The sequence below is a fragment of the Micropterus salmoides genome, unplaced genomic scaffold, assembly GCF_014851395.1.
Source record: "Micropterus salmoides isolate LMB-PRFRI ecotype aquatic unplaced genomic scaffold, ASM1485139v1 Ms_hic_scaffold_14, whole genome shotgun sequence".
In the NCBI taxonomy this organism is placed as follows: Eukaryota; Metazoa; Chordata; class Actinopteri; order Centrarchiformes; family Centrarchidae; genus Micropterus; species Micropterus salmoides.
The window spans coordinates 25,140,948-25,424,943 of NW_024040485.1; the positions used below are offsets into that span (position 1 = coordinate 25,140,948).

Sequence of the window (283,996 nt, forward strand, 5' to 3'; positions counted from 1 at the left end):
TTTTTATATTGCACTGCGTCCTTTAATACGTGGTGACTAAGTCCCTTGGGGCAGAGAAAAGTGAATTGCGTATTTTGTTGTTTCACAGTATCAATTGTTTTTTTTTCTGACTTCTTGCTATTTTAGTGGCAGTTCAGTTCTGGTTATGTGAGCACTTACATTTGTTTAGGTGACGCACCATTATGTTGCGTTTCTCTTGCACAGTGGCTGATTTGCAGTACTTTCTGCTGATACTGCTCCTGTAATCGGTTTAATCTTATTTGTTGAAATTTTGAATTGTGGGATGCTAAGGTTGTAATTTGTAAAAATCGCTGACAATTAAGGCATTACTGTATGTAATACAGCTTTTGATTCAACATTTTTTCAGCTTTGGATGTCTCTGCTTTACAATTCTGATAGAAGAGTACAAAACCACTGTGCTTTTTATTGGTTTGAAGTGTCAGTTAGAGCTGCAGGCTTTTTGACAGAGTAGCCAGCCCCAGTGGAAGACCCATCTCAAGAGGAACAACTCTGCCAGGCTTGAAGCCCCCCCTTCTTTTTCTCCCTCTCTTTCACCTCTCCATCCATCCATCCTTTTTTCTGTTCCACATTTTGACTTAATTCCCCCTGTGGTGCCCTCGGCATGTCGCCCACTTACCTCCTGATCCTGCTCTGATCAATGCCAACCCAACCACCCCTCCCCTCGACAATACCAACGGGGAAATGGAGGCATTAATTACCCACCCCAGAGCTTGTTACCCGGGCTCAGCCCTTTCAGCTTGCTGGCTCTTCACTGACTCTGCAATTGTAATTCAGCTGGGGAACCAAGACGTGAGGGTAATAACAGAGGGTACCCGTCCAAACGGACGATCACCCCCTGATAGATGATCCGCTGGGCCGGACGTGACGGAACTGACGTGAGGGGGCCGGGAGTGACTCTGAAGTGATTGACAGCTTTGGCACCGGGATTATGTGTGAGACAAATAATTTATGACTTTCTTTTCCGGAGCCGAGACGAATGCCAGAAATGAGTAATGACCTCTTGGAAGTTCAGCTTCTCTGATTGCAAACAATAGCCCAGGTTGTCACTGCTGTGGAAATGACAGAGTTGATGGCGTTACTAAAATGAGAAGCTGATGGTCTAAATCATGGAAATGGCAGTTTAATTAAATATCAGGACCCTGCTGTGAACAACAGTTTAAAATTAGAGATGTCCTCAATGATCAGTATTGTTCCTAGTCGCGGTACAAAGACAATTCAGGTAAATAGTTCTTTTTTTCTGCCTCTCTTTTTGGACGGCCCACTATCTTGTCATCCTTTCTTCTCCCTGCCCTTTTGTGTCATGTTTTCTCTTGACAGTTTGAGTGCCAAAGTCTCGAGTGCCCAGCAGTTGGCCTCCTTTGTGTTATTCATCCTCTGATGTTTTCATGTAAGCACAGTGGTGGAAAAATACATTTATTTGCAGAGTCTTTTCTCAAGTATTTCCCACCATTCCCCATTTTTTTGCCATAGCCCTTAGTCCATCCCTCTATCAGCAAATTTTCCCTTATCCTCCCTTGCTATATTCTATATCTGCTTCTCTTCCATTTTCTCTTTCACTCTACCCCACCGTTTTCCACCATCCACCCTAATGCGCCCCCTCTACTTTCCCCATTATCCCTCCCTATCCTCCATCTCACCCACTCCTTATTTCCCTTTCTCACTCTTCCAGCTCCTTGCCTTTCTTTGCTCTGGACTGATCGGCTCTCATTACACTGATGGCCCTGATGATTCCGTTGAATGGTGCACTCTCTCCCCGGTGCCTCTCCAAGGCCTTTCTCTGCAGCCTGCTCATGCAGCAGCACTCAGCAATGAAAGCAGCCTTGGTTCTTTCTCTGTGAGCTCAATGATACCGTGACACCTGCTACTCAGCCCTGTGACCTGTATGATAATATCAAGATGGGAGGAGATTTGTGTACTGATGTGTGCTGTATTTAACTTGGACTCTCGATGTGTAAATGTTGTAGATGTAAGAAGATAGAGCAAACACTGAGATGCAGTGAGGAAATGTCAGGTACTTGTTGTGGGAGGGTGCATGTGTGCAGTCAGGCATGTATGGTATCTGTGTGGGAGTATTTAATAAGGTGGGTGTGGATTTTTGATTAACCTGTTCATGTTTCTCACGCTGAACTAGTCTATTTCAGATGTCAGGTATAACACTTCCCTTTTGATCTTGGCTATAGCCAGTGAGTGCCAGCACTGCATGCTACCTAAACCAAAACCAGCTTCTATTATTCATCCCTAAAGGTACTTGTTTCACACATTCAGAATTACCTCTACTGCAGCTGCCTCCACTCCAAGCGACTCCTACTACTACCACTGTATTTCTTGCTGAAATGCAAATGGTACAAGGCTCAATCTAGTGCTGTGTGCCACCCGTGATGCTTCCCCATGTGGATGTATATTCAAGGGAAATGTCATGTTATTACAGAACTTAATGTTTTGAGGTAACACTTTACCTCACCTTTGTAACAGTATTCGTATCACAGCAATTTTACCTGCTAAAATCCACTTCTCCTTTTTGAGCTTCTCTTAAGTCACTTTAAAAGAGTACTCCACTGATTCAGCATTGCACTCAAATACCATTGTCAGACAGACTCATAATGGAGAGTCAATCCCTTTAAATTCACAAATGTCATCAAATGCATTATTCTCTTTTGACTGCACATTATACTTGTATATGTAACAACCTTTAACTATTATGTTTATGTTTGTAACTACTATTTGCTATTTATAATATTTTTATTCATTCTCTTAATTGTTTTTTAATTATTGTTGCACTTATTATTTTCATTATGCCTCTGTGCCGTCAATAGCTATGGCCTCATCTATGGCCATTATCTTTTTGGGTTGTCCGTACATCCGTCCGATTCTCGTGAACGTGATATCACAAGAATGCCTTGAGGGAATTTCTTCAAATAAGGCACAAATGCCCACTTTGACTCAAGGATGAACTGATTAGAATTTGTTGGTCAAAGGTCACTGTGACCTCACAAAATACATTTTTGGTCCTTACTCACAAGTTGATGATCATATTTCAGTTGGTCGGACAATAGCCGCAAACCGCAAATTGTTAGAAACAAGCTAAAACGAAAGCTGTGTGTGTACTGTTCAGCGTAGTTTGCCATGTATCTTAAAATTTGGGTTATTCTTGCAAACCGAGACAAACTAGCTCCTTGATCAATCACCGTCCACTTATGTCACTCCTCTGTCGTTCCTCTTGTGCTGGAAAAACATGTTTTTGGCCATAGAACAGGAATTAATCCGTAATTTAAAATTTAAAAATTTCTCACAGATGTTAATGGGATACAACAATGAATTTTACAGAAATGGTCAAAGGTCAATTTCACTGTGACATAATATCCTGGAAAAACACTTTTTTTGGCCATTATTCAGCACCAGAACTCAAGAAAGAGAAGGGGAGATTGTGGCCATATTTCACAGTTGGTCGGACACTGAGTAGGTGACTTTTGACTAAAAAGGTCAAAGGTCATTGTGACCTCAAAACAGGTTTTTAGCCTTAAGTTATGAATGAATTGGATTCCAGATTTCTCACACATGTTGATTGGTACGACACAATGAGTAGACAGTAACTAGCACAGGCTTTCCTTTATGTCGTCCATTCTGCCTCATTCTGAATTTCGAGCGTCATTGGAATCATGTGACTGTTTCACACGGTTGCTCCGCTTTAATCTTGAGAAGCTGCAGAGCTGCAGTCTCTATTCATTCAACTTACACTGTAAATTTCCAGCTAAACTGAGGCGGTCTCTCTCTCTCTCTTGCCTGTCATTCACCGGTCTTGTACAGAGTTTTACGTGCATTACTGCTGCCGACAACTGCATGCACGTCACGGTTCCTTGCGGGTCTATTTCAAGTAGCAGGCTATTTAAAAACGATAAAATATTGTTTGTGTGGTTCATCAGCGGTGATATATTATCCTAAAGTCCCGCGAGGTGCGGACAACTCGGCACAACACCAGTGAAGCTGGGGCTCAGTCTCTTCAAGTGTTCCTCCACTGCCACTGCACAAATACAACTACGCTTACACATACACACTGAGGACCCAGGGTTAGGGTTACAATTTTGGATTTATTCATGCACTTCAAAAACATTTATTGAAAGTTTTATTCTTTTTACATATTTATTTACAGCATTAAATCAGACGTTGAGCTTCCCCATATCACCAAAATGGCATGATACTTGTTTCACTGTGAAGCTTCGAATGTGAGACTGACAGTCGAATGAGGTTCCGCACATCAAAGCATCGAATCTTCGACTATTCGGGGTCAGCCCTAATTATCAGTATAGTGATATCTTCCATTTAGCCAGATGATACACTTTATACATTTTATTCAATTCCTTGGAAGAATTCACAACATAAGAGTCTGGACAGATATGGACTCCAACATGACTGGTTGGAGGAGGTATACATGGTCATTCTAGTTGTTACTGTTTAAGTTATAATTTTATAGTATTATTCTCTATCACTTTTTTATATTTCTCTCTATTTATTCCATTTTCTCTCTACCTGACTCCGTCCATCTATTGCTCCATCCAGCTATCTAGTTCTCTGTCCGTCCGTATGTCTGTCTACATGTCTGTCTGTCCACTGGTCTGTCTATTGGAACAGTTCACTAACTGAAGGATGGAAAGGGGAGGGCAGAGCGGATCAAGGGGAGGGGTAAGATGGGAGTAATGACTTCAACGATATTTGTAATATGTGCAAAAAACTAATTTTAAAATGGATTAAAATTGATGCAGCAGAACAAGATCATCATCTTTTTTAATCCATACATTCTTCTTTCCCTGCCACTTACGTATTATCCACAATGTAACTCAGTTGCCGACAGTTCATTCAGAGATTCGGGTGTATTATGCTATTAGCGGCTACTGTAGCCACAAGCAGTTAGCCTCAAACAGAAATGAGGAGTGGGCTACAGAGGTCTAGTAGGTTCACTTCTTTCAAAGTCCACACCCCTAGATTTGTTTAATTTTCAAACTTGTAGTCTTCTGGTCTGAATTTCAAACCACAAGAATGCATCATCTGCATCATTTTGGCCAAATTGCAGCCTGAAATATTTGCTATGTTCCAGTTTCCACTGGAACTACTTTATACTCAATAAACAGTCCTAGTGAAACCACAATACTTAAAAGAATTAGAGAGTTTGCTATTTTCCAAAGTCAGAATCACTCAAGTACACTTGATGTCCGACTGAGTAAAGTCCCTGAATGCACTCTAAAAAGCAGTAAGCAATAATTGGAAGTTAACGCCACTGCATTACCTCTACACCACACTTCCAGCAGACCTTTGCACTGTATAATATCAAGGATACAGCAGAGCTGCCACAGCAAGAACAAAAGTCATACGTTTCAAAGTATCTTGTCATATAACGTTAAAGCTCTCTCTTCATAACTAGGAGGTTTTTTCATAAAAACAATATTCTTATTCCAAGACTTTATCCAAAGTTATAAAGAAAATGGGGAACACACTGCTGCCTGAAAGCTGAACAGAAGCTGAGAGAACAAGCTGTCCCTTAACAAATCACACAAAATCTTGAATCTCTTTGTAAGCTAAAGTGGCTCTTTTGGATAGAAACATCTCCCTGCAACAAAGCTGCAGATAAAACAGACAGAGCTGCATGTTACAAAATGAACAACAGGTAAGTCTGATATAGTCTGAGTCAGTGAGTAAGCACCAAGACCATACTGATAATATAAATGCAATCAAGCATACCTAAAATTCATTTTATTAGCTGCACCTTTGTTTTCCACAATATGACAGCTCAGTGAAAAGGACTCCTACAGAAGCAAATGTAAGCAAGAATAAGTTATTCTTTACTTGTATTATTTAGCCCTCCAGATTCTGAGGAAATACTGTATGTGTCACAAGTGACATCCACATAGCTGTTGACTTTGAAATGAGGGTGAGACAAAGCCCTTTACAGACTGATACCATACAGTGACATGTACTGTAACAGCAGTGGCTAACCGTATGTCAAGGAGAGCCAAAAGTCTGCAGGTTCCAACAGATCTCCTCATCAGGCGACTGTGCTGATGAGCTCTTCTCCCCTCTACCTGACAGAGTGCTAATTAATGTGTTCTAATGCAAACTGTTGCAAACCAAAAATTTCTGTATCTATACACATACACACAAGAATACAGGGACACAACCAAATCTTCAATATTACGACTGAAGATTTAACCGCATCATCATTCACCCCTGCACACAACCTCTTTCTCACCATAAAAATAAACATTTTTTTTTGTTGAGGATTGTATTAGGGTGATCAGTTTAAGTACAAGTTAATGTACAAATGTTAATGTAAAACATTTGAACCTTTAACAGATTTGGATGTTGTAGAGGGCTACTTGTGTATCCCGAGGCGCTTTCATCATACGGGCCAAGTCATTCCTCTCTATATAACATATGAAGCAACCCCAAATGTTGTGAAAGAATGACTGATCATAGAGTATTTGTTTGAGTCACAGAAGGCCGGCCATTGCTTTCGACACCAATAGCTCATTAAATTTTGATTAGCTGGAGTAATCTTTGATGAACTTGAGAACCTGATTGATAGTTCTCTTTTTCTAATACCTTTATTTTTGCTCCCAGTATTTTTACTCTGGTATTTGTGTGTTTAGTTTTGGCACTAGTTAAGTTTATTATTTGGCCCCTGATAAAGGCCTTAAAAGCTTCCCAGCTGATACATGTTGAGGTTTCTATTGTATTTGCTCGTTAATAAGCTAATTTAATTAATTTAATCTTCCAGGAAGGTAACAAAGCTGGGGTTAGCCAACAGTTTTTGCTTGAAACCCTACCTATGGGTATCTCTCTCTAATTTAAAACCTTCATACACCATACTGAATTTGGAGCAGCTGAGATTAAAATGGTGCCATAAGAGCAATCTTTACTCCTATACTTTAAACTTGTTGATATCAGAAAGAAATAGATCATTAGGATTAGCTTCCCTCCAGATATCTATGGTCAACTCCCTCACTGAACCCAAAGAACATTTATTGTCACTTGTTATCACACAACTACCAGTAAGAGTAAATATATTGCAAAAAACAGGTTTGATTTATGTCCCAAACATTGGCATCATCAATGTCTGGGGCATAAATATTCGTCAAAAGTAATTGCTCCTGAAAGCAACATTATGTAAGATGTGTTTTTGCGATTTGGCGCCCCTACCGTTATGAAGTGTAATTCAATCCAAGAATTCAAGAATGCATGGATTAATGTGATCAAAAACTAGCAAGGCGCTAACACTTTGCTAAGACTGCCAAACATAAGCAAGCGCAACAACACAAGACATAGCAAGCCAGCTAATAAGTTATTACTTACTAGTCCAACAGCAAGAAGGCCAGCTCAGCATCTGTCTTGCATCGGCTCAACGGGTAAAAGCCAGTCCGATATTTACTCATGTCCCTGTCTCTTGCTTGGTCACTCTCTCTTTTTCTCTTCCTCTGACAACGTGTGTGCAATTTGGTCCAGTAAAGCATTACACTGTTTTAGAGAGTAGAGTAAGACGTAGTAAATAGCTAAGAGAACAAGCTGTCCCTGTAATTTGCCTCCACATCCTGCATATTTGGCTATGGTAGACCCTACAGCAGTCCCAAATATGAGTTTTATAAAGGGTTTAGCTGTCAGAGTAGTGGAGCAGGTTGACATGCATCCACTCAGTAAGCAGCTATAACCAGATGTCCCCCCAATAAATTGTTTTTACAGTTAGTAGGGGAAACCAACTGACATCAATCAAACTGCAACTTCACTGAAATGTATTGGCAATTAAATGTAACAAACATAAAGCAAAGTTTTAATTGTTTAAATTGTTTGAATTGTTTTCCAATAATGAGCAGCTCCTCCATTTCTTTTGTGCATTTCATTGTGAGTGCACATGCTCAAAAATCAAGCAAATTAAATATGTATACTGATTTTCATTTCATTGTAAATACAGTTCAAACTCAAAACTATCTTACAAATGTATTATAGAATTAGGACACAGTTTCTGACACCAATTCGAATTCATTAACGTTTGGCCACTTGGCAGTAGTAGAAACAAGCTTTAAACACTGATATTATGACCTTTTGAACTAATATGGCAAAGATGTTGGGTATTTATACAACCAGCATATACGGAGCAACATTTGCATTTATTTGGAGTTGTGTTTCTGTCTGCCTGATGAATGTAAGTCCAATATTTACTCCACAATGTTCACCAGCAGCTTACTACCTTGGTTTATCTGCCATTTGGTGCTGGGCCGGTAGTGTAGCTGCCTGTTGCTGGAAATTATGCTGGTGAGAGTGACCAAAACAGTTACAGGCCATAAAAACAAAACAAATGTTAAATAAAAAACTAAAAATTCTTCATAATTCTTTGTAGGATTGACACCACAAACAACCCCTTTCACATTTGAGCTATTATGTAAAAATATTGATTAGAGTTTAGGTAAAATCCACCCTAAACCATAAAATGTAGGCTACACATCTTTCTCCCTGTGGTCAGTGCAGGACAAGCACTGGTGTAACTAATAACATAATTTATGGCTTAATTTCATTTAACTGTGCCAGCATACCATGACAGAGAGCCAACATGCGCAATAGCAGAACCCTGGAACACCAGAATAGTATGCAGCTGTCATTAATGTTATTATGACTGTGTGTGACAATTCAAATGTCCACTCCAAGAGGGGTCTGAAGGTCTTTGTCAGGGACCAGGGCAGATATTTTGACATGTCATTGCAGGGGAAGCACGGGTATAACTAATAACATAATAATAGCTGCATTCCATTCATGTGTGCCAGTTCCAGGGTTTCCAGTGGCTTACTGGGACACTTCAATGGAACAGGGCCATCAATTATGTGATTAGTTCCACTGTGCCTCTCCTGCTATGACAAGTCAAAATGTATGCTGTGGAACAAAAATGCCTGTTTGCAATGTCCTTTGATTTCTGTTGTGTTCTTCTTGTTTCTGTTGATAAGTGAACCTAGATAACCTAGATACAACAAATGTCCAGCCAATTGTAACATCAAAGGTCCCTCAGAATCAGAAAACAGGCTTCTGTCTAGACTCCCCATTTTACACCAACATGTAACTATTATACAGGTGGAAACACATAATAGAAAACGCAGAGACACCAATTACTCCACCAACAGTGGCCTCAATAGACTGCAGTGCAGCAAAAAGGCATGCTTTCAGTACGGGGCATGTCTCTGATGTTTACTGAAAGCAGAAACTTTCACTCTGGCAATAAGAACATTGCTTATTATTAGTATTACATTTTATCTTAGAGTATCTTATCCTGGATGTTTCCTTTAGAGATTAGTGTGGTCTTTACCATATGTTAAAATTCTGTGTCTGTTTCCTCTATGTCCCATCTGTTTCTTCCAAGCCAACTCTGCTATTTTCTTCCCTTTTTTCTTTTGTTTAAACATATCAGAGTAAGCCTAGTCTTTGCTTCGCCTTTGCCTGTAATCCCTATAGTGCTTGTTACTACAATACCCTTCATCTAACTATTCAGTAGTGGGGTTTCTTATTGCTTGTTGTGGATATTTACTACCGAGTCTTGCTGCTGCTGCGCATTGTTGTTCTTCAACACAACCTTGTAAAACTGCTCAGGTGTATTTATACAGTGTCTCCACCACAGTAAGCTGTGGTGCCGCTGTCCCAGAACATAAAACATTAAAGTGTTTTTCTCACCTCTGAGTGTGGCAACACTTCTTTTTGTATACTTTCCCCTTTCATAAATATATATTTTTAAGACCGTACCCATTATCCATGACCAAAACAGATATAAAACATTTTATACTCGCATTCTTCATCTTAACCTTTTGCTTGTTATTGTACCCTGTCTTGTTCCTGTAAATAAATGTAAGCTCTCTGTTGAACTAAGACAAAAAAAATGTGGAGAACACAAATACCCTTGAAGAAGTGCCTGGCTCACTCCACTTCTCATTGTCTGTCCCTCCTCTCAGTCTACAAATGATTTCACAATGATTTGCAGCCTTAAATTAAATTTGTTTGTTTGCTTGTTTCACTTCTCACCTGAGTCTTGATAATCTCTCCTCTCTGCCTGTGATCTGGCGGCGCAGCTCTGGTGTAGGCTTTCATCTTGCTTAATTGGTTCTGATAGTCTCTGTGGGGAGTTTCTGGAGAGGGATGCTGTGGTGCACGCCAGGTGCAGACAACGAGGGGTTAAATTGCACTGTGTGAGATTAATGAAGGGTTAAAGCAGCAGATGATAGAAGAGGGCAGGAGGTTTGACCGGTGTGTAAAGCTGCATAACCTAACTACTCCTCCTCTTCCCTCTGCTGTCTGCTGCCAAAGACCCCAGGCACTAGCCAAGGCAACGGAGAGGAGTTGGTGGCAACTGAGGGGTACACTGTAGAGCATCGTGATGCTTTTTAACATGTGGGATGCATTTTGCTCACTTGGGTTCACCTGTGGTGCTTTCTCTAATTTGTGTGTATCTGGTGAGTGTGTGCATGAGCAGGGTAGCATCTGTGCATGCTGCGTGCGCACATGTGGTCCTCATCAGGGCCGCCATTCCATATTTTCCATGCGGTTTCATCTTGTCCGTCAGGGGACCCGGGTTTGTGATGGTCTTCAACTTGAATGCAGTTGGCCTGGTGCCCGTAGCAACCCTTGTGACCTCCTTGTTTCTCCCCCTCCCTCCATCCTTCCGTCTTGCCACACCTGAGGTCTCCAGGCGCAGACTGCTTCTACCAGGTGTGTCCCTAATACCAACTGAGGCACACACAAATGCATACTGAGCCTGAGTGTGTGTACCATCCACACGAATGCACAGATCTACTGGGAGTGGATGATTCTTATCCTATGCATGTATTTCACATTGTTTTCTGTACTTTATTGAATATTTGAACAAACAGAACATCTGAGAAGGGCCCTGTCACTGCACGCTCTATTCCCTCTCCTCTTCCTCAGAAGACTGTGATCACATTTGTGGCATAACTCTTCCATCTCTAAACCAAATACCACTGTCTCCACATTTGAAACACACAGACATTGTGCTGGTGAAGGTTATGTGTATGCATTCTTTTGGAAAATGTCAAAATTCTGTTTGTTTTTCATTTTTACGCTGTTTCTGTGCTTGTGCTTAAATATTCATATCAAGGTAGGGCAGTAGGGGCTTGCATAGCAAAATGTCAGTCTGCCTGTGTTACACCCATGAAAAATGAGGAGAAATAATCACAAGAGTTGATAGGGTGAGAGAAAACTTTGGTCTAATAATTTTTCTAATAAATAATGTTTTACACTTACAAATAAGTACAACCACAGAGCTTATGTCTTTTTGTAGAGGGTAAATACGCTATCCAAGTCACAAAAACATATAATAATTTATTTAGCTGAGACTAACTTTTATTCAACTATTATTGTCAGCATTAAGTTGCTTAAGCCCAGTAAACTCTCGCAAAAACATTTCAAAGACTAAAGTGCATTAAATATATTACAGAGAAGTAGTACAATCCTACTATGGTAATAGTACCGATAACAATGCAAAAGACACTGCTCAAAATTATGAAACTTATTAAATTAAGGGAACACTTTATCATCACTATAACATTAAGTCAGTTAAACTTCAGGGATATCCATCTGTCCAGTTATCAAGCATTACATATTGTGAATCAATGTCACCTGTTTTGGTGCAAATGATAGTGACAACAGGTTCACTGGAGAGGCAACAGCAAGACAACCTCCAAAAAAGTAATAGTTTTGCAGGTGGTGGCCACAGACAATTGCTCTCTCCTTATCCTTTGATGAATTGTTCTCTAGTTTTGTGTTTTCCTAGTGTCCTTGTCACTACATTTACATTTACATTTACTCATTTGGCAGACGCTTTTATCCAAAGCGACTTAGATTTGAGGAACAACATACAAGCATCAACAAAGCATCAATACAGCACGAGATCTACAACTTACGATACATACTAATAAGGGCAGCAATAAATACTAGTAAGAACTAATAGCACATATGGCATTAATGGGGTAAATGTCTAGGGAAAGAAGTAGGAGTTCACAAAAAATTTTTATCAATACAAGTGAATTGTAAGGGGACATTGGTAGCATGATGTGGTACCTGCAGCCCATTCTGGTTGCACAGGTAGTCCACCTCCTCTGGGAGGGCTTAGTCTCAAGAGTATGGAGGAGATGCCAGGAGACGGGCCGTTACACAAGGAGAGCTTGACTGGACCGTAGAAGGGCATCAGCCCAGCAGCAGGACTGGTATCTGCTCCTTTGCGCGAGGAGGAACAGGAAGAGGACTTCCAGAGCCCTACAAAATGGCCGCCACTGGGCTACTGGTGTGCATGTTTCTGACCAAACAGTCAGAAACAGACTCCATGAGGGTGGCATATTTTGAATCCAGCCCTCAATCGACTGGTGATTTTGGTTTCAATTGACCATTGTTACGTTATTTTGTTCTCAAAGAACAATATACAGTAGAGATTTTGAACAATTTCGTTCAAGATCTGATGTGTGATTTAAATGTTCTCTTAATTGTTTTGTTGTGTACATGTAAATTCACAGTTGACAGAAAATGGTGGCGGCACAGCTACTGGTTGCTCTCTGAGCGGGGAATCAGCTCACACACACTTTACTACTCATGACAAAACTTAATTCTAATTAACTCGATATGTTACATAAACACTCTGACATCCTTAACATGTTACTATGTTATTACAGCCAAGTTCAATTTGGCTAATATTGACAACATACCTGAAATATGGGGAGAAATAATCACAAGAGTGATCAGGTAACTTAGTAACTAGTCTAACGCGGAAAATATTTCTCCTAGGTACGTGGGTGGAGACAGAAGCGATCCATCTCAGTTTACAACCGCGTTGTAGATCACAGATTAACACAGCTTAAATGAAACAATAGCGAAAAAAGTCAAAAACTTTTTAGCATTTTACTCAGTTCTTCTTTACGGATTTAAACTGTTTTACACAATTTTAAACACATAACACACTCTGGATTTATCTTTCAACTTGTCACACCTGGCTGCTGTCACATTGCTCATCTGTGTGAGCGTCCAGCATGCCTGTCAGACTGGCTGCTTTGCCATTTTCTCCCTCTCCGTTATTCTCTTAGTTGACTCTTACCACCTGTGTCTGAAGCAATCGCTCCCCTCCTCAGGCTTATGCTGTTTATCTCCCTCTGCGCCTGAATTTGTCTTATGGCTCGTGTGCGTGTGTGCTTACATGTGTTTGTGCCTGTCCATTCACATGTGGGCTTAGGATATGTGTATCTGCATGTTTGCGCGTCAATCTCTGTGTTTGTATGAGGCACTGTTTGCCCACCTGTCAGTCAAATGTCTCTCGGCAGGTTATTAGCTATCAGTAAAGGCAAGGTCATGGTGACTCAGAAGCAGGTAGAGCCATGGCTGAGCCTTCAAGGCTTTTCTCTGGTGGAGGAAGCCTTAAATGAAATGTGCTGTTTAATACAATAGTAATGGATGTAATTTATTTTTAGTTTTGTTATTCTAATTGGTAATAATAAAAATGTATTCGCAAAGTTAATGTAGCTTCTTCTCTAAAAAGATGTCAGATGGGGCAAGTAACATGAGCAGTCAAATGATCAGCCCAGTTTCAAACAAACTTCCAGGTTAGCCAAACTTTTCTGAAAGAGAACACAATACCAAACAATAAAATTATTACCCAAGTTGTCTATTGTAAACATCCATCACAGTTTTACAGGTTTATGGTTAAACCTTGATCATCCTGTGCAATGACGAATTATTATCAACGTTTTGGGTGCCCTCATTGTAGGTTTTTTACCTACAAATAATGTGGCTTTACTTGGCTGTTAACAACCTGCTTGCTGAACTTCCTTTTAAGAATGAACTTGGTGCATACAATGTCAGAAAACTGATGGATGATGAAATTATGGTGAAAGCCACAAAAACAAAACCTAAGCTAAGAATTTTCCTTAGCAGAGAATCTTTGCACAGAATTAAGTGACACAGTTGATACTGAACTGTCATGTTTGTACAGCAAATATGAAGCTACAACCACGAGACAGTTAGCTTGGCTTAGCATTTAAAGGAAACTGGAGGCAGACAGGCAAACAGGGGGAGGCAGCTACCCTGACCCAGTCCAAAAGTAACAAAATCAACATACCAGTACCTTTAAAGCTAATTAATAAACATGCTGTATGACAGTTGTTCAATCTGTACTCAAACTATGTAAAAACAATATGTTGTGATTTTATAGATTATTTTATTTCCGGAAGCAGTGACTTCAACTTCCACAATGTGCTATTTTTATGCTTCAGTTTTTGTACGGATTAAACAACAGAGTATAATGTATTAATTAGTGAGCTTAAGAAGTGCCTTTCCTTTGGAAAGAGCTAGGCTAGATTTCCCCCCCTGTTTTCAGTTTTGATGCTAAGCTAAACTAAACAGCTGGGTGGAGCTTCATATTCAACAGACAGACATGAGACTGATATCAATCTTCTCATCTGATTCTCGGCAAGATATATACAGAAACTATTGTTTTAAGCAGTGGCCAAACAAAGATGTGCGTAGCTGCATAGAGATAAAGCAATGCTGACACAAATATCACAGTGCAATTTACACTCAAGCAAAACACATTTTAGTTTATAATCAGACAAACAACCCTAAATGCAGAAATACAACAACAGATGGTGGGTGTGCTGCATACACACACAGACAAATTTGGCTACCTAAGCAGATGTGTACACAAACACAAATGCACACACACACACAAGGAAACATGAGTTTCAAGAAGAGAGTGTCGTCAGAAATGGCTTAAAAATGTGGGCATACTCACACAGAAACTGGCAGCCAAACAGATGCGCGAAAACACACACAATCAATGCAAGAGGGGAGCGAGTCACCCCTGAGAGCGCACAGCGTCGTAGGGAACTGAGGGTCCTGTGTTTAAAGAACTTGGATCTCTACCACATGAAGCACAGTGCAGTGGGGGAGAGAGAGAGAGATGGAGGTGGAGGGAAAGAGGGGGAGCAGATGGGTCAGCCATCTGGTGGATGGAGGAAAAGCGAGGGAGATGAAAAGAAGAGGGAGGGTGCGCTGGAGAGAGAGAGAGAGAGAGAGAGAGAGAGAGTTGGAGAGATGTGTGAGGAGGGTTTCATGGGAAATATCCGTGCGTGTGTGAATTGAGTAGGAGTGAGTGTGTTGTGTTTGTGTGGGACTGTTTATGTGTGCAGCAGGGTTGGTCAGCTGAGACTCAGGTGCCAGCGGACAGCGCAGTTGAATTGCTCTGGCACGCTGTTGAATACACTTATGTCATACACACACATAGTCACATGGATGGTAAGTCGGACCCTACAGACACACATAAGACTTGCTTTCAAATGTGAATGCACACAACATATATCATACTTTTATTTCTGGTTGAAAAATAAATTACATTACTTTGCCAATTACTTCCAACCATTGGTCATACTAACAACTGTTGGCGGTGTAGTCAGAGTCTATTATAGCTCTGTGCCAAAGAGCTGCATTGTTGTCCAAAAACTGAAAAAACACATCAATAAGGCCACACCGTGACATGTTTCTTCTCTACCGTGAACGCACACTGTAGTTTATTTTTGAGTCAGTCCCACATACACTGCCCTGCTGCCAGAAATACTCACATGAGCACCAAATGTGTGTTAATACATGGCTGCAAATAGTCTGCAACAAATGCACTATTTACCAGACACTGTGGTTGCAAACAAAACCACACATTATAGGAAGCCACCCACATTGTAGCACCATATACTGTGAATAAGACTGTGTTATTTCTTCTTTCAAAAGTTACATAGGCTTGCTTTAACTTAGCTGTGGTTAGACAAGGTTTATCTTAACTGAAAACAAGCTGGACAATGAAAAGTATGTTAGACCTAAGGTTTTAAATGGCTACAGTATATCACATACTAATCGGTTGTTGTTTTTGCTATGGCATTATATTATGTTTAGCTATTTTATTTGTTGTGAAGCTAAATCCAGTGTTCCCAAACCTTCAACCTATGTGTGCATGACCATGTCCATCATTTTTCTTAATCATCACACAACCTATGTCTGGAAGTGACCAGAAAAACACATATTTCTTCTCTAAAGTAATGCTATCCTAAACGTAAATATGGAACAACAAAACAAAAATATCTTTCTATCTTATAGCATTACTAACATTACTATAAAAGTTATCAATGTTCTTTGAAGTCTGAAGGATAAGAAAAGCAACAATGTACATCAGTTTTTATTTTCTGTCTCAGGGTCATATTTATCATATATTACTTATTTTGTTTTTTAGATATCCAAACAGTCTGCTTTTGTTAGCACTGTCAATGCGGTGAGGAGGATCCTCTTGAGGAAATCACTCTGACTGCTATGGCCAGGCTGGAGATTTCCAACAAAAGCCGCTCTGCACAGACTTCGTGCTATCAGTGAGGAATCCACTGATCCCCAGGTAAAGTGGCAAAACGACATAATAACTTTTACACTTCTCTGTGTTAATGACTTTTAAGAATCCATATATGTAATCATATCATCTACACAGGTAACCACAAAGTAAAACTTAAAAACTGGGAAAAAAATTGGAAGACTAAAAAGAAAGTAGTGTGGACAACCAAGGGCAAGGTAAAAAAAGGTGCACTGTGTTTTTGTGTTTAAACCAACAGCCAAGGCCCACCGTCGCAGGATGAGAAAAATATGGAAGGACAGAGAGGCCAACACCTAGACCCGGAGTAGTAACACTAGGCTCTCTAACACTCACACTTCCACAGCAGATGTATTTTTTTTTTATGGAAATTACATCTGAAATTTACATTTTGACATGTGTAATATGAAATGGAACTGACCAACAGAAGTGAGAATAATTGCTGCCCCATCTGGCCATCGAGTCCGCCCCATCCACAGAGCCATAGAGACCTGCAGATTGAAGACATCAGAGCAGCCCAGACCTTCTGCCCAGGATCATACACATATTGGATATATTGGCTCAAGCCACCACTGCTCTGCCTCACTTTGGCCGAAATGGATTTTGTTCCTAATGAATGAATAATAAATATTATAACATAGCTTGTACTATTGCACTCAATTCTTATAAATGTGAGAAGGCTCCCACATAATGAGCAATGATGTGATACTGTCAACATTGATTGTTGCATGCAGGTGATTCCTGAATATTGGCGACGACCTCCTTAGCTACTCGTGTACACATTCCCGTTTATGTACAGACTGAGATACACTTTCACAACTCTCCCCACATTTGCAAATAATATTGCTACAATAACACCCCCATACACACACACATACACTAAGATCCAACCACGGGCACGATATAGTATGTTACAGTTAATGACAGCATCATTGCAAGAAGGAAAAGTAAAAGAAGATGAAACTGGGAGATAAAAAAGATGTGGTAAAGAAAAGATAAGTGACAGGATTGAAAAAAAAAGATAGTTTGATGAGATAGAAAAAGAGATAGACAGGACAAGAAGAAAGAGAGAGAGAGAGTGGAGGCAGAGAAGGTGAGGCTGAAAAGATCAAAGAAATCACACTTCCAAAAGCCTAGATGTCAGAAAATGGAGACCAATTTATTGTAGATGGCAGAAAGCCTGGCTCCACCTGTAAATTACACTCTGCCAGCCGGAGCAGTACCGAAACAATACCGGTCCGTGATGAAAGAGAAAGCGAACATGATGGGAAATGACTTTACATGGAGGAACGACAAAGATCCCACTTTCACATTCCACCTTCAGCGGGACAACTTCTGCATTCCACTCACGGAGTCCACTTTCATCACTGTATGAAATACACTAACGCAATAATTATTGTTAATATGATTGCAGGTAGGGACAATTTATCATTGTTAGCTGCTCAGCCTCTGCCAACTCAATCCTTTCCGTGTGCCGGGTGGGGGGAAAATCAACCGGCATATAATTTGCTCAAACTTTGTTTTGTCTCTGCTTGGATGGTTGGTGATTATCATCATTACTGTGATTATCACTCACTTGGCTCTTGTTGTGTTTGTTGTTCATGAGCACGTCTTTTCTTGCATGCCTGTCCCAAGTGATGCAGTGCAGATGCAGTTTGCCTTTCTCCTTTATAACTCTTATGATATTTATGCAGGTGTGTGTGCGCTTTGTTGTCTTGGAATTCCAGTGTGGTCGTGTGCCTCCAGGGACACGCTGATGCAGAATCTTTGCTTGGGGAACGTCGACTAGAAAGGGAGAATGCACAGCCGTTCTATCAGCAGGCAGCTTGACATTGAGCCTGTACTCTTAAAGATAATAGATGACACCACACACGCACACATATTCAAATCACAAGTTTTCAGATGCTGGAGACATTTCACACATTAACAATGCATAGTGAAACAATTCTACAAAATTCAGTTTGAAATTCTGAGGAGCTAATACTTTATTTATCGTGGATGAAAGACTATTTCTAAAGGTATTCACTTTCCTTGTTTGTCTTAAAGTTTATAATATATTTATTTCCTAGAGCCTCATGAAGTACTCTCATATGGAAAAAAACATATGTTTTGATCAAATACAAAACACCATTCTGTCTTTCTCATTCCAGCCTCATATATTATAGCAATGTAAACATTAATGTTAACAAAATTAATTAATTAATTAAATTCTCTTGCCTTGTCCGCTGCTTTGACACAATCCACCATGGCATCTTCTTAGATAGAATGAGGTGCTGGGTGGGCATCTCTGGCACGGTATTGGACTGATTTGCCTCATATTTGTCTGAGTACTATGTGTCAATTAACCCTTTTCCTACCTGTTTATTATGGTGTGCCCCAAGGATCAATCCATCCATCCATACATCGTCAACCGCTTATCCTGCGTACTGGAGCCAATCCCAGCTTACATTGGGCGAAAGGGAGGGGACACCATGGAAAGGATGCCAGTCCATCGCAGGGCCACACATAGACACACAACCACTCATAAGGACAATTTTGGAGACACCAATTAACCTAGGCTGCAAGTCTTTGGATGGTGGGAGGAAGCCGGAGCACCCGGAGAGAACCCACGCGGACACGGGGAGAACATGCAAACTCCACACAGAAAGGCCAGGGCAACCGGGGCTTGAACCCACGACCTTCTTGCTGTGAGGCGACAGTGCTAACCAATCCTCGGACCTATTTTGTTTTCAATTTACATGCTCCCCCTGGGTGACGTTACCCACTGACTTGGTATTTCCTTCCATTGCTATGTGGACAATAGTCAGTTGTACCTACTAGTTGAAGCCTACTGACCTCAGTGTGCTGCGTTCCCTCCAGGCCTGCCTGGCTGACATAAAAGACTGGATGTCAATTAACTTTCTAAAACTCAATTCCAACAAAACAGAAATCCTCGTAATTGGACTCCAGCACATTACTAATCACATTATAACTTCTATTGGTCACTTGTCTACCCACATTACGCCTGTTGCCAGAAATCTTGGTGTTTTCTTTGATAGTAATCTTTGCTTCGAACAACACATTACTAAGCTTGTCCAGTCATGCTTCATTAAACCTAAATGCCAGATAAAAACTCAAATACTGCACAACTCAGCTGCTAGGTTGTTAAGCCAAACTAGGAAGTATGACCACATCACTCCGATTATTATTATTATTATTATCAAGTTAAACAAGTTTTAAAGTCATCAGTTGAACACTCCATCAGCCACTAAAATTACTATGCAGTATAAAGTAACTGCTTTTGTGCGGCAAACAAATAGGCTTTTCTGTAAAATGTGATAAATTACAGTAAAATGGAGCATAAAAGTAACCAGAGGCTATCCAGTCTTTTTGGTATACAATAATAAGACAACAACCCTGGCTGATTTTTGTGTTGAATTCTTCTGTGGCATAGTCACACTGAACTCACCATTTCACTGATACTGTGGCATAGAAGATTGGATTATTCATGGTCAGCAATTGCCCTCTACGGCGGCAGAAGGTAGCGTATGTGAATGTTACTCAGTGTCAAAACACGTCTGAAATTGTTTATGACATAGGCCTTGTGAGACAAAACTACAATGATGTACCACTTTTGTCCAGCCTCCACATGATAACTGTTAAGGTGTCAGTATGCTTCAGGCGAAGTGCTTGTCGGATCATCGAACAGTATCTAAAATACCCTCAACTTTCAGACTAGGGAATTAGAAAGGTTGCCTCTGGCAATTTCTGTAGCTTTCTGAAACCTATAAGCACACTCACTATATGCAACACTTGGCCAAGTGTGCTGTGGTGAGAAGTTACGCAGGTGTTTGTACTTTTCTCTCAAGCTTTTTGTTATTGTTTACACAACTGTACCTGTCACTGAGTGTACAAATGACTGGAACACTTTGAATGTCCTTTAGAAAAAACTACGAGAGCGTGCATACTCTTACCCCCATTTAAGATTAGTGTCTCGCCCTTCTGTCTTTTGGACCCGCCTTTTAAGTGTGGCCATTTAGAACAGCTGCCCTCAGATGTAGTCACTGGACTCTTTGTAAGAACTGCTTTGTTTCATGCAGACACCGGCCTTTAAAGGTACAATATTTGTAGTAATTAAGCCCTAGCGGGGAAAATTAGGGTTATGAAGATTTTTTAACAACAGCAACAGAATATTGCAGTAGTAGTGACAGCTTGTTTATTTCTGCTCACAGTCCTGATTATTTTATGTGTTAAGTGTTGCATGTTGCACCTTTAAATAATGTGAAACAAGGTTAAAGCTCCCTTCACTCTTTCAGCTCCACTAGGTCACAAACGCTGCAGTTCCATCTCCACAGGCGAAGGCTCATTTGACAGGGAACCTCTCCTGTTGTTTGGGCAGTGGTCCTGGAGCCCAGGACGTGAAGCCTTCCTCACCGTGGGAGCTGGTTGAGAATTGGCCAGGAGAGAGGCAACAGAAGCCACCGTCACTGGCACGACTCCTGCATAGCCACTGGCCTGGAGCTGCTGGAAGATGAAGGACAGGTGGCCTTTGAAAGAGTCCAGCAACTGAGAAGTGAAGCCCATGCCAGGGTTCAGCAGATATTTGTCCGTAGAGAGTGAGACTAGAAGAGTGTGTACAATGCCAGTGCAATGAATCCTAAGATGATAACGCACAAGGTCAGTTTCTAGAATACACTTTGTGTGATAACATCTCTCTCAAATGTAACCACATGTAATGAGGATGTTAGGAGTATCAGGCTTTTTTCCAACAACCTTGTCAAACCTGCTGCTTTACAAAACAGCAAAGTAAGTATCTGATTATAAGCAAGAACAGATGAATTGGCTCCTTGAGAAGCCGTGAAGGAAAGAAAAGTAAGCGTACTTAAGTATATGTGTGTGCTTCCTGGACAAGCTGGAGATTTGAAGTTTATTATGATTAGTTGTTTATCTGTTTATGACAGTTATATAGCATATAGTGTACTTTATCCCAACAGTTTCACACTACTTAACACGTCATAAAAAAAATCATTAACTCAGTTTGTTTCAGTTGAAAATTTAACAACCTTGAAACAAAGCCTATCTGAACTGATGTGATCAGGAACTGATTCAATGTAAAATGAATCCAAGGCAATACTTAGACTTGAAAACATGAATTGTGCCAGAAAGGGTCTGATCAGGATCAGTCCTGGAGAAAATGTGCACTTTTTCTCATTCAATTTCAGTCCAGGCTGCACACAATAAATTGTTGCCAGATTCGAGTCATGAGATTAAGGTAAAAGAAGAATTTGGATGGATTAGATTTATTCCATGCATGATCGATGAAAGAGGGTATTTAACCTGCCATAAAATAAACTTACAAGGGGAGTTAAGGGATCTCTGTAGCCCTTAAGGTGTTGGAAAATGTTAGGTTTGCTGGATAGCTTAAATTAGTCTGATGTAGCCACCGGCCAGGGTGTTTTACCTTGTTTTTGTGCTCTGTTGGAGCTGCTGCTGACTTGGCAACATCTTCTGCTTGTATGCTCTGTTTGACTTTTGTTTGGTTATTATGCATTGAAGATCCAGCTGGTAGGCAGCTAGCATCTGGGTGCATGGGCGTATTTGCTCTCCAGCATGGACACTACAATTTAATATGCTCACTTACTGACTGCTAATATTCATCAAGTAATTATCTATGTAATTTGTTGACCAAGTAAGTAATTGTTGTCCTGCTTTAACATCAATATATTGTTAATACTGTGACCAGATGTGATAAGTTCAAGCACTGCTGACTTTCTACTGTGTGATTCAGATTTGTGTGTGTTTGTGTGTTGTGTGCTTTTCTTTGATGAAGAGTGTGAGGTAAAAAAGACCTGATATTGCATCTGTGCTTCTTGCAGCTCAGACAAAAAAAGTGGTCATTTAAGTTTTGTCTGAACAGATGTTCGCTATCACACTAAAATGATCCTGAGCAAGCATTCCTAGACTACTTATAAATATGCTCTGTACTTTAAGTTTATGGCGCCTTCAACTTTGGGTCGTGAAGTAGCTTAAATCCCATCATGGTCTTGTTTAATTGACGCAGCACATTTCCCCAGCTCATCTTGTAAGGATACGATTTAAAATAAAATAAATGTTTATTTAAAGTGTTGTGTAGGAGTGTAGGAAGGACTGGTTTGAAAAATACATTACAATTACTATACAAAAGAAGAGACATCCTAATGTCCAACCGCTCAAAATTAAATTGACTGAAAGAAATTAATATGCAAATCAAACACATTTTATGTAACTTTTTTATGTAACTTTCCTAAATTTGTCATAATGAATGTTGGATTTGAATATTCCCAAAATTACCCTGAATACTGCACTTTTTAGAGTTCATTAGATATCTCTGACTCAAAATTAAAAATGAAGCCAAAACTTCACTAATGACTGTAAGCCAGAGGGAAAAGCAGTATTTTATTTCTGATACATGATGACACAAAGTGTAAGATGATAGGGTTTGGGTTTGGTAGCTTATTAAATGAAAATCGCTCCAAAATAACTAGGAATATAAAAAAGAAATAGATTTCGTAAGTAACAAAAGTTGATGAGCTGCAGTAATGAATATTTCAATACTAACAAACAAAAACATAATTACAATTAATGGGAAAAGGGTTCACTCCGAGAATCAATCACCCAGTTCTAAGATTTACAGAAGATTTTAGCATTTTCTAGCTCATTGTTGTTGTGTAAGTAGGCGATTATTCGCTAACATGTTAGCCGCAACAACTGTAGAAGGTGATGATATGTCACTATTGTGTCTTCAGCTTGTAATAGAAAACTCAATTAATGTAGATTTAAGAATCTAACAAATCATTTTTATACATTTACAAAGGTAGGAGGCAAAGGTAAGCGGTCAGCTCTAACTAATGCAAATTTCTATTTTTATTTTTATGCATAAAACAGGCTGCTTGCAAATATTTTCAGGTATGTTCGGTTGCATGCAGAAAGATACAATTGCCAATTGGAATACTACTATATACAAATGTGAGCTGCTGGACAGCAAAAACCTGCTATAGAAGACAGGCTTCCCTATGAATATTTACCAATAGGCCTGTTGAAGGACGATGTCCAGATTTAGCGTAGCAGAGCTGCTTCTTCACCAACACCTCCTTCTCCTCTTCCTCTTCTCAATCCATATCTTTCTCTCTTTCATTGATCATCAACAGCTGTTCAAAGGTTGATATAATTTGGTAAAAGAATCATCCCCAGTTTGATGGGGGACAGGGAAAGAAAAAGGCAGGAAGAAAAGCTAAATAACAATTCGTCCATATATGGTCATTTGCATTCAGACAATTGCTCATGCACCCTCTCTGGCACAATGCCCTTGTCATATTCATACCTGGACTCTCGCCACCAACAGACACGCAAATATACAATCAGACAAAGCTGTCTTTCCATGGTATTATTCTGAGGGCAACAGCACTTTAAATGCTAAATGCCACACAAAAAGAGAAAGGAAATAAGGAGAAAGGAAAGGAAAGGAGACATGAGAAAGGAGAGGCGAAAAAGAGAAGATGACAGTGCCTGAGGGAACAAACATCACCTCCCGTCTGGCTTCCTGACAGCAAGGAGCAGACAGGTGGAGAGGGGAGGAGGACGAGCGGAGCAGTGTGTCTGTGTGCACGCCGGTGCACGCAGAGGTGGGACATCTTTCCAGCTGAGAGAAGGGCATCTGTCCGTCTCTGCTTGACTCGGACTATAGCGAGCGGCAGCTGTCTGTGTCTGTCTGAGTGCCATACTATTAAACGCTATACCTGGCCAGTGTCTAAACGCAGATCTGGAACACCATCATGCATCTGTCCAGCCGCCTGTTATCCTCATGCTATCTGTCAATCTGCCTGTCTGTTGTCGTGCCTGTCTATTTATAAAGCAAAGCTGCATGTTCCTATTGCAGTGAGCACACTTTCTGTCTATTTACCCACCTGCTTGCCTATGATGCATTCATAGCTTTGCTGCCTTCCTGTCACTCTACATACCATCACTGGCGTTCTGTATATGCCGTGCATATGCCAGAACAGACAGTCTCTATGTTCCCTGTGGCTATTATATATTGATAGATGAATGGAAGATATACTGGTATCAAAGCTCCTTAGTTGCTGCAGGGATCGCCCCCTCCTTTACACTTCTTAGCACATGACAGTGGCCTTCAAAACACACACACACACACACACACACACATGCTGACAGCCTGTACACATACACACAACAAATACACACTCGCTGGCATGCACAAAAGTAAAGTGTCTGGAAGCAGTCAAGGGACTGAAAGGGCAGTGAATGAATCAAATGCACATGTATGTGTGTGAATATGAATGTATGTGTGAAGGTTTGCTGGATTTTCATGGTTGCTTTAGCTACAGATGGGGTTAAAGAGTAGCTTTGCATTAAACTGGGGGCAGATTGAGACTGAAAACAGTAATTGAAATGTTATCCTCGCTCGGATCTGATGCTGCTCTGAGTTAAAAGAACTCACTAAATAATTATCTCTGATACTGTCATTCAAATAAATAGCAGTTTGTTACTCTAACATGATTAATGTGCCACAAAAATGATTCATCCCACTTGCGGTTCATGAAAGCTTTTACATTTCCTGGTAGGTCTTTCCTGTGGTAGATCATTTTAGCACACAGATAGTGATGAGTGTATTTTTGATAAACATGAAAGTAGCCTATTATTACGGACGACCAGAGATAGTCTCCATGGCTATAGAGAAAAACCTCACATACAGACACTCAAACTTCTGCAACTGAAAATGTCAAGGAAATAGACATTTTTTAACAAACTCATTGGCAGAAAATCTTTTTTGTCAAAATGAAAGACATCCTCACAGTGACAATGCTAACATGCTGATGTTTAACAGGTATAATGTTTACAATTTCACCATTTGAGTTTAGCCTGTCAAGATGCTAATAGAAAAAGTATTGGACAAATTAAAAACCTGACCTGATGATGGCTGTAGATTAAAAGTAATAGATCACCAAAGGATACACTGTCTGGAATACATGAATGCCCGAACAAGACTTTGTGACAATCCATCTATTAGATGTCAAGCTGTTTCTCTGAATTGAAAAATGAAAACTTAGACTTGCTCGTGGCTTTAGAAGAAAAGTCAGGGGATCACCAAAGTTATTAGATTCAACTTATCCTCTGGTGACCTTGAGTATCTGTAGGACATTTCATGAAAATCTATCCAAGGGTTGTCAATATATTTAACTGAATCACAAATGTCAACCTCATGGTGGTGCTAGAAGAGAAGCCATTAGGATTCATCCTCTGGGGATCATGAATGAATGTCTTTACAAAATGTCATGGCAATCCAACCAATAGAGATGAGATATTTCACTCTGGACTAAAGTAGTGGACCAATGGACTGACATCCCTAGGGCAGCACTGCTAGTGTGGCTATTAAAAGTGAAGTTTGTGGTTTATCCAAAGAATTACATTTTTAAATGTCATTTTTCATGGCTGTTCGCACCACAACCTAAATTCCATTAACGTCCATTGTATTGGGGGTGGTGGCAGAAATCACAGTATCTCAAAATCTAGGGAAAAAACTCCCCCAAACTACAGTATCTGCATGGCTACATAGTTCGACCACAAGGGGTGGGTTAGATTTGTTTTGTAATTTTAACTATAATAACACATGGTTAGACAATTACAGCAAAGAAAGAATTAGCCTAACTCACAAGTTGAATTTGAACCTGTGATGTTGTGAGAACACAATAAAACCTCTAGCTTGTAGTGGCACAAGTTGTCTCTTTACACAGTGCTAAAAGCCTAAAAGCGTATTTTCTGGGACTGTGTACGTTACATTCAGCCTGGGTTTGCTGCCTGGCCAACTGACTTTGCCTGCCAAACACATGTATGGCAAAACTGACTCTCCAGGCTGCAACAAAGTGCAGCACATCCAGGCAGACGTGCTCTCTGGCCTGGGGAAGAAAAGAAGAAGAAGCATTCAAAGCCCACACAAACACACACAGATGTACAGTATACCTTCAATCTAATAATGTACACACCCACTCTAATAAAGAGAGCAAAACAAGCAAGTGCACGCTGCCTGACACTCTTTCTTTCTCTCTTCCTCCCTCTTTCTTTTCTTCACACACACACACACACACACACACACACACACACACACACACACACACACACACACACAGAGTCTCTCCCTGGTGGATAAATCAGTCCTTTCATGCTCTGTCGTCTGGCTGGCCCTGTTCTACTGTGTTTCTATAATAGAGAAGGAGCAGTCCCCTCTCTTATACTATTTCAATGGTCACACATACATCTTCCTCTTCCCTCCCTCTCTCTGTTCTTCAAAGGGCTTCTGGTGGAGTCAGTCTACGTACACTGTAGACTGAAGATAGGGGACTTACAGCGTGTGTAATGACTCAGTACGATACATCAGCCTAATGAAATGTGTGTGCGCGCACGTGTGTGGGTATGAGTGCAAAGATGGCTTGGTATAATTTGTTCTTTAGTGATAAGGATGGAGGTAATAGCTTTTTGAAATAGGACCACGACGATGATGAAGATGGTCTGATTAACATGAGTATAATAATGTTATCATTGGCCTGTAATCAGGCGATGGCTTAGTGTTGATAATGATGGTGTTAATGATGATGGTCGTGCCCCTATTTAAAAAGATCTGTAAAGATTCAAATGGGACGTTGCTACTCAACAATTCCGTAAAATAACAACAAAAAATGTATGTTTACTTTACATTACTAGGTTTCTTGACACATCACCACCACCAACTGTCAATCAGTGTAAAACCAGCAAGAATCTTCCTCCGCCGTTTGTGCTTGTCCCACTAAAAAATAGCTCCATAGCCGTATTAGTGCACTACTAAAATCCTATAGAGTACCTTTAAATAATGTGGTAATTGAATAATGATAACAGGCTATAAAATATTAAAAGTTCCAGAAACTATAGGAATAGATCACTATGTGATAAGTGCCAATGACAACAGGAACATTTTTAAAGAGAGCTGTTGGTGCCACTTTCTAACAAAGCACCCTTTAGTTTTTGGGTTTGTTCTTTTAAAGTAATTGCTTTATTAATGCATTATATCTCAATTAGAAGCCTCTAGAAGACAACAAAATAAACATTTGTTTTAATGAGAGGTCAGTATATGATAACTGCAATACATAGTATACTTACACAGGAACATTCATTATATTAAATATCTTTTTACAAAGAACTTATGGGATAACTTTTTAATAAGATACCTTTTTAAAGGGCTTATACATTGCAAGTAACAACTTAATAAACATATATTTAAAATAATATATATTATATAATATATATATTGAAAATAATTTAATACTTCTATTTGTATTAGTTATTAGCCATTGAGAAGATAAGAAACATGTGTATTTATTAATATTTGATAAATACTCCCTGATTTCTCCATTCTAACAAGCCTGCATGGCAATCCAAAACTCACTCATGTATTTATTATCTTATTAATGTATTATAACTGATTTATAAAGCATTAGTATATCCTATTACCTACTAACCATTAATGAAGGCATTAGTTACAACATACATACCATTTATAAAGGGTGCTAAGTGGTAGCTAACATTTTTATGTGATAAAGACACAATGTAAGTTCCTATTGGTAGAGTATAGGAAACGAGACAGATACAGTACACAGGATATCATACCACATGCATATTATGCAAATTAGAAAGCTGTATTGATTTTTGGATGCCGTGATGATGATGATGATGATGATGGTGGTGGTTGAGGAGGTGGTGGTGATTATGACTGATGATGGACATAGTCTACCAATAATAATCACTTCCCGAGAGAGAGCGGTGATTAAGAGATCAAGACAGGAAAAAGAGAAATTAGAGGTAGTGAAAACGTGCTGAGAGATTTTCAAGAGTCACGTTATTATTGGAGAGAGAGAGACAGACAGACAGAGAGAGAGAGAGAGAGAGAGAGAGAGAGAGAGAGAGGCGAGATAACAGCGTTTGTCCTTCTTGGACTCAGTTTTGCGACCGGCTGACGGGCAGAACGGGCGACGGACGAAGAAACTTGAGACAATCACACCGTGATCCGACATTCAGAGGTAAATTCAGAATCCATTTGACTGAAACCAGATAATCCTGTCATTGTGAGCGTGCATGAATTTTTTTTTACGGCGGTCAGGCTGAATGAAGATCAGACCTAGTTATCCCCAGCTTGTTATTTGGAAATTGCGTTTCTCTCAGCATGTCTGCTCTTTGGCACCGCTGCTTGACATTCACTAGAGATCACATTTTAAATTGAAATCACGGTAGGTGGCACTTAAAATACTTAAACATCAATTTGCGGTTTTTCTTTGATTGTTTCAGTGAAATAGGTGCATGTGGTCTCACGGCGGACCGACCCCGTGCGTATTTGCGAGACCCCGTAGGGTTTGACAGGGTTTCTGTCGTTAAAAAAAGTAGGCTATATCCCTTAAAGCTTCCTGTAAAATGACCCATGAATTGTAGTACGATAAATATTACCGCGGGGCCAGTTCCATAACGCACGACATTGATCATATAGTCCTAATTGGGAGCGTTGGTCAAAGAGATTGAGGACCTGTCCGCTGGCGCATTCTCATATGTGCTTTTATGTGAGGGAATTTCAGCGCCACAATAACTGTTATACATTGATTGATTTTTTTTTGTCGGCCCATTTATCGATTCTTACAGACTTGTAGTCCCTGTTTTCTTCCGAGCAAAAGGTGAGGACACGGGTCTGTCACTTTTTGTGCAAATTGGACGGGCGCAATATTTTTACGCGTGCGAGCCGATACCTAACAGACAGCGTGCGTGTGCGCACTCCTATGTGTCTGCACGCAGCCCTTACCGAAGGACGGCTGGGGCAGCGACTGACAGACTGTCATATACCGAACACAGACACTCCGGGGCAAATATTTTACCTGCTCGCCGTCCATATGCGCAATTTCTCCGCGGTTCAGCGCATCTCTAATGGGGTTGATCAGCTCCGAGTCGCTTCAAAAACCCGGCTTAATTGTGCCCATTTATTACTGGATTCTTGAAGTCAGTATTTGGCTTTGCATCCGGGGGTGTCCATGATGCGCTTGTGCAAAATGCAAATGCAAAATGTAATAATGTAATAATGTTTGTGTTTTTTATTGCCCCTGTGGGAAATAAATTTGCTTAGATTTACGACCTGCCTTCTCAGGTTATATCGATTATTGTAGCCTGCAGTGTACTATATTTTTGTAAGAGCAAGAAAAGTGGGCATGCCACATCTATATATCATTTCTTGATGTTGTAGCTAGAGCACAGCCAGCTTTTGATACAGTCATCTTTGCAGCTGGGTCAATTCTCAAGTGGAAAATCTGTGCTCTTATGGCCCCTTGTTGCATATACATAAAAACTGATACAAGGCTCCCACACACACACACACACACACACACACACACACACACACACACGCGATAGGCCATAAGTGACTGTAATGGTGGCTCTGATCAATGTGAGACATGTTTATGTATGTGGAAAGCTCATGTATTATACATCACTGTGGCACCAGAGTGTGGGTACAATCAGTTCAACTTGTGAATGCTGTGACTCCATATTTGTTTATGTGTGTCTGTTATGTGGGTATGAGTAGGTGAAAATAGGACAGGACGAAGGAGACAAGTGATTGAACACACACACACTCTCTCCTCTTCTAATGTGGTTGAGAGAGAGAGAGAGAGAGAGTGCGGCAATCTGTGCGTCAGCATTCAGTTAGCAATTGTTTACACCAGATAGCACTTGCGTTTACCCAGATGGCAGTCGAAGAGCGAAAGAGAGATGTGAAGGAGGGCAGAGGAAAAGGAGGGAGAGGGGAGGTTAGGAGACATCAAGGGAGGAGAGTAGGGGTAGTTAGGTGGAGAAAGGGGGAGTGGATGAAAGGTGGAAAGAGGTAGGGGTGGGGCAGAACACGAGGAAAGACTGGAAGAAGGAAAATGAGAGAGGAGAGTAGGAGGAAGAAAGAGAGGAAGTGGAAGGGGGGAGGTGGTGGTGGAAACAGACAGGCCACACTGAGTCAGTGACTTATGCTGGCGATAAAACTGCCTGAAGAATAGAAGCTGGAAAGAGAGGTGCTGAAGTTGTGACAAGCGAGAGACACATCAAATCCCATTACTGTGTATTATGGCCTGTGTAGTACTATGTATAGAGGAAGGGGTTCAGGATGAATGGTGGGATACTGAGAGAGAAGGGTGGATGGAACAACACCAAGGACATATAAAAAAAGTTATAGCACTGGGGAGTGGGCTTTGAATTCAGGTCTTGAATGAAGATTTTATTCAACCATTTTCCACAACCAATCTTACATAACCTTATTGCCTCTCCTGCCTTGTAAAGATTTACCAGGAAGACAGATTACTTACTAATCATGTTCCAGAGACTTCACTGGCTGTCTTCTCCATCAATTACGTGCCCCTGAAGATGTTAGAGATGTTTCTAAACATGCTGATCATCCTTCTATGGTGATATCCCCCCTCACCCCACCCCAGGGAATATAGTAAACGATTAGTGAGCCTATATTTCCTTTTGATTCCCTCCTAATGAGAATGAGAGAAACCCCAAGATGTGCACCCATGGGGTCTTTTCTCTTCCGACAGAGTGTGTGGCAGTCAGCGGACGGGTACCATTCATTAGCTGACAATTCAGTGAAATGAATCAGACAACATGGCCTCCCAGGGATCTTCGTGAAGAACAAGGAAATAAATGCTTAGTGCTCAAGACATGAACATTCCCTAGGGCCCTTCTGTGCAGAGATAGTGTAATGGCAGAATTCCCTTTCCAATTGTTTCAAATGGGAAAGGAAACAAGGAGCTTCTAGGATCTAACGTCGCCTCAGATCCTGCTTGTACTCCAATCTTCTTGCTCTCCAGACATGGAGAAAATGGAATGAGCTGTTTAAAACCTTCGGCAAAGTGATTTTCCTCTAGTGTCACTCTTTTAAAGACGAAGTGAAAGGCCTGTGACTCTGCAGTGACTTTGCGCGGAACTGAATCTCAACTATATCATCTCCAATTACTTACTCAAGGCAAGTGACTGACGAGCAAATGTTCATCCATCCTTTAATGGTGATTGTGAATCAAAGGAGGTGAAGACACATGATTGCTGATGCTCACTTTTTAAGACAGGGAATTCGCCAAGGGTTTTACAACATGCATCTCACAGGAAAAGTGAGGAATTTAGCCTGAACATCCTTCATGCTTTCCCCCATTGTCTCCGAGATTGCAGCGTCGTGTCCCCAGTGTCCCCAGACTGAGGTTAGAGCAGGACACGCTGACCCCAGCCTGAGCAGTGCTACGCTGAGACATGGAGCCCTTCTCTCCCTGGTGGCGATAGCAGGGAGGGAGGGGAGGAGGGCGGTCATTTAGAGAAAATGGCTATGTCTAGCGGTGCAGTGTTTTTCCTCTGTGGAGGCCTGTGGGATGGTGCCGCAGAGTCTGTCACGGTCTGATTGTTCTCAGACCAACATCGCTGTTTACTCGCGTGCACATGGTAAGACAGACAGGTGGGGATGCAAATACACACGCACGAATTGTCTGCGACTTAGAAAAGTCATACATAATCATTGTCCTCAAACAGTCTAGAAATTGTGCATGCACACACAAATACAGGCGTTATTCTGATTTTCCTCAATTTTCTCCCTTCGACAAGAATTGAAAGTATGGAGGTGCACTCGCTTTCTGTTGTCAGCGGGGGGTCTGCATTACTGCTGGAGTGGACTGAATTTCAGAGCGGGATGTTAGATTGAGAACTCCCAGCTCAGCGGTGGATGGCTGTTTGGATGGGTATGGGATGAAGGAGGGCTCCAGTGGAAAAAGTACAGCAGCTTGCTCCACTGGAGACATTATTATACAGGAAGACGGGAGACCGCTCCAGGCTGAATGTGTGTGTCGTGTGTGTTTTCTGTGTATTTACATTTATACCCTACTGTGTAGAAATGAGAGAGGGAAAGGGCAAGAGATTCAGACATTGACAGAACGAGAAAGTGTATGACTGTTGGTTGTGTGTGTGTGTGTGTGTGTGTGAGTTTGTTAGAGACTTGCTGCCACTGGCTGAAGTATTGCAGTAGTGAGCTAGATTACTCTTTTCTCTCATTGTTTTCTGATGAAAAGTTGAAAGTGAGCCATGAACCAGGTGCTGGATGATGATACTGAACATTTCCTTACATTTCTGTCAAATTCTGTTGGAAAGATTTCAATGTTTGCATACGTCAGGTGCACAAATATGTGTATGTAAGTCTAGGAGGAAAAAGAACCCAATGTAAATGTTAGATTCCCAAGGTCCCTGAAGTTATATTAAATCAGTGCCAACAAATGAACATAAAAACAGTAGGACTAAAAAATAAACAATGATGTGTTTATTTTTTTCTGTAACAAATAGTGTTAGAGATTACAATTTGAAATTCAGTAATTTCATTAGTTACTAATCCCAGTAATGTTCCATTACTTTCACATTTTGGGTGGGTCGACCTTTTCAGTTTGATGAAGGGATGATATCAGAACTGTTTTCTGGCCATATCTTACACATTGTACCTTTAAAACCTACTAATGTCAAGACAGTGTTTGTGTTTCTAAACAGCTTGTAATTTAACCATAAGCCTCTTTTAGAAAACGCTCAAATGCATAATTTACTTCTCTTCTCTACATCAGAACTGCAGGTAAATTCCTACACATATAACTCAAGCTTTTTTAAAAACTTGAATTTTGGTTAATATTTGTGGATGGAGATCTGCCCAGGAAACAAGCTTGCTCATAACATTCCTTTAAATCATGAGTCAGGGTGGTGGGAGGACTAAGGTGTGCAAGTGAAGAACAGATCAAAGAACAGGCGTATCAGTCACACAGCCCAGCTTGCATTACTTACATGGACAAGGATAATGAAGGTGGAATCTATAAGGGGGCTCAAATCTCACTTAGCTGCACTGAAATGGAGGAGACTACAATTAGCGCTTTAGCACATGGAATCTGAAATCACAATATTCAATATTAGATGTGATTTTCTCTATTAAGACCTCACACTGAAGTGATGTGTATTGGTGCAAATTTTTAAAACATGAGATAGAAGAATAGTAGTTTTCAATTTTACAGCTTTCATTGGCTTTTCATTTACTTGTCCCTATTTCACAATTCATGAGCACACGTGAAATTGAAAGCACCAACTGTGGCTACTTAAATAATTTCACCATGGTTTAACACAATTTAGGAAGACTTTAATAAGCTTTGTGACAAAAGGTGCCAATGACTGTAACTAGTGTGTTGGAATTAAATTAATCATACTCAGGAAATGAACTATTAGACCATTTCTTTTGAATAGAAACATTTGCTTGAACAGAACGTAGCTCATTTTTTTTGTGTTATTTATCACTTCTGTATTTTGGCCCGAATTTATAAAGGCTGCCAGTAAGTCTGAGAAAATACTGCGTGTGCCTGAGGTAGGAGTCACTGTGTAGGTGTGAGTGTGTAGGCTGGTGGTAATGTGCATCTGCACGGCTACATGTATCACATCAGCTGCAGACGTGTGTGTGTGTGTGGGGCCATGACAGAGAAGGAAACCTACAGAATAAGCTGCCACCCCTGACATGGGAGTCCTGTAGGAATTGAGTAAATCCTATTGTAAATTTGCCTACTCCATGAAGATAATTGGCTTATTCCTGTGTTAAATAGCCGGTCCTACAGGACACTGGCTGGGCTTAGCATGCTCCGTGTAGACAGTGTGTCTGTTCCTCTGCTTCTTAGGGACTAAGAGGCACATTACATACTGAATTATTGTATGACAATGATGAACTGATAGCTGCAGTGCCTAGCCCTGGATCTTCTGTGCAGGGTCTGCCATGCACAAAAGTCTGCATGGGCACAAGTTCGATTCCCAAAAGGGGTCCCTCTTGTATGGCTCTTGCTTCTTAATGTATGAAAAACAGTTGCATAGACAAGCGTAGGAACAATCTGCACATCCAAGACTTCAGAGCTACATTTCCCATGCCTTGTAAAGCTTTCAATTTCTGGTTTTCATGCTCAAGTCGACACAACAGTTTCAGGCTTCTATTGAGCTTGGATGTGGAGAAAGTGTTGCTTAGCTTTACCTAAATCATTATCCACACATCAAAAACCATCTGGGTTTCACTCCGTTACTTTGAAGATTCCTTCCTCATCAGTCCTGTGCCTAAAGGAAACACTGCAGATAACTGTGTGTGTGCACGCGCACATGCAAACGAGCTTACATGTGGCTGTTTTTCTGCCTGTTTTAACTCCGTATTTGCTCAGTAACCACACTAACAGTGGTTGCCTCTCTGATTCTTGGCCTCTGGGCAACTGCTTAGTGATGAACCCAGCCCCAGCTGATCTAGCAGCTCAGAAGGGGAAAAAAGCACCAAAATACTCAAACCAGAAAATGAGAGATTCAGAGATGGATGAATTGTCAGCGGATGTGCAGCTGTTCGTGTCTGTTCGTGTGTGTGTGCGCGCGTGTGTGTGTGAGGGAAGCTAGAGAGCTAGCATGCATAATTCTGGGACATGACCGAAAACTGTCTAGTTAGAGTGCATCAGGAAATGGATGAAAGGGAGAATTCCCTGCACGTGGTGAGAGATGGAGCTCAGAATCCTGTGTGTGTTCTGATGGCTGCAAAGTTGAACAAAGACAACTGAGAGACGGTGACTACAGTTCCTTTTTAAACCAGTGCTCTGTCTCTGTGAAAACACGCCGGACATGCTGTGAAGTGAAATGGTTGAAAGCATCTTTTTAAAGGTTGACTGATGATATTGAACACATAAAATGGCAGCACCTTGGGGAGGGTTTTTTGAAACTAAAAATACAGAAGCAAATGGAATGTTTGTTCATGCTTATCTCAGAGTCAAATTACATTGATTGATAAATATTTTTGATGATTTTTACTTACGGTGTGGTATCCTGTTATGTATTAGAGCAAGCAGCCTTTTCTGATGGTGTTGCAGCTCTCTTCAAGTGTATTCTGATGCATATAAACATTTGTCCAGGTGTGTGCGCGCATGTGTGCACTTTCCAGCCTCTCTAGAATCACAAGGGACGAGCTACAGAGCACGAGGTTCATCAGTAGTGTAATTAATGTAGTGCGGTTCAGTTGTCATGCATGATATTTCAGCGCTGCGATATACTTGAGAAGGCTTTTTGATGAATGGCCAATTAGAAGCAGACTCCGCAAGCCTGGTGGCTGACTGATCTCTTTTTAATGGCACTCCTGTTTCTTTGATAAAACGCAAAATGAATCATCGATACCCTGGCCCCGAGGAGCACCGAGCACAGAATTTAATTGTAATTGGGTGTGTAGCAGCACTTTGGGGTCGAGGCTGTGCCTGTGTGTATGTAAGAGTGTGTGAGAGCACTTTGGTGGTAATGGTGGTCAGTCCCAGTCATACTCTGATGCACATGGCTGCTTTTCCGAAGCATTATGTATAATTCACTGGTTATGTGTGTTCATCTTTATTCCTCTATCTACATTGATCTACTAAATGTACATTTCAGCCAAAGTGTACGAGTATGGCAGCCCAGCTGTGTGTGCTTACAACACCAATTGAGTCTCATTGTCACTGATTTTTTTGTGTTTGATTGCTATTAAAGCATGCTTCAATTAGGCCTGGCAAGTTTCCCTTCTGAAAATCCATGCTTAAACTGTGCTGCTGTGTTTGTGATGCTTTAATCAAAAAGTCTCATTTTATATGCATAATTAATGAAACAGAAATGAAAAGACGAGAGGGAAAAACAGCTTTAAACATTCAAAGACATACAAAGTCTCTTTTCTTCTTTGTTTGCCAGTTTCTCAGGAGATGGCAAAGATGTATTTGCCGTTTCTCAGAATGGGGTGTCATGGCAGGGAAGGGGGTTGTTTGAACAGAAGCTGTGAAAACACGCTGTGTAACAATTTGAGCAAGCAGCTAGTATCGTGAACCAAAATGCCCACCAGGAGCTTTTGGACCACCCAATAGGCAGCAAAAAACTTTTCTATGCCTTTTATTTTTGCCGGGTCCCAGCCACTGGAGATTTCTTTGCTTCCCTGAGCAAACATAACTGGTTCAGAATGAGGTGATTAGTGTTGTCAAAATGTCAACTCATCCCCCGCTGATGTTGGAGGGCTGGGACAATAATCTTATAATTCACTGCATGAAACTGTAGGAATGTGTCTCTTGTACCTGCCTGCCTGAAAATGGCACATACACGATGAGCCCTTTTGATTATTAGGTTTATGTGTGCTTTCCTCAGCCTCCTTCCCCAGCTCCACTGCACAGTGTTACACGTCTTCTAGCTGAAATTGCGGACCAGACCTTTCACACTTGGTCACAATGGAGGCTTGCTTGACAGGTACGCACTTGGGGAGATACAGAGGGAATCTTATTTTGTGGATTTAGACTTCATAAACATCATTATCATCTCTCCGACCTTGAGTTGCTGCGCTGTTCAGTGGCGACCCCAATTTTGTCAGGATCCTTGAATGGGGATGCGCACAGTCTCTCGGGCACATGGGCAATCGAGTCAACAAAAACAAATTTTCTTTAGTGAGTGGAGTGTGTGGCATGTTGGCATGTGTGTTATGTGTGTCTGAGTGAGGTTGTGCATCTACGCACTGTACGTATGCTGACTCAGTAATCTTTCTAGCCTGCTGCCTGGATCCGTCAGCATCTTTCCTCCAAGCAAAGTTTTCTGACTGTGCCTCTGCCAGATTTAAACCATGTAGAACATTAGTGTAACAGCCCACGCTCTTAGAATACAGATTTGTTCTTGAGTGCACGCCAAATGGCCTCTATATTTCATGAGCCTTCTCTCTACTAACATACCGTCTTGAGACTAATTATCATGGTCGCACTCAAACACAAAGCTCGTTTATTATTGCACTGACATCACATTTGTTTTGGCTTGGCCTACATGGCAGGAACTTCACAGTGCTACAATGCTAGAATCATGTTTTGAGTTTGACAGAGCATGCTTTGGATAGAGCATCTGTTCCTTGTTGAGTTGTACACAGTGTTAGGCAGAAAGGTTGCTTGCTCTTTACAGTCTTGTCACTTGTCTCTCTTCAAGTGGACTGTCACCCCCCCCCTTTTTTTTGTATGTGCAGGGCTGCTACACACTAAGTGAGCTGCTCACTGGGGAGTAGTGCTCAATTCTTGGGAAGCAGTTTTCCTCTCTTGGTCTTGGCCTAGAAATGCCTTGATACTTTTTTTATTATCACAATACTTTTCCCCCAGCATATTGTATCTGTACACTGATTCCAGCTATTTTTATACATACTGCAAGACTATTAGTAAAAGCCTGAGTAATTCTGGTCTGAAAAATGGAAATGGTACATAAAAGAATAGTTGAATATTTAAAGGAGCTTCTAGTAATGGATGTATAATAAAACATTTGTGATATATATTTTTTAGTATTTTTCTAATTATGGTGAGTGAAATGTAAAATAATTTTTTGTGTATTGCAAAATGTATCACAGACTATTGCATTGCCTAGGGATTGATGAGTGATCCAATTTTTGGGATACCGTTAGATAATTTATCAATCTACTAAAATTACGACCTCATTAAACATGCCAACTCATTTCTCTCAAGGGTCATAAGTTCGCCAGTGTCTATCCCAGGATGCACTGGGCAGAAGGCAGGAAACATCCCGGGCAGGTTGCCAGTCTTTTGCAGGAGGAGAGCATACAGAAAAGCACAGATAGATACTCAAACACATGAATTCACAAGTAACAGAGGCAGAGTTTGAACTATGATGCTTTCAACGGAGTCCAAAAATAGACAATGTTGATGTAATGTCTAGGTTTAAATGATTTTAACATGCTGGACATAAAACATGGCAACATGGCATTGTAGGGATAAGTGGCATAAATGAGAAAAAATGAAAAGGGCCTTGTATAAAATCACAGCACAACTACATTATAGCCCCTACTCGTCCACGGTAAACCCACACAGGTGTTTTCACTTAATTGGCTGATCAGACTGTGTTCCTTTCAGGTTTCTAAAACCTGAAAGGAACACAGAATGAATGCAGTCATCTCCCTAGCCTGGCTCCAGACGTCGGAATCGCCACCCACATCTCACTTTTGTTCAGCAATCCAAAATAGGTCTGGTGTCGTGCCCATTGATGTCTGTTTTTGTCGATTGGAGACACAGTCGACCAATCAGTTTGGTAAGAACAGAACCTCCTACATTCATAATACATAGCAATAGAAAAACTGCGAAAACTCTTAATTTGAAATAATCAATGTGGAAAAACTGCTGCTACGTACCAGAGCTGTCAACTGAAAATTATACATCCAATGCATTTTGCAGGAATACAAAAATGAGCTTCAATTTACACCCCCGCTTCTGCTTTTCCTGTTAGTATTGTGCCACTTGTTACATTTCACAAGACTTTTAGGAAGTATATGGAGTTCAGTGACCTCAGAAATCTCCCAGCACAGCTCTGCCTAATTCTAATTCAATCAGCCACAATAAGTGAAAACACCTGTGTGGGTGTGCAGGGATGTTGAGTCTAATGTTGCTGTGCTGTTATAATTACTCAGTGCCACCATCAGCTGAATTAATAGTTAATACACACTGACAGATCTATTTCTGTCAGGATATGGGTTGACTATGACTATAATGTATCGTTGCAAAGGTCATCCAATGCAAATTGCATTTAGGAATATTTCACTAGCAAGGACCACAATCAACAGATATGATTAAATGATTTATGGATAAACAGAAAGATGTATGATGCTTGCAGTTGCTGAATAGACATTCAAAAGCGTTGTGGGGAAGCTAGGATCGGGAAATCGTATGTAGAAGAAGAAGGACATGAGGAGACCGGTCAGAGAAAGGGGTGGGCGGGAGGGGTGCGGAATGCGAGAGAGGAGGACGTGTGTTGTGTGGGTATTTATGGAAATGCCAGGAGTGACGTCATTGATGTGGGGTCCCGCTCCTGAAACTCTGCTGGTAGCACCACTTAAGAGATTGTTATGTGTATTGTTGAAAAAATCACATTATACATGATATGGGTTGCAATTAATGATTAATCGATCAATTAATTAAAGATGGATTTATTTTTTATTGAAAAAGACCTGCATTGTAGTGCACTCACTACACTTAAATCCGTGGACGAAACATCATCTAAAACCCTGCAACAAGCATACATTCCAGTATAGCACAGCAGGAACAGATTGTCCCTATAGCTGCTTGACATCTCTTCTTATCCGTAAGTAAATAAATAATAAGCGTATCCAAACATAGCAATTACATGCTATTGTGTGCTTGATGATTGAGGGAGTGTGCCCACCTGTTGCCAATGGTTTATGCTTTTCATTGTGGCAGCATCCACTCTGCCTTTTGTGCAAGTGTTTGTCATCCATGACCACAGGCTGTGATGATGACTACATTGCTGACGTTCAGCTGACTCCCACAAATTGCCTCATAAATTTTATTGCCATTTATGTCCGAACACTTTCCAAATGTAATTTTTATTTTTTTTGTTCTCAGTAGGGCAAATGCCTCTGAACACCTAATCATAATTTTCTCTGCCAAAAATGACTGGCCTGTTACACTGGTAATATTGGATTCAGTATACAACATGTATCAGCACTGCTCTTCCACGTCTTGACTCTGTTGGGTGTGTTTTTGAGTGTGTCAGGCTGACACATGTTTTCAATAGTTGATTCATTCCTGTGTTGTCCCAACGCAATACACGCTAACATTTTCCACTGTTCTACTTTTGTCACCCTCTCTTTGCATGCATCCACGCAGATATGCTGTGACACACACAATATGGCAAATGTCAGCAAAGACAAAAGTGTGCACATGATCAGATACTGCTCCGATTTGGGGGTACATGCGCACGCTCAAGCCTGAAGTGCATCCTCCACAACTGACGTACTCACTTGCAGGGGAACAGCTGGAGATAAAGCAAATGTGTAGGGATTGTGTATGTGTTGTGGTGTGACACATCTGGGTAAAGCGACATGAGGGGGTCTTGACAGATATGGGCTGAGTGAGAGCCTGTTCCTGTTGTGCTCTGTCACACTGAGGCTTCTTCCACATGCCTGCCTTCCACCGTCTGCTTGACGCTCCCGCTAGCTGTTAGGTAACCTGATGCTACTGTGTGTGAGTAGGTGACCCACTCCTATAGGTTAAAAGCGCCAGCGTCGCTGCAGTGTTCCCTTGGGCATGTGCATGTGTGACATGACATTGGGTCCCATGAAAGATGGAGGGTGAGAGATTAAAAGGACACAAAACAAGGGCATGAGAAAAGAAGAAGCGGTGGGGAGCTGCTTTATGTCTTTGCTTGTGAAATGGACAGAAGGTTCAGTTGATGAATGAGAGCATCAGTGCGTGACCGTGGAGGTGACATCGAAGGCCTCAGCGACCATTTCCATTTTGCGTTAAATTTTGTTTCTTTTGCCACCATGTGCTTCAAGGTTCGCTCATAATTTATGCTTCGAGCATGTGTGTGTTGAAATTGAACATTTGTGGTCTGTGTGTAAGCTTGCAGGTGTACGTGTTGTTGTTGGTGTGTGTGTGTGTGTGTGTGTGTGGGCTCCCAGTGGGAATTGTATTTCAGTCGGTCAAGCCTGACAGATAACAGCCCTACCGTGCTCGTCACATCTATTATTGAGGGGACGGGAAATTGATCGGCTCTAACGGTGAATGTTACCCAGCCTTCCTCAGTTCCTCTTTTCCCTCTCTCTACCGCTGTGCTCCCTGTGTTATTTGTCCTCCACCCATCTCTTCTCACTGTCGGACTCCCCGCTGCCCTTTGTTTTAAGTCATCTGGTTACTTTTCATCCTTTTTTTCATCTCTCAACCTCCATGCCGGTCTCACTTCTTTCCACAGCTTTCTCCCCTCTTTGAATTGTCTTCCCGTTTTTTTTTGGTCTTGATCCTCACTTTTTTAAAGTAAAACATGCAGACAACCACGCTGTCTCAGTTTCTCAATTGCCAGCATAATTTGACTTCTATTTTTCTGGCAAGCTCTTCTTCTGTTGAAATTGTTGTTCCACAGTGTATCAACACCCCGGACTCCTCTTTGCCCTCAGCTTGCACAAGTGAGTTAGAGCCCTTTTCACCCTCCTTCCCAGCCGCCCTTTGCTCTCTCCTCATCTCCCCTTCTCTCTTCGTCAGCTGGAAATTGCGACATCAGCTCACCTTTGATCACTCTCCCTGGGAACTCTTCATCGCATAAAGTCAAGTGTTTTATCTTTGTTGTGTGACAATTCAACTCTGGAAAAGACCACGTGCTGCCAGCCAACATGGCTGTTTGCGCGTCAAATATGCGGAGCAGAGAAGAAGAAAGCCTAATTTGAGCTCAATTCATCATGGCAAGATTGCCCTGCATTTATTGATAATTGCTTTTTTCCGTTTAAAGGGATGGTGTTTAAACCGCCAGTCGTGTAAACATGAGAGATGCAGCTGTTGCCGCAATTAACTTCTCACTTTCCCTAATGAAAGGATTAATCCGCCAGCAAATCTCTCGGCTTCCTTTCAAATGCCAAGCCTCCATTCACCACACTGCCAGTGGAAGAAAGGCGGCCTGTGTCGAACAAAATGGGACTATCTATAACCAGAGCCAAAAGTCACATTCATCGGCTCAGCCTGGTGTCACATCATCAGGGTCCCTTTACTGCTGTGGAACAAGAGAGACCCTTAACCAACTGCTGTTTGATGATTTCCTGGGCACAGCCTCTGCAGGCGTTTTCACAGACAGGCCTCTCCACAGTGCCACCTCCGCCCCCCACCTTTTCTTCAGTCTCGATCCAAACGCTCGGGTCTCTGAGCTCAGCCCTCCGCAGCACTATCACCTCTTGTCAGAATCCTTCAGAATGGACGACAGGGAGTGCTTTACTTTCCACAGACTGTGGAAAGCCAGAAAGTGAATAGCTGTCTCCTGTTGGAATAAGATGTGTCTGGGCAGCCAGGGGTGAATGGCAGCCTGTTGAGAACGGAGGTAAGTTTAGGCTAAATCTTTGAAGCCATTGATCGAATGTATTGATCAGTTTTTTTTTTCTCTGCAACACAGAGACATGGGGACAGGTGTGGAGATAAACAGATAGATCAAATCCATGACAAATGCCAATCATCTGTCCTTTCCTGGTCTAGCCATCGATCAGGAAGAGGAAGCGCTCCTTGTCATTGTCAAAAATTACTCAAGCTTGGTTTTCAGATGTTAAGTATAGATTGCGAGCTGAGTCTGTTCACAGTGGCTGATTTTTACAAACAAACCAAGAGCTCTAACTGTCACTTTTTATGGACCGACAGGAGACCTATTATGCTTTTCCATATTTTATGACTTATCTACAATCTTGGATGTTCATGTTAAACATGGTCAAAGTTTCAAATAATGAGGTTAAAGTATTTAAAAGAAATCCCTGTGAGCAAAAACCTCAGATTTTCTAATGTTCTGAACGCTCTGTCTGAAACAGCTTTTTCTACCAACGGCTCTGTTCTACAACACACGGAGCTACACGGTGCCGGTATTCCATATATGGTCGTTTGCTCCGCACAGCTACGCTCAGTCTGTCTATACCTCTTAGGGACAACAACAGCCTGGTAATATGCTTCAGGTTTTGGCCAATCAGAAGACAGTGGGCTTTGAGAGGGGGGCCTTAAAGAGACAGGAGCATCTGTAGCTTGTTTCAGACAGAGGGTAAAATGAAGGCCTACATGAAGAGCCAGCGTAAGACAGAATTATTTTTTGAAAATTTGAATCATGCAAAGCTGCCATACATGAGTCACTGAACTACAATATAGGACTGGAAAAGCAGTATAATAGGTCTCCCGTAATGAAACATTGCATTGTTTCAAGCAGTACACTTAAATCGTGCTTGTATTAGATGATTGGTATCAGCTGTTTCATACATGCTTCACATCATTGGCTCATTCATCAGCTGTTTGGCAGCATCCAGTCATATTCATCCAGGTGTTCAGCATGGCAATAATAATCTGACACTACTCACTATGCTCTCTCTGATACTCCGATGCTGCGGCAGCTCCCTCCACCACCCCAACCTCCTTACAATATGTGCTTTTTAGGATTTAATGTTAATGTGTATTTATTAAGGGGAATTAGCTCTCAGCGGAAGAGATCTCTGTTCAAATCTGATTTAGCAATACGGTGGCCCTAAGGGGTCAAAACACAATGACATTTCAGAAAAACCAACAACATTTCTTTTGTGAAATGTTGCCACCAGATTACAGTCTTTCTCTATTGCTTACACCCATTTTGTTTAAAGCATGGCTCATTTTCTTAAAACTCCAAACACGGATACACATGCTCACACACAAAACACAAACCTCAAACAAATATCTTGCCAAAGCAATTGTTTGTTTGAAACATTGTTTTCTTAAAAGGAAATTTTGTCTTCAAATGACACACACACACACACACACACACACACACACACACATAGAGAGAGAGAGAGACACACACACACACGCCTTTAAATGAATAGACATTTCTAAGAACCACACTATTATGAGCAGACAACACTAATATGAAAATCTTATCAGTTGGCCATTTTCACTGTTACACTACATGCTGTAAGTAAAGTAGCCTGTTGAAAATGGTTATTTTTTCAATACAACAACAATTCTGAAATACTGTGTATATATCTGTGTAGATACTGTGGAGTGTTCTTCATACAGAACAAACATACAGGACAAAGAAAATTTCCAATCTCACGCATGCATTGTGTTTATTGTACTACTGGTCCACTTGCAATACTACAGTTATCAGTGAGTACTGTATTGATTTGCAGTACTACAATACTATAATGAGAGTAGATTTTCTGGAGGATAGATACTAATGTGAACCTGCACCAGTTTGGTTGCACTCTCTGCAAAGCCTCCCACATTCTTAGAACATGGTGGCCCGTTGTCCCTATCCTCTTCCTCTGATTCCACTTGTGTCTCTCTCTCCTATGTTGGCATTTGTTTCTCCAAAGCAGAAGAGTTCACATGTGGCCCTTTCATTGCTAAAGCTCTGATTGCCTATTGAACAAATGTGCAGCATGCTTCTCCATGTGAGAAGCATGAAAGCATGAAAGTTAAGTAAAGCATTTTGAATGGCAGTGTGTTCCACATGGACACAAGTGATTTTATCAGGCAGATTGTGCCAAATGTGGAGAATTATGTGTAGTGTTTTGATATAAGTGTGGTTTAAAACTGCAGTTGGAGTGTAAAGCAGGAAATGTGCTTGTATTTTAGTAGAATTTGTTCATGGAGGTGGGTACATGAATCACAGGTTGTGGTCTCAAGTACCAGTGTTGGTGTGTAAACAATTGAGAGAAACTGTATAAGTATTTGCTATGAAAGGTAATTGTGTCCCTGACTAAACTCCTTTTTATGTGTATATAAACATTCTCTGGCGTATCAAAGAGAATAAAGAAATAACTGATAACTAAGCACTATTAGTCGAGACTGCCACTTGACCATGAAATATAAGAAAATAAGAGCTTCTTGTAGCGTAAAATTAGTTTGAACTCATTTTTCAGGGGAATATCCCCACACTCACATGCTGATGTGCACACATGTTATCCATACAAATTATCTTGTATAAATATATGAAGTGCTTAGACCGTTTCACGATGATCAGCAGGTGGATTTTGTAATAGTAATAAATAGTTGTAGCCTAGTTTAGCCTCTAAATTCATGTTTAAATCACATACCTATTACCATGAAATCCTGTGGTTGGTCTGTTTTGTTTTTACAAAACACCAGAGTTTGCTTGGGAGCAGACTAAAAGCAACCTTTATAAGCAGGTGTTGAGCCAGACTAAAATTCATTCAAAACTTCTGATAAATCCATCTGCTGATTCCGATCTGTTAAAATACTGATTTCCCAAAGGGACGTGTAGTCTTAATTTACACAAAATGATTTTGTAGCCATGTTATTGGATTTGATGTTTTTTCCTGATTAGTCTCACACTCAATCAGTGTAAATCCAGTTGTGTGTTCAGATTATGTCATACTGAATTTAGAAGTTTCCTAATAAAAAGTAAGTGTAGCGAAAACACAATAATTATACTCATGTTATATTCTGGTACTGAATGCATCTGCATGTCCCGACTGTTTTTATGATGGTGGTCCTTCTGTAAACCATTAATGCTCTTAATCTATTTCCAACACGTCCTCATACCTCTAGGACAAAATAGGTTGATTGTAAAGTGTCCCAAAATGACATATCAGACCGTTTTTCAAAACGACATATATCTCGGTTGGTAAGTAAAATTATATATAGGACCGTTTCCGAAAAAACATGTACGAGCGTTGGCAAGTGCCAGTCCAGCGACAGGCGGACTGGGCCTTCAGTACATTACGTAAGTCAAATAACCTAATTCACCTGACGTTTAACACGTGGAAAACTTTGTAGTTTAGTTAGGTTTAGGCAACAAAACCACTTGGTTAGGTTTAGGAAAAGATCACAGTTTGGGTTAAGTCACGTGACATCAAGTCATCTTCAAAATGTTAATTAACTTAAAACATGTCATCTTTGACTTTCTGTCACATGGGACTCAAGTTCCTGAGTGAAAGTCCTCAGTTTACTTCACTCATCCAAACACCACACAACCTCCTTACAAAGATTTTGTCGCTCTTTATACTACATTACCAGACTTCTTTTGCCACTTGAGGTTGAGGCCTAACTAAAAATGTAAATATGGGTTGTAATAAGCTACAGCGTTTTTTCTAATGAGGATGGGCTGTCTATTTCTTGGTGAGCCCAGTAAGGTGCAGTATAACTTGCAGTCACCAGAATTTGATTTCTCCATGTGTGTCCATGTAACGCTGATGGTGCGCGATGACAGTCACCTAGACTGTCCAATGAGTGAGTTGTCCTTTGACTCATATAGCTCCACACTTATAACTCTTGGTCTGTTTGTAATAAGTTCATGTGTACACTAACTGGACCGGAACTAGAAGGCAACCATTTATTTACTGTAGCCTCCAGCAGAGTGTGACTGAGAGCCTTTACACAAGCCTAAATTAACCCAACCACATGGGCAAATGTCAGTTTTAAAAGGTGGCTAACCACTCTCCTGCTAACATAACCTGAATTACATAAATTATATGGCTTCACCCAACTCCACAACCTTGGTTATTAGTCTACTGATTGATTGTAAGAGCTTTGGCTAAAACAACCATTACTGGTCAGACCTTGAATGCTTGGTGTTAAGTGGCCACTCTCTTGTTTAAATACTTGTCTCTATGGCGGTGGACCCACAATCTAAATTCATTACTCTGTCTTATTTGTTTTGCTATTTTGGGATCTGTGGCCTGTTTTCCTCATTTCTGTTCAATTTGCATCATTAAAAACAGTCTGGGTTGTGTGTGTTGTTTGCCGACTTAAGTATTACAGGTTACAACTCTGAGACTGAAAAATGTACAAAGGCAGACAGAGAGAAGGACTTTCATCTGAGACAAACGCTGACTTTTTATTTATGCATTTCTATGGGTTTGCGTCCTGTGTACGTTTTGTTCCACTTGAGCTAAATTAAGTGATATCTGAAGGAGGATTAAGAATCAGCCGGCGTGCAGATTCATAAACAGCTATCGTCTTGATCCTCGGCTCGTGGACCCCTTTATCTTTGTCATTATTAGTGTCTCCATATCGCTGTCTATTTCCCTCTGGTATAATCTCAATTTAGAGCTCTTCCTCTGACCACAGTAGTAGCCAACTCATTTTAAAGCCCAAGATTACACCACTGCCCTTCTCCGTATCTCATCCTCTTCATCTCTCACTCTCTCTCTTCACTAATCCAAGTATCTTATCTCTCAGCTTTGACTGTCTCCCAACTGTCCACCTAATTCTTTCCCTCTCTCTGTCTGTCTGTCCACGCCCCCACCCCCCCGACTTTGCCTTTGTGCTCTCTACACCAGCCCGTCTCTCCCCCTTTTTGCACATTTGGGGCTTCAGATTGAATTTATTGGTATGACGGGGGATCATCAACAGAAGCTACAAAGCGTAATGGATGCGTGCACGCACCCACACATGCACGCTATCATCCGTATTCAGCATAAAGGCATGCAGGCAGTGGGTGAACACACACACACACACACACACACAGAGTCTCTTTCACAGCTGAATGAGCATTCACTCCCTGCGTGCTCCGTTCTCTCTGTCTGTAAAGGAGGAGAGAAGGAGAAAAAGTGCCCGGCTCGGACCTCAGCAGATAGAAACTAATGACTGTCTGATTAATTCATTAGCCTGACACTTTATGGCTTGGCTGCTGGAGTCATAGCTGTTTACTTTTGTATCATAGGCCGACCCCATGTACACAGGTTGCTCTTGACGCTCGGGCTTTCTCTCTCCTTTCTTTTTCACTTTGTCTCCGCATGCCTAAGAAATAATCGCAAAAATGATGACGTTTTGAGGAGGCCAAAGCAGGATAATATTGTCTCGGAGTGCTCTTTTTTTCTCATCTCCATCATATCCTTTGTCTCTGGTCTCAGCTGGCCAACTGTTGTGGAGGCAAAGACTTTTAAATGTCTGATTTGGCTGAGGACAAATTAAACCAACACCTAGTCCTCTGTGAATTCAGATTGATCCACTGGCTGATTTGTGATTAGCCGGCTACTTAAGTCTATCTTTAGTCAAACCTGGAAAACAAAGTACTTTGCAGAGCCCTCCAGTTGGCCAAGGAGTTTGAAGAGCGAGATGAAAGACAGGCTTTCCATCTCAAGGTTAGCTAACTTGGCGCATGAAAACGAGTAGAGCAAATGGATTTGAAGAGTCAAAAAAATGAATGAGTGGAGTGGAGAGAGCTGTTCTAAATGAGAACAGTCACCTGTGGGGAGTGATAAGAGCTGGCAGATGGATAGAGCGATAAATAGACAGATGGGTAGTTAGATAGATGGAGGGGGATTTGCTGAGATGAAGAGGTGGGGAGAGAAGATGGGCAAGACAGGCGAAACTTTCTCACTGTGCAAACGCTTTAAGGCTCACTGTCGTCTTTCGGGTTTGTTTTGCCAGCCAGCCTTCTCTCTTTCTCTCTCCATCGTTTGGCCCCTGTCTCAACAACTCAACCCCCGCCCCCACCCCCTTTTGTCTCCCGCTGTCTTCGTCTCAGCCACCACTGCACTCACGGGATATTTTTAATAGAATTAGGCTGCTCTTGTTATCAGTGGAGCGGGTAGCCACGGAGTGAGGCGAGATTGAAACAGCGATTTCCAATTTGAGATTGTGTCACACACATCTCCCTGTGCCCAGATAGCATCAACGAATCACCGCCACCATCTCGCTCACTCACTTTGTCCCTCTTTGCCTCTCTTTCTCCCCCTCTTTCAGACATCTCTCGCCGGATATTTTAGCCTCACTCGGGCCTTCCGCACATGCACGACTAACATCTAAATGCATACATGCTCCCTCTCTGTCGCTCTGGATTCACTGGCTTCTCTTGACAGTTTATCTCCTTGTCTCTTTCGCTCTCATCTGGGGTGCATACAGAACACATCTCTCTTTCTCCTCCCAAGCCCTGTCCTCGGACTCACTTAGTACCTCCAAATGCAGCGCCGCTTTTGCTCTTTTCTCTCCTTCTTTACACTTTGTGTTCGTGTCATTCCCACTCCTCCCACACTTGTTCATTTCTCATACCTCCAACTCACCGTTCGCTTTCTCTCCTCTTCTGCTATTTCGCGTCTCTCCTCCCACACTGCCTCCTCTTTCTCCGCCCCACTTCACCAATTTCCGCCTCCCCTTCTCTTTTCATCTCGTCCGGTGTCACTCTCTCCATCCCCCGTGAATATTTCTCCTCCCTTCATCTTTCATCCTCTGCTCCCTCCTCATCCTCTCTTCTCCTCTGCCTCAAGGCGTTGGATCCCTTTGACTTGCCTTGTCAGGTCTTTGGATTTCTGTCTTACCTCTAGAGATATACTTATAGTGTGTGTGTGTGTGTGTGTGTTCATGCAGTGCAGTCCTCATTGCTTGTGGCTGTGTGTGAGTTTGTGTACCAGCCTGTGTTAGAGAGGCGAGCTTGATGAGAGTGTGTGTGTGTGTGTGTGTGTGTGTGTGGGTGGGTGTTTGTCAGCTCCTTTACTGCTTCCCATGGTCAGGGGGTCTTTTCTCTTCACCATAATGCCACAACTCCACCTTCTGAAAAAGCTCGACAGAAGTGCTGCCCTAACATGCAGCCCTCCTTTAATATCGTCTTCCATTAGCCAAGCCAGCTGAGCAACCTTGATTCTCCTACTCCATCTCAAGTTTATTCCCCTCCGTGCCAACATCTATCCACAATAATTCCCAAATCTACGATGTGTGAAAGTTTCCTGTTACACACCCTCTCAACTTCTTTATGAAGATGAATGCCAAATTTGACCAGTGCTTCCTAAGATTTGACGCCTACACTAAGAAGAAGAGGAAGTGTGTCTGTCTCCTTTATTCCCACCTCCTCCTTTCTCACCTTCATCAATGGAATAAACTTTGACATCTTTGTGTACTTTTGTTGTTGTGATGAAGCTTGTAGTAACAGAATGGATCAATATGATATAGGCAGAAAGCCCACATGGGCTATTTGAATTATTCAAGTTTTCAACATATGGGTTCATAGTTCAAAGATGCACAGCAGAAGGCTCCAAACAATCTTCTATAATATAGGCATGTGTATGCGGTATAATGTATACATGTAAAAGTCCTCTAAAGCCTATTAACAGAGGACAATGAGAAGGGGAAACTGTATTTTAATGTCTGCTGTCAAATACCTATGTGCACCTGTATGCCTCCCGTGAGCTACAATGAGGCAAAGTTCTGGCACTAGTAGTATGTTTGACTAAAGATTTCATTTGTGGGGTGGCATGGTTCATTAGGTAGGGCGGCCGTCTAAGGTTCCTGGCTCAATCACCGACTCCTTCAGAGAGAGTGTCAAAGTAACCTTGAGCAAGAGAGTGAACTCCTCACTGCTCCTGATGAGTTGGCTGGCAGCTTGCATGGCAGCCTTTGCCATCAGCGTATAAACAGGTGTGTGAATGTTGACATGTGTTGGCTGGTAGACTTGAAAAGTGCTATATAAATGCAGTACATTTTATTTCTTCTGAGCTGGTTCAGGTGTTGGGGAAAAAAGCACTGCTTTGAGATGAAAACTAGTTTTTGAATAATTGCATTTGGATATCCACTGGCTAAAGTAACTTTTTACTCTAAATATTGCTTGAGGTGTTTAATCAAGTAGAGGGAGAGTCAAGAAAAGGCGAGGTGGGGTTCTGGGCTGATAAAAAAACAGATGCTAAAATCTCTCTCTGCTTCTTTTAAAACTAGTGTACTTTTATGTTTCTGTCCGTGTGTGTGCGTGAGTATGCCTGCATTACAAAGTGATCCTTCAAACAAAGCTTTAGTTATTTTAAATAGTTCAAATCCCAGTGTATTGTATTGTAATATAATGTAATTTTTGAACATTTGCACACATTCAGTTTTTACCTTAAACTGAAATAGTGGTAAATTGTTTTGTGTGTGATGTGTTTGACATCTTCATGTGACCTTGAGTTGATTTTGTTTTGTTAAACTAGTATCTCCAAGGTCAAGAATAAATATTTTAAATGTTCCAGTTTAAAGTAATTTTATTATATTTAAAAAAAAAAGGAACCATGTACAATATTAAAGAATTAAATTTTTGTTGAAAAGCAAAGTAGCTGGCAGTGGAAGCAGCAAGGGTGAGCAGGCTAAAGCAGTTTAAATAAGGTGCCTTAAATGGAGTTTGCCAATGGATGCTAAGAGAGGAATCAGCTGAACCGTCAGTTGATGTGGGCTGGCTTTGAGATCAGCTGCTGTCAGCTGATGTGCTGGCATTGTGAGCTGAGCTTGACTTTGTTGCTTGCCTGAACTAACGCTATACTCAATTTCTTTTTTCACCAAGTGACAAGGTTGGTTTAAGAGTTTGACGATGTACTGTTTTGCGAAACTACATTCCAATTCCACATGTGCAACATTTATCATGTCCATGATTGGCTTTGATTGTGTGTTTCTGCATTCTTTGACCTTTCTCTTTAGATCCCGCCTTCTTGTAAGCTAAGCAGCATGCTTGTCAACAGTGTCACATAATGCCTGAACAGCCTAAAAAGCCATTACCAAACCGTAAGACTTAATTTTGCTTAAGCTATAGCTGTAAAAGTATTTCAATTTTGTTTTTCTATCAGTGACAATATTCAGCTGAGGAGACACAGTGACCTTTTTGGACAGGTCTGGACCTCTAAGGCCTGACTGTAAGGCTGACGCTGCCGAGTGGTACATATCAAACTTGCTTGAAATTCAGTGGTTTTTCCAACTTGACTGCTCATTATTACAGTCTGAATGATATGATGTGAACTCAGTGTAAGAGCTAAAATCAGTCCTGTATGCAACAACTCCTAAAACCAGAAATAGTTATTTTTACTTTCATAGTGGTTAGCACTGTTGCCTCATAGCAAGATGGTCGCGGGTTCAAACCCCGGTTGTCCCGGCCTTTCTGTGTGGAGTTTGCATGTTCTCCCTGTGTCTGTGTGGGTTCTCTCCGGGTGCTCCGGCTTCCTCCCACCATCCAAACACATGCAGCCTAGGTTAATTGGTGTCTCTAAAATTGTCCTTAGGTATGAATGTGAGTGCGGGCGGTTGTTTGTCTGTGTGGCCCTGCGACGGACTGGTGACCTGTCCAGGGTGTACCCCGCCTTTCGCCCGATGTCAGCTGGGATTGGCTCCAGCCCCCCGTGACCCTGTATGCAGGATAAGCGGTTGATGATGGATGGATGGATGGATGGATATTTCTGTATTGCTAAAACAAATGGAATACATCGTTTTATTCTGTAGGTTTATGCGTGTCGGCTGTTTCCACCCTGTCTCCATACGCTAAGCTAGGCTAAAGAAGTCATGACTCAAGCTCTGTAACATTACTTAACGCACCGACATGAGATTTTTATTGATCAAATCTTCAAATCTTTCCTTTGGGATAAATAAAACTTTACCTTACATTTTTAGCTTAGAATAAGTGCATTTGGCAAAATTATTCTTTGCTACATTAATGTTACAATTTGATGAATGAGAGTTAGCTTAAAGGTGCCTTAGAAGGCTCATTTTCAGGTTCATACTTGTATTTAGGCTTGCTACTAGAAAATGTTAACAAGCTTTAATTAAAAAAAGCACATTATATTTCTCATACTGTCCGCTGCTTCAGCACCTCTTTTCCTGATTTACGGAGTTTATATGTTACTGGTTACTTTAGCAGATGCTACTAAGATAGCTAGTCAGTTAGCTGTGCAGCTTGCTGTCCTATTGCTAATTCTGCCCGGACTTGAAGCTTGGTTCTCTGGGGTTTTGTTGGTGTTTACACCTCTAACATTACTACAGAAGCTTTGGACCGCTGGTTCAGAGCCAGCTGATAACTGATCTACTGTAACAGATAGTGGTTAGCAACCTGTAGCGTTTGAAACAATTAAGGTGATCTGTCCGTCAGGAAACTTCATAAATCGAAGAGTTGAGGCAGAGCAGCCTGAGGACATCAAAGGGAAAACCAGAAAATGTTTACCTTTCCTTCATAAACATTAAAGCACTTTCTGTGAGACACACTGCACAACCTACAGCTCTAGCTCTATGAGCTCGTATGACCTCTTTGGAACGTAGGCTGGTGTATGTATCTCTGAAGGTGTAAACATCCCAGATGTTAAGTAACATCTTGCACTTGTTGGCATTCAACCATTTTCGTGGGCGAATTTTGGTGCACAAGATTTCCATATGAAAGAGGAAACAATGGAGATTGAGGCTCACAGTGTGTAAATTACATGTACTGAACTGTTTTTATTCAACTATGCCAAGTGAAATACAGATTTCCATTCTACGGCACCTTTTAAAGCTAAAGCATCTGCTGTCCCTCAGCACGTTACAATGAAAACATGCACACGATGACTTACAACATGAAACAAACAGGACTCTTGTTTCTGTCTTCTGAGCACCCAGTTGGTTTCCTAACTGTGGGTACTGAGACAACACAGTATACACACATACTGTAACCCCCCCCTCCCACACACACACACACATACACTAATGTACTATACTGAAGTGAGCTGTTTAGTCATGAATGATGAGCTTCTGATGCAAGTAATTTGATTACACCGGTTGTTTGTCCTCGAATGTCTTACCCTCTACCTCTCTGTCTCTCTCTCCTTTCTCCCCTCCCACCGCGGCAATCCATTTCCCTCTGAAAGTGACACTTTAAAAGGTTGATAGCTCTTTGCCAAGTCTCAGAGCCTCAGATCGATGGCTGGTGGAGAGCGGCGTCAAGGTACAGCGTGCGTCTCGCATCTCCAGACATGGGAGTTGAAGTCAACACACCAGGTGAAGATGCTTTTCGATTTGTTGCCACTACATGATCCTGAGGTCCCTGTAGATGGGAAATGGACAACCGGTGAAATTCTTTTGCTTTTTCCGCCTGAAACAGCCAGTGCCGTGTTGTTTTAATGGAAGAAAGACAAGTTGGAGTGGAGTTCACACGACTGTACAGATAAAGGGACACATCACATGAAAAGAGCTCAGGAAATGTAATGTTTAATTATAGGACAATATTTATGGGTCAAAAAAAAACACAAAATCTCAGATTTTTATGCCAAGAAAGTTCCCCCTCCATCATTTTTACCCTGCTGTTTCGTATTGCTATAAAATTCTTCCCTGAAACAGTATTTTGCAATCAGAGTACTCATTCCGGCTCCTATAATTACTCTACCTCTTCTGTTCAGCTCACTGCTCCTGAACAAAGTAGCAGTGAAAATGGAACCCATTTTTATTTTGACAATGGCTGCTGAGGTGTGCAACTGATTGCGAGGAGCTGAAGATGATGATGACATGCAGGGAAGTCTGGCTGTGCTCAGCCTGCAGCCTGCGTGTCTCTAACCAACCCCTTGGTTACCAGTGATCTAGCCACACCACCTGGCTCCAGTAAAGCTCCCACTGAGCCCCCCAGAGGAGGATCTCCAGCCCCGGCTGCTTCCCTCCCTAAAGCAGCCTGGTCTTGGCCTCCATATGCAGCCAGCCTGGCCTTGGGGGAGCCAAGAGCTGTGGAGCATGGATGGATAACTATCCAAGGTTAAAGCCCACCTTGAGGTGCAATGAGCGGCATGGGAGAGGGTAGCAAAGGCCCCCTGGAGTTATGGAAAAGTGAGTATAGCCAGAGCAGTCAGCCAAGCTTGTTTCCACACCAGCTCTAGACACCCCAGGATCTGTCACACAATCAAACCATGGAATCAGGGACAAGAAGTAGGGAGAGTTTTAAAAAAAACACACACGTTTCCGCATTAGAGACACAATGTTTCCAACTCTGCAGCTTTATTCTCACATTTACAAGTAGAGTATCACCAGCAGTGTATAAAGGAAGAGTTGAGATCAGGCTGTGTTAAAGTGTGAACAGTATTAATATTCATCAGTTAGTGAGCAGCAGTGTGGAGGAGAGGCAGTGAATGAAGGATCTCAGAGGGGAAACTGAGATTTTCTTTTTTACATCCTTACTGCTATCAAACAGGGTATTATTGTGTCAGAACACTTGCTCCTTTCCACTTTGAAATGTCATCCCTGTAACTATAGGTTAAATCTATACCACCTCTTGCCATGAGGACTTTTTCTCTGGGACTCTTAGAAACCAGAGTGGTGGCTTTGTTGAGCCCCTTTTTATGCTCAGTTTATCACAAGCCCACATAGTGAAAAATGCAGGCTTTTAGTGCACTTTCATAGAGCCGGATGATGCTCCGCCTCCCACCGGTGACCCCCCACAGGCGTTGGATTGCGACCCAGCATGCTGGGCCCCTGGGCCTCTCCTCTCCTCTGTTCTCCTTCCTCTGAGTGCGCTCTTGTCGTATCTCTCAATCTCCCTGAGTCTTTATCGCAAAAAACACAGCACACCACATTTTAATCATGCCCCCAAATAGAAGACACTTTTCCAATTAATGGAACTGCCGCCATGATGCACTGTGACTCTGTGAAGCCGCAATGCGCAATAAGCTACTGCTGCTGCTTGATGTATGAAGTTTTGAACTTGAACAAGATGGTTTTTGAAATAGAGAAATCCGTAGTAAATGAAAGGCTATTGGTGAGGCATCAAAGAGGGAAAGTGAATGAGTAATGCTCCGGTGAAGCTGCTGAGTGGCCAACAGTGGATGTTTTTGGTCGTACTGGGCAGCTCTCAGGCATGAATGTATGGAATTGTATGAATGTGAAGCAGGGGATTACGAAAAAAGAGCATGCACGCTCAGCAAAAAGCCGCCCCAGATAAATAATAAAGGGTCAGAAGCTGTTGTCATCACTCTAGATTGTGTCATTTTAAATCAGAATCTATTGATAGGTCATTCGGTCACACAGCACACAGCCTCTATTATCCGTCCCAGGCAGCCATTGACTTACTTCCAACAAGTGAATGACTTTAAAGAGGGTTTTGAGTCCCTATGCCTGGCACCATAAACAGTGAAAGGAAGTTCAGCAATAAATGGAAGCGTTGCAGAGTTTCACTTGCTTCTGTATTGGCGCTTTATTTCAAGGATATATTTCCTAGTGTGTATTTATAACTCTGGGCTCATTCCAGCTTAGACAGGGACCTATCACTTTTCCCAGAAACACAGCCCACAAACACACAGCAGTGGTGGGGGAGGCATAGTGTTGTGTGTGTGTGTGTGTGTGTGTGTGTGTGTGTGTGTGTGCATGATTATATTTGTGTGAGAAGACATAGTATACGCTCAGAGTCATTTGTCCTCAAGTGCAAATGTATGTGTGCACTGTTGTAAAGAGGGGCATTCAATTTAAGCCGCATGTGTATGCATGCACACACCCACAAGAGCATAACATTCAAATGGCAGACACCCTCTTGCTGTAGCTCTTTATGCAAGTTATGCACTTCACAGCTTGCTTTCTTGTGGCTTCATATATTAACTTGCCCTCCCACTCCATCAGTCAGCTTGACACCAATCAGCGTGAATCCGCTATGCGTAACATGTTTATGAAACTAAATAATTTTTCTATTGCCTCACTAGTCTCAGAAATACGTTAAGCATTTTCCACCTGGTTCTCCTGGAAGGCACCCTCCTTAGAACAGAATTAGGAAGGAAATGGCTTCTCTCCTGCACTGACAGGGAAGGTTGAATGGGCGTATTAACCAGAGGTAATTGAATGTAGAGGTAACAGTGCACAGTTTAGCGCAGGGATTAACCCCTGCACCTCTGCTCTCTCAACCAAGCTCTGGTAAAGAGGCTGGTGAAGTCCGGCTACAGTATGACTCCCCCTCGGTGAGAGGAAGTTGTTGTGCTGGTCTGGAAATATTTAGAGTTTGGGGCCTGCGAGACCACCATAGTTCAACTCAGTTCATTGCTATTTATCATGAGTGACAGGTGCGGAGTTAAAAAACTCAACACCTTTCTGCGTGAGCAATGGAGCTGTCTTATTACCCACGGTTAGGAAACCAACTGGGTGCTTACTAGAGTTATTTTCTGAAGAAGACAGAAACAAGTGCCAGCAATTCATCCCTATTTTTATTTCCAGCATATTTTACTCTTCAAGGGAGATTTCCATTATTTTGAAGGGATCAGACAGCATAGAAGAGATGTGAAAATAAAATAAAAAATGTGTAAGATGTTGGATTTAATCTTGACTGGTGCAGCATTCTTGACTTTAACCCATTGTACAACCATTTTTTATACATTGTTATACAGTACATTGAATCTGTCAGATATAACCTTATCAGGCTAAGGTCAGGATATTTTCAGTATTCCTCAAGGATTTCAACTATTTGAGTCTATTCTAATCTTTTTTTCTGTTGTCTCCAAAACTTTGTGAACCTTAATGGCGGTGGCGTGGCTCCCAGAAGGTCATACAGGGAGGCGTGTGCAAATTGTTGTCCCGATGGAGATGTCAGAAATTGCCATAAATTTAGCCGGTAATTGGTTTTAGAGCATAATAAAGAGAAGGCTCAAGATCACATGAGCTGAGTTTAGCAGTGAAGATGAAGAGTATACATAGCGAGCCAAGGTCAAGGGAAAGGTGTGAGAATTCAAATTTACCCTGTGAGGTGACAGTATTTGAGACAGCAAGAACCAAAATAGAAAAGAAAAGAAGGTATGAAGAGGAAAAACGCACGAGGCGGAGGGACTGTGAATGAGAATATAAGTGAGAAGTACTGTAATTGCTCGAAAGGGAATTTGTGTTACACATGAGTAGGTTATGCAATACATTAAGCAAAATCAACAAGATGAGAAAATGGGGGAGAGTAGAAGGAACCTTAAAGTTGGTGGAGGCGGGGCGCGACAAAGATAAAGAAAAAGACAAAGTAAGAGAGACAGAGAGTAAGATGACTACTATGTCTCCATTTCCACGGAACCACAAACCGAGCTAGTTTCCACCAATTACATTCATGTCAGTGTGCGTCCTGGATTCAAAATGCAACAACAGCCTGGAGGTGCCTTCACTCTCCTGGTACACACTCAACATCTCTCCCTGCCTGCCACTCCAGCATTCGTTGAATCTGAAACACACACACTCTCATTCACCCACGCGCGCAGACGCTGTGTATGCACATATCACACTCACGCATAATAATCTCATCACTCCCTCTAGCTTTGTCTCTCTTTGTCACCCATACACACACACTCACTCACACACCCACCCACCTACCAACCAGCCAAACACATTCCCACACACACACACTTACGCACAAATCTCCTCTGTCACTTCCCTCCACTGTCTTCCTATTCCATTTCTCTCCCTCTCTTGTCCTCGGGCTCTCCATCCATCCATCCAGCCCCTACTTGTCTCATTCTGTCTGCACACACACACACACACACACACCGCTGCCTGTATGTGTGTATGCGTCTTAGTGCATGTGTGCCCTCCTCCCCTCTCAGATGATAGTAATAAGGCCGGTTATTGCCGGAGATGGAGATGAGGGATGGCGTCTATTGATGATCGTGCCTGTGACAGCCTGGCAGCAAGCTAGATGTAGAGCTTTCATTATTAGTGGTAACAATAACAGCAACACACAGGCCTTAATTGAATGAAAAAGGCCGCTGGCAGCCTGCCTTAAGATCTGGCGATGGGTAGGGACAAAAAAGGATGGACAGGGGGTGAGTGTTATGGCGAGGTAGAAAGGAAGAAAGATGATGACGGAGAAGCTGGAAAAAGAGGAGAGGAAAATAGAACCTGGGGGGTGCCTACAGTGAGCGAGGGAGTGTAAATGCACAGAGAGAAGGCAAAAAAACAGGGAGGCATGTGGTAAAGTGGAAAGTGCAAAAGGCAGAGCTTGAGAAAGTGCTCTGGAAGAAGCGTGACAAGGCGCACGAGAGAACCGTGGACAATTAGGACATTATTATTGAGTGGAAAGATGAATAAATAATTGACAACATTCTGTCTTTGTGGGATGGAAGTGAAAAATGAGGGTTATAAAGCAGGACAGAGAAGCACAGAGAGGGAAATATAGGCACAGATAGAAAATATAGGCAGATTTCTCACACACACACACACACACACACACACACACACACACATTTTTCACTATGTAGATAGTTGTTATTTTATCTGTGCAGGTTTTGAGATTTCTCTTTCCAGCCCACAACAATGCAGTTGAAAGGAATTTCATTCATGGTGCTGACAGCGCTGAAAATTCTCAAATGTATTATTGTAAGTTTTATTCATATTTGGGATCTTGGTTCTTATACTGAACAAAATAATTTTTTTCAATATTATAAACGCAACACTTTTGTTTGTTCCCCAATTAATCATGAGCTGAAAGATCTAAGACTTTCTCTATGTACACAAAAGGCCTATTTCTCTCAAATATTGTTCACAAATCTGTCAAAATCTGTGTTAGTAAGCACTTCTCCTTTGCTGAGATAATCCATCCACCTCACAGTTGTGGCATATCAAGATGCTGATCAGACAGCATGGGTATTGCACAGGTGTGCCTCAGGCTGGCCACAATAAAAGGCCACTCAAAAATGTGTAGTTTCACTGTATTGGGGAGTTCAGTATCTGGTGTGACTATACCATTTTCCTCACGCAGTGCAACACATCTCCTTTGCATAGAGTTGATCAGGTTTTTGATTGTGGCCTGTGGAACATTGGCCCACTCCTCTCTTCAATGTCTGTGCGAAGTTGCAGTCAGGTTGAGACCCTGATGAGGACAACGAGCATGCAGATGAGCTTCCCTGAGACGGTTCATGCAGTTTATGCAGAAATTCTTTGGTTATCCATACCGATTGTTGATATTTGAGAAAAATAGGCCTTTTGTCTACATAGAGAAAGTTCCAGATCTTTGAGTTCAGCTCATGATGAATGGGGGCAAAAACAAAAGTGTTGCGTTTATAATTTTGTTCAGTGTAGATCAGGATGAGGATTCAACAAGCGTGGGTTAAGTATAAATATATGCCAGTTTAGTCTGAATGTGATCTGGGTAGGAAGGGGTGTCTAATTTAAAAATTAGAGAGAATAGAACAAACATTTTTCTTTGTGCAATTGCTATTTATGTAGTTCTAGTTAGTTAACTGTTTTTCAATAAAAATATACTGCAAAAAAAAGCTTTTAAATAATACAACAGCAACATCTTTTTCTGAAATCAGTGACCCAGTTGAGTCCCTGTCATACACAGAAAGTAACACAGCAAAATTCATCCATGTTTGCTTGCGAAATATGTGGAGATAGAGGTGACGTAGTAACTACATGCATGGCCAGTTGGCATGGCTACACACTAGCTAAATTGGGAACATGCTAGCGCTAATCAGTCATATTGAATCTCTGAGCTTCTTTCCTATTTCTTAATGTTGGCTTGGTCGCTAATGGTACCCTAAGCTCACACAGTTTATTCAAAACTGTGTATTTATACCATCAAGTTACATTGCATAGCTGGGTTTAAGAGGCAGACAATAAAAACAACGGTATCAACCCGGGCGTTTCGCTTCGACTCTCAGCGCACCAGGTTGAGAGGCTAGTACACCATTGTCACTCATAAAATCCCCACTGTACATCAGCATACCTCTTTGCCACTCGTTGATATGAGCGTCATGGCATCGAACAAAATGAGCCTGAATCACATTGTGAAGGTGGGACGTTATTGTTGTTGGCAAAGAGGGATGGGCAATTCTTTCTTTGCTGGTGGTTATTTCTAACCCACTGTGTTTGTAAAACTTGGGAAGCTGCACGCTTAAAATATTGAACTTGACTTGTGAGAGCACGGGTGAGAAGGGAGGCTGTACAGCGTGTGCACGAGAAGTGACTGACAGTGTGTTAGAGACTGCTTCTGGCTCTGACTGGCTGGTTTGACTTGGGCATGGTGGATTCTGGAGCAGTAGGAGCTAGAGAAGCCTGATTTCTGTCTCGTAATACTGTCAGGATGTGTCATAGTGACGATTTCAGTAAACATACCAAAAAGTTATTTTTTATAAAAGTTACAGACTGAACCTTTTAAATAAAAGTGGATGCTACAACACAGCTAATAAGCTTCCTTCATATTGAACTTTCCGGCTCTTCTTTCCTAAGGCCAGCACTGTCAAGACAGCTTGCTATGGGTCAATGCTGCAAATTCATGTGACAAAGTTGAACCCCATGGAAGAATTTGTGTAGATTTACTTTGCCCACGCCAACGAATCCACTCACTGTGACAAATCCGTTGACGTAAACTGAAAAATCTTGCTGTTTTAAATGCTGGTGTGACTGGACCTATAGTCTGGATAATCCACAGACCTCACTGGCAACTATTTCTTCTGTAGAAAGTAGTCTAAATAAAAACAGTCCACAGATGATTATCCAGTCAAATAATAATTTTTTTAACACTGTGAGCACCACACACAAACTCCATTCACCTACATTGTATTATAATGTGGGCAGAAATTTCACAATCTTGGAACAAAAAACATAAGAGATCTACATGACTAGATACTACTAGTCAGTGAGGGGAAAAAAAGGATTTTGTAATTTCGCTGAACTGATCCTACAGAAGAAAGCAGGTCAATCTATAAAGAAACACTTTAATGATGCAAGTGGTGTATGATGAAAGGATTTTACAAGCAAAAAAAATAAAAAAGACAACTTCAAATTACTATCAGGACATTATCATGTATGCACTGAGATAAGTCTGCATGTGTTTGTTTGTGCAGGTATGGATCTGCGTCTCAGTGTGTTAATGGCTCTTTTCACTGCGAATTTGTGAGTCAACATGAGATAGCAGTCAGTCGGCGCCTTGCCCTTTTTGATAGACTTGATTTAGCAGCACAATGGCTCAGCTTCCAAAGCTGCTAATCAAGTTGTCACGGCATGCGGCAAACATGCTAACTGTGTGATGAAACAGGTCCAGGGATCACGCTAACGACATCATCACTCATGTTAATAACACAACGTGCTTTTCCGATGCCCTTCCTCTCTCTGCTGGCATTAAAAAGACAGAAAAAACATAACTGAGGAAAAATCAATTTTTGCATCTGCACCTTGTTTCCGCTTCTTCATGGAAGAAGAGATTTATTAATCAGGGTCAAATCATGCTCTGCCTGACATAAAAGGGAGAAGGAGAGAAGGGAACAAGGAAATGGAAATTAGGTTGTAAGAAAGAGGAGAGTAAGGAGAATAAGGCTCTGATGAAGCGAACTTGGAAGGAGAGACCAGGCCAGAGGTAAGGGGTTGAATATTGATAAGATAGCGATAATGTCTGGAACTGAAGAACGGGAGAAAATAAGAGCCTAGCAAAAAGACGACAGGTGCATCGGCCTGCACCTGAGGTTGCTTAATGACAGACGGAAGCTCTCTGGTGGCGACAGCAGCAGCTGCCCTGAATTTTTTATAGCTGGCTTCACGGTGAGATGGCTGAGAGACACCGTGATATGTCTCACCCATGTTCCTCTGAGAGCAGCCTTTCATTAGCTGTCCCCCGACCCGAGGTGAATGTGGCAGGGAGACGAAGTCAGGAGGAAATAAAAGTTGAAATTGTTTTGAGAAAGGGGGCCAAAAGAAAGTTAATACTGAGGAAGTCGTGAGCGTATTTATGTTCCTCTGAAAAATAGAAGCATTTGGTCTTTGCTGTTGGGAGCTGTTATGATGGATCTTGGGTAATTGAGTTTTGATGGATGAGTGGTGTCTGGCAAAGTTGGGGTCTGAGTGGAGTGCGGGAGGACTGACTCAACTACTTTGATATCTGACCACCAGAAATTACAGTATCTCCTGCTTCTGGCGCTTGGTACCCACCACTTTTAATTCTCTAGCTAAATTGTTTAGGTATGTAATATTGAATATCTCATAACCTTTTATAAGTGCTATAAAACGACTGCAAGCCCTCAGAGACTAAACCACAGAGGAGCCGCTGAAATCTACTTTCCCTATGATCTCAAACATCCAGATATTCCCTTTTGGCCTCCCTCCTTTAAAGACTGCAATTAGGCGAGGTAAAATGATAATGTTTTCGTCTTTAGCGTCCCTTTGGTAAACATTGCCGTTAGGATCAATTAACCAGCGGCTAATGAGCAAAGAGAGGGTCTGCCTCAATATTGCACCATTGTTCATTGGCGATTTTTAATTAATGGGTTTTGAAGTAAAAATCGCAAAAGTTTTTAATTGTTTTCCTTTTTGAGTGGGGGGGTGGGGGCAAGATCAGAGTGTTAATTATAAAGTAGGGGCTTTAAAGTGAGGAGGATTTAGACTTTTAATTAAAGAGGAATTTGATGCGACCAACAGACTGAGTTCAACTACCGCACAATCCCCTGTTATTCTCCCTCGGCCCTCTTCTTTCTAGCTGCCTGCCTACCCTTCTGTTTTGCAGTCTTCCATCTTCTGCCACTCCTCTTGCTCACCCCCCCCCCCCGTATGGTGTTGATGTCTCCCTCCTTGCAGGGTGTTGCTATCAGGAGCCGGATTAGGGACTTTGAGAGGTCTGCTCTCAAATGGTGAAGATGAGGGCTGGGTGGGGAGGAGAAGGAGGGCAAAGAGCGGCGGCTCAGTCACTCCATCGGATTTCCAAGATTGAATTAGTGAGCTTTAGACAAATCAGAGCCCTTTTGGACATGTGCACAATGTTGCTTTCTCCATTTTCCCTCTTTTCATCTCTTTCTGTCTTCTTCCTCCCATAGCTTTGCCTCCTCCTCCTCCTCCTCCTTCTGTCTCTCCATCTCCCCTCCTCCTCCTCCTCTGCTCTCCCTTAATAGCGCATAAGATTGTTTTCATAGCAGTGATAAATTAGGCTGAAGTGATTAGCGTGGTGTGAAACGTGATTACATACTGTAGCTTTGCTGATTTGTCGAACAGATGCCCTCTACTAGCTAGACTTTGGTAGGTTACAGTGTTAAACTCAGTCTCCCCCACAGCTGGAGATCCCAGCAGACGTATACAGGTTAATTGCCTTGATTGTGGATATGGCTTCAACATACCACCGGGAATGCAACCTGCAGTCCATTTGTTATTGCTTTAGCTGTTAGCAATTGCGCACATGGTTCATGCCTACACACACACACACGCGCACGCGCGCACACACACACACACACACACACACACACACACAGAACTCTGTTTGCAATGCAGTCTTTACATAAATGAGGGAGGACTGAAAAATAGTACCAGCTGGGAAGCAGTAATGACGTGGGATGTTTTGGTGTTGAGTCATGATGCTGTCGGGTTTGACTTCAAAATTGATGACAAAATTAGAATACAAGAACACAATATTTGCCAATCATCAGGATTAATGGGCCTATGGCATAACTTCGATCAACAGCAGTAAGTTGTGAGACAAAGTGCTGTTATTTTCCGAGGAGCCACATCAGCGGGGGAGGAATAACATGAAAGAATAATAACTAGAGAAATGGCTGACCTCCTGTTGTCTCACTGCTTCCGCCCGTGTTGCTGTGATTACGCCAATCACTGTCATTAGCATTCCCTGCGATTAATGTGATTTCTCATGCTTTGTTGCATGCATGCTAATGACTAGCACCCAGCTCCCTTCTCGATTCAGCTGCACCAACTATCCACGGCTTAACCCAACTCCTCAAGCTGCACTGTATTAATAAAAGACTTGCAGTCGGCAAATCCACTCCTGATTAAGGCAACAACCTGACCCATCATTCATCTACACCGTAATCAGCCCTTATCCATTTTAGCTCAGTGTGATTCTCATCTCTCATCCATCTTTCTCTCTCCTTAACTCATCTCTTTTCCCTGTTTCTTGTTTTTCACCTCAAAAAGGGCAGAAAAGAGGAGGAATTGTTGGGATTACCAAACGCCAATCTCTCCCCTCTTTTTAACTTTGTTACTTCTCATCACGTGCATGCTCTCCTTATCTGTATATCTCACTCTTGCTCTTTTTTTTTTACCCTTTACCATGCCTTGCTCTCTGCATTAATGCCTTTTGTTGTCTTTATCTGACTCTTACCGTCTCCCAGAAGTGTTTCTTGGCTTTCCTCAAGGTTTCTCTTCAATTGTACATTAAGCGTGTTCTTTGTACTGGAACTAAGAGATACATTTTGGCTAGTAGCTAGTTCTGGCATCAAGCATTAAGGTAACTGGGGACAATTTATAACACCAACAGTATTTGGAATATTTATCTGAAGGAGAGGAATGTGTGTTATTATTGTCAGGAGATGGGAACATGCTACTAAGATTATTACTGTGTTTATTTGTGCAACAATAAGCACAAATAGCTTTAGCTGTAACTTTTATGTACATGTTGTATTTTTAGCAATGCTAGTATCATGACACCTTTTGGTTTTTAGTTATCTCAACAACAGATGGATGGATTACCACAGAAAGAATTAGAATAACTTTCCAAATAGCTCTCAGCCTCTACTTTGAGTTTAGCGCTAATAACCTTGCTTACAGTTACGGTTTTATACCTCTAAACATGAGGATGTTAACATTGCCATTGTGATCTTAGCATTTAGCTCAAAGCACTGTAAGCTAGCATATTCTCAGTCTTGTTTATAATGCAGCTGCTCACAGTTCAGCAATGAATGTTATTTCAATGGCACTCTCAATGTTAAGGTCGGGAATGAAACAATTTTTCTCCAACCTTGGTTTCTTTTATTTACTTTGACTGTTTTCTTGACGGGCAGTATTTCCAGCCTGATCTCAGCCTACTACTTTTTGTTCTTTTTGAACCTGAAGGCTCACTCGACACAGGATAGCATTCATCATGATTACGCCGCCCTGATAATGAGAAATAGTGGAATTAATATTCATTTGCCGCCCTATATCCACTGGGACTCTAAAATGTAAATGAGTGTACTCTCGTGTGGCACACAGGCTCATGCACACGAGTCCAGTAAAAGTGTGAAAGTGTGTGGCACTACTTTGAAACTTAGTTAGTCAATATGTAGCTTGGTGAATATGGTCTTTTGTTCTTATTCTCTGTTGAATGTAACACTGTAGTTATTAGTAAGATCTGAAAGTAAAAAAAATGATACAGCACTGTAGAGACAATCCAACATGAGGGGCATTTAGTGCAGAGGGATGTTGTTTTCCCTCCGTAGCGCATGTGGACAAGATGTTTTGCTAATTAAGTGGAGGAGTTTTTTTTAGTCACAAATGACTTTTATTGGCACAACTTTGTGGGGAAAAAGGCAACATATTTAGATTTTTAAAAGCACCTAATTATACTGGTGGTTGCTCATGCATTGCCGTTGTTGCTGTGCTTCTTCTGAGCTCAGTCTGTGCTTTTAAGTAAAATGTTCCACTAGGGGGTTGAATACAAAAATAACCTCAGGTGTGCATTGGACAAAATGAGTGTTTCCCCCTCACACAGCTCTGACACAGAACCACGTGCATGGTGGAAAATTAGAATGCAAAATTGTATATAATGTGTGTGTGTGTGTAATCATAACATGAAGAAAATGTTTGAAGAGATGAAGAGATTTTTGGGTTTGTGACGTGACATGCTGAAGGGGACAGTTTCCACTTCTGGCCTTTAACTTTGCACTTTATTACTTCCTCTCTGTGGTGCTGTAGCCTGCCAACAGTGTACACTGTTGCCTCTGTTGATGGTTGTGATAAGTGCTTTCTGCGCTCTGAAGGGTAGAGGGGGAGTCTGAGTGCAATCGAGTACAATCAGCAAAACTCATCAAAATGGAAAAGCTGAAAAGGTTAAAAATGAAAAGATGCTTTTGAAAAATGGGACACATTCAAACGTGTAATAAATGTGTGCTTTTCAATAGCAAACATTTTGGATTTTTATGCTGAATTGAATCTGACCTTAACTACAAGTGTTTTTGTGCTTTCGGACCCCTTCAAATCGCGTGTCGGATAGCAGATGTTAACATCTGCTGTCCCTGGCAGACTGTGCCCATGATGGACAGCAAGAAGGTAAGGGCACGGCTCACGGTTAACAGGCTGGGTTGAATGCAAAAGTCCCAAGAGCCTTTTAAAGAGAGAGTGAGAAAAAAAATTCTGAGAGCAAGAGGTGGAAAGAGAAGGCGAGGGGGAGAGAAACACAAGGGCAAAGCAGAAATGACCTCTGCAGTTATGTTGATGACATAAAGCAGAATGAGAGGAGAAACGAGGGAGAAGAGGGGAGACAAACTGAGCAAGAAGGAGGATTAAGAAAGCAGCTGGTGAGGATGATCCAGAGGAGCGTGAGGGGAGGGAGAGAGATGAGGAGAAAGAAGGAGGTAGAGGGAAGTAGAAGAAGGGGAGGTGCAAGAGATTGATGAGGGAGAGTGAGAAACTAATTCTCACTTCACTCTGGGCTGGAAGATTAAGGAAGATTAGAGATATAGAGTGAGGGAGGGAAAGAGATGGGGTGATAACTTCTACCACATGCCACAGATAGATCTTTGAATGCCTAATACCCAGAGAGAGAGACAGAGAAAGAGGGAGGGGGGGGATTATGAAATGGAGTGAGAGGTAAAAAAACCCCACAACAACATATAGAGTGGATGCGCAGAGAAGGAGGAAAGAGAGAAAGATTTGGAGTGACAAGAGGATGGATAAATAAGGACAAGAGAAAATCAGACTCAGAGGGGTCCTAATAGTAGTGATCCGTGAGCGTATAAATGTCCTTTATATTAGAGGCCATTTCTACCAGTGTGCAGTAATCCATGTCATGGGAGCGGGGATACAAAATCCAGGTCATCTATATACTTCTCCAGCACTCGCTTTCACTGAGACTTCCCATTGGGATTTATTCTCTTGTACTGTGCAGGTCTGTGTGTCGGTATCTTTTACATTCTGTTCTTTCACTTGCAAAAAGTGAAACCTATTTTCCATTCCCTGCCACTGACATCTGTTTATTCACTCTCTTGACTGTTGGTGCAAAATTTCAACAGACACAGCTATAGGCTGCCGTACATACATTTGTTTGGGAGAAAGGGGTGATGGAATCAATGAAAAAAGCGCCCATAGACATGTACGAGTGCATGAATACGTGCCCGCGCACACGCTCACACACACATTACGTTGTCTTTGACGAATGTATGTGTCCGCACATCTCAGCATACCCCTGCTGCCACAGAAGTTTCTGTATGAAACAAGGAGGGAAAGAAAGAGAGGGGAAAAGAGAGGGAGAGTGCTGCAGTGGCAGACTCAATCCGTCATGCAGGATTACAGTGTAAGCTTCTCCACGGCCATAGATGTGGTTTTTATGGGAGAAACAGAGGGCTTTTCTAAATGCAGTGGCCCCTGCCATACCCGCTTCATATTAGAGACAAAAGCAGAGGGCGGAGGAGGGTGGAGGGGAGTCTCCCCCTGCGGTCTTTGCTGTCTTATGGCTGCTATCTCCATCCCTGATGCAGGGAAAAAAGTGTTTCCAGGGGACAGGTTTGAGGGCGACCTCGGCTCCCACCCTCATACGCTGGAGGTGGGATCAATACTGCACCTACGTATGCAACGAGGAGGTGACCTTGGAAGGCGACTAGAGACCCGCCATTTCTTTTTGATGCTGGGATTTGTGCGAGGTGATTGTGTGTGTTTGAGAGGATACTTCCGCTTGTGTGTATCTTGAAGTATGTGTCTGAGTGTGAATCAGCCCCCCATGTCTTAAGCAGAATTTATAGTCCCACTGCTGGAGTGGCGCCAGAACATCCCAAACATTACACAGCATGAAAGCGCCCCGCAGAAAAAAATCGGCCTGAAAATATAACACTGCCAAACTTTGATCTCCTGCATCGCCCTGCAACACACCACTGAGACAGGCAAATGCAGCTTGGAAACCTCCCCACAGCATACACCCTCAGCCTTGTTGTTCTTCTCTCAACTAATATGGAACAGGGTAGTAATACCAGTAATGTAGTGATGTGCCACAAAAGTAAACAAAAAAGGGTGAACTGTTTGGCCATGTAGCAGAGGCTGTCGCTCTAGCTGATGACTGCCCCGCCGAATAGGAAACAACTGCTGCGCTGCTGATGCTTTACTGGATGTTGCACAACATCTTGCTGCACAAAGCACTCAGTTTTAATTTCCACATCCTTTATCCGATCCTCACCCAAGGTGGCCCCGTGCTGTAACCTGCCAGAGATAGCGACTTAAACATTCTGCAATCTGCTCAGTCTCCCTGAGCCGCTGGAAAATAAACAAAACAACAAACTGACCCAAATAGATAGAGACAAAGGCGAAATGAATTTGAGATTGTGGCAACATCATTAGAATTACAAAAATATACTGTCAGATATGGTGCAGAAGCAGGAGAAGACCTAGGGTGCGTGAAAGTCATACAAAGAGGGGAGGGGGATATATGCTAATAAGGCCGGGACTTCAACAAGGGGGATTAAAAGCTGTGACAGTACAGGCTTCCAGGCCCTGGTGTTAACACAACGTTCAACCAGCGCAACAGAGGAGTGAATGCAGAGGCTACGATAATGCAGCAGGACAAAACATCCTTGGGAAAGATGGTTCTGACAAAACACAGATAAAGAGTCTGTGTTGCAATCAAGCGGAGAACTATTTTTGAGTTGGTAGCGCGGCGGTTCTGACAAGACTGGGCCAGAGTCCTCCAGGGTCCCTAAAGTGGGAGCCAAGGGACATAAGCAAAATTTGTGATTTAATGAATGAATTATATGGATGAAACGGAAGCTGTTCCTGTTAGTTTTTAGCTGTGTCAGTCAGTCGTTCAGTCGGTTGGATGTCTGAAGGCTGGGTCTAACTAGTTATTACGATGTGCTAGTCAATATGAGGTGCTGTTCTGAGTGTCTCTCACATGGTGTTATACTTGGTTGTACACACAAAAAATAATAGGATTAAAAAATGTGTAATGAATGAACAAAGAGCTTAAGAAAGAAGGTTAACTTTCTCACCTCTGCACACCTGGCCAATCGCTAAAGAGGACAGCATTGTTAGATTATTGGTTTCTGAAGGTTACAAATATAAATAATAAATAATAATATAAATATATACAACCCACTTCAGATGTTGGAAAAAGTGCAGGATTTCAGGCACATTTTGATGATCTGACAAGAACTTTGTTTAAACCACACAGATACCTTAAGTACAGCCTCACAAAGCTGTTAGCGTGGCTGCAGACGTTTTTACAGAGCGTGGTTGGCAACTGTGTGTTAAGTACATTTGTAGCTGTAAAGATATTTTAAGTTTGCAGTCATTTATACCATGTACCAAATATACACAGACACAACCAAACAGTGTCTCTGATTCAAAATCAACCCTCAGGTGCTACCACAAACTAAACAAACACCCTTTAATCATCAGAATATTACACATCTGTTTATGCAAATGGTCCCACCAGGTTATGGCGGTAGAAAGCAAAACCCTGAACACCTGTGGAGAAACACATTTAAAGAAAGTTTTCTGTGCACAGCAGAAGCTCATTGATTCTGTCAGACAGCCATTAAAAATAAGTCTGCTCGATCTTGCCTCTTTTCTCTCGCCGCTTGCCTGGATGGGAGATGAACATGAAAAAGATCCTTAAATGTGAATTGAAGAGAGAATGGGTCCCATTAAGGTGGAATATTGAGTGTCATTATTCACTCTCCTTATGGGCCAATAGCCTTGATGCTATTCTACAACATGCCACCTCCTCCCTGGCAATGCTCACATATTCTCACTGACAACCTTGGGTATGTTGGGTTTATTCATCTCTGAAACGAACCTCTCCCACCTTCCTGTGTCCTCTCCACCGGCCTCTTGTCCAGCCTCAGTGCCTTACAAAAGGAATACCCTTGAAAGATAAACAGCAGAGGTGGTGGAAAAGAGTGTCATGAATTAAACCTCAGACAAAACATCTTAAGTAAAGTGCCTCTCTCTCTAATAAAGGACTTACTTTATTAACCTGATTTATGATGCTTTGTGGCTTACTGAGATGATAGGTGAGCCAACCCTGAGCTTTTGCCAAAAGGCTCTTTTAGTAGGTGATTTTCTTACAAATGTTCTCTGACAACTTGCAATGAAAAATTCTGTCTTCAAATTCTTTTGCACACATCTTTATACACATTTATACATACTATTCACTCACACACACACACACACACACACACACACACACACACACACACAGACACACAGACAGAGCTTTGGGGAGACAAAGTCCATCTGCAATTCCCGAGGACTGCTGAAATGTCAGCCAGTGTGTTGAAAGGATCAGATAGCTTTTTGATGTTGCACATGCAGTCAGGCGGAAGAGGAAGAGAGACAAGCTTGATAGGCATCAGGTGTAATTTTGGTAACTGCTGTGGCAGCTGATGACTCACCATTCAGAAAATGCAGGCTGAGCGCCTGCCTAGAAAGACATTGGCTCAAACCAGATGAGCTGCCTCACACGAAAACACATCCCCTGACCTTTGTGCATGAAGATCATTGAAGCTGATCAGCTCCTTAAACTTCTCAGCGGAGAAACAGCACAGGGGCCTGAAGGTGGAGAGATGTCAGCTGTTATATATATACATATATATAGATGTTAGCTGTATACTTAGGTAATATAATAATAATTTTTGATGGCCATATAATCATCCACCATATTATACGTTATCTTTTTTATTTTTATTTAATGATACAAGATTCCACCTCAGCACTAGAGTTCATAAGTCATAAAAATGACTGTGCTTGTAATTTAGAGTCAGACTACACCCTGTTATAGATATATTATAGATATATTATTTTCTGGAAATTTCTTTAGGATGGCAATACCACTCTTTTTTCATAGCTGAAGCCAAACACCTTCCCCTTGTTACTTTTAATGGTATTTGTAATTTGGACTTTAGTTTTAGTGCTGTTTAAGAGCTGCTTCAGCTTAGGAGCTGACACGAAGCTGTGCTGATGACAGCGAGAAGGAACACACAATTATAGTTATGATTTGCATGTCTGTTTGTACAAAGAGTCCATTGCACTCTGGGCTAGTTGATGTGTATAGCACAGGCAGATAAAATCATACAGCGTGTGGTGTTTATGGATTATGTTTTTTGCTTTAAGTTGTTGCCCGTCATTCTCATATATTAATATGTTGTATGAACTGGGGATACATCGATACAATTTGCTTGAGCTGTTTTAGCCCAGATACAGACCTTATTAAACAAATCAGGCCATAATTTGACCGATGCACATTAAATACGGCTTTAGTGCCACAGCAATCCCTGGCCTTCTGTGACCTAACATATAAACCATTCCAATGAGTTTCCACAATGAGGTACACAGATATTCAATTTTCTAACCTGTCTTCTAATACAACAGCAAATATGTTCAGCATTATTAAACTTATTTATGGTTGTGTTTAGGCACTAGGGGAATAGGTTATGGGAATGATGGTGGTCTTGGTTTAATACAGAAAACGTACGCATAATGATTATTAACTACCCTTTCCTAACCATAAGGGCTTTTGTTGCAAACCCCGGACTCTGGTGTCAAAGTCCTGCACTTTTTACAACTGCCATTCACCTTGATTACCTTCTTGTGACCCCAGTAGATAGATGTAGCACTTAATTTGCAAAAAGGAAACAAACGTTGAACGTGAACAAAATCCAGGCAGCTATTACATTTGTCAGCCCAACATAAAAAAATATTTCGTAATATACAGCTAAATTTCTAGGAGAGAGTGTTGGGAAAAGAGAACTGATATCTGATCCTATCTTCAGAGACCCTGAGTTGGCAACATTGCCGATTTATAAATAATAGTAATGGTAGTGGTAAAAATATAAATATCAATAAAAATTAACAACTGTAACAAAGCTTTCCTTGCCATTTCTGCAGAAGTCTTACATTCATACGTTTTATTTACTCTGTCTTCCCGTGATAACAAGTTAATTTAATTTGCTTTCTTTATTTAATTATCTTGAAATAACAAGATGTTGTTTCCCTGAGATAACTGGATATTTTTCTCAAGATGTCAAGAAACTTTGTTTTCCCGAGATAATGACAAAATTGATCAGAGATCTTTAGAAAAAAATAATGAATTAAATGTGATAGGCCGCTGATAAAGCTGTAGCCTTGCTAACCGTCTTCTTAGATGATGCACACTAATGTATACATTATCTGTAACAGCAAGGCAGAAGGCTATTTCAACCTGTGTCAGGCCTTGATTGACGAGATATGTAACGCAGTGATCAATATTCTCCTGCTCCTCTGACATACACTGAAAGATGTTTCCTGTGATCATTTAATATACTAGAGGATCATTTTGTTTTCTCGAGATCTCGAGAAAAGAATCTGGTTAACTTGAGAAAAGAACATTTGTTATTTCGAGATAATGATGTAAATAACTCAAGATCTCAAGAAAACAAATTAGATTTACTCGTTATTGTGTGAAATGCGTGAATGTTTGGCCTCTTAGGGCTTCAGTACTTTTCCACACAAACTGCAGCATAATTTTAAAGCATCAGTGGATCAAGGTAAACTTTTTTTGATATCTGTTTAGTACAGGGACATGAATGTATTGGCGTTCTCACTGGATTTCAGGGGATCTCCTAGTGACTGTAATAAGAGTTTATCTTAAATTGAGTGTGTTAAATTAATTTACTCATAAAATACTCCTTATTGACTAAAATATCTGTGGATTTTGGTATCGTGTGTTCTCAGTGTGTTCACCGTGAAACAGCTGTTGGTAAAGATTTAGAGTAAAGTGAACTAGTTTTGTGTATAATGTTTATTATTGCTTACAGCAAATTCTTGTTATGGTATGAATTTCTTCCTTTTTACCAGTAATGCATGTGCTGTGCTACTCATGCATAATTTAAATATTTTTAAAAGGCCTGAATAATGAGCAGAATTTAGTAGTAAATCCCAGGCCTTCAGTGGGTCAGCGCTGTCACTGTTGGTATATTCACTCTTAGCCAGCACTTTACCTTATGACCAGACAGATCAGACTGAGGTCTACTTGAACGTTTGCCAAGGCAGTAAAATATGGGCCACAAATGTTGTCCCTGTGTTGACCTACTGGCACGTCTCCTGGCATTGTGATTCTCTGGACTGTCTCCTGTCAAGATTTATTTGATCTTTATGGCGCCTCTCACATTTTATATACTGTAGCCTAAGAAAAAGCAGCAGCAGAGGATCTTGCATTTGCAGTACACAGTAGAGCTGGAACCAATTGCACCAGCTCTTTGTAAATTCAAACTTTACTATCCATATCACTGTTTTAAATCCACCACACAAACTTTGTTGTTATGCAATATTTACATTCAGCAAGGTGTAACTGTACATAGCTAAAGGAAACAACACACAAAACTTACATTAGGTTGCTAATATATGACCCATTTTGAGTGAAACAAGACGATGTGGAAGTTTGACACCTAATAGATTGCTGTTTCAAATTATGTAAACTGGGAAGAAATTCCATCACATTTATCACATTTATACATAACATTTCTAAATGACCAAATAACTACTAACTGTAAGTCTTAACTAGCTAAGACATTTTTAATCCGTTTTTAATAGTGTAACCTGATTTAGTAAATCACTAGTTTTGAAAATAGCTAGTGGTTACTAGTAAAAGACTAGAAAGGCGCTATACAAGTACGGAGCATTTACTAAGAACATGGATTAATTTACAAATAGCTGGTTCACCCAATTCTGTATCTTCTTGTAAAAATGGCATTTAACAAGCCTGAACTCTCACATCTCTCATGTCTTCTGTTTTCACTGCACATATTATACATTTGAAATGTGTTCTTGCTGGATGTTCTACAAGCCTCTGACTCTTGCCATTTAATGTCACCCCATTGATCTAGCTGAAAGCCAAGCAAATCCAAAGCCCCCTGCCGTTGCTCTGTTAAACTGAGTCTTTTTAGTCTTAATCTCACCAACAGGCAAACAGCCACCCATAAGCGGACTGAATTTCACAGCTGTTATACCGTGAAAAGCTGTAAACTCATTCCACTGTTTTTTACTGTAAAGCTGTCATTGTCACATTGTTTACCTGCTGTTGTTCCTCACCTCGTCCTCCACAAACCTCCAGCTTATGGGGAATTATATTATGTCCATAGGCGGACACTATGTACTCTCCCAAGGGAGGTTAGTAACTGCTGTCAGTAAGCCAGTAAGACTGCAATAGAGACAAGGCTGAGGACACAGGTAAAGAAGGGATTCATACATTAACAGACGAAAAGCTCCTGCTGTTTTTCACCTCCTCACACACTAAGAGTACTGCTTTTATCTGCCGAGGTTCAAGGCTAGGACATATAGCTGCTTTATGCAATTTGCACATGAAACTACCCAGTTGGTCTTCCAAGGAGGACCCGGCCCCTCATGTACTGCCTCCCCTTTTACACCCCCTGTCCTCTTCTCACACGCATGCCTACACGCTCACAACCATTTCACTCTTTTCTGGAGCTCACCTTTGTTACTCCATACATAATTCTTTTGGGGTGGCTGCTTTTCCCCTTCCCCCCTGGTGCGAGGGAGCGCTCCGTTTCTTCTCTTTGACTTCACTGCGTCCAAAGAAGCAGTCCCCAGAGCTTTTTTTATTTTTCTTACCAGCACAGATATAAGAAGAAGATTTCTGTGTGTGTTTAGGGATGTGTGGCGTGTTCAGGATTTTGTATGTGTGTCTTCATGAATTTCATGAACACACATGGTTTGAGAGGGTGGATGAATGTGGCTTTTTGAGTCCAGGCATTTTTTATGTGTTTTTTTATGGGTAAGTAAATAAATAAATAAATAGTTTTTCTGAAGAATGTTTTGTCACACGGTATGTGTGTGTTTGTTCATTGTTGTGGAGACGGTGCGCGTGGGCGTCCTTCTGCCGTGGCGGTACTTTTCTCTGCGTTTGCCTGTTTGACAAGAGGGTTACTGAGACAAAAAGAAGATAGACAGCAAGCAAGGAGGTGAATCGTAATTAAAATTCTCAGTCTCGTTAAGTTGGTGACAGCTCGCAATCGATGGCGAGGATCTGCCTCCAATACCAACAAGCCAAGAGATAATTTGAATTTTAGTTGGAATGGGACCAGTTAGGTGGAATTAATTAAGATATTTATGGCCTCAATTAATCAGGTCACTGAGAAACTTGCTGTAGGTGCAAAGAACTTACAAAGAAATACAGTACGGTTGGAATGACATGCCTTTAAACCCCTTTTAAATATACTTCAACTATACATTTACTAAAACTCTAATTAGGAAGCAAAAGAGCTTCCAACTGTATTACCCTCTTATCTTTGTTTACACTACTAGAAATTATGGTACTATATGGTATCATACTGTATGTAAAGGCTACAGGTGACATACACATCCTGATGCTTGCTTGTTCCACAAGGATGAGAACAACAGTTTTGTCGTATTACTTTATATAAAACTGTAATGAGGAAATACGAGCTCCCTTGTGCTTCAAACCGGAGCACCCAATTATCCTCAGTTACTGCTGCACAGGCCGATGTACCCAGGGTAATGGTATAACAATAGCTCTCCTCAAAGGGGCCCAGCACAATGTGAAAGGCTGTGACACAGATCAATACATTACAAAAATGCCATAACTCTGTTCTGAGTGAAATTTCCGCCTTGAAAATTGTTTAAAAGATAAAAGAATCGAAGAATAAAAGGACTATTTTTCCTACTTTAGTGATGCAAAGAAAACCTCACATTGACAAAATGTCACACAAAAATGTTAGAAATTTGTGTTCAGCTAGCGACAGTGCCATGTTGATATTCTGCACTGCATCCTGCCACCTGCCCCAGGCTTGTTAACAAGGTGCCCGTAGCAATGATTGCCTGGCCATCAAACTCCCAGCTGATAAGTTCCTCTGGGAGAGAGAAGAGCTCTGTCATTGAATTCACCCCAATCGCCTCCCCATGCTGTACATTTGAGATAACACGCAGCCAAAAACAGCCTCACATCCTCCATAATGGCCTCTGTGACGTTTATATATAACTTAGTCTGTCAAATCTGTCCAGCATTTTGCCACCAGTCTTATGTAACTACTGGATGGATCCTGTAAGCTGCATTTTATGATTTGATGACTAGATTTATACACACAATTATCGTGTTGTAGCCTGTCGTCAAGATGGTAGCCAGCGAGACACCTGTCACTTCCAATGTGGCAAGGCCGAGGAAGGAGATTGGCTGATTGATTAAAGCCTCAGAGTGCACAGAGGGTGAGGGACGCAGTGACAGGCCTGTGATTGACACAGATGAGAGAGAGGAAAAGAGGATAGGAGCGAGCAGCGGAGAGGACAGGATACTAAAACAATAGCAAGTTAAAGAGAGGGGATAGAGGGAGATTTAGGGAGATAGATAGGCAGAGGAAGAGACAGGTGGTGAGTGGGAGAGGTGGGAAAACAGAACGTGGAGGAGGGGGAGGAGTGGATAATCTTTTTTTCCTTTCCTGTTCATCAAAAGGGTTCGTTCAGAAAAAGAGAGATGGAGAGAGAGAGAAGAAGTTGAGGATGTTGAGGATGTGGAGGAGAGAGAGGAAAAGGGTGGAAAGTATTCCAGGAGGAACCTCCCAACTTCAGTCATGCCCCAGTGAATGTGCTGACAGGGTCTGTCTGCGCCACAGTGGAGCAAGTGTCATACACCCATACAAACCACACCATGCTGCACTGGACAAGATGAAACTGGCGCTACTTAACCCTTGATACACAGTTTCACAAAGAGTTTACTAGTTTTGTTCACAGGAAACTGTAATTTAAAGGGACACAGGACATATTTTACACATGAAGTTCAGCTTACTTACCATGAAGAATACTATTCAACCTGTAAAAACAATTGCATTGTGTTCTGTTGGTCTGAAGGGAGCTTTATAAACTTTCAATTGAGTTGATTTATGGGAAATTTGTATTTGAATCTTGACCAATACTACGGACTAAAAGTCAGGATATAATAGTCTCTGCTGCTTTGATTTTGATGAATCTGAAATCTATCTCTTGTGAGTCCTCCAACAGTGTGGAAGCACAATGGCAAATCACCGGAGTACCCCATGTAAATTTGAGTTTCCTGAATTACACATCCATATCAGTCTTTTTCTGCACACATTGCATTAATAATCATATTAATGCAATCTTAGTGCAAATAGTCACACTATTCACTATTCAGATGCTTATACTGCTAAAATACTACTACTATGTGCCAGTTCTTATCTTAAAAAAAACACAGTGACTGATATCTGACATTTTGATTTGGCGTAGGATTTCCAATTGAGGCTTGAGTGCATGAGAGACACACTGAGAGCTCTGTGAGTCAGATGCGTGAGAGCCGAGGAACCACTTACATTGCTCAAGGCGCTGTGTACAACAAAGTGCATCTGCATCTACAGCTTGCATCTGTATTGACATTCTAACTGACTGATCAAAGCACAATATTAATCCAGCTAATTAATCACACATCAAAGTGATATGAAGCTAGTTTCATATCGTAGCTGGTCCTTTTTGCACTGCAGTCAGAAATCCTTGACAGTCATTCCCATTAGTAAATGCTCAGAGCGTTTTCTAATAGTGTTATCCTATCTTTTTCCATGTAGAATAGTATGATGATAACTTTGTCCCTGTCTTTCTAATAGATGTGAGTAAAAACACGTGGGTCATTATGAAGGTATAAATGGATGTGTGTTCTGGGCCTAAAAAGCCCTCTGTGCTTGTGAAAATGTGATTGCTGTTCTGTTAAAAGGTCTGTCCTGCCTGCCTGTCTGAGTTCTCCTACCTGTCTATGCTGCTCCACTTTTAATTAACGCAGTGCAATGATTAAAGTTTTAACTTAATTATCTTTATCTTTTCTCTCAGGGTGTTCAACCCTCCGTAGGAAACTGAATGAGACGCTTCACAAGAGGAGTGGGCAAAACCCAGCAGAGAGAGGCTTGGTGAGATAGAGGAAGATATTAGGCGCGTGGAGAGAAAAAGGAAGAAGGGAGAAGTGAGTGACTGACACCTGCCCTCCAGCTCAGTGTGAAGGGCAAAGAATGGGAGAGTGAGAGGAGGGGCATGAAAGGAGGGAAAACAGAAGAGAGAATGAAGACAACCGGAAAACAAGGACTGCCTCACAGCAAACCTCGCTCAAATTAGGACATCTCGCCCCAAGACAAGATGATTACAAGAAATCTGCTCCTGTTGGTTTCCCTCTGTCTGTGGGAGGGGCTTGCAGGAGGTGCCAGTAAGACTGTACGGAGGAGAGGAGTAGGCGGATCGCATATAGTGAAGCTAGGGGACAGCAGAGCTGCGGAACAATGGGATGCAAGCGTGGATGCGAATGCAATGCCCATGGTGACTCTTAGAAACCTGATTAGTCATGAGCAGGCGGGTGACACTGGATCTTTTTCTTATTCCAAAATATTGCAGACTCATGCTGCTCCATCAGTAGCTAACAAAGAGAGGAAAGCTTTCAAGCCCAAGCGAGAGGTTGACTCTGTCAATAAAAAAGAAATAACTCCACACATATTAGCCAATAACAAGGAGTTAAACCAGGATGTGAAGAAAGTTAAGAACAACACCAAGAATGCCGAGACTTCTACTAAAACAGGAAGGTCGGAGAAAACTTTCACAGTCCATCATAAACCAGATCTTCACACAAATAAAACTAGGTTTAAATCAGGATCTAGGTCCAGGAGTAGACCTGATTTGAATGTCCATACTACTGGTGTGCCAGGAAAAGGATTCAGCATAGATTCAAACCGAAAGCTGAACCTCACTGGCAGTTATGGAGTTTTGAAGCTGCTGTCGAAAGAGAACCTAGTCCGGATCGTCAATTCCCAAATGCAGAGTGTTCCCAGCATGAGCTTTCCAAGCAAGGGCAGCCGGAGCAGGAAGAGAGATTTGATTGACGTTAATCACGGACAGTTAGAGGCTCAGAAAGGGCCCAGACAAGATATGGCTGTCACTCAGTTTCACACTGGATTTGATAATCAGACTGCATTTCCATATGTAAGCCAAGTCACCACTACAGATCTTAATCGAGACCAGGGCGCCAACACTCGTGTTAATCCACTAATTGATGTCAACCCAGCTTTAAGTAAAGGGCAGGGCAACCTGGGAATGCAGAGTTCAGAAAGTGGCGATAGCAAGAGCAAACACCTCATCCGTTTACTGTCAACACCTCTCAGTGAGGTCAGCCTCAGCCCCGAGAAGGAAGTAATAATAAGCCAAACAGAACCACCATTTACATCGACAAAACATTTCCCACTGGATGTTCCCTCTGAAACAAATGATTCTCCACCGTCTGTGCTGACAATGCAACCCCTGGGAGTAAGACTGGGGAACAGAGCAGCAGATTCCCATAGAGACCCATTAACAGAGTCAGTTCACACTGCTCAAACAGAAGTCAGCACAGCTCAGTACCCTGTAGATGAAGACAACAAACTTGTCAACAGCAGTCATGTCCTGAGGCTCCACCCAGCTCCCGCATGGAGCCATGATACAAAAGACGCTGGGATGCAAGCTGTCGATCCAGAAAATGGGAAGGGCCTTGTGTTTGAAGAAGCAGAGTCAGACGTGGAAGAGGAGGTGAATGACCGAATGGAAAAGAAGGGGTCGCGCTCTCGCAGCAGGAGGAGCTGGATCTGGAATCAGTTCTTTGTGATTGAAGAATATGCTGGACCAGAACCTGTGCTCATCGGACGGGTAAGGAAAAAGAAAAACTTCATTCATCATTTACAAGGACTATGAACTATTTTATGAATGTTTGATGAATATTTGAGATACCGTTACAAGTCTCTTACATGGCTTATTTAACCTCAGGTCCATCTCTCAGGTACCATCTTATTCAAGAAGGGGCTAGCATAATTTAATCCCACAGCCACGCTCCTAGTTTTTTTGTGCATTGTTATAAACCTACAACTGGAATTGATTTACATTGCTCCAGAGCAATGTGGTGCCTTCCAGATAGCCGTAAAACCTTCAATTAATCAATGGTGTACTGAGGCGCAACAAAAGCCCCAGATCCCGTCTGCCCAAGGGGCTAGCCATGATCACTACCAATCTGCACCAGCCAATGGGAATTGACATATCCAGGAGAATTAATAGCTTTACTTTTTCCTTCCACCATTGATCCTCACCCCAAGGCAGAAAGCAAGAGTAGTCCGAGTGTTCCCTCATTTCCCTGTAGGTCAGACCTGTCAGTTCTCCTCCCTCATGGTCAGAGGTCTGCAAGGTCCCACTAATGCTATTTCATTCGGGCTGATTTACACTTGGTTTAACAGGATTTATCACAGCGTTGTCCGTCAGTACAACACACACCGGTCTGTAGTCCTATTTCTCTGCTCTGTAATTTATTAGAATCATTGACAGGGCATGTCTCACCCCCAGCGCCTGACACACACTCCCACCTCCTTTGAAAGAGTGAACAGATGAGCATGGAGGAGGTCACATGGACTGGACAGAAGGTGTCTCGGAGCCCTGCACTGTAATGGCTGCGCTCTCAGTCCTCAGCATGCGCCAACTGTCTCAGTACCCAGCTGCAGTAGATGAGCTAATTTATAAGCCTGTGTGGCCAGTTTGCTGAGCAAATGAATAGTAATGATCCCTGTGTGACTGCTGCAGGCTGTTGGAAGCCACAGAGTTAGAAGTTGGTGTGTGTATGTGTGAGTGAGAAGTTGAGCTGGTGGTTAAGAGCTCCAGCTCAGTGGGAGGTGTCTCACACTCGATAGACAAATTGCTTTGTGCTTTTAGATGTTAATATCCAGGTGCACACAGATACCCATCTGTGTGCACCCTTCAACCTTTACATATAGCCTCCCTGTGTGTGTCTACGATTAGCCAACATTTAATTTGGCTGTTTTTGTCTTTGCATTATGACTGATGATGGTCTGAACCAAATGCTATGAAACGCCATTAGTGGCCATGGAGAAGATGCAAGAGCAGTCCAGCTTACAGATGGCACCACGTGTAAAGCCATTAGTGCCAATCTGCTGTGTCAAGCAGGTATTTATGCCAGCACATTGTATGGCACTCAAGGAGGGAACAACGCCAGGCCACACACACATGCCCATATGATAGCACTGACACTTGGAGTACACCCAGAATGTTATTGTGACTGTGTGTTTGCTTGTGTGTGTGTGCGGGGCTAGAAATGTGGATGATTAGTACCCTACTGTATTAGACAGTGACGGCACACATGAATAATGCTCTTATAGATCTTAATACGCTTATGAATTTTTAATCTCCTGCTCTGCTCCAGTGTAGGAAGGCACTATAGGTAGAGAGATCAATGTAGACACACTGCCTTGTTTTTCCCCTATCAGGGACCTGATTGTGCTTTAATGGAGAAAGATTTGATGGAGAGTGTGAAGAAATTGACTATACAGGCCAGAACAACTCCACCTGCCAGATCCAACACCTAATTCAGGCCCAATCAGCTGCAAACACAGTTGACTGTGACTCACAACGTGCGTGCATCTTAGTCAGCTACACCGTGTTCGCGCACACACTCAGACACACAAACCATGTACATCTAAAGGTGTGATTCTGTATTTAATTGTGGGCGCTCTCTCAAAATCTGCCCTATAACTCTGATTCATGCTGTTTTTTTTCATGTGATCTCAAACAGTTTGGTCTGGATAAATCTCTACTAAAGCTGGAAACAAGAGCCAAGTCTCTAATCTGCGATGTCAATGGGAGACAAAGGCTCTGCAGCTAAACTGATAATGGATTAGGGGCTAACTTTGTGGACACAGTGACAGCACCAGGTGTAATTTTGCATGGATATTCATATTCATCCCTTTCTCTGATTTCAAATTCAAACAGCTCACTTAGTATTAAATCTAAAAGAAGCAGTCGATGAGTTCCCAGCTGTCAATTCACTGTTGTTGGAGTGGCCCTTGAAATGTCTTAATACTGTCAAAGATCTGAGTTTTTGTTTACTGTGGTATCTTGTTGTTGGAGAGTTCAGGTTCACAAGAGTTGCCAAAAAGGGCAAGAAACATTCTGAGTAGTGAATTGTCTGACTCAATTTTCTGCTCTCTATCAACTCTCTCTCTCTCTCACACATACACATACACAAACACATACATGCACATATTCACTCCCGCGCGCACACAGACTCGCAGACGATACTGTGTTACTATATTTTCTCACGCTGGAGTGTCTCTGCCCCATGATAATTGTGAATTTAATTGATGCTGTCACATGGTCTGTAATGGGGTTTCAAGTGATTGCAGAGGCAGTGTGAAAGAAACACAGATTTTTCTTCAGGAGAAAAGGCGCCTCAGCAGAGCTGGGATTAAGAAAAAAACACCACTTTCTGATTAGCTTTTCTTCCATCCTCACACTCCTCTTGAAATGCAAACTCCCTAACACCTCGTGTGGGGAGAAAACGTGACACATAGTAGTTTCTTCCTCTCTGTGAGGAAATTCCAACGTCTCCATCTTGCCCTGTTTCACCTTTATAACAACTTAAGCGTGTGAGCTACCTTGCAAGTTGGCGAACATGCATATGTAATTCACCAGTGCAACAGGAAATGGACGTAGGCTATTATCATCATTAGCATATCATCAGCATGAACATACATAATTCATAGTTAGTGAAATATGCCTGTATTACACAATTAACAGCATTGTCTTTGCCACATATGACACTCAGACTACAGAACAGTATGAATACAAAACATGTAGACATCAATGTGAATCAGTAATTAAATACTTCCAGATTCTGACACACCACACCAATTCCCAGAGTAGCTTTCTTATTATGTTGAATCATTCATTAACATTCACTGCATTAAGTTGCTCTGCAAAATGAAGTTAAAAGATTCCTCCAGCCCGAGGACATCTAGAGATATATAAATAACACGGTTATTGACCGTTCTGTTATTGATAACTCCTGTTTCTCAGTTCGGCGCCTCTGGGCGCAATGTGCGTGCACATGATGTTTCAAAAGCGCTCGAAGTCGGCAGTGTGATGCAAGGACGAGAAGGAGGCTGTCACAGGAAGTTAAGTGCAGGTGTTTAACTGTGTACTTATGCGTACACATTATGTTTTTTTCTGCCGTTCACTCTAGCAAAACCCTTTCGTCATTAGCCACAAGCCAATGATAGAATGTTAACTAAGCTTCTATTTTACTTTATGCTTCTACTTTTCTACATTTCAGTGGGGAATATTATATCCTTTGTTTCCCATGTATTTCTCTGCTGTTGTTATAATTTTACAGATTTGACATAAAAGGCATGTGTTTGATCAACAAAAAGGATGTGACACATTGTTGTAGATTAAACTACCTTATGTAAAATGTAGTTAAATTAGCTCCACTCTTCAGCATTGAGCTGCTGCTTACATGTGGATGCATCTGTAATATTATAATACTATATATATGATAATACTCTGAAAGGGTAATTCTGCATATTGAGTACTTTTATTTTTGATACTTTAAAGTAGCATTATTATAATTATTATTAAATGAAGTTAATGGTTGTATAATTTCTTCTCTGGATTTGGACAGACATTCCTGAAGGTCCCTGATGTCATTTTCTCCCCAACTTATGAAAGTAAAATTTAAATTGCTGGAGTACCCCTTTGACATTATAAACCTTAAACATTTTCATAATATCAAATTAAATTGTGGATACTACTTTTGGCAGGCATTTCTTCTGCTTTAGTTAATAAATGTAATTACACTCATTAGTTTCCTCTATATATATTAGTTTGTATTGTCACTGCTGTTGAGTCCGCCATTCCCGCACTAGATTCAAGTGGCGGGAACAACTCATGCACATACTGGACGAACTTTGCTCATTGCATGCAATTTCTGCCCGTATTTGTCAGGTTATGCTGTAATCTGAGGGGAAGAGTAGGTCACAGGCATTTTTAAGAGCAAACATGGTTGTGTTAGGACAACGTATAAAGATCACAAGCTGCATAAGCTCCCCTCTTTCTGTTTCTCTCTCCTCTCCTCTTCTTTCTTTCTGAGTAGCTGCTCAAAACTAGTTCCTGCCTGCCGTTATCGATAAATGTTTCATTTCGAATGGAACTATGGGATTTGTAATAAGACTTTTCTAGCGTTACCACAAGTAACCACATGTGTCACCAAATTAACCAAAACTGAAATATCATACCACATGTTGCAGATAATAATACTGTTGTACTGTTACTTAATAAAAATCTTGAATGCAGAGTTACTTGTGACAGAGTTCTCATGTGCCACTGTGGCAGGTTCTTTTTGTTCTTCTTTTTTTTTTTTTTTTTAATCTGCTACTTCTAAAATCTATGTATAACACTCTGTCTGTGGTACCTGACAGTAGAAATATGGAATATATCATGTAACCTTAATCCATGACTACTCTTGACTTAAGACTTACTTTAAAAAAAATAATATTTATTAATATAAGAAAAATCAGGTCTGTCATGGTGGCAAATGACCTGAAATTTTTACCTGCCACAGCCAACATTTACCCTGTATTTGGCAGGGGACAGGTGCTAATTTCGTCCCCTGTTCACACTTACTTAAGTCAAAGATGTGAATACTTCTTCCACTGCTTAAGCACATGCTTAAATTCCTCCCTTGACCTGAATGGAGGATGACATAAACCCACAATTTGGAAAATGCACAAACACATGTAGATTCTAAATACGTATTTGTTACAAAAATTTGAAAAAAACAGATTTTTTTAATATACACTAAACACAGAAACAGCTTGTAAGTCCTGCTTCAAAGTCATAAATAACACTACTCAGATAAAAGGGTCCTTTATGAAACTGAGGGAAGCAGAGAAACAGGGAGTCACAGAAAAAGACTATAAAAATAAGAAGAGTGTGTGATGGTGCCAATAGGAGGGCCAACACCAACTGTAAACACACACACCTCCTGACAAGGAACTCATCAATAATGATAAAAAACCATCTCCTTGCAAACAGCTCTGTGTTTCGTGTGCTTCTACTCTTATTCTCCCTGTAGAAATCATTTAGCCTACGGGTCCGAGCACAGCAGGGGTGAGACAGCAATTATAGAGTGACTACAGTGTTAGAGGAAGGGAGGAGAGGGGGTGATAACAAGACAGAGGAGGGTGAGATTACCATACAGGACGAAGAAGGGATGATGCTTATGAACGGGGGTAAAACCATGGAGAGAAAAAAAAGGAAAGGGGATGTAAGGGGACTGTAAGGGCAGCGTTAATGGCATGCAGATATACAGAGCAGACGGAAAGAAAAGTGAGAGGGGTGGAAAGTGAGGAAAGGTTAATGGCTTACAATTGGCGGAGGGGAGGAATGTGTGAGACAGTTTAAGGAAAAAGAGAGGAGGGGAAGGAGTGAGAGATCACACACGTTTCTAAAGCTGACCTCGCAGCCCGTTGAGGCCTGAAGCGAGCCGAAGAAAGACAGACCAGAGAAAAAAAGAGAAGGTTATGAAAAGAGGCAGCCGGGAATCCAGGGCATCAGCGTGGGGACGGGCAGGGTTTACACAGAGGAAAATACATGAGAGTAGGGGAGAGAGAGAGAGCGAGAGAATGGAGAAAGCAGTTAAATACCATTTTATTGCAAGCCCCTGTGGAGGCCACATTCAAATGTGTCTCTGTGCTGAGTGGGAGCAGGATCACATAGAGAAAATAATAGATGGGATGACTGAGGGAACAAGGCTAGGAGGGGAGAAGAAGAGGAAGAAAAGAGGAGAAACTGTGGAGTCTATTAAAGATGGAATTCAAAAGGGAACACAGCCTGCCTTTCTCGCCTTTACTTCCAATCTCGCCTCTTTCTTTATAGCCCGTGTTTCATCTCAGGATAATGTCGAACAAATCAGCAAAGCAGAGCATCTGAATTTAAAACACGGTTCCTCCCGGATGTGAGAATGGCAGTATTTTATCTCTGAGAGTATATGGACCGCTTAGAATACATCTGCACCATTTTCAACTTCATATAAAAATGCATTTGGAGATAACCCTCGAAATGTGGGTTAGTATGTGGGTAACCTCAACAACCTCAGTTAATGTAATAACATAAAATAATGCACAAATTGGAGTTAGAGCTGGTTTATCTCCTGAGGTTAACCCTTCAAGGTTAGCCGTGTCAGTGTTGAGAAATACTGTGTGTGTTTAGGCTGTGTGCAGTAATGTGACGTAGGGAAGATGTAAAGTGAAGAGGCTGTGCCGGAGTTGAATTCATGATTATGCATAGCCCAGTGTGAGCTCTGTGACCGTGACCTTGAGCTAATATTTATGCGTCGGCCTGGCCCGTGCACTCCACTTCTCCCCATGGCCCTGAAGGAGCCCGTGAGTCAGGGAGCAGAGGGCAGGGGCGAGGGATGAGGGCAGAGGAGAGCAAGAGGAGGCTAAAGAAGTAGAGAAGTCACATGACAGAAAGAGAGAGAGAGAGAGGGGAATGAAGGCAAAAGCTGTACAGAGTTAATGCATTACATGGAAGATGGCAACCTGAGTGGAACAAATTATTGCAGCTGATAAGAGGATCTTGTCAGTTAATCATCACCGTTGACGTCTGATTTGAACATAGCCTTGCTTAAAAAAACAAACAAAAATAAACTACCAGCTACCAGTAGGAGAGACAATATTCATATGTTGATAGGAACTTGCTGTTGCTAAAGTTAAGTGAGCATTGACTAGTTGCCTGTTTTTTGTTTTTAACCAATCTTAGCATCAGAATTACCCAAATTATCAACACATTACCAATATCAAAGTATTAAATCAAAATATGAATGTTTTCTTTAATCAGTGTGGAGTACTCCCATGTTAACATTAATGCTGTGGTAAATTAGGTTGTTGGGGAAGCTTTGAGCTTTTCTTGGACTAGATTCCAACACTAAAGGCAGCGAAGTTAGTCATCTAAATATGGTAACAAATCTAGTTTTAGAGCACACATTTTTACTTTTTACCACATGGTCGTGCTCCTAAAGTCACATAACATGCCACATATTAGTTTTTTAAATCTTGTCGCTTTTGTTAAATCTAATCAATTGGAACTACTTGTCTTTGGCACATTCATGAAATTTGCACACACAGTGTAGAGAATAATTTATGATAATATAATAATACTAATTACAGGATAGTACAGATACAGACATGCAGCTAAACGAAGATAACCAGCTACTGAAATATAATCAAATTTCAGTTTGATTAAATTCCAATTCAACTGAACCAACCAATCATGTTTCCATCTAATTGTCAAGCGAATTTTAAGCAAGCGCCCAGATTTTCCTGCATATTAAACACTGTTGTGTTTACAAACGTGTTGCAGCCAATAGGGTAACACCTGTGACAGGCCCACCAAACTGGAGAAAACGTAACTCAAAACCCGTTGCGGAACATTGCACGTTTCAAGGAAACTTGTTGTTCAATCTGAAACCGGTGCAAAATGTTTTGAGATTGAACTCCTCCCAGGCTACGGCAAGCATAGTTATGCCAGAAGTTGATGTTACACATGGCTGTAATAAATAAGAAGTATGGGTTACATTCCAAGAACAAAACCATGCAGTCACAAGGACCTGAGGCCCATTGATCAGAGAAAAATGGAGAGGTCCTCAGGAATGTGTTTCAAGCGGGCAAGCTGCTACCAGCCTTATCTCCGGCAAGACGGCGACAGTGGAAACAGCTGATCAGTCGTTAGCTACGTGTTTGCTGCATCAGAACTTCCGCAAAAGCATTGCCATCTTCCATGTAATGCATTAACTCTTTTTCAACAAAGGCAAAAACCACCTCAAGTGAGCGTAAAAAACTTTTTTCCTACGTTTTTTTTTCAAATTTTTTTTCTTTCCTTTTCTAATGCGATACTTCAAAATGCACATAAAAACAACGTTGATGGAAACCCGGGTTGTGAGAAAAAGTTGAGATTCAAAGCTTGTTTCTGGCAAAGTTAAAAAGGTTAAATATAAAAATAGTGTTTGCGTTAATTGGATTTGTTAAGGAGAACAAATACTACAGTTATGTTTCTGGGCACCTGGCAAATGTAAATCCAACATTCACTCTCTTTTAGCTAGTTTTTGGTCTCCTGAGCAAAATATCAGGCTCTTTATCTGCTAAATGCTCAACTATGTTCACCAGCTAGTCTGCATGTCTGCTGTTTGGTGCTAGACAGATAGCACACAGTGAGGTTATGAGTGATCTTTAGTTGAATACAGCTGCCTGCCGAGCATGAAAACAAGGTTGATGAAAAAAATGAGAGTGAACCAAACAGTGCTGGCTTTAAAACAAAATAATTAGCAGAAAGCTGAAATACACAGTAAAACTAATTTAATGCATTATTAATATAAAAAGTGGATTACAGCGGCTCTAGTTTCTCTAGGATTGTAATAATAATTTCAATATTTAAATACTTTTCTTTGAACACTTATTCATTATGAAAACTGGGCATCTCTCCATGGAAGACAGGGAAGAGGCTCAGCCACAGAAGAGAGGATGTGCATGGTGAGGTCAGAAGAAGAGAGCAGGGTCAGACTGGGATGATCAGGAGGCCAGGTGAGAGCAGAGTATATGGGTGATAGGTTGAACCTGACGGGAGCGGGCCTCAGAGGTGAAGAAGTAGGAGGAGGAAGATCGTGGGGAATCTTCTCGCTGACAGATGCAGACACACAGTTTAATATTTTAATACATCCTGAGAGGCATGCCAGCACAAACACATAGATAATTCAACTACACTGACACAGTATTAATAAAGCACACAGTATATACAGTACACTCCATACATCTTATTATATAATATTAAATTATGCTTTCTAAACACTATATTACAAAATGTAATTACAGTAAAATACCAATTATATTCTTTATTTATTTGTAAGTAACTGTTTGTGTACCATGGTTTACATGTCGCACACAACCTGTTTGTGCCAAAAAAAAATCAATAGTATTCCCCTTTTCACAAAACTCCATACTAATAACAAAGTAATAAAAAAACATTATAAACAGTGCTGGAAAATTCCATTTCATTATTGCACACAGACACAGACTTTTGGTTCCCGATGGTAAAAGCCATTCCTCTTGGCCATGGCACGAGGTGGCATATATGTGGGCGATTTGCCCTTTAAATATACAGCAGTGAGTTAAGCCTCCAGTGGCCTTTTCCAAGCTCGTCTCCCTCAGCTAAAAATATGATGTGAAGTATACACCACCAGAGTGGAGCACTGAAGCAATAAAACAAACAATCACTCGACGAGCCACCACACATGCACACACACACACACACACACACACACACACACACTCCATCACATCAGCTGATTATGATAATCAAAAGTGGAATTTGCATACTCTGAGGCTAAAAGCACAGTTTTGTACTGAATTATGTATTGCGGAGGAAGGGAACAGTGGCGAGATGCATTGAACAGCTTATGGTGCTAAAGGAAAAGTCTAATAATGATGAATAATGAATGTTCTGTTAGGAAGTGCATGAGTGGGAGGAAGTGTGTGTGAGCGTGACAGAGAAAGATTTAGCAGTCTGTGTGTGTGAGGTGTGTGTTGGAGTGGAGGCCACACAGTGTTCCCTCCAGAGACAAACTGAATTAGATCAAACGAGAACAGGGCAACATGTCCACACCACAACTGAATTAAAGAGGCAATCGACGCCAACCAAACTTCAATACTGAATCAGTGGTGAATCAATGCTTAACAATTAACTGCTGCTCCTCATGACGTATTTAAACCATGTCTCGCTGTAAGACAAACAGACAGGGAGCGATACGAGACTGTTTTCAATATTGTCTGACATTTTACTGTGAGTGCAGAACAAAAAGGAATTTCCCCCCCACACTTGCTGTGGGAATGGGTTTGATTGAAAGTTCAGACGGAATTTAAAACTTGTCACAGTACAAAGGTCTGTCTTCTCAAGTCACAGGCTCTGGTTGGTTTCTGCTTCTGTTCCTGTGGGGGGGTTTATGTTTGAGTGCCTCTGCATAATTGGAAGATGTTTTTGTTGTGTCTGTCCACATTGATTAGAAAGGAGAGGCAAGCAGTTGTATGCATGCAAGTTTGCATGCATGTGGATGCATGTATGTGTTACACCTGTGATAAATGTTATTTTCATACTGTTTATGGTTGTGGATACGGTTATGCTTTATGTGGTTATAATGGTTTGTTTCAGCCTAATAGGGAATGTTGTCACCTCATAACAGTTCTTATTGTCCTTACTGGAACTGTGGTGAAATAATTACATTTGAAGGTTAATTATTACTTGAATCTTATTCTCATAGTTCGGGTATAATTAGGGGTCCAAGCCAAGAGGAGGCTGGGGGCCACGTGTGCGAAGCAGTGTGGATCCCGGTGCCAGCGGTGCTGGAAATCCTGTTGAAATTAGTCAGATTTTAATTTTTTTATTTTTTTAACTTGTTATTCCATCAGTAAAAGATAAACTGCAGCCTAAACCATAAATGTCATTTAATGAGGTGATATTATGCTTTTTGGATTTTTCCCTCTCCATTATTGAGTTACATACCTTTTTTGTGCATGTAATAGGTTTACAAAATGAAAAAGCCCAAAGTCCAGCCCAAAGGGAGTTTCCATCTCCCACAGAAAACTCTGCTCTGAACTGCTTGAAAACAGCTTGTTTGTGGTCCAGCTGCTTCCTTTTCATTCTTGTGATGTCACAGGGATGAAAGTTAAATGCGCCTCATATAATGCTCGCCAAGCGTCTAGTCCGACACGCCCAAGTTGTTGCTGTGATGTAGAGACAGAGCTCAGTTAAAACTTTATGGATGAAAGATACATTTATTACAAATTAATAACTCACCACTCTGAAACTCTTGCTCCAGTCTATGTTGCCAAGCTGGTCGGCAACATGTACAGCTGACACGAAGCCATATTTACTGGCTTCGTACAACATACAAGATGTATCACTCCATAGCTAAAACGAAGCCTTCAACACACAGGATGAAAAGAGGAGCTGCAGCAATGTGCAGTTTGACAAAAAAATATGGTGTAAAATACGGTGAAAATTAAACCATGTAAACCTGTTCTGGTACAAACACTAAATAAGATTTTGAACCTGAAAATGAGCATAATACCACCTGTTTAAGTGAAATTCACATGGTTGGTCTCAGACGCAAAGGAGAGCAACACCAGCAGATGACCATATAACCAAGGTAAATGTCTGTTTTGGCCTGTTACCCCACATAGTATGTCGCATATTCACAAACCTTATATCCACGCCTTTCCTGAATTGAGCTGCAGCTTGTCATATAGGCCACTTTTTAAAAACTTCTCCTAGATGTGAGTCCGATCTACACAAAAATTTGTGACAGCACAAAATCACAATATGTTTTACATGCTTTCCACTAATGTTAGTAGGATAAAGAATAGAGAATAGGATTAAAGCACACTCTGTGTCAGTTTTGTGGGTTCCAAAACAAAGCAGAGGTCCCTCTGTGACTCAAGCCTTTCCTATGTTTACTGTCTGTCGATCTGATTCTCACATGTTTTTTCTTTAAATTATTTAATTGTCAGCATATCCAATAATTAATGAGTAATTAATGGATATTTACTTAGGTTTAAGCTAAGCTTTCCTTTTCAAGGATTCCTATTTTCTCCCAAACTAGTACTGAATAACATGAATCTTTCCAAGAAATCTTTTTCAACTTTTAATTATTAATGAATTTATAAATGAAGTGCCTCTTATAACACACTTTTAATGTGTGATTTGGTGGGTATCTAAAACATATTTTGTTCCATTTACATATTCAGGTTAAAATGGAGGTTAAGTTGAGATATTAGTAGGACAGTTGTTTTTTCGAGAAAGATTATTAATAATGATGGGGAGGGTAATTTTTAAAAGGTTCAGCCTCTTTCCCAATACTAATCATTTTCATACAGCCGCCTACCTGTTAAATATGTATTGTACTGATCCAGTTAGTCTCACTCTCGAATTTGAGAGGCTCCACATGAGCCTACCATACCTGTGTCCACACACTTGTGTGTGTTTATACTGTATATGTGTGTTATATCTTGCTCTCCTGAGGCCCAGATGGGGATCCATTGCTCTCCAGATGGGAGAGAAAGCGAAGATATCTGATGATGGCAGAGCTGATCACAGCCAGCCCAGACAGTTGTTGACTTTAATTATTAGTCGCTGTGTAGATGTTGGCCTCAGCTTTGTGCTGTGCTCTGTTAACCTCAATCTCCCCCCCCCCCGCACACACACACTTCCTGGCCTGCTCTCAACAGTCTCTTCTCTCCAGGTCAGGCGCCGCCGGCAATCACAGGCACACATACAAAGGTAGAAACACTATCTCACTCTCACACACACACACACACACACACACACACACACACACACATTCTTAGTCATGCCTTGGCTCCTTGTCCACTCTGTGCAATGACTGTGCCAAGTGGAGGTTCACCCAGGGCAGAAGGAGACTCAGAGTCATTACACCTCTTTCTTTAAAGTCTCTGTGGCCAACACACACACACATGCACACTCACCTGGAAAGACCTTGTTAAAATGGTCATGTATAGTATAAGACACACACACACACACACACACACACACACACACACACACACACACACACACACACACACACACACACACACACACACACACACAAACACTTACACATACCCTCAAGCAAAACGAATGATATCTCGGTGGCAGGTAGGCTGGCCACAAGGCACAGTTCCATTTCAAACAGGCTCTCTGAACTCATATGGGCCTTGTCCCAAATTAATTTTGCTGCCATTTTCCCTGATCGGCCTTTTTCTTCAGACATCTCTCTGAATTGGTGGGCCTGCTCTAAATCGATTGGCTGACCCTCTCCCCTCTGCCCTGTTTGACACTCCCTGGCTGATATGAAAGAGCTGGCTCAGTCCCAGCCCCTGGCGATACCTCCACCCAGCCTTGTTGTGGAGTTTGACTGGCCAGCGGTTGTCCTGCAGGCCTCCGGTTCTTTTGAAGTTGCCACACACAAGATGAATAGCTTCCCCTCCTCCACGGGCTTGCAGAGGAGATTGGGGCATATTCTCACACCTGCCTGTTTGCCCTTGCAAACTTTCCCTGATGTGTTCTGAGAATTGAACCCTGCCGCCAATCGCGGGGCTCTGCGGTGCCCTGCACTGCTGCTGTACGCCTATTGGCATTTCATGTGTGCTGTCAACCGATTCACAGTTTGTAATTTTTCCTGCTACCTCGCCTCCCTTTCAGCCTCATACAAGCACAGCAGCCACACAAATTTGTGGGGGAAAACATCCACATTCATTAGGCTAATGCACAGCTGTGGAAAAAAACACATTTTCTTGGTGTTTTCTTGATTTATTGTGCGGCAGAAATGTGAAATTGTGTATATGGGGTATTAGTTATTTAAGTGATTTAGAGGTTGGCAGAGTACTTTTCCTCCTCGCTTCATGATTTATGGTTATTGCAAAAATGTGAAATTGAGTATATGAGTATAAGCATATTACCTTATGATAATATAAGTAATTGAAGAGATTTAAGAGTCTGGGGAGGCTGGGTGTTGCATACACAACTGGCGCCAGGGAAAATGGAAATGGCAGCTTATCAGGCTGAAATCACTCTCCAAGCAGAGGTGACACATTAGTAAATTTGGCTTTTGTGGCCAGTGGCTTCATATTGTTTGCCTCTTGATATATTTGATGGCATATCAGGGGGATATGAAATGCAGGAGTTATGAGATGTCATATTAGTTAAGCGGATGTGAAATATGGTGATAGCCAGTTACAATATTGTTTGGATATATTTGCTTTCTGACAGGTGGCTAAAAGATATTCCAAAGCTGTGCCACCTCTGTAGCCATACTATATCTATAGCCATTATTTCTGGTTAAGTGCGTATTCCTTATTATTCTTTCCCACTAATCTTGGAGGAACAGATAGGGGTGAGAGGTCAGCCTTAAATGGATTTCCTTAGGCTCTCTTGCTGCAGAATGACTCTGAGCAGTGCTTTCAATCAGGGCTGCCACCACTCACCATGGCAATGATGGCCGGGGCTTCATTAAGAAGCTCGTTAAGTTCCCTCATTAAGCTGCAGGGCCGTTAAGACTTTGATTGTTAATGGCTCTTCGTTAAGAGGAACCAGGCTCCCATGGTGGTCCTGACCAGCTGGGTGTTTTAGCCAATTGGCCCCAGTCGGCCGCCACAGAAGATGGAGGATGAGAGCAAGCCTAAGCCTAAAAAGCGTAGGTCAGTCAAAACACATTTCGATGAACTTGTTTGTAATGAAGTTTGTTTGAAATTTGTTGTAGTAACAAAACCTGTAAACCTGCACAGGTGCACTGGTGATGAGCCAAAGCAAATGGTTGGACCTCAGAAACAGTTTACAATGCTATATGTCAACATATTACAATAACAAAAACTGACCAAAGATCGTGTAGCAGGCCAATGCTCTAATATAAGAGAAGCTTTCATGCTGGTAGCCAATACACTCTGGATATTGGCCTATTGTCAGCCATTTATGTCTAGATTTTTCTATGGATAGTGATGGGTGACTGTCATGAGAATTCACGAGGCCAGGTCTTAATAGTGCCACACAATACATAACTACAGCAGCTAACAAGAGATTGTATAATATGTTGACATTTGCTGCCAGAAAAAATAAATTATTGCAGTGGATCTCTGATGCCAGCCTCAGCCTCAGGGCTGGCATAGAGTTATAGTCCAACTGATTCTGTTGGAGTATCTCATGGGTATCCTCCACTCCAGGTCGGATTAGTTTCTCAGGGTTTGGGGGCCCCACCTGAAGTCTCTGGAGCATGGCCTGGCAAAGTCTGTGTTGAGCGGGTGTGGGGTTTTTTTTGTGTGTTTCTTTTGTATTGTCTGTTCTTTTTCTCTGTGAATTTTACTTATTTATGTTTTTGCTTTAGTCATTGTTGATTTTCTCTGTGAATTTGAGTTATGTTTTTGGTCAGTTATATTTTGTTAAAGTATATTAATGTTTGTGTGTTTGTTTCTGTTAAAAATCAATAACAAAGAAGGTAGCAAAAAATAGTGCCATTCAGATAAAGTCTTGCCAAAATTCTGCTAGTTGTTGTGTGGGCTCAAAACAAAAGCAAAATGAGGTTTACTTCAAAACAAGCCAATGATCACAACATATTGAATAGGCAGATAAGTCAAATCAGGCAGCAACAAATATCTGGAGTGCAATGGCAAAAGTTATATTCACAATCTGGCAGATGATGGTATTATAAGTCAGGTGTAGGTAAATATAGGGAGTGGTTGATTATGAGGGGCAGGTGTACAGACAGGTGCGGATCACAGGACTGAAGAAGGTAGACAGAGTTGGAGACAGCTGCTGCACAGGATAATTATGGCAGGGTCTGGATTGTACATTTCACAGTAGGAAACGCACAGGTGTAAATAATACAATTAATGACTTGCTTTGGTTTCTGAAGGAGTCTCTAACGCAGTGTCAATCAGTGTCCTCACACATGCTGTCACTCTATCACCCTCAATATCTTCATCGTGTGGCTTCAGAAGTTTCGCAAACACAATGGCTGAGAAACAACTACCAGCAATGAAAGAACTGCCGATCCCTGAAACAGCATATCCTACAAAACACATGTGTGAACACATCCTGGTTCCACACTAAACTTTGGGCTCATTACGTTTGATGTCATGACGCCCGTATTGGCAAGTGGTACAGAGGCATGTTGACAAACAGTGGGGAATAACTTTTGAGGGGGGGACTAGCCTGTCATCCCGATGTTAGATGTTGTCGCAGCTGTCACTGAAGCCTGGGGCGCTCTGCCCCTGAGCTGCGAGGCACTGGAAGGGCCCCTTTGAGAAGACGAGTCACAGCTCTCGCTGTGGAGAGCCCTACGCGGGATGAGGTTTTGAAGGGAACCGACTCCTTGTGGGTTTGGTGGGTCTTAGTGGAGTGAAACAAGCTGCAGAGAGAGACACATTGAAGGTTTTTGCATTTTATGTTCAATTGTGACAGACAGACAGCTGCTTCAAATAGAATAGAGCCACTGTTACACCTTTTCTCAGCGTTGGGGAGTAACGGATTACATGTAACGGTGTTACGTAATCATGATACAAAAATAAAGTAACTGTATTCCGTTACAGACTCTGTGCGGACTGATTCCAGCTCCCAGTGAGTGAACACGGCAGCGAGAACCGGGACCGAGTGCATCCTCCGAGACAGAGGCCAGTTTGACCACTGGGAATACAGTACGAAGATAGTTTTCTTGCCGGTTTGGCTCTTGTCACCCCAGGGCTAAGTCAACTAATGAGGCTGTGTTCGGTCCTGTTCATCTTAGAAGATACTTTATTGCCACCTACACATACATGTTGCGAAATTTATTCTCTGCATTTAACCCATCCATCAAGGGAGCAGTGGGCAGCCGCTGTGCAGTGCCCGGGAACCAACTCCAGATGTATATCATTGTCTAGTCAATGGCAGTGACTAGAGAACCTAACATGTTTTTGATGGTGGGGGAAAGGAAACCCACGCAGACACGGGGAGAACATGCAAACACACAGAAAGGCCGTGACGACCGAGGTTTGAACCCACGACCTTCTTGCTGTGAGGCCACAGTGCAATCCACTGGATCGCCCATATTGTGTTCTCTGGGAGGCTGCTGAACGCAGTTTCGTTGCCCGCTCACCCTGTGACGCTCCTCGCAATCATTTCCCGCTGGGTCCCCCCTCCCCTGGCCTGAAAACCTCCAGTGCTTGAGTAAAGGTGTGAACCTAAACACACTCCAGTGCTCCAAGTTCACAGTACGGGCAGAGTAAGCTAATTTTACCAGTAGCTGCAGGCTAACTGACTTGCTTCAGCAACAACGTCAGAGAGAAACGTGAAATTATTTCCTTAAAAAATTATCCAGTTTCAGCAAAATCAGCGAATAAAGCTGTGCTTTTGTACTAGTGGTGTGTATCTTCACTGGTCTCACGATTTGATTTGATTTGATAACGATTATAAGGTCAACGATTCGATTCGATGTCTTGATGCATCACAATGCATCACCTCAAGGGTGGGAATTTCTAGGCACCTCATTACGATTATTAGTGCCACAATGTGATTGTAAAACACATAGGATAAAGATGTGTTTTTATAACTTTCTAATATTTGTAACAATCCAAAGAAGTAGGTGGTAATGAAATGCAGATTAGCTAACATTGCGTAGCATTATTACAGTGTTATTACTGACCGCTGCTGCTATTTTTTTCTGCTGGTGCTGCTGTTATTAGTATAGAGTCAGATGGGGGTTGGACTACGCACTTTACAATGTTCCAGCCAAACCACGTTCACTCCACCTTAATATATCTGTTTCTTTTGTTGTCACGTCTAGTGTAGTGTCATGTTTGTGCCTTGTCTTGTAAGTTATTATTATTGTAATCTTAATGAGCACCATGGGCCTTGACAAACAGCATTTTGTTCATTGTATACTTGATATGTGGATGAACAAACAAACTTGAACCAGCAGCCAAAAAACGTCCTGCTCAGCTTCCAGACTGCAGTCTGAAGAGGAGATGTTAGCTAGCGCTAACCCTATTTTGTACAGTAAGTGCCTGGTCCCAGAAATACTATTTTTCAGCAGTGTCATAAAAATTAAATGTAAATGCTCCGTATAGCGCCTTTCTAGTCTTTTCGACCACTCAAAGCGCTTTTACACTACATCTGCATTCACACACTGAGCCTAAGTGCTCAAACAGAAACTAACATTCACACACATTCATACACTGGCGGAACAGCCGCCACTAAGTTCGGGGTTCAGTATCTTGCCCAAGGACACTTGGACCAGTGTCCAGGGCGCCAGGGAGCCAGGGATTGAACCACTGACCTTCCGATTAACGGCCAACCTACTCTACCTCCTGAGCCACAGCTTTTCAATGGACACTAAATTTATACAAGCCCCCCAGTGCAGGACAATTCATCAACATTTTAAAATCATTTTCCAGGAAATAACACACTAAAATGTCAACAAGAATACTTACAAAAAAGGCTTTCTGTCATTGATGGGCCAGATCCTGCCATATGATGTATAGGCCCAGTGCAAATCATTTCATATAAAAACATTTAAGCATCGATTTTTGATTTCATGGGAATGGGATATTTTATAATTGTATATTTCTCTAAAAATACACTGAGCAGACAACACATCTTTGATACTCTCTTGTCTTTATTTGCGTATTTGGCATTGAAGTAATCCAAAAGTAACAGTAAAGTAATCAGGTTACATAACTTTTGTTTTGTGGTACTTGGATTGCATTACTGATTAAATTTTTTAACAAGTAGATAGTAATTGTACCGGATTACATTTTTAAAGTAATCCTCCCAAACCTACCTTTGCTTTTCCTACTAAGTCAAATGTCTGCTGGGAAAAATATTGACAAAGAGTTTTTGAACTGGACAAGTCAGTATTGACACAGGTTATGTGATAACACATTAAAATGATTCACTGCTCAAAATATGTCTTTTGAGAATCTTCACACTGAACAAAATATCCAAATGTCAATAGAAATTGTCCAAAGCGCCTCTGCATCATTTCCATGTCCATCTATCCTGTATGATCAGTATGTTTTACCAAAATGGTTAAATACACAGCTTCCATAGCAAAGGTCATGCTCTATGGTCTGGAAAAGTAGTACTTTCGTAAGTGCGCGCGCGAACACACACACACACACACACACACACACACACACACACACATAAATTAGTGTAGCCTATTTATCTGTTATTTGGTTAAAGGGGAAATATGTAGTTGTCAGCGGCCACTAGCAGTGTGGTTTTAAGATTGCAACCGGGCATGTGCTCCTATGGTTAAGCTTGAACTCATGAGCGAGCATAACCCAAAACACAGCCACTTTCATACAGAGATCCCGCAATAAATGCAGATGCACCAGCATGCAGGTGTAACACCAAAATCTGTGACATATGAGATTCTGTGACTACACCAAAACAACGATGTTTTCCTAACCATAACCAAGTATTTTGGTGCCTAAACCCAACCAAACTGCAACCGCTTCACATCGTCAACAAAGCCTCTGGCTTTCTGTGACCTAAATGGGTCACAGAATCTGATAGGTCACACATTTTGGTGTCACACCGGCTGCGGCTTTTCACACAGACATGTTCAGGCTCACGGGAAAAAAGGCAGTGTGACAGCGGCTATAAACAGACAGGGAGACAGCTTCACACAACATGCTGGAAACTCAGGTAAACTCCCACTGCAACGTTACAGCAATATTTTTATCATCTTGAGGTTGAACCATGTTAATCCATGCTGGTCACATGATAAAGTTACATTTACTGCATTTACTCAAGGTGCTACATCAGCTTCAGCTCGCCTCTCTGCTTTCCAGTAATGTTACTATTTGTGTATCTTTCACCAGAGCAATGTGAACACACCTAAATGTATGTAACGGTTTGTGAGCTGGACTGAATAATATAAATGAGATTGTTGCCGCACAACTGTAACGTTACAGTTGCACTGTAACGTTAGTGAATGAGTCTTCCTCTGTTTTGTTGTCCTGCGCTGTTGCAGTCTTGTATATTATGTGGATCACGTTACAGCGAATGAGAGGTGGAGAAGCTGTGTAACTGAGTATTGGTAAAACGACAATAAATCAAACTTGAACGTTACAAAGCAAACAGCGACAGTTCCGAGCTAATGTAACGTTAGCTGACTGCACTGCCTTGCATCACTATAGGCTAGTATAACTAAATGTGGAGCGGTATAACACCGCTCCACATTTGCTTTGTACCGTTACATCCTTTCTTGCAGGCTAAATCAACACTTTGACATAATACCGGTGGCACACAGGATAGTAATATGGGTCACGTTAGTTGGTAAAGTAATGTGAAATGCAATACAACTTTGCGCTGGCTAACGCTAGCAACTGCTCGGCCAGCTAATGTCCGTAACTCATGCAAAATGCCTATTCAAGTCATATTCAAAGTAAATTGAATGTAGTTGTTGAACCATTTGGAGTATATGCATGGTTTTGGGCTTCTCTGAAAGATAACACCCTGTGTCTAAGAGTGTCTAACCCAAAAGTCAGAATGATTGTAAGTGCTACTGGAATTGATTAATATCAATTTAAACACTAAAATGAATATATTTTTCATTTCCGCTTGAAAATGCTCGCTAACAAATGCATGCAGACAACTATAGCTGGGACTAGCTGGAAAACACTGTAGGGCCACAGCATAAAACCTTACATAATCCAAGTTTAAATTTCATACCAATACCATGAAAAATGACTATTTTACACAGGTTTTTATGTCTAAAGTGTATGTCTTAGCGTATTTTTCCAAAAACAGCACCGCCCCTTGGCGGAAGGTGGCTGCTACTGCATTTCTCCGTTGGAATGTTAAGAGGTTGCGACTGTGGCGTAGGAGGTAGAGCAGGTTGCCCGTTAATTGGAAGGTCGATGCCGATGTACTGTAAAAGCGCTTTGAGTGGTCGAAAAGACTAGAAAGGCGCCATACAAATACAGAGCATTTACATTTAACTCCAGCCTTTCTGATATTGACTATTTTCGCTTGACATCATCTGAATCTCGTTTGGTCTGATGGGCTTCAGCACATAAAACTTAATTGTTGTTTTTATCCTCACGTGGAGTTTATGTTGTAGTCTGAGTTGTGTGGGAGCCTCTTGTTTTGTGGCGTCAGTGGACTGCATTTCGTTTCAAATTTCGTTATCTATGCTGCTATCGCTGTAGTCGGAGAGAAACTCGGGAACATGCTGAGGGCTACATTACTTCACATTACTAGCAGAATCGTTGCTGTTCCAAGCAACAGAGAAAACAGGCGTGTGCTTCATTTTCTTAGTGGGGCTACAGGCCATTGACAAAAAGGCAGTAAAAATTTGATTTCATTGAAAAACTACATGTTTTTTGTGAACCTTATGATTCATTTTCCCTCATGACTTGAGCACCATGAATCTGAGCTGACCACAGTCTCTGTTATGACGTTGCAAACTGCAATGTGTTTATATTTACAGTAAAAGGTTTTAGGTGAACCCCGCGACCCTGTACGTAGGATAAGCGTTTGACGATGGATGGATGGATGGTTTTGGGTGAAGTATCACTTTAACACATGATCACTTTAGTTATGGTCACAACAGTTCCTGGGATGGATATAGTGAACAGCAGTCTATCTCTAGATTCTAGAAGTGCATACTGCTCCCACTGAACATCCTCTATATTGTCTAGAGTGCTTTAAGATTTTGAAATTTGAGTTGTTTAAATAAGGGGATCTTTTGAAGGTGAAGTGTTAACTTTTGAGTTCATGCCAAATTGTTCACACAGTTTTGCCTTCAACTTTCAGAGTGTCTGAACTTATGATTGCTTTCTTAGCTATAAACAACCTTGTCAACATCCGTACTTATCGTTTACCCCCCGGAACGCTGGCGCATCCATGCTATTTCCCCCCTTGAAAAATGGCGATCCTCAAAGTAAATGAATATTTCGATTCACAGTATCCATTCTCATTTCATTTTGCAAATATGCTTAGCTGTTGCCACGCAACAATGCTTTCCTGAGCTAAACCCCAGTCCCCTCCCCAGCCGGCTCTTCGTTCTTCTCTCCATCTAAAGTCACAGTGTCACACTTTTTTGCGACAGGGGGCTAATTTGGCACTCTTTTTTTGTCACAGTTGCTATTCAATCCACGTAGGTGTGGGTAATGAGATTGAATCTTGATGTGCTGGGCGCATCCTGCTGGTGTGTCTCTTTCATCGGGGACGGAGGACAGTGTGGAGCCTTCCCTGATATTACCTCTCCCTGCATGACAGGACGCTGGTCGCTCTGCTGCTCTGCCATCCCGCCAGGCGCTGATCCAATAAAGCTCAACATAGGGCTGTGATCGATACAGCTTGTCCCACTGCCATGCACTCCCCCACTCTCTCTCATACCTCACCTATTAGTTAGGGAATAATTGATTGGCCTACTGTTCATTATTTCTTTGATTTGGTGCTTTCATTAAATAGACAGGGCACTGCATGTGCATAGACTAGTAAGCTTTTGCCATCCACAGCTGCTGAGAAATGAAAAGAGGCTTTAAGAGTGAGCAGGAGAGTATGTGTTCTGGATATCATTGAGATTAAGGAGATCCTGGTACCTACCTGCTCATACTGCAGGAATAGAGAGATGAGAAACAGTACAATGGGAGGGAAGTGTGTGTGAGAGAGGGAGGTATTGTGCATATTTCTTTTGTCTGATTATATCCTGGAGGCATGCAGATGATAATCTGCTTGTTTTGTCTTCACTGCCTGTTTCGAAAAAACAAACTCTACTTTACTCTTGCCTTTTTTCCCCCCACCCTTTTTGTTCCTTTCTGTCCTTACCTCTCACATACTTCCACTTTCTGTTTCCCCCTTTTTCTTGTTTCTTCCTTGTTTCAAATTGGTCTCTTTCATCATTTCCCTACCTCTCTTTACCCCTCTTCCCATCATCTCTCACCTAGCTCCACACCGACATGGACCGAAATGATGGACGCACTAAGTATGTCCTGCGAGGCGAGGGGGCGGGCTCTGTCTTTGTGATAGACGAGAAGACAGGTAACATCCACGTCACCAAGCCACTGGACCGTGAGGAGAAGGACGAGTATCGTCTAGTCGCCACGGCCACCGACAGACAGACTGACCGTGCCCTGGAGCCCTCATCCCAGTTTATAATCCGGGTGCAGGACATCAATGACAACCCGCCTATCTTTGACGAAGGCCCCTACAGCGCCATCGTGCCTGAGATGGCAAATATAGGTACTGGAAGTAGGGTGGGCTGTGGGAGTGTGGGGCTAGATTTGATTGAGGGCCACATGAATAAATAAAGTAAAACATATAAATTACCCAATAAATAGTAAAATTATATAATAAAGTATAGTTTGTGAAACCTAAACACTTTTATAAATAAATATTATATTACTATTTATTTCTCTCTAGATTTTTTAGCTTTAATTTTAGTTTTAGAAGTTCTGTTTTTATTTCATTATGGCATTTTCTTAGCAGCCTTTTAGAAGGCTAACCAACTGTTAACAAAGTTTAGCCAGGTAGCTCTTGTAGCTAGAGCAACAAAATGCTAAAATGAATCTGAATCAACTAACTAGAGCCCGCCGCTCTAATTAAATAGGGCACAGTACAGTATAGTACAGTATAATACTACCTCCTTTTATTTAGCATAACAAGGCTACACATGGTACCTAATGAACAGCTGACTAGCTTGGTTAGATTGTGAACAGCAATGTATTACTCAGCCATAAAGTGAAGAGCCAGTGTTAGCAGAAGCAGCTAGCAGGTAAATTTAATGATACCCTCTGCAGCGTTGTGATTCTAAAGATTCTAAAGACACACAACTCTGTGAAGAGCAAAAACATGTCCAAGCCAAGTCTCAAGTCTTCGGAGTTTGACTCCAGTTCAAGTCTCTCTTTGGGATAATAAATGTTACTGTGCATCAGGTTAGAAATAGCCACTGTGCAACATGATTATTTCTAAGGAATGAACTTTGCATTGCATGTTGATTGATTAATCTTTATTTGAGCTATTTCTGTTAATACAATTATTTTACATAATTATTATATATTTTTTATCTACATGAAGGTATCAATAAGATCACTTTAAATATCACATTTGTTGTCTAGCCTACTATTGTTGTCTGTATCTGTTGTTATCTTAAGATGGACATGTAGCCAACCAAACTACTTCTTTTGATATGAAGGGTGCTGCATATGATTTGCCTTCTCCAATAGCGCCCAGTACAATATGATTAATCCTAAAGCATCTAAGAACATAATCTTTACATTGTAAAGGATTACTGTGGCAATAACGTGGGAGCAGCCCATTGTTGAATTAAGTAGGGTAAGCCTATATAATAGAGGAACATCTGTGCACCACGTGTTTACTAAACAAATAACAACTAGTAACGTACTGAGTGAAAGCAAATATCACTTTCACCGGCGACATTCTATTTAATAAATTCACCATCTGGCCTCACTATATAACAAATAACAACCAGTGTGAATTAGAAAAAAGAAATAGGCTAATTTCCATCAAAAGAAACCCATTCTTTGTGCAATAAGAGGATTCTGTTAATATATCAAAATCAATCCTCTAATCATTTGTCTTAAAAGTCATAGTGTGCAGCTGGATTTGAGTTCCATTAGTTCCAAAAGTAAATTACTGGCCCAAGAAATTAATAAAAGTGTATGAAAACACTTTTAAAAAGGTATGTGAAAAGTTACCATTCCTAAAAAACAAACAAAAAAAACACTACTTTTTACCTCATTGCATTACTTGTAACAAGTTACTACCCACCCCTGGGGCACCATATAAAGCATTAATTTCACACTTAATTTGGAAATGGTAGACAAAAAAATATAGTGCACTAAATAATAAATGGGTAGTTATTTTGGACACATCCAAATTGTTGTTGCCAAATGGATCTAGCTAGCTTGCCAGCAGGTTGTGGGCACATGTGAGTGGCTGAAAGGCGAGAGGGTACGCTGGTGACTCTGTCTTGCAAAGCAGTGTTATGAAATAATAACAGAATTTTAAAGAAATGGTTTGTGTAAATAATATTTGTAAGTCCAATAAAACTCTGTTAATTTGAAAACATTCTATAACAATGAAATGATTTGTATTAAGTTTTTAAATAATTTATTGGTTTATAATATATTGTTATTTAGCATTGTTTATTACATCACAGTATTTCATTTTTACGCTTTATATAGTTTTCTACAGGAATTAATTCTTGTACATGATCTAGTTTTATGATCTAGAAGGAAAGCTGCTCAAAGCTGTCCCGTAATATGATCATCTGAACTTTCTGCTGTGATCGGACTTACTCAGTAGTCTACAGAAACCCATTTTGTTGCATCTTTCCCACAGTCATAACATGAATAAATTGCTATTGCAGTGCCATCTGCCATCCAGACAGGAGTGAATTGTTACATTTTTCATGATAGAAAGATGATTAGGTTTAAGCTTTAGACCAGATGACAACATGGAGGTACCGTTATTATAGTTTGACCAAGCAACCTTTGTGCAAAGCTGAACATGAGGTAACATAAATACAATCCTGGATTTGGGGAGGTTTCCTGATTGTTCATTTGGGCGACGAACCAAATTTGACCTGGAATCTTTGTTACATGTCACACTTATTTCTTTTTCTCATCTTTCATGTCCTTTCTCCAGTGTGATTGAGTAATGAGAGCAAAAACAATATAAAAACAATCGTAATAGCTGGGATAAGAACTTACCTTGATTGAGCGGGCTATTGAAATCACATTCTGTATACAAACTAAGGCTGTATCATTTTATAGGTTCGCTGTTTAATCAGAGTAAAGCAACAGCCAGTCACTGCTGTCAAGCTCCTAAATGATGGATGTCCTACTTGACCACAGCTAGACAGTGTGTTTTATTATTTCTATCTCAGAGGGATGAATTGTTTAAAGGTATTTTATTCAACAGCTTTGAATTCGTAGTCTGTACAGCCTGCACAAAAACGTCTCTTACACTGAGAATGTGAAATACTGAAAAATACAAATTATTGTCAGCTAATTAAACCAATAAGGGACCTCTGTTAGATGAACTGTAATATAAACAGCTATTACAAAAAGAACTTCCAGTAGGACATGAAAGAATATTTGAAATGCAGTGAGTATGTTAATGTAACCATAGATGTCTTCAATATGAGGTTTTGACAGCTACAGCTATATAGCCATTACACAACACTGCCATAACATTACTGCCTGCTAGTATTCCATTCACAATGTATTACCTTTTTGTGCACAGCCTTTTAACCTTCATCAAAATTAATTCTTAAATGCTATTGTATGGTGGGAAGACCTGCTGCAGGTTCAATGCAATACAATACATTCAATACATGGGTAGTTTTCTGAATACGAGGTTGAGTGAGGGAGCGTTTATTTACAAGATGGAGTCTGCATACTGCATCTTATATCAAAACGACTTTGCATTCCAGCAGATAAAAGGAATTCCTGAATTTTTGATCGACTTTTCTCCAGAGTTGCTGGTTTTTATTCGTGTTGCGTATCACCACGGTGTGGTCACAGCAAATACAGCAAATCTCTGTGATGTCACTGCTCGACATTTGCATACATTTTTAACACAAAATGCTTTTATGTGTCAAAATAAACATACTCTTCTCTCCAGTCCAACATAAAATGAGATGTAAAAGTTCTGAATTATTCAACTCTTTCTTAAAAAATGTCCATAAAAACACCTATTTACGTGATCAGCTTCAAAGTCGAAACTTTAAAGTCCCTGAAAACATTTTCTCAATTAGCTTCTTACTGTTCTATACTGTTCTGTATGAGTGATGAGCACTATACCAACGCCGTTTTGGTCATTTAATATGAGACATTTCTGTTTATCTCTGTGCTCCTATTGTCATTTTGCAGTAGGCGGGGCTCGGTTGCACCAAGGTGAGGGCGCATACTTCTGCGCACCAATCATAGTTAAGCAGCATTTTAATGACAGTTGGCATGTTGGTTGATTGCTCTCAATAAAATCTGATCAAACTACATCCACACTGTCCTGATTAAGCAGATTAGCTGAGTTTGTGTCTGTTAAACTCTTAATGTCTATAAATATTATTTATTTATTTATTAGGCTTTTTTTATTCAGTGTTGCTTATTTAGTCACACATAAATAAAACATGATCACTCATGTAAAGACACATTAAATTATTAGACTGCTATTATAAGTGATCCTTTCTGTTCTCACATTGCTAAACTAAATGGTAAATTGTCATGCAATTAAGACACAATAAAATGACGCAAGCACGTAAAGATTGAAATATCGCATCAAGTACATTTTCATCAAAAGCACTATGGCTTATAGCCAAGGTTAAGTTATATGTAGAAAGAGAGACTTCATCTGTAAAATTAAATAGGCTGACATTTAGATTGATTTGCCTTTAGTTGAATTCAATTCAGTTTTATACTGTTGTCTTGACAGTTTTATAAAGCCAAACTGATATCATATTCAAAACAAGAAACATCAAATGCCTTGAGCGACTGCCAAATTATAGTACTTAATACACTGTAATAAAAACAGACATTAACCTGTTCTTGGTCTAATGAATGAACAACTTAGTGATGCATGTGCCTTATGATGTGTTAATAAGAGGCCTATTTAAGTGTTCAAGGCATTCTAAGAGCCACTCTGCAAACATTTATGTAAGAAATCTGGCAAACTGGCTGGCAGATGCAAGAGGGAGGAAAGTGAAATACAACCCTCCACTGAATAGTTTCAACTGAGCTTTGTGTCCATGTAGCACGAGTCAGAATACAAAGCTCTGGGGATTCCTGGGTGGCCTTTTCAGACTGAAACACCTATATATAGTTTCTAAAGGGCCTTCAGTGCAGTTACAAGCTAAAAGTGGCACAACGTGAAGGACATTTGTGTTGCTATAGTTTCTTTATATGTAGGCCATATGCTATATCTTTTTAAAACAACCTACAGTCTGATAAAAAAAAAAAGTTTTATATAAGAGGTGTGTGTGTGTTTGTGTGTGTGTGTGTGTGGTGTTAAACCGACTTTTCCAAAAAATGAAGTGTAAAATTTACTTTGAATGCATATAGTATGTATTAGTGTTGTAGTCTAGACCGCCCAAACCGAGACCAAGTCAAGACCAGAGTGTATGGAGACAGAGAAAAGACCAAAACTTTGAGGGGCTAAGACCAAGTTGAGACCAAGACCGAGGGAGGTCGAGACCGAGTCATGACCAAGACCAGTTCCCCACATTACATGACACACAATAAAATGTGGAACAAAATCATAGGTACTTCTCATTCCCATTAAAACACCCACATACAAACACTAAGAGATAACATCAACGTAACCATCTTTATTCAACACTCCTTTTTTTCATGTTTACCTTTGTGGGGAGGGTGAACAGCCGTTAACACATTTTTAATTAGGGTTATTGGTTGCATTTGAAGCATTACGTTTTATATCCAATCAAATTAAGGATGTTAACAAATAAATCAGACAATGCAAAAGCAATTTATTGATATTCCCAAAGTTATGGTCTTGACTGGTCTTGAAGTAAAATCCAGAGTCCTCAATATACAAATGCGATTGAGTCCGAGACGAGACCATCAAAAAGTGGTCTCAAGATTGGTCTTGAGACTAAGACCGATCTCGAGTACTACAACACGAGTATGCATTTTGTAGAAGTTTTATATGAGAATGCATATAAGAAACACTTTTTGTGGGGCGCAGGCAGGTTAGGCGGTGCTGTTCAATTTTATTACTCTTTTGGCATGAAATTGCATCTCTGTTCAGACCATACAGAGAAATTTCATGGCTGCAACTGGCCGATGTGCACACACAGCCCTCTCCAAAACCCCAAAAGTCAAATGCAAATGGGAACACAATTTAAGTGCAATGCAGGCAGAATCTGAAATGGGTTAGATTAATGTTTGATTTTTAATAATACTGTCACCACAGCTGCTTGTAGGATGTATGAGGTCTTTCCCTTTTGTTGATTAAATACCCGTAGCCATCATAGAGCAGCAGGAATGATACAGTACATACGTTCCATGTGCAGTCTCTAATTTGAGGGATGTGCCGCCTCATAATTATGCATAGGCCAAACAGTTTGGCTTATTATAATGATAAAATGTTTATTATTCATTATTAGAATAACCTTATTGTACATATTATACAGAACACAGATATAACTAAATAATATAAATTTTAACATTTGAGCATAAAAAATAAATAAATAAAATAGAAACAGCTTGATTTGTACTACATTAAAAGAAGACATAATCTGCCTATTAGGGATGCTGTCTGCTCATATTTAAGACGTGTTTACTGTGTTGCTGCTTTGGGGCTCTGCTCTTTTCTTAAAAGAGCTACCAGCCTGGACTTTCCTCTCGGCTCATTAGGAAAATGTCTGCCGCTTTTAAACAAGATGAGGAGCTGACGTGATTGGCCATAACCTGACTCCACCTGCTAATAATGTATTCTGCCTACTAATTATGTATTCATACCTCCTCAGCCTCTTTTCCACATTGCACTGTGAACCAACATTGCTTAGACTTAACTGGTCACACCCACCTGCGCTTTGTTTGTGAAGTAATACACTGTGAAATGCTTTAACTGTAGCAGGACTGATGGATTCTTTAAAATTAATAAGTTCAGCTGCTACAATGTTCATGGTGAAAAAGAAAAGTGGGTTTCCAGGACAAACACCTTCAAATCCATCAGAATTCGACCCTGGATACCTCAGTTGGTAGAACAACAAAATCTATAGAAAATTTCTTATAGAGAGTGCAGTTTTAAAATTTCTGTTGAAACACTGTCCTGTTTCCTTTTGGCACTGATCGATGGCAGTGTCTATGTATCAGATTATGTTTACCTCCTACAAAACACAAAACAGTTTATCAACTAAATTCATGAGAATAGAGTGCAGTCATCCTTTAAAAGCTGAGCTGTTGTGTCAAATTTGTGTGAAATGGCATACATACATATACATATAGAAATGACCCTTTGCCCAATTTGATAAAAAATTATAGAGGAGTATTAAATTATCTGCCACTTTGAAAAAAATCTTTTTCATTTCAGTTTTACTTGGAAATCTGTGACAGTGTGCATGTCACAGCCACAGTGACCCAATAATATTTCTGTGACCGTAGAAAGATCATGTACAATGTAACAGGAGTGCTTGGAATAGGAATGAAAAAAGAGGTAAAGGCAGCGATAGGGGGATTTTTGCACTTATATTGCAGTTAGATGTTGGAATGACAATATCTGTCTAAGATTGTAATTCAGAGCATGACTGCAGAGTGCCTGTAGGAAACAGTTTGTATGTACAAAAAGTACTCTAATCTCCATTTAAACTCCGCTCTGCCCCTTGAAAATGGGTTTTACTTTGAGGAGCACTCTTGCCTTTTAAAAGCAGGGAGAAAAGCTTTCAGGAAAACTTTGGAATTTGCCTGAAAAGAGGGTATTATTTTAAATAATTCACCCCTTAACTGGTTAGTTTAGAAAAGTTCAGCAAATTTGGCCTGATGTCCTCGCAATCTGCCTCTTAAAGGTTTTTTTTCCCAAACATCAAGGTCCCTCCCGCACAGAATTGTTTAATTCAGATTAGAATAATGACCCTGCCAGCTGCCTGCCTGGGCAGGGCCCAAGGAGAGTGGGTGAAGGAGACGAGCACTATTTAGTAATCCTATCAGCTGCCGTATGAGTGTCTGCTCCTCATAGCAGCTCAATCTTCAGATTGAGTTGTTCAGTCAATCATGGATTCAATATTTACTTGATGATTCAATATTTACCAAGGCGCTTTGCAGCACACGCGGCTGAAGAGATATTGCTGCTGCAAGGATCCTATCAAAGACTCGTTACATGAGACATTTAAGGGTGAGGGTTGGGGGAGAGAGAGGGGAGTTGGTATCTAATCTACGGCAATGAGACACTAATGCAAGGTGCGCTGGAACTGAGCCAGTTCCCTGCTCGAAATTGGTGTCTGCAAAGTGTTTTGTGTTGGTTACACTCGACTGGGTATAAACATCTTGCCAGATGTAGATCTGCATTCTGAGAGAATGACTCACATTTAAAGTTTAACCTTGAGTATGAATATTACAGTCTATATATTCACACACACACACACACACACACACACACACACACACACACACACACACACACAAACATACATACATACATACATAAATACATACATACACACACACATACATACATACATACATACATACACACACACACACACACACACACACATATATATATATGTAAAGATATATATATATATATATATATATATATATATATATGTATATATATATATATATATATATATATATATATATATATATATATATATGTATATATATATATATATATATATATATATATATATATATGTATATATATATATATGTAAAGATATAAAGATTCCTATTCCTTTCACCAGAGTCATGTCTTATGGTAAGAACTTGTGTTCCAGATGGATGTGTGGCAGTGTGAAAATTTTATCTTTGTGGAGTGTGACTGGCTGTATAGCACGGCTTGCAGGCTGCATTTCAATAGGTTTGCCTCCGCCTTGCACTTGTTGCATCAACCTCAACCTCTTTGATCCCTAAGTCTGATTAGTTTCTACTGCTGTCAAAAGAAACATTTCTGTCTACTTATTATGTCCCCCTGTACTTATCTATAATATCTATAGTAAATAAAAATGCCTAAAACGGAAAGGGATTCAATTGCAGACACATTGTATTCTGTGTCAGTCTGTGAGTGAAGCTGGTATGGCCAAGGAGTGCTTTGAAATAAGCAGAAAGCTGTAATAGTTTTTCTTTTTCAAGCTGGAAAGAACATTTGTAAAAGGGAGAAAAAAAATCAAAACTAAGCATGGATTACAAATAATTGGCTACCATCTGAAAACACAGGTAAAAACAAAAAAAGGTGCCTACTGTCCTCTCAGTTTCATTTTACTTGGTCTCTCTAACTGTGTCTCAGAAACTGTAACATCATAGTCACTGAGATATCTATTTTGATCAGAAGAGGGTGAAAATAAATGGCCCGGTGATCAGACAGGTTTCTAAGAAGCCACCAGGTTAGCCAAAAGTATTTGGAATACAAAATAATGTAATGACTGAAAATTATTATCCAAAATTGTGTGTTGTGAACATCAACCTCAGCTTACAGACTGACTTCCTGCTTTAAGCTTCACTTAACAGACTTACCTTGTTAGTGTCCACAGTTGTTTGTGAAATGGAGGTTTATTACCAACATTACTGGTGTCTGCAAAGTGTTTTGTGTTGGTTACACTCGACTGGGTATAAACATCTTGCCAGATGTGGATCTGCATTCTGAGAGAATGACTCACATTTAAAGTTTAACCTGCACATAGTGGTTTAGATGATTGATGTCTAAACTGCCTTGTTTATGACATCATGCTTGTCTGACTGCTTGTGTTTCTTGCCTATCTCAGACATTACTTTGGTAAATGCAGTATGTCATCATAACCTACAGAGACTAGATTTGTTACTTAAGTAAAAGTAATAGTAAAGCAATGTAAAAGAAATCCTATTATACTCCCATTGTAAGTAAAGGTACTGCATTCAAAACTTACTCAAGCAAAATGTACTTTCAAAAGTAAAATGGCTCATTGTCAAAAAGATTGTTAATACTGATGCAGAAGTGCGTAAGCAGAACTGTACTGTGGTAAGCCTAGTTCACACTACACAATTTTAAGCCCGATTTACCGCTGTGATCAGGGGTAAATCAGTGATCGATTGGCGGTCGCCAGTCGTTACGTGTGAACTACTCAACGACGCATCAAAATGGCTCCCTGACACATTTCTCACACATCGCCAAAGTCTGCCAGATTTCTAGCATTCCAAATATCTGGAGGAGTCGGCTCGACATCCACATCCAGCCAATGAGAGCAGGCAACTGGCAGAGCAGGCAGCTACTTTTTACTCCCCTCCAGCTCTCTCCGTAGCTCAGATGATCCCTGCTACCTGCGTGTGCTAATCCATTCTTTCACCCCGATTCTTTGTTTGTATAATTGCTGTCTTTATAATAACAAACAACAGCTGTTTCATGTGTAGGTTCACCTCATTTCCCGTTTCACATTTTATGTGTGTTTTCTTGACAAAACGTTGTTTGAAGACCAGCATCGGGTGGCACAGCCGCTGTCAGCTTGTGTAGTGACCCCCTGTCACCGATCAGTCACTTAGTGTGAACATCACAACAACTTCAAGACTCCCCGTCAGCAAGTCGTGTAGTGTGAACAGCATGGCCATCGGCCGAAGCTGAAAGTCGTGTAGTCTGCACAAGCCTGTAGTTGGTTATTGTGAAGCTGGTTTTAAAATTTCAGCTACTAGATATTGTATTCTACCTTAGAAAGGATGAAAGCCGAAGTTTACCGTATAGTTATATAAACTTAATCATAATAGACTAAAAGAATATAAATGATTGAGGAATGGAAACGTATTCAGACTTAATGGCCACTTCAAACGTAGGGAGTCACCACTTTTTTTGGTTTTTATACATCGAAAGAACTTCTGTAAAAAACAGACCTGGCATCTAATTGAGTTTATTTGTCAAAAAGTGTAGCCTCACCTGGCCAGTAAAAGGGACATGCTGTGTAATTGGTGCTCAGAATTTAAATTTTTTCACGTACGTGCATTAATGTCATGCACTTTGATGCATGATTCTCGTTTAGCTAACTCAAACTTTAGCATTAGCTCATTGGTGACGAAGAAAAGTGAACAAGTCATTGTGGCTTTTCAGCAGTTTAAACTCCTTCAGCTAACGAGCAAAAGCTTAACCGATTTGCTTTTTGTGTAATATTGGGAAATTTTTCCTCTTAGAAGCCTCTTCAAAAAAACTAAAAACAGCTATTTCAGTGAAAACGTCTGAGAAGTTTAATGAGGAAATCTCTCTTTGGTGGAACTGCTAACAACTCATAGACATGGTCACAAGGCAAACAGGCTGGGAACCACTGGTTTAATGTTTTACGATAATTTGTATTTTAAAAGCTTATCAAATGTTCTTTTATGTAAAATCGTAATCTACAATGTAAATAGTAACTAAAACTGAAATAAATGTATCGGAATGAAAAGTAAATTTCCCTTTAAAATGTTGTGGAGTAGAAGTATAATGTAGCAGAAAACATTCAACAAAAAAAATACCTCAAAATTGTACGTAAGTATAATACTTGAATGAGTGTTCTTAGTTACCTTTCTACAAAAAAAGCTACAAAAATAAGAACCGAGTTGTGATAGACTGGAATTATCCTTTCATTTGGTCACTTTTCCAGTGTAAACACGCAACACACTGAAAACCTGCTTAGAATTAGTATTTAATATGGAATTTCTATCTCTTTCTTTCTCTCTTGTTCTCATATACACAAAAACTCCTTCTTGAACTCTCTCTTGTGCAACCATCTGTCAATTACCCCTCTGATTCTTAACTACCTAGCTACCAACCCTCATGCCGCTTTCCCTACACAGCGCACACACACACACACACACACACACACACACACGCAGTCACACACACACTTCATCTATCTTTCCCATAGTGATACTGTCATGGCTTTGATCAGAAATAAAGTACCAGCTGCTCCCACAAATCCCCTTCTTCCTCCTATCTTGTTTGGCTTGATCCCACTGGGAATAGTCATTCTGCCTGCACTTATGTATAAATATAGACATATATGAATACTCTACGTATGAAATGTGTCTACTGTTTTTCATATATTTAAATCATTTCCCCCTACAATTTCTGAAATCTGATCTGGCAAATTGACGCTCCATGAGCAGAAGACAGGAGATTTAAGGGAGTGAGAGGAGAGCCGTTGAAGAGACAGACGGTCCGATTGAGAGAGGGAGCTAAAGGGAATTGGAGACGGAGATGAAGAGAAATGAAGTGAGACAGAGGGAGGGTGGGGAATGGTGGAGTAGAAGAGAAAGGTGAGCGGTAGGATAAAGGAGGGAGAGGGTGCGTGTTGGAGGGGGGCAAATAAAGAATTTGTCACACTGCCGTCGGAAGGAGATTGAAAAAGAAGTGGGAAAGGAGAGTGGAGTTTGACTTGATATAAAGCTTTCTTACGCTCTTAAAGTGCAGCTGTATCCTGTCCACTTAGCTCCAGTTCTGCCTTGTTTTGACTCAGTGCTTCTCTTTTTCTTTCTCCTTTTTGTTTATTTCCTTTCCTCGTCCCTTTTCCCTCCCCTTCTTTTCTCTTCTTTCTTTCTTTCTTTCTTCTCTTTCTTCTTTGCTACCCCTCTCTCATTTCTTTCATTGTTCTACCTCATTGCCCTCTCCTTCTCTTTATTTCCCTCCATTCCTCCCTCCTTCCCTGCAGGCACGTCTATAATCCAGGTGACAGCAACAGATGCTGATGACCCGACTTATGGGAACAGCGCCAAGCTAGTGTACACACTGGTGCAGGGCCAACAGTACTTCTCTGTCGATCCCCAGACAGGTGAGTGTGTTTATATATCTGAGTGTGTGTGTTCCCGTCATAACACACATGGGCGGAGAAATGTAAAAGATGCGCAGATGTCGGAAAGCTAATACACACACGCTGCACAAGAGCAAATACACTCAAGATGTTGAAGTGCAAACACACAGGGTGTATGAGCAAGCAAGTGAATGAACATGTGAGAGTGGACGGACATGATAACACACACGCGTACATGCAGGTATGCATGAGTGTGCAAACACAGGTGGAGCTAAACATCCGAGAATGTGTGAGCTGCATGCACAAACAGAGACTCGTCTCTCTATTTTTCCCCTCTCTGCCCTCTTTCACTCAGTTACTAACACATATTGATGCACACATGCACAAACACACGCACATTCAAACTAACTATTTTCCCCCACATGCATCCCTCATTCTCTTGTCACACTTAGTCATCCATCTTTCTCACTTCCCCTTTCCCTCTTGTGCCCCCGCAAACACCCTCCTCTCAAATGCACACTCACTCACACTCACACACATACACACCTCAACCTCTCCCAGTGTTCCCCTCCATGGTTCACCCCAGTATGAGTTGGCAGAAATGTATTCATGATGGCAGGGCCTGTGTGCGCCGAACAAAACACAGAAGCAGCCTAATTTTATTATTTCTGAATGAAGCAAAAACAAAAAGACATATGTTCAAAGAGAGATGTCAGCAAAGGTTTGTGAACTATTACACAGGATAGATTACAGGGCGCTCAAAGGACCTGTCTGCTGTGTGGGCTTTCAATATGCCTCCATGTCACGCATGTCACCTAAGGGCAAAACATTTTTTGCTGCGTGGAGTGTGAGGGTGGAGTGTGCCTTATTTATTTCTTTTATTTCATTATTGTTACTTTTTTAGCATCATACCTTGGAGGGAAATCATTGCTTGGTTGACTCAGAAATGAAGTTCTAACTGTTTTGATTGACAGTGTGCATAAATATTTAGCATTTACCTTACAATGCTGCTGCTGAAGTTGATTGTTGTTTGCCTGTGGGAATATGTGCCTGCTTGTAAGGGTTTACTAAGGAACACAGGTGGACAATACATGTGTTTTGCTCATTGCTCATGTTTAGTAATTGATTGCTTTGACAAATGAGGACCTCTGAAACTAGTGAAGAGAGCTGCAGCACTGATGCTGATTGGGGAATTTAAGCTTAATTCTACCAAGGGTGTATTAGTCGTGACACTGTGCTATCAGACAAGCTTTAGCATTCTGAATGTGTCCGTTCTCTTCTCCCCTCTTCCCTCTTCTCTCCGTTCTCTATCTCCCTCTTGCAATCACCCATTCCTCGTTGGCTCCATCACCAAAGGTCTTATTCAAAAATGTACACTCGGAGGCGAGCACATTTGCTCATATATTCAGTTTGTTTGCTTATGAATTCTGCTCATGACCCCAGACATATTCCTGCATGTTAGCATTCAAAACAGCCCGCGCTGAATGTGATTCACCTTGAGCTGCCAATTCATCCAGGCCGGTGTTTTGGCTGATGTTAGGTGAGAGCAGCCAGCACTTGATGTGCAATATCCAATCATATGTAGCAGAATGAGGTCATTTACACAGAGGAGATGTCGATGTTGAACGCGCGTAAGTGATGCGTCTTGGTGTGCTGTTAAAGAGAGTTAGATACAGAACGAGATTTTACGCTCTGTCAGCATGTCTGGCGGTCGGTATTGGGTGATTTATCATTTCCATATGAGCTTCCTTACATATCTGTTTGTATATGCTGTGTGTGTGTGTGTGTGTGTGTGTGTGTGTTTCTGTGTGCTTTTAACGGGACATTAAGTTATATATTGTCGCTGTCAAATAGAAACTGAGCGTCTCCAAAAAGTGGGGAAAGCTGTCAGGTTGTCAGGAAAAGCAGCCATGTCTTTGGCCTGATGACAATGTGGTTTGACAACATCTGTTTTGAAGGGCTTCAAAAGCCCAAGAGGTCTAAGAAGAACTTGGTCTGTCAGAGTGAAAAAATTTTAATTACTAAAACTAAAGCTATTGAGTTTTTACACACCAACAAACTTGATCTCTTTATTACCTATGATAATGACAGAGGAACTGCTAACAACACTGACAGGTTTGTGATACATATATATATTATTATATTATGTATATGTGTGCAACATGTTAAAAATCCTCTGCAATTAGCCAATATCTGCTCATTTCCTGGTCTAGCTCTATCACTAATAAGCCATGAGAACAACTTTGGGTTGCCCAAATCCATTCGGCTTAACTTTCTCTGTCTTTGTTTCTCATTGATTCATTGGGCACACCCGTCCAATGGACCATTTTAACAGTTACATGAAATAATACCATATTAACATTTATAACAGGCTAAATTGCTTATTGGAAAGCACAAAACCATGACCTTTTTATTAATGACTTATTAACATGTATAACTGAGGTCTTGATAGGGCCATGACTTTCTCAGTTCATAAAGAGCAATTGGATCTGCTGTAAATGTTAATAAATCATTAATGAAAGATCATGGTGTCCATTAAGATTCTCTGTCCACCACTTTATAAGGTATCTTCTTGAAGTCAACTGGGTTTGCTACTACTGAAAAACAGCTAATCCAGATGCCTCTGACTTAGACAGATAAAAAGGTCAAGAGGCTTTATAATCAGCCATCAGTTCTGCATGTTAGTATGCCATTATTAAAGGCTTTTTACATTACAATAATCCATCTAGAATTGTAAAAGGTGTTAACAGATAATGTGTGCATTGCATTGCTGATGAGACTGAGAGTCATAGCAAGGCATGCTTGACCAAAACTAACTATTACAAATGTTCCACAAAGCATAAATAAATGATTTATTAACCATTATTAAAGCATTAGTTACAGCTTGTAACTCTATTATAAAGTGTGCCTTATTAGAAAGTGGTACCTACAAATGCCTGGTGAAGAGATAATCTATCAAGATTATCAAGAACAGAAGATGTTGTGATACCACGCTTACCTTTAGAAGATACTGTGTCATTAAAAATGTGAATAGAGCTGAATGAGATCCCAATTTGCAGGGAGCTTTTGTTCCAAAACAGAACCCAGGCCATAAAGCGTATTTTGGAAGCCATGAGGTCCAGTGCCTGATAATCACCGAGCCATAAATATTGATCAAAAACCCTTTCAGTCCCACACAGATATATTATGGTCATTTGGTGCCATTTCGCTACCGTTAAAACCTTATTTTTCCCTGCTTTAATGGCTTCATTCCCACCCTGATCCTACTCTTTGTGTGTGCGTGTGTATGTGTGTGTGTGTGTGTGTTCCCTAGGTATTCTGCGCACGGCTGTACCTGACATGGACAGGGAGACTCAGGACCAGTACCTGGTGGTGCTCCAGGCCAAAGACATGGGGGGGCACCTGGGTGGATTATCTGGGACCACCACCGTCACTGTCAAACTCACTGACGTCAATGACAACCCTCCACGCTTCACCCAGAGTGAGTAACTCACCAGGTCATCCAGCCACCCACAGGAGATAAATGACTAGATAGGCAGAGCAACATTGGACACACTGTTTATGTATTGTACTACATCCCGCCTCACCCTCAACCACATATACACACACTCACCATGCTGGAGTCTGTTTGGAAATACTTCATTGCGGTATGTTTTATACAGCTTGGAGTACCAGATTAGTGGGGATTCACCTCATTAGGGCAATGCAGTATCAAGTGAGTGATCAAGTCACTGTATAGTAACAGAAATTACTTTAAATTACTTAACTTTCTAGTACTCATTATACATTCATTAAACACTATGAGAAAACAAACACTAGGCTGCATAACAGCATTAACACAGTGTTTATTTTGCTCCAAAAGGCAAAAGAGTTCTCAGACCTTTTTGACCTGCAGGTCCTGTCAGGATTTTCACAGCAGCGGTCAGGCAGACGAGACTCCTGCCGGGCTGCAAAGTGCCTCATCAAACATTCAGTCCTGGATTTCACTTGCCTTTGCAATGATACATCAGCCAGCATTTCCAACTCCAGCCGTACTTTCAGATTACAGAAAATAATCTGACAGCATCTCTATTTAGGCCAACCTAATTGGCTTGCTAAATAACAATTTGATAGTGTTTAACTTAATTTCACTGTTTGTGATCATGAAGTTATTTTGGTGCAAAGGATAGATGTCCTATGTAGCTGTTTGACTTATATAGTTGATAAATTAAATTAAATTAGGCCTTAGTTCTGTGGCTTAGTCTACTGTTGGATTTGTGTAAACAAAATTTGAATCAAATTAGTTAATTATATAATGGCTGCTGGTCACCATGAATATTTTGTAATTATGTTATGTATTAGGCGTCATTGTCCTAGTTAGGCATTATACTGTAAATCATTCTTTTAGTTATCCAGAAAGTGGCTGATGAGCTGGTTGGCGAAGTCCCTATACAGCACTGCTCTGGCTTCTTTGTGTTTGTAAGTCTCTGTTGGATGAAGTGCACGGATGTCTCAGAGGCCTACATTAATCAATTCCCGAATCTGCTATATCTCCAAAATTGGTAGGTGTGTTCTTTCTGATCTTCAATAGGACAAGCCAGGTTGACTTCCTGTGAATTGTTAGGAACCAAACGGCCTTGATGGCCAGTGTTCTTGTCATCTTTTACTTCACGTTGTCCTTTCTGCCATTTCTCATCTAAGCAAACTCTCTCCCTTACAAGATAATTGCTGACCTTATTCCAATTAAAGTGAAGGGAGTTGAAGCTGGAAAATATAGCATTGTGTATCATTGCACTTCATTTGGATTTGTAAAAGGGCTGATGGGAAAGATAACTTAATATTGCATGAAAGTACTACTGAAATTGAAATAACGAGATATATCACGTCTTTCAGGGAAAGTAATAATTGTTGGAAGGGCTGAGCATATATCTAATTGTGATTTTTCTGATCGCAACAATATGATTGGAATTAATTATTTTCTATAATTAAATGCAAGGCTTGTAGTTGTGGTCTACACAGTTTTAAACAAGATAAGTTTTTAACATAATCAAAAATTAATTTTGTTCCACATGAATAGGGCCAGATAAGAGCAGCTGCTTGTTGTTGACATCCTTCTGGGATTCAAACCAAAAAAGTTAACATCTAAGTAGACTTGACTAGTTTTCTAAGAAAAAACTTAAATTTAGCGCACATATTATTATATATATTCATTTATAATTATGATATTTAAGATTGGCATTTTATTTATTGAATAACAGCTACATATTTGGTCAGTTGTGTGTAGAGTACATCGTTTTATGATAGAATAGAATTAACTAAACTAAACATCTTACTGATGACCCCTAATAATACTGTTGACAGCTCTGCACTTTAGCGGCTTAAGCTAACATTTCTTTTTGAAACATAACATGAGTTTCGCACAACTCTGTCCGCCAGTTGTCTTTTGCATTACATGTCACCTAAATTAGTTTGACTGTGTGGTCCCCCTTCAAAGGGTTTTAAAGTACCATGGTCTCCATGAGTTGTGTGTCACGGTTGCTGATGCAGCTCCAACTGCTGACTGTGTTGATAGGCGAGCCAAATCAGCAGCAATAATCTTTATCTACAATAATTAACAGTTGATTTTAGAACACCAGCATGCACCTGTCCCTTTCACCTCACATATCTTTGCATCACATCTCTCCCTCTGGGCCCTGTTGCAGTTCTCCCCTTGGGGAGGTACACCTCACTGTTATCATAGTTAGTGAAAACTTTTGACCTTAATTTTTCTAAAGCAAGAACCTCCACTCTATAGGCAGCCCTTTGTCTTTTTCTTTCTTTCTTTTTTATTTAACCCATCTTTAACCAGGTGAGACCCTTTGAGATCTGTGCATAAAAAGGTTACAAATGAGAAAAATACCACACGAAACATATAAGATATACCTATAATCATCAAACAAGTAAGCTAACTTTTAAAGAAGTACTCACCTTGGCAAGTACCAGTCATAGCGTTCATCATTGTACTTATAATTGCTTTAAAGTCCAACATATAGACCTATTCTCTTAGTTTCAAGTCTCTTTGAAGGGTGTTTCAAGTGAGCGGAGCAGAGCACATAAAAGCTTTTTTTCCCAGTTCCGTCTGTACACCAGGAACTGACAAGAAGAACAGATCTTGTAATCTCAAACAATAGTTACAGTCAGATTTCTGCTCAGTTAGGGTGGAAATATAAGATGGTGGTTTACCCCGAATGGCTTTATAAATGAACTAGAACCAATGTTTATGTTAAACATCAGATGAGTGGCATTTCTTATACAATAAAACCAGCTTGTACCTGTAGTACAATCACCAACAAACAAATTATCTGACACACCGTATGAACTAGCCAACTAAGAGTTTCTTCTAGTTGTTTGGCCAATTCAGAATTAATGGTGACCAGCTGGATACATTTGTCTGCAACAGTTCTCTTTCTAGCTGTCCAAATCAACTGTAGGCGACTAAAACTTTCACCTCCTACAGCTCGTTAAGACACTTTTAATTATGCAAGTTATAGTTCAAATCTTGCAATGTGAAAAACACAACTGTGACTTGTCTAGTACTAACTGTAGTATAGAATTATTTTATTCACATCTACATATAATTCTAATACCAGTCCCTCATCATCTGACAGTTGCAGGAGTCGGTAAACCTAGCATAGCAGAGTGCAGGTGGATGCAAGAAAAGAGCTTTCAGGAGCTGGATTGGTATGCGATGAGGGTTTGTAGTCCAATAGAGCATTGGCTTTAATGCCAAAATTGAACTAATAATGTTCTGGGGTTTGGGGTTTGCTGGTCAAGTTGAACCCCATCAAAACTGATGTTTTTGAGCAGGCTGCTCTGAGGGTTGGAGGGCTTCTTGGAGAAAAACTTGGCTGATTCTGATCTGTCTGGGTGATGACGAGCTTGGTGGTGCCAACAGCTGTTCTGAAACCTTGCGATCTACCAAACCTTGTGGCTTTTGCCCATTGGCATCATCAACAGTGGACCATCCGGGCGTCAGCCGGGAATTTTTTTTTTTACAAGACCCAAATCTTTCAGATAATCATCACAAATGTAAACAATTTAACTCCTGACAAAACCCTAACCTTTTCTGCAGCCTGTGGGTGAATGTAGTGATACTGAGTGAGAGGGTGGGGCTGGGTAAAGTCTGCATGTATATAATCTCGGTCAGTCCATGGTAAAGTATAAACAAAAGTCCCGCTAGCTACCATATTGCCCATAGATTTGGGAACCACTAATGTAGCTAAGCAAACCTAACTACATGGTTCCTTTGATATCTGCTGAGGGTACATTCTGACATTTTTACTTGAGAATATGGCTAAGCTAATGTTAGTGGTACATGTCAACAAGCTAATTATCATAGGGTAAGTTGCCTGGATATATCTGATTGGGGACAATGTTTAAGGTAATGCATGATTTTTGTCATGTAGGCATAGATGACATGAATTAGTATTCAGGATACTTGGGGAGTTGGCTGCACAATTTTGAGAAAAGCGAGATGCTCAAAACACCTGATATTCCCTAAATGGTTGTACAAGTAAACAACTGTTTCAATTAAATCTACTCATCATGCTGTTGATTTATTTTATTTGTAAAACACAAACAGTTTTAAGTAGTTCTGAAAATTACTATTAGAAATTACATATCAAATTAAATGTAATGTTTGGAGTAGTCATGCAATGCAGTAAATTAAATTAAATTTACACTTTAGTGGTCCAGACAGAACAGCAGGGACCACACAAAAAAAATGTGGCACTTGCTCTGTACTACACACTCTGACCTTAGCCCCAGATCTTATCAACTCCTAGGAACGCCCTTGCTATTGCCTCTACTGGTCGTGCTGGTGACTCTGTACATACATGTACTTTATTGAATGTATTGATGCTAGCCTACACCCGGAGTTCCTGTATATCCGTGTGTGTCTGTGTGTGTGTGTGTGTGTGTGTGTGTGTGTTTCCCTGATCCTCTGCTTGCCTTTTTTTCTCTGTGTACCCTCACACACTCACGCTCCCTTGTGCCTGTGTGAACACAATCAAAGACAGCCACCCCGCCGCTCTACTCAATTACACACCCAGGCTTTTAAAAAGACACCCTCAAATCCGGCCCCCGCTTCTCCCAAGGTCAACACTGCTTATTCCTTCTGGCATTTACCACAGGGAGAGGATTACATTGCCGCGTAAGAACCAGGTATCGCCTGTACATTATAGCCTTAACAAGAAGAAAAAACAGGTCCTTCCTTGTGGGCTTGTCTTTTCACAGTGTCCTAGAATTTCTCCCTATTCAAAACATGATTCCAGGAACTAAGTGGGTTTGTTGTGTGTACCGTTTTGAACGCTGTCAGGGGATTTCTTATGCCCGGAGGAGGCAGTATAGCAGAGGGAAAGTAGGCTACCGTACAGATTGTAGTTGTTTTTTGGTTAAGTGATAAGTGGAAAATGTGGGATATTTTCAGACGCTTCATTGGCAAACATAATGCTCTAACCACACTTTCCTTTGAGTCTCATTATCAAATGGCATACACCATGCTCCAAATGTATTTGGACAGCAACATGCTTTTTGATGTTTTTACTCTGCTTCCTTGGTGCAAGAAAAGCGTTAATTTTATTTTCATCCATATCAAATGAAATTTTTAAAGGTAGCTGTGCTTTTTGAACATTTTAAGGTGACAAATATTTAGACACACAAAGTAATCATTTTTAGTGTCTTGCTGAAAATTATTCGGAAATTATTTGAAGTCTTTATTCCAGAAATACCAGTGGACTCTGCATTCACATTAATACTCACTGGATTACATGTTTCTTGGGGGGCTTGTTTTTTCATGAGAATATGTCGATGGTGAACAGATACATTTTTTGTTTCCCAAAGCTTACCTAAAACTGGTGGTTAACAAGGCAGACGGATGTAAAAATTGTGCTACAGGGGAGTTTGTATTACAGTCTCATTCCACATCAAGCCCTTGCGTTATTAAGCTCTTAATTATGGTTGTGCAGTGTGGAATACATGGTTGGCTAATTGTCTGAGAGTAAACAAGGGTGTTGGGTATCAAATCACATCTTAAATTATCAACTTCCTGTTACAAAGCTTCAGGATAAGCATATTAGATGACTTTCTGCTTCTTTGGTTGTCCATAGGGAAATTAAGATGCTGGGACTTACACGGCATCATATAGCTTTGTAGTAGGCCTGTAGTGTTGCTGGGCTGATGTGAAATTTCAGGCCCTTGTTTCTATGTAGTCATTTATTTAGACATGTTTTTCCATGTTTACTGTAGCTGAATAATTTATGGCTGTGTGTACTCTACAGCTGAATTCTCCTTGGGATAAATTGAAATAGAGGCTGGAGCATCGGCTGGAAGTGTACCTAAAAATAAGATGACCACATAATTTAACACAAAGAACAAATTTTTTATTCTAACCACTCTGGTAAGTAGGTTATTTAGGAGGGTAACGTGTCTGTTGAGTAGGCAAACTAAGATGCATGGAGCATATTGACATTATTTAAACAAAAAAATCCCCATTGTACCACAGATTATATCTTCCATTAAATATCATATCAACAAAAGCAGCAAACACATTACCAAATATTATTTTCTACCTTACCTTTTCTCACCTCTTATATAGAGTACCAAAATTAAAATCAAATATTGCCTTATAGTTTCAGCAATTTCTACAATGACACCTCAGGAAACGCTATGCAAGACAGCTCAAACAAAGACGAAACAACACAAAAATAAACATGACCCAGTTCTTCCTGTTGCATGAGAAGATTCCCAATATTGTAATATATCAAGAAACAATAGGCCATATTATAAACACAAGCACCAGATTAGGACAATCGGTTGATTTGTCTATAATAAACACATATTGATGAACTACAAAATATAAATAACAGAGTTAAGATCAGGTTACTATTGTTAGTTTTTATCCAGTGTCATGACTTCATCAGACTGCTCACTTTCTACAATCACCCTCTTCTTGCCTCCTGGTTCTGACAGAGTCCGGGTCCACAGCGTCAAGGCTTTTGTGGGATCAACATTTTTTATACAGTCTATGGTTCATTCTCCTTGATCTCTGGGGAGGACAGAAGGACCATTAGAAGATCTGAGAGTGTGTCAGACACTGACTGGACCGGGGATTAAGGACACTGCCTTAAGTGCAATTTATACTTCTGCGTCAAATCGACGGCGTAGGCTATGGGGCTACGCAGAGGCTACGCCGTCGGCTGACGTGCACCTCCTCAAAAATTTAACTACACGTCGAGTTGACGCGGAACGTAAGCTTTGTGATTTTTTGGGTAGCCTCGCAATGCCTTCGAGCCGACCGTAAGTACCCCGCGCTTTGAAGTAACATTTACTAGCGGCCAGAATGGCGGCTGTAACACAGTGAATGAATATATTTGACCGTTGCAACCTGAGCGAAATGACTCAGAATGTGATCGATTCGGTCGGTAACATTTGAAAAGGCTACACCAGCCGCATGTTTACAATTTTACCCCCATTTACATTAGCGGAAGGCTAAACCGGACGTTAGCCTGCTCGGCCGGCAAAAGTCAACACAGTGGACGGTGTGGCGCTACTGCCGACTAGCGTTTGGGGGTGTAATTGTAGAATGACGGACACACCTACGCACAAGTATAAATGCACGGCTACGTGCGTAGCCTACGGCGTAGGTACGCATGTAGACCCTACGCAGGAGTATAAATGGGCCTTTAGAATGGTTTAGGTCATTCTTGTCAGACAGAGATTTTAGAGTCAGTTTTGGTGGCGCTATTTCACCTGTGTCCCTCACATGTGGAGTTCCCCAGGGTTCGATTCTCGGGCCAATTCTTTTTTTACTCTATTTGCTTCCACTTGGATCGATCTTAAAGACATAACATCAGCTTCCATCTCTATGCAGATGATTCGCATATCTACCTGCCCATCAAAAGAAATGATGGCAGTTCTTGATTGTTTTAATGATATTGAAGCCTGGATGGCCTTAAATTTTTTAAACTTTAACGAGAGTAAAACTGAGGTCATGGTTTTTAGACTCAGTGGCATCTCTGATGTCTCACAAATAGTCCTGGGCACTTTGCAACCTTATGTTAAGTCTGTTGTAACAAACCTGGGAGTAAAAATGGATTGTGATTTAAAAATGGAGAAGCAGATCAATTCTGTTGTGAAAGCAAGTTTCTTTCAACTTAGGCTTCTTACTAAGCTTTAGCCCTTTTTATCCCTCACAGACTAGGAGAGGGTTATACATGCATTTATCACAACACGCCTTGACTATTGTAATGCTCTGTATGTAGGTGTTAGCCAGGCCCCTCTCTCTTGACTACAACTGGTTCAAAATGCTGCCACTCGTCTCCTTACTAGAACTCGTAAGCGAGATCACATCACCCCTGTTCTTGCCTCTCTTCACTGGCTCCCAGTTAATTTTAAGATTCTATTGTTTGTTTTTAAAGCCCTTCATGGACTAGCTCCAGTCTATATCACTGATCTGTTGAAGCCACATGCTCCTTCAAGATCATTAAGGTCTGCGAACCAGTCTCTTCTCGTTGTCCCTAAAACACGGCTCAAGAGCAGGGGGAATCGAGCTTTCTCAGTCGTAGCCCCGAGACTGTGGAATGAATTGCCTCTTCATGTCAGACTGGCACCAAGCCTTCCGGTTTTTAAATCACGACTTAAAACACATTTTCCTTGGCTTTTAATCTGGCATGAGAACTGTATGTTGTATTTGTCTGGTGTTGTATTTTGTCTATTTATTGTTTCATGTCAATGTACAGCACTTTGGTCAACCTGGTTGTTTTAAATGTGCTTTAGAAATAAAATTTGATTGATTGAAATAAAGTTTGATTGATTGAATGCGGAAATTCTTTCCGCGCTGATCTCTGTATGAAAGCGGCAACAATCTCACTCTCCCCTCCTGACACCTGTCACCTGTCCCCTAACGCCCACCCCCTTACAAATCTACGCTAATCAAACACAAGTAACATGAAAAACATAAACAACAACCAATGAACGCCCCTAAACCCTGTGTTACACAATATTAAATACCTTGGTATATGGGGGCCAATTTAAGTCCGACACACATTCAGCAAGAACGCCAAATAGAAATTATATGCTGAATATATTTCCCCGCCAATGTGGATGGTAGCCGCCAAACGGAAAATCCACCTGCATTTGGCAGGTGGCGGGTGTTAATTTCCATCACTGCTGTGCGATATGACTAAAATCTCATCTCCGGATACAGGTCATTTAATATCCCAGTAACAATACATATCCCGATATATAGAAATTTTTTTTGGAATAAAGTTACAGAAACATATTTTCTGAACTCACCAGGTAGTTCAACTCACGAATGCTTCTTGGCATTGACTTTGTATGTAATCAAGTTGCCCAAAACGCTGGATTCACTTTCAGTGTTAATATAGCTAAAAGTTTATCACTTGCTTATTAACTAATTGGATTTTTTGAATGGCCGCCAACGCTGGCTTTGGAGGAGCATTTCAGGTAGAATCCTAAATTTCATTGGAAGCCAATGTAGTGACAATTTGAAACGGGGATAATATGAGAGCGATATGAGGTCTCGGTGAGTAATCTTGCTGCTGAGTTTTGAACTTACTAAATTAAGAATAAAAGTTCATTCCTGACCTTCGTAAAACTTGTTTAAGAAAACAAGCCCAATCAAAGATCCAATTACTTTCCATGTCTAATTAATGGATTTAGCTTTCTCAATTGTCATGAAGTGTTGTTGGTTAATTAATAACAGTTACTAACCTCACAACATGGCAACAGAAGAAATCCATTTGCTAATGCGGATGCTAACGAAAACTGTGATACCGTTGAAAACTTCAGAAAGAGCACCTACCGTTAAACTTCAATTAAAAGCCGAGTCCCAAATAGCCACCTATCCTGTTTACTGGCCTGGTGTGGGTACACATTTTGACAAATAAATGCAGGTCTCGATTAGACGCCTGATGTGGTTCTTTGCATGTAAAATACCTCTTAAAGCCCGCCGTGTCGCCTGCTTTAGCTAGTTCTGAGCTGCTTAGATTGTACATACAAGTATGTTTAAAGTTTTGTCAGTATGGACATGCTGCACATTGTTAGATCAGTTTAGTTCATTTTACGGAAACAACTAGCCCCAAAGTCTGTCACAAATATAGGCAGAGTGAGTTCAATGATTTAAGCAAATAAAAGCCTGTGGTACTGATGGAAGTTTTACGGTAAATGAACTATATGCTGGGATTGTTTTCTCAAACTACTACTTTTGTACAATAAAATTTCCAAGGCCAAGAATGAAGTTTAATGCATAAAAACAAAGGTGTCATTGGTTACCTCTTCACGAAATCTTTGAATGTTACCACATGCTTAACTATAATATAGAAATGGTACTAGAAGCCCATTACATTTTTGCTGTTGAAATACATTCAGCAAAGCCCTTGGGTTGTTAACAAGCCTGAAGTACTTTTTCCACATTGCTGCAGTTTATTTTCATCACACCCATTCAGTAGATCAAGCAGTTTAGAAGTGTAAGATTCTGTTCTACTCCATAATATTAACTATTGAATTGGCAAATACCTAAAAATAGGATTAGATTAGAGGAGGAATCCTGTTACTTTCGCATTCAGTGTTCTAAAAGCATAAAGAGAATAATTAAAAACACACTGCCTTCCAAATATTTCACTTTATGTACAAGATGATCTTGGCTTTTGTCTAAATCCTTTAAATTAAAAACTTTTCAGAGGTGATTCACAACCACATTTGAAATACCAGAAAGTGAAATGTCAGTCCTCGTATGCTCCTTCTCGGTGAAATGTCAACATTTGATGTGTGTTCCGGCCCAATCCCTTATATCTGTACCCCAATTGTACATCCTTTATGGGGCTCAGATTAGTCTCTAGGCTGTCAAAGGGCAAAACCTTAATTCATTGCCTTATGACAGTTGGAGCAGCACTTTGTTATAGTTTAACTGCACACACAGAAACTCCCAGACGCATCCCAAACTCATAACTTGTGTTCCTGGAAAACTTTGGTTCGGCTGCTCTGCCTTCAAGGACCGTTTGAACAACTACAACTCTGCTTGGTGACAAGTCTGCAGACGGAGACGCAGGTGCTGGTTCCCATTTTTATGTGGTTTCCAAACAACCTTGGCTTGCCAACGGTGCCACATAAAAACGTTGAGGGAGCCATCACTCTCCCAGCGGTTTGATGGATGGAAAGATAGATGGGCTGACAGATGACTACATAGGTAGCGGCGATAAGATCAGTGTCATTTTATACGCCAGGGAGATGAAACAGAGAGAGGGGGGAAGAGAGAGAGGGAGTAGCGCAGAAAGGGCTTCATCATAAATATTACTAATTCATTTCTCCGGAGAGCGAGGCTGTAACAGAGAGAGTGTGAATGGGAGGATACGGAAAGAGAGAAAGAAGAGTTGTGTGCATGTTCCTGTGTGTGTATGTGTGTGCCTGTTTTGTGCTAGAGTGTACTTTTTCCCTGAAAGAGAAAAATTGAAAGATGGTGTCGCTGAGAAAGGTGCGATAAAGTTGTCAGAAGAGTGAGACAAAGGGGATGTAGCAAAGAAGGAGTGGGTGAGAAGAGACTCCGAGAGCATAGAGGAAACCACAGAGAGGCGCGGGAGACAAACGTACAAGAAAGGGAGCGGGGGAGTGTATGAAATGAAGGAAGTCAGGAGGGATAATCATGGTATTATGTCCTTTAGTAAGAATGAGTTGAAAAAAGGTGAAGAGGAGTACAGGCAACAAAGAGAGATGAGTGGGTAAGCTAAAATAGTACTCAACGATTGGCATAATGACTTAACCTTGTGTGTTTTCTTGATCCGTGGCACGGGCTTCTTCTGCATCCGTTGGAATCTACCTTTTTGCTGTCTGTCTCTGATACACACACACTTGGCTCACACGCATACACGCACACACACACATTCATGCACACTTGCATGATCAGTCAGAGATGAGGAGACAGGGATGACAGAGAGGTAACAGACTTTGTCATCTCCTGTCAGGCCCAGAGACACACATACATTCTCACCTCCAACACACACACACACACACACACACACACACATTCCTGACTCCCACTCTCTCAGTGTGTGCTCTTCACACACCCGGTACCCTCGTGTCCCTTATCACACTCTCTCCCATCTGTTCCTATTCCAACACCCTCAGCACACAATCATTTTTAGTCAGCGTGGCAGACAGTGTCTGCGCTGAGAAATCCCACTTGTCAAACATCCACTTTCACAAATCTCACCACAAACTACTGTAGCCATTGTTAATGAACATTTGTGTTCACTGCCAAGAAATCATTTTCATTCCTGAGGTTAATATTGGCCATCGAAGTTTCTTCAAATACTGTTCTTACTGTTCTTAAATTATGAATAGTGGGTTATACAATATTCATGTTTAAATAATGTTAATAGAACATGAGGGAAGTACTGTAAGTTGGCTTTTTTGTGTTTTCTACATTCTTTCCATATAACAATGGCACAACACAGAAAATCTTCGAGTGGAATACAATTGACTACATCGACTGAGCAACCACCGGTGCTGGCATCAGCCTACATCACTTGCTGTTATATCCTATTTTGCAGTCGCATCACATTCAGTAAAATCTAATGCATATCGAAAATAGCTTGTGTCCTCTTCAATAGGGCATCGATAATGAATTTAGTTAAATGCCATGACTAATGTGCATTTTCGGACTAGTAATGGGCTCATCAGAGTTAAGGGACGCCAATCCGGTCCAAAGCGGTCGCCCACGTCGTGTCGCCCTGGCCAATGATCGCCACCCACTCGCTGACGTCTCCCATTGTTTGGACAGGCACGATAAAGACGTGAAGCCGGCACTCTTTAGAATGCATGAAAGCGAGTCCTGGGGGCAAGTTCACCAAAGCGTGAAGGAGGGAGGAGGGAGACGACAGGATGAAGGGATAGAGATGGGGGAGAAATGGAAAGAAAGGAGGGGAGTAAAGCTAATGGCTTTATGGTGACAGTGATAATCAGGCTAGCTGAAAATCACATCATCTCACACAGAGCTGAAGGGATGCTGGGAAATGGAATGAAGCAGGTTTTTGGTGTTGTGTTTAGAGGCCGTGATGCAGACAGATGTGTCGCTTTCTGTTTATTTATGCAGGCATATTTTTGTACATGTATATTGAGCATGAAAGGAACAAGTTACGTGCTAGGTGGATTTATTATTGACAACTGTGGCTGTTTCTGTACACTTTAAGACATCCACAATTCACATGCACACACTTACATGTACAGTCTCACATACAGTACATATGCAAAATGTGTATATGCAGCTAGCTCGGGTGGGAGATTGCGCTGAGGCATGAAAAGCCTTTCCTGAAATGACTCCCTCATATCACACTGCACAATTAGGCCTGCCATTGCAGTGCCTTTACCCTGGAGTCAATGGTGTCACAGTACAGAGCTCTGCTTGGATAGATTCCTCCAGGCTTTTATCCTGCGTGGGTATGAATGCTGCTGCAGCCCACTAACTGTATTGTGTGTGTGTGTGTGTGTGTGTGTGTGTGTGCACGAGTATTGAAGTAGCAGGGTCAGGCAGCCTCGTGGGTAGTGGCTTTTTGTTCTCTTCCCTCTCTCGCTCAGTTGTTCTTCTGCACATATACATGAACAAACAAATGAGGCTTTACACTGACATTAGAGCCACATCAAATTGCCCGCTCCTGTGAGGAATCCGCAGGCAGCACTTCCCCTGATGAGCTTTTCATCCACAATCCCGTGCAGCCAAAAGGGCCTGTGAGGAGCGATTCATCGTGCAGTAATCGCCCCATACAACACAAGGTTTCCAATAGACCTACATGCAGGCAATCCGGCCTTATGGAAACCCAAGAGGGTCTTAAATTCTCCTCACCCAGAGAATTTCCGTTCTCACAACTTTCCCTGCCATCACAGAGGAAAAACGGAAATTTAAAACTTCATTAAACCCCTCAAACGGGGCCATTTGTGTCCCTGTTTTTTTTTTTTCTTTTCCTGGTATATAAGCCTGGGCTTCTTTGAAAATTAGGTGAATCCATCACACTTTTTCCGGCAATGCCCGGGTCCTTTTCCTCATACCGAACACAGGAAAGGCAGGGCGCAAAGAGACTGCCATGACAATTTTTTATTTTTTGCATTACTTTTTCATCTGACCTGGCAGTGTGCCCCCTCACGCAGAATAATAGGAGCTAAAGCCATTCTCTTTTTGCCGAGCCATCAGTGAGCCATGGAGAGCCGGAGAAGAGGAAGTGATTTCCATGTTAATGGGAACCTTCCCGGCAGCGTCTAAACCTTTCTCTCCTTCCTTCCATCACTCCTTCCTCACTTTCTGTCTGTTTTGTGCTTAGCTACCTTTACCTGCTGTCGTCCTCGAGCACTCAATCCTGCTGTTGTCTTGCAACGCTACTTTCAACACTCAACCTCTGTTTACTTCTCCTTTCTTCCTTTCCTCTCCTGCGCTCTCTTTCTCTCTGTCTAGCTTGATGAATGGAGTCGCTGGACTGTGAGCGGCACATCCTCAACGGGGTGTGGCGGGCCATTGCTAGCTGTCTCAAATCAGTGTGTGTGTGTGTGTTTTTTCTCCTTTCAGTTAGCCTGCCTCTCTTGTTGGTATACACGAGTCCTGTTTTAAACTTGAGCCCATCAAAATGCATTCTTGGAAGGAAGTTGGACAGGGAAGAACACTCTTTGAAAGTCTCTTAAAATCCCTTATCCCCTGCCATTGAGGAACTACACTGATGTCCACTCGGCTGAACATGTACAATCCCCACCTAACCCTCTGAAGATCCCTGAGCAGCCAACTGAACACGCTCCCTCAGGTCTTTGCCATCCTCTCCTGCCCTCTCCGCACTTTTGACTCTGTTGTCACTGGGCTCCTCAAAACACAGCTGGAAATGGGCCAGCACGTCATCTTCCCCAAGATATGCTTAGTAGCTCCATCTACTATACGGTCTCTGTCAGAAAAACGGCGGTGGGTAAACTACTCTCCCTCAGGGGTGCAAAATGAATCGCTTCAGCCCTGCACTCTCATCCCTTAAACATAAAGGCTGGCAAGGCCAAACTGACTGCTGCTCCGAAATTTTACGGCATTCTTATAAATCATAAATATACCTCCAAATATTGGGTAAACAGATGATCATTCTGTTAGCCAAACGGGTATAAAATCAAAGTTTGAGGGATGCAGAGAGACAGACATGATGCCAAGATGGACCCACCAAGGCTTCCAGTTGTTTTAAATAGGTTAGAAATAAGTAGGAGTGGTTTGTTGTTTGATGTAAACGAAAACCTTTTATGTTTTGGAATGAGAACAGCAAGAGGAAGGAAGAGTGACAAAACAAGTGTAGAGATTAAAGGTCCGTCCGGAACATAACCTCATATAGTTGCTCGGAGAAGTAAACAAACTGTTATCACAGCTCCAAACTATTCATTGTTGTACCGAATTGAAGGGGGAGAGGAAACATTCGCACTGTGGCATCAAATAAAAATGTCTGTCTATATTTTTTCTGTAAGTAGTGTTTTTCTCTCCACTAACATTGTCAAAGCTGTGCACCTGCACTGTCATTGTTTTTCCAGAACTGCACCCGTGGTGCTCCCGTGTGGTTTAGCACATTGTAACCGCTGCACTTGCAATTATGGGTTCAATTCTCACCAGGCTCATTTTGCTACAGCGCATGAATGCAGAATACACTGCTTTGCATAAAATACGCTAAATGGCATAGAGGGGAAGGCTAGCTTCAAACTTCAAACATAAGATTAAAAAATATTTATCTATATTAATGCAAATGACATATTTATTCAACTCACAATCTGTAAATCTATACTCATGGTGTCATCAACATCTGCCACCATTATCAGCAGTTATTTTAAGATGTATAAAATGATAATAATTGCAATAAAAACACCAGTTTGACTTAACTCTCCTGGGTGGTGCAACAACCAATTATCTTCCACTTCTATTTAAATTAGCTGAAGACCTATCACTGTAACTCTAATGCATTGCAGTTACTATTTCATTAAGATCAGATTGATGTCATCTCAATCATGCTTCTACAGTCATAAATTTTTACTGTACTTTACAGATGATCTTCTCTACTCTTCTCTTCTCTCTGTCTTCTCTGATACATCATGGATATGGGACCGTATTTATCAAGTGTCTCAGAGTAGGAACTAATTGGCCAAAACTTCTCAGAGTGGCGCTTTTTTCATACTTTGAGTGGAAGCATTTCATCAACTTTCTCAGTGTAGGAAATGACTTCTATCTCTGCTGATCTTAAGGAGAGCTGCATAAGTGTCCTTGAACCGCTGCCAGGAGACATTCAGGCACATTCGGTGGGAGGAGGAATATTAAAGAAATAGTAAGTGATTCTCCAGAAAGATTATTGATGTTTGGACTCAACTGCCAAACAAATATATCCCTCCCTTCAGTGCTTCCCCAGAAGCTCCGCCCCCCAAATTCTTTGATACACATTGCCAAAGCAAACAATACTACTTGTACCTCTGCTGAAATATGGCAGAATCCACAGTGTCTGCTGGCCAAGGGCAAGTTAGCCTCAATATGGTGGCAAGTTTTTTGCAGTATTGTAATCAATATTTAAATATGTATTTATATATGTATGTATGTACTCTTCAGACCTTTTCCTCTTTGGCTGTTTACCAGCGAACTCTCCTTCTGGACTGTGCCTAGAGTCCAGCAATGAATCCAGCATGTTCGAATATACCGTGTATAGAACTTTCTCGCTCCCACTGCTCCTGTGCTCAGGCGCTACTGCCACTTTCTTTGTGTTATATTCACAGAGCCAGGTCTGTGTAGGAAAGCAGGATCTCTTTTCAGAACACGCACAAAATTAAGAACTGTGAGGAAGTATTCACTGTGGATTAGATTTTTTGTGACTCCATGCTGCCTGTAGGTATGAATGTGAATAGTTGTCTGTCTTTATGTGTCAGCCCTTTGACAGATTGGGAACCTGTCCTGTGTACCCTGCCTCTTACCCAGTGTAAGCTGGGAATAGCTCCAGCCCCAAGCGACCCTGCAACGGACAAGCAGGTATAGGTCATGGAGATGGAGCTATAAATTACTGTAGTTACCTAGATTATTTACCTACACATAAAAATGTTGCTATTTCCAGCATTTTGAATTTTTCAACTTTTTAACATGTCATAAACACAACTGTCAGGAAAACTACAACAAGTTAGCATAATTTCTACTGTGTGAGTGTCGTTTAACAGTGAGGTCAGAGTGTTTTAAGTCCTAGCGTAACTTTCAGGGAAATTCCTAGAAGTGATTCTGAGACTTTTGATAAATAAGAGCCCTGATTGTGTTACCCAAACCCACAGGCATTGCATAATGTATTCAATCAGTATAAATCACTTTGCATGAACAAGCCAGCAAAAATATTCAGTTTGGGTCTTATTAGGTTCTTTTTGGTTCTTCTCCTCCAGCTTCTCCTTCTCTAGAAAACTGTCACAAATTGATGCTTTTTGTCTCAAGAGGAAGCATTTCTCATCTTAGCAAATCCATATCCAGTATGCAGCCTGCCTTAAGGCTGGGACAACACCTTGTGTTAATTAAACCCGACCTCTGGATTTGCTTTCTCTGCACCAGCACATTCTGGGGAGAAATCGAGTGTTTTGATTACTGAAATGGTTTGACTAATTTCATGTGGCTCTAATGCTCGGTTGTAGTTGCAAAGAGTAATAATGATTGCGGTGATAACCTAAACAATTAGGTAATAGGCAATAATTTCCAATAATTGTTATTCTCTAATTAAGTTTTACATCTTCAGAGCCCAAATAAGAGATGGAGGAAATGAAATGAAAAGAGAAACTAATTAAAATGGAGGTGGCTAATACCAGCGTGCTTTTTTATCCTTTTTCTTCTCTATCCCTCTGTTTCCTTGCTCTGTATTAATATTTCATCTAAAGTTCAGTGCTTTCTGCTTCAATAGACAGTAAAATCACTGCTGGAAACATTGCTCTCAGTCACATCTCTCTCTCCCTCTCTCTTTTTTTCCTTCTCACACACAGTTCTCCTTCATTCGGTCTCAGCCCCACGTCATATTTCTCAAATTTTTTCCCTCCCCTTGAGCTCCCGCTGTACATTTCTGTTTCTCTCTTCTCTCACAATATCTTGCAGGTGGAGGCGAATGTCAGTGGCGAGTCTAAGTGGTTTTAGCCAGTTCCAAACTGTACTTTCCTTTCTCTTCGTCATATCAGTCAGTCATTCTGCCAGCCAGCCAGCCATCCAGCCATCCATCCAGCCTACCACTTTCATTCATTTCTTTTCAGTCTTTTTATCATTTTGTCAGTGTGCTCCAGAGTCAGTTCATGTAAAGCCTTTTAGCCACTTGATATCATGGGGAGCTGGTGCATGCCTTCTCTTCAGAATCTTGCCGCTGGATTTGAATTTTAATTAAATATAATGTGTGAAGTATCTACATTTCTGCTTTAATTCATCCTGCCCTGAAAAGAAACATCATTGGTTCAGGATTGACGCTGGGCGGCGGACTCGACATTGTTTAGGACCTTATTGCACTTAGGCACCTGGGTGCGCCCACGCCAGCATACAAGTACAGGCATTCACATACTAATGGACTAATGGACACACACACACACACACACACACACACACACACACACTCAGGCATTACCCTGCCTTTCCACCTACTTCATATGGCATTAGAACAGAGCCCAGTAATGGCTAATGGCCTAGCTCTCCGCACAAGGCAAGTTAAACAGCAACATGCAGTATTTTATATCGCTTGCCCCGGAGCTTGTATACGAAAAAATGTACACTGTTTCATTATTAACCCCATTAGCACGGAGATAGAGGGCGTCACTTTCACGTTCGCTCTCACTGCAGTCTAATTTAACCCTGTAGTGGTGTGGGAAGAATAAAAAATTCTGCCCTGACAGCGAATGCTGCTCTATTCATCTCTTCTTCCCTGCCTCAGCTATCACCCCCTCTCTCTGTCTCTAATGCTTGTGATGATGCCTAAATCACACTCTTCTCCGCCTTGATCTTCCCTTCTGTCTCTGGCCTTTTCCCATAAGCCCTCTTGAGTATGAGTGCCTGTGTGATGGACTCCCCCTAAACGGATGCAGATTTTATTCAGGCTATTTTCAAAACCAGTGCGTGCGCTTCAGCCAGCTAGACAATTTTTTAATGACTCCCCTAACTCGATGCTTTCCACCACCACCACCACCGCCGCCATCACAAGAAACACTCTGCCTCTGCTTCAGATAAGATGTGGCAGAGTCACATACTTTTATTTTTTCATTCCCGCTCAACCCCCTCTTCTCCCCTTTCCTCTCTTCTCCTCTCCGAGTGCTTTTACAGCACAGGACCCAGTCCACACTTCTTTAAAAAGTGGTTCCCCGCTGGTTTTTCACCCTCTGCCTTCCTTTCTTCTCACCCTCTCTGTCCCTCTCATGTTGCATCTTTAATTTCACATTTATCTGTCCTTTTACGGTCGCCCCCTCGTCTTTCAGATCATTCCCAGTCCCCATCCCCGTCCCTCCAGCAGTTTGTCAATTTCAGCTCTTTTTCTGCACTTTTAAACCTGTATTAAACTACAGCCTCACCACCTGTCATTTCACTTCATTTCCAACTAATCCCCTTGCCAGCATGGTACTATCCATCCAATCACCTGCACAAACTGGCAGTCCCCGACCAATTGCTATGTCCCTAAGTGAGCCCCAGACAAGGTGAGAAAGAGATGTGTGGAGGGAGTCCTTTTGTCTGTGCGGCAGAGCCCAAATACAGCACAGGAGGGCTTTCGATCTTCTCTCTGTGGCACAATTATACCTAGCTCAGTGAGGAGCACCCGTATTAGTGAGACATGAAGCATTGAACCAGTGCATCCATGCTGTTTCCTCATAGCCCGTTCTAATGGCTTTACCTGTGCGAACAAAGGCAGAGGACAGATCTCATCCACTCTCTATTTTCACCTTATGTGTAATTTTATCAGGGGCCTGTGATGCTTTTTGAGGTTATTTATGTGCAGAATGAGCTGGGAATCTCTCCCTGCCACTCACCTTTTCACTATCCCCTACCGCCCACCCCCACACTCTCTGCTACATCCCCCCTTTTTTTATTTCCCCCCCAGTCCATCAAAGGTGGAAATGATGTATGACTTGTGTTGCAAGCTGCTCTCCCGTGTGAGCAGAAAGCTGATAATGACTAGGTCTAGCCTACTTTGCCTGCATCACACCCCCTTTGTCAGTCTCCTTGTGAGCGCTCCTTGGGTGTGACAAGTGTGTGTGAGTGCGCTTCACTCTGCCACTGTGTGTGTGTGTGTGAGAGAGAGCCTATGACAGGGAATGTTGCATCGGCGTAGGCGTGCGTTGCCCTGCTTTCACTGTACAATAGAAAAGATCAATAGAAACCGCAGTCTCTGACTTGTAAATAACTTTCCTAATATGCTGTCTCATTAGCAACATCCCTGTTTATGTTCGAGTTGTCTTAGTCTCAGCCTTCTGGTGCTGTGTCAGTCCCAGATGGTAGGCATGGTAGTCACACAACGTAAACTGGCATTTAGTGTTGATTCACTGGCACATGCTGTCCTTTTCAGTTGGCAGACCCTGCAGGGCCACGTGGGCGATGGCATAGTCTGTCAGTGGCAGAATATATTTCCTTAAAAGATTGCTATGTTTCACTTTCCTATGTTGTATCATGTAATATGAATTAGCTTTAGATGATAACATGTTTGGGCACAGTTATATTTTCTTTTAGCAGGTAGTACACGGAATTAAAAGAAGTATTTGGACAGCCAAATATTATAGTGATTTTTGATCCCGGATTTTGCCATCCAGCCACAAGAGCATTAGTGAGGTCAGGCACTGATGTTTCTGATAGGGCCTGGCTCAAAGCCGGTGTTTTAATTCATCCCATAGGTGTTGTATGGGGATGAGGTCAGGACTCAGGTGTGCCGGCAAGTGCAGACCTGTCAGGTTCTTCTACATCAAACCTAGATGGTCAATTTCTTAATGGACCTGGCTTTGTGCCATGTTGAAACAAGAAAAGGCCAAACACAAACTGTTGCCACAGAGTTAGAAGAACACTATTATCTAAAATATCATTATATGACGTAGCATTAATACCCTTTTATTTAAAGAGGTAATATTATGCTTTTTGGCTTTTTCCCTCTCCTTTATTATGTTATATATCGTTTTGTGCATGTAATAGGTTTGCAAAGTGAAAAAGCCCAAAGTCCACCCCAAAGGGAGTTGCCATCTCCCACAGAAAACTCTGCTCTGAACTGCCTGAAAACAGCTCCTTTGTAGTCCAGTTGCTTCCCTTTCATCCCTGTGATGACACATGGATGAAGGCAAAATGTGCATCGAATGCTCGCCAAGCGGCTAGTCTGACACGCCTACAAAAACACCGGTGGAAAAACACTGAGCTGCAGCACACACCTCACCTTTCCTCTCCCCTCCAAATACTAGCAACCCTCCAGGTAGTCAATAAACATAAAGTTGTTACTGTGATGTAGAGACAGAGCTCAGTTAAAACTTTATGGATGAAAGATACGTTTGTTACAAATTAATAACTCACCACTCTGAAACTCTTGCTCCAGTCCATGTTGCTAAGTAATGCAACTACTGGCTGGTAAGGGCAACATGTACAGCTGAACCGAAGCTGTGTTTACCGGCTTCTCCCGACCTGCCCTTCTCTGCTTCTGATTGGCTAGTAGTCCTTAACTAGGTACTGCACGTGTGCAACTCACAACAAAGATCATGTAGAGGCAAGATGTATCACTCCACAGCTAAAACGAAGCCTTCAACAGAGGGTCAAAAGAGGAGCTGCAGCAATGTGCAGTATGGAAAAAAATATGGTGTTTTTTGAAAATGAATCCATGTAAACCTGGTATGACCCCTAAATAGGATTTTGAACCTGAAAATGAGCATAAAGTGACCTCTTAAAAAAAGTATGTCCACTTGCTTTTATAACTAGTGACATTTTAATATTACAGTGTTAGGGTTACATACCAATTGAAATGATTTCTTTTTTCTGATTACAAACTCTAAATATCAGATCATGAATAAATATTACAAAAACAACAATTCTGACTCTCTTCCTACATAGTAATTTTCTCCTTTCTTATGTGAATCGAGATTACATAAGGAATTTATGAAACAACAATGTTTCCTAGAAATTACATTTATATACTAGTAATTTGTCTTGCCAATTGTGTTTTGGGGGGAAACATAATTGCTGTCTGGATAATGTTCCCACTTTTTTTCTACAATCATGTACAACAAGTTAGTTGTGCAGCACTGTGACACTGGAGACGGGAGTCTTCTGTGCGTTTAGGCTTCGCAAAACAAAAGCACTATTGAATTTTTAAATATCAAACTAAGACTAAGATCTTTTTGTAACCTTAACCTTAAGTGCTTTGAGTGCCTAAACAAAACCATAAGATATATGTGAGAGGATATTATATTGCAAGAGTGGATATCATAGGAAAACAAATAAAAATAATAAATAATACTTTGTTAATAACCATTTAGCATATATCTTCACCATAAACATTTTGCAACTTGGTTGATCAACAATGTTTTCACATTTTGATGGTAAAATACTGTCCAGGCAGCATTACATTTCTCTCAAAACATATTTTCTGTTGCAAATTGGCAGTATGTAAATGTACGCGTGAGACATGAGTTACATTAGAATTTGTGGGCTTGAAATGACTTTTACTTCAGTTGGTTTATCAAGCTAAAGAATACCATTTGTTGTTTGGGATCACTATCAGAAACTGGAGTCAGCCTATTCCATTTTTAAAATAAAAGAATATAGGTAAATTGACAGTTTTGGTGTTTGACAGAGAAACAAAAAATGATGAAGCATAAAAAAGTGTTGGCAGCGAGCAATAATGACATAATAGCATAAATTATGGGACGTAAAGAGTGATGAATAATTAGTAAAACATTCCTCTTTATGAATAACTGTTGGAGTTAATTTTATGTCTAACTGTCTGATGGAGGCAGTGCTTATGGGCTATAGTACTTTGAAGTAACCTTTATATCACTTTTCAGAAAGTACCTATTAGTCAGTAAGTTATTGAAGTGCATTAAAACCAGCCATTACATCCTGTACATTACACTTAAAGCAGTGACACATGAGAGCATCTGTATAACACCTTGAGAAAATTATTGAAAAGGGAGAGGAGGAGGAGGAAGAGGAGGAGGAGGAAGAAGTTGTTCACCTGGATGTAAATGAAGTTAAGTATAAAGAGAAGCAGCCTGGAGAGCAGCATATGGCAATGGAGCCAATTGATGGCCCTTTAGAGCCATAAGGCAAGCAGTGAACTTAATGCTGCTGTCCCACTGACTGCTTATAATGTGCGCAGAGGAAACGCTGTGGCGCTAGCTAACAGCTAACCACTTAAGCATATTTAACTCTGGAAAACAAATCCCATTTGGATGTCAGTGGTGAATTTGTGTCATTTGTGCTGTAATGTAATCTCCATTGAGAATAGGCTGGCAAAAACCTCACAGCCATTACAGCAGCAGTCAGAGAAGGAGAACACTAATAAACTAATAATACATTTGATTTGTATAGAATTTTTCACCTCAGACAATAAAACAGCAATTTATACAAGCCGATCAGTTAAACGTGGAGATCCTAGCTGGGAAACAACTTTATTTAACTAGTGACATTTTAATATTACAGTGTTAGGGTTACATACCAATTGAAATGATTTCTTTTTTCTGATTACAAACTCTAAATATCAGATCATGAATAAATATTACAAAAACAACAATTCTGATTCGCAATTTATGCAAGCCGATCAGTTAAACGTGGAGATCCTAGCTGGGAAACAACTTTATTTAACTAGTGACATTTTAATATTACAGTGTTAGGGTTACATACCAATTGAAATGATTTCTTTTTTCTGATTACAATTACAGAAGGAGAACACTAATAAACTAATAATACATTTGATTTGTATAGAATATTTCACCTCAGACAATAAAACAGCAATTTATACAAGCCGATCAGTTAAATGTGGAGATCCTAGCTGGGAAACAACTTTATTATAAAAAGCAGCTTATTGAAAAGTTTAAAACTATTTCTTTCACTGTGGTTTCATCGTGATCAAGAAGTAATTTGGTGTGGTGGTATGAAACACCACTAAATATCTTATCTTACAGATGGACGTCCTTATTGCAAGGGTGACACTTTGTTTCAGTGTGAATTTGTAGTGGTGTTTATGTTCTGTACGGACAATAGGGTCAATTACTGGAAGTGACTTCCAGACAAGTAGCAACTTAATCAAGGATACCAGGAATAAGAACCAGTTGTTTTAAATTGTGATTTCCTTTACTTTGCTAAAATAAAATTTTTTCTCCAGACTTGTCATAGTATGCATCATTATAGGGAGCACACTTTTTAATACTCAAAGGCTTTTGTAAACTCTACTTTATTTCCCCCAAATGATGATGAAGAAAGCTTGTGTAAAACTACCGGGGAAATTAAGTCGGTCCTCACCAGAAACACGGCGGCATTGGTCTTATAGTCTAAAACTCCAAAAGCCCAATTTTTATGTTTTCCAGACTTGTGAAAACTTTCAGCCACGCACATAGATTGATGTTGTCGTATAGCTGCAAAACTTCTTACAACGTGTCCACACAGGTGGTTGACAGCACTATGCTAGAAGAGCAGCAGCCTTTGTCAGGGTCTCCAGTGGATGTGTTCAGGCATAGTGCTGAGAGTAGGTCACCAGTGTTTTGGCAGCACTTAGAGCCCACACTTGCTGAAGTTGCACTTTTAAAATAGAAGAAAATAGACCAGAAGCGTAAACTTTCAGTCACAGTAAAATGTGAGTAAAAGTCAACCCTTTATGTGGTATCTGTCAGACAGCTTAAAAAACGCAGCCTCATTCAGGGAAAAGGTTGTGTGCAAGCCATCTGACTTGCACTCCGTTTCTTCAGTCAAGGTTGGTTTTGTTACCAACTATAACAATGATTATTCTCTGACCTGGACAAAGTAGCTTTAATCAGGGCCGTAGCTACCACAATGAATACTGAAGTCCTGGGCTCCGCATTTTCTTTTGGGAATTATAGCAACTTAGGGGGAGTTTGCATTCTCCAAGTAAAACGTATGATATGTATTTGTTTTGCTGATTCCAAGACATTTAGGCTCAATATAAAAAATAAAGAAAGAAAGAATTCACTATTTGTCCACCAGAGATTTAGTGTAGAGATATCTTTGAAACAGCATTTACACAATTTGCAGAAAGTGTAATTAATTTCATAAATATAATATAGAATGATTTTTGAGTGTGTGTCTGGGGGTTTGTTGTGTGATTGGGGGACACTTCTCAGTATTTCTAAAACATTTGCTATAGCTTATGTTTTAATTGCTTCACCAACTTCACAAAAACATACCCATACAGGTGTCAGATCAGAAAAAGCTGAAAATGTCTTTGTAATGTGTAGGGGTATAGGGGTGAAGGGGGTGCAGTTGATAAGACGCATGCCTTTGGTGAGGGAGACCTGGGTTCAATTCCCCACTGTGACACATCCACCAAAGTGTCCCTGAGCAAGACACTTAACCCCTAGTTGCTCCAGAGGTATGTGACTTCTGACATATATAGCAATTGTCCCTTTTGATAAAAGCGTCAGCTAAATGAATAAATGTAATGTAATCTTTGTAATGGTCACTGGCACTGACAAATAACTCACTTAGTCTTTTGGTTGGAGGACAGAAGAAACATGTAAGAAACGCTTTTAGAAGTTATTATTTAGCCTACATTACAGATTTGACATCAAGAGACTTAAAAAGACAACAGTCAGACACCCTGAGTGATAACTTTGGTTGATGTCTGAACTGTAATCCTGATCCACAAAGTGAAATAACCTCACATCTCGTCTCGCTGTGATGTCGTCAGATTTACAGAATTCGTCTGACTGTGTAGTGGCCCAGATACTGTCTTGTTGAAGTGCTGGCTATCTTTTATTCTGTCAACCCAATGTGTTTGTGCGATGTTGTTCTCACATTTACAGGTCTATCTGATTCCCTTAGCTTTAGCTGAGCAGATAACAGCTCTGTTTGAATGAGCCTGTCTGTTCTGTGTGTGCGAGCCAAATAGTGATATCTTACCTTTTCCCCTCGCTCAATTTCTTGCTTTCCTACCATACTTATTCTTGTCAGTGTAGCCAGTGTGACTGTGTGTATGTGTTAGGATGAAATAAAGTGGTATAGGTGGATATTTGAATTTATGCGTGCATGCGCATCTGTGCTTTCAATGCAGTAATGAGAGTTCACGTTGTGTCTGGTATTTTCATCAGATAGGTGCATCGAGTGAATCATAAGAGAAATGTACTGTGTGTCCCTATAATATAAATGGCAAAGCCAGCAGAAAGACTCTGCTGATGAGCTGCTTTAATGGGCCCAAACATGATGGCAGCACACATGAAAGAGCTTGTTATCATAATTAATACTTATTACCAGGAGGAAGGAATGGACGACTCAGAGACAAAAAAGTGGATGTTCGTGACGAGTAGTTAGCGTATGTCATCAAGTTCAAATGTTTTGTGGGAGACAGAGTAGCTTTTTGTCCCCCGTAATCTTTGCTTTTTCTTTATCTCCTCTGTTCCTTCAGTTTTTTAATCCTAGCTTCTTTTGATTTAACTGTTTTTTTTTCCAGCAGGTTTCCCAGCTATATTTTACCTTGCTTTTAATAACAATCTCAATGTCGAGCGCTCAAACGCAGACTCTGCTTTCTCTTCTTTTATCTTTTGCCTTCATCCTCTCAGACCGGTTAAATTAAATGCTGCCTTATCTGAATGAAATATTGTAAATATTGGCTCAGCACAGGTGGAGAACAGACAAAATTAACTGGCAAATGAAGTTTATCAGCGCATAAAAACAAACAGCGCTTCCCTAACATGTGCCGTCATGTGTCTCTCTCAGGTATGTGGTCCTTCTCCGTTTCCGAGTTGGCCATCCCGGGGGCTGAGATAGGGCGTATCTCTGCAACTGATGCAGACCTCGGCGAGAACGCCAAGCTGGAATATACCATCCTGGAGGGGGAGACCGGGGACACGTTCAACATCACCGGAGTGAACCAAGAGGCGGTCATCACACTCAACAAGGTAAGGGAAAAATGACAGAGGGGTGGACAGGTGGTAGGAAGGAATGAAACTGAGTATGAGTATGAGTATGAAACCGTGTATGTATAATGAGAAAGAAGGCAGCTAGATGAGGTAGCACTATTGGAACATGTACAGAAAGGCGTTGGTTTGTAAAGGGAAAAGGGAAAAGGACAGGACAGGAGAGGAAAGTAAAAAAAGAACAGATGATGAGGGGGAGGAGAGGTGATCACACAGGTAACGTGGGCAGGTTTTTGAGAGAGGAGTTTTGTTTTGTCTATGAGCATAGCTAAAAACATGTTGCCTAAGCCCATTAACCTGGAATTACCTGGAAATACACAGAAGCACTGTATAAGCCCATAAGATTTGAAATTATTCATCTCTCAGCAGCCTTTTCAGTGAGGATTGTAAAACATGTGATCTATATTCATTTCACCTTTTCTCCATATTTGACTCCCATCAGGTGAGAGAGTTTTGATGGGTTTCTGACAAATGAATTTACTGCTTGAGTCACTGTGAACCAGCCTCCTTTTTATTACCATTTCCATCTATTTACAGCAAACATAAAGAAACAGCCGTATGAAACTCAATCACCGTATGACGCATCCAAATGCAATGTTTGCAGCGGCTGAGTGTAATTTGCAGCAAAAATGTTTTGACCAGTTTTGACTGCTGCCTTTCAGCAAAGGTCTTTCTGTGCAGAACATTTGCATGTACAGAAGGACCAATGACGCTCTGCCTTTACTTCCTGAGTTCAGATGGCTAATAGTTCCCTTTAGTGTAATGCTAGATGATTTCAATTTCAAACGGCCATTCCCTAAGCTGCCTGTCATCTCCAATAATCACATTCTTATGAAGATGTGTGTGCACAGTGAAAGTGCTGACACCAGTTCATTACCACTATGGCTTGTTAAAGTACATACATGTCTGTGCCGGGAGAAGGACGGGGGCCTCAGTGCTCACATGTAATATAGACTTAATAAGGAGGAGGGCACTGTGTGGGAAGCATGTCTGAGATATGACGCTTTCATTTCAAATGAGCCCTACAGACATGCTTCAGAGACTTCAATAAAAGTACACTTGTGTCTCCATTAATGCTGTCAGCCACCTCTCTATGGGATCTATGGGATGCCTGTCATGAGAGTGTGTGCTTATATGCTGATTGTGTATCCTGTGTAATAAGCACTAGACAGCCTGATACATGCATGCAGATTCAAGAGTAGAATGTGTGTGCACACGTGTGTATGCTGAAGTATCAAGGACATGTATGATGAGGCTGATCAATTTGCAGTTATTAAAGAATAAGGCTTCTATATGCTTTTAATGTCAACAAATTACATACAAAGAACAAAATCAACAATAAATTGATCCTACTAACAAGTATTGTTAGTAGGATCAATCAAACTTGTTTCCAAAGCCTGACACATTATTCCTCTGTGCCACAGAGCTCTTAAAACACACAACAATGAGCCGTTGCACTGGGTGTTCCTTAATTACCATGAGCACGCACAGGCTAGGAAATTATTTAGCTTTCTTTTAGAGCAAATGGATAGGTTTTTGTGCCATTTTTCAGATTTACATCTTCAGTAATGGACAAATAGGCTTGAGCAACAAGCAGTGAAGACATAACGTATTATGAGACAGACTAACGCATTGTTGGTTTTGCTGCTTTCATGGGATTTATTGACTGAAAAGTATAAAATCTTTACCCCATATCGTTTAAATATTAAATAGCAGCCATATTGTCGCCAGCTGATATGATGGAGGTTTGTAATAAGAGGAATAAAAGGGCTTTGTTTTTGGAAATGTTATTTTGTTTAAAATTTTATGAGAGCTGCATTTCATTGTATATGATTTTTCCAATTAATCAATTAATAATTTTATCTGTAAAATCAGAGATAATTAAAAATGCCCATTACAATGTCCCAAAGCCCAAGATGGTTTCTTCCTATTCTTTGTTTTGTCCAGCCAACAAAGATTGAAACCATCACATTTTTGCCATTTATACTTGATAAATGACTTAAATGATTAGGTGATTATTAAAAATTTCCTCCAGTTGTAAGTCATATGAATTTACTTTACTCTTAAAGAATAATTCTGATGTGATATAAAAAAGTTTAATTACCGCAATAAAAATTCTTTATTGAGTTATTCATTCAAAATGATATTACATTACTACTCGTCCATCATCCAGAATTCAAATATGCAAATATGGTTCATTTCAAAAGTGTAACTGTTGGACACAAGAAAACTACTTCACAAAAAGTCCATTCTCACTGGATGTGCACTTGAGGTTTCAGGCTACCACATCCCATCTGTGTAAGTTGCATTTGAAACCACGATTGGCTTCTAAGCTAATTGTGATGTCACATAACCCACAAGTGTTAAACTGAGATATACTGTAAGGAGACCACAGACAAATGTTCAGCAGTTGAATGTGAAAACAGCCTTCTAGAGTCACACTTGTGCATCATTCTGCACAATAAAGCTCATTCAAGTGAAGTCACAATAAGCAAAACACATTTTTAACCTTAGCAGGCTTTAAAAGTCAATAATCCAGCACGTATTAATGAACCTACTAATTGTTTCAGCACCAAATTTTGTTTTTTTCAACTTTTTATTGGATAGATGGAGTCAGACATGCTGTTTCATACACATACATCCTAGAACACTGTATCTCAGTGCTATATAATAAAAAATATATCTTCAAAATTTGGCAGATTTTTAAGATAATTTTGAGAAGTTGAACTTGAAGAAAATTGTATTTAAAATCCCATATTAGTTAAGCCCTTGTGAGTTTTGTGTGTTTTTGCTGTTGAGCACCTGAGTGCACAAGTATTTGTTTGTATGTTCTTGAAGTCATGTAGCCATACACACTGGTGTACTGTATGTGCACTCAGAGAGTGTGTGTAAATTTATCGCTGTGTCAGTTCTCAGCCTTGGGTTTGAAGGATTCGTTAAAAACAATCCGCACCTGGAGGTGCTGTGTAGAGCAGGATTTCCAAGTCCGGAATGAACTCCTTTGAAGAGTAGCAGAGAGGCAGGGAGAGGAATGGATACGGTAAGAGATGCAAGAAGAAAGAAGTCGAAGCCGAGGACCCAGGAATGAGGTGAAAGAGTAGGGATGAAGAACGAAAGAGGAGCACTGAGCGAGGAGTGTTAAAATGAGGTCCTGAGAGGCAGTGACAGCAGAAAGTGCAGTATAACAAGAGAGTAAGAGTATGAAGGAACCAGAGAAAGATATGCAAAGAGGAAGGGAGAGAGATGCAGAGACAGCAAGAGCTGAAAAAATCAGTGACAGTCTTAGAGAAATTAGCACAGCTAGAGACTGAAAAGCACAGGGAGGTAGAAATACCCATCCAGAAAGACAAAAATGAAAAAATATATAATAAAATAAAATGGGAAAAAAAATGCTAGAGATAGGGACATAGGCAGCGTGGCAACAACAAGACGGAATTAAAAAGTGAGAGCAGAGAGGGAAGAGGGGGAAAAAAAGAGCAACCTGCTGTGTATGAAAGGAGAATCGATGAATTCAGCACGTGCTGGGCCACTGGCAAAACGGGTGGGAAAATGACATGTAAACAAATACAGCAAACACCTCCCGCCCACAATATTCACCCCATTGGATTCCGCCACAGAAATCTCAAAGACACAAACAAAATGTACAATTAGTGATTCAACATGGCCTCCTTCGTGCTGTTTTGTGTTGCTTTAATCCCTCTACTAAGGCACCAAGGGAGGCACAGACATAGATTAGACCAGGATTGCTGCTATGGGTGAAATATTTAAACGGAAGACTCACAGGTTAGGTGTGGGTTCATTTTATGCTGCTAGCCATCTCTCAATATAAAGGTGGGTGTGCTACAGTAAACTCTTCACATGAATAAATAAGATTTGACTTGAATAGGTTAAAAGGGATTTAGCCTTTCAGGGTATCCACGCACAACTAATGAAAAACATGTAAGATAGGCGACAACTAATAGAATTAAAACAAACAAAGCGTAAAATTAGCGCTAAGCTCCCCCTCAGTTTCCACTTCGTTAAACAAACAAAAAAAATGAAGCTTCCATACTTTTTTAAATGCATATGTTTAGGGTGTGTTAATAATAACGCACACTGCCCAGTGTACATTTTCCGGAGTCAGAAGGGTTTCAAACTGTGAAGAAATTTAACGGGAACAGGATGATTTGTGTGCCCCCGGAGAAGGAAGGATTTCCGAGCGGAACAATTTATGTTGCCACAGAGTTGGCCTTGACCTTGCTGGTCATCTCGCTGCTGTGGGCTGAATCTCTTTAACCGTTGACCTAAGATGCACATTCCCTCACTCACACACACACAGGCACAGATTCACAGAGCGGGGATGCACACCTACACAAGCGCCAATAAACCACAGAGCGATATATATACTGAGGCACACATCAATATAACACACTTGACCTTGCAGCTCCCTGTGTTTAAACTGTGAGGAATGAGGGAAAAGAGCTGCAAAGAGGCGCGAATGCTCATTTAAGGACGGAGAAGGATGCTGCGCTGTGCTCGTCTTTACCTCAGCATGATGTGTCAGATGGGAGGTGGGTGGTAGATGGGGGGTGGAGGAGGGGGGCCAGGGTTAACAGCAGATTAGGAAGAAATAGAGTCAGTAGATGGTGGAAGGAACTGGGAGAGAAAATGTGATTACAAAATGGAGGAGAGGGAGAGGAAGGCAGACAGAAGAAGATGAGAAAGACGTGCCTATGAGCAGAGGGAGGAAGAGAATACGGTAGAGCCATGGAAAGGCGAGGGTAAGGCAGGGACATACTAGTGAAGCTGGGTCATTAACAGCCTGCAAGTCAGGGTGCCGGCTGAAGCCGCCTGCTGCTTATCACTGCTTATTTACTGTCAGTCCCACAGAGACCCCCAGCAATAAAAAGATTTCTCTCCTTCTCCCATTCTTCCTTCCTCTACCCCCTCCACCCCCTCCTCTCATCATCAGCTCTGTCTCACTCCTTTTCGTTACTCTCTCTCTGACTGATCTCCACACACGTCCAAATATTTAGAGCAGGGAGACACACAAGCTATAATGCAAGTAAATGCAAACATGCATGTACACACACACAGAGCCTCCCCACTCCATCTCTCGCTTGCTCCCTCGCTTTGTCCTCGCTCTGGTTTGTGTCTGGAGGCCATGTCAGACAGTGTGTGTTGTTTGTCTGTGGCTCTGACTCAGCCCAGGTCTGCATTGTTCAAATTTACGCACACACATATGAAGACACACATGTCCAGGCTGGTACATGTACACAAAATCAGCCACATACTAACGATCTAATCACTTGCTCTCTCTAGTTTCTCTTTTGTTTTATTTTTTTCTTTTATTCTATTCTTCTCTGTTCTCTTTTTTACCCCTGACTGGTCAGCTCCGCTCCGCTGCAGTTATTTACTTATTACATATTGCTATTAATGAATGTACATATTGCTGCTAATAGATTTTTGATACAGCATATGAACAAGGCCACAGTGTAAGTAGCAGGTAATTGAAGAATTAGCATAACAGTCTCAGTAGCTCCTTGACATTGCTCTGCAGCAGTGCCCCCTAATGGCCAGAGGATAACATTTATGGAAGCCCTAGCTGATGGTTGAGGTTTCCTTGAAATCAATAAACTAATCAAAGTCTAATCAACTGCCACACAATGAAGAGCAATTAGAAGAAAAGGAAAAGACACAAAAAGTCTTGTCATCACGTTGAGCTGAGGAACGCACATACTTAACATGCAAATCAGACATGTGATGATTTAATAAAGGCTCAGGGTGTTTTGATTGGGAGAGCATTTATAACCACTGATGCAGCCATATACACTTTAAAACAAACTAGGATAATGCTGTGATTTCATAACACCTCATTAATCATTTATACTGTATTTAATAGCATGCATATAACAAAGTCGGATCACTAGATGCAACACAAAGCATGTCACAACATCATTAATACGAATCCAGCAGCATCCCAATTCAGGAGGTTCCCTTTTGAGGTATGTTTTCGGGGTGCTGTGAGCTGTGTAAGCCTGCTATTTGTGCGCCTTTTATTCCTCTTACCTAGGGGACAAGCTAGCTCGCGCATGTGTCAGTTTGTCGTTATTATTTCCATATGCTCTCACTTAAAACGGCTGGCTAATCCTCGGTCACACGCCAGCAGCGCGCCCAGGATTATCTGTGTTTGTTTTTTCACACGGAGGAGAGATTGTGTTAATCTCCTCAGAGGGAAAAAGTGAGAGAGCGATAGAGAGAGACAGAGAGAAGGAGAAAAAGACAGACCAATGTCTTGCTCATAAGTTGAAAAAAAGGAAGACATGGGACATCTGAGAGTGAAATAAGACAGACGGCAAGAGACAAGTGACAGAGGGAAGGGAAGACGGCAGAGGAAGAACAAAGTCAAAAGGGAGATTTAGTCTTTGTTCTCTCAACTCTGCAGTTGTGCTTGTTGGCAGAAATGTCCAAAGCTGCTTTTGTCATCAGACAAATGTGATGTATGATCTTGATTTACAACGCACAAAATCAAGGAAGAACTCAAGCTGTCAAGGACAGCAGGGTGTTGAACACACACAAGCATGCACACCAGAGACCATACACATACACACTCGTAGGTGAGCACAAGTATGCATATGTTCACTTGCTTTCACAATGAATTGAGATGAATTTTCTCATCTTCCATCAATTACAGAACAGTCAAGGAGAAGCGCCACCTCTGTGATTTGAAGCCTCACCCTGCAGTGATGTACATTTCTTATAATGCATGCCCACACACACTGACACAAGAGCTTTCTCAATCGAGCATGTATGCCTATGGGTCGGCCTCTTTGAGTAGAGATGTATTATGTATCGCCAGTCTAGCATGCAGGTTAGCTAATTAATTTCTGCTAACTGTGAAGCGAATTTAAAAGGGAAATTGTACAGAGAAATTTGAATTTCAAAACGGATTGTGGGAGCACCGCATCGCAGGACAGGAGAAGGTTACACTTGTAGAGGGTGTGGGGGAGTGTGTCTTTTTGTGTGTAAGAGAAAGGCAACATTAACTAGAAATGGGGGCGGGGGGGTGTAGATCTAGAGCTCAAGATTAAGTCTTTGAATTGCTTGTTTTGTCCAACCGACAGTCCACAACAGCAAGATAATATTTTATGAAACTGAGACAATCAGCAAATCATCACGTTTGAGAAGCTGGAACCAGTGTATGTTTAAAGAGTAAATTATTAAAGGATCTTTATTGTCCAAGTGTGGAAATTTTTCTGGCTGGTTAAAAAAACGCATCATTAAAAATCACTATACAAGCAACACAACATACACAGTACAAACAGTAACGGATATGATTCCAGTGTAGGGACATATTTATGAATTGAGAGAAGTTATTGCATTTTGTATGAAAGACGTAAATGTTTTTGTAAATGTTCTTAGCCGCTGAAGCTGCTCTAAAGCGCCTTACAGAGGGCAATTTCATAAATTCATTAAATAAGTGGTGTACAGGATCTGATGCAATTTGTCTAGCTTTTTGTTAGCCTGTGTTTTATATATACGTCTCAATTGTTTCTGCTCTTTCCCAATAATCTTAAAAGCTATATTTGTGATTCTGCACAATCTGTTTTTGTCCAGACCATGTAGGCTAAATATATTAAATTATGTAGGCCTATATAAATTCAATTAGATTTCGAACACTCTCTAAAGTATTCTTATTTATGTGAGTCCACACATGAGTCCTATTTCTGGATCAGGTACAGACGCTGCATTGCTTTATTAAAAATATACTCTCTGTTGGCTGTAAAACTTACAGTATTTAAACTCCTCAACCGTCTCAACAGGCTTATTGTTAATCAAAACAGGAGGAAAAAAAGGACAGGCACTGTGGTGGCTCATGATCGCTAGCTCCTTAGTCTTCCTTTTGTTAACATAGAGGACACTGAACTCACACCACTTAGTAAGCTCTTCAATACCTTTAAGATATGTTGACTGTTCAGCTGTGTCCCCCATCTGCATAAGACCAACAACCACCATGTCATCAGTATATTTATACAACTGGCAGGTTAGAATTCTTAATCTGGATTTCATTTGTGTATAGAGAAAACAAAACAGGTAAAAGCACACAGCCTTGTGGTGCTCTTGTGTGTTTGTACTAATTACACTTTTTTGAGTTAGCATATTAAATGTACAGTCACTTCATCTATTAATCCTCATATTTTCCCTTTTCCAGAGAAGATCCAGTAAATCTGTCCTCCTCATGTTCACACACACACACACCTCACCCCCTGACATATAAATGCAGCAATCAGCTCTCAGCTGTGTGGACAGTGTGAAGCATGAAAGATTGAGAGCATGCTACTGAGATTAGCAGCAGTAGTAGTAGAAATACTGCCTCTACTTCTGTAAGATAGTAGTTATTACAAGAAGTAAAGTAGCAGCATTTATGGCAAATATATACCTTATTCACATCCCCCATTCTGTCACTCTCCTCTGCCTCTATGTCTATAGCCTCACTATGCTAATGTTCAGCTAGCAGCTCAAAGGGCATCACTGGAGACTTGGGGGGGGGGGTCTGAAGTCACTGTCACTGCCATTAAGAAAGACACTTAGGATTGCGCTACTAAAACACAAGCCATTATTATTTCAAGTTTATTGAACAGGGACCATGCGTTATGAAACACTGACTTCATGCTTGAAATCTGATGCATTACACAGAGACATAGCTAAACAATTAATTTTCATCCCCAGTCCCTGGACCAGTTACTGGCCAGTATGGACATTGTTCTATAAATTCTTGTAATATCTAGGTTTTAAAATGGCTAAAAGACAGCGGGAGAGATGAACATGGGAGTGTCAGCAGTCAGAGGGTTTAAATGCATGTTTTGAGTTTGTGAAGGTTGCATGTTCAAGCTAAAACAGGGGGTTAAGTTGCTTTTTAAGGTATGTCTTTATCATGTTCAACATGCCACCAGAGCACACTGTGTGTGTGTGTGTGTGTGTGTGTGTGTGTGTGCACAAGAAAGAAAAACATGGAACAAGGGTGGGGGCTGTACTGTGATAAGTGCTTCCTGTTAAGGGGGAATGAGGAAGAACGATGAGTGTGTATGTTGTGGTTTGTCAGAGCCGGCGCCCTGTCGCACACACTGGAGGAAAAAAATGATGGGTAGCGGGTGACTAGGAGGGTGGGTGATGGACTGGGTGAGCTAGCGAAGGAGGGAAACGGAGTGATGGAGTGCTGGATGGCAGGAGGGCAGGGGGGTGATGAGTGTGTGCTCACAGTGTAAGTGACGCCTCTCCTCTTCAGACAGATTGTCTCGCTCTCCCTGTTAGAGAACCTTTTCTCTCCATCTATCCAGCCAAACCCCTCTCTACACACACACTCTCTCCATCTCCACAGACAATTCTTCTTGTTTATTTATTTTTCCTGCAGAGATATTCCCCAAATTGCCTACATTTTGAAGTCTTTCAAATTCGCCCTTTTCTCTGCATAATTTCTAATCAATCTTCACCTCTTTCTAAAACTGCTGATTTTCTGTGAAGCAGTTTATTCTGGTTTACAGCTCAGAGAGAGGGAAGAAAATAGACGGAGAAATAGAAAAAGAGAGATCTGAAAAGAAGGAGAGCGCGCAAGCAAGAGGATATCAATATTCCCACTGCCGCTGGGATCCTCAGAATGATTTTTTTCCGACTGTTTGAATCTGACAGCAAATATTCTGCGTAGTCAAGGAGCCTATTTATCCTCTGTCCAACATGGTTCTATGTGCCAGTCACACTGAAATGATTCATATACACGCTTACTTTAGGGACACACACATACTGACATAGGATCTGAGGACACATATGCTCAAAAGAACCACTTGTACCACACACTAATACCTCAAACAGATGTTTTGAACCAGACAAAAACATGTTGCTTTCCTGAAATTTAATCAACAGCAGGTGATTGGCAGGGTGTGTGAGAGACAGTGGATGTATGTGATTACCTGTGTGTGCCTCTGCCCTTGCTAACAATCATCTCGGCAAACCCGATCAGAGGCTATCTCGTCGCTTTGCTGGTGGGAGTGTGGCACGCAATCACACTGACACCTCAGACAAATAGGCTTCATAACGTCTTTGTAACAAGCAATCATTGGGGCCTGGGCCCCTATCCCCAGTGAAATCTCTTCTACCTGTGTAGATGCAAGGATACAAAGGTATCTTCAACACTTATAACCAGGTCTCCATTGTGATAGAAGAGCCGCCATGGTGATGGAAATGATGTTCTAAAGGAAAGTGTTTTTATGAAAAAGTATGTGGTTTTCAATTTCATCGTAGGAAAAATCTATTTGTATATGGCACTTATTTGTCGACATCGCAGCTATGCAGCACAGCAGACACTCTGCACTACCTCTGAAAGTGAACTCCAAATCCATAATGTATGTTCACACAAACACATTTGTCCAAGTTTCACTCCCACATCGTTTCATAAGGTCTGCAACTACTCCTACCAACATGTTTGTAACATTCTAATGAAACACACTACCTGCCAGGTACCCACCAACACAGTTCCAAGCGTGTTGCCAACACGCATCAAACAATGCTGGAGCTAGATAAAATGTTCAATGCAAATACCACCACCACTACATACCACTTGCCTACATCCATCTGTGCTGTATGTAGATAGCATCACAAATCTTACATTCTCCTACGAATACAGCATCAATATTCAACTTCACGGCAGTGAACCCTGCAGTGTTAGCATGTCGAGAATATCTCAACATCAGCTATAAGCAATGTCTAACTAACATCCAAACATGTAGTTACTTCACTGTCGGCGCTCTCAAGAATCCTTTCAACTCTTTGAGCATCAGCAATCTCATTGGCAATGCTGTAACATCAACACCTACTGAATGTCTTTTCCTACTTCACACAAGCCCACCATCTAAGCGTCCACCCACAACAACCTTCAAAAGTATCACTTCGAATATCCAAACATCACAACATGTAAGGTAACCGTAGTATTATTCACTCCAAATCCTTCTCAGCTGATTTTGGATGTGACCATTCTCTAGCCTCTGTGAGCTGTTATCTATTAGAATAATGCATTATTTGCCTTCTCTGTGCTTTTGATATGTAATTTAGCAGTCATCTGTGGAAATTTTAGTATTAAAATTGGACCAAAGGAAAGCACAAAACAGTTAATTGGATCTGACGTTTGTAACAGTGACATTTGCCTAATTTCTTCCTATTAAAAAGTGTCACAGTGGTGTAAGTAAATATCTAAACCTTGGATGATTTTATACTTCTACATTACATATTTTAAACCCTTCTAACCCACCCATCTCCGTTGTCTTCCCCAGGCAGTAGACTATGAGAGCCGGAGCTCCTACTCCTTTTCTGTGGAGGTCCTCAACCCCATAGTAGATCCTCGCTTCTTGCGTCGAGGCCCCTTCAAGGACCGGGCCTCCATCAGAGTAGCAGTGCTGGATGCAGACGAGCCTCCGAGGTTCTCCCGAGCCCGATACCACATGGACGTATCTGAAAACTGTCCGCCAGCCTGCACTGTGGGCCGGGTTAGCGCTGTAGACCCTGATACTGGTCTTACTAACAATATCAGGTACAGTAATAGGCTTCTGTCATCATTTAGCATGTAAAATTTCAGTGGTACAGTTAAATTTCCCATAAATTTCCCTAAAGCTGGTCCATTATACTCTTTATTGAGAATTGTCAATAGTCTAGTATTAAATGAATGCTTTGATGTTTTGAAAAATGTGCTAATTTGCTTTCTTCCTGAAAGTTAGGTAGCCAGCTAGACTGGCTCTTTTTGTTGAGTTAAACAAGGAGATATCACTAGAGGTGCTGGTAGGCGTGGTTTGTTACATTTGGACAGAGCCAGGCTAGTTGTTTCCCCTGTTTCCAGTCTTTGAGCTGAGCTAAATTCACTGTCAGCTGGCTGTATCTTTATATTGAGCATACAGATGAGAGCGTGATATCAATCTTCTCATCTAATTCTCAGGGGGAATGTGATTAAGCACATTTCCCAAAATGTTCCTTGAAGTATTTACTGTGAATTAAATCATAACAATACTGTTACTGTACTTGCTGAGAGTTATCTATCTTAGTTAATTTAATGTTGAGAGTGTAGGATTTTTTTAAATATTGATTGCGTAATCTCAGGCATAAACATTTTTAAGCGAGAGATATATTGTTTCCTCAATTGAAATTCAAACTCAGAAACAAGACTCAACAGTAAGAGCTAACCAAATAAATAAAACCAAACTACAACTAACCAAATGCCCACTCAGTGTTCTCATGAGCTGACAGTAACCACATATTTCTTTAGGTTCAATCCTTTCTCAAATATTTTATATATATATGTATATATATATATATATATATAGTTTGGAGAAGGGAGGCGAGTGATTTATCTGTAACATCCACTGAAAGCCGTGTCGCAATTAACCAGCAAAAGTGCTAAGAGTGAGTGTGTGGGGAAGAATGATAGTTGGTATATTCATAGAGATATTTAGATAATCGGTGGCACTTCAAAAGAACTCTTATCAGCTGCGATAATCTCCCTATATTAATTCTTTGGCTATTTGAATGCAGACTTCCTTATCGCTCCCTCACACACTTGCCCTGTCTGCTTCTTTCACGCTGCACCCCACTACCGTCTCTGCTTGCTTCTCCCTTCCCTCTTTCCTTCTGTACTTCTCTCTGCCCCTTCCTAAATTCACTTACATTCACCTTCCTTCTTTCAACACAACTATCTTTCTCCTCCCACCCTACTTTCTCTTTTCCAGGTTCTCCATTGATCCTCAGTCAGACCCAGAGGCTCTGTTTCGTATCAGCCCAGACACCGGCCTCATTGTGACAGCCATGGAATTGGACCGGGAGCGCGAGCATTGGCACAACATTACTGTCATCGCCACCCAGAGAGGTCAGAGGTCACTCTTTGTACGCCACTTCACACCAGGATATCATTAGAGCTTGTCCATTGGATTATGTCTTTTTATTTAAGGCTAAGTCTCTTAAATCAAACCAGCATTATACCACCACTGACACCTGCACCCACTGTTTAGCAAGAGGGTGTAAAAGGTTTAAGGAAGTGTAAACTGTATATTGTACGGTGTCTGAAAAGCACACTAGCCAGTTTGTGATGCACTTCACTAAGCGGCTTAACACTCAAATCATCAAGCTATGAGGGGAATGGAGACAAATAATTTGTAACATCTTGCCTGAGAAACAATCGATCTGTGTTGTGTGAGTTATCTGATGCTGCAATGGATCTGTTCTTATAAGGATTCAGCTGGAAGAATTAAAGCAACCAAATCGAAGACAACCATTGCTTTATAGATACACTGTGGCTGCAAAGGAGAACGGTAAACATCTTTCAAGCAAGGATACCCAATTTCAACAGACACTGAGGCATTTCAGAGGTTATATTTCAATCATAAAAGAGACCACAAGTGAACAAAGACAATGAGATGAGAGATGAAAGGACAATAACAAGGTCCATTTAGTGGCTATTCTGGAGCTTTCAGTCATGATCAAGGTGAGGTTGTTTTGTCGACTGCTATTTCTAAGTTCAAGAAAAGCATTAGCCTGGATATATTGTATATTTTTGTTATTGTCTACAAATGGCATGGAAAGTGCATCTCTCAATACTATCTGTCATTCCCAAACTCATTGTTACTATAATATATTGTACTGTATATTGGAAAAAAAGAGCCATATATATATATATATATATGGCTAAATAAACAGCTAGGCAATGTATTTTTAACAAATGTTTCTCAAATAGAAGTAACTAATGCATTTGTTGAGGACTGTTTATCAGCCGTAGATTAATACACATGTGGTGCTCTAGTGAGTATTTTTGACAGCAGGATGGTGTATGTGGGACTGACTCAAAATAAATTACAGTATCTATGTTTATGATATGAAAAGAACATATCACTCAATGAAAAAGTGTGACCTTTATATTTTTGGACAACCATGGAGCTCTATGATAAGACATATCAGGCTTTGGATACACAGACAATACTTATTATTGGATCAATTCATTGATCATTCAGTTCTTTTCATGGGATGTGTTGACAATCTAAAAATCTGGAACATCACCAATGTAGATCCGAAGTCATGAATCATCTTAATGGTCAAATGTGGTTTTGAAGGCACTGACAAATGATGTCTTCCTATGGGTGCCAGATCTGTAAATGAACAGAAAATGCTCACACACTTACATGTATGGGTCATTTTGGAAGGCAATGACAAACAACTTATTTTATTGTTCAGTTTAAAATTAGCACCAGCCTTCTGGTAAATCCTGGCTAAGTTCTAACAAGCCATTATTTGGATCCTTTTCTCAGGCCCTAAAAAACAGCCACACAGGTTGGTCTAAAAGTGAAAGTATTATTGGAGAGTGCTGTCCAGTGGCTGCTGTGTGCAAGGAAGGAAAGTTGTTTTCCTGCCAAGTCTTGCTCTGGACCAAGTTAATCTTTATTTAAAATCTACTCAGGGCTCCTTGTGGCAGCAGAGTTGGTAGGACTGTGGCAGCAGCACAGTGAGTGCCTGTCTTGAATAATGAGCTCTATGTAATAAACAGACTGTTGGAGGCTATGTTGACATAAAGCACAGTAGGAGTCCTGCCATGGCCACAGGCAGGCCAGCTCACCCAGTGGCATTACAGGAAGAGCTCATTTTAGGCTTTTCAGCGATGGGAACCGGTCGCTGTCATCCATGACAGTGTTATTGCTCTAGGTTTGAGAACATGATGTGGGAGTGTGTGAGTGTGTGTGTGTGTGTGTGTGTGTGTGTGTGTGTGTCTTATTTTACAGAAAGTGTGGCCCACTGTGTTGCAGGGTTGCCTGCTTAGATAAATGAGTGAAGATGTGTGCTGTTGAGCCTGGATTGTGCCTGAGCCTGACACAAGAGCAGCCTGAAATGTAATGGTGAATGTTCAGCTTAGAATATGATTCTGTGCGTTTCAAGCGTGGCTGTGAGAACTTCATGTTTGAGTGTGTGTATATCCAAGTGAATGGGGTGTGGGAGACCCTCTGCCAATCCATTTAAACTGCGCCCTTGTGTAACTGCATGCAGATTGACTGCTTTCTTCATCCCTCCTCTGCTCCCTCTCTCTATCTTTTTCTTAGAAACAGACACACACACATACATACTTGACGCTGTGAGATCCTTTGGCTAAGAATGGAACAGTTTGATGTGGAAAAATGCGACTGCTATAGAAGCATCTGTTGTACTCCAGCTTGGAGCCTATGAACTGTAACACAAGCCAAATGAAACCAAATGTATCACTACTGTATATTTTGCCAATTGTGTGGTCGCTAATATGATCTGAGTGCTGTTGAAGTTTTTGGACAAAGACTGAAATGCTTGATCTCACTTACAGGGACAATTGAATGGATATAATGGAGCGCGAACGTGCACCTATCTCTGGTGCAAATTAATTGTTTTCATATATTTTAAATACAGCTGTCTATAGGCATCTGCAGAGTGCTGTATTGTAAGCTGCCTGTTTCTGATTTGCTCCATCAGACAATCCCAGCCAGGTGTCCAGAGTTCTGGTTGCAATAGAAACATTGGACCTGAATGACAATGCACCGGAGCTTGACAGGCAATACACAACAGCTATGTGCGACTCATCCACCATCGGGCAGGTCAGTCTGTTTAAATTACCTTTGATGTCAATTAATTTGTCTGTATGAAGATTTCTGTTCCAGGAGTACAATGTAAAGTCCCTATGTGTACAAAATGAATTTTAATAGCATCTTTCACATTACAGTGCTGGAACAAGCTGTTGTTTGTATGAAAATTGGTGCACGCAAAAGGATCTGCTTTTGTTTTCACACTTCTCCACTTTTGGGAACAAATTCTTGGAACAAAAATTATTTGGCACTCCTCGTATGGTGATACTAAATGCAAGTTCCAGGTACTTTCGAGGGTTGTCAGCAGTGCTGAAAATTGTAATTTGTCAAGAAGACGCAATAGAACCTAGTACCAAAGCCTCACAAGGTTTTTAAAAAGTTAACGTTACGGGCAGCCCTAGGTTATTGTTGTTTACTGGTTATCAGCAAATACTAGTATGCTACTACGCTAACCTAAGATGATGAACATGGGAAACATTATATGAGCATGTTAACATGCTGACGTTAGCATTTAGCTCAAAGCTTAATGCTTAGTACAACCCCACAAAGCTGAAAACATGGCTGTAGACTCTTCTACATTCAGACCACTTAGTCTTAGTCTCGTTCAACAGCGTCGGGTCATTTTTACGGGGCTTTAGCCCCGAATGTAACTCAACAGCAGCAACAAAAATATTTTCCATGTTAATATGCAATAATCTTCATGACAAAGTCTGTCTCGCAGGTCTTCAAAGAGCAGAGGCTACTCACAATAACTGATACATTTTGTTTGAAGTTCAGGTAATGTGACCCCACCACCGTTACTCAGCCTGCCTGCATTTAGAGAGAGCATGAGAGAGAAGAGAAAGAGAGAGAGCGAGAGTGCATTGCTCACAGCTTCAAGGCTTCTCCGCGACTTCTGAATTGCAAAATTGTAATCAGTATATTTAAATATAAATGTTGTCAGCCAGTGTTTAGTCAATGTATTAACACAAACGGCTAACAGTCCCTGCACAGTAGTGAGAGAATATCATGACACCTGACCGCGACACAGACACCTGACGCTCTGTGTCCTGCTGTCTCTGCCCCCCTCGCTGTGAGACACTACTGTTTTACTGTCTTCAGGATGCTTTATTCCCTCGGCTGTGAGCTGCACTTTATCAGAAGTGCAGAAGTGAACATTTGTGTGGAATTATGGTGATATTGCTATCTGAGTGTTTTCAGTTTGGGTTTTCTTCCTCTGATGAAGATCAGTGCGCTCGTCTCATTGAGTAGGCTACAGTCCCAGACGGGCTCTGTGTCTGTCAGACGGTCTGAAGGGGGTAGCCTCAGGGGTGGACTGGTAATCTGGCATAGGCTACTGGCCGACGAACCTTTAGGGCTGTTTGGTATTGGAGTGCTGCAGTAGCTTCAACATCAGCTGCATAGCCTTTTGAACATTTTCATCAATATTTCTTTTTAGACTAAATTCAAATTAATTAAGCTAATTTATCATTAAGGTGAAAAGATGCCACATAAACAAAGACTTTAGGCTACTTCAGGCATGCCTGCATGTATGGAAACTCAGCTGGGATTAAATTAAATGAGAAAAGTTGATCTACAGGAGAAACATATCTGACATCAATACAGAATGCCTGACTTACTGCATTATATTACACTAAATTATTTTATTTTGAATTGTCACCTCAGACATTTTCTCAATAAATTGGTGCAAAAAAAAATTAAGTGTTTAAAGCCCACATTTTTCAGGGGGAGGACCCCCAGACCCCCCCTAGTTAATATTATCAGTGTTAATTATTATCAGAAAATGAGACAGATGTTAGAGTTACTGTGTAGAGGTCATTTACTGTTGCTTTACAGACATACTTTGGGTAGGCGGCAACGGGGGGTGGGGGGTGAAAACAGGTGAAAACATGAAAGATTTCTGGGCTGGGCTAAGCCCCCAATGTTTCAAGAGCCTGGAAACGCCCCTGGTCTCGCTTAGTCTTGTTCAAAGGTATATGCAAGCTTAAACTGCTATGCTATGCTAACGAACATATTTGCTTAAATTATTAACACGCATTGTTTTTGTACATTTTGTACAAAAATTACATTTGGCTGATTAGTATCTTGTTATATTTATACTTTATACATAGGGTGTATGTTTGGGATACCATTGCCATGTATACCATACCATATAGTATGTTGTACTAGCATAAACAAAGCATGTACAAATATTCATAATAAATCTGGATTAAAGTTTCCATTACAATGCCAAACAAAATGGACTAATACTTTATTTTATTACTTTTATTAAGATGTTCATGTCGTCAGTTGTCAAGCGTTAGATTCATTTATTTCAAACAGTGATATAAAGAAACAGTTCTTCAGAGCTGCTTCCATTTAAATAAGGAAGTATTTCATACAAAGCCATGAAGTATGGGAACATATACAGTACAGTAGTACTAAGCTAAATCTATTCAGATGTGGCAGCATACAGCTACAGTTTGCACATTCACCATGGAGGCAGGTGAATCCTCCATGGCCTGTTATCAGAGCACAGCAGCTATTCACATTGTAATTAAACTCGAGTCTCCTCTCAGACGGTCTCCCTCCCGCCTGCCTTCCATCTTGCTTTATTTGTGCTCTTGCCTATTTTTCTGCATCACGGTGCTCTTACTTGATGCTATCTCAATTATAGAAATCATCTCTGTGCTCCTCAGTCTCTCTCTGGAAACCGTCCTTTGCGCTCTTTTTTCCCCCCCTCTATCTTCAGTATTCCATGCTGGCTCCATCACCATCATTTGGTGTCTTGGCCCATCTGTTGTTTTTGCTGGTGTTTTCATTGCTCTGCTTGTGTCTTTGTTGTTTTCGCCACTAAATCTGTGATTCTGTGGCAATGGCGTTGATTTGCTTTTGCCTGTGATGTTCATGTTTGTGTTTGTGTATACTCTGTGAGTGAGCAGGAAGACAGTTCAAGAAAGAAAGATTATGATATCTTTGAATGTGTTGGGGTTGTGTATGCACGTCTCTGTATGACAAGTCATTAGCCAAAACGCGTTTGAATATTCACACTCCGCAACTGATAACATAATGCGACTGTACATAAATCTTCTCAAGGCCTAGAGACACTAACACAGAGAGAGCACACGGCACCCTTCATCCCTGCATTCAGTCTCATAACTAGCACTCGAAAGCATTTCTGAAAGGATTTCTTGCATAATGACAACCAGAGTTTTTCATTAAAAAGAAATTACCCATCAGCTAAGGCTGTGGGAGATTTTTTTTTTGATTAATTTTGTTACGATTGCCGCTGTAGACTGGTGCAAATGCTATTACAAAATTGAAAGCCACACTGCACTGTATTTGTGAAAGGCGATTCATGTCAGACACAGTTATTTATTGGGTGCCAGTATCAGACTCAGTTCGCTTGTGTCTCTATACTAATTGTCTGGCTTGTTTTGATTCCTGCTGACGCCGGCTAATGGTTTGTAACTTAAAGCACTTTCACAAATACAGTGCAGTAGTGTTTCTCCCATTACCTTCTTCTCTCTGCTCTCTGTGCCCCCCCCCCCCCCCCCCAATCCACACACACACACACACACACACACACATTAACACCCAATCTCCTCTGCTCTCTCTATCTCTGTGTTTCAGGTGGTGCAGGTGTTGCGAGCGATTGATAGAGATGAGGGAGGGAATGACAGCACTGTGTATTTCAGCATCCCTCCGGAGTCCAGCGCTGCCCTCAACTTCAGCGTCAGGGACAGTGGTGGTAGGTACTCAATCTTTCCCCCTCTTTCAATTCACTTCCCTAGGCAGATACATGCTGTTTTTGCCCACTTTTTTAAGGCTCTTATTCCAATATTTTCTTTCAGTTTTACTCTTTCCATCTTCGTCTTTTCTCCTGTTCTCTCTCTCTCTCTCTCTCTTACCCTTTGCCTCTTCCTCTTCTTTCTGCCTCTCCCTTCCCCTTTTCTGTCCCTGCCTCTCTGTTCTACCATCCATCTCCCAACTCTGGTGGCCACATTGTTTTGCTTTGTTATCCTCCACTCTTTTATTCGTCCCTCTTGTTTGCCTTCCCATATCCACTACATCCATCTTCTCCCCACAGCCACATATACTTACTGTTTACAATGAAAAGCTTTTGAAGAAATCAGAGCTGCTTCATTTAATTCCCTTCAACCCAAATGAATTTATATACTTAGTATTTGATTCTAGTACATTCTCTGTCTGTACTGCTTTCTTTGGCCCATTTTCCCTGCACAAATACACACACATAGTGTATATAGAGTGCATGTACACGCTGATATAGACACATACAGTACAGCACAGTACAAACATGTAAACATACACATTCACACATGTTGGGCTATGTCCTTTGTAACTGTATGTTATTTGTAACTGTAAGCATCACATTATAGTAGTAGGGGTTATTTTTGCTTACATTTATAAAACAAAACAAAAAAGTTATATAAAATAAAAGTTTCTGCATTAATATCTACTGTGTTCAGATTACATTCACAAAAAATCTTAGGTATTTTTTTATATAGATAAAGACAACATAATTGGTCTACAAATATATTTTTAGCAATTATGCTGTATGTGAAGTTTTATTGTAAACAAACACAGTTGTGTTTGCAGGCAGTTTTCAGCACCAAACACATTGTTTGTATCCTTGAGGCCTAATAAACATGCTGAATAAAACATTCACAAAGCTGACATTTTGTTTATATTTTGAAACCTGCACAATTTACTGTACAGTACATCCTTGATTTCATCGATTGATAGTCTTTTTCATTTTTCACCTTTTGATGTTTTACTACACTTTTTGATTACATTGGTCTGTCAAAAAAAAAAGTGTGTAAAAGAGTAGAAAAGTGTGAAAACTTGGATGTTTCAGCTTACATGAACTACACATTTGCATTACAACTCTCTGTAGCTGGCAGAAATACCAAAACATTATGGCAACAGATGTTAAAAACGTGAAGTCCAGTTTAGGCGGTTAAATTCCTGTGTCATGTTAGCTAGATATATCAGTTGTCTATCAAGCTGTAGCAAGTCGATTTGTCCAATATATATTTACTCTTAAAAAATGTTGCAGTAGGCTATTTATTATTATTTTGGCCACTTAGGGGCAGCGCAACAAAACGCCATATTGACACATTATCACCTTAAAAAGTTGATATGGTGAATGTGCTAATAGTCTTTTACACATCCAGCAGACACAGAGCAGCATTAGCATTTATCTGAAGTCATGTTTCCGTCCACTTGACAAATGTCCAGCATTCACTCTCTTTTTAGCTTTGTTTTGGTCTCCACCATCTACTGAGGTAAAGTTTGGGCTATTTAGCAGCTAAATGCTTTTAAAACTGTTGTACTGCAGTTACAAATGAGGTAGATGAAAGTGGTGACAGTGAACCCAACAATAAAGTTGTAGGCCAGAAAACCAAAACAACACCAAACAACAAAATATGCTTAAACACTCAGTAGAGCTGAGGGGAACTGCAGAGTTGGTTGATAATTCTCTTTGGGTTTGGCAGTATGAGCAACATTTTCACATTACACAGATTAATTTGAGCCGTTGTTAATTGTTAAAATATTTATTAATGCAAAATTAAGCAAACTATTTCAAAAGGATAAAAAAGTTCATAGTTAATTATATTTTGATATGCTGTCATTTATTTAGTAAGCACTAAATGTCTGCTGTAGATTTTTTTAACTCTGATGTAACATCGGACAGTACTGGCATATTCAAAAGTATGATTTATAATTCTGGTGGCTGACGAGCTAAGTACTTATTGGCTATCATTTGCACAATTTGGCCTGCTAACTGTTGCTAAACTTGGCAAAACCATGAGGAGCAAACCTGCTCTAGTTGGACTGTGGATCAGGAGGATAAACTCACTGACATGTGGAATCAAAGGCCTCTTTGATGTGTCATCCAACAGGAGAACAGAGAAAAGAAGAACATGTTCTGTTCTCATATGGACAGCTTGTCTGACAAAGGCATGTGACACTGTTTGCTTTGTTATAAACACTAATGATTCGATCTGTGATTTGGATCAGAGAAGATTGTTACGATAATTGAGTCACGTTTATATGACTTTGCAGTGCCTTTCATACTGATTAAATATGTTCCACACTATGTCTAGTTGCCCTCTTATCTGTGGCCTTATTTTTTGGAGCCTTTCATTTAGAAAAAATCTAAAAATATCTCCCACACAGACACTTCATAGCTCTTTCTTCCAAAAGTAAGAGGACCAATGGATGCCATTTGCTGCTTTGTTCTTACTGTTCTCTGTCCATGTGAGCCTCTCGTTATCGATGAAAATGGCAACATCTCAGAAACAGTGAAAGATGTGTGAGCTTAGGATGTGTTCCATGTGTGAAAACATACAGTCATGGCGGCGATGCTTTTAATGTGCAGGCTCTGCTCTGCCCATTTGGATTGGCACTGTCAATCAGGAGAAGTGCCGACAAGTGTGACATAATATGTTATATTGACAGTAGTTTTAACTTTATGTTTAAGTTTTTTGTTGCAAATTTGGAGCCATTAATCGTGAAGTGTAGCTATAGTAGAGAGGAACGATACTCTCTGTTCTAATTGAAACACTCTGCAGTTAATTCATCCTGTTAGCTCAAATTACTATCATTGTTATTCTGTTGTGAGACATTGTGGCTTCAGTGGTAGAAAAAGGAAGTATGAAATTAAATAGTAATAATAATAGAGGAAGCTGGACCCATTACTTTGTGGTAGAAACCAGTCACCATTTGATTGGAGTCCCAAATTTGCAAACATGATTGTAGTGAACTTTGAAGATAACTTCACCATTTTAACCTTCTGCTGCCATTCAGCCCAGAAAAAAATTGTACCGTGCAGTTAACAATGGATGAATTATCTTCCTCTCCAGGCCCCACAGGCAGCCTGGTGCTTCTGTCCCAGCTCCAGCCACTGTCCCGCTCCCAATCCTCCACCCTGACGCTGTACGTGCCACTGGTCCTGAGGGACGGGATGTCAGGCCTCACCAGCACCGGGACGGTCACCGTGTCCGTCTGTCCCTGCCTGAGAGGAGGGGCACGGGCTGGGGAGAAAGAGAAGGAAAAACAGGTCGAGGGCGAGTGGGACTGGGAAAGAGAGGCGGTGTGTCTCCCTCAGCAGTCCACACTTCCTTCCCCTGGGCTCAGTACCGCTGCCCTGCTGGCTATTCTGGCTTGTGTCGCTACGCTACTAGGTAAATATTTTGAAACATAGAGTTTATGAACAACACAGTGATGAAGTCCAGGGTCACCATAAGACAATAACAACAGTGAAAATTAAAGATTTGAATAATTTTTGTCTGTTGAAAGACCCCTTCTTATATGACCTACATCATGTTTTCACTACAGCGCTTAGTATTATTTATAGAGTGAAGTTATATCATTAAAATGTATTGCCTATAAAGGAGTTTAATGTTAATCTACAAATAAAAAGATGAGTAAATAGTGTTTAGGGCTGTTTACCCTCCACCACATCCCTGGATGCTTAATCTGCATAGGAAAATAATGGAATCAGCAGCGTCAATATTTCTCTTAGTCACAGCTGCTCAATAATGGGGTTTACTTTTCCTCGCAATTTTGGTCCAGTTGTCTCCTCTGGCAAGGTCAGCACTAATCACTGCTAAAATAACAATTCTGAGTGATTATCTGGGCCCTCCGGTTTTTGATAGCAGTATAATAAAATGTCACTGCCACCTTTGCAGAAACTCTCAAATGCTCAATTGGATAATGTGTAGGTGCTGAGAAGGCTTTGGCTCGTGGCCAGCATCATTGTCATTTCTATTCAGCCTGTTGGATCACTACTCATTCCTTGTTGATAGGGGCATTATCATTCTGGAAGAGACCAGTTCAATCAAGAAAGAAACGCAACATGGCGTGAAGGTGATCATGCTGAGTGGCTTTTGGTGGAGTTTAGAATTTAGTTCTCCAAGTGACAAGGGCATAAACTATACCAGCAAATGCACACAACTTTATAGCATCCGCCTCAAGTTTGTAGCTTTAAAATAGACCTAGAGTTTTGTTCCAGTTCAATTTTGTTTTTCTTGTCTGTAAGAGGTTCATGCTAATCCCAAACAGTATAATTGGACCCTCCACAAAATGCCAAATGTTCTTACAGAAGCTCTGACAACCGCTCCATCAGGATCCCATCTGGTTATTAAAATGGGGCTTGGCATACATAAGGTGGATTTCAGGCCATGTGGTAACCACTCTTCATTCTAGTCTTGTGGATAGAGGCTCCTACGAAAAGAGAAATATATGTTCTTTGTGGCAAGAAGTTGATCCCTCAAGTTGTTATGAAAGATTAGAGTTGTCCCACTCCTTACAGGTATTATTAGATTAGTTCTATGGAAATCAAACAATGCAACCTCCAATAATATTAAGGCTTGTAACAAGGCTGTACATGTAACTAAGCACACTAGGTTTGCATGGAACAGTAAGAGAAACACTCAGGGGCCTTTACAAAACCAATAACACAAGAGGAAAGGTGTAAGGAATGGAAACAGTATGTTCATCTGCTCTAATTTATGCTGCACACCTGCCTGGCTAACTAGATTACTACCCACAGTCATGTCCTAGCGATACTTCCAAAGGCAAAGGGCAAGTCATTGGCTAACTACATCATTTTGTGAGGTTACAGGTTATTGTGGAAGAATTGGAACAGCCTCTGAGTGGGAACCAGGATGACAGTACATCATAGTTTAGAGTAATGATATTACTCTCTATACTGCTTCATTTAAAACCCTTTCCAGGGTTCTTGTTTAAAAATGAATCAGCTGGACACATTAAAAAGTTTTGGGACCTATGAAGACCTAGAGTCTTAAGGCTAGTGTTCCCTATATTAACTTTATTCATGATAAACATTTTGAGTTTAATAATAATTATTATCAAATAGGGCATGACTATAGCTGATCAAACCCATCTTTCCGGGTGGATTTTTATCAGCCTTGTTGGACAACTGTCAAAAAACCACCACAGCCTGGTTCTTCACCCGCAGCCCTGGGTCAAATGTAGCTCTCTGCTTAGAGAATATGGAATAAGAGTCATGGAGTCATGGGAGAATAAACCGTCCATTTGCCTGGCCAGAGCTCAAAGTCAATTACACAGTGGAGGCATGCAGCCTGCTGATATGATATACCAGCCCTCTAACCCAAGGCTTCTTTTGTATTTGGTTTGTCTCTGTGTGTCTCACCTCTTTGTTTGCCTGAAATGTTCTCCCTTGCTAACTCTCTCCTCTTCCTCCTTCCCTTTATTTCCCCTGTGACTTCTGCCCCCTTCCCCCCTGTTCATCATTCTTTTTTCAACTTCTCTCCTATTCCTCAATATCCTTTATTCCCGCCGCCACCCCTCTGTAGCTGTGAGTGCCCTGTCCCTGTCATTGCGCCGTCAGAAGCGCGACTCCCTGTCACCACTGGAGGAGGATGACGTGCGTGAGAACATCATAACGTATGATGACGAAGGCGGGGGTGAGGCCGACACCGCTGCCTTTGACATTGCCGCACTACAAAGTGCCCCGCACAGTTCTCGCTCACGTGGCTATCGCACACTGGACAGCAGGAATGTGTAAGTAGGCAAAGAGAGAGTGTTTGGGAGAGTTTATTTACATGTGGTGACACTTATGTAACACGTATTTAATTCCGTCAAACCTCATGGCTGGGCTCTTATTAAAAGCTAAAAGGGAGCCAGGAAAGAAACAGATTTACCTCTTCAGAGTAATAGCTTTATCTCAATCCAGCACGTAATTGATCAACCTAAGTAACTGATCAAGCCGTAACTCCCAGGTCATAATCAGTCACCGATCAAAATGCTGAGACAGAAGGCTATCAAGCTTTGCAGTCCTCAGAGACCACTTTGTTTTGCTCATTTTGTTAAAGCTCGTTTATGTTCTGCTACATCAGAGAGTTGTTTGCACCCACTTTGATGTTTCTGTGAAACATTGTTATTGCCTTTGGACTAATAATTAGCTCCGATGAATTCATGCAGCCATATGGGGAGGCCATAAACAAGTACAAAGGCTGCTTTTAATTTATCGAAAATTGCTTCTCGCAATTTACAGAGGTGGACACAACATGACTTCTAAATCTAATGCAATCCATTGCAATATCCCTGCAGTAAATACTACCTTTCTGAAGTTTTTAATGTTTCTTTTTTGTTGACACTGTATCACAGAGGAGTGGATGGTTAACCGTTATGGTAACTTTGAAGCTGTAGTTTGTGTTTCTGTTGTATTGCATTGGTAAGATACAACAGAGACCAAATTTGCACTTGAATGTATGTTTACTTGATACTTGTTATTGGAAATAGTAGCAGTTCTATGTGTGCTGGGGCTCTGGAGGGAGCTTTCTCAAGTCTGGGAAAATAAACCTCATGAGGTTGTCATTGTTCTCTGAGACAGAATGCCTACATTACAACAAAGTGTAACTGAACAAAGTGGTCAAATGAACAGAAATACCCTAAAAAGTGGATAAATTGAAAAAACACCACAAACCATGGTCTCAAAAATATTCTCAAAATGACCTGAAATTGTGTGTCTTGGTGTGCCAGCAAGTCGAGACTCCCACCACACCAAAGACTTTTCCTGTCACTGTATTGTTCACTGTCAAATTAAGTACAAAAATTACTTGATTTACCCTACTTAATTAAATGCCTCATGTCTTACAGACGTTACGCCCATCGTAACCAAGAAAAAGCTCGCACCTATAGCTGGGCTCAAAATCCAGGTGTGGATCACAACTACTCTGGACCAGGAGGACCTCTCTATGGTCGCCTCTGTTACAGCAGCCACACTTTACCTGTTCTCCGCCGCACACCAGGGGGAACATTTGAACCAGGCCTTGCAGAGCTGGGATACCGCTTTCCTGGAGGCCAGCCAGACCACTCTCTGGTAATCCAGAACCAGGGGGCCATGGTAGGGCCAATGGAGTCTGGGGCGGTGTACATAGCTCCCACGGACCACAGCACAGGAAGCCGAACGGGGAGTCGTACGGGAAGCCGTGACGGGACTGCACCCCAAAGTGGAGTGAGCACGTCGGATGGAGGAACTCCGAGAACCAGTGACAGCCAGGAGAGAGGGGGAGGCACAGGAACTGCAAGCAACTGTACAGAAGGGAGCAGTGAGGACAAAGTGAACCACACTCAAGATGTGGACTGGGTAAGGATTACAGTGACTTCATTTTCACACCAAATGCGCAATTTGGGATCACAGTTTGATCATTGATTTGTTCCCAAATATGCTGACCTCCATGACGAGCATCCACTGCCATTCTGGCATTGATACGAGGCAGAAGTTACACAATTTTGCACTCAAGAAAAATAGGGAATTTAATTTTGTGCTCTCTAAATTGAAGGAGTTATTTAATTCTCCACTTTGATCCAGTCTACCCACTGTCCATAGAGATGATGGGGGATGCCAAAATGAACATTGTTATTGTTTAAATAGCAATGTTGTCCATAGCATACAAGTTAGTTGTTTCATGCTTAAGGTTAGCGTTTCTCAAATGTCTCCTGTAGTACCCCTTGTCCTGACTTAAATGATCAGCTTATTATCAAGCAACTTCAGGAGTTCATAACGATTTGATCACTGAGCCAGCTTTGGAGCAGGGAGAGATCTACAACATGCAGGGCAAGGGATAGCCTATTCCAGGAGAGGTTTGGGAAACGCTGCTTTAGGTAATAACCTCCTTTAATCTACATTGTGCATATGATTCATAGTTGCACGTTTGGTGTCAAACTGGCATATGAATGGATTCTGTACTGCAACACAGTTTTAATACTGAATGAATGAATAGATGGATGAATGGTTGGCTAAATGTTTCAGAAGTAGAAAAAAAACTGAAATTTTATAAATTACTTGATTAATGATAGATGGCTGCATTGGGGGAATCATTAAAGATGAATGAATGACTTTATTATTCAATTAAATAAGTAAAGAAGTAAGTTAGAAAGTAATTAAGCAAAAATAAAACAGTGATTAAGTTTGTATTCAATCTCATATACTATATTATAACAGTGATTGCAACACTTATTTTTTTTATCTCTGTACGGTAGGACAAGGCTGGGAGAAGATGATGATTCAGATATATCAGCACATTTATATCCTGTTGCCCTGCTGGTTCATTATCCTTTCTATGTTTTGTTTTATTTATTAGGCCATTGCAAGGCTCTATGGCCTTTCCTTTATTTAATTTTCAAATATTTTATCTCTCGATCACTTCCCTCTCCATCTCCCTCTCACAGTGCAGTGTTAGCTCATTTTAGTGTTCAATTAATATCTAAGGCTTCTTCCAACTCTGCTTTTTTTCCACTCTGTTCTGCTCAATGTCTGTCTCTCCTCGCCTCAATCATGTTTTTATCATCACCATCTCCTGCTTTTATCCCAATTTGGGGATGTCATCACACTCCCCCATCTCCCTGCTTTTATTATGCCACTTATTAAATTATCCTTCATCCCATTTTGTGCTGTAACCAAACCTAACAGTACCACACCCTACCCCAGCCCCGAACTGAAACCACTCGTGCTCGCCTACGTTCCCTCCAGGTGCAGTCGGAGACATTACCCAGAGAACACAACCTCGTCATGACCCGATCCGGCTCCATGATGGGCCAGGGTCACAGTGCAGGAGGCTGGGTGTGCGACTCAGCCACCCTCCCCATGGCAGGACGCAGGGCCTCGCGCGCCGGCTTGTCCCCAAAACGCACAAGCTCTGGCCAGGCTGAGTCTGACTCCAGTGGAGGAGGCGGTGGAGGAGGAGGGGGAAGTGGAGGTGGAAATGGGGGCACCTCCACAGACGGACAACAGCAACCTGCCAGTGGACGCAACTACGCCACTGTCCTGCAGGGGGAGGTATCTGGACAGAGGGACTACCCCGGAAGTTTGGGAAGAGGAGGACTGGAGATGGGGAGTAACTTTGTGGTGGCAAGGCCAGACAGGGAGGGTGGAGGGATATCATCAGTCTACCCAGAAGCAGCTGGCTTTATTGGGGACTGGCGTGATCGGGTGGGTCTAGGAGGGTATGTTTTGGGCAGAAGGGATATGACCCCCCAGCTTTTTCCCTTCCCAGGGCAGCCACGGGGAGCATACAGTGGTGTGATGGGCTTTGGGGGCGGCTGGGTTCCAGGAATGGAGGCTATGAGAGGAGCACCAGGACCTGGGGGTCCTTCCTTGGCACTGAGGGTGGGCGAGTTCCTACGTCTGCGTCTTGCCCAGGTCACTTTTGACCCATCACAGCCACCGTACGACTCTGTGCAGGTGTACGGCCTGGAGGGCACAGGGTCCCGTGCTGGATCCCTCAGCTCACTCGAGAGTGAAGGAGAGAAGGATGCAGACAAGGAGGAGTGGGGGGCAGGTCTAGAAGAGTGGGGTCCCCAGTTCCAGAAATTAGCCCAACTCTTCAAAGAAAGGGAGAAAGAGAGGGAGGAGAAGGAAAAAGTTGAGGAGGGTGCCAAAAAGGAGAAGGAAAAGAAAGAAGAGCCAGAGAAGAAAGAGAAAAAAGAGGGAGGAGAGCAGGCTGGAGAAGAGGGGGAAGACTGAGGAAGGATAAAAATGAAACAAATAAGGGCAAAGGGGGTAAGAGAGGAAGGGAGGGAATAGGAGGATGATGAAAAGGCAACCAGAGCTAGAATAATGTGAAGAGAAGTTAAAGGAGAGAAAGATGAAGAGGCAAAGTAATAAAAAGAGACAGAGAAAAATGAGCCTAGGGAGGATGGAGAATGCGAGGGCAGGGGAGGGAGTGATTGATGTAATTTAAAGCAATAAGTGTTGAAACGCTGATATGGTTGAGCACAGATACTGAGACAATGCAGAAGCTGCTTTTGCTCGGGGCAGCAACAATTTGTTAAATGCTTTGGACAAAGAAAAACAACCCAAACATCCAAGACTCGATTTAATTCAACTCTCACGTATGGAATGAGAAACGGCGGGAAACAAGGAGGAAGACGTTTCTTGTTTGCGTGTGTCGGTCTACACTCTGTGTGTGCGTGTGTTTGTGTGTGAGGGAGGTCTGTGAGGGAATATGGATGTGTGAGCAAAAGTGCATATACACACTTGTACCCGTGAGTGTATATGTGTGCATATTTAAGAAAGACGGAGCACGAGTGGCAGGGAGAAATCAGACTGATGACTAATGAGACATAAACTGCAACATTAGTTTTTGAGACAATGTGCAAAGATAAACATTTAACAAGTTTAGAAACTAGGAAGACGCACAGAATAAATGATCTATTTGAATATAAAGTGAACAGGACAGGGGATAGATATATAGAGAGAGAAATGGTCGGAAAGTGAGACGATTGTACAGAAACTGTTACTTTTATTCCATCTGCAGTGGCAGAAAAGTGAATTATTCAGCTCACTACTTCATTCCAAATGAAAATGATGAATCATTTAAATCCTGCAAAAGATTCTCCCTCCTCTCAGCCCACAAGGAAAACAGACATTGTGAAAAATTTAAACGACTGATCCCCCACTCCCCCACCCTCATTATCCCTCCAGCTTTTTGTAGTTGAGTGTTGATATGTTTACAAAGATTCACTCACAAAACACACACATACACACAAAAGAACTGATGAACACCATAAGGCTTTGATTGTACTACAGTAAATTATAAAAAGCAAAACCATCCACAAGTATTCCATCTACTATATGGAGTAATGATTCTATGACTCTATTATAGATCTCTTAAATGTTTTTATGGAAGAAGTCTCCGATTTTTTATGCCCATCTCCCATATTGTCTCACTTGACCCAGCGTGAGGACAAAGTATGCATGACTTTTGAAAACAACATTAAACCTAACAAGGCAATCAATTCCACTTTGGACACCACACTGCCCAAAAGAAAATTTCCATAGATATGTAATGAAATCATAGGGGAACAACACCACAGAGACTCCCACGACAGGCTTTTTGTTCTTATTAAAGGTCAGGATGCAAATGAGCTGGAATTTTCAGCTGGAATGCACTTTTATACTGTGTGATGTTCAATAATAGATTATGAGTAATGTCAAAGATTACAGTTGTTTTATAAGATGTCAATCAAAAAAATACAATGCTTGACTGTATGTAAAAGCATTTCAAATGTAAATACTACTGAATCTAAAAGAGAGTATATAAAATTAAAAATGAGTAAAAAAATATAAAACAGAACTTACAAGTCCAAATGGAGCACTGTTGGGACTATATGTATGTATTGTAGATTAGATTAGAAATGGATTAACTGAGCTGGACGTAATAGCCTCCTGGACTGAAAACAACATCATGTATTCAACATCTATGTAGTAAGTGAACGGGTTTGGGTTTGTTTTGTGGTAGCTCTCGTCTGAGATGGACAAGCCAAGGATTCAATTATATATGTGGCCTCTGGCAGAAGGTTGTTGTGCAAAATATTAGTTATAGGAAGCCTCAGAACTAGCCTGTACCAGCGAGAAACCAATTTGATGAAAATCCAATGGGTTGAGGAGAAATTCCCCTAATAGGCATACAACAAAAAAATCTGTATTTTCCCTAAAATCTGGATTATTAACTTTATGCAAAAGTAGAATAATACACTAAAATTGAATTTGTAATACAGTTCAAGGCTGTGCCATTAGTGTTGCATTGCCTGAGAGATATGTAACAAAGTTTTATACAGGAACTCATATCTACAAATACCATAAAGTGTACATTTTAGAGATTTTTAATATGAGTATAGGATAGTGACTGTCTGACATGCACTTCAGGCAATGCAACTCAATGATCATTTTATTAATGTACTTTGCTTTACCTTGACCACTAGGTCTACATATATCTAAAGTCAATCAAATTCTCAAATTTTGTGGAATAATAACCTAATTGTCAAATTTGACAAACTAAATTATTTGAGTCCAGAGGGGAATTTTGCCACATACCCTAACCTGAATGTGGATGTCTTTGGTGTGCCATCGCAGAAATGTCACAGTTTATCACTGGTTCACTGTAAAGCCACCCACATAAGTCAAGATGCCAGCTTTGCTAGTGTCCACCAGTTTGGTCCACCATAATCTTGCTGTCAAGGTGTGCTACTGTCAACACTTACTTTATCAGTCAGGAAGTCAGGCTTCGCACTGACCAAAATGAAACCCATATACACCTCTGTACCCTTTACCTGAGCCACAGACTTGTCCAGACAGTGCCGCTGTGCAGGCTGGATGGTATCAGGACCAATGTACAAATACTGCACAATTACTGAAGAAGAGTGGGGGGTACAGAACCTCGGGGAGTCTGTGTTATAATTAATTATGGCTGATCATAAATACCTCAACACACTAAAGATACCCTGTAAACGTGTCAGTGTAATCGAAAATGACATATGGGCTATTAACAGTAATATAATGTGTGCCAATCTTAAAAGACAAGTCTAGTTTATTAAAACTTGGGTCCTATTTTTTTTATTGTTTTTGCCATTATTTTTATCATGAATAACAACATTGTATGTAGTCTGCAAGGTAATTGCTAAGATCTGGGACTGGTAAACACTGCTTTAAGGGAAGTGCATGGGGCAAGAAACACAAGCTTACAGGTCTTTAACGTACCCTCAGGTTAGCCAAACATAATTGGATGAAACAACAGAGGCAGACAGTAAAAGTATTACATAAACTGTCTGTTGTAAAAATTTACTGCTTGGTTCAAATTTGATCTACTGTACTCTCTGTAGTTGTGCCACAGTGTTTTGTGGCAATGAAGGATGATTACAAACATCTGACCCCATTTATACTTAGTCATTTCATGTGTTTTGGGAGAATCAGATAGCTATTGGATATCAATAAAAAGGGTCAAGTCTAATGCATTCGAGATGGACTGAAATCTGATTGCTCAACATTCTAGCTAGTTGAAAGAGTGTAATTGCATTCACCTCTCTACAAATCATAGGTCATTTTTACTCTTCAGTGAGCAGTCTATGGAAGTTCCCTCTACAGGGTCTTTCCTGTGACACTGATACTGAAATGATATTAGCTGTTGTTCTTCCTGTCACATTAAAGTGTGTTTTAACGTTGCTCTGTATGGGTGAGGTAGCAGCATAAATGACATTCCATGAAACTTGTAGTCCTTAAACAGTTTATCCATGAGTTTGTGTAAGTTGTGTGGATTGTTGTTAGCTAGCTAACTAAACTGTTAATGTTGTAACTAAACTTAGTGCAGATGTTCTTCATTTTTGGCATTTACCAAACAGGTGAGTAGCACTGATTAGTTGGAATCTGAATTACAAAAGTCTTGCCTAGAAATGAAAAATGTAAATTGAGTACCTTTTTGGTTTCCTATCATCATCTGACGTCTTGTCTTTCTCACCCCATCTGACTTTGTTGTAGAAATGTTGCCATGTCCCCAGTACTCAGCAATTAGTTAGTTGTGTAACTTGTTGTCATAAATGATAGAAATGATGGTCAAAACTACAAAAACAAAACCCAAGTTGTTGTTATGAACCAGAATTATCTTTTAAACCTCATTTTATTGGAGTGAAATGCCAAACACTGGTACACCTTAAATGACTGCCAAAGAACTTGGAACCATTTTGTTATGAGAATAAGCATTGTTGTAAAGAGCACTAGTGTGTTGGTTTCCCAATGCATCATCTGGGCAATGCTGTCCTTAGCATTTATGTGAAATGTGCCAACTTTCTGAGCCTCTCTGTCTCTCAACACACACACAAAAAACTATCCTCATTTTCATAACAGTATTGCCAATTCTGGGGCAGCCATTGCAAAAAGCAATTAGCATGGTATACTAATAAGTGACCTTTCTTACCATTCTAATTATATAGTTTATTCCACAGGCTTGATTGGCTCCAGGTGTTTCTTCTCTGCTGATTGGTCTAATTCAAAGTTCTGCTCTGGCTGATTGGTCAAAATCAAAGTGATGATTCTCCTGATTTGTCTTATTTCAGAGCTCTGGAGTGCTGCGCCGACTAAACCACTTGACGGAGCTGATTATCCCACCTCCTGAGCCCGGCAAATTGGTTCAATCAAAAGCGTGATTAGTTGAATCAGTTGTTTTAAATAGAATAAAAGCCTGCAGTCTCTGCAGCACTCCACAGCTCTTTTTTAGTCTTTAAGCTAGCTTAGATGCATCAACCGACAGTGGCAGACGAAAGTGGTTCTGTCAGGCCATTTGTCAAGTCCTCTGTCAAAGAAACCCCTATATACTGAGGATAGTTAACTCACACTTAAATTATAAGAGCAGGTATCTTAGCATCAAGATATGGTGACAGGTTGGTTAAGGTGCAATTTGAAGGTCATCTGGTCTGAAAAGTCCTCTTGACTCCAAACAGGTAGACCCCATCGGTTCTGTGTCCCCCAGTGACTTCATTGCTCCCGCACGATGTTGATACAATTCCACAATTGCGTGCTGAACAAAGTGTATTTATTTCTGTTGTACTTTTTCTTTTTGTAAATTTGAATAAAAAAATGAACTATTTCAATACGATGAGTCAGACCTGCTCTGTGCTCCTTTCTACAGTCTCCCGAATTTCTGGATAATCAGACTTCCGCTGCTTGCATGTACCTTTGTGTGTGTGTGTGTGTGTGTGTGTGTTTGTATGTGTATGCAAGGGAAGGAAACCGAGGGAGAGAGCGATTCAAAGATGTGCTGTGCACTGCATACAAATAGGTACACACCTTGTGAGCATGTGTCTTGTTGTGAGTAGGTGGGTGTGCCTTGTCAAATTGGCCCCTTGATATTTCCAAACCTCAGACAGTGTGTGTGTGTGTGTGTGCACATGTGTGTCTGACTGCAGACAAGGAACACCTTGTCTGGTCGGATCCAGCCCGATGTGGGATGTGAGGTCAGTGATAGAGGACAGACGGAGAGTTTTGTAGAGCAATCACGCTTTCAGACGGAGGGGGAGAGTTCTCTGTTTGTACGCCAGCAAAAAAAAAAACAAGGAAAAGAAGGGACATTTTGAACTCTAGATCAGCAGCAAAATAGAGCAGACCTGACAGCTGCGACCAAATAATACAAGGCCCTTTTACCAACCCTTGTAGCTCTCCTGGATTCTGCAGCCTTCATCCCAGCTGATGATGGATCAGGGAGAAGTGCCATTGCTGTGTGACTGAATAGCTGGTTAAAAAGATTTATTACAATAATCAAATATGAAGGAGGGGATTATTTCTACATGATGGTTTAGAGAATGATCGTGTTAACTGGGTCTCCGCTTGATTACAATGATAATACCCGCCTCAAGTCAGGAGAGGGAGAGAAACAGAGGGGTAGAGGGAAGGGATAGAGAGAACCATATTAGCAGTTAATATGCAAGTCTGTTGCATTACATAAAACTGTATTTGTGATTGGGTTAGGGCTGATTCTGCCGAGTGCTGAAGAAAAAAGCCCTTACCATCTCTTGCGTGCCTGTGCATTCCCATGATTATGGGCTGACTTGCCCCCTACGGAGGCAACATCCTGTATCTAAAGAGGATGTGAAGTCAGTTGGAGGCAAAACAGCTTTGACTGGCTTTAACCCCTCGCCCTACCGTCACCAAACTGATAAAACACCTAAACCAACTTGTAACCAGCATAACATTCTTATCGATTTACGACTATGTACATTTATCGGTCTGCCTCAAGCATCAACACCGCAATGCAGCATTCTAGGTGAAATGCACTGTCATGGCACTGTCAATAATTACAGCATGCATAATTGATCATAGTATAATGGCAGAGCTGGTGATAAAATGGGCTCTGTTTAACCTGTGCACCTGGGAATGACTAACTACACACTGTACTGGAGAGCTGCATTCACACTCATTGTGCTGCAGGATTGCATCACAGGACACACAAGTTGGTGTGCGTGTGCGTGTGTGTGTGTGTGTGTGTGTGTGTGTGTGTGTGTGTGTATGTAAATTCAAGTACATGGAGATTCCTCATTCTGTTTGAACCTTACTGACACACAGAATCCCTCTGGCTATATTCAGCACAGTGTGAGTGCTTGTGTGTGTGTGTGTCTGTGTGTGTGTCTGCGCATGTGCCTGTGCATGGGCATCTTTGCATTTCAAGTGTGTATAGGCTTTAAAGGCGGCTTCCAAAAGCAAGGAAAGTGTAAGGGAATGAGGTGAATTTCAACAGCTGTAGAACTCAAGGCAAGTGTAACTTTGTTGACGTGAGCACTTCCTGCCCTGTAGTTAAACATCTAACAACCTCCTAAGTAACTTTTAACTCCCCCTGTCCCTGTGGTTTTTATACTGGCCCATTCCTCTTCCTCATCCCCTCTTGTCTTTCTCCTTTCTTTCCTCTCGCGCTCTCTTGCTCATGCGTTTCACTCAGGACGCTCACTGGCTCATTTGAAGTGGAAAATTAAATCTTCATTAACAATCTTAATTAGAGTTCGATCTCTCCATAGCAGGCCGACAGGGAATCCATAGTGTAACAGGGGGAGACCAGGAGCAAGAGTTGGTTTCGGCAAGGTGGTGGTGGTGGTGGGGGGGGGGATTAAGGGGGTAATTAGTGAATGGGAACTTCAGGGTAAATCACACAGGAGGTATTTACACTTTCAGAGGCAGGGGGAATGGATGGAGGACGTGGATAATTACAGTGGTCCATTGGTTGATGGTGGGCACTGGAATGATCTGTTCTTACATGTGTGAAGTGTGTGCTGGTTCTGCATTGTTGGTTTAATGGGAGGGATGGAGTTGAAGAGGGCATTATTAGTCAGAAATCTTCATTGGAATTGCTTCTTGTCTTGCTTTTTGGTGACATGGTGTGACTTGAGGCGACATAATCCCTTATCATGCTTCCATAAGCATAGAGCATTTGCCTAATACCAGACAGTAATCATTCAAAGACACTGCTAAGCATGCAGCCCATTGCTCCCCCTCTTATCCACATTTACATGCTACAGCACACTGCTGTGTGCAGGGAGTGGCTGGAAAACAATTATGTTCCAGCACAATTCAAATATGAATGATATTCTTAAAAGTGAAAGCAGGAAACTCAACTTTCTTGCAGCGCAATCCTTCAATCACTGAGGTCTTTTCTCACTGGAGCTCTATTGTAGTTAGGTATCCTATCAGGAACCATCATCATCCCTCTGCAGTCCTCTTTAGTGGAAGAAATGAGCGGAGGAGCAGAGATTTTTGCCTGAGGGAAACCAAGCCAGTTGAACTAGCCCAGGACCCGCAAAACCTAGCCTACGTCTGACTGCATTTACCCCGACAGAATAGTTTATTTGTTTGGCTGTCCAGCTGCAGCTTTATTTGCAGAGAACATACAGATACACGTGGCCGCAGAATATTTTCTAAACTGTGAGGGCAGGAGATAGTGTCTGGACCTTCGTTTTATTTATCTGCTCTGCACGGTTTCCTGGGAGCAGAGCTGGTCGACTGCTCCGAGCAGGGTGATCATATCTGCAGTAATGTTGTTGTGGCGGCTCAAGACTCAGGAGAGAACTCTGTGAATGTCTGTGGGTGTGTGTGTGTGTGTGTGTGTGTGTTGGGAGGTGACAGACTCTATTTACACAGCTGATCATTAGAGACAAAGAGAAAAAGAGAACATGATAACCAATTACAGACACACAAACAGAGACGGAGAGAAAAAGAGAGAGAGAGTTAAGTACGTTCATTAGCCCTTTGTGTCAGATTGGTTAATTGTTCAATGAAGTGAGAGGAATAATAAGTTGAGGGGGGTGTTATTGCCTTTAGTGAAATGTTCACGGGGATTTATTCTCATCAGCTGTGCTTCTTATTGTCCTACATAAATCATAGAGAAATGTTAACAGCTGAGGGCTGCAGAAAAGGCAGAGCCAGTGTTTGTTCAACTGCCCACTCACTAAATACCAACAGATACTCAAACAGTGTGTGTGACCGTTAAGAATTCCATTGTCATCCGATGGAGTTTTTTTATGCAGCACTAGACCATTGTCAAATAAACCATATCTGTCCATCTGAGTACACACAGCACTGGCTTAGCTTGAAATATATTGTCTTTATTACAACAGTAGGAGTAAAGAATAAGTAAAGTAAAGGAGGCCCACACACTGTATTGATTTATTTAGTGCAGGTACAGTGTGATATGTAGACAATGCTGAATTTTAATTCTAATTTGTTTAATTAAAAACATTTATGGTAGAAATCTAAGCAGTGGTTTGGTATAAGGGCTATATTTTTCTTTTTTTCCCATTATATCAAACTTCTGTCTTGATATTTTTATTTCTATAAAGTTGTCTGTTTTCTGCTGTACTTTCTTTTGCTCAGAGGTGTTGATAATGTAGGCCAGGAAACAGGGCTGCGTAGAGTTGTGACCTCTCTGGTAGTGATGTAATACACTGCCCTTCACTTCACTTGTATTACTATTAGTTCTCTATTATTGGGGTTGTGGTTATAACAAGCCTATAGTTATTTTTGTTTTTGCTGACTTCCTTTGTTTCCTGTGGGCCTCTGTAGTCCGTGAATCTCAATCTCAAGTATTTCATTAGTCACTATGTTACATTAACATCAATTACATGACCATACGCACATGTTTAATTAATCCTAAATATTTAAAATATTTACAACATACATTTTGGATCCAAACATCACTTCAAAAGTCCTTTTCTTCCCCTTTCCCATCCCAACGTCCCATTTCCTTTGAACTACTTTTCAAAAGTAGCTTTTAAGGTTGTTAAAAACATCTGAGTATGTTGAGTATCATTTGTGTTTTAGCTTTTTCCAGCTCTTCATTAACGCCATGAGTGAAATGTTTACTCATTAGTCTCCATGATTTAATGCCTATACCATTTATCAAACAGAAATATTTTGGATGTGATATATTTTGGATTTAGCACTTCTTGTCGTCTTTAGCTCTGTCTCTTAAAACATGATGTTCATGTTATTAATGTTATCATGTATAATTACGTTGGTTTGTTATACATTAGGCTTATACACGGATAAGTAATAACTTGATTTGTTTTGGGTGGAATGTCCGCTGATTTTCCATTTGTATAATTTAAGTTATAGGATGCTTTTAACCTGTTATTTTTCCTTGCATTAACTGAGGGTGTTAGGAGCGGGTAAGGGTGGGTGTGCAAGTCATCTGTATATGTACTATATGTAGTTATGTAATGTTCTGTTTTGTATTTGTTTATTATGTATTTGTGTTGTAGGGATTGTGCATTGTTATCCAAAGCGACTTACAATTCCTATATATGTCAGAGGTCACACGCCTCTGGAGCAACTAAGGGTTAAGTGTCTTGCTCAGGGACACATTGGTGTCTGCCACCAATGTGGCAATGTTTAATCCATGCAAAAATATGATTTATAGAGTGTATGTACTGACCCTCAGTTCTTGGCCTCTCACTGACGTGCAGTGATGCAGAAGCAACAGAGCACACTTCTAACCACACACAACCTCACCCATCAGAGGTTGAGGTTTATTAGAGCACCCAGGTCCACTAAAACTAAAACCACGGCACATGCAACCAGGCTTACATAAAGCAGCCAGCTACATTCTGTACTGTACATTGGTTTGTGTATGCTGCCACCTGCTGGAATAGTAACCTCTGAAAATACTGAATTTCTCTCCCTGCTGATATTCATTCAGGGGCTGTCTGGAGCCTATCCCAGCATGCACAGAGGGAACACCCTTCACAGATCATCTGTTCATTACAGAGCTAACTCACTTGTACAGACTATCATGCACATTCACGCCTTTGGTCAATTAAAATTCCCTGACCTGCATGACTTTGGAATGTAGGGAAAAATCGAATGCCGCAGAGATCTCGCAGAGAAAAGGCCAGGCTGAGCGATCAAACCTTTCTCGTTGGGAGATTAACACACCAGGGGTTGCTTACTGACGTGAAGAATTTTAATTTGGTTGAATAGCTTGTTAAAACTGTTTATTGAATTATTCAAATCAAATTTTAGATAATGGATTATTATCTGCATGATGCTTTAGAGAATGATCATGTTAGTTGGATATTTACTTTATTATATTGATGATATTATATATCAGTGATTATGTAAGCTGTAATTTGCAGCGTGATGATAAAAAAACATCTTATCCATTGCAGTACAGCACAGTGGCATCCAAGTTTGTAAAACCTTTGAATAGTCACTATAGAAATCCTGAAATTGGGATAGATGTCATGAAAGTGGAGAAGTTGTAATGCTTAGACAATGTAAAACTCATTTATCTTAAGAGTACAGCACTCTATTTTGTTTATGACACCTGCATGAAAGCTCTAATAAGATTACACATCTTTTATCAGCTTTCTGTAAAGTCTCTGTAAGGCCAGATCATGTTTATATGATCTGATCATATATACAAAATACTTATAATAATTATAACTGACTGTCTAATGTGTAAAAAAAAATGCAGTTACTATCTGCATTTGCCTACTTTGATTAACCCCTGTCTTTTGTTGACATTTACTTTGCCTCCTCATTGTTTGAAATCCCATAGACAAAGCTGTATATGTAAAATAATTTGTGAATTCAACCACTTTTTTTTCCCTTTGTTGTTTTTCCACATTTGATGAAGGTGACAAAATATGGAAATAACCATATTGCCTTTTTATCACACCTAATATGGTATGTGGTATGGCATGAAAATGATGGTAGAGAGGTCTAACTCCTTGTAACAAACTGTCATAAAACTCCAATAACAGAAATTTAAATAGACTTATTTGGGATTTGGGACAGGTGTATTGTAGAGAATATATGAAAATGCATTATATTTAACCATTCTTAAATATTTAACAGGTGGGGTCATCAGTTAATAAAAGCTGATAAAATGCTGTTATTTATGTTTAATGAACTGCTAAAGAGGGGACCCTTAAATGGAACATTACTATCCTTTCATTTTTGACCAGGTAGATTAAAATGATTTGAGAGCCTGGATAGTAGATCAAAAAACTTACTTCTGGTCAATGAAAAATACTGATTTAAACAAACTTTGAACAGCCTCAGAAAACATGTCAATCAATTTGAGAGTAATATCCTGAGACCTATTTACATTTTGCTAATGATCTTTTAAAGTTTGTTTCCTTTGAACCCTGACTAAATGTGTCTTAAAGGACAAACTGTTCTACATGGCCTTGGGCTGCTGCAACACTAAACTCCTATGAGTTGTTTGCAGAACTAAATCAGATTTTTCAAACACAGTCACTCAGAAAGGCGACGTTATGACAACACCAACAGATCATAGGATGTGAGTATATTTGTTCTGCTGTAAGAAATGGGTTGGATACAGTTTTATGTTAAATGTACTTTTGCACTCATCCACTGACTTTTTTTTCTCACCACAGTTTGTTTTTTGTTTTCAGGCTTCAATCCTCACAGCTGCACAGTCAGTGATCATTCTCTGTCATCCCATGTCCATCAATGTACTCTACTCCAAACCTCTAGCTGCCCCCTACTGTACTTTTCCCCCACTGACTTTAGCCATCATCTCAAACAATCACATTCAATATTTGGTTCCAAATAACTGGGGCTTGAGAGATAACAATGTAAGGTGTCCTTAGGCATTTCATAGCATGATACAGGACAACTTCTTGCACTATTGCCATGTTTCAGTATACGTATTTAACACATTTTGTATGGAATACATTTTTGTCCTAACACCTACAGCAGTTTAAGTAGATTACTGACATTGTATTTGTCTATAAATGTTAATTTGACTATTTCTCTTCGCAAAGGTGTATCTTTAAGAGTCAACAACTTTAATAAGGCAACACATTTCTCCTCTGTATGCAAAATAGAGATTTGGGTTGGCATCTTTTTATCTTTTTCTATTAGCTGTTTGTATTCTTCTCACTTTTCCCCAGCTCCAAGCGACAGTAATTGCATTTTCCATATTAGGCTCAATTCCCTATTGAGCAGCAGCTACAAGAGGTCAAGAGACACTCCTATGAGGCAGTCAGCACAAAAAGAAGACAATACCTCATTCGGTCTCAAGATAACAATTTAATATATTTCACAGACTTATAGACTCAGTAGGTTTTATAACCCAGCTGTCTCAAATCCTTTTCCTCTGATCACTGTCATCAGTCCCCTGCTGATGCAGTGGTGGAAAATATAGACCGCAGCTGCTTTTTTGATAGCTGCTGTGAAGGATGGGCAGACAGTGCTGTCAATTAAATTAAGTGCAGAGAAGGAGAAAATCCTGAATGGGTTCTAAGATAGTATAAATAAAGAAACTGCACAGAAGAATAAAAGTTGAGCAATTGGTCCATAATTAGGGCAACAAAGAAATCTTTTGAAAGTGGATACTTTATAGTTTTTCCTCTAAAAGTGGTGAAAAGAGAACACATATTGATCCTTGGCTGAATTCCAGATGGTCTACAGAAAAGGTAGCAGTCATTTGACTTTAATTCCCTAATTATCACATATTTATTTATCAGGTTTTTGTTCTTCCAATCATTATCTAACTATTCATTGACTGCACATTATACTACCATTCAAATATAGTAATGTGTTGTTAGAACTATGAGTTAATCTGGACATACCATAACATGTTCCAGCACTGTGTTAACACTGCAGCAGCTGCTACTTTCTTGCCTGTATGACATCTGTGGGCCACAGAAGATGGTCTCTAGTAATATCAGTGATATTATATCTGGCCTTTTATCTAGTAACACCATCAAGTTAAAATCTTCTCAAGTTAAATCAATCAAGTTATAATCTCTTTTCCAATACTTTATTCCACAAGTTTTTTGGGGGAAAAAACTGCACGTTTTCTATTATTATTTATTTTAATTATATATTTACTCAGAATATTATGGTTGCCGGATCCTAATGTTTCTGGAGCCCTCTGACCATGCTTCTCTAACCACTAGCAGGCCAAGATCTCTCCTTCATCAATACATTGGTCCATGATAGGGCACCTCAAAAATGGATGGCCTTTTGTATGAAATTTGTAGAGAACAGGTGAAATGTTCCTGTCTTGTATAAACCAAATGAGCAGTTTAACATTAAAGTGTGTTATAATACAGGAAAGAAAAACATGCAGTTGTAACTCCCATTGCCCTGAGATATGATAACATTACTGCAGCATTACTTTCTTACCTGTATGATTTCCGTGGTCCCCAGAAGATGTTTCCTCCTGATATATTAGAATTATCTGGTCATAATCTCTCTTTGGCTAGCACTTTGGTCTATGACAAAACATGTGAAAAACTAATGGCTTATTTGCCCTGAAATTTGCTCTGAATTTTCATGGTCCTCAGTAGATGAGTCCCAAAGTTTCTGGTGTCATCTGACGTTTCCTGTAGCACCCTGATCACATCGTAATTTTCTTTTTTACACATAAAAAATCTAAATGTAAACTGCAGTATTCATCCAATGGGGGGCATGAATCAAATTCTATTTTTGGACACTCCATCAACTTTTTTCTTGCCCTACCTTCAGGACAATATATTACCTTTTTTACAGAAGACAGTGTATGTCTAAGAGGCAGATTGCCAATAATAGTATATTTGCAGAGCACAGTAGTGCTCCACGTGGGATAAACCATTTTAATTGTAATGTCCTTATGGTCTTTCCTAATAGCTCTACCTTCAAGACAAATGTTCCTGCATTATTACAGGCAAGGCTCCAGAAATAGCAAGATCTTTAGTATAGTGTTCATTCTGTTCATTCCATCTAACACGATGGCATTGTAGCATGCAATGGCTATTTCAGCTGCAGCGTTTTAGACTCTAATTTACTCTTTTTCTTATAGTATAGGTTTAGCATGTATTGTCTAATGATGCTTATATTAAACTACCACCGATACTCACACAAAACAATATGAGATAATACGTTTATTTTTACATTTTGATATTAGTTCCAAGAATGCAGCTAATTATGCTGGATAATTTCATAAAACATGCCTCTTTTTTTGAAAACATACTGAATGAAGGTGTAAAATTAATAATCACTGTAAGATGCGGGTCCTTGAGAAAGGTAATCCTTAAATAAGGGGTTATTGAAAGTTGGTAGATTCTGTCTTTTGTTTTGTCTTTTGTTGTCACTGTTAAGACACATCAGTAAATATGTTTTTCACATTTTCCCTCCTCTCCTCAATTTCTGCTGAAGTCAAAGAATAAAAATAAAGGCAAAGGACATTTGTCACTTGTACAAAGCCTAAAAGAACAATGCCTCCTCTGCTTGTTTTGTTGCCTGCTGGTTATTGAAAAGGAATTTGATTTGGAGTCTGTTATCGATTAGTGACTTCATGTTCAACCTGTGCTTCTACTGCGAATTATCAAAAGGTACAACTGTTTTGAAATGAGCTCTGTCACACCACAGTATGTGGTATTGCTGTTTGTACAAAAAATCCAGAAAAACAGTGGTACTGATATCATCTACCAAACTACCAATACATCTTCTAACATTTTTACTTTGATGCTCAAATAAGTTGCAAAGGCTCTGCTGCATATAAATCTTTACCTTAATAAATCATTAATCCTGTCTTAAGCCTAAAACACCCCTGAGACACATGTTGAGAACATTTCACTGCATATGAACATGTTTCAAGGCCTTTTTTCAACTTGAGTGAAGTTTTTTGGAATAAGACAGATGTCAGACAGAAATGACTATGTACTAACATCTTGGGCAGATTTTTGAACTCTATGAGATAACATGACATAAAGCATAGAGTAATAGGAAGACTTGCGGCATGACAGCTCTGCTATACTCTCTGTTTAGCCCTTTCTCTTTCAGCTTGACCAGTTTGACTACCATCCCGAAGAAACCCACCATGTCCTCAGCTCTTTCTCAGAAACAGACTAGCTTGAAGGGCATACTGTGGCAGGGGTCCTCAGCACAAATATCCTCAGAAAAAAACCAACAAAATTATTTTCGCTACAACAAAACTCCTGCAGTTTATATTCCCACCCGGAGATTTCTATTTCTTTAGATCAGATCCTGGGATATGAGATCAAAGAAAGGTCATACTGATTTTGAACTTTTGAAATGATGTCCAGAAAGAATCCCACAGCCTTTGGTTATATATTGGCTTTTTAGAGCCTGTCAAAGAAGTCAACATGATAAAGCCAAGCCTGTGAATCTGTAGAGAAGATTCATGGTAATAGGGTAGCCTATATGTTTTGTACACCTTATTGATCATATTTGGAATATGGGTGCCCACCAAGCGCTCTTATGCCAAATATTCCTTTGCAGATGTCAGACACTTCCATCTTTACTGTTGATGAATTCTAAACTCCACATTTCCCTGAAAGGAATGATGACGATATGGCCAAAAATGTTATCACAATAAAAAGTTCCATATCTTTTGATATCAATAATTATCACAATAAGTATCAAAATTTTATTTCTTTTGAGTTTGTGAAAGTTGAAGAAACCTGATGGTTAATTGTGGTTTAAACTCTTCTTTATGGTCAACACTTGACCACAAAGAGAAGATTAAAAACAATTATGATAAAATCTTTGTTAAAAAATATGCATGAGTAAAATTAAGTAAAAAAATTTTTCAGTGCATTTTCATTAACAAAATAAAAATCTTAATAAATTTTAAAAAATCATAATTTGTGTATGATTCTAGGGAATAAAATCAAACATTTATTGAATATTTATTGAACATTTGTTATATTGTTATTGAAAAAAATTATATTGCGATAATTATTTTTATTGTTTTATTGTCCAGCTCTACCTTATCCCATAGTGTTATCTCTTTCTGTTCTGGCTCTGTAAGTTACAAAGCATTGTTCAAGCTATCTGGCATTATCCCTCTCACGATGGGAAAGGACTTCACAATTGATGACCCAATATCCTCGCTCTGCTCATCCTTTAGGACATTTGCATATTTATAGAGCATCATCAAATGTATTAAAGGGAACAAACTTTGACAAACCAGCCTGGCTGGTACTGTAATGCAACGCTTGGTGAAAGACTTGTTTGTTGAGATTAACTAAATAATTGGTTATAAAATACACACCGGGGGGTAAATTGTGTCTCTTAAAGCTTCAACAACCAATATTTTTCAAAATAAGTCAAATGATAACATGTAGCCTAATGTAATGGCCATTCCACATATTCCACACAGACAGAATAGTTCAGTTGAAAATTATAACAGTGAGAACTACATGGTTCAGTCCAGTCCCGTAGCTTCATTGGCCATTAAAATTATAATGGGAAATAATGAAAAAATCATCCATACTTAAATTTTAATTAATATATTTAATCTTATTTGTGAATTGTTGGACAGAATTCAGAGAAGAAGTGATGAAGATAATTACTTTTTGTGAGAAGATGATGCATCATGATCTATAGGAATCACGACACTTTCTCGTTGTGATGCGGCTTTCTTATTTTTATGTGTTACAGTTAAACTTAGTTAGGCTATCGTCCAAAAGACTTTCATAATGCCATTGCAATCATTGTAAATCTTATGTTGACAGCTCCACATGATGTTTGCTTAGTGAAACAATCTGACGGTATGAAAACAGGATACAAATGTAGGATACTTTAGTCATCAATATAACTTCACTAATAGAAGAGAGTCAACCAACAACAAAACCAAAGAGAGGCTGTCTGAATCTGGTTCATGCTTTCACTTCTACAACAGTTCTCCACAACAGATCAATAGCCGGGAGAGGTGGGGTGTAACATGACAAAATAACAAACAATACATAAAAAATATACCACACCCACCTGGGGGTGGGGGGGTTGCTGTAGCACCCTCAGCACCTCTAACCTCCCGCAGCTGGGAGTGTCTGGGAGGGTGACGTGTCTGTGTGGAATCAGGAACAGCTGTACGTGCATGGCGTCAAACAACAGTGGTCACTGAAAACTTTGTAAGACAGTGAATTTTCCCACATTGCAGTGGATGCAGCAGTTGTTAGTAAGCTACCTGCTGAACACCACATGCAAGACAGTAAAAAGTTTGCGAGTAGCAGGTGAACATAGTGGAGCATTTACCAGCTAAAGAGCCAGATATTTACCTCAAGAGTTGGTGGAGACCAAAACAGTAGGCAAGTGTTTGCTAACACATTAGCCATAACTACTTTATGAAGTAGCAGATGCCAGGGTTGTGTGTCTGTCTGCTTTTTCATCTGCCACCTTGTGGGTGAAAATCAAGAAAGCCTCAATTCAGCCAAGGCACCTCTAATTTTAAGACATCATCCCACAGTGCAGTGACAGGAACTTTGATTCGCTATTAATTCTAATGAGAAATACTGGCTGTATGTGTTTAAATAAAGAGATAGAGGTCTTTACATTAAAGACAGGCCATAGTAGAAAAGAGTATTAAAGTAGAAGACAATTCACTTGTGAGATTGAATATTACAACAAAACTAATAAGCTACACAAAAAAAGTTTAATTTAAAAATCATACTTCATAGGTAGTTTTCAGATCAATGAGTTGTATTTTAAAGGCAGAAGAGAAATAGAAATAGGATTATTAATCATTAACTGTTAACTTACTGATTACAATTAACCACTGAATTATAGATATATAGATAGTTTAAAAAGTGCATAATTATTTAGGTGGTGTGCTCAGTGTTGTATATTGATTCTGGCGGTTTTTAACACCATGATAAAAAAAGTCAAAGATGGAAGGCTTCAGAACACATACTATAGTCTAGAAGAGAAACACTATAGCTGAAAGAAGTAGTGTAATTAAGTACACTCAGGTACTGTATTTTAAAATTGGCATTAGTGCAAATATGTTACACGTTTCTTTACATGAATGTTATGTCTTTTGTTAGTTTGCTGAAGTAAATTCTCACAACAGATATTCATAGTGCCATTTATACCTGAAACATTTCACTTGAGCAGTATTTGTTGTGCCCTAACAAAAAATCAGTATGAAGGGCCACAATGGTTTAAAAAGCTATTTGAACCACTGGTGTAAACTATAACATGGCTCCATTAAGTTGCTTATAGAAGAAACAGGTCACATAACCTTCTAAAGATATTTACTAGCAACAACATTGCTGAAAGACACAAATGCAACTATGGGGCACACCTGAAACCACTTCAGTGTTGCCAAATTACCGCCTGTGTTGCTAGATGTGACAACTTTAAAGGCCCCTTTTGCAACTCTTTTTAAAAAAGCAGCCTAGTGACGAATTTATCGATTTTTGGGCGAATGTTTGCTGCTTCCCCTTGAAGAGAGTCAATAAGAGTGCTCAGTAAATCTGCAGTCCTCCTTGCTTTATCTCAGCTGCATCCAGTGAGTGACAGAGAGCAGGCTTATTCAGTTGACCACAGGCTAGCCATACTGAAAAAAGTGCTTGTATCCGCAGCATGAGTGAAAATGGATTTACTTGTTCTGTGGGTCTACAAACTAAACATGCTTCAGCTTGCTTTTATAGCCAATCTCAGTGACCGGATAACTCTTGTTTTTGACAAGTTTGTTTGCAAAGTCATCTGAGCTGAAATACAGACAATTAACAAAATAAAGCAGCAATACGTGCCTTTTTTTAGCTTAGAAACCTTAAAAAAAGTTTTGTTTTATGTGTTTTATGTATTTTTCCTCAATGAAGGTTATCAGATCATTTCTGTCCATCTGTGTTTGTTTTCTTTGTGTGTGATCAACATATTTTGAAAGCTAATGGCTGAATTGGCATGAAATCAGCTGTGTAGATTCACACTCCCACCAGAAATTACTACCATCAGGGCACACTTTTGTCGCTCTTGTATAACTAATATGTCAGTACAGTGTTGACTGTGAAAGTAGTTGCTAACTGCAAGGGCTGTTAGGCCTTTGTTGACGTCTACATTTTACTGACTGTGCTCCTGTCTGGTATTTATCATGTAACATATCTCAACATATAACATATAACAACATTGATATTTGATGTAAAATGCAAATAGTAGAAGTAATCAATGTGTCATGTGACCCCTTAGCAAAACAAAGTAGTATTTTAAACTACATCTTGAATTTGTTTTGATTTCATATTATCACATATGCATTGGTCATGATTGTTCTGAAACATGTTTTCCTAGTTGCAGTTAATTAGTTACAATTTATATTTTTATTAATGTGGGCAAAATGTTCAGTTTAGCTCAAAGATGGGTACATTTACAATCGTATGAATTGAAAAGCAGTATTCCTTCAGATCTTAAAAATCAGTGTGCAGTTTAAGTCAAGCATACCTGCAGGTCCTCATTCATTTACTCATTAATTTTCTTTGCCCATCTGTTCCTTCTCTGTGGCAGGGAGACTGGAGCCCATCCCAGCATGCACTGGTGGGAAGCATGAATAGATTGGTTACAAACTGAGTAATACTCAACACAGTATAATCTGGTGGGAACTGAGAAGAAGTTTTTTATATTTGAACTCATTCCTAGTAACAAACACATCCTTTGTTGCATCAGGCAAAACATAATGTTTTGTTAAAACTGGAAAACACATAATTAATGCAGGTTGATTCTCTGTGGATCTGGATATGAATTCTGAATTTAAAAAGGAACTAGCACAGCAATGAAAACTTAATTTGGTGTGTAAATGCCAAACCAAAAAAAATCTCCTCTTTTGCACTCAATAAAGGAGCATCAGTGTGTCTCTTGACACCAGACAACTCAAGGTGTAATTTGCACCTGTTAATCATTTACAGCATGAACATTTTATAACATTGCATATTATGTGCTTTTTAACATGTAAATACTCAAGTGAAGTACCTCAAAATGTACTTAAGATAAGTAATACAAGCCTATTCTCAATCACTACAACAAGAAAAGAAAGCAGTTTCAGGCTGTGTTGCTGTGCAGATTTGCTGACAAATATTGGACTTAAAACAAGCGATGAATAAAAATGTTGTATGCTAAATGGTTAAACGTATTTCTTTAGTTTTGTTCAAATGTAAATTAGCTTACACTTTAGGTTTTCAATGACAAAAAACACAGAGAAACACACAACATCATGCATTGATTCTGTTTTTCATTTAGCTCTCTTAGTTGATAGCTTTCCCCTAAAGAGGAGACATTATGGTATTTTGTAACTACAAAATAAGTGAGTTCAATGTTTATTGCTTGGTCCATTTGTTGTAACATAATATAACAATGTAGTTCATTTAAATGACCTCTCAGTTTTATGTGTTGAAATGTCATTGCAGATATTCTGTCAAAAATGGAAAAGCACAATTTGTTTTTACAAAAGAAAATCTAAACTCAAGGTTTGTACTAAACCTTTTCTGCTGCTTTCAACTGAATCAGCAGATATACCGTGTGATGAAGATGGCTCAGTTGTCATCATGTGACCTACAATTGCGAGCTGTATCTCCACAACAAGTGGGCAAACTCCATCTGCTGATGAAGACCTTCAGATGTGGCTAAAAGCTTTGAAAAAAGCCAGTATGTGGGCCTTGACCTTGATTTCACATGCAATTGCTTTAATGTCAACAGCTACCATTAACAGTGTGGGAATTCATTCCTTCTGCACACTGTGATGCACAGCACTGATCCTTGCTGGCTCCTTCTGTATTAGCAGATCTGTGTGATTTCTGGATGTTTCTCTCTATGGGTTTGTGTTCCTTCAATTGCTTTGTATCTAAGGCTGTGCCAGTGGCTCTCTGCGCTCAGAGACAGTCGGAGTCAAACATTCTAAAATTTGTGTCTGCAGCATTTCATGGGCAGAGCCACATTACCAAACTCAAGATGAATTTTGCTAAAAATGTTAAATCCTTGACGTGAGTGTCTTGACTGAAAATTATTTAGTGAAGCTCTCATTCCCCTCCCATTCTGGCATGAAGTCAAATGGTGCCTGTTATGAGACATCTAAGACCTCAAAGATGTCTGGAAAAGGACAGTGAAGCCCTTCAGGCATCATGTCCAATCAATACTCTTTTCAGCTTTTTGGTGTGTGACATTAACAGATCAGTGGAGAAATGAAATAGAAAGCCGGGGAGTTCAGCTCATGCTGTTATCCACTCTCCGGTCTTATAAGTGATCTTCCGTGTTACTTCCAATCACTCACTGACTTTTTTTTTCTTCAGGCGCCAATGCAGTAAAGAGAGGAATCAGACAAAATAAAGCCTTGTAACAGCAGGAACTCTGACAAAGCAGAGTGTGAAGCCTCTGGTAGAGTGCAGCACATGCAGGCAGTCAAGCTGCCTCCATGTAGCCAGCTGTTTCACACTTCCTCTTAATCTGTATGCAGGCTCATTTAGCAATTGGCTGCTCTGGATATGGTTTTCTTTAGCAGAGCCATTGTTGCGAAGGTCCACTAAAATAAATGCTCCTGTGAAGCCCCCCAAAATTTGTGAAAATGCTAGATAGCAGTGGTGGAAAGGAACAAAGTACATTTTTTCAAGTACTGTGCATCAGGACAATTTTGAGCCACTTGTAAACTACTTGAGTATTTCAGCTTTTCAACTGTCTGACAAGCACTGTTGTATACAGAGTATACTGGAGTCGTTCCAGCCAAGAGACACCAACTTTCTAAACTCCTTAGTTTCATTTAAAATACTATGTGTCTAAAGAAGGTAAAATTTGGCATCAGAGATACGGAGTGTGGACTGGTAGCTGGTAGGTGCCATGTTCACCTCCTGGGCACTGTCGAAGGTGGCCTTGAACAAGCACCTGAACCCCCAATTGCTTGGTCCTGTTCTGACATCTCTCCATATGTTTGTGCATGTGTGTGTATTTCAGACCTGTGTATGTATTATATAGCAACTAATTAACAACACAGTGAAAAAACACTGAATTTCATCTTGTGGGATTAATAAAGTATGTCTTCAACTTCAAAGGGGGCCTTACCACCACATTTGGTTATGCTTTGGTTAATTTTACAACTTTTTTACCGCAGCTTCCCCAATGACAAATCAGGTTATATTCCACTCCTGTTCTTCAATGAGATTGACAAGGCACCTAGTTTAATATGCTCCACACACAGTGACCGATATGACCAAATGACATTTCAGTTAATTTCAACTAGGCTTAAACCATTTTTCCTTTGTAAAAACGTTTTTAAAAGCATAATTATACCTCCTTATCTATAATTACACTTATCTATATTAGAACAAAAAAAACAAACTATTACATATAAAATTTGGTTTACATTACATACAGTGGATAGAAAAAGTCTACACACCCCTGTTAAAATGCCAGGTTCTTATGATGTAAAATAATGACAAAGAAATCATGTCAGAACTTTTCCCACCTTTAATGTGAACAATTCAATTGGAAAACAAATTGAAATCTTTGAGGGGGAAAAATGAAAAATGAAGCCATGCTTTTGTGGATTTGGATGTGTGCTTTGGGTCATTGTCGAGCTGAAAGGTGAACTTCCTCTTCATCTTCAGCTTTCTAACCGACGCCTGAAGGTTTTGTGCTAAAATTGCCTGGTATTTGGAACTGTTCATAATTCCCTCCACCCTGACTAAGGCCCCGGTTCCAGCTGAAGAAAAACAGCCCCAAAGCACCATGCTTCACTGTGGGTATGTTGTTCCTTGGGTGATGTGCAGTGTTGTTTTTGTGCCAAACATACCTTTTGGAATTATGGCCAAAATGTTCTACCTTGGTTTCATCAGACCATAAAACATTTTCCCACATGCTTTTGGGGGACTTGGTGATTGTTTTTGCAGACTTCAGCCATGCTTGGATGTTTTTCTTTGTAAGAAAAGGCTTCTGTCTTGCCACCATACCCCCATTCATATGAAGAATACAGGAGATAGTTGTCACATGTACCACACAGCCAGTACTTGCCAGAAATTCCTGCGGTTCCTTTAATTTTCCTTTTCGTCTTTTCATCAATTTTGGAGGGACGTCCAGTTCTTGGTAAAGTCACAGTTGTGCCATATTTTCTCCACTTGATGATGTCTGTGTTACATGGTATATCTAATGCTTTGGAAATATTTTTTTCCCGTCTCCTGACTTATGTCTTTCAACAATGAGATCTCTCTGATGCTTTGAAAGCTCTCTGCGGACCATGGCTTTTGCTTGGAGATGCAACTAAGAAAATATCAGGAAAATCCTACTAGAACAGCTGAACTTTATTTGTGATTAACCAGAGTCATGATGGCAGGTGTGTAATGACTTCTATTTAGTTAAAGTTTGAATGTGATTGGTTAATTCTGAACACAGCCACATCCCCAGTTATAAGAGGGTGTGCAATTGTAAGGTTTGTATTTTTCATTTTTCCCCCTTGAAGATTTCAGTTTGTTTTTCTATTGAATTGTTCACATTATAGATCATATTAAAGGTGGAAAACGTTCTGACATGATTTGTCTTTGTCTCATTATTTTACATCATAAGAACCTGGCATTTTAACAGGGGTGTATAGACTTTTTCTATCCACTGTATGTACAAATAAAACCTGGTCTGCTTTGTTTATTTAATTATTTATATGGGACAGAGCACATTAATCCACACTGACGTTAATAACATCAATGTACATGAAAATCAGTGATGTGAGATACTGGAAAAAATGTAACAGAGCACTTTATCCTAGAAAATCTTAAAACAACAAATATGTACAAAACACTAGTTAAAAAAACATCACAATATCAGGGCATTTCTGAGTACATTTTTAAAATGCTGTATGTTGCTGTTTATGCTGTTCCTTTTTTACAAAGGTATGTTATTCCAGATGGATACTAGGGGAGAGCGGGGTAAGTTGTCTCGCGTGTAAGTTGTCACACTGCTCATAACTCCAACACTAGACGCTCTATGTCAAAAATCAAATAGCCATTTTGTGTGACTTCTTTTTCTATTTTCAACTTCCTATTCACATGTGGTCAAGGTCACTCTATTCTGAGGTGAGCAGAATTTTATTATTTTTTTGCTTCAAAACATTTGTAAAACATTTGCACTTAAATTTTAGGTATTCCAGCCTTATTAGGTATGAATGTACTATTGCACAAAGTAGAGGAGACAATAATGTGTCTTTTAATACTTCAGCTGAAGTGTATTGTTAAGCTAACCTTGAGATTTAGCCAACATTAGCACACATGTCAGTTTGGGGCAAGTTGTCACATGTGATTACTTGCCCCAGTACAAATAAACACATAGAACATGCTCAAAAAACTATGTGAAATTGTGTAATTACCTCTGACACTAGTATTAAATGATACTGTAAATAGAATATTATACTCTGTAGTTTACAGCAGCAGCCGTACGCCTGGACAAGACTGAATTCATGAGTATATACAGTCCTATACCGCAGGCATGTAGTATGTTAGTAGATACAAACAAACACACACACACACACTACATGATCCAGTTATTAATTTAGTTAGGCAACAAGGGTAATAGCTTGTAATTGCAAGGAGGAATGTGTTTTTGAAGGACGGAAGAAAATTATCAACAGAAGACAGAGAATGACATTGTTGCATTAGTGACTTCATTCTTTCATTTGGTATGGCATTTGTACCATTGTGGTGTATGGTGCTCAGTAAATATTAGATGGTGTGAAAAGTGTGACAACATACCCTGCTCTCCCGTACTCTCACAGATATGTTATGATAATTGGGTGGGTTTGAGGCACTGATGGGCTACTTAGTCTCTTGAAATCTGGCAATATTTATCAAGCTCCTCAGAATTACTCATGAGAAATAAATCTTAAGTGTCAGTCTTTGTGCTGATTCACGACACTTTGCAAACAGGATTTTGGATGACGATGTAGGCAAGGACCTATCACTGAATGGAATTCCCATTCCCAATTTAAGAAAATTCTCAGATAAATTCACATTAAATGGTGAAATTCCTAAGAGGAGTTTACGTTCAACAGACATTTGTGAATTAAGAAGGGGGGTGACGATGAAACGCACGATTTAATCGATCATAATCGATTTAAGAGTTAAACAGTAACCGAGTCACTGCTATCCGGATTATCTATGCCACCTTGTAGGGCAGAATATGTTATTATAGAACAACAGTCTTCTGTTTACATGAAATATAAACCACATTCTGTTGATGGGATAGATGTTTACTGTGTTCAACCAGATGAGGGCAGTGCATCACAGCTCTGCTGCACAGCCAGAAAGCTGTGAGTTACCTCATCACATTCAGCACACCAGGAGAACCCAGGCTGTGGTGAATATTTGGAGGGGTTTGAAAGTCTGCTTTGAAGCATCATCTTGAGTTATTACTGACATCAAGAGGAACAGTGAGACGGCAGGTGCTAACACACTATCTGCTGGCTCTTATGGTTGCCAGTGTATTATACACTGTTACCTCTCCTCCTCTTGTCTGCCTTTCTGTGTGTGCCTGTGATGTGGATTGTCTCACTTCATCTATGCACAGATGTTGCATTGCCTTGTGTAGATATAGCCTGCCAAATGGCTACCAAATGTCTTTAGAAGTAGGAGCACAAACAGATTTTCAGCTAATGAGTGTTTCCTTTTTTTCACATGCAAGCTTTGTCTGCTTTAAACACATTGCTCCCTGAGTAGAAGCGCCTCTGTAAAAAACCTGTTATTCCAGCATCGCTTGCAGATTCATGCACATACAGTACCTAGACAGACAAGTAATTGAGGGCATATTGAGCATCTCGACTCTTGTCTATGAGATGCTGCATTGATGAATAAATAATGGAACGTCCTTTCAAGTGCACCTTTGAACAGTGCTGAAGTTTTTAACCCGATGAAACCTGGAGACAGCTACAGTCCCTCAGAGTATAAACCTCTTATTGTGGCTGTCTTGGCCCTCTGCCTTTCTCCTTCAGCGCCCCCCCATCCCGGCAGATTGCCCCCCACTGGGTCTTCTTTCATCAGAGTGAAGTATCAGTGAGACGCAGACACAAGGGTCTCTCACAAATATGGGCAAAAATACATGGATGCATGCATGCATATAATGTAGCAGACAATGCACTTTTATAGGGCTTTGAGGGCCAATTTTGGAAAAGACACTAGAGACAGCTGCACCCTCCACAACCCATTCATTTGTGTCGTCATAAACACATTTGTCATATTAGGAAATGATGTATGGGAATAAAAGGGTTAAAAATTCTGGTCTAATTTTGGCTGCATCTATGAAAAACAGCTGAACTGTGTTGCATAAGCGATGACAGTGACAAGTAGCAGCCATTCAGATGAGTGGGTGAATCATATATCATTGTTACTTACAGCTTGAGCTTCAACCTGGCCTCCCAGTTCTCCATCCCAAATCCTATCACAGACATGAGTGGTGATCTCACAACTCCGAGGAGAAAGGCACTGAATGAAAATGTTTGATATATGGCCCTATTGCCTCAATGTCCTCACATCATTACAGAAATATTGCCTTGAAAACACATTTATCAGAAGCATCAAATCAACTTTCTGCTCTGACATAATAAAACCATTACTTTTCTGTGAAGAGCTCCGGTTTAAACATTCTTCACAAATAATAATTTATTTTCTGTCCAAAAAAGGAAAAAGCAGACACGGAGGAATACAAGAATCCAGGTGAATGCTTTAACACATGAAAGCATTTCTAACAATCTAATCCTGGAAATGTTTATTGTTGAAGATTAAGTTTTTTTGATTTCTTATTCAGGGTAACCATTCTGTTCTTCTGGCAGAAGGATTTTAGGCCATCATGACCAGGTTGTCATTAGTTCAGAAGGAAATAAAAAAGTCAGGTAGTCTGACCTTCATTTGGTGATCACTTACAGCTCCATTAAAGAAGAAGTAAATGAGCTTTATGCTGCTCTCTATACCTGGAACCTTCTGCAATTAGATCTAAAATTGCAAAATGTGGTCTTTTTTTATAATGATCTGCTCTTATGGCTGCTGGTGTTTTGGGATACTTCCGAATCTTGATGTGTTAACAAGACTGAGTTTTATATAAAATACTTTAAAAATTGTCTTGTTTATTTTCATACTTTCAGACACCGGGTGACACAGCCATTGTCAGCTCGCAACAGGGTTGTTTAAGGCATAATGTTAGGTTACTTCTAGGATGAGAATATTTTGTGTGATTGTCTTAGAAATTGTATTATTTTGTGATTGTATTTGTTTATTTCTGATTTTGTTGCATATATATTTTATTACATCTGTCTTATGCCCTTTTGCCTGAATTTAGTTGTTAATGCTGCCTAATCTGGCCAGGACACAGGACCCAGGGCCTAAAAGCAATTTTTAATCTCAATTAGGATTTCCAGGTTAAATAAAATAAAAACATATGGAGGCCGAAAGTGTTCAGTATTACCTGAATGAGTAAAGCATTACAAAATAAATAATCATAGAATACATTAAGTTAAATACAATACAAAACCAATAAAATATGAAATAATTTAATCAAATGGAAAAAAAATATTGTCATGAAATCTTATTTCAGCATTATTTTGATACTGAACATACTACTGGAATTCCCTTTTATTTCAAAATGCTCTTATTCAAAGCTCTTTTTTTCACCTTTCCAACAATCACATCTGGCTCAGCCTCCCAGCAGGCTAACCTAGCTAGTTTCATTTGGCTAACACTGAATTCACCAGCTAGCTGTTGCTTCTAATGCTGGCTCTTTATTTTAATGCTGAGTAATAAATGCAGCTCATAAGCCAACCCAGCTAGCCTTGTTAAGCTAAATTAAAGGAGATGGTATTTATTTACTGCACAGCTCATGGTTCAGAATTACTTCAGCATTGCTGTTGCTGTTGCTCTAACAAGAGCTAGCTGGCTGGCTACAATTTGGTTAGGATTGGTGAGCCTGCTAAAAAAATTTTGAAATAAAAAAATGATATAATGAAATAAGAATGACCTTTTATAATAATAAATTGAGTTTTAGTAATTCATTAAATTATTTCATGACTAGTTGGTTCATTTGTGTAATTTACTGTAATTTAAAAAATACAATGATTTATTGAATCACGTCTTATTTATTTATTTAGTTCATATTGAACATTTTAGGGTTAGTAAAAAAAAAAAGTGATTCATTTTAACCAAATTACTTTCAAAAGTGTGGATAGATTTACCCACCACTTAGTGTTTCTTGTAAATCAGGGATTACAAGAAATATTCAGGTGTAATGGTTCTTGCTGAACCTTTGTGATAGATTAATTGATTATTGTAATTCTGAGACTTTGTGGTATTCTATATGGATTTAATAACTGGATCTTTGAGTTTCATTGCCTCCAGTGGTAAACAGTATGTTGTTTATTGCTTAAATCTCAGATCTGCTTTCGCTGCTATAGCCAGTCAACCTGGGGTCCTCAAGATATATTTCAAACACTGAGGAGTGTCAATAAAACAGCCTCTGTGCTGTGTAAGTAGCCAACCAGATATCCTGTTTATTAGCAGGCCGAGCCAAGTGAATGATAAGTAGCCAATATCTGGAGTCCTCATCCCTTTGAATTCGGTTCAAGAGCATAGGCCTACTGTAAGATGTTACACCTGAGGGACTTTTTTTGGGCCCTCTGAATGTAATTCCCTACTTTCAAGCAAATTATAGCAGATTAAACAATAATATAGTGAATTCTTCAACAGAATTATGACAGTACAAAGATACAGCCTCTAACCCTTCCACCTCCCACCCCCAATGCAACGCTCTCTCTCTCTCTCTCTCTCTCTCTCTCTCTTTCCCCCCTCTGTTTGAGTGCTGAAGTCGGAGGCGTTCTTCTGTTTTCTGCCAGCACCACGGCATCGCATACTTCACATCACACTGTACGGACTGTTGCTGCGCCTGGAGGAGCACCTGCAGGCTCGGAAGGGAGGAAAAAACGGGGCGCCGAGGGGACATTTGAGAGCGGTGGAAGGAGAAGGGGCCGGACCGGCGGGAGGAGCGCACCATGGCCTCAAAGGAGACCACAGCGGCGGGTTTTGTCAACGTCAGCAGAGAGATCACAGGTGAGCTCGGACGTGAGTTTTTCGGCGAAGTGTGTTTTAACCTCTCACTGACAAGGAGGACCTGTTTCAGGACGCGCGGGGTTAGTTTGTCTTTACTCCGCTGCTCTTTAAATCTCTCCCGAAAAGAGTTATCACCTCGGGCAAGCACATGAAATGTCTCCCAAGGCGAAACCAGAGTTAATGGCTGTTGAAGATTGTAATCCCATCGATCTCGGAGCGGGAGCGTTTCCTTTCGGATTGATTTGGCATAAAAAGACCTGGCGTGAAATTTATCACGCACAGGAGTCCTGTAATGCTCTGAGTTATTTCTAAGTGCTAACCGTGCGTGTGTGCTTGTTGTGGCTTTGATGTGCATTCATTAGGAGTTTCCATCTCCTTGTTTTCTCTCTGCGTGTGTGCGCGTGGGAGTTATTGTACGACCGGGAGCGCTTTGCGTGCAGCAGGCAGCATGGGTGCAGCCGCACGCAGGCTGAGCCCCTCTCTGCTGGGGAGATTGGACACACACACACACACACCAGTATGTTTAGATCAGAAGGTGTTAAAGGAGGAGGTCTCACTGCTAATTATCCTGAGTTAAATCCCGCTGTTTACCAGCTCAACCTGGTCAAGCCCCGTCTGTCTGACCTGGTGTTAAGAGTCAGGCTGCATTAGGCCACAACACACCTGCCAGTGAAGGACAAGATGGGGAGGGTTTCATGGAGGGTGGGGTGTGAAAAAGGCAGTGAGGATATAGGAATTGGAAAGTGGAAGAGGGGGAGGATTGGCCCATTGTGGTTTATGCTCTTCCACCTTTCCCTCTTCAACCCTTTTGAGGCAGATGCTGAGGTCACACCAGCAGGCCTTGGAGGGGGTGTGTGTGTGTGTGTGTGTGTGGGAGGGGGGGGCAGACTGTGTTAAAAGGTTTAAGTTATTGGGTCTTACCCAGCTTAATGTCAATAACTCTGTTTGTCTCCGCCTGATCCTTCCTTCGATCTGCTGGTGTGACCCACCGTCCCAGTATCCCTGCACGGTCCTTCCCACATCTGCTGCTGCTCACTCAAGTGTGAGAGCCAACTTCATGGTTCATGCTGAATGTGGAAAGTGAGAATATTGGGTGTGCAGTATTGAGAGAGTTGGGAGATTGTGACACAGTGGAGCATCGTGACACAGCATGACGTGCTGCATCTCCATCTGGTGGGCTCATTTTTAGCATGGGTGGCCCTGCTTGAAATGTGAATATCGCACAGCTTGCAGGCATATGTGCGTGTTTGCAGTCTGAGGACATAGGCTGACATTGTGTTTGTGAATAGCAGTTTGTATTACATTGGTTGTTGAGAGAGATGTAAATGGTGGAGGCCTCCGGTGTGGTCCACTGAGCTTTAGCAGGGTCGCGTAGTGTGGTGGAGCAGAGACCCTAAAGATTGCAGCTCTGGATCTTGTGGTCTGTTCCATTGAGATGAGCCGGGCAGCTTCTTTCTTTCTTTCTCTGAGGCTAAAAATAGCCCAGTTATGAGTCCTCTTCAGCTAGAGGTTGTGTGTGTCTGACTGTCCTCACGTTTGTGTCTTTGTAGCTGTCAAGATGTCTCTGTGACTGTGCGGGTTGCCTTTTTTTAAAGGAATAATCCACAAGTGTATTCCTAACTGAAAATCAAAGAGAAGACACATTGACAGCATCATCAGCATCAATATGGTGATTCTACTGGGATATGGGCACAATTTTTGGATACACAACTATATTAAAAGACCATAGAACTAATTTGGATGGAAGATTTGAAAAAGAAGATAACTGTCACTGATTCCTTACTATATAAAGGGTCAACTGCTGGTGTCCTAAAAAGTCTTAAAACTCTGATGTCCATCTACTGTCACTGTTTACAGGTAGGTGACAAATTAAGAGAAAACCCTACATAAAGTGTCTTGGTGAGATTATTGGTGACCACAATCCTCCAGAAGAGCTCCTTGGCGTAGCTTGTTTAAAAGAGTACTCCACTGATTCAGCATTGCTTTTAGCATAAGCTCACTCTCTAACTCCACATCCCCAGATTTTTATTTTATTTTGAACCTGTATAGTCTTCTAACTCACGTGACATCCCTTGAGGCATCTTATCAGCTTACACACAGCTCCCTCTGGAGCCACAAGAGCCTTTTAAAGCTTGTGCAGACTACATTTCAGTGTCGGCTGATCGCCGTGCTGTTCAAACTACACAACTTGCCGTCTTGTGACAGGAGTCTTGAACTTCGTTCACACTACGTGACTGATCAGTGACAGGGGGTCACACACCACATGAGCTGACAACAGCTCTGTCACCCGACGCTGGTCTCCAAACCATGTTTTGTCAAGAAACAAGAAGTGAAACAGGAATGACGCGACCCTCCACACGAAAGCTGTTGTTTGTTATAAATTACCAATTATAAAGACAAATAATCTGGGTGAAAGAATGGATTAGCACATGCAGGTAGCAGGGATCGTCTGAGCTACAGTGAGAGCTGGAGGGGAGCAAAAAGTGTTTTGCAGTGAAAAAGTAGCTGCCTGCTCTGCCAGCTGCCTGCTCTCATTGACTGGATGTGGATATCGAGTCAGCCGACTCCTCCAGATATTTGTCATGCTAGATATCTGGCTGGCGTCTGCGATGTGTCAGCGATGCGTCAGGGAGCCGTTTTGATGAGTCGCTCACACATAACGACTGGCAACCGCCGATTGTTCGCTGATTTACCCCTGATCACAGCGTGATGGTTGCCGAGCTCTTCGACCGGCAAATCGTGCTTAAAATTGTGTAGTTTGAACTAGGCTTTATAAAACTTTCCCCCAGTGGTACTCCCCAAGACCTGTGAACAGACTGATGTTTAAAGTTCCCACTTTAAATGTCTTGAACTCTACTGGATGAGCACTGTTCTTAGTTGATGAAACAATCTCAACTCAAGGGCCGCAAAGGATTATTTTCATTCATCTCATTATTTTTGCAATTTGTTTGGTTTATAAAATGTAAGGAAACGTTCCATGGTCCATGTCTCTTCAAGCTGCTTATTTTGTCCAGTCAACTTTCAAACGTCCAAAGATATTTGGTTTACTATCTAAGAAGTCTAGAAACCCTAGAAATATTTATGCCAGAGGCTGGTGCTAGTAAATATTTGTTTAAAAAATGACTAGAATGATTAATCAGTCATCAAAATAGTTGATCATGATTTGCTGTTGATTGACTAAACGATTAACCTTATTGAGCGGGTTGGGATCCACATTAAAAGCTTTTTAGCCGCTGCTGTTAAACAATTTAGTGATTCCACTTTTTACGCAGTTGCACTTGGTTGTCAACAGAATTTTGAACACCACAGCAACCCCAAATATTGTGTTATTTATCAGTTTTTGCTAGCAGTTGTTGTTATACACTCATCACTTAACCCCCCCCCCCCCCACACACACACACCAGGCCTGTTGTTTTCTGTTGTTATCCAATCAGTAAGGTCTAAAGGGAGAAAATATGTCCATCCCTAATGCTTCCCCACTTATTTATTCATGTTTTTACTTTAATTTGTCACCCAGCTGTATATTTCAATTTATTTCCCCCGTAAAAGCTTTTTACGGTGTTTCTGAGTGCATCTCGGGGCAGCGCCTTTTATTCTGTTATGTGTTTACATTATGTGATTAGCTCTCCTGTTTTACCCTTTTCCCTCTGCTCTTCTCTCCAGAGAGCATCAGGAAGGTGCTGGACAAGCAAGCCATTAAGTTTGTGCGAGCCATCAAGCAGGACACCAGGGGCGGCAAAACAGAGGACAGGATTCTGGTGAGAGATGCTCCTCACAACCAACCCCAACCCCTCCTCCACAGTCTGCTTTCCAGGTCACCTGGAAGAGATATTCTTTAAGAGTGAAAGCGTCCTCACGTGTGAGGTTTTTAATATGGAAGGGAGTGGCGCTGACCCTTTACAGACAAAACGGAATTTAATAGAAGTTAATTGTGACAAATTGAAAGAGCCATAAGAAGTCACAGATTACGCATCTTGAGACACACAACAGATGCGTTGAAAAGCAGGCTTAAGACAGATGCTGCCTAAGCAGAGCAAAGTGGACACCATGCCACGGCCTACTGAGTCCAGCCTCAGAGTTTATTAGATGTGGCAGGATGGCCTTAATGCCACAGGCAAGAGTTTTGTGTGTGTAAGCCTGACGTGGTGCACACACAGGGGCATCATTTTTTTTTTTTTTTTTTTCTGAAGTAGACGCCTGTGTGAGTGTATGCCAGAGGGTGTGTGGGTACCCTGCGATGCATTCAAGGAGAGCTTGTCCGAGCCAAGGCCACCTCTGTTATTGAGAAACTAGTCAGCCACATTAGTGACTGATCAATTACTCACACACAGTTGCTATGTGCGAAAACGAGCTCATTTCCTGCCCTCAGGACAGCAAGAAAAACAAGTTGATAAGCCAATCTAAACTATTAATCTGTACTTCTCTCAGTTTTCTGTCTCTAATTTCTCTTCCCCATCTCCCCCCGCCAGCCCCATCTATCTCCATCGTTACCCCCCCCCCTTTTTGTCATCTCCTCTTTGTTTCCACTCTCCCTCCCTCCTTATCTGTCCATCTCGATTATTCTCCTCCCCGTCATCACCCTCCTCCTCCTTCTCCCCCTACCACCACGGCAGTCGCCTCTCACTTTCTCTCTCTCTCCTCTTTATGCCCTTCCCTCTTCCCTCCATCTTTTACTCAAACCTGTAAAAGGTTATTGAGCTCCTCTTTCCATCAGAAGCAATTCAATTAGGTCTCTGCCTTACGAGAGTTTTTTACTATCCAAATGGGCCTTGGCTGCTGCTGCTTCCACAGCTCCAAATTCTTTCAAGGGAAAGGAGGCACAAAGGGGGGGGCAGTAAGCATTCATTCTAGCTCGTTGTAAAGGTCTCCACGTCTAAAAGGCAATCTTTCCACTGTAATGGATAAATTTGTTTGGATGTATGAAGAGTGAACAGCTGAGGGAGTTTGTAAATAGGCTGTTTGTTTCAGTCTCTTTGGGTATTGTGCACAAAATATTTACACATGCTTGAAAATGTCATACATGGTGGTGGTAGTAGTGGAATATGATTGGATTGCTTTCTAATACAGTGATGAAATTTAGTCTTCTAAAGCCTGAAGGCATAGGCAAGACTTTGTTTTACCTTTATCTTCCCTTTCATGTGGATCCCCACTTCAGAGCTGAGGTCTATTTAGCAGGTGCAGTCTGGACAGGATCATCTCGATTTCTGTGGTTTGTTTAGTTTGTGGAAAGAGTTTTTATTATGTTATCCATCAAGTTTATGTTGACTGTATAAAAGTCTTTGTTCTACATCTTGCTCTTTCTTTTTGCCCCCTTTTCCCTGCAGAGATTGCTGGTATCCAGCTGTCTGTGTGTGTTGACTGTACCAGCCATCATGCTGCGACACACACACACATGCACACAGACTCCCTCTCTCACACGAGCGCACACGCGCACACACACACACACACACACACACACACACACCCTCACCCATCTCAGACAGGCACAGGGACAGCTCAACATGACATCCAAACGGTACCCAGGGCAAAGCGTTGGGGAGCATCAACATTCATGTTTCCATCACCCATACAAGCATGAGAGTGCGCGAGTGCGCACACACACACACACACACACACACACACACACACACACTGTCACTCACTCTCTCATGGCTACAGTTTGACATGTACAGGAGGCGTCTATGCAGTCACAAATGGTTCAGTGCATCAAAACTTGCCCCCATATACACTCTTAGGGCCATTATTAGATCACCCTATTTGAAGATTAGAGGCAACTCTGAAAACAAAGCATCTTCAAAGGCAGAGAGAGACGGGGAGGGAGGGACGTCTGGGGGGGAGGATTGGGTGGGAGTGATGTAAGAGGAGGGGAGGGAACCCCACAAGAGGAAAGGGAATGGAGGAAGGAGAGAGGGGGAAGGAACTCTCTCATGTATTGTGATGCCCCAGTTGCCGATTTGGCTCTTCCACCACTTATTTATCCTGATCAGTCGCTCTGTGTTATTCTCTGTTGACTGCGGTTCCCTCACTCCTACCTAATAATGGGTCTATTACTGGCTGAGACTGATTTGACAGTCCTGAGCACACTCGGGTGCTTCAGACGCTTATTTGCACTTAGGTTCTGAGTTTATGCGGAGGTCCCTCTTGTGAGACTCGAGTAGGACTGAGGTTTGACGCTAAGTTAGTGGTGCAGCATTTAAAGATTTGGTTGTAGTTGTGTGCTCAGTGAGTGTCTGTTTGGGAATGTTTATAGCTGGGTTGTTATTTAGAAAGTTGGTGGACGTAATACATAATAAGGATTTATGGTATATAGTCACATTTGAAGTTGCTTTATTCTGCATAAAAATCATTTCATTTAAGCATGATTTTTGCATTTCTTAGTTTGTTTGGGAAGTAATAACGATTTCTTTTTTATTATGATTAGCTATCAAATGGTAGAAAAGTCCATTAACATTAAGTACACGTTTAGAAAAGCTGCATGATTTTTTTTCTTAACAGTGAAATAAAAGAAATGTTTTAGTTATACATCTCTTTATGGACACAAGCAATAAAACATTTTGGGGGGTGGATCCTTTTGAGGCTATAGCCTAAAACAGTATTGTGTGCTGTTGGATAATGTGTATTCGTTGCCGGGTCAAAGTTATCACTAAGTTTCCAGTCAGTGCTTGAAGTGAGCTGGTACTTGCCCTCTTACAAAAACATATAATTACCCATGAAAACTTCACCACAAACAAGACACAGTTATTTTTCTACTGCTAATTTCTACCTGAACAGTCTGGTTCTGAAAACTGCAGTGATGACTGGAATTTTTATATTTTTTCGATATTGATAGTTATCACGATATATATCAAATCCTTATTTCTTTAAAGTTAAAAGTCACATTTTTGCTCTTGATTGAAAATTGAAGAAACCAAATGGTTAAATATGTGGTTTAACTTTTCTTTATGGTCAGAATGTGACCAACACTTGTTGCCAAACAGTGGATTATTTAACAAATCTGAGGTAGAACATTCAAAACTGTTATGATAAAATGTTTTTCAACAATTATGATTAGTAAATCTTTTTTCAGTCCCTATTCCTCAACAAAATAAATATTTTAATAGAAAAATGAAGTGCTAATTTGTTTGTGATTCAAATGAATTAAACCAAATATTTATTGATGATATATTGAACATTTATAATTGGGGACTAATTTCCTCAATAATGATATTTTCAATATTGTTGAGGAAAATTATATTGCGATAATTATTGCCTAGCCCTAATTCTAAGGCTCTTTCACCATATTACATGGCATACATTGCATAGAGGAGTGATCCCTCCTGTGTTGCTTTTTTATGGAGTTCTTCCTTATCTGAACCGAGGGTCCCAAGAATTGACAGGTTGTAAAGGAGATAAACTTGTATTTGTGTGCTAAATACTGTCAGTACTATCAATTTGACTTTAATTTGTACCAGTTGCCAGTTAATACCATTACTAAATGTGGATGGATGGCTAATTGATTGTGTGACTAAATAAATACAAGTAAATAAAAGTAGTGTAAAGCTCATTGGTTCCAACATCTGCCTAATGTTTGTAGCTGATCAGCATAATCAGTATCTTACTTCAAAAAATTCCTCTGTCCTAAATTCAACTTCATGGATCTCATTTCCTTAATTGAGTTGTCTTTGCTTGTTAGTGTAATTTTGTTGCAGATTTTATTTTTTCCTTTTGTTTTTAAGCTTCTATGCTTCTTTTACTCCTTGGGTTTTTTCAAGCTCATCCGCGTGAATTAGAGTTTTCAATCTTATTGCTGTGCGTCTTCTTTAATTATTGAATTTTAATGTTCTTTGGAATTGTTGAATTGCCTCTGTTCCACGGTGCTCTGCCCAGTACGTACCACAATGCGGATGTGCTTAACTGATATGTCCTGAGACGGTCTAATGAAACACACTTTTGATTGCATTTTGGGAAATTTAGGAGCAAGCCTTTTTTTTTTTTTTTTTTTTTTTTAGCTTTACTCGTACTTGAGTCTAAAACTCACACTTGGTATGACAGGTGGATGATTTTGACACTTTTGTTCTCCATCAATGAGTATTGAGTGAAAAGCTGAAATCCTTCTTAAAAAGCGTAATGTTTGCTGAAGCATTCAGAACATAATAGCAATGGACCCTGGCATAGTTTGGGATCCTCAGCCATTAGCACAGTCCATCCCCTGTGCACACTACCTCCTCACTACTAACAACAAACACCACAGGCAGAGCTGCAGCTGATGCTTAAGGAAGAACATTATCTGTGTGACCTTGAGGCAATTTCCCCTTGGTCATTCATGTAAAATCCTCTGCTCTCTTTCTTGATAAACTTTATTCGCTGGTCCTGCTGTGCTTGCTCTGCTTCTGTTTGACCAACAAAAAGGTAGAAGACGGCAACATAAATTGTTGCCGGAATTGTTAACATCAGTATGATTCAACATGGAATACAGCCTGTATACCTGCACATCTCTACTCAACAATATCAGTGTTAATCAATTTGTGATCCGTGTCGTAATTTCCATTCTCAATGAACAAACTTTCCGGAATCTTGCCTCATGTCATTCAATTACTGATTTTCTACATTTCCCAGAATTAAAAAAAATGTGATTGAACATCTGAAATATAATAAACACATTGCCAAGCAACAAAACTGCTCTAAAATAGCTCAGAAGAGGTTTGTGTTGTACAACTTGAGCCAGCAGGACAGTGAATAGATGATCACTGGGGCTAAAGTTGCGACAAAGTTTAATCCACAAAAATACTTGTTTGTTTTTAAGCTACAAAAACCATGTGTGGTGGTAAAGAAAGGGAGTGAAAAGCACGACACGCTCACTGAATGACGTAATCAGCTTGTACATTTTAAATGGTAAAGCTTTGGCTTGCTTTCAGATGAAAGGTTGTTGTAGAGAGACTCCAACTGTGCATTGGAGTGTGAAAAAAGCCAACAACAAAGCAGTAAAGTAGAGACAGTCCGTGCTAGCAGCTGAATCTTCTCTTCTTTCGGTCTCTCACAACACTTCTATTTTTTGTGTAATGGCTAACATTACCACTGCATCATCCATGATTTTCTTTTCACGGCTTTTTGCTGCGAGATACTCAGTGTGGAGTCATTTTCTCTGCAACTGTCTGGGATTTACCATCTGACGGTGTGTGGCAAGTGCTCTGTGCTGTAATTAGGACTCTGCTTTCTTTTGATTATCATAACACATGTTGGTAGCCTATGGCATAGAGGCTATATAATGTGACTGCTGACCTTCTGTCTTCCCCCATGAGAAGGAGAGGAAGTGTGAAAGACTGTGTGTGTGTATGTTGTCAGGGCTGAAAGGCACGTCAAAGTATTCCTGCCTCTATATTATCTTGCCTTCCTATTCATTTCCCTTCTCTCCTTTGCTCCCTCCCTCTCATTGTCCAGATACTCCTGTATCCACGCCTCATCTCTCTGCCTCTTTCCTCATCCATTTTATTTTCCCTTAGCCCATTCACCCAATCCTGGCCACTCTTCAGCCCCTATGTCTACTCTTACACACTCTATCCCATCTCTTACTCCCATCTATAGTACAACCCTGCAACCCCTTCCCATTATCAGTCTCTTTTTCCCTGTCTTTTCAAGAGGTCCTTTGGGTTTCAGAGCGCTCTCTCTGCCATCTCTTTGATTTAGAAGCATTGGACTGAGTTTTTAGGAGAGAATCTGGAACAAGACGTGTTTTTGAGCTTTGCATTTCTTGCCTCTCATTTGGCTACATCTCTCTCTCTCTCTCTCTCTCTCTCTCTCTCTCTCTCTCTCTCTCTCTCTCTCTCTCTCTCTCTCTCTCTCTCTCTCTCTCTCTCTCTCTCTCTCTCTCTCTCTCTCTCTCTTTTTCAACCACTCTAGTCCACTTAGTCCACTTATAAAGTAGGACCCAGGGCATCTGTACTTTCAAACCCCCTGACACACACACACACACACACACACACACACACACACACACACAAGCTGACAGATTGAGTGATGGCAGGGTTGTGTGTACTTGTGATGCTAAGTTCACTTGAGTGATGGTAGCTGACTGTGTGTGTGTGTGTGTGTGTGTGTGTGAGAGACACAGGAAGAGAGACAGGCCACTGTAGTCCAAAGCCGATTTTAGCAAGCTATTGTGCATCATTATACGTGCATGAGAGTAAAAACGGAGTGTGCATGCTGTACTGGCATGCCAGCCTCATGCAAATGTCTGTATCAGAATGTTTCTGATTTTGTGCTGCGTGTACTGTGTGTGTGTGTGTGTGTGTGTGTGTGTGTGTGTGTGTGTGTGTGTGTGTGTGTGTGCATGCTTTAAAATGCCCTTGTGGCCAAGCCAGAAATACCGCAGGCGGACAAATCTGGCACTGATCCTCAGTTCCCTCAGAGGCAGTGCTGCAACACACACAGACACACACACACACAGACACAAACACAAACACACTCAACCCAGAGACACACTTTGATTTGCACCATCTCGTTTGAAGTGCAAGACCCAGAGCCTGGCAGCTTATGATTAATATAAGCCCCCGCCCTCTGCCCTCTTGGCTGCATGTGCAAGCCAACACACACATCCAGAAAGAGACACGTTTGTTGTTTTCGTGCATGTACTATACTCTGTATGATACACACTCCCACCCTGCCCTCGTGGTGTGCCTCAGGGGCCGGCCGGCTGGCTGGCTCTTTGAACTAGTGCTTCTGACACTGTGCCATCACAGCAAGGGCACCTCTGTACCCCTCAGACATATACCCCCTGCCCCCCCCCACACACACACACACCCACCCTCATCACTTTGAGATTGTCACCTGGTGAGTCCCTCACTGACCAGTTCAAAAAAGTCAACCATCTCATCTCAGAGGATTTCCTGCGCTCAAAATGAATCTTTGCGCTGCGTTTAGGATTTCCGATTGATCGGAATGCCGGTGGGGGTGGGGGAATCTTGTTTGTGGCTTAAGATTTGGTTGTTTTTAAAAAAAAATTTTAATGGCTGGATAATTTATCCTCATGGCTTGATGCTTCAAAAAGTTTCTTTTTCTAGGGGGTTACAGCTCCATAAAAGGGTAAAGTAAACAAAAATGTGAAAATTACACCTGGTGAGTTCTATAAAATTATATGAGAATTGATATTGGACATTGTTTTAGACATAACAAAATTTCTTTTTGATTTCTCAAAATGATTGAAATAAATGTGAATTTTTAAGAATTTTTTTAAATCTTAAAAATAGGGCTAGAAAGTACTCTTCTCCTTGTGAAAAAGAAAAATGCACCTACATTGTGTTTAGTCCCTAATTTGTTAATGCTAAGTGCTGTCAATATTTGTCAATAATCATTCATGCAGAATGAGTTCAACATTTCGAAAGTTTGCTGCAGGTGTAGTTTAATGTCCCGCCCCATCCAGGCTGTGATTGGTCAGTTTATGAGAAGTGACATTGATGAGCAAATTTATGCACATGCTTGGATAAGAAAAATCACCCGATTTTCTCCCTTCTCCGTCTCCACCGGTGGACAGGGCACAAAAGAGTTCCGGCAGGGGTCTATCTATCTATATTGATCTTTGGATGCTGAACTAAAGTTAGCTAACATTACAATTTCCCAGAACTGACAAGACAAGCTGCTGCTCAGCTCTGAATCCAGATTAAGCTGATTTAAAATATTGATGTGATGTACTTAAAGTAGAGCTGTGGGATTCTGACTATTGTGTACTGTTTGCTAGCGTTAGCTGTTGGTCAGTACTCAACTGCTATCTAGTTACAAAAGATGTGCACAGCTAACATTAGATAATGAATTGACAAACAGACTCCTCACTCTGTTGGTCTTTGAGAACAGCAAAACGACTCAATCCTTGCGATTGTTTTAAAATACCAGCAAGTTCTGCCCTTCGTCTATGTCCACATAAGATGCGTTCAGTTACAGTACTGAGTGTAGGTCACCAGCATTTTGACAGCACTCAAACCCAACACCTCCTGTGTAGCCATGCTGTAAAAATGAAACATCCATGGTATGCATGGTAGATCCTGCCCTTGAAATTACGGGGCACAATTGGGTGCAGGGAGGTTATAGTGAAGGGACATTTTAAGTTTGAAGGGGAACATTGGCTCAAATCCTGCATCTGTTATACTTCTGTATAAATGGTGCACATACCCCATTCTGGTTAGCAAAAAATAACTGTCTTGAGTATTGATTATCTCTAATGATACTTCAGTGGCCTGTAAATGATATATCAAGAGAGGAGTAACCGTAGGCAAGAGGCCCTATACAGCCTCAGAGGATCAAATCAGCACCCGTCAGAGAGCCTGCATTATTGATGCCTCAGTTTACATGATGAGACCCTCTGTCAGCTTGCAAGGCTTTTTAAGGGAGAATATGCTTCCCTGTTTCATTTTCTCACTATATCTCTCACCTCTCTTTTTCTTCTTTCTGTGTGCCTCAAGGTCCCATCACGCTTCCCCCGCTCCTTTCTGGATTTATATAACAGTGTTTTCAAACTTGTCAAGGAGCTGTGATAGGACTAACAATCTTCTGCGAAGGCCCCTCCACTAGCTCAGCACGGAGATTTTTTTTCTTGGTGGGGGTATCATTCTGTCTCCTTCTTTTTGGTCTCTTGTTTTCATTCCTCTGTCTCTTCTCTGTGGGAGTCTGTTATGGGTGTCTATATAGTTAAGATACAGGTCTGATCTATGAGGCCAGCTTTGCCGGGTGTTGGTGTACTATCCGAAAACTTCATTATCAGGAGGGAAATCTGGTGTCTCTATCCTTCTAACGCCTCCTCCATCTTTCCCTCTTTCTCTCTCTTTGTATGTTTCATTTTCTTTCTTCCTCTCACCACCACTCAGCGGGGTGCCATTAGCCATTCAGCACAGAGAGACCTTGAGGAATTGAAAGCGACAGAGCAGAAAAAGAATAGAAAAACTGAAACGGGAAAGGAGACAGGGGAGTTGAGAGCAGGGAGGAGGAGGGAGAGGGTGAGAGCAGGAGGAGATGGAGTGAGGTGTTAAGGCGGGAGCAAACCAGACAGAGCACTGTGGCACACGGGGAGATGGAGGGATTAGGGATTAAGGAAGAAGATGGTGGGTGGGGAGGGGGGAATAAACAGATTTCCATGGAGATAAAGAGAGAAATCAGAGGAATGACAGAACGCAAGGGAGGGAATTAATGATGAGACAAGGATGGAATTTGAGAGCCAGCTGAAAAAGAGCAAAATGAAAAATATGGCCAAGAATTAGAGGGAGAGCTAGAGAGGGATAGAGATGCATGGTACATGCATGCAGTATGCTAATTATAGATTTTGAATTATGAATGAGATTAATTACATAGGCAGATGTGAATATATTCACATTTTCCATCTCTTACTTTACCCCAGACACTTTAAAATGGTAATGTGTTTCTTTTGGCAAAAGCACACCTCTCTTTTTGCTTCGTCTTCTTGTCTTCTTTGTCCTCTTTCTCCTCGTTCTTCCCCTTGGCCTTAACTTACCATTAGTTTCTTCCCTGATGCAATGAAGCATCTGTTGAATGCATGTTACTTAGTTTCATCAACACAACTTAGCGCGATGAATCAAACTGCCACGTGACTCTCAATTTCTGCATAATATTTCTTTCACACACGCGCTCACACGCGCCATCATCATTAGCTTGCTAATGTCTAGAGTGCTTAGCATGACTTACAGGCCATTTGGATGAGCTGCAGAGATGATTTGCTCTCTTTATGGGGTGTTTGTGCTGTGCTATTTTTTGCTACGATTAGCATTTTGCATTTCCTGCTCTGTGACAGAAAAATGAATGTCTTCTCCCCTCAGGTCCTGGCAACATGGAGACTGTATCTCTTTGCTGTCAAAGTGCCCACCAAGGTAAATGTTCCCCCGCTCTCAGTGGAATTTTATGGTTTTCACTTGCCTGCCTTGATCTCATGGTAAAAAAAGACTAAAAAAAAAAAAGTATCAGTCTTTCCGAGCAGGAGAGAAGAGATAACGATGATGACTGTGGTGATGATGTTTTAGAATGATAGGAGTGATGATGATTACAATAAACATGATAAAGAGGCAGGTGGCATAAAGTCAGTTAGACATTTTGGGAAGTATGCTTATTACCTTTCTTGCAGAGAGTTGGATGAGAAGACGGATACTGCTCTCTCAGCAGCTGGCTAGCTTAGCTTAGCACAAAGACTGGGAGCAGGGAGAAAACAGTTCTGTCCAAAGCCACCTCCCTGCACCTCCCACTAATTAACATGCTTAATCTTGTTTATTTAAACCATACACAAACCAAAGTGTAAAACCGCAATAAAATAATACATGAGAGTGGTATCAATGTTCTCATCTAACTCTCTACAAGAAAGCGAATAAGTGTGTTTCCAAAAATGTCTTAAAGATAATTCAAGTATATTTGAACTTGGGTCTTATTCATTGTTCACACTAAAATAATTGCTGCGATCTGAGACAGTTGCAACATATCTACAACAACGTCCAATTGTTACGTTTGTCCCTCTACACAAGCTTCTGGTCACAAGTAACCTGTTGCACTAAGTTGCGATAGATGTATCTGAATTTTATCAAAGCAGAGCACCTCTGAGTTGCTGCCTGCCCAGTCAGTAGCCAATTGTACTGTTAACCTTTGTTTTCTCTTAAATTCAGCTAATCAATAATAAAAAATTTGAATTACTGCTCGTGTTTCTTGCCCCATCTGACTTCTTTGAAGTGGTATTGCTACATTCCCAGATCGCAGCAGCTACTTTGGTGAGTGCAGTATTATCATGATCTAAAGAAATGATGGCCAAAACCAAGAAAATTATACAGAAGAAGACATAATGTAAATTAGGAATTTTGACAAGTCAGTTTGGACCACATTGATGTTTTTCTGCTATTTTCAGATGGAGGTCACCTTTAACTTCTTGGAAATCCGAGCAATGAACACTTATCCAGAACACCAGGTGATGCACTGAAGTTCAGTTGTTTTCGTGCGGTTTGGACCTTCGTAGCAGAATAAAGTAGTTCTATTGAAAGACTGTCATGTCCATATACAGGTTGTCATCGATACAGACAAGACCACCTACTCTCTGAGACTACAGACCCAGGACCAGCTGGATCACATGGTCAGCCACATCAACTTCGCCCTCTCCCGAGTCTTCAACAACTCCATTTATGCGTAAGCATCCTCGCCTTGAGCAAAGAAACAAGTCTTTCTGTTTGTGTGTTGTACATTCTGAGGAGCAAAGACAAGTTGGCCGACGTTAACAGCACTCGACAGTGCGTTGGCAAGTTGGCAGCTTCACTTACGGGCAGCTTTCCTCCTCAGCAGCCAAATGCATTCTTGTATTGCTGTAGTTTGCATCCAACCCATTCCTGTGTCATGGTAGACTTTAACACCCAGCAATCACTGGGATTAAATCAGCCAGCTGACACTGAGTAAGCTGTTACCTGAAGGCACTGTGTTGTTGTTGTTGTTTTGTTTTTTTTTCTTTTTAAAGCAGCTTATTTAGTATAAGCAGTGAGTAGCAGAACACAGTCACTGACGGAGCAATAGACTCATGCCTCCAGTCAAAAAGCCATTCAAGCACAGTTGTATGTCCTCTCCACTTTCGAAGGAGATGCGCACACACTAAAGAGAAGCCTGGATAGAGTTTAGTAAAATTTTTGTCCCATGCTCATGTGAATGTGAGTATATTCCCTTCTCTCTCTTGGGTCTCATCTACAATTTCTAAGAGCAATGGGATTGACTGTGCTCTGACTATTGACCCTGCATAAGACTATCTCTGCACTCTATCATCTTTTAGAATGGCTCTTTTCCATTAGGGCCATGGCGGATGATTGCTTCCAGTGAGAACATTTAAAGAGAATAAAGAGAGAGGGGAGAGCAGAGGGAGGGAAGTTGTTGTGGGTTTGATTGTGCAGCCTTGTAACCGATTGGTGCTGCTGTACTGAACTACATAATGCAGATGGTATCAAAATAATGGACACATACAGTACACACACTTGCTCCAGGGGTGGGTGATGACTATCGAGATAAGGTGGGGATTAAGGTCACTGATGTGGTTAGGTGTTATGTGTGATTTGTTGACAAATGGGATTAAGGATGGTGTGTGTTGAATGCAACAGTATAGTGGTGTAATCCTATCAAAACCCAAAGCAGGTACAGCACAGTATTATGTACGAACACAGTATTTAAGGCAGTGCTTACTCTTTTCTGCTTACTGGATGCTTTTTGTCAAAGAAACATTTTAAAAACAAACAACCAGTAAGCTGAGGAATATGCTTCTTTTTATGCTATTGCAGCAGGGACCCACGGTAGCACCCCAGATTTACAGGTTATTTATATATATATTTTTTTTACAGTTATTCACTACCAACGCAATGTCATAAGCGGTTTTGACATTGCAAACGGTTACGTTCCATCTTAATTCTGACTGGAGCGGCTTTAATCAATGAAACCAAGCGTGCTGCAAATTACCATCTTGCCAATGCAAATAAGGCAGTGTTAACAGTTTGAAAATATTATGCAGCTGTGTTTCGTTTAGTAGGCATAGGCTAAATTTAGTTCTGAATCTTTATAAGTCAAATACCCCTTTGGTGACCTTATTTACGAGGTTCTTGCAGTAGGAGTGCTAACAGGGAGTGGGAAGATTATACTCCTTGTACCAGTGTGCTTACTCTTGGGCACTGATGTTCTCCATTTATGCAGCTGGGAGTTCATTGCCTTACTCAGGGGCACTTTAACAGCTGAGGGAGGGGTAGCATAATATTTACTATCCACTTTTTCCCAAACCGGCAGTAGGTACCAGAGGCCTTCTAATCACAACACTGCTTCTGAATAGTCAAGGACTGTGCCTCTCCTGAGAACGTAGATAATGAAGATAATAGTCACGGTTCTGTTCATCATATTTCTGATCATTTTGGTATCAAAATTGCTTCTTCATGTACATTAATTGTCTCAGTGAGGTGTCTCTCACAGTCCCGTCTGCAATAGTGTTTATAAGCAGGCTAAATCAGTAGGCCAAACTACAATAACATAGCTGTTTTGAGAACACCAGCACGAACCCTTACTCTTTATGCAGCATCTTTGCCTCATGTCTCTCCCTCTATGCCTGCCCTTCAACTCTCCTGCACCAACCATGCCGTAAAATTTGATTTATGTTCCGCTTAGGATGAAATGATGATCACTTTGGTGATCCCTTAGCTTTTAATGATGATGATGAATTGAATTTGACCAATCACATCAGCCTGACCTGTACTTTTTGTTTAGTGCTAATTAGCAAATGTTAGCATTCTAACATGCTAAAAACTAAGATGCCGATCATTTGTAAATATTATACCTGCTGCTTAAGATCAGCATGTTAGCATTGCCAGCGTTCACATGTCAGCATGGTGAAATTAACATTGAACTCAAAGCACTGCTGTGCCTAGGGTACAGCCTTACAGAGCCACAGCTATAGACTCCTGTCTTGTCTGAATCTCTTCTCTCCCTCTTTGTATTTCAGTCCTCCTATTTGTCGAGCAGAGGGAGACCTGACTGATGGAAGTCACAAGTTTTCACCAAACTCTGAATCGTCCTTAGACCCCCAGAAAACCTGCGGTGAGTCTGCTACGTATATCGCACCAAACACAAATGCACACAGACATACACAGTCGCACTTTAGTGTCCATCCACTTGCTGACTCACTGGCTCACAACAAATCATGTTGGAGACTCATACTTAAGTGGGTCAGAAGACCAAAGTTACTGGATGCGCTCCCTTTCTGCTAGTAATCCTATTAATCTACAAGAAGAGCTCTTTCATGGTGCAATACTTTCATCTCACCTCAATATTTACAGCTAATCTCTCACTCTCTCTGCTGACTATCTGTGTCTCGCTCTTTCTGACTTCCTCTTTTATCTCAGGCCTGCACTATTCCTCCCTTTCATTCCTTCATACGTCCTCTACCCAGCTTTATTCTATCCTTGTCATTTCAGATCTGCTATGGTCTGGCTTGGATTGATTGGTTGTCTTCTCTCCACTTTTCAGGAGGTTTTTCTGAGACCTATGCAGCTCTTTGTGACTACAACGGAATTGCCTGCAAAGAAGAAGTCCAATGGGTAAAGACGCTGTACAGGCTGTACAAAAGCACTGCAGTTTGTTGTGTTTTTTAAAGATAGTCCCGTCTTTTGAACAACTGGGGGGTGTTTTTAAGCTATGGTCCCATTTCTTGCTAACTCTGTTACTGCTTGTTTCTTTTTCTTTCAACATTTTCTCTTGCTCTCTTTCACTATTCCAGGATGTTGACACCATCTATCACTCTCAGGACAACAGGGAGTTCAATTTACTGGATTTCAGCCATCTTGACAGCAGGTGACATTGTTTACTGACATCTTAACCAAACCCAGGCTGATTACAGCACAACAGCATGCATTTAAACACTGGAAAGACACATTTAACTTATGCCAAACTTAGACTGCAGTCAGAGTGTGTGTATGGGCTCTGTACCAGCACATTGGATATGAAATGAAGCAATGATAATGAGGATAAAGTGCTCACTTTCAGCATTAATTTAAGGCTATTTACATCCGCGACCGGGACAGAAAATAATTAGACTAGTTAACACAAACTCATTATATTTGATAATTCTCAGTTCTGTTGCGCTCACTGTCTGTCTGTAACATTTGGCATACTCCTTTTGTGAGGCTGTGCCAGAACTGTACTGCAGCCATCTTTTGACTTAACCTTTTTCTTTTCTGTCTGGTCTTCTGAAAGTGAAACACCTACTGTAGTGGGATTAATGGGAAAGTAGTCCTCTAGTTTCAAACCGTGCAAATATCAATAGCAGTCATTATGTACAGTGAAGGTCAAACATAACTCTGCAAATATCAGTCATGTACAGTGAAGGTCAAACATCCAAGTGGAGTAACAATAAGCATAACACATTTTTGAATTAAGCTGGCATTGAATAACCATTTTTTATTTATTTATTTAGTCCACCTTTCCCACACAGGTTCTTTTGTAGAAACCGAGGTTGGTCTAATCTAAATAAGGACCCACTGTAGTTTTATTAATATAATGTCCCCAGCAGTGGAAAATGGTAGGCATCCTCTTGCTGCAAGGATAGGGAAAGCCATTGTTATCCATACAGGTCTTCTGAAATAAATCAGGCTATAGACGGAGTTATTTTCTATTCATAGTTGGTTAAAAGGTTTGTAAAATTGTGCATTTGCTATTGCTGGAGTTCAGTTTTGCTAACGGTGGTCCCTGGCTGATGGCCTACGTGACTGTCATGTTTGCAGCATTCCTAAAATACTTCACCTTCGTCTTACAGGGCTAGTGTATTTTGCACATGAGTCGTGTCAAACTTATTCTTCCCTGGGAATGATTGAATTCAGAATTTTCCTGCTTCACTACAGTGTGTAAATGCAATGCGCAGTCCCGGAGCTCCATTTTGCACTTGTAGCACAGTTTTGACTTTTCACCATAACGTTACAGACGATACATTATTGTAATCTGTAAATTGATTTATAATTATAGAAGATAAAAAAAATCTTACGTTAATAGATTTTTCTTAAATAAATGAGCAGCCAGGACGGCAATCTGTGGGATTGTACCTGAAGTTGATATAGCATATAGCACTTCAGCATCACAGTTGTTTCATTTCAAAATCCACTGTGCTGGAGTGCAGACCCAAACAATAAAAACACATTATTGTTTTTATACTTTCTGACTACAATGTAGTTTTGAAAGACTTTTCAACCTCCTGATGTTTTGCAAAAATGTTTCCCTGTCAGTCTTATCTATCTACCTTCTATCTATCTTCTTATCTGACATTAGAGTGGCTGTTTGTCTAACAAGACCCTCCCTGGGTAAAATGTTGTGTATTAGTCTGGCATTCTCTCTCTGGCTCACTTGCTGTCATGTGTCTCTGCTCAGTTGTGTTAGAGGTTTGGGAAGATCATAGACAAGGGGAATGATAAGCTTGTCAGAGGCAGAATTTGGGGCTCAGAAACAGCCGTAAGATACCATATTTCTTTTCCTCTGCCTTCCCCCGCTGGTATATTCTCTTTTTTTAAGTCCCCTCTTTTCCTCTGGCAGACATATTGAGGAAGAGAGTATGTGTCGCTCGAGTGCAGCCAATCATAAAAAGATTTGACAGCTGACATGCAAATGGTGAATTCATCCTAGCTTACTTCTTCTTTTGTTTGAGGAATGTTTTGTCCTTAGAAAACCCTGAGGCCTATGGAATTCTTTCTACTTTCCTGTTTTGAAACAGTCCCGACTGGCGAGGATGCATTCACACTTGCTATGCTGGTATATCAAAATGCCATTCATAGAGGCATGATTGCAGCAGCAACTCATGAATACATTAATGTCTTTCATATTGAGAGCCAAAATCACTGCATCGCTGTTGTTTTTCCTCCCAATATTTTATAGTGCGTGTGATAAAGAGAAACCCTTTGGAGGGGAAGCTGTCTGCCCATGCTGTTTTTAAAACATCTGCCTTTAACATATTGTTCCCATAAGCCCACAATCCAACGCTAAAGGCTCTCTTCCTGCTCCTCTAGAGAGGTAGTATTAAATCAAAATTGATAAAGGGAGTAAAGATTTGACAAAAGTACACTAGGAATTCCAAAAAACAATGCAGGCTAATGATCAAGGAAGGGTGCAAATGGCTGAGGAAATTATTTAAGATTCAGTCTTTCCATGAACATGTGCCAGAGGCTATTTGTGGTGCATTGCTCTCATCTTGTCCTTCCACATTTCCATCCCCTTGATCTCCCCTGATTGAGCCCATCTATCGTTACCACAAGTGACAGGGCAGTGCTTTTTCTGCTGACTGCTATCCGTCCAAACATTGTCTGCACTCATTCCTCCAGACTGAAAACGGACACCTTTTCCCTGGCCTTGTCTCATCCTCTTGTCACCCACTTCCTGTATTTTCTCCCCTTTCATTTTCCTCAGCACTCTTGTTTGGTCTCTGTTTTTCTGAATCACCCCCCTGCTCGCAGACACACACACGCTGTCCCTGTTGGTTCTGTCTGGCCACTGCAGGTTGACATCATGTTGCAAAGGAGACTGCGTTTGTATTTAATGCAAGAGATTTTGTACTTGCATAGATTTCAGTTTTTTGTTTTTGTGTGTGTGTGGCTGCACCAAGAACTTCTTGGTTCTGGTTCTCTGTGGGCGCACACACACACACACACACACACACACACACACACACACGCACATTAATAGTGTCCTTTTCTCCAACTTTCTGTCTGGTTAGCTTTTTCTGTAACAAAAGCAGGACAGTAGCTCCACAGCTCACTGCTACCATCTGCCTCACCTGTCTCTGTTACTGGACCTGAGTCATGGTGTGTATGGGGTCAAACTGTAGCATTGATTTCTTAAAATACTTCACATTGGTACACTTCAAAATCAAACCATCTTCTAACTGGTTGGTTGGTCCAACGATCAGGCTGATTGTTGTGATATTTTGTATGAATTCTAGTGTCTTCTGACCTTTACTCTAGTGCCACCAATCAGATTAGAATATCCCCTCTTTCCATGGCAAGGATATTCTCACGAAGTGCTATAAATGTTTGTTGTCCCCACAGGGTGACTAGTATTGTTTGTAATGACCCCTGATGACCTTTTGTAAATAAGAATACTTACTTATACAAGAAATCTGAATATCGAATGGACAAATTGCCATGAAATTTACTGAGCCTTTTTATTCTCCCCAGATGAATGTTTATTATGGACACTACATGGTCTTCCCTCAACTTCTACCCACAAGCCATTTTACAATCTAATAGACGTGCCATGTTAAGTTCAGAGCACCCTCATGGTCCCAGGGGGATTTTGGTCTAAATCACCCCGTGACTTTCTCCAGTACCACCTCTGGAAAAACTAATCCTAGACCCGGTCCTGGTGAGGTCTAAGAATGTCATAGCTCTTTGTTGTGTATATTGCGTGCCGTTATAAATGTTGGAGCCTTTAGGGTTTCATAGAAGGTCTTGTTAAGTTAAATTTCACTATGCATGATTGTTAAATGGCCAGATAGCTTGATGTACTCTATAATGGACATGGATGTGGGCAGCGCATGCTCACACTGTTTTTTATTTTTTTATTTTTATACCCTATCGGGTGTCTGCTTAGGAGGACACGTTCACACAGGTACACTCGGAGCAAACTTGCTATTGCTTTTTATTTACCATAAAGACGTGACAGTATCATTATTCTCATCTGACTCTCGGGAAGAACACGAAGAAGCCTAATTCCTCAAAAGTGAGTGAACAGCAGAAAAATCTAAATACGATCAATATCTTGTGTGACCATCCTTTGCCTTCAAAACCTCAATTCTTCTAGCTACACTTGGACAAAGTCAGCGATTTTATAGGCATATCGTCAGGTGTATTAATAAGCAGATATACCAAACAAGTGCTAATGATCACCAATTCAGTATGTAGGTTGAAACACAATTGTAACTTAAACAGAAACCACTGTGTAGGAGGAATACAATTGGTTGAGGAACAGGCAAACTCAGCTTACAAGGTGAGGTTGCTGAAGACAGTTTACTGTCAAAGTCATAAACCATGGCAAGACTGAGCACGGCAACAAGACACAATGTAGTTATACTGCTTCAGCAAGGTCTCTCCCAGGCAGAAATTTCAAGGCAGATAGGGGTTTCCAGATGTGCCAAGCTCTTTTGAAGAAGCACAAAGAAACCGGCAACATTGAGGACCGTGGATGCACACATCATGCCATCAGCTCAGAACTGGTTAGCCCCACATTTATTCTGCAGCATGACTATGAAACCAAACAAAAATTCTGTAAAATTCATGCAAAATCATCGGCACAATTGGTTGCAATTGGCTCAGCCTACCCACAAAATAATAGGGGCTGGCCCTTCCTAACAGCGCAGGCTCTCGTTGGCTATTATAGGCTGTGTACGGGACATTGGGTTGTCACTCGAGTTCAGTGGCTAATTTGAATACAATACATACATTCAAATCGGCGTTATTACGGTTATATTGACATAGCCAGCAAATATGAAACAATGCCACAGCAGTCCCTGGGGATTTATTGATGGAGTAATGTGTTTTGGACTAAATGTTTTTACTGGATTGGATCGTTTGGACCTTTGACAACGTAACAAGACCATTATTGTTGGAATATAATTGATCGTTGGATTATTATGAGGATTCATACGTGAGTAGCATCAATATTGATTGTACTGGTTGGTCTGACAGAGGCACTTATTGTACCCGCTGTGGTGATTGTATCTTGAAATGGTTTTCAGTGGTCGAATCACAAGGATTTTAGCTTTCAAACGGTGCATCATATCAGTAGGAAGTTAACATAGCAGTTGTGTGCACATACCGAAAGCTGCCGCCCGTGGTCAGGCTGTTGGAATGTTAAGATGTTAAGAACTATCTTTAGCGTAAAGAAGAACAAAGACTCCTGGAAGTGAAGAATAGCCCCCACAGTTCCCAGATCTCAACATCATTGAGTCTGTCTGGGACCTAAATTCACAGAAGAACTGTGGATAGTTTTCCAAGATGTTTGGACCAACCAAGAAGAATTGATGCTGTTTTGAAGGCAAAGGGTGGTCACACCAAATATTGATTTAGATTTTTCTTCTGTTCACTTACAATGTGTTTTGGTACATATAGCTATTTTTGAAAACATTCTTGCTTCACAGCATTTTTCACACCTTAACCCTAAACTCAACTCTAACCCTAGAATAATTCTAATTTTACCCCCTGCTCTAACATAATCATTTGAATGTCTTTTTTTTCTTCTTCTTTTTAATCTTAACTCCTAAACCAAAATTGATCTGTTTTGAAGAAGTTAACAGTGACAGATTGACCCACTGTGTTCTTCTGTACAAGATGACACACAAACACCAACACTGCATGACTGAGTGAGATATCATAGAGGTCAATTACATGTCCTGCTGTCAAAACATGAATCAACAGTCAGTGTTGATGAATCTTGACATGTGCATCATCTGCTCTCACACACAAACTCAGCTGCGTTAGTCAGAGTGGACTGGTCCAATGCCTGGCATGGCAATGAAAAAGGAGCACAGCCTGTGGCCATTTTACTCCTCTGAGATATACTGTAATGTCCTGGCTATTGCAGTTACTGGCAACAGGACCCTCCCTGGCTAGATTACACTCTTTCTTCCTCTTTTTCTTTCACTTTGAAATGTCTCTCCATCTCGCTATCCTCCTTTTTTCCTTTCATCCTCTCTCTGGGCTTATTCTCTTTCTGCGCGCCTCCCCTCTCTCCCCTTGTTTGTCAGATGATGTATAGCAGGTGTAGCAGCAGTGTGGCTTTAGTTGGACCTTGGAGGATTTCTCTCTTCCCTCTTTCTTTCCCCCACAGAAACACACACAGGATGGTCTGTGGGCTCTGTCTGTTTGTGTAGCAGTGGATGTAGCAGTGTTTGAGGTCTGTAGCTGGGATCAAACTCTGGCTTTATTGAATAATCCACTGACCCAGCCATCGATCTTTACATCTCTTTCTCTTTTTTTTTTTTCTTATTCTCTGCTTCTCCTCAGCTGGTCTGCAGTATCAGTCATCTTTTAGAAAGCAGCCCTGCCCATAGTGTTCTCTCTGTCACAATGATAAACTGCTTTTAACCAAACGGGAGCAAAGAAAAAGTTTGGCCCACGATAATGTGAATTTATGGATCAATGACATCAAATGGTTTTGTGCAGATGGAGTTTGCTAATTTAAAGATTTTAATTTTATCGTGTGTGTGTGTGTGTGTGTGTGTGTGTGACTATCTGTCTCCATTCCAGGGACTTGGCTGTGATTGTGGCAGCCATTGCATACAACACCTGGTTCACGAAGCTGTACTGCAAAGACATGCGCATAGTAACTATCTTTTTATTTTATATCTTCCTCACTTATAAACCTTCTTGCCAGATGCTAGCCTGTGTGTTGTCAGCTTACATTTTTTTAATTGAATCATCCTTTTTTATGTGCTCATTTGGCAGACTACAGTCCTAGTGTGTTCAAAGAAATCTTTGTCAAATAATAGTTCTGGGATTGTCAACTTCAATCAATTTGCTATTGGTTTGGACCAATGCATCATGTGTACATAAAACCTTGCTAGAATGTCATATTATCATTTATACTAAATGAAAATCAAATTGAGAAAAGCAATATTGGAAGAGGACACTGAGTCAAGTTACGCTCAGCATAGTTTTTCTTTCTTTATTAAATATTCATTATCTGCATTAGAGTAAGTGGTATCCGTCTGACGTGGACTATTCGAAGACAGAAGTTAAACAAATATTATTTGAAAGGTATTAAATGTATTGTATCATTGAAGTGAATTTTTAGCTGCCTGGTGGAACTTTCATAACAAAAAATATTTACATTCAGTGTTATTCACCAAAACACATTTTCATCCTTGAGGTCAAACAAACTTGGTCAGACGTGTTCCTTTCCTCATTCTTCCTCATTCTACATGGGGACCCATTCGTAAAAAATATTGTCCCACGGCGCTAATAGTGGTCTAAAACTCCACTGTGCACCTGTTTATGTTGGCGTACAGTGTAGGTTACATCCCATGTTTTGGCCCCCAACTTAAAAATAATATGATATACATCAGTATATGAAGCTATTGATCTTAATGTGCTTGAGGGCAATTTCATAAATTACTGCTTTCATGAGACTACTTTAATAGTGTCAACAATCTGCAGTCCATTAATCAGAATGCTAAAATATAATCTGATTACTGCTTGCTTTTCACTTTCACTAGGTTCCTCGTTTAATTTGAGCTGGAAACCTCTGGTCACAAGCGTATATGTTGTTTGTCTCCAGGGGTCGGAGGTGGTGGACCAGGTTCTGCACACAGTCAGCAAGTCCAACAGTCTGGAGGAGCTCACTTTGGAGAATGCCGGACTCAAATCGTAGGTTTCCTTCATCCTAGATTTTCCTGAAATCACCATCAGCACTTCCATTCACCTCTTTGTTTTTTTATCTGATTTCCTCTCCTTTTCTTCTCCTCACACCTTTGGCTCTCAAACACTCCTCCACCTCTCATCTATTGTCCTTTCCACTCACTTGTCTCCTCTCTTCTCACCTCTTCACCTTAGCTCATCCCACCTCTCCCCTCCTCCTCACCTTCCCACACCCCTCCCTTCCTCTACTGTCTTGACCTTTACAATTCTGTCTCTCCTCCTTTTTGTCTCCCTCTCACCTCCGTTAACCTCCACTCTTTCACCCAATAAAACTCCAATAAAGCACCCTGCTGTCTGCCTGTGGCAGGTGTATTGTTTCTCAACCGAAACATAAGTGAAATTTTGGGCTTCACCTGGCAAGACTTTTAACCTTCTATGCATGGCTGGTATCATTTAGCAGAGCAGTTTCCTTATTAGGTATTAACTGAGATGAATTGGCCGCCTCAGGGCAAGATGATTTACTGCAGCACAATGATGAGGTTACCAAGTTTTTATACTTTACCTGTGTTAAATCTCCTCCGATAGAGAGGGCAGTTTTCATTAGAGGCTGTCCACAGGCACTGCATCAAAAGCTGGCATACCCAAATACTAACTGACTAAGTACAGGCGGAACAGGTAATATGCATGTTAAAGTATATGACATAAATATGTGGTTTTAAAATGAATTTGCAGGCACTGTAAGAATAAATGTGAGTAATTTAATAAGCAGTTTATCCCCAAAACTTGTTTTCTAACTAAAGAGGAAAGTAAATTGCACTAATCCTACTGTGTGCACTTAGAGGAGAATTGTCACAAATAATTCTTTGTGAACTACAATAAATTATGTTTTTAATGTGACTTGGTTGACTTACTTAATCATTGTGTTTTTCCACTTTGGGGCAGCGGAACAGTCTGTAAACATAACTGACGTATTGTAACCTCATAAAGCTGTTGTGGCTAACATGTTAGCAAACAATTGCCTATTACACATCCAGCAGACACGGAGCAACATAAGCATCATGTTTTCGTCCAACTAATAATGTTAAGTCCAATATTCGCTCTTCTTTTAACTTTGTTGTAGGTCTCCACTAACTCCTGACGGAAATATGCAGATGTATAGCTGCTAAATTCTCCACAATGTTGACCATCTAGTCACTAATTTTGTCTATTTAGTACTAGATAGGTGGGTTTATTAGTTTCTTTGCTAAGAACCACTGCCTGCTGCTGCTTGAACAAGATTAATAAAGGAAGTAGGTGTGAACCAAATCTAATCTCCTTTGTAAGGCTGTGTAACATCTTTTTTGTTTTTAATGTTTCGATACTAGACTGGTTCCATTACAATATTTGAGTTTAATACTGGTACCAAAACAACACAAAATTAGCATCTAGCAAAATTATTATTAAAATCAGGGGATATCTTGTCAAAGAATCTCACCAAGCATGTATTGTAAACACCTTTCATAGTTTTTAGTGCATTGTAGATATTCGGTCGATATTTATATTTAAATATATATTCGATATTTCAGTTGGTAACCTAAAAGTATATGTTTGATTCCCTGGTCTTACAGAAGGTGGGTGCCCACTCAACTTTTACTTTGTGTACATTTTAAATCCGCTTCCTCTACATTGTACCTTTACAGCTGCAAAGGGGCAGTACTGCTGCTCGAGTAGGATATTTGGCATTCATTACCGAGAGGTGCATTCAATTGAATTAAGGAAATCTCTCCAGCACATTTACTCAGTCTTGGAGACCAGTATTGGATTAGAAGTTTTAACAGAAAACTTAATTTTCCTTTTCAACGTTTTGTCTCTAGGGATTTTCCGCAGAAGATGGCGTCGGCACTGTCGGAGAACCCCGCCTCTGTGATTCACTCTCTCAACCTGGCTCATAACACACTAGACAACCAAGGTAGCGGTCTGGACTCTGTGAACTCTTTTCTCCTCCTACTGCTGTCTCTCTCAGGGCGCCTCTGACTGTTGTTTTACTTTTATTTTGCCGCAGTTTTTCTTTGCTTTCAAAGAATTTAAAATCAATCTCTGTCCTCACAGAACCCGCATTTTCTCTCTCTTTTTTTTCTCTGTCATCTGTCTTTCAGACTATATTTCTGAAGAAATGCTTTTATTTTCTCGCCCACAACTCGCCACACAAACGGAACCTCTTGTGTTTCTTTGTACACACACATATATAGAGAAACGTACATTTTAACTGTTTACGTTGCTGTTGGAATGTATCCTCCACTATTCACCTCTCTGTTCTGTTGTTTGAGTGTAAAAGAGGCACAGGGAGAGAGCGTGTGTGCACGCGTTTGTGTGCCAGGGTCAGGCTTTGCATGCATGCTAGTATGACTCGTGAGCTAATTTCTGTCCTCCCGTCTGACACATGTCACTTCCACTCGCTTCAATAGATTGTTTGTGCTCTCACTTATCACCCTCTGTTCGGGTTGTGTTTGTGTGTGTTTTGCGACCGTGTACAGACTTTATTGTAAATACAGCCACAAAAGTGCCACAACTTTAACCAATGTCGCAACAAAACCCATAATTACTGTAAAGAATGACCTTCGGTGCTGTGCCTGTTTATGCCCTTTAAAGTAAGAGTTCTGTACACAAACAATAATAATAACTGAGAAAGCCAGGAAGATGTGGGAACCAGTGTTGACACCACTATCTATTCTGTTTTAATAAAGCAGAGCCTTTCATATTATTATTATTATTATCACCATGGCTGCAGTGTGTTTAATCAAATTACTGAGCTGAAACAAGTTGTTATGTAACCTGGCTTAGTATATTGTATTCATATGAGTTTGTCTCGGTACTGTACTCTGTACTTTGTCTCACCGAATGTGAGACTGTAAAATATGTTGGTGTGATGGTTTTTTTTAGCCATATTTTGAAGGAGGTTGAGAGAGGTTGCATTTTAGCTTGATTTTATGTGGCTAAGTTCTGATTTGGCTCATAAGTATTCATAAGTGGATGGGTGTTTGGCTGTAAGTAATGATTATTTTCATCGTCAGTTACCTTGATTAATTTAATTATCTTTTGGTCTGAAAAATGTCCATCACAATTTCCCAGAGCCCGATGTGGTGTCTTGAAATAGCTTGTTTTGTCAGACCAGCTTTCCAAAATTCAAAGGTTTTATTCACATTATATTAACATTTGACAGGCTGGAAGCAGTGAAGTTTAGGAAACAAAAAAAAGACCAACAATGAATCAAACATCAAAATAGTTTTATTTATTGTCAATGAAGTAATCAATTAAACAAATGTTCTAGCTCCCCTTCTTCTGGCTGTTTTGACTCTGTTTGTTTTTTGTGATTAAATGAGGCCTTTATTTTCTGTCCTCTCTCCTCATACCAGGAGTCTCCAACCTGATTCAACAAGTGTGTCGCCTCAACAAGGGACTGCGCCTTCTCAATCTCTCCAAGACCTCCCTTTCGTCCAAGGGTAAGACACAGCAGCCTCTTGTGGCTGACTCTGCACACAAACACATTTTTACTATTAATAAATATAAATTAAAGTCCAAATACATATTGGAGCTGGTGGGGGGGGGGGGGGGGGGAATGGTGTGTCAAAGACACTTCAGCAGAGTGGAAGCTTTCTGTTAAATCTGGGCTTGAATCCAGGTTCTTCTATTCAGGAAACGGTCTCTTGAACCATAACTCTGCCCTGCTACCCCAAATGCAGTTTTATTTGGGCTGGAATTTACTCACTTAGATAAACAGACCCATGCATGTCTACAGTGTGATCCATCTACCAAATGATAATCAGGTCATCATGTAGTTGATCCGTTTTTCCCCCCTTAAAATCCTGTGCAGGAATTAGTGCAGTGTCCCAATTCTATTGCTTTTATCCCCGACAATACTACCAACTACTAGTATAGCCGATTCAAAATGATCATATTGATACAGATGTAAATCCATATATTAATAGCCTGATCTTGATGACATTTTAGGTTATTGTAGCATATTTTGTGGCATTTTTCATCTTTAATCTCATTTATGGGGTATTTCTGTGGATTATCTGTTCATCTCTGTTGTATGGCGGCACGGTGGTGCAGTGGGTAGCGCTGTTGCCTCGCAGGAAGGTCGTGGGTTCAAACCCTGGTTGCCCTCGGGTTTGTGTGGAGTTTGTATGTTCTCCCCGTGTCTGTGAATGGGTTTTCTCCGGGTTTCCCCCCACTGTTCAGTGTAAATGGAAAAATATCCTTTCTTTCAACATATCTAAATGACTGCGTAGCTATGTAAATCAGCTAATTGTGAGGAAAAAAGAGCAGCTTATTCCCAGCTAAAGCTAACTAGTAGCATCGCAGAGTAGCAGTAACTGTTATTTGAATCAATGAAATTCATGTGATTTGCTGTGGTTAAGCAATATTTATGTAAGTATTACTTTGTAAATGTATTGTTATTTTGATTATAGACAAAATTGAGTTTATTTTCTTAGATGGAAAACTAAAAGGAATGGAAAAAATTAAGAGCTTAAAGACCACATTTAATCATATTGTAGATACTGTGCTAAAATAACTGTTTGTTGCACAGTTTGCTGGCCAGCTTGAAAACAAAATTGTTTTTTTCTAACGTCTAGTTACTCCCCTTTGCCTGAGTTGGGCAGTATGGCTGAGGAGGTGTTGAATGTAAATTATAAGGCTGAAAGCTGGTTGTTGCGAATGCTGCAGACAATGACCTCGATACCCTGTTAGTGCACATTATGAATGGAAAAACTACGCTAGATGTGATTTTAAAGGCAGTGGGTTGACACAGTGATTCAGGGGAAATGCAGTGATGGTGCTGACCTTGAATGGTGGGTGTTGTTTGTATGACTTTGCAGGGGCTGAGCATTTTTTGTTGAATATTTATAGATCTCCCTCCCTCTCCCCCTTCTTCCGTCTGTCTCTGAAACACCTACACACATGCTGACGCATGAACGCACGCACACACACACACTTAGGCTGTCTCTTAGATGTGATCAGACATGGGCAGATATCACACATGCTCTCGACCCATTGCTCCTACACAGACTTGTCATTGTCGCATGGACAGGATGGCTTCTAAAAGTCTCCACTTTGCAGAAGCAAGCAACTGATGGATAGATGGAGGGGGGATTAGACACCCTGTCCCCTCTTCCCCTCATTTCCCTCTTAATCGCTACAAATTAGGGATGAAGAGCTTAGCGCCTTGCCAGCTTCAGAGCGGCACATGCAGTAGCTGTCGTCTTCAACACACACTCCCCAAAGCTAAAGAAAAGGAGAAATACATTCCCTGTAACTGTTGGCTATAATTGATGATATATTGAAGAGTGAATAACACACAGAGTAACGATGGTTGTGGACCTTTTATTTTATTTGTTGCTGCTGCTAGATATTTCTCCCATGTTCTTATTGTCTCTATATTTAATCCTCAACTTGCTATGGCATGCTGGGCTTTGCGTCAGTGTTGCAGCGTGAGGATTTTAATGAGGAGATCTATCGGGCCTGTGGGTGTAATTGTGTACTGATCTGATTTGAGAGAATGATTTTCTTTTGTTTTGGCTTTCATGGTACACTTGATACTAGGGATGGCGGGGGCTGGGGCTGAGGCTGAGGCTTGGGGGCTGACTGCCATTCTCCGAAAGCACTTTTTATACTAGCCTGCCATATGAGCTCACGAGTCTCTGCTCAATTATTTTTTGCCACCAAACTTGTTTACCCTCTTTCATTATGTAGTTTTGTATTCATTAGTTGCTAATAAGTCATGTCCAGAGTATTAGAATGGCCCAGTGGAAGGAAGGGGGGTGGGGGGTGGGGATTTATAAGATGATGGAAATGACTGAAGGATGTGTATAACTTGTTTATCAAACTCCTTATCCCTTCTCCTCCATTTATTCCCCTCTCCCGGAATTAGGTGTGGTTTCTCTGTCCCAGGCGTTGTGTTCAAGTGACGACTATTCCAATTCTCTGCTGCATCTGGACCTCAGCAAAAACCCTGGGGTTCTGTCTGGAGAGGATGCCACAGTGAGGGACACCTATACAAACGTCTTTCTATACAGTGCCTATAAAAAGTGTTCAACTGGAGAATTTGCATCACCAACTATTTATGTCGATGAACCAACTAATATTACTAATAATATAATACTAATATTTGCATAACGGAAGTGGATGGAAACAAACATTAATTCGCATTTTGTTTTGCTGACTGTCCTGACATTCAGCTAAAATTTGTGCAACATTTGGATAGAAACCTTTAATGCCTCAGTGAGAACATATTGCTACAAAGTGATCTAAATGAATTACAAATAGAAGTATATTCTTCTTTGCAAAACTGCTAATGCTCTGTCAGGTTGCATTGGGATTGTGAGTGAACAGCATTTTTAAATCTATACACAATTTGTGGATTGGTATTGAGATGTGGACTCCACTACAGGATACTAACATTGTTGTTTTTTGGCTTTATGCTTGGGCGCATTGTTTTGCTGGAAAACAAATATTACACAATATTACCAAGTAGCAGGTTTTTTGCAGAGTGCATCCAGTTTTCATCCAGAATATGTCTGCATTTTTCTACATTTATTTTCCCCTTCTGGGGCCTACTGCAGAGAAGTATCCCCACAGCATGATGCTGCCACCATCACGCTTCACACTAGGGATATGCTACAGTAAGTTTATGATGATATGATGGATAAAAATCTCAATTTTTAGTCTCATCAGGCAAACTGACTCCAGAGTCTCTCCCACGTGTCTTCTGGCAAACTGTAGCCGAGGTGTGAATTTTTTTTCACACTGGCTTTCTCTTTGCCACTCTCCCGTAAAGTTGCGACAGGTGAAGCACCACCAAAAGTTGGATCTTCCAGATACAGGTGTATTTATACTACATTCAATTAAAACTCCTTGACTCTCCTTGACTGGAGATCTCCATTTAACTCATTACATGACTTCTAAAAACCCATTGGATGCACCAGTGATGATTTAGGTGTGTCCTAATAAGTGGAGTGAAGTTTTTTTCATGTTTGTAAATCATTTACAAATCCATTCATTTCACTTCAGCATTATATGGTATTTTTCTGAACAGTGTCAAAAATGCCACATTGAATCTGCTTTGATTGAAAACAATAAAACATGAAAATCTCCACTACTTTTCATAAGCACTGTATATTTTAGTATGTATATTATATGCCTATATCGTTCTCTGAAAGAGTCGTTCTTCCCATACAGAACCTGTACCTGTTCCTGGCCCAGCCCAACTGCCTGGTGCATTTGGACCTGTCGGGGACAGACTGCACCGTGGACTCGGTATGTACTCACCATCTCTGTTACAGTCACTATCCACCCATCTCTGTGTGATCTCATCTCTGGGATGGGATTCAGGCCAAGGAACAGAAAGGGGTAGAGTCCTGAATACGAATCGCCAACCACACAAAAACAGTGTTACCTCAGTTGACTCACAGACTTTCTTAGAGCTGATCTGTGCATAATGCTTTAAGTGATGCTAAGAGCTCTTAGAAGGCACTACAATAGAAACATAGCCTCTTATGAATTATACAAATGAGACATTGTATGAACGCATACATTAGCCTTTTGTTTCATGCATGCGTTCACGTCTTTGTCACTTCAGATAACTTTGTCTGCGTTGTTACTGTGTCTAAATTTAGCATGCCTGCCAGTGTGACAAAACGGTGGCTTGCCACGTTAGCACATACACCAACAGCTGAAAGGATAAGAGAGCTTTCTCCCAAAAAGAGTTCAGTGACCACGCTTGAATGTGTCTGCCCCTGCTGGTTACTGCTAAGATGGTGGTTCTGGTTCACAGTGACTATACAAGACTCAGTGGAAAAACATTGAAAGCTACAACTCTACTCAAGATGTTTTTAGTTTCTGTCCCCCTCTGGAAGATGTAGAGGTTTGTGAGAAGTGCTGGCTGAACAGGAGGTCACATTTATTGTTTATGCCCAGTCACTGCTGCCTTCTCAGTGCTATATTGGTGCTGACAGGACAATGTACAGTTTGGACATGCAAGGTTGAATAGACCAGACGTGAATATCCCTTTTTCATTGTTTTCTCTGCTGCTGGGAGGTCAGATGTCAGAGTCAGCTAGAGATCTACTCTTGAATTTTAGCCTTGCTCATTGACACCTCAGCACAGCGATGGCTTATTATAACAAGTGAAGCATAGTTGCTGTTCTGCAGGTCTTAGACCAGCACTTTCACGTACTAGATTTAATCCGATTGCTGATTCAATACATTGTTCCTGTCAGTGGTTGAATATAATTAAGAACATTCACTCAAGTACTTTGCTTATTACAGTTTTAGGTACTTTTAATTGTATTTCCATGTTACGCTACTTTAAACTTGTACTCCACTACATTTTAGAGGGGACATGTGCTTTTTACGCCAGTACATTTATGTTACAGTTGTGGACACTGGTTACTTTGCATATTTTGGAGATTATTTTTCATTCAAAACATGTAATTTGTAGAGCTGCAAAGATCAGTCAATTATTTGATTAGTTGGTCGAAAGAAAATTAATCGACAACTATTTTGATAATCGATTAATCGTTGAAGACATTTTTTAAGCAAAAATGTTAAAATTTGCTGGTTTCATCTTCTTAAATTGAGGAATTTCTGCTATTCTTTTTCATTTATGCTAGTAAATGAAGAGTCTTTGGGTCTTGGACTGTTGGTTAGACCAAAGAAGCAATTTGAAGACGTCACTTTGGGCTCTGGAAAATGTTGTAAACGATTAGTCGATTAATCATAAAAATAGTTGGCAAATTAGTTGATAATGAAAATAGTCGTTAGTTGCAGCCCTAGAAACCATCTTGTAAAACATTACGTAAAATATTGAGGAATCGGTTTCAACCGGTTTTCAATGCTAATCAACTTGTTCTAATTTTCTTAAAATCAACTTTTCCTAATTCCAGTGCTGCAACCTGCCTCATTCTTTCTTGTTTGAAAATACAGACACTCAACACAACAATATACCTTGAATAACTGTTGTTTTCTATATGTAGATGCATTTTTGCTAATTGGCTATTATCAGTGCTAACCTCAGTGAGAAATACATTGCTTCCTGTGACTTTGACTGTGACCCTTCACAGCCTCCACCCTGTTTTTTGCTAGTTGCTGTGATCTAGCAACAATAGGAAATGTTCAGTTTGCATTAGCAGTAATATAATAAAGCTCTTATACAGCTGTAGCACTTTGAACAGTCCAACAATAAGGCTGATATCAGTGACATTACCAACGGTCACGCTTGCAATTTTAATGGCAGACTAATTAACAATGAAAACTACCATCTAAAAAGATATGGTTATGATTATTTTAAAAAATGTCTCTCGTATAAATGAGAGAAATTGAAGGATTAGAACTTTAAACCCAATACCTCACAAAGTAGTTAAAGCTAAACATCTCCAGCTTGACAAACAAAAATGCAGCTCACACGTTAATACAGCAGTGAAAATAATACTATAATGTACATATAACATTATATACTAGTCTGTGTAATGAGTACTTTTGTTACTTTTTTTACATTGTTGTGTTGCTGCTTTCTCTCAATTAAAGGATCTTAATACTTCCGCACCAGTTTTTTCCTTACCGCAAGGCCTTTCATATTACTGGGCCTGTGTTTGCTTTCTTTCCTTGCTTCACTCAAGCAGTTTAAAATCCCCCGAGAGCAGACAGCATGTCAAGCAGGTATCTGTTTCAGGAAGGAATAGTCCATCCTGTGAAACAAATACTCCTCTGTCTGTGTAAATGTAGGCCATGAATTTTATATTGAATTATGTGCATGAATGGAAACCATTGCGTCTACTGTGCTTTATTTGCAAGTTGTCAAACTTAGTTTCCCCCTATTTCTTTTTAAATTTCACCTTGAGAGTAAAGGAGTGCTCTCTGTGATAGCTACTAATTGTCATTTATTCTTTAGAGAGGAACTATCTTAGGGAGAATTTGTCTTTTTTATTGTTGGCCTGTTGGATTGAATTATTAATAAATTCCTGTTTTAATCTGCGTTGATGCACCGACAACGATCGATGAGTCAGTTTGTGTGATGGATCACAGTGCCAGGGAATAATAGATTTGCCTGATAGTTTAACCTCTCGCAAGCGATGAGATGCTACTTAAAGTATAACAAGAAATTGGGATTTGATGCCGATCATATCTGCCCAGAGCTCTCTCCTGTCTAACAAACACATATATCATCTTTATTTCAAGATTAATTGGCTCACAGATTCTTGGGCATTCATTTTGGTACTTCACAGAGCCCTGAAGTTAAAAAGTGAGCCATATCTTCACAAGATGAAAGCTTGATTGGATATGCACTTTGATGGATGGTAAATGAATGGCTGTATTGCTGCATCATGTTATACGTTGATCATATAAGCAGGTACAACTGTATGTGACACAGTACACTTAATTTCCAACACAAGTTTTGAGTGTCTTTTTTCCATATTTAATGTAAAACTTCACATTTGATGGATATTCAGTATAATAAATTGAAGAATTTAAGTAATTACTTTTCCCTGGTGTGGTAACAGCTTGACTTTGATTCAGTGTAATACAATTACACTTCTTATTGCTCATTTGGTCCAGCTATCGGGAATTAGTAGACTTTCTCTGACTTTCCGCACATACTTTGAAAGATTGGTAGAAACAAAGTGTCTGCCATATTTCATTCTGCTGCTGGAGCTGGTGGGCATTAACCCTGAAATGGGCAAAAACATAAGCAAATTAAGTCCCTGTTCTTTTCCAACTATTAGATTTGTGTTTTTCATGTCTTATATTTTTATTATTGCCCATAAAGGGTATAGAGTTTTTGAGTGAAAATTACAACAACTTTTAAACATTCCAAATCAGTTTTTTTATTTTTTCTGTTTTTCTTTGAATTGCATAAAAATTCCTGTACATGTAGTTCCATGAGTGCAAATATAAAATATATGTACACAAATATAAAAATAAAGAATATGTTCTGCTGAAAGAATGGCCCCTGTGACTGATATATCCTTGAATTTTACATTATTACCTTTTTAGTACTTGAGGCATCAATGCATAAGCAGCATTTTGGTGTTGCAACTCGTCAAGGTGGAGCTTATTTGAACTTCTTTTTATATAGTTAGGTAGTTTATTCCCATGGTTTTCAACCTAGGCGTTGGCCCCTTCAGAGGGTCACATAATGAATTCTCATCAGGACGATGAGATGATTAGTAGGAGTGGAAAGAGAATAAGAGAGAGTAATTTAAATCAATCCATCTGAGAAGTTTGAAAGGCAAATCATTCTTTGGTGGAAGTGCTAACAACTTATAGCCATCTGAAACATGAAAAGGGGCCCAACTAAATGTTGTTTTTATGTAAGGACTCAAGCCCAAAATATTGAGAACCACTGGTTTGATCTTTAACAATGCATTGTATTTTATAAACTCATCATATGTTGTTTTATGTTTAGTATGAATCTGAAAACTAACCAGTAACAAAGCTTTGAGATAAATGTAGTTGAGTAAAGTACACTGCTTTCCCTCTGAAATGTGATGGGTGTAAGTCTAGGAGAATAAAATAAGTAAGTAGGCACAAAGTTGGTGACTACTAGAGCCATATCCCTCTTTATTTATAATTTATAATAATATATGGTTAAGTGTCTTGCTCAAGTGCACACAGTAAATGTAGCATCTTACTTATTCACAGCAGATTATGAGGTGAAAACAAACACAGGCACCTGTGTTTGTTTTCAACTGCAGAAAGCGCCATGTCAGACAATTTAGAATGTGTGACATTCACCTCAGATGATCCCATGTCCCTTGGCAGTCACATCCTGCTGATGCTCAATAGACTTTTACATGGTTGTATAAACTAACTTAATGACAAATGTTGTATTCTCTTGTATAGACCATAACCATATTGTTAAAAAAGGATCAAATAAATCCTGAATAATATTGCAATGGCTGTCTTGTCCGGATTTGACCAGCAGTAACATCTCATTTTTCACATAACAATCTGCAGAGTCAGGCTTCCGTGAAATAATATATATATATTTTTTTAATACCATCTATAATGCTACATTTAGGGACATTTTTGAATCATTGAAGAGGCTTTGGCCAATAAAGAAATACAGTAGCATTGTTATTTGTCTGTGTATTTGTTCACATTGCATTTGTGTCAGCTTTAATCTGTGCTATGAGCATTTGTGCAGCGTCCAAGAGCCAAAATAACTGTTATACAACACAGTCACATTTGCTGTAGTGAACATAAAACAAACCATTTGTCTCTCTGTTTTTCTGCCAGTTGTTTGGGGCCTTGCTGCGGGGCTGCTGTGCTGACCTCTCCTACCTGAACCTGTCCAAGAACTCCTTCTCTCACAGGTGGGCGTTCACCGAGAGTGTAAATCCCTGTCACGGTTATTTTTTTAAGGGAAAAAAAAACACATTTGTTTTCTTCTTCTGACTCAGCCAAACAGCTCTGGAGGAATTCCAGTCAGGAGGCGCAGAGCAAGCATCATCATTTATTTTCTGCTGTAGATTAGTGTTTAGCCCTGGACCTCACTGACGGAATTAGCGTGCACGCTCGTCTCGCAACCCCTCATTTGTTCTGGCTCACTGCGTGTGTGTGTGCGCACGCACGTGCAGATTGTGTTTCCGTCTTTCTTTAATGTACACATGTCTCTGTTTGCTAACAAGTTTCCCATCTGTCAAGCACTTGTTTGCATGCCCAAAAGTCTTTTTTTGCGTGCTACAGGGTGTGTGTGTGTGTGTGTTTTTATGTTTGTGTGTGGGGGCGGGGGTTGTATGTGTGTGTCTGTGTTTACCTAGCTAGCAGGCAGAAGAGGCTCCTGCTCTCATCATGTTGTGTCCCCCAGGAGCCCAGGAGCTTCTCTGCTCAGCATATTACATTACAGAATTACAGAGAAAGAAGTTGGTGAAAAATGAGGCTAATTTTAGATGGGAATTATTGTTCCATTCCCCAGGCTCCCACGCCTGCATTTCTTTCTTTTTTTTTCTCAATCCATCTTCTACTTTTTCCATCTGTCTGGCTGCACCTCTAGTTTTCTTTTTCACCTTTCTTCCTTCATTCTTTATTTTTATGAACTCTCTTATTTGTAACAGAAAGATTGCATTTCCCAGCATTCCGTCCTCCTTTTTCTGGAGACATCCGTGCTCCATCCATCTTCTTTGTCTGTTTTTTCCCTGTCCATGGCTGTTTTCTAATCTCTTATCCACCTCTCTTCTTGCCCACTGCCTTCACTCTCTCGCCACCTTTCGTCCTCGTTCTGCGCTTATATTCTCTTCTCCTCTTCCTCTCCACTTATCACTCTTCCTCCCTCTCCCCTTCCTCCACCTTTCATCCCCTTTACCACCACTCCTTCTCCTCACTCTCCCCCTTCCCCTGTTTTCCTCCCGCTGATCACAATTCATCACACCTTCTGCCAGTCAGGGGGTCTTCTGGTATTAAATGCACGTTGCCTCAGTGCTGCTGGTCAGACAGCTGCGGTGTTGTGGTGACAACACAGGGCCACAAAGCTGAACCGAGCTGATAAGAACTGCCTTGTTGCTGCTCATGAATATGGAATGGACTGCCTCAGACCTCACCCATCAGAGTTACATACACAAACAAACACACACAGACACACACACACACACACACAGATGTGACACAAAGAAACAATGAGCAGTCAATGTAGATACAGTTACACACATACACGTGTGGTAACAAGATGCTGATACAGCTCTCTGGAGAGTGTTTTGTGAGAGCGACAGTGACACAGTATCTGCTTGTGCGACACAAGCCATTCTGTAAGTCCTGACAGGCTGTATGCTAATCATTACAAATGGGTCAAAGAAGAGCTGGTGTTCCACACACTGGTGTGTTATCGCAATAGCAATGACAGGCTTGTAATGCAGCTGCCTGGTTTCCCCTCACTACTATATTAATGTCTTTATGCTGGTCTTACCCCTTCTTTTGCCTTCCACAAGTGCTCGCTCCCTTATGACCTTTTCCATTTTTTGCCCCTCATAACATAATTTTCTCCTCCCTTTTCCCCTTTTGTATCTCAGATTTTATTTTATTCCTGTCCTCTTGCTACATGCACTTTTATCTTTTAACCAAGATAACATGGATTTATCTGTGGGGTTGAATATTATGGGACTCTGTGAACCATACATATTCCTAATCTCTGTGAAAAATTCATATACTGTGGTTAAGGGCCGTGTGTGTGTGTGTGTGTGTGTGTGTGTGTGTGCTCACCAAAGCTGGGCTAATCGTGACTGGTAAATTACAAACCAAATTGGCAAGACTTCAGTCATATTCTGATGGGCTTATTTTAACAGCACACAGACAATGAGGGCTTATACTCACAGTGTAATATATGCACAGTGGATTTCAGAGAAGTGGTATAAAATTAGAGGGGTGTGGTGATTATTCATTATATTCTCACCCAGTCACATTACTGCTCTCATACCTATTAAACAGCTGTGCCAAACACATGGGCACATGACAAAGTTGTCTCAGTAATCTGAGAGGAGAGTGCAGGACAGCTTTCCAGTTGTGATGTCCTAGAGCTTCAGACATGATACAAGTATGATGCCAAAGACAGCTGATTTAGGCTGAATTTGCAAAAATTAAACTGAAAGAAAATTACGCATCCTTATCTTAAGCTAACTATTTTGCAGCAAATAAATAAAACAAAGACTATTAGGATTATTAATAATAAAGGAAAACAATAAAACTACAATAGGCTACATTTTCTTAGAAAGATTTGTGTGCTCACAACTGAAGATTATAGTTGAAACATGTTTTGGAGCCTTTCAAATGTCTCTGTAAGGGAGTAGGTTGAAGGAGTTGAAGTGACATCTAATTGGAAGAGGTTGAAGTGTCAGGTAAAGTTTTCTCATTACTTTTCAGTGTCAGTTAAGGTTGAAACTCTCAAAGTAGTTCAAGTGTCAGTGGAAGTTGAAATGTAGGCAATAAAAGCAGTTGGTGTGTTGGTTAATGTTAAAGGACAGAAATGAATTCAGGTTCCAGTGAAATTTTAAATGTAAGTTTTGAAAGCAGTTGAGGAGTCAGTTAAAATAAAATTGAAAGGCGGTTGAAGTCTTGTAAAAATTATATACAGCCAAAGTATAAATGCTTCACCATTTGACTTTATAATACTTTTTTAGTGTATAAAATTTAGCGATAATTGTGCAGTTGTCAACCCACTAAAATACAGTTCATGGTTTAGCGAGTAAATGAAGTGTCAATAGGATTTTAAATGTTAAAGGTCACTATATCAGTGCTATAGCAAATTATCCATTGACAAACAATGAGGTCATTTATTAAGCCCCATTAGTGGCATTGCTTTAGGGCTAGTATAATGCCAGTCTGTTGGTCACGCGAACAGTCTGAAATATCTCAACTATTGGAGGCATTGTCGAGATTATGGTGCCTGGAGGATGAAGTCTGATAACTTAAGTGATCCTATATGACTCTTCTAGTGCCACCATGAGGTCAGCATTTTCACTTCTCAATGTAGCTTTGTCCATTATTTTTTGTGCCAAGTTACCTGCAAAACTAACGTTCCCATGAACTGTGTCTTTGTGTTTAGTGCTAATTTGCAAAAGTTAGGATGTTAACATGGTTAACATTAAATCTGCGATAGTATTTTGCATTGTCATTGTGAGAATGTTGGCATTTAGCTAGTATGGCCTCTAGCTTGGCTGTAGACTCTTGCTTTACTCTGTTACTCCAATACTCTGTTGTGCGGTATCAGGACTCATACAGCCATGTCTGATGTTAACTGATTCTGTGGCAAAAGAAAATTAGTACCATCCAAGTAAAAGTGCATAAAACATGCTGCATGCGTTCAGACATGAGTGAAATGAAAATGAAATTACACCTGCACTTTTTCTGCTGTGATGAGTGTCTGCCATGAAACTTGTAATTCCATTACATAATTATCTGAATATATAAGATGAGCATATCACGATTCTCTTTTCGCTTGCAAAGATTTACTGATAAGACTTTTGCATTGTAGTTTATGAATAACTAAAATAGTGAGATGAATAGTAGATAGATGAATAGTTCAGCCACTGTCGCCAAGTGCTTGCTCATGGTGGGAATTGTTGGATCTCTGTAAATAATATTAGAGAGTATAGTCTAGACCAGCTGTATATTGAATGAATGTACTATTAACTTACTTTTCAAAGTGCCTCCTCACTGAAACAATACTCGTTTATTAGTATGAGGGTGAAAAAATAGAGCAGTAAGGAAAGGCTTCTGCGTTGCACAAGTAAACAACATATCAGCTGCCTGAAGAGGGGTAGCAGGTAATCTTTTCACAAAAAACAACTTCATCTTTCCAGAAGATGAATTATTTCTCTCCCCCCCCCAATCCCTCCCTTTCAGTCCCTCATCCCCTGCCTCTCGTCACTTCTCCTGGTGTCTCCAGACCTCATCCTCCCCTGTGATGAATTATTTGTGCAGTGTAGGCTGAAATGGCAGATTGGCTGCTTTGACACATTCTAAACACATATCTGAACCAGTGTACTACATCCATCCTGTGAATGCGGAGGAATAATCCCCTTCTGTATTATGGCTCAGAGGGATGTTATACATGCACACTGACATATCCTCTGTCTCTTTCCTCTGGTGACAGGCTAGTGTTCTCTATATGACAAACAGATGGCTGGATAATTGGTCAGTGATACCTCTGTAACTAGTGGCAGTAATTAATTTCAACTTCACCTTTTCACTGTGTCTGGTTGATATAATACTGACCTAAATGTCACAGCCGGCATCTGTCTGCTTTAGCTTTCTTTCTCTTCCTTTCTATTTCGCTCCCGTTGTTCCATTTGTATCTTGTCACTTTCTATCAGCATATCAAATCCTCCTGTCATCCTCTGTCTTGTCTTGACCAGTCTCTCATCTGTTCTCGTTGTTCTCTCACCTTGTTTATTTTTCTGTCTATTTAACTGGCTTATTGGGATCCATTTTTAATGCTCACTCTATTCCCTCCCATTGCTACACACTTTAAAATCTTTCTATTTTTTACCTTTACCGTTCTTTTTCAGGAAAGCAAGAGATTCTCTGCCAACTTTCCGCCAGTTCTTCAGCTCAGCATTCAGCCTGACCCATGTCAGCCTGGCCTCTATGAAAGTCCCTCCTGATTCACTGAGGTGAGTCATTGATTTAAATGGATCTCTGAAGCTCTGAACATTCCTAAGCTTTTGTAAGATGATCACTTATATAGTCTGCAAATAGATGAAAAATGAGCAGTTGTACATCTTAGGGTAACGTTATTCAGTTTGACTTTTGACTTTTACCACAAAAAGAACAAATTCATATGTAAATGCTCCCGAACTCTATTAAAGCTATGATTCCCCCAAAACAACGGATGTGGCTACTTACAAAATCGATCTCTTTAATCCAGATTTAAATAAATAGATGCATACATAAACAAATCAATCCAAGATGCACATAAAACCAAATTTTTAAAAAATGCACTGTCAAGGGTGTTGCAGTGATTTTTGATGGCCAGTTTTGACAGAGAAACTGTCAAAAGTAAGGTCAGCATTGTCAAAAAAAAAGAAAAAAGAAATTTCGCTACCAGGTGCAAATGAAACAAAGGTACCAAAGCCCCATCTACATCCAAGCAGCATGTCAAGTCCACATTTAAAGTAGGTCAAGGAAAATTTTCAAGTTTAAAGCATCTAGTAATACAGAATGAATGGATAACTATGTACAGTATGTTATCATCAGGACTCATTAAGAGATGTGGTCCTATATACATCAGTTGTTAGTGCAGTGCAAACACTAAGGCCTTAATAAATACATACACTGCAGTTAGTTGTGGCATTGCTGATTTCACTGACAGTGATCAGTCGCCACCTGTGACAGCCAACTGGCAAGCAATCACTTCCCCTTTATTCAGAGAACTTCTGGACGGGATGCACATACTGAGTTGGCAAAAGAAATTGCAATAAAAGCCAAGAGGATGCGCTTATATACACATCACAGTCAGTATAATATTACAGAAAGTATGTTACTATGTGATATGTTAAATGGATTAAAAACTGTTAGTCAAAGTCAGTTGGTATAGCTATGGATCTTACTAGATTCGTTGGAATATTATAGGAATATAGTATTGATCCAAAAATAATCTTTTATCAAATTGTTACAATACGTCTCCTAGCATTTCTAAGGAGTAAATGAAAACTATAAAATAATCCACTTAAAAAAATTAAATGCTGTAAATAAGCCAATATGGAGGTGTTGAAATGTTTGTCTTATTTTTAATATTAGAGCCAGTGTTCCTTTTCCGATTACAGTCCAGCTGCTGTATCCTTAAATAAAGTGGATGCTGATGGTGAATTCAAACTTTACAGGTCTGAAATAATTATAGTTATGTTTGGCTATGAAGAAGGTTCGTGATGAAGTAGCTTATGACACCTCGTGTAGCCCATTATTTCTACTGTCCACTTGTTTAAGTGTGTTACCAGCAGGTTTTTACTGATGCCGCCTCTCTGTGTCAACAACCATTTTAGCTGCGGACAATGTTTAGTCAAACTTGAAGAGTGGTGAAGGATGAATTCCCATTGGGGCCACTCATGCTAAAAATGTGTCCTCTCATGCTGTAAGGTGCTTTGACTTGAAGCACTTTCTAAATTACGCACTAGGCCTTTGAACTTTATATCCAACCTTTAGCAAACAGCTATAAATATAAGAATTCACATGTACTGTACTATTTTTATGTTTTTATTGTGTCAGGCTTGAATATTAAAATAGCTTGTACCATATGGAGTGCAGGTTGCATCCAATCCATCAGTGAGATTTAATTGTCAAAGCTCACATTAGGTTTCAAATGCTTTTCCTTGACAGCAAAGCCATTTTCTATTATGTTAGTAGGCTGGCCTTCAATCAAAGGACACAGATTGAAGTGTCCGCATTGGCCGGCGTCCACCATGCTGACGCGTCTTTGTGCAGGATTCTGTATCTTTACCAGCTTCAGGAGATCTGTAACTAAACCAGCTCACAGAGCGGCCAAGTAAAAGGCACGTTTCCTTACGGGGATAAATGGAATTTTGCTATATTACAGTTTCTCTGTTAGGTGTGCAGCCTGCTGTCAGCTACTCATAGCCAAAAAATATAATCAGTAGCAGAGTAAACAAAGAAAACTGCCAGCAATTGAGATGATTGTGCGCTTCATGTTGGATCTCAGCCAAAATGGACAGAACGGACGCCCCACTTAGCACTTCTCCTCATTACCTCCTCATGGTGCATAACTCTTAAATGTGTATTTATTGCACAAGAACAACCTCCAGCAGAGCCTTGATGTGCAAATGCAGTTTTCTTTCTGCATCCAGCTGGGCTTGTGTGCATGAGCAACAACTGGCCACTTTTCCTGAATAAATGCTTTTTAAGGTGGTTTCTGGTGTTGAGTTAGTGGGCTATGGATCTTCTCTTTAAGCTACTTTTCTCTAAATCCTTTAAGATGGCCTTAAAACTTTTAGGTGTGCAGACGAGAACGTAGGGCAGGGCAAGGGGGGGTTGGATGATAGGTTCAGGTTGTTAGAGGGAGGAAAAGAAGCAATTGGATTTATGTGGGACTGATCTTTTTTTTTCACTCTGCCATTTTTGCCTTGTCTTTGTCCATTAATTGCCCTTTGTTTCTCCCCCATTTCTTCTGAACTTTCTATTTCATCTGTTCTCTTACCTATTATTCTGTTCACTCCTCTCCTTCCTTATCTGCTTCTCCACTTATCTTATCCCCCGTCTCTCTCTCTCTCTTTGCTTTTGCGTTCCTCTGTCTTTTCCCATCCTACCCTGTGTTTTCCTTCAGGGCTCTGTTCCTAGGTCTGTCCAATAACCCTCATATCACTGATTTACACCTGGACATCAGCAGCTGTGAGGTACGCTCTGCCAGTCTGTGCTGCTCTAGGTATATTCACATATCTTCTTCCTAGATTAACGCTTGTGGCTATCCCACCATGTCCCGCTCCTCTCTGTCGTCCTCCCACAGTTGAGGTCAGCGGGTGCCGGGGTGATTCAGGAGCTGTTTCCTCGAGTGTCATGCGTAGGGACTTTAGACATCTCTGATAATGGTAAGAGACACGCCTGCACACACACCCACAAGGGATAGATTTAGATGGTCTGTTGTTGGCTATTTTCAGATAAGGAGACATTTCATATTATTACCTGATGAAGAAGAACCTTTTGATCCCAGTCATCACTGTCTGAAAACCAGCATGTGCTGTTATTAATTTGAAATGCATCCTTTTAAAACAGATCCAATCAATGTCAATCTCGACATTATCCGCACCTTCATACTACAAGCAGATGAACTAGAGGGGCGCCCTGCCAATTTTACTGAGAAAGTGCAGGATATATTTGCCTATGCTACACATATTTTGACCAACAAAGTGTGATACTGAATTTTTGGAGTACCTTTTAAATGATGGCACTACATAAGGCTGGTAGGGTGAAGGAAACCCCATGCTGTTATTTAGGGTGGTAGGTTTGGTGCAGTGAGTGATGTGGGCAAAGAGCTTGCCGTTAAGATCATTTAGGAGAGCATCTACTGGTTCACTGGCGATGTCTGTGTTAGCCCTAACATGTGACAAGATTGGCGTCCAAGAAATTTTCTTAATTTCTAATTTTTTTTCCAAGCAAGGGCAGTGACTGTTGATTCCAGCATTGCGGGGGCCTATATTGCATTCTAGGTCAAGGGATTAATGATCCCTTAGTGAAGCTCTGCTCACCAGAACCCCCACTGTTACTTGCGAGCCTCTTCTCACAGTCGGGGGGGGGAGGTAGTGAGGATATGGCTGGTCAGTAAATGCACCCCTAGGCTTTCATCCTTGAGGAGACGTTCAGCCAGCGAGAGGCGGCCTGGCCCAGTTGCATGGAGTCGGAGCCTACTCTTGAAGGAGGTGGAGAGAAAAAGTGAAAACTGGGCTTGGGACCATGCGGGTGGGGCAGTTGCTTTCCATCCCCTGTAGTTGGCATGTCAAGATGCTTTCTATTGCTCTTCTGTAAAGTTCACAGGAACTTGATACAGGAATTTTCCTTAAGAATACAGTCATTTCTGCTCTTTTCTTACCAGCGTGGACAGTGTGGTGTCCATCGCAGGTTCTCTGTGATCCTGATTCCCAGGAACCGAAGATTGTTCCACCTCAACTCCACTGATGTAGACAAGGGTGTGGCCAATGATGGTGGTGTCATCGGCAAACTTTACTACAGAGTCTCTCCATGTCAAGGATTGCAGTCTTGGGTGTACAGTGTGAACAGAAGAGGGCTGAGTACACAGCCCTGGGGGGACTGAGGTGGTGAGCACTAGGGTGGAGAAGGTGTCACCACAGTCCAAAGTATCTGGGGTCTGTTTGTGAGGAAGTCCAATATCCAGTTGCAGAGTTTTGGACTGAAGCCGAGATTGCTAAATTAGTCAATCAATTCATGGTTGAGACTGAGTTGAAAGCCGTTATTTACAAAAGACAATGGAGATGGCATCCCCTCTGGATTTTATTTTTCCTTTTATATGCAAGGCTTGATTACCAACTGGGCAAAGTGAGCAAAGAGATTTATTGCAAATTTGTTGGGAATTTGTACCTTTAAAGTACAATACCAACTAAGACAGGCCTTCCATCATTAGCTGATCAGCCCTCTTTAGAGGAGCTCTGTTTAAATATCTAGTTTTAAAGAGCCTAATTACATTGCTGAAATTGACGATAGTCCTAAATTACATTGTGTTTAATCAAATACCACAAACTACACTTACCGGCCACTTTATTAGGTACACCTTGCTAGTACTGTGTTGGAACCCCTTTTGCCTTCAGAACTGCCTTAATTCTTTGTGGCATAGTTTCAACAAGGTTTTGGAAACATTCTTCAGAGACTTTGGTCCATATTGACATGATCGCATCACGCAGTTCGTGCAGATTTGTCGGCTGCACATCATGATTCGAATCTCCCGTTCCACCACATCTCAAACGTGCTCTATTGGATTGAAAAGTACAGTGAACTTTGTCATGTTCAAGAAACCAGCTTGAGATGATTTGAGCTTTGTGACATGGTGCATTATCCTGCTGGAAGTAACCATCAGAAGATGGGTACACTTGAGTCAGAAAGGGATGGGCATGGTCAGCAACAATACTCAAGTAGGCTGTCGCGATTGAACGATGCCCGATTGGTACTAAGGGGCCCAAAGTGTGCTGAGAAAATATCCCCCACACCATTACACCACCACCAGCCTGAACCATTGATATGAGGCAGGATGGATCTACGCTTTCAGATTTTGGTGAGCCTGTGTGAATTGTAGCCTCAGTTTCCTCTTCTTAGCTGACAGGAGTGGCACCCGGTGTGGTCTTCTTCTGCTTCTGTACCCATCTGCTTCAAGGTTCAGCGTGCCTTGGCCATACCTTGGTTGTAACGAGTGGTTATTTGAGTTACTGTTGCCTTTTTGTCATCTCGAACCAGTCTGCCCATTCTCCTGTGATCTCAACTTCAACAAGGCGTTTTCGTCCACACAACTGCCGCTCTCTGGATATTTTCTCTTTGTCTGACCTCTGACCTTTGTCTGTAAACCTGGGTTGTGTGCGTCAAAATCCCATTAGATCAGCAGTTTCTGAAAAACTCAGACCAGCTTGTCTGGCAACAACCATGCTATGTTCAAAGTCACTTAAATCCCCTTTCTTCCCCATTCTGATGCTTGGTTTTAACTTCAGCAAGTTGTCTTGACCACGTCTACATGCCTTAATGCATTGAGTTGCTGCCATGTGATTGGCTGTTTAGCTATATATGTTAACAAGCAATTGAACAGGTGTACCTAATAAAGAGAAATTGGAGCCTGGTAAAATTAGCCCCAGTCCGTAATACTGCAAATGCAAGGGCTTCTTAGAGACTATTACTTTAAGTTTGTTTAGCTGAAATATTTTACCATGGTAACCACTACCTCTTAGCAGCATCATCTATCCTTGAGCTTTGTACGTAGGAGTAGGAGCGTTAATTGGGAGTATTTTGGAATTTCAGTGGGCAGCAAGATTTTGCTCCAAAACAGACCGTGAGACAAAAACTGAGCTTTCAAAGCCAGAAACTGTTATCATCTGGCATAGTAAATGATGAGTCACTGGTATGACAGCCCAGAAACTATATGTAGTAAAAATATGACTTTTTAGTTTAATATGTCAGTTCATCTTGTCTTTTTATATTAAGGACTAACTCTCTTAAAGATTCATGCCTGTTCCCTTAGTTGATTGGTACTAATTAAACATCTACTTGGAAGTGGGTTTTCACAAAGGCTCCGTAGAGCATAGTACTGCTGACGTTGCACTCCAGTGATGTGTGTCTGTGTGTTGTGTGCAGGTTTGGATGCTGACTTGCTGGCTGTCATCCCAGCCTTCTCCAGGCACCCCTCCCTCAAACACCTGATGCTGGGGAAGAACTTCAACATCAAGGGCAGGTACGGACCACGCGGGGAAACCAGCAGTACAGATGGTGGTGAAGATGATACTAATGATGAATGTTTTCCTCTTCTCTCTGCCTCCTCAGGGTGCTGGATGAAATTCTGCAGAAACTGGTTCATTTGGTACAAGAGGAAGAGTGTGTGAGTTGGATTATGTAACACATTGCATGTGTACACACACACACAAATCCTCTGTGGTGTTCTGCACAGATGCACATTTCATAAATTTGTAGTCTCACACACACCCACACACACCCTGTGCACAATCAAACACACACTTGTCACCGTTTAAATTCTTGTGTCCTCATTCATGTGCACTGAAGCTCAATCTCCCACCTGCCACAAACACAAGGTGCAAACAAGTCATATTGGGCTTGCTCGCATGATTCATTTGGGCTCCATTTAGCAGCGAGGTTCCCGGGCTCTGGCTGCTCTCCGCTCTGCAAATCCAGCATGACAAGTAGCTTACTCAATTATTTACCACTGTTGATGGTGATAGCTCACAAGTATGCTCTCGCACTGAGTATGGTATGATGCATGTGTGCATGCTCACTAACAGAAACAGATGTGTGTAGATGTGTAAAGGTTCAAAGAAAGTACACCAAGCTTGTCAGAGATTGGCCTGGCAGTCAACTCGGCCAAGTAACGACACAAACATCAGATTCATCTCTGTGCGTCCCCTGTACAGCTTTGGTCCAGTGCCACGTGCTAACATTGAAGGCTGCAAACATCAAAGTCAGAAAATGAGAGTCAGGAGACACTAAGCTTAGCAAAAAAGACTGGAAGCAGAGGGAAACGGCTAGCGTGGCTGTGTGCATGTAACAAAATCCACCAACAACCAACTCTGAAGCTAATTAACACATTATGTCTTCGTTGTTTAAGCTGTACAAAAACCAAAGTCTCCTTGTTTCTAGTCTTTATGCTAACCTAAGTTAACCAGCTGCTAGCTCCACCTTTAATTTAGGGTAGATGAAGAATAGGTATATGTTGCTTTGCATCTAAAATACTTTCAGAAATTCAAAAAGGCTGAAGTGTTAGCATGGAGAACCAGAACTTATAATTGAGGAAAATTTTAGTTTACATTTTTTCAATGAAAAGTACCAATTTAAAAAAAAAAATGTTCTAGTTGGTTTCAACCAATTTAAACCAACACAGAAATGTTTTTCCAATGTGTTCAAAAGCAAATGCACTGCTCAGTTGCTGATAAAAGTAAGTGGCCAAAAATATGGGAGAAAATGCTAACAAGCAGATGATCATTATGCAGTAAGTAAAGTACAATAAATAAATTATTCAGCTGCAGAGGGTTTGAGCTGAAAATTGTGTTTTAAATCAAATTTTCATCCAAGTTCTTTTTACAAGTTTTGTAATAATGATCCAACATTTTGAAAATAGAAGTTAAAAATAATGAGCCCCACCTCATTGGCATTACTACTCACACCTGTTTCACCCTTAAAAGTTCTTTTTTTCAAATCATCCTCCATCATATATTCTCCATTCACTCTCTTCCTGCCTCCTCCAGGCCATGCAGTCCCTCTCGCTGTCTGACTCGAGACTCCGCCAGCGTGGCACAGTGCTGGTCAACGCTCTGGGCTCCAACGCTTGCCTACGGAAGGTAGATCTGAGCGGCAACCTCCTGGAAGACTCCGGGGCCAAGATGCTCAGCAAAGCCCTCCAGATCAACACAACACTCAGGTGAGTGTGCATGTATTTTTTAAATCAGAGAATTCCGTTACAGAGGAGGATAGGAGGAGTACGACTGGAAAAAAGAGGTGTGAGAGGACAGATGAAAGAATAGGGTCAGAGAGAAAATTAATATGTTTGGTGTGGTTTGAGGAGAGGACATACTGAGGTTGCTAAGAGGTAGAACTGTGAGTTCAAAGTCAACCATGTAGGAGATAAGAAGGTAAGGCTGAGGAGTTGGAGGGATAGAGAGGAGAATAAGTGGAGGGTGGGAAAAGAGGGGAAATGGCCCTCAGGCATACAATGTATTGCACCACCCCTAAGTAAGAGAAAAGCTGAATGAAGATGTGCATGTGTTTCAGAGGTGTGGTGGAAGAAGGGGGTAGATGGAAACTCTGATGGGCAGAAAGAGCAAGGGAAAGGAGGACGGAAGCAGGACAGGGGGTAGGATGGAAGTAGTAGGATGGGGAAATGGTTGGATATGGACTAGAGAGGGAGAAAGTTATGAAGGGAACAGGAGAGGGAGACCACCTAAGGAGTGAGATTTGGGTTGATTGAATTTCTAGGGCAGAGCGAGTCGGGGGAAGGAGAAATGGAGGAGGAGGAGGATGGATGAAAGGAATCGGTCTGAAAATGACTGATATATTAAAAACAGGAGTTAGACGCTGCGGAGTGTAGGTGGAGAATCTGCGCTGTGAAATAACAGAAGCTCATTAGTTGCATGGCAGTTGTTCATGCATTGCTAATAATGTGATATGGGCTCATTTTGTGCATGTAGCAGAAAGAAAGTCGTGACAAACGTTTTGTTAATCCTGGGATATGTTTGTGCAGCTGCATGGTCAGATAAGTACTATAACTGTGATACTACGCCGTGTGTGTGTGTGTGTGTGTGTGTGTGTGAGCTTGAGAAAGTTACTGATCTTCTTCTTCTTCCTTTCTGTGCTTGTCTTCCCATATTTCCTCCTTGTTTGATCCCCCTCAGGAGTGTGACGTGGGATCGTAACAACACAACAGCGACAGGCTTCCAAGATGTGGCGAGAGCGCTGGAGCAGTAAGACGAACACAACACACCATCGTTTGAAGAGGGGATACACACAAAATCAGTCACACACACCCATATGAAAGGCAGATTACCATCTTTGTACAGTGTTTACTATTACACACCGTTACATCAGTCCTCTGACGTGCGTGCCAGTCAAACTAGCTTTTTTCACTGTGTGTGGGTGTGTGTGCGCGCACATTTGCGTATTAAGGAATTAGACGCAAGTGTTACACATGCTCTGGGTGTTTCCTGTTTGTTCCTGTTAACATCATAATTCTTCCAGCTTAATATTGCAAGGGTAATATTGGCTTTCTCTCCTCCCTCTTTCTCTTCCTTCTCTCTCTCTTCACTTAATAGTAACTTTACCCTTCAGTACATGCCCCTCCCCCTCAGTGATGTCACTCAGGCGTACCGCAGCGCCCCAGAGAAGACGGACCAAGCCCTGACCAAGGTGAGAGGAGCTTTGTTTGTGATGTCTAAATTTGCTGCATCATATTATATATTTATATGCAAATGGTGAATAAGAGCATTACCTGACAGTTATGGTCAGAATGAACCATGGGTTTGTTGAATTTGCTTTATTGTCATAAGGCCAGATATACACACACACACACACACACACAGGGACACGGGTTTACTGCCAAGTATGTTTTCACATACAAGGAATTTGCCTTGCTATTTTGGTGCATAACAAGAAACACAGTAAGAGAAAATAAATAGAAAAACAAGTACTGCAAAAGTAAAGAATCATAAATATAAAACGGAAATTTATAATAAAGAATATGAAATATATATTAAACAAGTAAACTATAAACCATGTTTAAAACAAAGATGTGTCACTGTTTGCCATACAGCATGCTGTCAGGATTTTCCACCCTGTTGTCCAGGTCACATAAACCTTAGATGATGATTTTTCATACCAGTGTATCTGCAATTCAGATCTCTGCTGTTCATCCTTTTTCATGTTCCTTTAACAACTCACACTGGAAAGTGATGGATCTCTTTTACAGCTAACATACTTCTGTTTGCTACTGATTTGTATGGTTGCCTTTGAAATTACATGTTTAAAAAACACCTGAGAAATTACTTTTTTCTTGGGAGTACAGTGAAACCACACACTAGATGTGCTTCGACTATTGATGTCCCCCTGTATCAGTTTTATTTTTTGCTTTTATTTTTTAGTATTATTTATCAGGCTAAATAATAGGAGACATTAATTTGATATATATCAAGCAACATTTGCATAACCTTCTCTTATTGGCATGACAGTAGGCCGGCATCATGCGAGGAAAATCTTCAATGTGCGATAACATTGTTCAGTGCTGCGATGACAATGTGACTTTTGACTGTTCCTGTGTCAGCCTGGTTGCCTTTAACTTCAGAACAGGATTGGAATTAAATATAACTGAATATGGTTTCTAGAGCAGAATCAGTAAATTTTACAACAGCAAAGTCACTATATAAACTCAATAATATCTCACTGGAAACAAATCTAAAATGTCAGTAAAATAAATCATATTCCTGACATCAAAATACCGAGTGAAGTTAAGAAAGAATAAAGACATCAGTCAGTATCAGTCCTTCCTCCTGTCCTCTGTCACCCTCCCTCTGCTGATATGATTCACTACCTGCAGGTATCTTCAGTTATCTTCATTATCTCCACCACGGCCTCTCTGCTCTGCTTGTGTGTGTGTGTGTGTGTGTGTGTGTGTAGCCTCAACACAGAGAACAAGGCGGATACTACAGTCTTTAGCCCCAAAAGCCCATCCTTAAATAAAATAATTTTTCCTAATTATTGAGTTTCAGGCAGTCTTTTGCAATGTGTTTATTGCTATGTTCATATCACGATGGCAGCCAGACAGCAGCCTTATGACAAAGACACAAAAGAGACTGTGTGCCAGCAGCAAACATGAGCTCTTTTGCCTGAACACATATCTTATCTTGCACCTTGGCTTGTTCAAAGCAAATATCCAAAAAGTTGGAAAAGTGGATTTGACAGGAGAGCTGGCTATAGCTAAATATATAAATATCTGTCATTTTAGATACTGAATTTTTTGTCAATACCACTGCTAACTAAATGCTGTTTGTCACTTGGTTTGTAAGTTGCAGTTAAGAGAGCTGTCTGTTTACATTGCATGTCAGACTCCATTTCCATGGTGGCTCAGTACTCTGTCAATCATGCACAACATCTCACATCCCGAGAGGCTTTTTTAGGAGCATTTCTGATACATCTCCAGATACATAAACAAACAATATCAACACTTTATTTGTACACCAGTTTAACATGTTATTTTGTTTTTTTTACTATACTTTCTTTCTAACATCATAAATGGATCTGCTGTGGAACTGGCCTAATGGACCACTCTCTTAGTACTCATCTAAGAGTGTATATGTAGTGTATGAAGCTTTTATTTAGGGTTAGGGTCCTTGTTTGTCTGTGCATTGTATGTGAAGCTCCTGAGTCCTTGAAGAACCCTTGATTTTATCTTTCTTTACATAAGATGATTAAGCAGTGAAGACTTCCACCTGCTGAGTCAAGAAAATAAATCAAAGGCATCCCATTTAGTTCTGGGGATCAAAACGCTCTCTCCAGTCTCCTTATTACCATGCAAATGGACTTGTCGGCTGTCTCCTGCACACTGCTTTGTAAACACCTGTCATCTCCACTCCCCTCTCTCTCATTGTTTGTTTTCTGTGTGTGTGTGTGTGTGTGTGTGTGCGCAGATCCAACGTGCCCTGCTTAGGAACAACCAGACGCAGCGTTTCTCCCAGAAACAGGCTCTTAGGCTGCACCAAGGCCTTGTCACCAGCACTGCTGAACAGGTGTGTGTCTGTATTTGTGCACATGATGGTGAACAAGCAGAGGTTTTTATTTTTATGTGTATTTTTGTGACATTTCTGTGCGTGATTTTTTTGCATCGGTGCATGTTTGTTTAAATTTGTTTTTGTGTGTGTGTGTAGGTGATGGAGCGTCTGTGTGTGCGGGTGCAGCAGCAAGTGTGTGTCCTGAAAGGCTGTGAGGAAGGAGAAGAGGTCCAGACAGCCAGACAGATCCTCAAAGAAGCCAGGGACTCGAGAGCTGTGAGTCTGTGTGTTAACTAAACTACTAAGCTACTATAACTTTTACTCAGGTACTGTACTTAAAGGGGCTATAATGGATTACATGACTAGACTACTTGTGAAAGTAAACTCTGCCTTTCCTCACGCACCAGACATTTCCCTCAGGAGTTGACTTGAGAGGTTTTTAAAGGGTCATTACGAATAATAAACGTTTAATGTAGGAAAACATGATGTACTGTGCGAATCTCTTAAAGTGGTCATATTATGCTCATTTTCAGGTTCATAATTGTATTTAGGGGTTTACATGGTTTAATTTTCAAAAACACAATATATTTTTGTCATACTGCACATTGCTGGAGCACCCTGTGTGTTAAACGCTCTATTTTAGCTACTGAGTGAGGTATCTCACTTCTATTCAATCTTTCGTGGGAGATACACATACACAGTACCTAGATAAGGACGACTAGCCAATCAGAAGCTGAGTAAGGCTGGTCCAGACAAGCAAAGTAGTGTGATCCAAAGCAAAGCTGCTTCAGTCTGTAACAGTGTAACAAAACCCTAATAACAACATTATGTCCGTTGACTGCCTGAAGCTAATGTTAGGGCGTGCCACACTAGCTGCTAGGTGAGTATTATGACACGTGTTACAAAGTGATGCAGGCGGGTTACAGAAGTAAAGGCTGGGCTACAGTGTTTTCTGCGGGAGATAGTAACTCTCTTTGGGTTAGACTTGGGCCTTTTTTATTTTGCAAACCTGTTACATGCACAAAAAATATATATAACACAATAAAGAAAAGGGTAAAAACAAAAAGCATAAAATAGCCTCTTTCAAATGACATGGAACAGCTAAAAGTCACCACTGAAGACCAGGATGAGCCCTTAACAAACAGAACTGAAAACACTACAGAGCAGCTTCACCAAGTTCAACCCAAAAAGAAACCAAATGAAGAGCGTGTTTACTGACATCAATACACCTGAGTAGCAATACACAGAATCACTCAACAACCCCAAACATGACAAAACAAGTTCTGAATGAGACAAGTTAATGATGTGACAAGCTGTTAAATCTTACATGTGCTCTCCAACAGCTGAAACTGTAAAACATGTGGGTGTAACAAGTACATATTACTGCTATTTCACTGTTAATTAGAAAACACTCATTTGAAAATTGTTGAGTTTCACAAAACTTAAAACAAGCACCGCTGTACCGCCTCCAGTTTACGGTACTGTTTGTTTTGTCTCCAGTTCTGGTGGAAATCCGAGCTCCACACAAATTTCCTTTGTGTTTGTCACTTGGATTAAGCTCCTTGGAAGGTTTATGGTGATGTACATTCACATTTCACCGGTAACAGTCCTGCAATGTCCACCACATTACAGAAATGGAGAAGTCACCTCCTGTTAGCTCTTAGACTAATGGCTGCCAGTACCACACATCAAAGGAGACGGCCTGGTGGTGCAGTATTCCCTATTTAGATCTGTTTTTCTCTGCAACAAAACGGAGCCAAACAAGCTCAAAGCCCGGAGATTGGAGCACACTGATTGATTTTCAGCCTTCAATTGTGCAAACAGACTAATTTCGAGACACTACTGTGTCTTCATCAGAATCAAAATGGACATGAGGAAAACAACACAGATAATCATCTTAAAACAGGTATACACTTGTCATTGGATACGTGGTTGAACAGGATTTCAGATGCATTGGATAATGAATCCCAGAGTGGGAGTTGCCATATAGTCAATATCCAAGGGCCACAGGTTTCTCACTTTCTTTAGTAGTATTACCACAAGTGGATAACAGAAGTATTTGCAAGACAAAGGTACTTACAAAATAACAACAAACACAAAGATATTAAGACTTATACAAAAAAAGCAACCACCATCTGAGTGAGTGAGGCGGTGTAGAGCATTACGAGCAGAGCGGAGATACTTACTGCTCTGCTCAGGACTGTTCAAGTTTTGGTGGTTGGTCAATATCTGACTTGCAGAAGGTGCTTTTTCTGTTGTGAATCATGCAAAACCAAAATAGAAATATAGAGCTGGAAATGAGCATAATAGACCCCCTTTAATGGCTTTTATATAAAAATGATTTATGAATAAAAAAAAAATTTTGGTACACAAAACATACGTCCAGCTTATAAAATCTGATGATTTTGTTAGTGATTAAACTGAACATCGGTATAGAATGAAGCCAAAGTTAGCTACACCTTCACCTGCTACTCAAAATACAGCTTACATTTTTAGAATAATCATATATATAACATTTCAGCGGACATTTTGCTTGATGAGCACTCTTTCCCTTTTGATACTGACTCCTTCTTCCACTGATCTTAACGTCTTCTTTTCCCTGTCCTGCTGTGTGCGTTTGTGTGTGTACTAGCTGTATCCCTCTTTGTGTGAGTTGGCCCATGTGTTGTCAGTGGACGGCCCCGTCAAACAGCGACTGGACACTCTGGCTGGAGAACTGGCCAAGGCTGCCGACAAAGAACTGCAGGTAGGGTTGGAGGTGCAACTGTGGGCCGTAATTGCAGAGACAGCCATCTCCTGATGCATCCGTATTTTAAACAGTAGTGGAGCTCTGGACTAGTTGCATTTAAATTGCCCATTAATAGTGTGTGATGGTGTGTGCGGTGCAGGTATGCTGACTTCAAAAGAAATGTAGCATTTAAATTCACAGGGTAGGAACGGTTTAACATTTTTTTAAGTTCCATTCTGTTCCCATCGGGATTCGGCAGCACAGCGCAGTCGAATGATAAAAAAGCAGCACACCCCTGGCACAATCTGGGATACTTTGTATTGAATTTCAACTTACTTGTGCTTACTTTTCTGTTTGTGCTTCCCAATTTTGCTGTTATGCACAAGGACACATTTCTAATTTTCAAACGTCAAGATCAATGAAATTGCAATAATATCAGTGGGGGAAGTAATGCAATGATGTCCAACTTTGGTGTGAAATAAAAGATCTAGAAGATGTGAACAGATCATATCAGTTGTTACAAGTTGATTCATGGATGAACTGACTGCTACAATGCACATAAATAAAAGATGACAGAGTCGGAGTAAAGGAGCTGGATAAAAATCTTAAGTGAGGAGATGAAAACATTGTGCATGAATAATTTAGTGCTTTGGAACACGTATGTCATGTATGTGTAGTGATGCATGTCTTGGGACATTTGTGTCTAGGTGGTAGTGGACTCTATGGTGTCTTTGTGCCGCGAGCTGTGTCCAATGTCCTGCTCAGCCGCCGAGAGACTCACCCCACCTCTCTCGTCCATCTCCGAGCAAGTTTCGATCCCTCGCTCCGCCATCCGCAACGCTCTCATGGAGAGAGCGGCTGAGGATATTAACAGAGCACTGGAGTAAGAAAGGGAGCTGGTGAAACCGTTCAGGTCAAGCCAAGAACTTCAGCAGCTAACCTACTGATTAAATTGTGTTTCCCTCCTCTGTTGTGTTCCCTCCTTTGCTCTCCTCTTTTCAGGGAGGTGAAGTTGTCTGTGGTCTCCTATCTGACCAACTCCATAGTGGATCAGATTCTACAAGAACTCTACACCACTCATAAAACCCTGGTACTGGTAATATCACTTTACTGCATGACTTCTTTGTAGAAAAGTTCTAGTGCGGGGTTTAGAAAGTTATTGCACCTTAATTTTGAGTAAAGATTGTTTGAAATTTTATAAACCATAACACTAACGATAAGAAGAACAAACAATCAAATGTGATTTACATTTCTCAACAAAGATTGGAGATAAATCTGCAATCTCAAAGTCATTTTTGATAGCAAAGAGATCAAAACTTTGGAAATTTAACCAACTCAAAAAATGACACATTTACTCAAATATAAGCCCCAACCCCAGATGTAGGTTAGAAGTGATTGTTTTCGCAATTTGAGAGAGCGGTGTTTCTGCTGCCATGTACATTTACTGATTTGTCTGTTTGCGTAAGATATATTAATATTTTTCTATAGTAAGATGAGTCATGGATGCATCTGAACATAAAAACAATTTTTTAAAAGCATGTTGCCCTCCAGTTTTACTCTTACTGTGGAATACATCAGTGTATTGCAAAGATCACATATAACATATTGATCAAATGTTGCCTCCAGCCACATCAATTTAGAGTGGAGTGCATATAGACTCAGCCCAGATATTCCTCCAGATTACACTCAGAAGTCAAAGTCAACACACAACAAAATTATAACATTGGCTTTAAGATTCAGTTTAATGAGTTAAAAAACAGTAGCAGTGCAATTTGATTCAAGTGCAGAAGCTTATTATTACTCTATGGTCTGTTTCTGTAGCGCAGAGGACTCATTAAGATCTGATATGTTTGAATGTTTGTGATAGAAACCTCCCATGCTGTCAAAAATGTTGTGTATATTTAATTTTTAGTATCTTTTAAGTTATTGAAGTAGGCACTACTGTTGTTTGTCATTACTATATCAGGATGAAAGGTTAGAAGTGTGGGTTTTTTCAAGCCAGAAAACTGCACTCAAACAACATGATGACTAGATTTGAGTCAGTTAAGGTGATGATTAGACCCTGCAGGTTCTCCTCTCCATACAATTGAATTGTTTAAAATGAAGCCAGTGCAAAAGGAGACTTCTGGCAATAACACTGCCTGCCCTGCTCTGTTTTACATTCCATTCACTGCCTCTACCGTTACTCATTTTCCTTTCACTGTTTTGCTGCAGCGCCGGTTTGTCCTCTATTATACCTCACTCCGCTTTGATAATAACGATCTTGTATTTTATTCATATTCTGCATGAGCTTTGCAAACTACCACAAAAGTACCCTTTGCTTTGTTTGTGAGATTTTTGGGTACAAGGGCGGACGCAGTTCTCCTCTGAGATTGTGTTGGAAGAAATTGTTCCAGGTGTCATCACTGGGTGAATGTGTGTGTCTGTTTGTGTCTATGTGTTCATGCATGTGTTTGATGTGTTGCATCAGCTGCGGCAGGTGTCTCAGGCGAAGCGTTGGGATGACGTTGGGACGGGCAGACGCACTATCAGACAGTCCAGAATTATCGAGTCTCTGGAATTTCCTGATGAGGACTTTGGCGTCAACCTGGGAATAGTAAGTGTCTCAAGGCATGCTGATAGCGTTTGTGTGTGCCTGGTAACATTTTATTCCAAAGGTGTACACATGTTCATGATTATTGAATGTGAATATTGTGGTACTGATGCAAATACTTAATAAATCGTTTAGTTGTTTTGCCCTCTCCTCGCTGGTCTCCCAAGCAAATTCTCACGTAGCAGGGGCTGAATTTTTTTTTTTGCATCATCTGCTATCAGAATTAGGCCCAATCCCTGTGATCCACATATGCATAATATGCTTCTGAGTAATGAGGACTGGATGCATAATATGCTTCTAACTGATATAGATGGGTGTATTACTCCAAGATTTTTAGTGGCCTCATCTGGACATGAAAAACGTCTGTGGGTGCCACTGCCTATAAATTGAATACTGTTAGATTCTGAGCTGTTGAAAGAACAAAGTAAGCAAGCTATCAGTCCCATTTTGCCATTTTGTGCCGTAAAGCAACCAAACTGATTTCCTGTCCAACATTTATTATAATGCTTCACAGTGCACTGGTGGTGATAATAATTCATAAATGTTAAAATACAAAACACAACACATTTTTATTCCTTTGTTTGCTTTGTGTGTTGTCTTATCTGTGTCACTGTGTTTAGATATAGTGTTTGAAATAAAGTCACTGCTCATCATGCATTTATCTCCTTTGACAAAAGGACACAATGGCTATAAAAAAGAGGAGCTCCAGAACTAGAAGAATTCGTCCTGTCTCCACCAGACTGAGTGAGTTTTGTGCCTCGACTCGCATCTAACTGCCCTCAAGTGCTCCTATAGCATCATATATTTAAACTACTATCAGGGTTGCGGTCAGTGTAAAATGAGACTGGGCTGTATGTCATCAGCCACACAAGTGGTGTGCAATTTGCCATGATAAAATGATCATGTTATTTTAGTATTGAAGCTGGCTTTTTAGCCAATTAACCAGTAATATTTAATTTGCACATAATGTTTTAAAATCAGGGTTAACCCTTTTTAGATAATAACATGGCCTTTTTATTTCTCTGATACCACCCTAGGCCAAACTTGACATTTTTTGCCCCACTGGTTATAATGGTTATCAGAGTTGCTGCTCCATTATCATCCAGGGCAGCTAGCGTGGGCTTTTGGTCTTTTTTTTCTTTTTTTTTACTTTAAGTGATGAAAAATAAATGCCATAGAAGGTTTTCATATTTGAGTTTGTATAAGAACTCTTTCATGAGGAATTATTTGTTTGTAGCTGCTTGTTTAATTGAAATCTTAAAACAGGTTAATTTGCCCTATTATTGTCACAATCCTTTCCTGTCTCAATGTAGGTTTGGGTGACGAGCCCAGTCCTTCTCCTACTCCCTCTGCTCCATCACACTCTGCCCCTCTTACCCACTCGGCATCATGGGAGTGCCTGTCCACCCTCCCCACCAATGGCTCGCCCTTGCGTCACGTGACCCATGTCAGGCCTCGCCCACCGCGTAGACACAGAGCAGGGCACCCTCCCCCAGAATCAGTAAGTTGATGGCAAATGGCATGGCACTGACCTTTGACCTTACGAGCTTCAGTAGACAGGAATCAACTTTGACTTGTTGGCCTTACTCTAACACAGCCAGCCCTTTAAAAAATGTGTCTGAACCATTTTTATGGCAAAAAGAAGGCAGAAGAGTTTTTATTGTGCTAGTAACACCATTGTATGGTAATCTGCCCCATTTTTGATCTCATGCTCCAGCATGAAATTCAACCCATGTGTCTCCACAAATGAGCTCAGGAGGGTGTAGAGGTGAGAAAGTAAACCAAATATCTATAGTTTTTAGGGGTTTTTTTTATTGCTTGACTGATTTGTGTGAACTTTTTGTGTTTATCTTGTTTTCCATGCCAGTGGCACTTTCCAAAAATAGGTTCCTTGTAAAGTAGGAAGCTGTCGCATGTGTCTCTGTGACTCAAATGTTAATCATGCACAACCATCTCCCAGGGGCCGCGGGGCAGCCTCTAAGTTAGCGGCTTGTTTGTTTTTAGACTTTGTAAAAGCTTTTTCTAAATCAGTACAAACTCAGTTAGGGCAGCATAATGAGGAGTGTTTTTTTACAAACATACTTCTGTTGGCAGTGGATCCTGTTTTGCCAGCCAGTCATTTGAAATGATGATACCTTTTGTCAGCCTTTCAGCTTTTTATCGACATGGTAGATTGATCATTGTTATCCTGTTATTCTATCTTTTTCCTGGTGTGTGTGTGTGTGTGTGTGTGTGTGTGTGTGTGAGTAGCATTGCTCAGAGAACGGAGGAGTCAATATGCTGGAGGATGGCCTGCCTGATTTCTACAGCAAGAGAGTTCTACCCGACAGGTAGCTCACAGCGTCAGTTTTACTTTTGTGCAGTAATTGAAAAATACATTATATACTTATATACTATATGTCATTAATACAGCACCCCCTAAGGACAACACACATACAAGAGCAAAAGCATAAACATTACACGTGGGGAATGTGATTCTAGAGAAACCTCTCACAATGACTAATACCATGCTATAGAGCAAAAACGACACAGCAAGTAATGTAACTAACTAAGCTAATTTTTGGGTTAGCAAACTGTTGCTACAGTTTCTGCTGCAAAGTTAACATGCAGAGAGAATGAGATGGTTTTCCCAGCTCCAGACAGCTGAGGAGATATTCACTGAATTTGATATAAAGATGTGTTATGGATTACCCCGTCTTTAAAGTAACTGCACTCCAAATTTGGTACAAATCCAACACGACATGTAAGAACTTAATTTTGTAATTATATGAAACAGTTCCTATTAGTTTCTGTTATTATTGTCTCTTAATGATGAGGAATTGTATATTAATTACAAAAAAAACCCACAAAACAATTTTATTATTAAAGTTGTCATTCAAAACAATGCTGGTGAATGGGACCTGGGGCTGGTAGATTACTAGAGCAACCTTGAAGTAGCTAGAATCAATATTTTTATATTAACAATGGATCAAATCAAATGGATCAAACTTGTATGTGGAAGTGGTCACTGTAATTGTGACCCCACAGTGAATTATTGGCAAATGTTGTTCACCTTAAAAATTCCAATAACTTAAGACTCCTGGGCAACGTTGACATACAGTATGGATACTGCCACGTAGATTAATCAGTGTCTCCAATAGCTTCCAACCGAGAAGGAAATAATAGCGTCATCACAGTCTGTCTGACTGGTCTTTTTTGTCATAATTATTGGATCGTTTTCTCATAATTAAAAGATTCCAAGTTCTGATACGGAGTTATAATTATGAGAAATAGAATAAAGAGACAGTTCACAAGTTTGGTTTTCTGCCTTTGGTGAATTTGATGTGCTTCAATACTATATCAGTATAATTAAAATGGATGTGTTATCAGTGTTCCACCACAGTGTATGGAATTGAACAGAATAATTTCACACATTTCATCCAGATAGGGCTGAAGTGAATTATATAAACCCAGTGACTGCTTAACATTTATCTAAATGCATCAAATGAATTGCGTGTGAAAATGTGAATCAAATTGGTGTTAATGGGTGAGATGCACACTTTTATCTTATCTTGTCTTACTATAGGGTAGATCTGCTCTGAACACAAAAGAAAATGACAACTATCAACCTGCTGCACCAAAAATAGCAATAAACTAAGTATTCTTCCGGTGTGCTACGTACAGTTAATACCACATGCATTAAAACAGGACTATTAGATGTCCTTTTATAATCCTTCTGTACACTCATGTCATGCAATGGTATCATTGATGAATGAACAGCATGTTCCTAAAGCACTTGGGCACAGATATAGTAGAGATGTTCCATTTGCACAGAATAGAAGCCTCATTTGTAGATCTATTTGTTCAATAACTATAACGTATTACATTATATAAAATAAATCATCTTGTTTACTGTCAGAGTCCAGTCTCTTGTTCACCAACTTGTTTCTATGAAACTGCACAGTGATGACGTAAAGAAAAAAAGAAATGCTAAGGCTAACGTGAAAAATCTATGAAACAGGTCTTCCCAACAACTAAACTCCAACAGCTACAGCTGCACTTGCTAATTTAAGAACTGTCACTAACAAACTACATTTGGAAAAATTTTAACTTAAAGTGGTGTAATTATGATTTTGGCACAATGAAGCTCAGTTTTTGAGCTGGACATGTCTAAGCAACTTACTTTCTTTGGGTACATCACAGCATGTAAGAGCGCTACCTGTGACTGCCCAAACCACATGGAAATGGTAGTTCCCAAACAATTTTAAGGCTACATGACAGTGTGTGCCTAATGCTCACCAGCAGTGCATGAAAAAGATTCACTGAGGCAGCAAAAACAAGGCCTTCTGTCAAGTAAATTAAACCATCTGTACAGGCCCAGCTAGAATGAACACATTTTAGTCTATTATTGTCACATGGTTCATTAGCAAAAATAACATATGCAATGTAGTCAGCTTTTAACACTGGGATCCGCTAGCCAGTGATGACTTATGTAGAATATATACTATACTCAATAATGGTTGATGGCTGATTGCATTAATAGTGCAAGCTTACCAAAAAGGAACTCTAACTCTGAACCTACTGTATGTATAACTGTCTATATCCATCGGTTCTTTAACTCTGTTGTGTTTGATTTGATTTCTCTTTATAAAAATAGTATTTTCTGAAATTTCTCTTGCGTCCCAAGACATACACTGTTTTAAATACACAACAACAAAAAAACACTTAACCAAAACAAATACCGGGAACATATATTACATCGGACATAATGAATAAGTGGCTGCAGTGCTTTACCAACAACCTCTAATTTCTCCTCCTCTTTCTCTCCCCTTCAGTCAGTTGTCATCCCTCCATCAGGCCCAGTCACTGAGGAGAAAGAAAAGGCGCAGCGTGTTGTCCATTTTCTCCGGCTTCCGCAAGAACCGCAACTCCACCATCTCTAATCAGGACTCAGAGTAAGTGTGCAGCCCAGTAGCTGAGTTGGAGGAGGGGATGAAAGAAACATTTAAGTGCACAGACCCAGAGAATGAGGTGGCTGTTAACTGAATCAAGTGCTGGGCATAAACGTCATTTCATGGCTTCATAAATACTTTATTAGAAGAAAATATTTCTGTCTCCATCTGTTTTTCCTTTGCTTTGAATTTATGGCATTGCATACATTTGAGCTGCTGTTATATAATGGCACCATAGTTAGAAATTAGTCAGGACTATTGCAAAGAAGGAAAAAAAGTACAAGGTGGCAAACTTATTTTTTTTAAATGAACTACACAGATTAATAGCTGAGGAGAGAGAATAGCCCTCGGTAGGCACTCTTTGTAAACTTCACCATTAAAAGGAGTTACATAAAATGGAGGAGAAAAGGGCACTTTTTGAGAGCTCCAGTATGTGTTTCAGCTGACAGAGGCGCTTCCAATCCAACTTAAAGGCTAAAAACTGGTGACGCAATCGCCTCTGCTGGTTAACATCCTTGTTGTGGCCCAGGAGGAGTTGCACTCTTTACATGGAGGCCAAGTTTTACAGCAGTCTGAAAGGGAAGCATAAACGAACAGATGACTCATCTTAAGCTATAAATGGCTTTTTTAAAAACAGTTTTCCATGTTTTGTAGTGTTTTACCTGCAGATTGTTGCTAAGCAATCAAAGAGATTGTTTGTTGCAGCACTGACTCTTTCTTTTGTCTTTTTACAGCAGCACTGTGTGTGTGTGTGTGTGTGTGTGTGTGTGTGTGTGTGAGTGAAGTGTAACAGCATCTGGGCCAACGATGTGTACATTAACTACAAAATTTTTAAATTGATGACATAGGAATAATAGTGTAGATTAATAATCTGTATTTTGTAACTAATATATAAAGGATGTTAATATACCATAGTAGCAGGTATGTCACCCAAAACACGTATGAAATGTTTGTGTTTTTCTGTTTGTTCTAGCAGCGCCTCAGAGAACGTCTACTCGATGATTCAGCACCCTAAGGACGCTGGGAGGCCAGAGAGCACTGTTCCTGGAGCAAACGGGACCATACCTTCACCTCGGCCCGTACAAGGTGTACCTGTGCATGGGATAAGAGTTTCCAGCCCCCCCTGCCTCATCCAAAGACAGGTACAGAGCTAGGGATAGTCACAGGGACTACTGTGACCACTGTTCAACTAGAAATCCAAAATTCAAACTCTTGACTTATGACTGCAAGCAGCTACTGACCCTAACTTCCAAATAGAAAAACAACATTATTCCTCTGTAGAATAGTGGACCAATCTGGCGCCACAAACAGTTTAAAGTAAATGCAGATGTATGAATATTTCAATATCATGTCTTCTGTTAGCTTCCAATCTTAACTCATAAAAATGGATCCAAATTGTGAGCGCCCTGCTCCCACTTCCTAAAATTTCACATGGCACGACACAGTGCATAGTTGCATGCTGTGCTCTACCACCTGCTATTCTCAGCCCTTTCCTGTGTTTGATTTGTGTAGCTTGTCAGAGTTGTGGAGGACTGTTTTTAAATCTCTGCCCAAAAGCAGATACACACACGTCCGGGAGTTGGAGTCATCCAAATCCCTTCGGTTTTCAAAGTAGAGTCCAGGGATCCTAACTGATCTCTGAGGGGATTTAAGGACATCCACAGGAAAATGAGGGATAATTAAATTTTGTCATAATTGAATTCCCCAGATTAACAAATTTTAATCATTGCTACTGTTACCACCAGACTAGACGGTTAAATGATTCAGTACATTATAAATAACAGAGAAATATTTGGCAGTATGTTATATCATACAAAGTTATGTGAGGTCGAATACATGACTTTTAAGGTCTGAGGACTGTACTGTATCTGTGTTTTTCTTTTCAGTCCACAGACTTGGTCAGCATGGTCTACAGCTGCATCGGAGCAGAAATCGATGATTCGGATGGGAGCAGCACCTGTGACATCAAAGAGACAGACGATACTGACAGATCTACCACCATCTCAGATGCCCCTGCAGATACTCGGACTAACGGCCACGTGGTGTCCGCCAAACAACAGACGGACAGACAGATGGAGACAGGCAGGCAGGAGAGGATCGTACCCCTGACAGACTCACGGACTGACGTGGAGGACGGACAGAGCATCGGTGGAAGCGTGGCCCCTTGTGGGCCGAGGCCAGAGCCACCTCCACAGAACACTAAGCCCAGTCTAACTGCCATGAGGCAGAGACACCTGCAGGAGAGTTTAGGTACTGCAACTCAGACAGCACGTGAAGTTGTATTAAAGTATTTTTTGTAATTGCTTTGGCTCCGTTTGCAGGATTCCTCATACAATCAGCCAAACAGACTTTTTAAATTCTTACTTTTGTGCTGAACTTACACAAAGTACAAAACACTAAATGACATGGTCAATCCACAAAATACAGACACTGCTTAATAGCAGAAGTTTATGAACCGTATAAATGCAAGCATAGTCAGTAGCATTGCAACATAATCATTAAATACTGTACTGATCACCATCACCAAGAAGTTTTAAAGGTCTGTTTAAAACCAGACTCTTGACTTCATTATCTATATTTACGGCAATGCAGAATATTTAATGCAGACAATGAAAGTTGAAATTTTATAATCTTGAGGAAATGACCATTGCACATTCTGTATTGATGATAATTATACTGTTTACAGCATTATTTGATAAACACCATTTTATTTTAAAATTAAACAGTATTATGATAAACGTAATATTGTGATGCTCTCTCAAGTACTTTAAGCAATGTTTATAGCATAGTGTGGTATAGCATTTTTGCAGATTGGCGAAAGAAATTGCAAAATACTGCAAAAGCTCTGTGTCATTCAGAATCACTGTCAGAATCACTGTCAGATGACCATGATATATCTACTGTAAACAAATGATCACGAAAGATGGCTGTAATGTGTACTTTCACGAAGTTATACACTTTTTTTCAAATACATGTGCTAATGTTAAAATGCAGTATGTGGCACCTTTTTGGATAATGTCGGTGCCCACAGTTGCTAATAATTACTAGCGATATTGTTATATTAATGATGCATTATCAGATCTACATGCAGTAGAAATAAATGTATAGATGCCAGCTAATAATACTGGTTTGCAGTGATACATTTCTGTTTCACAATATGTTTTTTTTTTAACTTTAGAACAACCTCTGGGGCTGAAGAAGCTGTATAAAAAGAGTAACATACTGTAAAAGCGGTTGAAAATGAGGTCAACATCATTAAAAGAACATTTGTCTGTCAAGTGAGTTTAGAGAGAGATACAGTATAAGTAGACAGAGATTTCATTGGCGTAGTCCCAAAGGTACGCTGTTCCAAACTATAGAGAGGGGGCTATTGTTAGTTCAAGTCTAGAGTTTGTAATGAGCCACACTTCCGCTGTTCCAAAAAAAGCTATAGACTGCGCTGTGGCTCAAAGGGACTTAAAAGATCCGTACAAAAGCTAGAGGCCAGAACCGGTCATAACATAAAAAAGGAAAAATCTACAAATTGACATTAAAAATGGAGGAATGGAATAAAAGTACACTTTTAACTTCTGATTGAAAACCTTAACCAAACCAAAATTAATTATCATAGCTGCTGCTATTATTTTCCTCTTAACTGGAGATGGGCTTTCAACCCATCAGCATATAAACATGCATTTAAACATATACACATAGATATATCCATATAAACATGTGATTGGCATAATAGGCATATCATTTGTTGTCTCTCTTGAAGTAGTACTTGACATAGAAATGTATCCACAACTCAGTCCATAATAAGTGTTTTGTTTGTGGTGTACTTTATACTTCTGTTTTTTTGTTTGCGGTGTATATATTTGGCAATGATTTCACTCCCAATCTAGCCAAGACATACATTTCCAATTACAAAATGCACATGAAATGTGTGCTTCTGCTACTTGTTTGCATTCATGCTTAGGGTTTATATTTTCAAACAAAGCTTTGATGGGTCACTGTAAGGACTGTGTCGACTGTGTTTTTATGTTACCAGAAGAGGCTGGAAGGCTGGAAGTAGAGGCAGAACAGAGTGAAAGAAAGCGTGAAGAGAAGCAGAGAGCGCGAGGGCCAGAGGGACAGCGTCCTCTTATCCCCACTAAGGTACTCTTTGTGTACAGCATAAGAAACAGGACAAACAAGAAAAAGAAGACGAAGAAGTAGTGTTGTAGTAACTCTCATACAGCAGACTCTGATACACAAAAAAAACAAATACTGTGTTCTTCTCTCAGCCCAGTCTCGACCTCTCAAGAGACAAGACCTCTCCGGAAAAGGCCATGACCTCTCCCAAAATCTCACCTGTCAGTCCAGGTGAAAAATCAACCAATGACCAGAGGAGCTTGACTCCTGCACAGCCAATCATTGAAGAGGAGGAGACCACTGAGACAAACAGCCTACCAGCATCTGCCAAGACTGAGGTAGAAGGAGCAGATCCTCTCATTAAAGGTATGTAACTAAAATGTTATTTTACTGCAAAGGAGGGTGGCAGTAGTCGGAAATTGTGATGTAGTACTTTATTGTGATTTTCTTGGATTTTCTATTGAAAAAGTTTCAGATTCTACTCATGCCACTTATACACTGTATAGTCATGGTAGCTTTTAAAGTTAATATCCAAGTTCTGCTAGTTAGAATAAACTGCCAAACATCTAGGAGAGAGATTACTGTATGCTGTAGATGATGATGCCCTCATGGACAGAAAGGATGGGGATGATGATGGTTATGATTGTTTGACCAACCAGATGAGGAAGAAGGTCGTAATGGATTTCCAGCAACATCACGTCACACCAGGAAGTCTAACTCATTTGACATAGGTACTGTATGTCTGACACTGTGGTTAACCCACCCCTGCTGTTGTGCACACAATGATATACACCATATGCATGCTTTTTAACACATGGCTGTCTGAGACAAATGCACATCTTGCTGTTTTTGTTCATAATTCATAACAATGGTGCAATGCCATAGTTATTTTTTTTATCAAAAGAAAACAGCATGAGCCTCTTATTTGATGTGGTCCCAAGCCTGGAGAGCTGGCTGGCTATGTACCGCATTCTTGCTTTATCCTACAACCCCTTTTCAGTTCCCACACCCCACTCTGTGTGTGTGTGTGTGTGTTTCATGGCATTTCCCTTCAGGCATGGAACGGGACAGCCCATGCGATCTGGAGAGGTCCTCAGATCGCAGATTCCCTGTGAAAAAGCCCTGTTTTCCCCAGTACAGAAACAGATCTCTGGACTACCCTGCTGGGACCAGGTGTATGTATCTGTTTCCCTTAATGCAAATATGTGTGGTATGACAACCATGTAACAGGAAAGGTTTGCACCCTTGAGGTTTTGCAGTTTGTTAATAATTGTCAAATGATTTCTGTCACAGTTAATTTTACTAAAAGTAGTAAGAAATTCAGTTCATCTTCATGTAGGTAATGAAAAGCAAAAAAAGTTGTAACTTTTGTCAAAACTCATCTGTGTAGACTTTTTCATAGTGCCGTGCATGGATGACTCATACCTTACATATTGAATGCATGCTTGTTCCAGTATTATATAAATGGCTGACCAAAGAAAGACATCATAAAACATATTTTAAAGACATAATTTGGCAGTTTTCCAGAAATATCTCATTGCAGTTGGCAGCCAGTTCTGACTCTGCCTGGAAAAGTGTGCTATTAGATGGTACCTTTACCATTTTTTAAATAAGGATCATTCCTCTCTTATTTGAAGCTGATTCCTTTTTGATACTACGTTCCATTACTGAGATAATTGGCAGCCCTGTTTAGGTGATTTAGGTTTCTACATTGAGCTGTTTGGCATTGGAGAGAAAAACCCTGAGGCAGTGGAATTCGAGGGACACTAATGACATGGCACAACCACTGCCAATTACCTCTGTAATACAGAACTGTATATCAAAAACCTGCTGTAAGGGACTTCATTCACATCACTGACACAATGTGTGAGAATGATGAAAGGGTCCACATGTCACACATAATGGCATAAAAGCCAGTTATATAGAAAGTGTGAAACATAAGTGGTCCTCTGTTGCATGTCTAGTTACATTTTAGGCTGATGCATCAAGCAGAGACTTCATAATTTGGACAATAGGCACATTGTCACTTTTGTGTTACCTGTACAAGCTGAAATCTGACTTCTGATTAGAAGTGTAAGGATTGTGTTTGACGGATTAACTCTGTGGCAAATCAATTTGCTCTTAATTCCAAGTTTGGCAAACTTAAAGCTGCATCAATTGATTTTTTTGTGGGCAGTCAGGGGCACCAGAACAAGCTAAAACACATCTGACAGATTTAAAAAATGTATTTGGCAACGTCTTGGCAAACAATTTACACATCCAGCAGACACAGAACAACATTAGCATTCATTTTGGAGTTGTGTTTTCTGCGACCTGATTAATGTCAATCCAATTTTCATTGTCCTTTTAGCATTTAACAGCTAAGGCTCCGCGATGCATACAAGGTAGTAGCTAACTTTGTACTTCTGCTGTTTGTCATTAAGCAGGTATGGTCTAGAAGTTTAGAGTTTTTGCAACTGCATTACAGGCGACCCCTTTCACATTAGTCATTTGATCCACTGTTAATATAAAATATTAATTAGTGCAGCTTTAAAGCTTCAATTCTTCTGACCACTTGGTAAATAGAAAGAACTTGTGACCAGACAGCAGCTTATTTACACATCAAGTAGATGTGCAGGAACAATAACATTCATTAAGAGTCATGTTTGTGTTTAACTAATGTATGTAAGTCCAATAGTCACTATCCTTTTAGGTCTGTTTTGCTCTCCACCAACTCCTGAGCTCCTGCCTCTTCAGCTAAATGCTCCACTGTGTTCACCAGATAGTTGCTAACTACTACTGTGTCTGTCTGTAATGATTAAAACAATATCTATGAAAGTGGAGTTTGCGGGCTGTAAAACCAAAACAATGAGCTAAAATGTGTAGGTGGGTGATCATTTTCTGTAGGTTTGTCACTACCATTGATACCTTTCACACACAATGCCTTGATCCACTGCAAATGTATTAGTGCAGCTTTAAAGTTATTTATTGATAATGTATTTGCTTCTTTAGGTTATGAAAGTCCCCATCTTGGTAACAGGGACGCACTATGACATTACCAGTGGACCAGAAGAAGTTTGCTTGGAAAAGAAGACTGGAACAGGGAAGACTGGAGAGAGACAAGCTTTTAAAACTGTGTGGACTCAGCTGACAAATATCCAACAGCAGCTTTTCTTCCTTTTAATCATGTAAACATTTGTTGCTGAAAATGCATGTACTGTATGCTTTCTGTTTTTAACTGGTTGCACTTGCTATGGTTTTTCTCAGGCATAAGGGAAGCTCTGACCTGCAGAACATAAAGTACATTTCACACAAGCACACACAGTAGTTCAATGTCTCTCCAGTATGCTCATTATGACCTGTTGTTTTATGCATTTGTGCAAAATAATTTAATATAGAAAATACTGTCTTCTCATCCTATCTTTTACTGACAATCTGTGACTGTATTTATTCTAATGGCGATGTAAATACTGAATATAAAACTGCACTAATCATTGTGGTAATTCTACCAGTCAACAATCATGTTTTTATTTGTGATAATATATCATTTGATAACTGTTTGTAAGTATGCTTATGGTGTATGCTGACGTTGATGATTGAGAAATGTGTCTTGCACTCCCATCTCTTAAAGAGTATTTAAGTCAGTCAGTGGATCACTTACAGTTTTAATCTGATTTTGCAAGCCTGAAAATGAGTATATTTTCTAAAAATGCTTCTATGAATCAGAATAAATAAAATTGACTTTACACAAGGAATGGGATTATTTTAAGACACGATGATGCTTTTTTCTGCATCTATGTTTTAAATGTTACAATATGAGAGTTAACGTGCATTTCCCAAAAGGGAACTCCACCAATTTCACACATAAAGGTCACTTTATTAGTCACAGGGTTTAGGCTACTGCTTAACTAAAACAGTTGTAGCTATAATGTCTTCTGTGCAAAATAACCCCAGGTAATGTCATCAGGGTTACTTGTTTTGGGCTTGACAACCACAATCTAAAGGAATCGTTAGACAATTTGGGGGATTGCACTTGTATGTTTCTTGCAGAGTTAGATGACAAAACTGCTAACGCTCTCATGTCTATCTGTTACAGAGTTGGAGCCATGAGGTGGTTAGCTTACAGCTTAGCTTACACTGCCTGGCCAAGAAATACTTCCAGCAAGTAAACCACAACTTCAAATTTTAACATTCAGATTTTTATGGAGTAAACAAGATATATATACAGTATAAAATGCTAGTGAGGCAGGGGACACCTGCAGGTTAGCCCCTGCTTTCAGTCTTTATCCTGACTGGGCTAAGGTAAAAAGAATTGTTAGACATTTTGGGAGACATGCTTTTTGGTGTTCTTTGTCAAGAGTTAGATGAGAAGACTGATAGCATTTTTAAGTCTGTGTAGAAACTATCAAGCTACATCCCACAACTGGTTAGCTTAGCCTACCTGTAGTTTAAAGAAATTGCACTGGTAGGCAGAGTTTGAAACATCCAGAGAATTGCCATGCAGGGAAGGGTCTAATAAAAGTATGCTATTTCTTGTATTATAGGAAATGCAGTATCCAGCATCTTTGGCTCTGATGTGTAGCAGGACCTACAGGTCAGGATATCTCAGCCATTTTTTGCTTTGATTTTGCCCATTCTTTTAAAAACTGACTTACTGGAATGATCACATGTGATAGGAAATAAAAAGATGAAAAATAAATTTGACAAAAGGGAGACTAGATCAAAACTGTCTCAAAAGAAGCTCACAGGGCACAGAATAACATTTAAGTCCAATGATGACACAGATGACTCACCACTGGTGGCTCATATTTATTATCTCTCCAGATCCATCTTTTGACAGACTGTTACTGTTTCTGAGCAGCAGATGGCAGCAGAGACCGAGCACTTCTCTAGCCTGAAACCTCCTGCTCACTGTTCCAGAGACATGTTGCTGCCAAGTCTTGATGATCTGTCATTACCATAAACATGGATCCTAGGAGCAGTCACTGTTGCTGCATTGATGAAGGTAGAATATGCATGATGAAACAGCTGTTGTGATGTTGATTTTTGCAGATCAGATCATTTGAACTTTTAGAGGAGGGTCCCTAATGACCGAGATCAGCACTTCATAAACATGGTAATTAATTACTCCTACCTCTGGCATGTAAACAGCAAATTAGGCTCATATATACAGTTCTCACTCTGTGTTGCACGCTCGCTCTGTCATGGACAAATCTCAGGCACACAGGTGAGATCAAGCTTAGACAGTTCGTCAGATTTTCCAAACAGTGACAAGCCTGTTTGACTTGTGAAAATGAGAAGCTTTTATTTCCCTCCATCCAGTCACCTGATCACCTAAACTGCCAGGACACATCACAGGCAGGGGTGTTACATTTGCATTCACTGGGTCACTAGATAGGCTCAGTTCATTCTCACTCTGTCTTTCCATCTACTCACCCTGTACGCTCAGCTGAATGTTTCATTACACTAAATGTAAACCTACACCGTAAACACAATGTTGAGCTCACAAAACTACGTGTGTGCATATTATTATCTGAGGGTATTCCAGCTCATTCATCTTGATGCATATTGGATGCATTGAGGTGTGTTATCTGCATCTGTCCGAGCTCGCTCATGCATCTATACATACAGAAGTGTATTCCCCTGAATATGTGTCGTGTTGGTGTGAGTCTCATGTGTTCAGCAGCAGCAGGTGGGTCAGCAGCAAGCCACTTGACTCGCTGTGTCATCAGTGGAAGGCTGGTAATATTAGCCACTGGCGTCCTCCACCATGCACCAAATGAGCAGCAAAAAAAACAGGTGACACACTAGGGGTCAAACATTTAAAAAAGGATTTCAGGTCTTGGTGGGCTTCTGTGTCGGGTTATATAATAACACCAGGAAAAAGACGGGATTTTAGCATAGTGTCACCACAACCTGCACATAAGCTGTGTTTATTTAACTTTTTTCAGTCAGAGCTCAAGTTCAAGCACAATCTGTAATATGATCCCAGAGGGCAATTGTTTCGCAGGCCAGCAATAGACAGCAAACAGGACAATACAATACGTATTGACAGTCAAACACATATTGCAGTGGGTTGTAGTCTAGGACATAGTAAGGTACATTACAGTGAAGCATAACTACAGCAATATGTGAGTACATGGCTAATAACCAATAATTTGACCAAATTTAGCTGTATTTGCTTTGAAAGACCCTAATCACATGTAAGGAGTGGACTTTTGTGTGGAGTGGACACTTCCATTATCTTATGCATCCCATACTCTGCTAAACATTCAAATTGTGGTTGAAGTATTAGGATGCAAAGGCTGGCTGATGTATGGCTGACTCTCTTCATGGCTGAGAGTTTATTATTTTGATACTGCTGGCATTTGGAGGCAGTGGTAATATTAGGAGCAGCAACTCAGCTGCAGCTCTAGATAAGATTCTTTTGATGAAAACATCAAAGCTGAATTTTACTGTTTTTCTTTGCTGCTTGTGTTGTTGTTGGGTGTGTAGCTTTGTATTTTGATCTTCCTGTATCAATTGGTGCTATGTAAAGAAAAAATAAGCTTGATGTGGAGCAAAATAGTCAAGGGGAAGTGGCCAAGACTGTGTGACACAAAGGGTGTTTGTCAAAAAAAATAAAACCCCACTACAAATCATTTTTAATATGTATTATTATAGGGCACATTTGCAAAGCTGGATCCATCATATATTCTGCATTTATATGTTAATCTAGGACTTAACTTTACTATTCATGATAATCTTGTTTTAGCTGGGGCTTAAGGCAGTCACACCACCTTTGCTTAATGTTGAGACCATCTAATGTGGACAAATTGGTGTGACCTCATGGAAATGACTTAGACTTAGCCTCATGTAACTTAATCAAAACACTACTTTCAGAGGTGGGTCAGGGCTTAAACGTGCAATGTGTAAGATATGGCCAGAATTTTAGTTTAAAACATTCAAAATGAACAAAAAAATTAACAATTCTGGCATTATGTCAAAGACATCTGTGTTGCAGAGATATCTAATCAAATTCTTAACTAGCTAGCCTTGGCCCGTCCTGTCTCATAATAACACTTTGTACCTCAAGCGGCGATAATCTGAGATATATATATATATATATATATATATATATATATATATATATATATATCTCAGGCCTCCCCCTCTTAATTTCAGCTGGGAGATTTGTATGATGTCTCTTAGCTTTTTTAGTCTAATAAACAAACAAAATATACTCACAAAATGTCAAGAAAGTAAATATTCTTACACTTTTTTCCCTTGTCAAACAGGAAAATCGTCTGTGTTAACTGTCAGGCTGTTGAACCAGATTCCATTCCTGCTCGCAATGATCCGGTTTTGGTGCCCCTTCTGGACTCAGTCAGCTATTAGGACCACTAAGTTAGCTTCATGGCTAACCAAGCTAACTAGCTAGTTAGCAGCAGACCGGATGTGTGATAGGCCTTTTTTGTATGAATTCAATAGGTGGAAAGTAGTCTCAATTCTTAGACATTGTACCTTTAAAATACCAGTTACCACCATTTGTCAGCAATTAGTAGGCCTACTTTCATATGTGGGCTAAATGGAATACAGAATCAAATTTCAGGTTAAATAGCAATTTAGACCAACTTAGTCTAAAGAGAGAGGCAGTCTCAGAAATCGAAACACATGAGACAAACTGCATAAACAAAGAGCAACAACACAGTTAAACTGAGTCAAGGTTTGAACCCTGCTGTGCTGTAAATAAGCTTAAAGGCAACTACCAGAGCTTCAAGTGAACCAGTAAAGCCATAAACTTTACTGCTTCCATTTTCCTGCCGTAGCTCAGGTCAACATCTTTTATTTGTCCTTTAAAAGATGAGAGCGTCACGCACTTGGATTCCTCTGGCTCCATCCTGAACTCCACACGATTCAGACATCTCCCACCGACGCAGCTGTCGCTGTGTTTTTCCTCTCAGGTTAATAAAAAGCTTCTATTCAGTTCACATCCATCTTTACAATCTAAGAGGTGTGTTTGACACTTTCCACGCAGGCCTTGGTGGAAGTAATCATTCATCCTCCCTCTCTCCTTCCTGCATCTGCCCTGTTAATGCTCTCACCCTATTCCTCTGCCTGCTCTCTCTCTTTCCTATACCTGTTTTTTATTGAAGCTGTGTGTAGGCGTGCTTGCGCACGAGTAGGTGCTTCAATGTGTGTGCATGTTCTTCTGTTTAGGTGTCTGTGTCAGTTTCTGTGAGTAAAAAAGAAAGTTATGGTGAGGTCATTGTTAGAGGAGCTGAGGCAGTGTTAGATTTAGTGGGAGTGAGAAATTTTCTAGACAACAAATAAAAAAAATAGGAAGAAAGGGCAACCAAGCCACAGAGGGGAGGTGAATTTTCAGACTTAAGGCACTAAAGTTCTATACTGAGGATAAACTACCTGGCCAAAAGTATGTTGACACCCACCATATGTGATTTTTAGCCACACTAGCACCAACAGACGGATTGGGACTACATTTCAACAGACATCCAAGGTCCCCCAAGCATGAATTCTAATCACTTGATGATGATCTCTCATCCCCTTGACTTACTTTTAGCGCCATCATCAGGCTAAAATTGGTGGAGTCCGGCACTGATGTTGGACATTAAAGCTGCCCACATGTCTTGCCGGTTTTATTAGAACTTTTTGGCGGGGTGGATTGGTATAAAATAGGCGAGTTTACATGAGCAGCTAACCACAGAAGTCATTATTAGGGCTGGGTATCGGTACTCAATTTTAACAGCCCTTCGGCATCGTCTGTCTTAGGCGTGTTCCTCACTGTTGCAAGTTTATCACCAGAAGCTTGGCTTTCCATTTGTTTCATCTTCTGATATGCTTTAACATTAGGCCTACTCTATACATTTTTATTTGCAATTCACATCCCTTGTCATGGATCGATCACTGCGTTCCATCACATCAATTCGCTTTTGTCGGTGTGAAGTCTTTAGCGTAGTTTAGTGCAGGGGTTCTTAACCTTTCTGGCAGTCCCACCCCTTTTTGAAGCGACCCCTCCATCCCCGCGGATCAGACAGAATTCTTTTTTGCAGTGAGAGGCGCCTTTTAAAAATTGTAGGCTATTCTATTGGCAGTGAGCGTTCTGTGCGCTGTTAATGCGCCCTGGGCGCATCGCATTTTGGCCGCCTGCTGCGCCTTGCGTTTTTGAAGGAGCGCTCTGAGCGCACAGAGTTGAAAATAATAACTCGTGCCCGACTTCATTCGCGTTTTTCCCATTGTCCAATCTAATGAATGGAGAGACGGGATCTTGTGCTGACGGAAGTTTACAATTTCTTGGATTGTCCGGAGACTGCAACAAACTGTCCCCGACTCATCCTAAAATAAGCCTTAAACCGACCGTCATTAAGACGAAGACCCTGGATCAACTGGTAGGCTACCGGTGTTGTCTCCCCTTTCTGAGGGTCTCATATGCCCACACAGATCTCCCTTTCCCTGTCTCCTGCGTGTTTGTAGCCTACACCTCACACACTCAAAACAATGCCAGAGCAGGGCCCTCCGTTTGTCTAGTTTTTTTAAAGCAGATGTTTTTAGCAACAGAAGACACAGACCTGTGAGTTGTGATCAAGTTTCTGCTAATATGACCATTATTACTTGTCGGCAAACCAAATATTACAGATCACTGGCACTATAATATTTAATTAAATGCAAGAAGTCAGTGTGAAGTGAAGTGAGTGTTACAATTGCCCTGGCAAGGGCCAAGTAAAAGCCTAGGGCTACCTCAAAGTAATTACTTTACTGCTAATGTTACTTAAGAGTGTTTTTATATGGTTCAGATTATTTTAGATGTCAGGTATCCTCGGTTTTGCTGCGTCAATCAACTACTTTAAATCCACTATATAGACAAACTGAAATTGAAAGGAACTTTACTTTTGCAGACTTATATAACATTCACACTTTCTGTTAAACACATATAAAACACACGGTATTTTATACAAAGAACATTGACCTATGTTAATTGATGATTTGTTTATACTAGAACAAATCCATTTCTTTGAATACACCCTTTTTTAAATGTAGTTTTACATTTAAACTTAGTGAAATATGTTCACTTTCTAACAAAAGTAGTCAACACAGACAAACAAGCTGCTTACATTGGGCCATGTGGCTTGGAACATCAGTGAACACAGTGTTACAATTGCCCCCGATGTTGCAGCCATGATAAAATCTTGTATGCCCGCAGGCCACCTAATTACCATATTAGCATAGTTTGTTAGTGTTAATTGTTAATCAATAACCTAGAGATGAAATCTATGCATGTTTAAATTTGTCGTAATTTAAACTTTAGACACCAGAAGAAAAATACTGTACATCCAAAAAGTTACTTTCATACCTCAAAATCAGTATTTTGTTAAAAACTTCTGCTGAGGTGAAATGATCCTGCTCCTTTTCCACAGGCAGAGAGAATCCCACTGAGCATGTGCAGATTAAGTGTCATCACGCCATCTTGTTTCTGTTTGGAGAAATTGAGTGTGTTACAATTGCCCCCGGTCTCCCCTAGCATTCTTGCGATCCCCCTGGGGGATCCCGACCCCTAGGTTAAGAATCACTGGTTTAGTGACTTGTTGAAGCTGACTCCTTACTCGTTTTATACTTCTTGCCGTTGTCTTTTTGGAGGAGTTTGCGACTGGCAAAAAATCTTGCAGTTAAGTTCTTCGAGACTGATCCAAAGTTAACAAAATTATTAACAAATTTCCAGTATTTCTATACAACTGTTTTTTCAAACAATAAAAAAAGAAAATCGATCACAACAACTATAAAAATTAATAATAACAATCAACTAATATGGCTTCAACAGGTGGCATTTTACACAAGGTATTGAATGAAGTACTCTGTTGATATCATTATCACGTTAAGGGTAGGCTACTGGTTTTGGTACTGATTTTAAATTGATTAAAATTTTAAAGTGCACCTAGCCCTAGTCATTATGAATCGCAAGATCCAACTGTTTAGCCAGTACCAAGTGAGAATACCATCCCTTGGTACTGAAGCTTTGCCAGGATGGAGTTTTGTTTCAGCACATACTTCAGACTGAGGAGG

The 283,996-nt window shown here is 40.6% G+C and overlaps 2 protein-coding genes across 6 annotated transcripts; both read left to right on the forward strand.

Annotated features, from left to right (window-relative positions):
- The first annotated feature begins 28,338 nt into the window (after window positions 1-28,338).
- Window positions 28,339-179,590, forward strand: LOC119902511. Of its 2 annotated transcripts, none has more exons than XM_038718741.1 (14): window positions 28,339-28,518; window positions 78,466-80,295; window positions 102,963-103,257; window positions 115,364-115,483; window positions 118,776-118,943; window positions 145,380-145,561; window positions 156,880-157,136; window positions 158,323-158,459; window positions 161,075-161,196; window positions 164,797-164,914; window positions 168,054-168,374; window positions 170,532-170,739; window positions 171,838-172,327; window positions 173,714-179,590. In XM_038718741.1, exons 2-14 carry the CDS (start codon window positions 78,766-78,768, stop codon window positions 174,704-174,706), a joined length of 4,941 nt encoding a protein of 1,646 aa, XP_038574669.1. In that variant the 5' UTR covers window positions 28,339-28,518; window positions 78,466-78,765; the 3' UTR covers window positions 174,707-179,590. The 2 variants fall into 2 exon arrangements, with proteins under 2 accessions (XP_038574669.1, XP_038574671.1); XM_038718743.1 differs by lacking the exon at window positions 28,339-28,518 and adding an exon at window positions 37,261-38,608.
- Window positions 179,591-203,604: 24,014 nt separating this feature from the next.
- On the forward strand, window positions 203,605-276,693 carry carmil3 (capping protein regulator and myosin 1 linker 3). 4 transcript variants are annotated; one of them, XM_038718745.1, is made up of 40 exons: window positions 203,605-203,799; window positions 207,463-207,557; window positions 217,593-217,643; window positions 218,660-218,719; window positions 218,813-218,934; window positions 221,264-221,358; window positions 221,788-221,858; window positions 222,038-222,111; window positions 228,543-228,618; window positions 229,573-229,661; window positions 231,506-231,600; window positions 233,045-233,131; window positions 235,564-235,673; window positions 236,871-236,948; window positions 241,928-242,004; window positions 246,688-246,792; window positions 249,456-249,525; window positions 249,636-249,717; window positions 252,974-253,070; window positions 253,160-253,214; window positions 254,593-254,765; window positions 255,736-255,804; window positions 256,153-256,246; window positions 258,520-258,618; window positions 258,757-258,876; window positions 261,233-261,346; window positions 262,036-262,211; window positions 262,331-262,418; window positions 263,799-263,924; window positions 264,599-264,665; window positions 265,235-265,422; window positions 266,172-266,251; window positions 268,736-268,855; window positions 269,826-269,994; window positions 270,739-271,102; window positions 272,883-272,986; window positions 273,115-273,328; window positions 273,622-273,693; window positions 274,018-274,137; window positions 275,954-276,693. In XM_038718745.1, exons 1-40 carry the CDS (start codon window positions 203,742-203,744, stop codon window positions 275,992-275,994), a joined length of 4,245 nt encoding a protein of 1,414 aa, XP_038574673.1. In that variant the 5' UTR covers window positions 203,605-203,741; the 3' UTR covers window positions 275,995-276,693. The 4 variants fall into 4 exon arrangements, with proteins under 4 accessions (XP_038574673.1, XP_038574674.1, XP_038574672.1 ...); XM_038718746.1 differs by having other exon boundaries at window positions 203,606-203,799; window positions 272,880-272,986; window positions 274,018-274,135; XM_038718744.1 differs by having other exon boundaries at window positions 203,606-203,799; window positions 269,829-269,994; window positions 272,880-272,986.
- The last annotated feature ends 7,303 nt before the right edge of the window (window positions 276,694-283,996 follow it).

What these genes read in the sequence shown, in the direction of transcription:
- LOC119902511 (XM_038718741.1), top strand. Translation starts at nt 78,766, where the DNA reads ATGATTACAAGAAATCTGCTCCTGTTGGTTTCCCTCTGTCTGTGGGAG. An exon ending in TTGTGTCGCTACGCTACTAG is followed by an intron (nt 168,375 to 170,531) that starts GTAAATATTTTG and finishes ACCCCTCTGTAG; the next exon opens with CTGTGAGTGCCCTGTCCCTG. An exon ending in ACACTCAAGATGTGGACTGG is followed by an intron (nt 172,328 to 173,713) that starts GTAAGGATTACA and finishes CGTTCCCTCCAG; the next exon opens with GTGCAGTCGGAGACATTACC.
- carmil3 (XM_038718745.1), top strand. Translation starts at nt 203,742, where the DNA reads ATGGCCTCAAAGGAGACCACAGCGGCGGGTTTTGTCAACGTCAGCAGA. An exon ending in AAGAACTCCTTCTCTCACAG is followed by an intron (nt 242,005 to 246,687) that starts GTGGGCGTTCAC and finishes GTTCTTTTTCAG; the next exon opens with GAAAGCAAGAGATTCTCTGC. An exon ending in TCACCAGCACTGCTGAACAG is followed by an intron (nt 258,619 to 258,756) that starts GTGTGTGTCTGT and finishes GTGTGTGTGTAG; the next exon opens with GTGATGGAGCGTCTGTGTGT.